General features: G+C 43.3%; 4 protein-coding genes across 15 annotated transcripts; 1 reads left to right on the forward strand and 3 right to left on the reverse strand.

The window, feature by feature from the left end:
- The first annotated feature begins 11,124 nt into the window (after positions 1 to 11,124).
- On the forward strand, positions 11,125 to 13,686 carry ptger4c (prostaglandin E receptor 4 (subtype EP4) c). Its single transcript, XM_071376198.1, has 2 exons — positions 11,125 to 12,178; positions 12,354 to 13,686. Exons 1-2 carry the CDS (start codon positions 11,327 to 11,329, stop codon positions 12,975 to 12,977), a joined length of 1,476 nt encoding a protein of 491 aa, XP_071232299.1. The 5' UTR covers positions 11,125 to 11,326; the 3' UTR covers positions 12,978 to 13,686.
- Positions 13,687 to 14,407: 721 nt separating this feature from the next.
- On the reverse strand, positions 14,408 to 44,680 carry LOC139560168 (artemin-like). The gene is made up of 4 exons (XM_071376717.1): positions 44,402 to 44,680; positions 19,598 to 19,689; positions 19,225 to 19,423; positions 14,408 to 18,896 (listed from the first exon to the last, which is right to left on the reverse strand). The coding sequence occupies exons 1-4, from the start codon at positions 44,493 to 44,495 to the stop codon at positions 18,421 to 18,423; spliced, it is 861 nt and encodes a 286-aa protein (XP_071232818.1). The 5' UTR covers positions 44,496 to 44,680; the 3' UTR covers positions 14,408 to 18,420.
- A 14,670-nt stretch (positions 44,681 to 59,350) lies between these two features.
- Positions 59,351 to 156,607, reverse strand: LOC139560405 (CMP-N-acetylneuraminate-beta-1,4-galactoside alpha-2,3-sialyltransferase-like). Of its 10 annotated transcripts, none has more exons than XM_071377127.1 (13): positions 156,367 to 156,607; positions 133,719 to 133,867; positions 121,587 to 121,640; positions 121,067 to 121,114; positions 119,109 to 119,151; positions 116,414 to 116,506; positions 111,853 to 111,947; positions 106,133 to 106,196; positions 103,399 to 103,489; positions 101,364 to 101,570; positions 73,932 to 74,078; positions 70,843 to 71,080; positions 59,351 to 63,688 (listed from the first exon to the last, which is right to left on the reverse strand). In XM_071377127.1, the coding sequence occupies exons 2-13, from the start codon at positions 133,825 to 133,827 to the stop codon at positions 63,453 to 63,455; spliced, it is 1,425 nt and encodes a 474-aa protein (XP_071233228.1). In that variant the 5' UTR covers positions 133,828 to 133,867; positions 156,367 to 156,607; the 3' UTR covers positions 59,351 to 63,452. The 10 variants fall into 10 exon arrangements, with proteins under 10 accessions (XP_071233228.1, XP_071233231.1, XP_071233230.1 ...); XM_071377130.1 differs by having other exon boundaries at positions 101,364 to 101,550; positions 103,394 to 103,489; positions 156,367 to 156,597; XM_071377129.1 differs by lacking the exon at positions 156,367 to 156,607 and adding an exon at positions 134,023 to 135,536.
- A 55,518-nt stretch (positions 156,608 to 212,125) lies between these two features.
- On the reverse strand, positions 212,126 to 242,470 carry LOC139560539 (lysine-specific demethylase 4A-like). Of its 3 annotated transcripts, none has more exons than XM_071377398.1 (22): positions 242,335 to 242,470; positions 241,464 to 241,619; positions 241,087 to 241,262; positions 240,631 to 240,745; positions 240,135 to 240,328; positions 239,855 to 239,904; positions 239,666 to 239,769; positions 239,371 to 239,508; positions 236,805 to 237,007; positions 236,514 to 236,665; positions 234,480 to 235,123; positions 234,045 to 234,261; positions 233,713 to 233,882; positions 233,265 to 233,478; positions 232,380 to 232,456; positions 228,821 to 228,876; positions 228,140 to 228,248; positions 224,361 to 224,549; positions 220,870 to 221,040; positions 220,278 to 220,397; positions 214,925 to 215,017; positions 212,126 to 213,537 (listed from the first exon to the last, which is right to left on the reverse strand). In XM_071377398.1, exons 2-22 carry the CDS (start codon positions 241,602 to 241,604, stop codon positions 213,397 to 213,399), a joined length of 3,474 nt encoding a protein of 1,157 aa, XP_071233499.1. In that variant the 5' UTR covers positions 241,605 to 241,619; positions 242,335 to 242,470; the 3' UTR covers positions 212,126 to 213,396. The 3 variants fall into 3 exon arrangements, with proteins under 3 accessions (XP_071233499.1, XP_071233500.1, XP_071233501.1); XM_071377399.1 differs by having other exon boundaries at positions 241,464 to 241,605; positions 242,335 to 242,464; XM_071377400.1 differs by lacking the exons at positions 212,126 to 213,537; positions 214,925 to 215,017; positions 220,278 to 220,397; positions 220,870 to 221,040 and adding an exon at positions 221,048 to 222,564.
- Between the last annotated feature and the right edge of the window lie 4,579 nt (positions 242,471 to 247,049).

Here is a 247,049-nt window from a genome sequence, read left to right on the forward strand (position 1 = left end):
CTCCTGAGATGTTCGATCAGTTTCAAATCCGGGCTCTGGTTGGGCCACTCAAGGACATTCAGAGCTCAATTTCGAAGTCTCATAGCAAAGGGTACTTATGTAAATAAGGCTGTAACATAACAAAATGTGTAAAAAGTCAAGGGGTCTGAATACTTTCCGAATACTTTACAAACACACACACGCACAGTTGGCCTCAGGTAGTGTTTGTGTGTGTGTAACAATCATTTTGTTTGTCCCCACGAGGTCAAATGCTATTTCTAGGGGGTTTAGGGTTAAGGTTAGAATTAGTGTTAGGAGCTAGGGTTAGTTTTAGGGTTAGGGTTAGGAGCTAGGGTTAGGGTTAGGAGCTAGGGTTAGGTTTAGGGTTAGGAGCTAGGGTTAGGTTTAGGTTTAGGGTTAAGGTTAGGTTTTTAGGTTAAGGATAGAGTTAGGGTTAAGGTCAGGGTTAGGGTTAGGGAAAATAGGATTTTGAATGGGTCTGAATTGTATGTCCCCACAAGGTTATTTTGCAAGAATGTGTGTGTCTCACTGTATGTGTGTGTGTGTGTGTGTGTGTGTGTGTGTGTGTGTGTGCACGTGTGTGTGTGCACGTGTGTGTGTGCGCGTGTGTGTGTGCGCGTGTGTGTGTGCGTGTGTGTGTGTGCGTGTGTGTGTGTGTGTGTGTGTGTGCGCGTGGGTGTGTATGCGTGCATGTGTGTGCGGGCGGAGGGAGCTGACGTCCGAAGGAGGGCTCAGGGTTATTACAAAGAGGAGTACAGACAGTGCGTAAAACCACACACACACCCAGGGGGATCTGTCCGATAGCTCGTCACACTAGGAAGAGAGGAATCCACTTACACAGACAGAGACAGAGAGCCACAGCCATATTGTAGGCTACCGTTATAGCCTCTACCATTGGATATGATACATTTTTTCATTATTCCAGATTAGATTATCCAGCCCTGGTTTGTGGGGCTCATATTGGCTGTGGTATACTTGACTGTGTGGAGTCTCAGAGTCACAGTGAGCCTCCCTGGCAGATTAATAAACTCACATGGAAGGCCATCCAGTTGCTATCTGACCAATCTCTATACAGCAATCTCAACCCTGGGTCATCCATTCCTCATGTGGATTTTGGCACATGTTCTATTTCTTGCAAAGATACAAATAGAATGAAAGAAAGCACTCAATGTATACCAGAATAAACATTTTACCACTGGTGAGATACATCTGTATATGTAAAGAAAGTCAATGGCTGTTTGCGGCTCTGAAACGTGATCATGATTGAAAGTACTATACAAGATGTTGTAAAAATAAATAAATAACAGTCTGGTTCATTTTTGCATTTTTTTTTTTTTTACTATAAATCATGATCATATTCATGTACTATCAGCATTTGTCCTGCAATTTGACCAGATAATCCTGGCTTGGTTTCACTTTAACAGTGAAATGAAGCAAGTAGTTTCATTAAAATTTCATCAGACAATTAAAGGTATAGTTCATCCCCACTTTTAGACAATCAAAACACACTTAGGTCATTTTGTGCAGTTTGCACAGTCATATTGACTCAAAAGGCAGTGGCAGCTAGACAGATACACAGTCATATTGACTCAAAAGGCAGTGGCAGCTAGACAGATACACAGTCATATTGACTCAAAAGGCAGTGGCAGCTAGACAGATACACAGTCATATTGACTCAAAAGGCAGTGGCAGCTAGACAGATACACAGTCATATTGACTCAAAAGGCAGTGGCAGCTAGACAGATACACAGTCATATTGACTCAAAAGGCAGTGGCAGCTAGACAGATACACAGTCATATTGACTCAAAAGGCAGTGGCAGCTAGACAGATACACAGTCATATTGACTCAAAAGGCAGTGGCAGCTAGACAGATACACAGTCATATTGACTCAAAAGGCAGTGGCAGCTAGACAGATACACAGTCATATTGACTCAAAAGGCAGTGGCAGCTAGACAGATACACAGAAGGAATAATGTTCAGTCTGAACTTTTCAAGAATAGGAAGTAAGTATTCTCTTCTTCATTAATTGTCAGGGAGAATGTCAGATTAGAGAGAAAGGAGAGATATTCGTTTATGAAACGTCAAACAAGTTTTGTTTTTTCTGACAAGCTCCATCAGAGCAGTGAAAGAATGGCCTCCAAACTTAGCTTTGGCACAGATTTACTATATACTTCCTCCAGCTGCAAACCTTGCACCTGTTTCTTCAGCCCGGGATAAAACATAAAAAAACAAATGCTAAAACATGAAAATGTCTCCAATCAGATGTATTTATAAAGCCCTTTTTACATCAGCAGTTGTCACAAAGTGCTTGTTCAGAATCCCAGCCTAATGGACTTCTAGACAGAGTTTCTCACCAGACTTTCCCAAGAAACCCAATCAACCAGAACAGGATTAGCTATCTTGTTTTATTAATGTTCCCGTTCCTTCTCCTAGTCAGGTACAGAGTATTACTCTGTGGGAGGATTACTGGAAGGCCTGAAATAGACCAAAATACATTTTACTTGTAACAATAAATACGCTTTTTTATTTACTTCCATTGTCCTCCAAGAATTTCTCAATCTCCTCTCTACTTCAGTTTTCTCCTTCATGCACCTTGGTTGGAGAGGGAGAGATAGGGTTGAAATAACAGGTCTGGGACAAGATAGCACGTCCGGTGAACGGGTCAGGGTTCCATAGCCGCAGGCAGAACAGCAGAAACTGGATCATCAGCATGACCAGGTGGACGGGACGGGGACAGCCAGAAGTCGTCAGGCCAGGTAGTCCTGAGGCATGGTTCTAGGGCTCCGGTCCTCCGGAAGGGGAGAGAGAGAGAGAGATGGGTGAATTAGAGGGAGCATACCTAAGATCACACAGAACACCAAGTAATACAGGAAGATTACACTAGATAGGCCAGACTGACCCTAGCCCCCCGGCACAAAGACTATTGCAGCATAGATACTGGAGACTGAGACGGGGGTCAGGGGACACTTTGGCCTTGTCCAAAGTAACCCTGGACAGGGCCAACCAGGCAGGATATAACCCCACCCACTTTGCCAAAGCAAAGCTTCCACACCACAAAAGGGATATCCACTTGACCACTAACTTTCTACCCTGAGAAGGCTGAATATAGCCCATGAAGATTTCCTCCACCGCACGAGCATGAGGGGAAGCTTGGCACTACGTGATGCACCCCTGCTAGAGACGGCATGGGAGAACGCAAGCAAGCCAGTGACTCAGCCCCCATAATAGGGTCAGAGGCAGAAAATCCCAGTGGAGAGACGGGAGCCGGCCAGACAGGTGGTTCTTCACTCCAGTGCCTTGCTGTTCACCTTCGCACCCCTGGGCTAGTCTACACTCAATCATAGGAGGTCATTGGCTGGTCAGCTCTGTTAGCTTGACTCATTGTGTAATTTTGTCATTTTGTCATTTTTATTAGGATCCCCATTAGCTCACGCCGTAACGCTAGCTAATCTTCCTGGGATCCAACAACAATTAACAAGACATTACAAACAACCACAATCAAGACTTCACAAACATTCAACAAGTAGACAATACAGATAATTAAAATACCTGACGGGAAACACATTTAACATTCAGTTGATGCTTTCTATTTCCTGTCCAGTCATATTGTCTATCGCATTAGATGTTCTTTTATTTATTTCTTGAAGGTGGATTTACTTTTTGCCTGAGAAATATGTATTGGTAAAGAGTTCCATTCAGCTATGGCTCTATATAAAACTGTAGATTTAAGGCGTTTTGTCCTTGGCTTGGGTTGTTTAAGCTGCCATGAACTTGCCGGTCTAGTTTGGTGGTTATGCGTGTTGCTAGTATGTACTGACTGGACTGAAAAATACGGTGTTTTAAAAAAAGATATAACATTCCTATAGAAAATCAGAAGACTAGATAGTAATTTGTTTTTAACATGAAGCCATGAGAGATTCTGATGCATTTGGATAATACTCACACATTAGAGTAATGAAGAGCTAAGAGCTAGCTGGCAGCCCTGTTCTGAGCCATTTGGAGCTTTTATATCTTTCATTGCTGCAGATGACCATATAACTGGGCAGTACTCTAAGTGTGATAGAACCAGGGATTGACCATATAACCAGACAGTACTCTAAGTGTGATAGGACCAGGGATTGACCATATAACTGGACAGTACTCTAAGTGTGATAGGACCAGGGATTGACCATATAACCAGACAGTACTCTAAGTGTGATAGGACCAGGGATTGAATCCCCTGTTTCAGTGTGCTAGATGTTACATACTCTGAACATTTTCTTGTGACAGCGATTCCCTTACCCATCTTAATAACAATATTATCTATGTGTTCTGACCAGGATAAAGCTACGTCCAACATGACGCCTAGTAGTTTCCTTTTTTTCACTTGCTCTACATGCGTTCTATTCATCGACAAATTCAATTGGGGATCATCAGCAAGCATATATTTTGAACCAAATAGAATACATTTAGTTTTAGAGATGTTCAACATCAATTTGTTCATTTCAACCCACTCAGATACCATTCTTAGTTCACTGCTCAGTACATCTGTTAGCTCATTACATTCTGATGCTGCGTTATACATTGTAGAGTCATCAGCATACATGACCACTCTTGCTTTGTTCATTACTGAAGGCAAATCATTAGTAAATATAGAGTAGAGAAGTGGGCCTAGGCAACTTCCTTGAGGAACACCACAGTGTATATCTTTACTGTTTGAAAAGCTTCCATTAAAGAACACTTTTTGCCTTCTCCTGGATAGATAGCTTTCCATCCAGGATAGAGCTGCGGACTTAAAACCATAACATTTGAGTTTACCTAGTAACAGTTCATGATCAAGTACATCAAAAGCAGCACTGAAATCCAGCAACAATGCACCAACTAACTTCCTGCCATCAATACTCTTTAACCAATCATCTGTCATTTGTGCTAAGGCTGTGCTCGTAGAATGCCCTTCTTTGTATGCATGCTGGAAACCCGTTATCAGACCTTTAATTGAGAAATAATCCTTGATTTGTACAGATACAATTTTATCTAATGATTTACTCAACACAGGCAGCAAGCTTAATGGACGACTATTAGGACCAGTGAATGCAGATGTTTTATCCTTAGGTAGTGGAATAACCTTTGGCTCTTTCCAGACTTCTGGGCACACCCCATACATCAAGCACTTCTTAAAAATATGAGAGATTGGTGTACATATTTGGTTAGCTGTAACTCTAAGCAATTTGGCATCAAGATGATCTGGACCAGGTGACTTGTCATCCGAAAGAGACAACAGCATCCTTTCTACCTCTTCCCTTTCTATTTGATGAAATTCAAACATGCATCGCCTCTCCTTCATGATACAATGTTTTATAAGAGTATATGACGCTGTCGGACCTGCGGTAGATTATTTTAGGGCCAGCCTTTGGTATTTTAGTTTTCCTAATAAGTGCAACCAAGTTATGATCACTTCAACCTAGTGCCACTGATACAGCTTTAGAACAATGTTCAGCCATGTTAGTAACAATGTGATCGATACAAGTTGATGATGTGATACCGGACCTATTAGTGAACGTTCTGGTTGGTGATGTCATAACTTGGGACAGGTTACATACGTTGGCAACAGAAATACGTTTCTTTCTCATTGGACAGTTGGTGTTTAAAAAAAATCAGTATTCATATCTCCCCAAAAATATATTTCCCTATTTTCATCAGATACCTTATCCAACATTTTGCAAATTCCATCAAGATATTTCACATCAGCACTAGGTGGCCTATAGCAGCAACCAACTACTATAGGTTTCAAATGTGGTAAATGCACCTGTACCCATAGCGCCTCTAATCCATTCAACATTAGTCCTTACGTTGTTTTGCTGGAATATGACTCTGGGTGTAAACTGCAGCTCCACCGCCATATCTATTTCTGTCCCTCCTGAACAAGTTGTATCCATGTATAGAGATGTCAGCATCATCAAAAGAAGAGTCCAGGCGAGTCTCTGATATTGCCAATACATGAATATTGTTTGACTGCACTAGACAGCATATTTCATGAATGTTATTCCTTAAACTGCATATATTTAAGTGAGCAATTAACAGACCTTTCTTTGGTAGATGTACAGTATTTATATGTCCAAACATGAATCAGCAGATGGAATCTGAGAGAGATACTCAGTCAGTGTGTGTGTGTGTGAGGCTGGAATTACTTGTGTCTGTCGCTCCTCCTAACTCCATGGGAGGGAGGGTGAACAATCAGTTTGTCATACCTCAGATATGCCATGTCACCTCGTTCTCTTGCAGCCTTCATGGCTGGTTTTAGTTCCTTTCTTCTTTGACGGACTGCATCTGAGAAATCCTCATTGATGAAGATGAAGGACCCTTTAAGGCGTTTGGCTTTTTCAAGGACTGCAAGCTTATCCTTGAACCTGAGGAATTTCACTACAATTGGCCTGGGTCTGGTTCCATTTTCACCACCATTGGCACCATTAGTGACCCCTGGTTTCCCAGACCGGTGAGCACGTTCCAGCTCTACCTGTTGATCCAGTTGTAGCTCCTCAGAAAACAGCTTTCGAACTTTGTCCAGTGTCTCACTTTGACTCTACTGGATACCATCTATTATAAGATTATTTCTCCTCAATCGTCCATCCAGGTAATCAGCCTTCCCAGACATGCTCTGGGGGCCCTCCCTGACTGTGGTGATTTCATTCCACATAGAGGAACAGTTTCTGGAAAGTGTATCCTGTTTGGTCTTCAGTACATTCACATCCTTCTGTGTGAACTGAAGGCTTGTTTTAATGTCTTGTACATCTTTAGTCAGGTCGTCCAGCCGTTTGTTGGTAGACTCCATGATCATTTGTATGAAGCTTTCTTTTAAAGTTATTTTCCTGCTGAAGTATCATTTCCTTATAGAAAACGTTCTGCTTCTCCAAGAGTTCACGTACCTGCCCAGCAGAGATGTGATCCTGTAACGGCTGTCGTAGTCGTTCTCCTCCTCAGACGAGGAGGAGCATGGATCGGACCAAGATGCGGATTGGTAAGAGTTCATTATTTAATGGAAAAACAACAAACACTACAAAATACAACAACCAACAAACGTGACTAACCTGAAACAGTCCTGTGTGGCCCAAACACTGACACAGGAACAAACACCCACAAAACACAGGTGAAACCCAGGCTGCCTAAGTATGATTCTCAATCAGGGACAACGATTGACAGCTGTCTCTGATTGAGAATCATACCAGGCCGAACACAAAATCCCAACATAGAAAATCAAACCTAGACCAACCCACCCAACTCACGCCCTGACCAACTAAAACAAATACAAAACAAAGGAAAACAGGTCAGGAACGTGACAGAACCCCCCCCTTATGGTGTGAACTCCGGGCGCACCAGCACAAAGTCTAGGGGAGGGTCTGGGTGGGCGTCTGTCCACGGTGGCGGCTCTGGCGCTGGTCGTGGTCCCCACCCCACCATAGTCAACCCCCGCTTCCGTGGCCTCCTCCCAATATCCACCCTCCATGTCAATCCCACTATTCCAAAGAGCAGTAACAGACTGAGGGGTAGCACCGGACTGAGGGGTAGCACCGGACTGAGGGGCAGCACCGGACTGAGGGGCAGCACCGGACTGAGGGGCAGCACCGGACTGAGGGGCAGCACCGGACTGAGGGGCAGCACCGGACTGAGGGGCAGCACCGGACTGAGGGGCGGATCCTGGCTGGCGGAAGGCTCTGGCGGATCCTGGCTGGCGGAAGGCTCTGGCGGATCCTGGCTGGCGGAAGGCTCCGGCGGATCCTGGCTGGCGGAAGGCTCCGGCGGATCCTGGCTGGCGGAAGGCTCCGGCGGATCCTGGCTGGCGGAAGGCTCCGGCGGATCCTGGCTGGCGGAAGGCTCCGGCGGATCCTGGCTGGCTGGCAGCTCCTGGCTGGCTGGCAGCTCCTGGCTGGACGGCTCTGGCTGATCCTGGGTGGACGGCTCTGGCTGATCCTGGCTGGACGGCTCTGGCTGGTCCTGGCTGGACGGCTCTGGCTGGTCCTGGCTGGACGGCTCTGGCTGGTCCTGGCTGGACGGCTCTGGCTGGTCCTGGCTGGACGGCTCTGGCTGGTCCTGGCTGGACGGCTCTGAAGGCTCGGGACAGACGGGCAGCGCTGGGCAGGCAGGCAGTTCAGACAGCGCTGGGAAGGCAGGCAGTTCAGACAGCGCTGGGAAGGCAGGCAGTTCAGACACAGGCTGCGCTGAGCAGGCAAGCAGCGCAGGCGGCGTTGAGCAGACGGCCGACTCTGACCTGCTGAGGCGCACAGTAGGTCTGGTGCGTGGTGCCGGAACTGGAGGCACTGGGCTGGAGACACGCACCACAGGGAGAGTGCGTGGAGGAGGAACAGGGCTCTGGAAATGCACTGGAAGCCTGGTGCGTGGTGTCGGCACTGATGGTACTGGGCTGGGGTGGGAAGGTGGCGCCGGATATACCGGACCGTGAAGGAGGACACGTGCTCTTGAACACCGAGCCTCCCCAACCTTACCAGGTTGAATGGTCCCCGTAGCCCTGCCAGTGCGGCGAGGTGGAATAGCCCGCACTGGGCTATGCAGGCGAACCGGGGACACCACCTGTAAGGCTGGTGCCATGTACGCCGGCCCGAGGAGACGTACTGGAGGCCAGATATGTTGGGCCGGCTTCATGGCACCCGGCTCGATGCCCAACCTAGCCCTCCCAGTGCGGCAAGGTGGAATAGCCCGCACTGGGCTAAGCACGCGTACTGGGAACACCGTGCGCTCCACCGCATAACACGGTGTCTGACCAGTATGACGCCCTCTCACTCCACGGTAAGCCCGGGGAGTTGGCTCGGGTATCCAACCCGGCTTCGCCACACTCCCCTTTATCCCCCCCCCAATACATTTTTGGGTGAGCCTCTCGGGCTTCCAGCCGCTCTGCCTTGCTTTCGCCTCATAAAACCTCCTCTCCGCTTTCGCTGCCTCCAGCTCCGCTTTGGGGCAGCGACACTCCACTGGCTCTGCCCAGGGTCCTTTACCGTCTAGGATTTCCTCCCAAGTCCATTCCTCCTTTCCCCATTGCTGTTGTTCTTGCCTTCCTTCTCCAATCCGCTTGGTCCTGTTATGGTGGGTGTTTCTGTAACGGCTGTCGTAGTCGTTCTCCTCCTCAGACGAGGAGGAGCATGGATCGGACCAAGATGCGGATTGGTAAGAGTTCATTATTTAATGGAAAAACAACAAACACTACAAAATACAACAACCAACAAACGTGACTAACCTGAAACAGTCCTGTGTGGCCCAAACACTGACACAGGAACAAACACCCACAAAACACAGGTGAAACCCAGGCTGCCTAAGTATGATTCTCAATCAGGGACAACGATTGACAGCTGTCTCTGATTGAGAATCATACCAGGCCGAACACAAAATCCCAACATAGAAAATCAAACCTAGACCAACCCACCCAACTCACGCCCTGACCAACTAAAACAAATACAAAACAAAGGAAAACAGGTCAGGAACGTGACAGATCCTCGTCATTTTTCGGAGGCATGATAGTAATTATAGTAGGATGAGCCCTCTATTCACTCCGTGAAATGAGAGACGCCAGCAGTAGAAAACTCTGGAAATCGGTATTCCTAAAACCGAGACAAATTGAAGTACGGTCCTAGCCACAAGGGCTAACCGCTTAGAGTGCTTGGTATCCAGCAATAGTAGCACAGGTTGTCTAGCTTGATAGCTAGCAGCTAGGCTAGCTGCTTTGCCAATGTATTACCACCTTGTTTGAGCTAGGATCCCTGGACATATATCAGTGGTCCCAGAGATAACGCTAACTGCGTCCCAGGATCCAGATATGAATAGGAAAACTATTGTAAACTTTTATTAGCTAACTAGGTAGTTTGTTGTTAAAGTAAAACAAACAGAGTCTCTAGTCTTGTTGTACTGCTCGTATTGAAGTGGAAGAGGTTAGCTAGTTGCCAATTAAACACCAGGAACTGACCCACCAAATACCTGAAGAGGTGGGAAAAGGGTGGTGGTTTTATCAGAAGAGTTATTAAGAAACATTACTGCATTGGGGCTTTTCAGTTTCAGGTTGATTTAGTGTGAGTGGTGTGCATGGTAGGCAGAGATTGTGGCATTGACTATTCCATTGGTCCCATTGTACCAGGGAAGCTAAGATTCAATCATTTCAGCGTTAACCCACGATAACCATCAACTGTGCTCTGTCGGAGGTGACAGGTATCTTAGGTTGAATCTAGGCTGTGGCCTTTGACTGTCAGAAATGTTTTGTACCACAAAAATAGAAAATAAGTAATGGTAGTGCTTCTTCAGTGCCTACCTTTCTTGAATCACAACAACAACGCCACCCCCGAGAGACTATCTGTACTTAAAGGTTCCCAGCATCTTACAAGTTCAAGTCCTGTAATCATTTGCAATATGTTCTCAAGAAGAAGAAATTCCTGCCTGCAAATTGATTGCTTTCAAGCTTTCTCTATTTTATTTAAATACCAACATTCTTAAAAGCCAGTTTATGTAACTCTTAAGACCTTGGTAGCCCAATGTCATTGTTCTCATCTGTTGATTGGGAATCCATGGTGGCACCTTTCAACGTCCAGTAAATATTTCCTCTAGCAACATTGAGTGTCAGTCTATCCAACAGATGGTCTAAGGCTATGTTTCCTCAAATCAATAGGGAAGCTGCATAGTCTTGACTGGTTAGTTGCTGTCCATGGTCCTGACGTGCTAGGGGAACCTTACATAGCTGACATAAAGTAGCTACTCCCGACTGTAACATTAATAAAAGCACAGATGTGGTTCAGAACACCGGGCTCTGTTGCTGGGCTGTGCACTGAGTAGACCGACGACATGTCTACTGTTGAATAAGTACATGTATGAAAACAAACGGTTGAACATTTATTGTAAAAATAGTCACGCACTTACTTTCCAAGGATAGACGTTTGTCATAATTGGTCTACTTCTGTGTTGAAGTCGTGCAGGGTCCAATATTGAAACTAGAAATATCGTAGTAGGCTATACCTCGTGCACCTGACGTCACATTATTGACATCAGTAGCTGTGTGCGAGCGAGCAGCCTGTAGCTTAAATACCAGCAGCAGCGGCAGGTGCAGTTGTAGAAACAACACAAACCAAAGCACACTGTTGTGGGAAATGTTGGAAACTGCTGGTAGAACAAAAACAAAGCTCAGAAACATGTGTTCTGTGGTGTCGTAGGCTACGTTTTTTAAATATATATATATATATATATTGCTTTTGATGTGTTCATAACTTCTGAAGAGACACTTCTGGACATTTTCGGAAGGAAAGGGAACGTTTCTAAGAAGTTGAAGCTATCAAGCTATTTTGTTTCAGTTAGGAATTATGAATAATTCCGTCTATGGCGATGGCTCGAACATTTCAGAACTAGTTCAACCGCTCTGTGTCTCCCACAACCAAAGCACTTTCCCGCCACTGCGACTGGAATCCAAATCGCTGGTCACTTCAGCCACTATGTTCGCTTTTGGAGTCATGGGGAACCTCATTGCCATTGTTGTGTTGTGCATCTCAAAGAAAGAGCAGAAGGAGACCACGTTCTATACGCTGGTTGTTGGAATGGCTATCACGGACCTGTTGGGCACCTGTTTCACCAGCCCGGTGGTTATCGCCACCTACATAGCCCAGAGGTGGCCCGGTGGAGAGCTACTGTGTGACTTTTTCTCCTTCTCTATGCTCTTTTTCGGCTCGGCTGGAATGTCCATTCTGTGCGCCATGGCAGTTGAACGATACCTGGCCATAAACCACGCGTATCTTTACTCCCAATACATTGACCGGACGACGGCGCGTTTGGCGCTCATGGGCATCTACCTGGCTAACATTGTGCTGTGCATCATGCCCAGCTTTGGTTTCGGGAAGCATGTGCGCCACTTCCCGGGCACGTGGTGTTTTTTGGACTGGAGGGCGACGGACCCCCTCGCTGCCTCATACTCGTTTCTGTATGGCGGGTTCATGCTGGTGTTGATTGCGGTGACAGTTCTGTGCAACTTCGCAGTGTGTCGGTCACTTGTGGGGATGAGCCAGAAGACGCGGATAGTGAGAGCGAAGGTGTCCGCGCAAGTAGGCTCACGGCGCGTGTTCCTGCCCTCCGTCACCTGCCCGTCCGCGGCTGAGATCCAAATGTTCTGGCTGCTGATATTTATGACCATCGTTTTCCTGGTGTGCTCCATTCCTTTGGTGGTAAGTGAAATGCTAATATTGGAAATGTAATTTAAGTTATTGTGCATGCATTATGTTATGGGCATGAGTTTCAAATATGACCTAAACTATCCAACACAGACACAAATTAATAGTATATTGCTGAAAAATTGTTTGCGTTATCCACATATACAACTTTTATATATCAATCTGACAGGTGCGCATCTTTGTAAACCAGCTGTATGGTCCTTCCAACATCTGTGCCGGAGTGAATCCAGATTACCGCAGTGATCTGATGGCCATTCGCTTCGCCTCGTTCAACCCCATTCTGGACCCCTGGGTATACATCCTCTGTAGGAAGAACCTGTTGGTCAAGGGCTGTGAGAGGGTAAAGAAGACAGTTGGACAAGTCAAGGCGGGCCGCGGGCGTAATTTAGGCTGGGTTGGCACTAGCAGTCATCATTCACTCCCGTCGTTTGAACACAGCAACGAGACCAGTTACGCGTCATTACGCACGACCAACTACAGAAACGATTCGGAGACCCAGGTTACCACCAAAAATAAATCGTTTACAGACTTTACCATGCGACAAGCCTGGGACCTTGACACGGCGCGGGCGAACTTTCATCCGTTTAGTGTAGACCAGACTACCGTGATCGGTTTCGAGGCGGAGATAGCGGTGGTGTCCAACCCGGCCATGATCGCGTCACAGCTCGGAAGCAGCGAGGCGCTTCCGGAGATGTGCTCACCAGCAGGTCTTCATAGACACGTCAGTAAAGTGGACATAGTCACCTGTACCTTCAGCACACTAAGCTCCTGTCAATCGGAGAAGTGTCTCTGATCAACTGTTTCCCAACAAACGTAAATGTTTTCATATAGACTTTTACAGCAAATGTCTGAGATGCTGAACACAGACAGCCAGACAGACACAGGTCGTTTACCTTGATGCAGCCTACAGGTCAGATTACAAAGGCTGGGCTTCTGCACACAGGAGATTTTACAAAATGGACCCATTTGGACATTTTAAGATGCACTTTATGAATCTGTAACGTGATTGTATTATGATCATACTCTAAGGGGACCATATACACCTACTTGCCTTCAACACAGCATTATCTTTATGCTTTTTGAATTCAATGAATTTAAGAATGACATTTTTACACAGTGGTCCATTTTATTTGATCTTCTCAATATATTCAGATATCAGTCTTTGATTGATACAAATATGTATTTTTTTCTGTTAAATGATGCACACAACTTAATGCAGACAGACAATAATGCACTGGCTCAATCAAGTATTGGAAATGCTGCTTCTTTCTGTGCCATACCCGTGTTGCATGCTGGGAATAGTAACTGGATGTACCAACATGTCCAACTTAGTTTTGTACTGTTTAATATTTTTGATAATATAACTGTGAGTGATGATTAACTTTCCTATTTAAATGTGTTTTAAAGCTATTGGAACATTTATTGTGAGCTCTTTTGAAAAATATACATCATTAGTGTTGTGCATTTTTGTATTAATGGGGGATTAAATCAGCTGAACAGCACACATTGTTTCCTGAAATATGTTTAACTAAATGCACTTCATGACTAGTGTGTGAATGACATAACAAGCAAGTTACGGAAAGCACACATTTAAAGCTGATCAAGGTTAAACAAGATCGGTTCCGACAACAGTTCAGAGTCATGGTGACATCAAGTGACTTGTCATCAAGTTTTGTGGTGTAATTTATTAAATGAAGCATGGCTCCATATATGTTTTTGGTGTTGTTTATTGCCTATTATTTTCCTGAGAACAATATCAATGAACACTTGTGTTGAGAGATCGTCGACCTAATAATGGTCACACACTCTCAGACCATTGATGAAAAGTGTGAAGGAGTGTGATGCCCTCTTGAGATGAATAGTGTGAACTGAACACCTTTCGCTCCATGTTCCTGTATTTATATATCCAACCTGTAGGGAGCACTAGAACACAAGGATGAGTACCTGTTAAACCGCTCTAGCTGAAAAGGACTGTCTCCATGGGTACATTTACAATAGTCTTAATTTGCAACTCTCGCCTCTATTTCTGCATTGATCTGAAAGACGTGGACATGCGAAAGCAAAATCACACTTTCTTGTGTTTTCTTTCCTGTTTCAGGTCAATGCAGATGAAGGATTTAAATGCACCCCTATGATGGTGAGATATAGGACTCCCAACCCAGCAGAGGTGAAGCAAGGGTTATGGGGTCAACCTTAGAAAGAATAAGCAATCCATTGTATATTTAGAAATACTTTATTCCTACACAGAATAATGCCGTTGTACAAAAATACAGGAAACCATTTAAATAATTATTATAATAATAATAACATTAATAATATTGACTGTAATATTGCTCTGAAATACTGAAACAACAATGACAAATAACTCAACTAAGCTTGTAACCTGGTAAAGTTTTCCACCTCTGGACTATTAACTTCCTTTGTGTGAAATGAGACATACTGTATGTTGACGTCAGGGTTGGCTAGGTTGCTTTCTAAATGTAGTCTGTTAGAGTTAGTAGTTACCTGTCCAAACACTTTCATTTGTAAGGTAACTTTTGGATTACCCCAACTCAGTAAAGTAATCTGATTACTTTCAGTTACTTTTAGTTTACTTTCCCCTTAAGCAGCACTAGAAGAGGACAACAAATGAATATTACCAATTGAATGACATCTATTGCAGGATAAATCAATGTTAGAGTTTAAATAGGCCACCATATATGGATGTTCATTTTACTTTATGGGTTGGTAATGTAGGCTTCTTCTAACACATTGCTTTCTACTGTAATACAGATAATAATACGATTTCGCTAAATCTTTACTTTTAAAACCAAAGTCTGTCCGATTTTCAGTCATTCCAATTATCTTAATACCCCTTCATCTTCAAGAATAGGACTTGGATATATGGAAATATAGTTGAGCCAAATTGTTTTACCTGAGCATAACCCGAAAACGAAGGACCTGTTGATTATGATTGTGTTGTCATGGAGGACTGATTGGGCTCGTTGCTTCGAGTTTAAAAAGAAATGCTGCTCTCATGGAGTCGCATGCTTTGAGCACTACCGAAAAATGAATTGCATATGCTGCATTTATAGGCCTATTATTTACGTTTTTGTTGGTATTTCGATCATTTGCAGCTGTTTAATTTAATTAAGTCTACTAAAAGTGCGCTAGTGTGAGCATGTGTTCATTTGACCTATGGACATGTTTTTTTTATCAACACAAATTATATTGTGCAATAAAATCCCCACTTGTGGTCTCCTTCAATTCAACTCGTTTTGACAGTATGGAGCACAATACCATGGAGGAGTTTAGAAGGGAGGAACTCCTTTAAACTTGTATTCCATTGGCTGGGATCAGCACTATATATGCAGCTGTTGCAAGAGCGCATTTTTCACTGGCTGTCAATTGGTCGCAAAAACAATGATTGATGGGCAACTTAGACTTCATCAATTCCCCCATTATTGGGTTAAAATACACATATACACGTGTGAACAGACATCCACAACAACCACAATCCGTAAGGCAAATAGCGAAATGAGAGAGCACCAGTGTGATTCACATCAATGCACTATGTAGATAGCAATAATAAGTGATTTCGGTATGGCCCGTAGGCTACACCACTGCTGTTTTCCATACCGCCTTGTGCTTAAAATGGGATCATCTTTGGATGGCGACAGCAGTAGCACCATTGGAAGACGTAACTTGCTTGCACTGTAGCCTACAAAAGCCTATGCCTGCTCTTTTACCGCGATCCATCTAACACATTTTGTGTGTCAACATAGTGGTCTCAGACTCAAGCGGAAACACGTATATTTTCGGCTTTTTTTAATGCTGATTTGAACGTAATTGTGAAAACAGAAAGGTTTCATAAATACTTTGTAAACACATTCCACAGCCATCAATGTCTGTCATTAGGTGTGTGTACACGTGTGCTTGTGAGCAATGAAGAGAAACAGGAAGAATGCAGTAGCATGCCACAATCTACATGGTTTTGCATTGGATTTGCTTACACTGTATAATCTACTGTGTGTGAGTGTTATGTGGATTTCTCAGTGGTGTAAAGTACTTAAGTAAAAATACTTGAAAGTACTACTTAAGTAGTTTTGGGGGGTATCTGTACATTACTTAACTATTTATAGTTTTGATAGCTTTTACTTTTACTTCACTACATTCCTAAAGAAAATAATGTACGTTTTACTCCATACATTTTCCCTAACACCCAAAATTACTCGTTACATTTAAAATGCTTAGCAGGAGAGGAAAATGGTCTAATTCACACACATTAAGAGAATGTCCCTGGTCATCCCGACTGCCTCTGATCTGGCGGACTCACTAAACACATACTTTGTTTGTAAATGATGTTCGTGTTGGAGCGTGCCCCTGGCTATCTATAAATTTAAAAAACAATAAAATGGTGCTGTCTGGTTTGCTTAATATAAGGAATTTGAAATTATTTATACTTTTGATACTTAAGTATATTTTAGCAATTCCATTTACTTTTGATACTTAAGTATATTTAATACCAAATACTTTTAGACTTTTACTCGAATAGGATGTTAATGTGCGACTTTCACTTTTACTTGAGTCATTTTCTATGAAGGTATCTTTACTTTTACTCAAGTATGACAATTGAGTACTTTTTCCACCACTGGGATTTCTTTAGATCTTGTTTTTAGATTTATATATTGGTCCAGAAAATCTATATACCAAACATTATTAAGATGGGGCTCCCGAGTGGCGCAGCAGTCTAAGGCACTGCATCTCAGTGCTAGAGGTGTCACTACAGACCCTGGTTCGATTCCAGGCTGTATCACAACCAGTTGTGATTGGGAGTCCCATAGGGCGGCGCACAATTGGCCCAGCGTCATCCCGGTTAGAGTTTGGCCGGGGTAGGCCGTCATTGTAAATAAAAATGTGTTCTTTAACTGACATGCCTGGTTAAATAAAGGTTAAATAAAATAAAATAAAGATCTGATCCTTTGAACATTCACATGACTTGACCAAAGATTAACTATTGTACGATACAGAAACGGCTGTAGTTTACAAACAACAATGAGTTGAATCATATATTTGGGATTTGAACAGGTCACATAACAATACTGTATGCTTTTAAACAATTTCATTCTGAAATGTACTTCAAAATACACATGCTGAAGTTATATTAATTACTTTTTCAGATTTTCTCAAAATGCCAATTTTGATTGTCATTATTTATGTGTCCTGTCTAGACACTTGTAGTAACTATGTTGACACCACATTTCATGCATTTACACCAAACAGAATTTGTTCAGTGGTGCATTTTGATATTGTACTAAATATAGTACAAGGACGTGAATGGGGTAAAAGTGATCCTAGAAGTAATCATTTCGTTTTTTCAAAAGTATCTGTAATCTGATAACAATATTTTTGCTGTTAACGTAACGGATTACAGTTTATAAAAAATGTAATCCGTTACATGTAATCCGTTACACCCCCAACCCTGGTTGAGGTTCTTGTTCTGATCTTTTTGATGTTTCAAAACAACATCCCACACAATTTAATGACAAAGGACCCAGCAACACAACCCACGGGATATGTGATCATGACAATAAATATAAATCTACAGTCCATCTCATATGAAACAATAATAAATAAATAACTTATTTGTGATAAATATGTTGGTTATAATACAGTAATTCAAAAGAGATGCATGGCATCCATTTGGTAGAGTTCAAGTCAACACTGAAAAATGCAATTATGGTAGGGAAGATCCCTGTTTTGAAGGAATTAACATACTGTATGTTGACATTGTCAAAAGTGTTTTGAGCTTGTCGACCTGTGGTCAAATGCAATGAGATGTGGTCCTCTTTGAGACCTTTGAGTAAATATTTTCAGCAGTACCCCAGGTCAGTCTTATACATATCCCAACTGCTGTGAATATTCAAATCCCACCATTGTGTGGTCGCCGTCTTGCCATTCGCTCATGACAGTTTCCCATTGCCAACAAATTCACTTATCCTCAACAGGAAATGGACAACGGGAAGAGGCGTGGCCTCGCTCCACCATCATAGACACTAGAGAATCTCCATTCTGCTTTGTACTGGGGACCAGCCCTGCTGCATATGTTTCGGAGCAACCACTCTGCCCTTCCAGAACCCAGAGGCTCTCCCTAGACCCAGCCTCAACGGCGAGCCACCATCTGTATATTCTCAGGCAGGGGTGAGTGACAGCCAGTCGCCACCCCCTCCTATTCTCCCTCCTCCAGGCTGGCTCCCTCAGCCCATACACATGCAGCTGGCCGCCGACAGCGACTGGATGGTCTGCCACGCGGTGTGGGCGTCCATGAAGGACACGGGCTCGTAGCTGTTGGGCCGGCAGCAGGGGTGGGCGCTGACTCGCCGGGAGGTCCTTCGCGGCAGGGACCCGTCCTCCATCAGGGCCCTTAGAGCCAGGTCGTAGTTGGTCCTGGACGACTGGCAGGAGCCCACGCAAAACTTGAAGAGGACGATCTCGTCCGAGTCGAAGCCCAGGCCCAAGTCCCGCACCCGCATCTCTCGTTTCTCCACCCTGCAGTCTGGGCTGCTCTGCTGGGGCTGCCGGCCCTTCCCGTTGCCCTTTCTATCCCTCTCTTTCTTCTTCCTCCTCTTCTTTTTCTTGGCCGAGCCTTGTGGTTCGGCGTCTGAGTTGCGAGGGGAACGTCTCCCCCACCGGCCACTGGGGTGGTCGTCCGCTTCGTCCATCACAGAGAGGTCTGAGAGAGAGAGGGAGAGAGATTTTGTTGTTATATTTAGCCATAATTATTTTTTAAAATCTTTTTTTATTTTATTTTATGCAATTTACTTAATTTACTGAAATGCTGTACAATTGCTTTGGCAATATCTACAAATTGTACTTCATGCCAATAAGCAATTAGAATTTGAGAGAGAGAGAAAGTTAAGATCAGTGGGTTATACTCTAGAATCGTGTTGCACACCCTTCGTTTACTCTTCTCTTTTCATGGAGAACATCATGCCTGATTAACAAGTGCAAGGCTTAAATTGAAGGTCCTGTTGAACATGTAGATCTAGTTCCACTCTTACCATAGAGGCCATGCCAGGGGGAGTACGGGTCACTCTTCTCCTCTTGTTCCTCATCCACCTCAGGTAGAGTGTCTGGGAGCTGCCTTTCCCCCATCCCTCCCACCAGTCCCACAGCCTGGACAGAGTCTGCCTCCAAACCAGCACCCATACGGGCCCCCTCCACCAGGGGCAGCAGAGAGACAACCACCCACAGCAGCACCTACAGGAGAGGACAGTCCATGAGAATTGGTACACGGAGCAGAGGACCAATGCAGCCAACAATATGACAACTATAAATAAGGAGGATGATAAATATGATGATTATGGATGATGAAGTAAATCATGATGAATCTGGTGGTTATTATGATGACGATAAAGCTAATAAGTAACTCACCTTCACATTCCTCAGGTGGTAAGGTGCACCTGCTGATAGTCTGATGGTCACCCCTGGTCTGTCCCTCCTCCTCGTCCTCCATCTTGGCCCACCTGGAGAGAAAGCAGAACAAGGCCTCGCTCTGTCAGTTGTTCCGACCTTAAGAACACACTCTTACAAGAATGACATAAACGAACAACATGATGCGGGCTGCTAGTGTCAACTTGTCGGTACATACAGGCACAGAACTGCTCCTGTCCAGATAAAGGCTACCTTCAGTCAGATACCAGTCAAATACTTCTTTAGAAGGAGGTAGAGCTGGTTCTGTTGATGGGGAACACGGGGATCACATAAAGCGGTGATGCTTCACAGAGATCTTAGAGGAAACCACAGAGATGAGGAGTTTGTGATAAGGGGTTTGAGCATGGATTAAATGTAGACGTTTATATAGGAGGCGTACGGTGTGACCGGGTTAGCTGTATGTCAATGATAGCGCCGCACATCTCACCTAAGGACTGTTACTATAAAGAACATTCAAAGGCTCAGAACACAAATTTGACTGGCGTTCAGCACATCAGCTAAAGGTCCCTGGTTTGACCCCTGGTTTTCGGCACCAACTTTGAGGTGAACAGTAAAGTAAAACAAACAAGTAAATAGCACTAATAGTGCAGGTTCACACTCACTGAACTTGAAGACAGATTATGCTAAAAAAAACAATGGGTGTTTGTTCCACTTAATTTGTTAAGACAGTCAAGCACCTTTTGCAAGAACAGCAGACTATTATATAAATTGAGCTCAGAAACAGAAACCAGTGACATCACCTTTCCATCTCTCTCCAAAGAGCTGAGGTGTCACTTTAGATTCATGGATCCAGCATCCTACAGTACATTCATCTTCCATCCTACTGGTTCTCTCTGTCCTCTCAGCTCTCCATATATACCCCAGCTGATGTGCCATTTAAGTAACACCATGGGAAACGTTCACATGTGGAGGGATTGACTAGAAACAACTCGCCTCCTCTGGGAATCTCAAAGTCCATTTAAGGTGAAAGCAGACAAAATTGGTTGATTTCGACATCATCTACAGATGGTATGGCAAAACAAAATTCAGCTCAGAGACCAAAAACAGCGACACAGAACATACCATGATTCAGTGAAAACAAGCATAGGCCTATCTATATAAGATGCATCAACAGTAATCTATCATCCACCAGATAGAAGCGATAGTCTGGTAGAGCGGGACGTGAATGTCCATGGTAAGGTATGTAAACTCTGCGGCTAGTCAATGTTTCTAAATACAACCCTCAGGGTACGTCTCCAGTACGGCACCCTATTCCCTTCATAGTGCACTACTACTCCCACAGGGACCTTGGTCAAAAATAGGGCTCTGGTCAAACGAAGTGCCCCATCAAGGGAATAGGGTGCCATGTGGGAAGCATCCTAGACGATCATCACAATGCTATCTTTACCCAGGACGAGGGAGTACTGACAAGATGACAGTACAAAGGTTACGATAGGGTCTGTGTGTGCATCTCCAACCTGCTTCAGAGGCTTGACTATATCAATATAGTTACTGAGAAACAGTAAGTCAAATCAGGGCCAGGGAGAATGCAGACGTCTGTCTCTTACACAATGGAACCTGAAGGGCAGAGGGAAATGTGTGTGTGTTTGTGTGTATGCGGAGTAGAGAGACTGCAATCCAACTCCCTCTCCCCTAACCTGATTTAAAAGCTGACAATTGTGAGAGAGAGGCTAAAGGAGCTTTTTCAACAGATCCCCTCTTGGTCCCTTGAGAGGCCTTGTTTTGAGTCCTTAATGCCACAGCTGGGAGCGTTTAGCCTCCTTTAGCCTTGTATGCTGGGTGTATGTGGGCCTGTCTGCCCGGCTCATTTCACCCCATTGCTCTGGAGCTGTTTACAGCCCAACGCCTCCAGCCCCTCAGGGGGTAAAAGGTGGAGGTGGGCTAGCCGAGTCCTGAAGACCTCCAGAACTCCAGAGCTTCAGAGCCTGTGTTCATGGTGTGTTCATGGTGTGTGTGTGTGTCTGTGTGTGATTGGCCTCACTGGTCTGATTAAAGGCTTTGGTTTGGTCAGCAGCCTCTTCATTCGCAAAACTGAAACAAGGAGAGTTGATTGCTTGTCACCTTATATTTGTGTTGATGGTACAGTTTCCTCCCCTTATTGAATACACCCACAAATTACAGTACCAGTCAAAAATTTGGACACACCTACTCATTCAAGAGTTTCTTAGTTTGACTATTTTCTATATTGTAGAATATTAGTGAAGATATCATCACTATAAAATAACACATATTTAATCATGTAGTAACCAAAAAAGTGTTACACAAATCAACAAATATTTTATATTTGAGATTCTTCAAAGTAGCCACCCTTTGCCTTGATGACAGCTGTAACGGCAGCCTTCCTCCTCTTCGTCTGAAGAGGAGGTGTAGCAGGGATCGGACCAAGACGCAGCGTATTCTGTGTTCAACATGTTTTAATAAAGAGACGCTAACGTGAACACTATACAAATACAAAATAACAAACGTGGCAAAACCGAAACAGTCCTATCTGGTGCAGAGAACACAAAGACAGAAGACAACCACCCACAAATCCCACCACAAAACAGGCTACCTTAATATGGTTCCCAATCAGAGACAATGACAAACACCTGCCTCTGATTGAGAACCATATCAGGCCAAACAACAAACCCAACATAGAAACACAAAACATAGAATGCCCACCCAGCTCACGTCCTGACCAACACTAAAACAAGGAAAACACAAAAGAACTATGCTCAGAACGTGACAGTACCCCCCCCCACCCCAAGGTGCGGACTCCAACCGCACAACCTAAACCTATAGGGGAGGGTCTGGGTGGGCATCTGTCCGCGGTGGCGGCTCTGGCGCTGGACGAGGACCCCACTCCACCATTGTCTTTGTCCACCTCCTCAGCGTCCTTTGAGTGGCGACCCTCGCCGCCGACCTTGGCCTAGGAACCCTACCAAAGGGCCCCACTGGACTGAGGAGCGCCTCTGGACTGAGGGGCGCCTCTGGACTGAGGAAACTCCTCCGGACTGAAGGGCAGCTCATGACTGAGAGGTAGCTCAGGACCGAGGGGTAGCTCAGGACCGAGGGGTAGCTCAGGACCGAGGGGTAGCTCAGGACCGAGGGGTAGCTCAGGACCGAGAGGTAGCTCAGGACCGAGAGGTAGCTCAGGACCGAGAGGCAGCTCCGGACTGAAGGGCAGCTCCGGACTGAAGGGCAGCTCCGGACTAATGGCAGCTCATGACTGGAGGGCAGCTCATGACTGAAGGGCAGCTCATGACTGGAGGGCAGCTCATGACTGGAGGGCAGCTCATGACTGGAGGGCAGCTCATGACTGAAGGGCGGCTCTGGCAGCTCCTGACTGGCGGGCGGCTCTGGCAGCTCCTGACTGGCGGGCGGCTCTGGCAGCTCCTGACTGGCGGGCGGCTCTGGCAGGCGGTAGACTCTGGTTGTTGAGGCTCACAGTGCGGGGAGCAGCAACAGGGCGTACAGGGTTCTGGAGACGCACAGGAGGCTTGGTGCGTGGTGCCGGAACTGGTGGTACCGGGCTGGAGACACGCACCTCAGGGCGAGTGCGTGGAGGAGGAACAGGGCTCTGAAGACGCACAGGAAGCCTGGTGCGTGGTGTTGGCTCTGGTGGTACTGGGCTGGGGCGAGGAGGTGGCACCTGATATACTGGACCGTGAAGGCGTACTGGAGCTCTTGAGCACTGAGCCTGCCCAACCTTACCTGGTTGAATGCTCTCCGTAGCCAGGCCAGTGCGGGGAGGTGGAATAACCCGCACTGGGCTGTGCTGGCGAACTGGGGACACCATGCGTAAGGCTGGTGCCATGTACACCGGCCCAAGGAGACCCACTGGAGACCAGATGCGTTGAGCCGGCTTCATGGCACCTGGCTCGATGCCCACTCTAGCCCGGCCGATACGAGGAGCTGGGATGTACCGCACCGGGCTATACACACGTACAGGAGACACCGTGCGCTCTTCCGCATAACACGGTGTCTGCCCGTACTCTCGCTGTCCACGGTAAGCCCGGGAAGTTGGCGCAGGTCTCCTACCTGACTTCGCCACACTCCCCTTTAGCCTCCCCCCAAGACATTTTTGGGGCTGCCTCTCTGGCTTCCAGCCACGCTTCCGTGCTGCCTCCTCATACCACCGCCTCTCGGCTTTAGCTGCCTCCAGCTCTTCACGAGAGCCGCGATATTCTCCAGCTTTAGCCCAGGGTCCCTTACCGTCCAGAATTTCTTCCCATGTCCAGGAGTCCTGTGTAATAGGTCGCTGCTGCTGCTGTCCCTTACCACGCTGCTTGGTCCGGTTTTGGTGGGTGGTTTTGTAACGGCAGCCTTCCTCCTCTTCGTCTGAAGAGCAGGGATCGGACCAAGACGCAGCGTATTCCGTGTTCAACATGTTTTAACTTCTTATGGCTGAAGGGGCAGTATTGAGTAGCTTGGATGAAAGGTGCCCATATCAAACGGCCTGCTCCTCAGTCATAGTTCCTAATATTTGCATATTATTATTAGTATTAAGAAAAATTAAGAAAACCCCTTGAATGAGTAGGTGTGTCCAAATTTTTGACTGGTACTGTACATACAGTGGGGAGAACAAGTATTTGATACACTGCCGATTTTGCAGGTTTTCCTACTTACAAAGCATGTAGAGGTCTGTAATTTTTATCATAGGTACACTTCAACTGTGAGAGACGGAATCTAAAACAAAAATCCAGAAAATCACATTGTATGATTTTTAAGTAATTAATTTGCATTTTATTGCATGACATAAGTATTTGATACATCAGAAAAGCAGAACTTAATATTTGGTACAGAAACCTTTGTTTGCAATTACAGAGATCATACGTTTCCTGTAGTTCTTGACCAGGTTTGCACACACTGCAGCAGGGATTTTGGCCCACTCCTCCATACAGACCTTCTCCAGATCCTTCAGGTTTCGGGGCTGTCGCTGGGCAATACGGACTTTCAGCTCCCTCCAAAGATTTTCTATTGGGTTCAGGTCTGGAGACTGGCTAGGCCACTCCAGGACCTTGAGATGCTTCTTATGGAGCCACTCCTTAGTTGCCCTGGCTGTGTGTTTCGGGTCGTTGTCATGCTGGAAGACCCAGCCACGACCCATCTTCAATGCTCTTACTGAGGGAAGGAGGTTGTTGGCCAAGATCTCGCGATACATGGCCCCATCCATCCTCCCCTCAATACGGTGCAGTCGTCCTGTCCCCTTTACAGAAAAGCATCCCCAAAGAATGATGTTTCCACCTCCATGCTTCACGGTTGGGATGGTGATCTTGGGGTTGTACTCATCCTTCTTCTTCCTCCAAACACGGCGAGTGGAGTTTAGACCAAAAAGCTCTATTTTTGTCTCAACAGACCACATGACCTTCTCCCATTCCTCCTCTGGATCATCCAGATGGTCATTGGCAAACTTCAGACGGGCCTGGACATGCGCTGGCTTGAGCAGGGGGACCTTGCATGCGCTGCAGGATTTTAATCCATGACGGCGTAGTGTGTTACTAATGGTTTTCTTTGAGACTGTGGTCCCAGCTCTCTTCAGGTCATTGACCAGGTCCTGCCGTGTAGTTCTGGCTGATCCCTCACCTTCCTCATGATCATTGATGCCCCACGAGGTGAGATCTTGCATGGAGCCCCAGACCGAGGGTGATTGACCATCATCTTGAACTTCTTCCATTTTCTAATAATTGCGCCAACAGTTGTTGCCTTCTCACCAAGCTGCTTGCCTATTGTCCTGTAGCCCATCCCAGCCTTGTGCAGGTCTACAATTTAACCCTGATATCCTTACACAGCTCTCTGGTCTTGGCCATTGTGGAGAGGTTGGAGTCTGTTTGATTGAGGTTGTGGACAGGTGTCTTTTATACAGGTAACGAGTTCAAACAGGTGCAGTTAATACAGGTAATGAGTGGAGAACAGGAGGGCTTCTTAAAGAAAAACTAACAGGTCTGTGAGAGCCGGAATTCTTACTGGTTGGTAGGTGATCAAATACTTATGTCATGCAATAAAATGCAAATTAATTACTTAAAAATCATACAATGTGATTTTCTGGATTTTTGTTTTAGATTCCGTCTCTCACAGTTGAAGTGTACCTATGATAAAAATTACAGACCTCTACATGCTTTGTAAGTAGGAAAACCTGCAATATCGGCAGTGTATCAAATACTTGTTCTCCCCACTGTACGTACACATTGAATTGTAAATTTGCTCTGAGTAAGGTTAGGTTTGCAATGAGATGGGAAGAAAAATGTAAGCTATCCTTATTGATGAGGGTGGCAGGTAGCCTAGCGGCTAAGAGCTTTTGGTCACTAACCGAAAGGTCGCTGGTTCGAAACCCCAAGCCGACTAGGTGAACAAAATCTGACGATGTGCCCTTGAGCAATGCACTTAACCTTAATTGCTTCTGTAAATCGCTCTGGATAAGAGCATCTGCTAAATGACTAAAATGTTTATATACAAATATTGTAAACAGTTGTATTAAACAATAAATAATTACACATTCATTGTAAATAAACTAAGTTGATATTTGCTCAGGGCTAGAGTGTGTTCCACCCAAGACTAATATATGGACAAATGATATTGCTTGAACATAAACGTGTTTCACATTATCATCACTGAGTTGGGTATAGCTAGCTATATGGTGTAATCCATAACTACTTTTACATTTTAGTTAGCGGTGGCTAAAGTTAGCTGAAGTTTGAAGTGGCTGAAGAAAACCAGACCATGGATTACAGTTTCTCCAGGTCAATAGACTACTTTTAAGGTGAGGAACCATCTAACATCAAGTTGTAAAATCCTGAACTTCGCCTTTAACAGCCCAGATCCACTCTCTCCAGAACAGAACAATCTTCTATAAAGAAGCCCATTAGAGGTGTTCTATCCTCCAGCATTACCTGTCACAGACAGAGCCCTACAGCAGGGGAACGGACCTCACTAAATCACCATCACAATAACAGACACCCGGGGAGAAAGAGGAGATTAAATTACTAGCCACTGTCGTGTCTTCCCCTGATCATTACCAGACACACTTTTATCTGGGTACAGAAACTTCCATAACACCTATGATGATATACACGGCATGCATGTTCCTTATTCCTTCTGGTTCCTGCGCAAACCTGTTCTAATATGTCCAGTCCATCCAGTCAGAACAGACCATTTGTACACCTGGCGGTTGACTACTTGTTGCTTTTCAGATTCTGTACTATGCTGGTAGCAAACACACACACCCATAATCTCCACAGTCCCGTACTGTGTGTTCTTACGTGTTAAAGTGGTGGGTTCGGGTTTGATTCGCCCTTTAAAGTGGTGGGTTCGGGTTCGATTCATACCCTCCCTCACATCACTTCTTGTTGAACGCGGAACAAGGAAGAGCTGCGGTTTTGTTTGTTTGGAAAGTTTGTTGTTTGAAAGTGTATTGGAAAGTTCTTGGTAGCTAGCTAGCTAGCTTCTTAGTTTGGATCCCGCGACGCATTTGGCATCAGTTGCTGGGACTGCTTGTCTCTTTCCAGTGACCCTGCCGACCAAGAACGGGTCTGAGGAGATATTTGGCGTCACAGCTAGCCTAGCTGCTAGCTAGCTGCATATCAAGCTAGCAGCGTTTCCTTGAGCGCAGCCCATGACGCGGTTAGCTATTATGGCTGGGACTGCGGATTGGCCCGGGTTTGTGTCTGTCTAGATCCCTGCTGTTTGTTATTTTCAATCTTCCCTGTGACCTGCCCTGTCTGGAACTGCGAGGAGTAACAGCATAACCTATGTTGCTAGCTACCATGACAAAGACCAAAGCCAGCGGGAGTACCGTTGAGGACAGCGGTGTCTCTCTATCACAAGTGAAGAATCTTTTAAACGAACAAAAAGAGACCTACAAGCAAATGTTACAACAACAAGACATTGGCTTCAAGTGTTTTGCCAAATACTCATGGATTCTACTAATAAAAGAATGGACGACCTGACCAGAGAGGTTCAGGACCTGAAGAACAGTTTGCAGTTCTCCCAGGGTCAGCTCAATGAGTTGAAACAGGAGAACGGCAAAATGACAGCAATCTGCAAGTCATTGAGAGAGGACATCAGTTCTGTGTGTGAATCCATGATAACAATGACGGATAAATCTCGAGGGACAATCAAGACGGAACAACATGGTTGTTGACGGAATTGCAGAATCTCCACGAGACCTAAACGGAGTCTGAGGACAAAGTGAGGGAAATGATCTCTAAGAAATTGAAGATGGACCACAGGAAGATTGAGGTGGAGCGCGCCCACAGGACTGGAGAACCCACCACCGGCCCAGGTGATAGGCCCAGGCCGATAGTGGTCAAGTTCCTGAGGTTCAAGGACAAGGTAGCTGTTCTGGAAAGAGCCAAGAACTTTAGAGGAACTTATATCTTCCTCAACGAGGACAATCCTGAAGCTGTGCGCCAGAAGAGGAAAGAACTGATCCCAGTTATAAAAGCTGCCAGAGTGCGTGGTGACATTGCTTACATCTGCTATGACAGGCTCATTGTCCACCAGAAGCCTGGAAGGGATGAGAGAGCCAAGCCTATGGGTTCGTAGCTTCAACCCCGCAGCACACACACCAATTGATTAATGGACTACAGAATGTCCTTTTTTAGCTCTTTTCAGTATTATGTCTCTCTGATAAGCTACCCAGGAAAGGGCTGAAAATAGCCCATATTAATATATGTAGCCTTAGAAATAAGGTTCATGAAATCAATAACTTGCTAACCTCAGATAACATTCATATATTAGCCATTTCTGATACTCACTTAGAAAATTAATTTGATGATACATCCGTAGCAATACAAGGATATAACATATATAGAAGAGACAGAAATGCTTATGGTCAAGGTGTTGCTGTGTATATTCAGAGCCATATCACTGTAATGCTTAGAGAAGATCTTATGTCAAGTGTTGTGGTTGCAGGTTCACTTGGAACATCTAAAGCCTTTTCTTTTGGGGTGTTGCTATAGGCCACCAAGTGCTAACAGTCAGTATCTAAATAATACGTGTGAAATGTTTGATAGTGTATGTGATGTAAACAGAGAGTTCTACTTTCTTGGGGACCTGAATATTGACTGGCTTTCATCAAGCTTCTTACTGTAACCAGTGCCTGTCATCTGGTTCAGGTTATTCATCAACCTATCAGGGTGTTTATAAACACTACAGGAACAAGATCATCCACATGTATCGATCACATTTTTACTAATACTGTAGAACTTTACTCTAAAGCTGTATCCGTACACATTGGATGCAGTGATCACAATATAGTGGCTATATCCAGGAAAGCCAAAGTTCCAACAGCTGGACCTAAAATAGTCTATAAGAGATCGTACAAAAGATTTTGCTGTGACTCTTATGTGGATGATGTTAAAAATATTTGTTGGTCTGATGTGATTATTGAGGAGCATCCAGACACTGCACTTGATGAATTTATGAAATTGCTTCTTCCAATTACTGATAAACATGCACCTGTTAAGAAACAGACTGTTAGAACTGTTAAGGCTCCATGGGTTGATGAGGAATTGAAAAACTGTATGGTTGAAAGAGATGGGGCCAAAGGAGTGGCTAATAAGTCTGGCAGCACATCTGACTGGCTTACTTACTGTAAATTGAGAAATGATGTGACTAAACTCAACAAAAAGAAGAAGAAACGGTATTATGAAGCCAAGATCAATGATATAAAGAATGATGGAAAAACAACTTGAGTACTTTAAAAGAAATTATGGGCAGAAAGACAAATTCAACTCCATCTTTCATCGAATCAGATGGCTTATTCATCATGAAAAATGTGATGTTGCCAATTATTTGAATTATTATTTAATTGGCAAAGTGGACAAACTTAGGCAGGAAATGCCAACAACGAACAGTGAGCAATTGTATTCATGCAAAGGAAAGCATTGCAAGTTTGAATTTTGTAACGTTAGTGTGGGAGAGGTGGAAAAATTATTGTTATCAATCAATAATGACAAACCTGGCATTGACAATTTAGATGGAAAGCTACTGAGGATGGTAGCTGACTCTATAGCCACTCCTATCTGTCATATCTTTAATCTGATCCTAGAGGAAAGTCTTTGTCCTCAGGCCTGGAGGGAAGCCAAAGTAATTCCGCTACCCAACAGTGGTAAAGCGGCCTTTACTGGTTCGAACAGCAGACCTATAAGCTTGCTGCCAGCTCTTAGCAAACTGTTGTAAAAATTGTGTTTGACCAAATACAATGCTATTTCTCTGTAAACAAATTAACAACAGATTTTCAGCATGCTTATTGAGAAGGGCACTCAACATGTACTGCACTGACACAAATGACTGATGATTGGCTGAAAGAAATTGATAATAATAAGATTGTAAGAGCTTTACTGTTAGATTTCAGTGCAGCCTTTGATATTATTGACCATAACCTGTTGTTGAAAAAACGTATGTGTTATGGCTTTTCAACCTCTGCCATATCGTGGATTCAGAGCTATCTATCTAAGAGAACTCAAAGGCTTCTCTAATGTCAAACATGTAAAGTGTGGTGTCCCGCAGGGCAGCTCTCTAGGCCATCTACTCTTTTCTATTTTTACCAATGACCTGCCACTGGTATTAAACAAAGCATATGTGTCCATGTATGCTGATGATTCAACCATATACGCATCAGCAACCACAGCTAATGAAGTCACTGAAACCCTTAACTGAGAGTTGCAGTCTGTTTTGGAATGGGCGGCCAGTAATAAACTGGTCCTGAACATCTCTAAAACTAAGAACATTTGTATTTGGTACAAATCATTCCTTAAGTTCTAGACCTCAGCTAAATCTGTCAATGAATGGTGTGGCTGTTGAACAAGTTGAGGAGACTAAATTGCTTGGCATTACTTTAGATTGTAAACTGTCATGGTCAAAACATATAGATTCAATGGTTGTAAAGATGGGGAGAGGTCTGGCCGTAATAAAGAGATGCTCTGCTTTTTTGACACCACACTCCAAAAAGCAAGTTCTGCAGGCTCTAGCTTTGTCTAATCTTGATTATTGTCCAGTCGTGTGGTCCAGTGCTGCAAGGAAAGACTTAGTTAACTTTTACTGCCTCAGAAACCCGGATCCGGGAGCACCCCCCACCCCCCACACACTGATTAGCATAGATAGCATAGCTTCAGAAGTAGATAGTAGCATCTAAATATCATTAAATCACAAGTCCAAGACACCAGATGAAAGATACAGATCTTGTGAATAAAGCCACCATTTCAGATTTTTAAAATGTTTTACAGGGAAGACAAAATATGTAAATCTATTAGCTAAACACGTTAGCAAAATACACCACTATTCTAACTCCATCAGTTTCTTACTCCTTCAGGTGCTATCACCAATTCGGCTCAACTAAGATATTGATAGCCAATAACCTATAAAAAAAACCATCAGATGACAGTCTGATAACATATTCATGGTATAGGATAGTTTTTGTTAGAAAAAAGTGCATATTTCAGGTAGAAATCACAGTTTACAATTGCACCGACCATCACAAATCCACTAGAATTACTAGATAGAGCAACGTGTATGACCAATTTACTCATCATAAAACATTTCATAAAAATAGACAAAGCATAGCAATGGAAAGACCCAGTTCTTGTGATTTCAGATCATATTTCAGATTTTCTAAGCGTTTTTCAGCGAAAACACAATAAATCGATAAGTTAGCATACTACATGTTCCAACGTTACCAGAGCATCGATTCCAGCCAAAGAGCGCTATAACGTAACCACCGCCAAAAGATATTAATTTTTTCACTAACCTTCTCAGAATTCTTCCGATGACACTCCTGTAACATCATTTTACAACATACATATACAGTTTGTTCGAAAAGGTGCATATTTAGCCATACAAAACCGTGGTTACACAATGAAAATACTAGGAAATCAAGCCTCAATATGTCTGACGTCATCTATCAGAGTGATCTAGTTTAATTAAAAGCTAATCATATACTTGACTAAAAAATACAGGGTTGACAGGAATCGAAAGACAAATTAGTTCTTAATGCAACCGCTGATTTACATTTTTAAAATTATCCTTACTTTTCAATACAGGGTTGGCCAAGTGAAGCTATACCAAACAAAATGGCGATATATGCGTTTAAAATATTTCGACAGAAACACGGTTTATCATATTAAATATTGCTTACTTTGAGCTGATCTTCCATCATATTCTTGGGCAATGTATCCTTTCTATGTTATAAACGTCTTTTGGTCGATAGATGTCCTCTGTCCTTCGAAATGTCCATCACCAACGACCGACACCCTAAAGCGTGTCCAAACTTTCAGAGTGCACGACAAAGAAATTCCTCAAAATCGCACTAAACGGATATAAATTGATATAAAACGGTTAAAATTCACTACATTATGATGTTTTTAACAACTATAACGACTGAAAACATGACCGGAGAAATACTGCTGGTTAGAAAACGATTTGGAACGAGGCAGGTCCGATGTCCTTTACGCTTCAGGCGCACGTTGAGAAAGGGTGGTCTCTGTACATTTTCGTCTTTTATAATGGCTGTGAACGTCCCATCGATTCCATTGAAAACGTGATGACGTACAGACACCCAGAGGAAGACGTAGGCAGTGTCGGTTTCTTCATAGCATTCACTGTCGCCTTAAAAACAGACCCCAGATCAGAGGTAAAAATTTCTGAAATCTGAACCCTGTCATGAAAAGTGCTGTAGAAATTGTTCTGTACCACTCAGAGACAAAATTTCAACTCCTATAGAAACTATAGACTGTTTTCTATCCAATAATAACAATAATATGCATATTGTACGATCAAGAATTGAGTACGAGGCAGTTTAATTTGGAAATGTAAAAAAAAAAATAATGCTAACAGCTCCCCCTATTGACAAAAGTTTTAAGCTGCAGCTGGCCCAGAACAGATCGGCACGTTTTGCTCTTAATTGTAATCAGAGGGCTGATATAAATACTATGCATGCCAGTGTCTCTTGGCTAAGAGTTGAGGAGAGACTGACTGCATCACTTCTTCTTTTTATAAGAAACAATCCCAAATGAAATGAAAATCCCAAATTATTTGCATAGTCAATTTACACACAGCTCTGAGACACACACTTATCCCACCAGACATGCCACCAGGGGTCTTTTCACAGTCCTCAAATCCAGAACAAACTCAAGAAAGCGTACAGTAGTATATAGAGCCCTAATTGCATGGAACTTCCTTCCATCTCATATTGCTCTAATAAACAGCCAACCTGGTTTCAAAAAACAGATAAAGCAACACCTCGCGGCACAACACATCTCCCCTATTAGACCTAGATAGTTTGTGTGTATGTATTGATATGTAGGCTACGTGTGCCTTTAAAAAAAAAAAAAATCTTTGAGCTGTTCTTGTCTATTGATGTTCTGTATTATGTCATTCTCTATTGTGTTTCATGTTTTCTGTGGACCCCAGGAAGAGTAGCTGCAGCTTTTGCAACAGCTAATGGGGATCCTAATAAAATACCAAATACCACACTGACCACAATGCGCCAGATATGCCCTTCTAACTGACGCTAGACTAAACTGCAGTCAGCAGCGACAAAACCAGAGGATCTGATTATGCTGCATAATCCCCTAATGCCTTCCAGGCTGGAGAGGAGAGGAGGTAATTGCTTGTTAGTGCCAGTTTCCACTCTTTAGCTCAGCTGTCGCCTGTCGAAAACCCACAGAACTCTGCCTAAAATGAGAAACAGATACCTGGCAATGTTTGCGGCTCAGATAACCCTGGTCAGAAGCAACCAATCAGAAGGTGTGTACAACACTTCCCTGGGCTGGTTATCCCTGGAGGAGATGCTAGCTAGAGTATCCGGATAGACAATGTCAGTGGGTTTTCTTGCATTGAAGGGTTCTTTGAAAGTTAGTCTCTGGTGAGCAAGATATGGTTTTGGGTTCTACTTACTGGAGACTTTTCTGCCCTATGTGACCATCTTGACATAGTCTTAGGTAAGAGGGCTGTATTTCTCAGGTATATCACACGAAGATACACAACAGAAGAGCCATTACATATCAGAACAAAGACGGCTAATGAGATATTACTGCTTTCATTCATACTAAGAGATTAGTATCAAAAGTGCTTCATCAAGCTGAACAGCCCCAGTCTGGTGCCATATATATTTGTGCCGTCTTGCCAACTCCTAAGGTAAGTGTCACACCACATTGACACATTAATTTTCATGCTAGGCATTGGCAAGACAGCACAAACAGATCTGAGATCAGGCTATACCAGCGCAGGGTCATTGTTAAGACAACCATGAGGTCTGAAGATTAAGGTAGAGAGATCCAGGGTCCAATATCAATGTTTTGGACATAGTGGCTCTGGATGGGAGAGAGAGTAGTACAACTGAACTTCCAGCCTTAAAGCTGAGAGAAGCATAAGGTGAAACAGCGCCACTGGTCACCCCAGGCGCATTTGATATTGTTTTTGTTTTGTTTTAGAAAAGGAGGAGATGAGCGTCCAGCATCGTAGTAAATACTCTGCTGTTCTATCACGCATGCAATGATGCCTGAGGGGGGAAAACAGTGTTGGTTGTTTGAAGTAGCCTCTTTGTTGTTGTAATATGGCAAATAGACATGGCAGTTTTACCACTATGGCTGCATTCAGTTGTGCTGCTCGGAACCAAACAAAGTGGTTGTCTGATGATGAAACTGTAACCTAAGGGCTGAATCTTTACTTGAGATGTGTGCTCTTAACTTGTATTTCTCATTTAATCATGCATTGATGTCGATGAAATAACGTGTTCCATTTGGATTGGGGTTTACTGTAAGTGAGCAGTGATTTACCTCTATGGCCCTGAGGTTAGCATCCTCTCTTTAACACCATGGAGGAAAGGTCCAGAAAGGTCCAGAGAAACCAAGGTAATGGTGTTTTTACTGAGCAACCAAAGTGTTTGAAGTTGTATGGGTGGATTAGTACCCTCACAATCTCAGGCCTAAACTAATGTCCCTCTCAGAGATACTGTGGTGAGTGAAACCAGATCCTCCACCCATTTACTTTAGGGATCATGGTCCAGGGGTGGGCGTTAGAATGAATGCTCCAGAGGACATTAGCCCCACCCCTAACCTTAACCCCAATGGGACTAAGCCACGCACACCACTGTTCTGATTGGGTTGTTTGTTTATTTGGATCCCCGTTAGCTTGTGCAGAGGCAGCAGCTATTCTTCCTGGGGTCCACACTAAACATGACAAGTAACAAAACACTGATAGACAAGGAGAGTCACACAAATTTAAAATACAATGATATACAAACATAACTAATAATACAACTAAACAAATAATGTGTGTATTAGAGTGTGTCTGTGTGTGCGTGTGTTTGTGTGTCCCCTCACAGTACATGCTGTTCCATGAGAGGTTGTTAAAAAAAGAATTAAGGTAATTTTTCTGTTTGCTTGAGTAATTGGAGATGGAAGGGATTTCCATGTCATCACGGCTCTGTATAATACTGTACATTGCTGTGAATTCGTTTTGGACTGTGAAGAGACCCCTGGTGGCATGTCTTGTGGACTGTGAAGAGACCCCTGGTGGCATGTCTTGTGGACTCTGAAGAGACCCCTGGTGGCATGTCTTGTGGGTGTCTGAGGTGAATGTTATTTGATTATGCAGACAATCTGGAATTTTTATCACAGTAATATTTATCATAAAAACTAGAAGAGATGCAGTTAATCTCTCATCAACCCTCAACCAGGAAAGACTGGCATGCATGTTGTTGATGTTAGTTATGTATGTGTAATTAAGGGCAAGGTGTGCTGCTCTGTTTTGAGCCAGCTGCAGCTTTGCTAGGTCTTTCTTTGGTGCACTTGACCATGTTACCGGACAGTAATCAAGATCAGTGTTAGAGATCAATTGACACCCTTTACCATGGCACTTTGAGACGCACCACTGCACTTTGTATACCAGGGTTGGCTGGCCTTCTCTAGTCACTCATAGGCTCAGTTACTGGTATACTTTTATTTACAAAGCCATTTTGGGTTTACTACCTTTTTATTTGGGCATTTTTATTGTTCAGAAATGTGGTGGGTACTCTCTTCGTTCGCTGGACTTTATCCTGCTAACTGTTCCAAATGGCCGAACTGAATTTGGTAAAAGGGATTTTATGTACTCTGAGCCATCGTCTTGGAACGCCTTACAAAATACTTTAAAACTGGAAGAACTTGTCCCGATTGGTATTTTTAAATCACTGATGAATGATCTTGAGACTGATTCCCTGACCTGTCAATGTTTTTAATTAGCTGTTTTTGATTTTGTTATACTCTTGTAAATTCTATGGTTTTTACTAGATTACTTGTAGTTTTTCATGTTGTTTGTCTGTAATTTTTGTAATGACTTGGTGCTGCCTATCTTGGCCAGGACGCTCTTGAAAAATAGATTGTAAATGTCAATGAGCCCTTCCTGGTTAAATAAAGTTTAAATAAATAAAAAGATGGGACAAGACCAGAGCCTGAACAACTAGTACAGTTGATTTTTGTGTAAAAAACTAAGAACATCTTTTTATAACAGACACACCCCTCTCCATCTTCACAACAACTTTGTCAATATGACTTGACCATAATAACTGGCCATCCAATGTTATACCTAGGAGTTTAGCTTCCTCAACTTGCTCAATTATACATAACTCCAGTTGAAGTTCAGGTCTTTGAGAATGTTTTCAACCAAATACAATGATTTTTGTTTTACTGCCTTCGGAAAGTATTCAAAAGTCAAGGGGTCTGAACACTTACCGAAGGCACTGTATTTAAGACCAGATTATTATTAATCACCCATTCTGATACTGACTGTAACTCCTTATTTATAATGTCAGTGAGCTCACTGGTTTTGGGTGTTGACATGTAGTGTGTGGAATCATCCGTATAAATAGGCAGCAAACTGATTGGGCAGCTGTTATAGCCGGTAAAGGGGGCTTTACTACTTTACTATAGGCAGTGGAATTACTTTAGCCTTCTTCCACACCTGTGGACACACAATCCTTTATGCTTTGGTTAAAGATATAGCAGATAGGGGTGGCAATACAGTCTGCTACAATTCTCAATAGTTTCCCATTAAGGTTGTCTATACCTGGTGGCTTATCATTAATTGATGGATAACAATAGTTTTTCCACCTCTCCCACACTATCTTGACCAAATTCAAAAAGCAATCATTCTCTTTCATTATCAGATCTTTGAGACAAAATATGATGGTTCACTGTTCAATGTTGTAATTTTGCTTCTGAGTTTTTCCAGTGAGTGAGGGAGAGAGGGAGAGGGGGAGAGTGAGAAAGGGAGAGTGAGAAAGAGAGACAGCCTTTCCTTTCCAGAAATAAGTCTCTCAACGTTGCCGCTTGTTATAGACCCCCCTCAGCCACCCAGCTGTGCCCTGGACACCATATGTGAATTGATTGCCCCCCATCTATCTTCAGAGTTCGTACCGTTAGGTGACCTAAACTGGGATATGCTTAACCCCCCGGTTGTCCTACAATCTAAGCTAGATGCCTTCAATCTCACACAAATTATCAAGGAACTTACCAGGTACAACCATAAATCCGTAACCATGGGCACCCTCTTAGATATCATCCTGACCAACTTGCCTTCTAAATACACCTCTGCTGTCTTCAACCAGGATCTCAGCGATCACTGCCTCATTGCCTGCGTCCGTAATGGGTCCGCAGTCAAACAACCACCCCTCATCACTGTCAAACGCTCCCTAAAACACTTCTGCGAGCAGGCTTTTCTAATCGACGTGGCCCGGGTATCCTGGAAGGATATTGACCTCTTCCCGTCAGTAGAGGATGCCTGGTTGCACTTTAAAAGTGCTTTCCTCACCATCTTAAATAAGCATGCCCCATTCAAAAAATGTAGAACTAAGAACAGATATAGCCCCTGGTTCACCCCAGACTTGACTGCCCTTGACCAGCACAAAAACATCCTGTGGCATTCTGCATTAGCATCGAATATCCCCAGTAATATGCAACTTTTCAGGGAAGTCAGGAACCAATATACACAGTCATTTATGAAAGCTAAGGCTAGCTTCTTCAAACAGAAATTTGCATCCTGTAGCACTAATTCCAAAAACCTTTGGGATACTGTAAAGTCCATGGAGAATAAGAGCACCTTCTCCCAGCTGCCCACTGCTCTGAGGCTAGGAAACACTGTCACCACCGATAAATCTACGATAATCAATAATATCAATAAGTATTTTTCTACGGCTGGCCATACTTTCCACCTGGCTACCCCTACCCCAGCCAACAGCTCTGCACCCCTTGCAGCAACTTGCCCAAGTTCCCCCCCCACGCTTCTCCTTCACCCAAATCCAGACAGTTGATGTTCTGAAAGAGTTGCAAAATCTGGATCCCTACAAATCAGCTGGGCTCGACAATCTGGACCCTCTCTTTCTAAAATTATCCGCCGAAATTGTTGCAACCCCTATTACTAGACACTCTTTCGTATCATCTGAGATCTCCAAAGATTGGAAAGCTTTCGCGGTCATCCCTCTCTTCAAAGGGGGAGACACTCTAGACCCAAACTGTTACAGACCTATATCCATCCTGCCCTGCCGTTCTAAAATCTTGGAAAGCCAAGATAACAAACAGATCATCGACCATTTAGAACCCACCGTATCTACTCCGCTATGCAATCTGGTTTCAGAGTTGGTCATGGGTACACCTCAGCCACGCTCAAGGTCCTAAACAATATCATAACCGCCATCGATAAAAGACAGTACTGTGCAGCCGTCTTCATCGACCTGGCCAAAGGTTTTGACTCTGTCAATCACAGCATTCTTATCGGCAGACTCAACAGCCTTGGTTTCTCAAATGACTGCCTCGCCTGGTTCACCAACTACTTCTCTGACAGAGTTCAGTGTGACAAATCGGAGGGCCTGTTGTCCGGACCTCTGGCAGTCTCTATGGGGGTGCCCCAGGGTTCAATTCTCAGGCCGACTCTTTTCTCTGTATATATCAACGATGTCTCTTGCTGCGGGTGATTCTCTGATCCACCTCAACGCATACGACACCATTCTGTATACATCTGGCCCTTCTTTGGACACTGTGTTAACAAACCTCCAAACAAGCTTCAACGCCATACAACACTCCTTCCGTGGCCTCCAACTGCTCTTAAATGCTAGTAAAACCAAATGCATGCTCTTCAACCGATCGCTGCCCGCACCCGCCCGACTAGCATCACTACTCTGGACGGTTCTCACTTAGAATATGTGGACAACTACAAATACCTAGGTGTCTGGTTAGACTGTAAACTCTCCTTCCAGACTCACATTAAGCATCTCCAGTCCAAAATGAAATCTAGAATCGGCTTCCTAGTTCGCAACAAGGCCTCCTTCACTCATGCTGCCAAACATACCCTTGTAAAACTGACTATCCTACCGATTCTTGACTTGTCATTTACAAAATAGCCCCCAACACTCTACTCAGCAAACTGGATGTAGTCTATCACAGTGCCATCCATTTTGTCACCAAAGCCCCATATACTACCAACCACTGCGACCTGTATGATCTCGTTGGCTGGCCCTCGCTACATATTTGTTGCCAAACCCAATGGCTCCAGGTCATCTATAAGTCTTTGCTAGGTAAAGCCCCGCCTTATCTCAGCTCACTGGTCACCATAGCAACACCCACCCATAGCACGCACTCCAGCAGGTATATTTGACTGGTCATCCCCAAAGCCAATACTTACTTTGGCCGCCTTTCCTTCCAGTTCTCTGCTGCCAATGACTGGAACGAATTGCAAAAATGACTGAAGCTGGAGTCTTATATCTCCCTCTCTAACTTTAAGCATCAGCTGTCAGAGCAGCTTACCGATCACTGTACCTGTACACAGCCAATCTGTAAATAGCACACCCAACTGCCTCATCCCCATATTGTTATTTATCTTCTTGCTCTTTTGCCCCCCAGTATCTCCACTTGCACATCATCATCTGCACATCTATCACTCCAGTGTTCATGCTAAACTGTAATTGTTTTGCCTCTATGGCCTATTTATTGCCTTACCTCCCCACTCTTCTACATTTGCACACACTGTACATAGATTTTTCTACTGTGTTATTGACTGTACGTTTGTTTATGTGTAACTCTGTGTTGTTGTTTTTGTCGCATTGCTTTGCTTTATCTTGTCCAGGTCGCAGTTGTAAATGAGAACTTGTTCTCAACTGGCCTACCTGGTTAAATAAAGGTGAAATTAAAAATTTTAAAAATTATAAAAGGGAGAGACAGAGGGAGAAAGGGAGAGATAGGGAGAGTGAGAAAGGGAGAATGAGAGGGACAGAGGAAGAGTGAGAAGGAGAGAGAGAGAGTGATGGAAGAGAGTGAGAGAGAGAGAGAGAGAGAGAGAGAGAGAGAGAGAGAGAGAGAGAGAGAGAGAGAGAGAGAGAGAGAGAGAGAGAGAGAGAGAGAGAGAGGGATAATGAGAGTGGGAGAATGAGAAAGGGAGAGAGCGAGAGAGAGTGAGAAAGGGATAGAGAGGGAAAATGAGAGAGGGAGAGTGGGAGAGAGAGATAAAGAGAGTGAGAGAGAGTGAGAGAGAGAGAGAGAGATAGAGGGAGAAACTTGTGGAAGGCTACCTGAAACGTTTGACCCAAGTTAAACAATTTAAAGGCAATGCTACCTCTACTATTATTCTGACATTTCACAGTCTTAAAATAAAGTGGGGATCCTAACTGACCTAAGAGAGGGAATTTTTACTAGGATTAAATGTCAGGAATTGTGAAAAACTGAGTTTAAATGTATTTGGCTAAGGTGTATGTAAACTTCTTTCGACTTCAACTGTCTCAACTGTCTCTCTCTCTCTCTCTCTCTCTCTATATATATATATATATATATATATATATATATATATATATATAGATAGAGAGAGAGAGAGAGAGAGAGAGAGAGAGAGAAGGAAAATGTTGGAGACATTATATAGAGAGATATCTACAAAAAAACTCATAAAGCAAAAACAGCACACAAACACACACCCCCCCCCAACTCTACCCCCAACAAACCTCCCCTGCCCTTGCACTCCCTCACTAATTTCTTTAAATTCAGTTCAGTGTGGGTCCAGACCCAGGGAAAGCTGACCATTAGTGTGTCTGGATGAACAAATGCCCTGCAAAGCGTTTCAGTGTCGCCCACTTGTCTTGAGCCCCTCTCGTAATGACCTGCTGGCCCGTCAGTTCAAAGCAGACCATGACACCATGATGAATGGAGCTGACCCGGCAATTTCAGAAGAATACAGCTGTGGTAACTATCGCTTTGTTCTAAATGTAAGTCTGTTAAATCGGCAATAGACATTAAGAGCAATAATACATGTATAATTCTAGTATACTTAGCAGTTTGTGTCAACTGCAAGAAAGTAAGACACAAATGAGAGAGTGAGCAGTTGTTGTTTTTTATGTACAAATTGAAATTTCTTTTAGTCAGTGCATGCCCCCTTCACTTCACCCCAAAATACGTATTGTGGCTCAGTGAGTTCTCTAAACAATTCCAGATTGAGGTTGAGGTTGCCCGGTGGCACTCCGGGTTGCATAATCTATTTCTCCTCCATCTCATCTTAAAGGCTCAATCAGGCTGACATTATCCAGTAACGTCAGTCACACTCTCACAGACAAGGCAAGCCAGACACACCTCCCCTGCGTAGACTTCTACATAGAAATCTATTACACTGGATTTCTAGACCTTATAGAAAGTCATATGTAAAACCTGCAGTTGATACCAATTTTTAAATGATCTAATATTTGCTTACCACTAGGGGGAGGGACTAGAACTTGAATAACACTTGAGCTTAGTGACTAGCGAGTTAATAACAAAATATATAACATGTTGATACATTTTTACATTGCGCTGGAACTGCCTATCAGAGGAAATACAGGTAGATATTAAGATGCAATGAGCAATGAAAGAGGAGTGAAGAAGAAGCATCAGAGTGTAGAGATATACACCTCCAAACCAAACAGCAGCTTTTCATACCCATAAACTCCAAGTGTGTTTAAAAAGACCATGCAGGCCAGAGGGAGGTCGCAGTCAAAGGGAAAAGGAGTGTCCAGTTGATCTGACCACTACTAACCGGGGTGCAGACCTCCATGACCTTTGACCTGAGGAAGTGGGACCAGTGGAGGCTCAGTCCCATTCAAAATCCAATGTTCCCTAACGCTAACCCATACCCTAACCCTAACCCGAAAACCTAACCTTAACCCTAGCTTCTAACCCTAACCCTGAACCTAATTCTAACCCTAACACTAATTCTAACCTTAACTCCAAACCCCCTAGAAAAAGCATTTGACCTTGTGGGGACCAACAAAATGTCCCCAGTTGGTCAAATGTTTGTTTGTTTACTATTCAAACACACACACACCACTACCTGGGAGTGAGATTCCAAAGTAAATGGACAGTCTTAAATCAACTCAGCTCAGTTCCCTGACGTCCCCAATCTACACAGTGCTGCTGGCCGAACGCTGAGACCGAAGCCGCCACTGCATCAGCACGCAGCCTTCCCATTAGAGGTGAGTAAGAGGTCAACTGACAGAAGACCAGTAGTTAGAGACCAGTAGTTAGAGACCAGTAGTTAGAGACCAGTAGTTAGATACCAGTAGTTAGAGACCAGTAGTTAGATACCAGTAGTTAGATAGCAGTAGTTAGAGACCAGTAGTTAGAGACCAGTAGTTAGATAGCAGTAGTTAGAGACCAGTAGTTAGAGACCAGTAGTTAGAGACCAGTAGTTAGATAGCAGTAGTTAGATAGCAGTAGTTAGATAGCAGTAGTTAGAGACCAGTAGTTAGATAGCAGTAGTTAGAGACCAGTAGTTAGAGACCAGTAGTTAGAGACCAGTAGTTAGATAGCAGTAGTTAGAGACCAGTAGTTAGAGACCAGTAGTTAGAGACCAGTAGTTAGAGACCAGTAGTTAGATAGCAGTAGTTAGATACCAGTAGTTAGAGACCAGTAGTTAGAGACCAGTAGTTAGAGACCAGTAGTTAGAGACCAGTAGTTAGAGACCAGTAGTTAGATACCAGTAGTTAGATAGCAGTAGTTAGAGACCAGTAGTTAGAGACCAGTAGTTAGAGATCAGTAGTTAGAGACCAGTAGTTAGATAGCAGTAGTTAGATAGCAGTAGTTAGAGACCAGTAGTTAGAGACCAGTAGTTAGAGACCAGTAGTTAGAGACCAGTAGTTAGATAGCAGTAGTTAGAGACCAGTAGTTAGAGACCAGTAGTTAGAGACCAGTAGTTAGAGACCAGTAGTTAAAGACCAGTAGTTAGAGACCAGTAGTTAGATAGCAGTAGTTAGATAGCAGTAGTTAGATAGCAGTAGTTAGATAGCAGTAGTTAGAGACCAGTAGTTAGAGACCAGTAGTTAGAGACCAGTAGTTAGATAGCAGTAGTTAGATAGCAGTAGTTAGATAGCAGTAGTTAGATAGCAGTAGTTAGAGACCAGTAGTTAGAGACCAGTAGTTAGAGACCAGTAGTTAGAGACCAGTAGTTAGAGATCAGTAGTTAGAGATCAGTAGTTAGATAGCAGTAGTTAGATAGCAGTAGTTAGAGACCAGTAGTTAGAGACCAGTAGTTAGAGACCAGTAGTTAGAGACCAGTAGTTAGATAGCAGTAGTTAGAGACCAGTAGTTAGAGACCAGTAGTTAGAGACCAGTAGTTAGATAGCAGTAGTTAGATAGCAGTAGTTAGAGACCAGTAGTTAGAGACCAGTAGTTAGAGACCAGTAGTTAGAGACCAGTAGTTAGAGACCAGTAGTTAGATAGCATGAAGAGAAATATGTAGGGCACAGGGTTTTGACAGTCCTGAGAGCACCAGAACATCAAGATGACACAGCATCAAAAGAAAAGGCAATGAAGCGTTTCGCATTTCTGTGTTTGCTTATTGATTACCAATAAGACGGCATGGTCAGATTGAAAGAGGTTTGCCAATCAGACAGGTACAAGCAGCTGAGCATCATGCAGGTAACCCTGAGGAGGTGGGAGACTACCCGAGAGACCAGCCAAGGCCACAGTTCTCTAGCACCTGGGAGGCAATGGAAATCAGGGGAAATGCTTACTCCTGTGTGTGAGGTAGTATGCACGCTCTGAGGGGGACACACATTGAACATTAGCAGGTGTGTGTGAATGACGCTTTGATAATCAGACTGCAGCCCACCGCTGGAGAGGGTCACTCACTAAGACTTACTGACCGCCACTATTTCCTCAAAGTAAGAGATTATCTGGCCCTACTAGGGAATTGGCACAATTACAAAGGTCAAGGAGAACATATATTGTAGCCAATCTAGCCTACATTTGGGCAGAATGTCAATGTACACACAGAATTAGCTTTTCAGAGCTCATTTGAAACACAAAGATGAAAGGGCTGAATTATTAATATAAAGATAGTTAGTGTTCAATACGTTTACAGATACACAATCAGTAGAGGGTATAATAGATAATTTTATGACAAAAACACCAATAGGTCTGCATAGAAGATCTGGTGACTCAAAAAGTCAGGGCAATATAGGTGGCAGCTGTGAGCAAAGAGTTTTGTGTGACAAAAACAGCTGATGTGAAAAGAATGCCTTTGACATCAAACCAGCTATTGGATTGTTGTCAAAGCAAACACTAAGACAAGGGAAATAACGATTGACAGGCGAGGACTGTAGCTTTCATGGCAACCATGTACAATTACGCACAAGTAAACGAATAGGAATGTAATACATTTTACCTATGTCACAGTTTTAAATGAATGATATGCCTAATGTAGTCGTAATGCATTATTTCCTACTCAAACAAATATTATTATTTGTAAAATTCAATAATAAATTGCGCTTTACTTTACCTGCTATCCAATGCGTTTTAGTCCAATCTGCTGCATGCGCGCCAGTGAGGTCAGACACTTTTCCCCGGCAAGCTCCTGGTCGGCTGTGGAGCATGGCTTGGCGGTGAAAATTCACACAACGATGTCCTTTAAAGGTACATAATTCTCATGCGTCCAACTTTTCAGGTTATGTCCTCTTTGCTTGAAGTTTAGAAAAAAAAATCTTCAAAGGCTTTGGTTTCAGGAGAGCACGAAAGGCGCCTCCCTCTATGCGGCCAAGCCTTTCTGTTCTGCTCTCCACCAAATCCTTTCAGTTTCACCCTGCATAGGAACAGAATAAATATCATTCTAATTACATAAAAAGTTGAATTGTACACATAAATACGCACATTACCAAAATATTTATGCTGCAATCTTGTGGGATAATTCCGTTGATTATTTCATGATGAGCACATATGTGGACATGTCAAACAATGCTTTATCAGCTCAAACAACTATTGCATCAACACACTTTATTTTCTGTGTGTGTGTGTGTGTGTGTGTGTGTGTGTGTGTGTGTGTGTGTGTGTGTGTGTGTGTGTGTGTGTGAGAGAGAAGGGGGGGTCATAAAAACATAATAGAGCAGAGAGGCTTTGGGTCATGTATGATGAGTTACTGGTGACTCAACTTCTTAAGTTTCATGCATTGTTAGTAACATTTATTTCCCACCGCTGAACAAATAGGCCCAAGGCAATATGAGGTTTATAAGACAAGCATTTCGCTACACCCGCAACAACATCTACTAAATATGTGTATGTGACCAATAAAGTGTTATTAGATTTAGGTTATATGTGAAGTTTCTTCCCCCATACTCGGACTTGCTCAGTCTTCCCTCCTAACATTGATACAAATACGAGTAAACAAAGCGCCAGGAACGCGCATAACCTTAAGGCTTTTCCAGGATTATTCCACAATAAAATGTTAAAACAAAATTTTCCAAGATACAAGTTATGTTTTGGATATAGAACCGCAGCCCGGCTTTGTCCTTGGTATGGAAACGTTGCGTCTCACATTCAGACAGTGTCCCTCGCCCAGAACCTGGAACTCGATGGCGTTCTTGCATGCAGAACAGTTTTTTTGTCTTTGGTATCTGTTGTTTTTCACAGATATAGTTCAGGTTAAAAAAAAACTCTTGATGTGACCTCTGCGCGTCGAAATCTACTTCACCGCAACTGAGGATAAAGTATTTTCAACATTGCATCTCCATGCGTCATGCCATTACGCGGTGGCAGTGCAACTATTACCAAATCATCAATGTAGGCTATCCCATCGATCTTTGTTGAGTGGGTATCCGTCACTAAAAGGTATCCAATATTCAGCGACTTTGCAGCTCTTTTGTGTATTTGGGCGCACACTAGAGATGCTATACAATACACAAGTACAGGAGGCGATATGTTCACCACGCTGCTCTGCCTGTCAAAATCCTTGTGAGACGGAGCGCATTGACGCTCTTGAGAGTGCTGTGATTTTTCCTGCCCCTCTGCATAGTTCAAATATATTTTTGTTAATGGGGAGGGCGCATTGGAATTGTCATATCTGAAAGGGTTTGGATATGGATACGTGTCTGTGCGTTGGTATTGACAAGAACACGGTTCCTAGCAAAAATATAAACAGGAGGCCTACATATACTTTGAGGAAATGTACTCCACCACAGATGTCAATTCAACGTCTATTCCACATTGGTTGGAAACAACATTGATTCAACCAGTGTGTGCCCAGTGGGCATGGACTGAGTCCCAAGTTGTTTATGCTCTCTGTCCCATAAACTTGAGTGATTTTACTGCATTCTTACATTCTTCACGAACTAACAAAGGATATTGTACACACACGTGTATTTGCCACCCTCCTCTCAATGTTTGCATAGTCATGGAAAGGCCTCCCTTATAGACTGTCACCAAGTCTACTGTAGTCCACAGAGAGGGATTGATGGAGGGCAGAGGGAGAGGGATTGATCGAGGGCAGAGGGTGGAGAGAGAGATAGAAAGAGGGCAGAGGGTGGAGGGAGAGAGATGGAGGGAGGGCAGAGTGTGGAGAGAGAGATGGAGGGAGGGCAGAGGGAGAGAGATGGAGGGAGGGCAGAGGGTGCAGAGAGAGATGGAAAGAGGGCAGAGTGTGGAGAGAGAGATGGAGGGAGGGCAGAGGGTGCAGAGAGAGATGGAAAGAGGGCAGAGTGTGGAGAGAGAGATGGAGGGCAGAGGGAGAGAGATGGAGGGAGGGCAGAGGGTGCAGAGAGAGATGGAAAGAGGGCAGAGGTTGGAGGGAGAGAGATGGAGGGAGGGCAGAGGGTGGAGGAAGGGGGATTCCTTCAGAAAGGGCCTGCCTGACATACTTCAGATTCAGGCTTATGGCTGCGCTGTACGGCACACACCTCCCCTCCCCAAATGACCCCACCCCCTCTATCAGGCCAGCTCCAGCACTCCCTCCAGGGCAAACACTGGGGCCCGCGGAACACAAAAGCCTGGGCAAACAGCGCCTTGCTCGCCCAGCTCTCCTCTCTACCACACAGAAGGCAGAGACAAATGCAAGGGAGGATCCCCGCCCGCGATCCCTATTAATAGAACCCAGGTAACTATACACACACAGCTGAGCATGGCAGGTTCAACAACATAGTGGAACCTGTGGACTGTACTGTGCCTATGTCAGAGAGGGACCCTAAGGCAAGGGGACACCTGGGTAAGGTGAGACAGATGGGAGGATTACACAATACATGTTTACTACATTTTACAGGATGACTCTCTCACACAGTCAGAGACGGGATTGTGAAAGCATACGTATTAAAGCTGTATCAATGCAGAAGAGTTGTATTTAACCATGACAACAAGGAAACTAATGAATGACAGTTTCAAAGCTCTTTGAAAAGGAGATTGACAGGGTCTTCTGAGAACATGCCTCTGGCATATAGATGCTGCCTACATACGGTGGTGTAAAGAACTTATACTTGAAAGTACTACTTAAGTTGTTTGGGGTATCTGTACTTTACTTTACCATCTATATTTCTTACTACTTTTACTTCACTACATTCCTAAAGAAAATAATGTACTTTGTTCTTTCATTTCCGACACCCAAATGTACACGTTATATTTTGAATGCTTAGCTGGGCTAGAAAATTGTCAAATTCACACACATTTATCAAAAGAACATCCCTGGTCATCCCTACTGCCTCTGATCTGTCGGACTCACTAAACACACATGCTTTGTTTGTAAATGATGTCTGAGTGTTGGAGCTTTCCCCTGGCTAGCCATAAATAAAATAAAAACATGAACATTGTACCATCTGGTTTGCTTAATATGATTAATTTGAAATTATTTCTACTTTTCCTTTAAGTATATTTTTGCAATTACATTTACTTTTGATACTTATATATTATTATTAAAATCCAAATACTTTTAAACATTTACTCAAGTAGTATTTTACTGGGTGACTTTCACTTTTACTTAAATGTTAACTTTTACTACAGTATGAAAATGAGGTATTTTTTCCACCACTGCCTACATAAAGGGTCTGAATACTTATGTAAATGTACTATTTCAGTTTGATAAATTTGCAAACATTTCTAAAAACCTGTTTTTGCTTTTGTCATTATGGGGTTTTGTTTGTAGATTGGTGAGGGAAAAAAACTATTTTAAAATAATAATAATAATAATAAGGCTGTAGCGTAACAAAATGTGGAAAAAGAGAAGGGGTCTGAATACTTTCAGAATGCATTGTATATGTTCTCTCACAGGCTACTTTACTTTACAGCCATGACATCAGTGCTTCGGCATTGTCACTTAATGAGAAGAATGTGCTTTGATATGCATAACTTTATGACAAGAGCCATGAGCACCTCTGTGACTGCATGCCAAGCCATCGCACTGACAGATGGTAATGAACTTGTACGGCATTTGTGTGTACACCCATTGCTAAGCCCCATGAGCACAAGGACAACACACTCAGGCATGCAAAACACACAGACACTCAAACACATGCACGCACACACAAATTAAGCTGTGCCAACAAGCAGAACGCTGTCACAGATCCCAACTTTGGGCAAATGTCACCTCGCTACTCTCATCCCCACAGAACAGTAATGTCAACACGTGAAACCTCTGCCTGTAACTCTGAGACCTGCGTCCTCCAGTTCTCCCAAGAGTAGCAGAGTGAGAAAAATGTAGTTAACTAAGGTTTTGGATAAATAAGAAGTTACATGACTGCCAAACTGTTATATAAACACTCATTAATCCTTATCTCTCATGAATATGACATCCTGACTCAACCTGCAATGACAGACATTCCATACCCGTACTTTGTACTAGCTTAAATCTGATACTTCACCTACAGTATAACAGGGTTCCCAAACTGACGGCCCATTTTATTTGCCACCCAAGTTTTCTGAGCAAAAAAAAGAAGTCAAACTTTGTCATTGTTAGACATAATAGACTAAGGAAATCAGCTCCTATTGATTTTAATTTGGGAAATCTGTTCAAGTATTCACACACATAATAGAGAGACACGTGATCGTATTCAAATGTAAGCAAGTTTTATAATTATTATGTTTTAGTCAAATATATCTTTTTGGGATTCTTGCGGTCACTTTGCAGTCTACAAATTATTTGTAATTTTGTTCTGGCCCCCACCATCCGCTCAAGAAACAAATCGGCCCACGGCTGAATCTACACTGAACAAAAATATAAACACAACATGCGACCATTTAAAATATTTTACTGAGTTACAGTTCATATAAAGAAATCAGTCAATTTAAATAAATGAATTATGCCCTAATCTATTGATTTCACGACTGGTCACAGATACCTTAAAAAAGGTATGGGCGTGGATCAGAAAACCAGTCAGTATCTGGTGTGAACACCATTTATTTGCCTAATGCAGCTCGACATATCTCCTTCACATAGAGTTGATCAGGATGTTGATTGTGGCCTGTGGAATGTTGTCCCACTCCTCTTCAATGGCTGTGCGAAGTTGCTGGATATTGGCGGGTACTGGAACACGCTGTCCTACACGTTGATACAGAGCATCCCAAACATACTCAATCAGTGACATGTCTAGTGAGTATGAAGGCCATGGAAGAACTGGGACATTTTTAGCTTCCAGAAATTGGGTACAGATCCTTGCAACATGGGACTGTGTATTATCATGCTGAAACATGAGTTAAAGGTGGCGGATGAATGTCACGACAAACGGCCTCAGGATTTCGTTGTGGTAGTCCTGAGCATTCAAAATGCCATCAATAAAATGCAATTGTGTTCATTGTCAGTAGTTTATGTCTGCCCATACCATAACCCCCCACACCCTGGGGCACTCTGTTCACAACATTGTCTTCAGCAAACTGCTGGCCCACATGATGCCATACACGTGGTCTGCAGTTGTGAGGCCAGTTGGACATACTGCCAAATGCTCTAAAACAACTCTGGATGTGGCTTATGGTAGAGAAATTAACATAAAAGTATTTGGCAACAGCTCTGGTTGACATTCCTGCAATCAGCATGCCAATTGCACGCTCCCTCAAAACTTGAGACATCTGTAGAATTGTGTTGTGACAAAACTGCACATTTCAGTGGCCTTTTATTGTCCCCAGCACAAAGTACACCTGTGTATTTTTATTTATTATATATCCCCATTAGTTCCTGCCAAGGCAGCAGCTACTCTTCCTGGTGTCCATCAACATTAAAGCAGTTACAGTGCATTCTGAAAGTATTCGGACCCCTTGACTTTTTACACATTTTGCTATGTTACAGCTTTATTCTAAAATTGATAAAATAGTTTTTTTCCCTCATCAATCTACACACAATACCCCATAATGACAAAGCAAAAACAGCTTGTTTAAAAAAATTCAAATATATACAAATAAATAATTAATTAATATCAAATGTACATGTATTCAAACCCTTTACTCAGTACTTTGTTGAAGCACCTTTGGCAGCGATTATAGCCTCGAGTCTTGTGGGTATGACGCTACAAGCTTGGCACACCTTCGCCCAAGTCTGAGGTCCTGAGTGCTCTGGAACAGATCAAGGATCTCATCAAGGATCTCTCTGTACTTTGCTCCATTAATCTTTCTCTCGATCCTGACTAGTCTCCCAGTCCATGCCGCTGAAAAACATCCCCCAGCATGATGCTGCCACCACCATGCTTCACCGTAGAGATGGTGCCAGGTTTCCTCCAGACATGACGCTTGGCATTGAGGCCAAAGAGTACAATCTTGGTTTCATCAAACCAGAGAATCTTGTTTCTCATGGTCTGAGAGTCCTTTAGCTGCCTTTTGGCAAACTACAAATGGGCTGTCATGTGCCTTTTACTGAGGAGTGGCTTCCGTCTGGCCAGTCTACCATAAAGGCCTGATTGGTGGAGTGCTGCAGAGAAGGTTGTCCTTCTAGAAGGTTCTCCCATCTCCATAGAGGAACTCTGGAGTTCTGTCAGAGTGGCCATCGGGTTCTTGGTCACCTCCCTGACCAAAGCCCTTCTCCCGCAATTACTCAGTTTGGCCGGGAGGCCAGCTCTAGGAAGAGTCTTGGTGGTTCACCCGGGTGGTTGTCTCCCGGGTGGCGCAGTGGTCTAGGGCACTGCATCGCAGTGCTAGCTGCGCCACCAGAGTCTCTGGGTTCGCGCCCAGGCTCTGTCGCAGCCGGCCGCAACCGGGAGATCCGTGGGGCGACGCACAATTGGCATAGCGTCGTCCGGGTTAGGGAGGGTTTGGCCGGTAGGGAGGGTTTGGCCGGTAGGGATATCCTTGTCTCAGTATGTAAAAATGTAATAAAATGTATGCACTCTACTGTAAGTCGCTCTGGATAAGAGCGTCTGCTCTTGGCCGGTAGGGATATCCTTGTCTCAGTATGTAAAAAAAAAATGTAATAAAATGTATGTAAGTCGCTCTGGATAAGAGCGTCTGCTAAATGACTAAAATGTAAAATTAAAAAAAGTAAAATGTTCAAAGCTTCCTTCATTTAAGAATGATGGCGGTCACTGTGTTCTTGGGTACCTTCAATGCTGCGGAAATTTGATGGTACCCTTTCCCAGATCTGTGCCTCGACACAATCCTGTCTCTGAGGTCTACGGACAATTCCTTCGACCTCATGGCTTGGTTTTTGCTCTGACATGCACTGTTAACTGTGGGACCTTATATAGACATGGTTTGGAAAGGTACACCCCTCTCTAATTAATTTAATTTAGCACAGGTGGACTCCAATTAAGTTGTAGAAACATCAAGGATGATCAATGGAAACAGGATGCACCTGAGCTCAATTTCGAGTCACATAGCAAAGGGTCTGGATGCTTATGCAAAGAAGGTATCCATTTTTTATTTTTAAGATATTTTCACAAATTTCTAAAAACCTGTTTTCACTGTCATTATGGGGTATTGTGTGTAGATTTATGAGGATTTCTTTAAAAAAAATCAATTTTAGGATAAGTCTGTAAAATAACAAAATGTGGAAAAGTCCAAGGGGTCTGAAAACTTTCAGTTTTAGAAATATTTAGGACTAACTCATTCCTTGCCACCCATTCTGAAACTAACTGCAGTTCTTTGTTACGTGTTGCAATCATTTCAGTTGCTGTAGTAGCTGACATGTATAGTGTTGAGTCATCCGCATATATAGACACACTGGCTTTACTCAAGGCCACTGGCATGTCATTAGTAAAGATTGAAAAAGTAAAGGGAGCCTCCCGAGTGGCGTAGCGGTCTAAGGCACTGCATCACAGTGTTGCGACGTCACTACAGCCTGGGGTTCGATCCAAGGCTGTGTCATTACTGGCCGTGACCGGGAGTCCCATAGGGCGGCGCACAATTGGCCCAGCGTTGTTAGGGGAGGGTTTGGACGGGGGGGCTTTACTTGGCACATCAGGCTCTAGCAACTCCTTGTGGTGGGCCGGGCCCTATTGTCTGACTTCGGTCGTCAGTTGAATGGTGTTTCCTCTGACACATTGGTGCAGGTGGCTTCTGGGTTAAGCGAGTGGGTGTTAAGAGGCGTGGTTTGGTTGGTCCTGTTTCGGAGGACGCATGACTCGAGCTTCGCCTCCCCCGAGCCCGTTGGGGAGTTGCAATGCTGAGACAAGATCATAATCACAAAATTGGGGAGAAAAAGGTGTTAAAAATTACAACCGCTGCCACGGGGAATTCCTGATTCTACTTGGATTATTATTATTCCATTAAAGAACACCCTCTGTGTTCTGTTAGACAGGTAAGTCTTTATCCAAAATATATCAGGCGGTGTAAAGCCATAACACATACGTTTTTCCATTAGCAGACTACAAGTCGATAATGTCAAAACCCGTATTTCTCAACTCCTCATCAATCCACAGGGATTTTCTTTACCTCTTTTTCTCCACAATTCCATGGTATCCAATTGGTAGTTACAGTCTTGTCTCATCGCTGCAACTCCCGTACGGACTCGGGAGAGGCGAAGGTCGAGAGCCATGCGTCCTCCGAAACACAACCCAACCAAGCCGCACTGCTTCTTGACACAATGCCCACTTAACCCAGAAGCCAGCTGCACCAATGTGTGGGAGGAAACACTGTACACCTGGCGACTGTGTCAGCGTGCACTGCGCCTGGCCTGCCACAGGAGTCGCTAGTACGCGATGGGACAAGGACATCACTGCCGTCCAAACCCCCTCCCCTAACCCGGATGACGCTGGGACAATTTTGCGCCACCCTATGGGCCTCCCAGTCACGACAGAGCCTGGACTCGAACCCAGAATCTCTAGTGGCACAGCTAGCACTGCGATGCCTTAGACCACTGCGCCACTCGGGAGGATAACCGATGGGAATTTAATGGTTTTAACAGTCCTTTTCTTAATGGGTGCATGCTTATTAGTAACTGGAATAAGCAATTTCATAAATGTGTCAAGTGCAGCGTCTGGTTGCTCCTCATTACACACCACAGACCAACAAATATTCTTTACATCAACAACATAGGAATCACTACAAAACATATTGTATGACCTCTTATACACTATACTAGGCCCAGCCTTTGGAACTTTGGTTTTCCTAGATATGGCTACTGTATTGTGATCACTACATCCGATGGATTTGGATACTGCTTTAAAGCAAATTTCTGCATCATCAGTAAAGATGTGATCAATACATGTTGATGATTTCATTCCTGTGCTGTTTGTAACTACACTGGTAGGTGAATGATAACCTGAACTAGGTTGCAGGCACAAGTTACAGTTTGAAGCTTTTTCTTGAGTGGGCAGCTTGATGAAAGCCAGTCAATATTTAAAATCACCCAGAAAATATACCTCTGTTGATATCACATACTTTATCAAGCATTTCACACGTTATCCAGATACTGACTGTTAGCACTTGGTGGTCTATAGCAGCTTCCCACCAAAATTGGCTTCAGGTGAGGCAGATAAACTAAATACTGTTGAAGTAATAGTTCAAGTTAAGTTTTACAGGAATGTGGTTCTGAATATAAATGGCTACACCTCCACCTTTGGCATTTCTGCCTTTTCTGTTGATGTTTTAACCATGTATTGTTACCACTGTATCATCAAAGGTATTATCTAAGTGAGTTTCAGAGATTGTCAGAATATGAATGTCATCTGTAAATTATTGATTTTATGAACCTTGTTTCTTAAGCTACATATGTTAACATGGGCTATTTGTAGAACTTTTCTGGGATACTTGATTGTTTCCATTGCTTTACTGGGAAGCTTGGCAGAAGTAGACATGCTCATGTTATTTAGGTTAGTGCAGGGTGAGCTGCACATAGTGGACTTCCTACTAGTGCACACCACCTCAGTGTTAATAGTATAACTCTGGTTCATAGGCACATGATTACTGCATACAATATCTGTAGGATCAGCAGAGACATTCAGGGCAGTGAGAGGGACATAAATTAGATTACTTACATTGTATTGTGTCTTCAATCAATCAATCAATCAATCAATTTTATTTTATATAGCCCTTCGTACATCAGCTAATATCTCGAAGTGCTGTACAGACACCCAGCCTAAAACCCCAAACAGCTAGTAATGCAGGTGTAGAAGCACGGTGGCTAGGAAAAACTCCCTAGAAAGGCCAAACCCTAGGAAGAAACCTAGAGAGGAACCAGGCTATGAGGGGTGGCCAGTCCTCTTCTGGCTGTGCCGGGTGGAGATTATAACAGAACTATGCCAAGATGTTCAAAAATGTTCATAAGTGACAAGCATGGTCAAATAATAATCATGAATAATTTTCAGTTGGCTTTTCATAGCCGATCATCAAGAGTTGAAAAACAACAGGTCTGGGACAGGTGGCGGTTCCATAACCGCAGGCAGAACAGCTGAAACTGGAATAGCAGCAAGGCCAGGCGGACTGGGGACAGCAAGGAGTCACCACGGGCGGCAGTCCCGACGCATGGTCCTAGGGCCCAGGTCCTCCGAGAGAAAGAAAGAGAGAAGGAGAAAATTAGAGAGAGCCAAGATTTTCAAAATTTCCATAAATGACAAGCATGGTCAAATAATAATCAGGAATAAATCTCAGTTGGCTTTTCATAGCCGATCATTAAGAGTTGAAAACAGCAGGTCTGGGACAGGTAGGGGTTCCATAACCGCAGGCAGAACAGGATAATCCTCTTCCTAGGATAATGTACATTTGCTGTAACATTTTGACAGCTCAGCAACACAATGGGAGGGATTAACTGAGCTAAACTTGGGTCATTAATAAATTATTGTCTCAATGCAGCCTTATAATGCTGTGAAAGGATCCAGGAACCCAAATGATTTGGGTGGATTCCATCTCCATATAAAATTAGCTTTGTTTCCTGAAGGTATCAAAATTGTCAATAAATGTTACAACCACAGATTTGCAATAGCGGGAGTGCTAAAAGTCTTAAAGTCTGCTGAAACGTTCAATGCCACTATTTAGGAAGGGCACAGGGCCAGATATTATGGGGTGTTTGTTGGTGTCAAGCAGAGACCCAATCAGTTCTTTAAAATCCATCTTCAAATCAAATCACATGTTATTTGTCACATGCGCGGAATACAACAGGTGTAGTAGACCTTACAGTGAAATGCTTACTTACAAGCCCTTAATCAAAAATGCTTTAAGAAGTTAAGAAAAACGTGTTAAGTAAAGAATAGATAAGTAAAACTTTTTTTTTTTAAAGTAACAAATAATTAAACAGCAGCAGTAAAATAACAATAGTGAGGATATATACAGGGGGTACCAGTACAGTCAATGTGCGGGGGCACCGATTAGTCGAGGTTATTGAGGTAATATGTACATGTAGGTAGAGTTAAAGTGACCATGCATAGATAATAAACAGAGAGTATCAGCAGCATAAAAGAGGGGTCTGGGTAGCCCTTTGATTAGCTGTTCAGGAGTCTTATGGCTTGGGGGTAGAAGCTGTTAAGAAGCCCTTTGGACCTAGATTTGGCGCTCCGGTACCACTTGCGGTGCGGTAGCAAAGAGAAAAGTCTATGACTAGGGTGGCTGGATAGGTCCAGACCTCCCACAGCAGGCAGTCCCCCGTCAGATCCAGAGAGAGGGAAAGGACCCGAACTCGACGACGAAGCCGCTGCTGGAGTCAGCACAGCCGTCGCAGACACAGGCAATCCCAGCGATGAAGGCGCAAGTAGATCAGGCACCAGTGCGGCAAAGCTATTCCTTATGTTAATCTGCTCCAAACCTCTCGCAGACACTCCAGTCCGCTTATCAGTATACCGCTGCCATCGGTTTCCGTGACTTGTGACATTGGACCAGCGCTGATTCTAACAATCCTCTTGCTGTTCTCCCTCTACTCCACTACAGGATGGAGGAGGAGAAGCAGATAGAGACGACTTCCTGGGCAGGCAAGTTCCAGGTAGCACAGGCCATTCAGATAGGGACAGATAACAAGGCGGGGAAACATCCATCAGGCCCGAGCGGCGTCCAGCCACAGGAGTTGAGAATGAGAAAGTTCCAGTTTTCCCCATAAGTTTGCGCAGAATTTAAATTTGCTTGATAAGGATAGCCACCTCATTCCTGTAATCCTCTGCAAACAAACAATTGCCGCATTGGAACTCCGGATGATCAATATTGTCCCGGACAAGACTCCAGGCAAAGCGGGCTCCATTGCAACCTAGCTAGCCAACTAGCTGGTAGCAGGTTTTGACAAAAACACTTACGAACAAAATAAAAATAAAATAAAACAGGCCGAAAAAAAACAGGTTGAGGCGCAGGAGGTATCCGAGTTTGTGACAGGGATGATCATGCTGTTTAATCAGCTTCTTGATATACCACACCTGTGAGGTGGATGGATTATCTTGACAAAGGAGAAATGCTCACTAACTGGGATGGAAACCAATGTGTGCACAACATTTGAGAGAAATAAGCTTTTTGTGCGTATGGAACATTTCTGGGATCAGCTCATGAAACATGGGACCAACACTACATGTTGCAGTTATATTTTTATTCAGTATAGTTGATGACCACTGCAGTATAACATGCTCATTCCCATTCTATAGACCACTTATACTTTGAAACTAATTTATTCATCACACTTTGCATTAAATGTTGCAGATAGTCACTTAAAAGAGAAAAAGCCTTTGAAATGAAAAGCTGAATGACTTAACAGTATTGTAGTTATGAAACAGTCGGCAAGTCACCGGCCAGCCGCAAGGCAAAGGCATTGTCCTGTTAAGAGGGCTTCTCGCTCCAGCGCACAGGAGTTCTCCGCCTTTGTGATCCTCTTTGAACACAATCTACCCAATTTGTCTGCTGCTTATTTATTGAGTCGGCATGTGTAAGGAAATTGGTTGGGAAGCTGGCAAAGCTCAGGCAACACAGGGATGGGCTTACATTTTCAAAAGATTATTCTCTAGGACTTTTAAAGGATTTGTCTTTTGGACATGGTTGGATATAAGGAATAGATGACTATCATACTTCATTATTACAGAAATGCTTCTTTGCTGACGCCGAGTTCTCAAGTCCCTGTACTGCTCAGCAGGGGGTTGTCCAGAGCAGTTTCCACGGTTACCGGATGGACGTCTGGGCCGTTGGACCTGACCGTGTCCCCGACATGTTTCCAGACAGGATGGAGGGGGTTAGAAGGAGTGTGGTGCACACTCCAGATGTGAGGGACAGTTAAGAGAATTCGGTTCCCTTTGGGTTTCTCCAGTTTCATCTAATGCACAGGTCCACTCACTGCCCCACCCTCGTGTATCCCAAGGTGCCTTTCCTCCTTGGGTCTTGTCCAACTGTCCTGTGAAAGTTTGTTTTCTCTTTACAAGTGGGAACCTCCATCGAAGTCACTCAGAACAGTCCCAATTTAAGTCATTTCAGTCCTCAGTTTATGAAATGACTCTAGGTGTTTTCATTTCATGAATGGTATTTCAAGTATGCAGTCTCAAGACTTATGGTAGTTTTTATGCAAACAGACAAAATACAGCCTACACACTGTACGGCTTTGTTTGCGAGGCTGTAATCCCACCATGATCATGAGCACTATTGGGGATTCTTTAAGGTTGGAAAAGCTAACGAACCAACCCTGTCACTGTCTTTATAGTATTTTGGGGGAACTAAAAATACATTTGTTTTGAAGGCATAAGCCTTGGTAGCGTGTCAACAAACTGCAATGGTAATTAGTGAATGTTCCAGTGTTGACAGACGATACTAGACTGCTACTATTCCAGATGTTTCTGTCTTTTTCTGAATGGTTCCTGTTGTGGCCATTTTAATCACAGAGGGCCGGGGGGGCAACTTTAAAGAACCAACTCTTTGTAAAGTATTACATGAAATACTGACGAGGAGAATACGGTATAATTGAGAATACGGTTATATTTAGCCCTAAAGTATTTGTGAATGTCAGTTGGGTGCCAATTACAGACAGTATTGGGGGGAAAAAAGCTTTCAGAAGATCGTTAGTCACACGGTCGATCTAGTATTCCCTAAAAAGTCCTAACCTTGACACTGATTACATATGGATCGAAGAGAGGGATGGGTACAAAGAGAGACAGCGCGGGTCAGAGACAAAAAGAGAGGACAGAGGCTGCTCTCTGTCATCTCAGTTGACCCTCTCTAAAGTAAACCGAGTGAAAGACAGATGTTGTTCTCCCATCTGGGTGTGCGCGCGTGTTCTTTCCCTTCCAGCACTCCCTGACTTTTACCAGGAGTTTAGGTTTCGGCCTAGGGGTCACAGCCTTCCCATTCCAAGCCCATGGAGAGGAGGCGGAGTGCAGAACCTGTCGCCAGGAATAAAAGGGGAGTCTGCTGAAGGGGTGCAGGCGCCGCGGCTCGCCGGCAGGACAGTGAGGTCTGTGGAGTCAGAACCATCAGTGCAGTTTGTGGCCAGCAGCGCGACAGGCCGGGTGTTACTGGCACCCTTTTAACAGCAGGATGGAACAGCACCAAATGCTCTTTAAAGAGCTCCAGTATCCCCCACTCGCTATTCACTTACAGCACCAGCAGTGCTTTCTCACCCTCTCCCCCCCTTCTGTTTGCATATATATGTGTGCTAATGTACGTGTGTGGGTCTTAAAGTATCACTGCAACAGTGTGTGTCTCATGGTTTGGATGGGTCCCTCAGGGCCACTACAATGAAACTAGATGCTCATATGGGTTTGGCAGGTGAAGAATAGAGAGAATGAGAGTGAGAGACAGCAAGAGTGCTAGAAAGGAAGTAGAGTGGATTGAACCATTATTTCCCCTCTCAGCAGGTGGGAGGGAATTAGAGGAAGTCCTTCTCCACGCTTAGACCCATCCTCTTCATCTTAACACTATGTTTCCTGTGGAGTCTATAAGCTCTTAAACAGAATAACAGACACTACGTTTCCTGTGGAGTCTATAAACTCCAACAGAATAATGGACAGAGCTATAGTATGAGGGCTGCACAACAGGAAAGAACACCAGGGCCTTGTAACCCCATAAAGGCCTTACATTTGGTGCAGAGGGTTGCCTGCATACCATAGACCACCCGTTGACAGTGCTTTGTGTGATCACATAAAAACAAAGAAATACACACACCATCAGCCACCTTACAAAGCGACAAAAGGGTCAACGTATTTATTAACAAGTTGCAGATGACAAAGTCTCGATTTCATATAATATATAAAAAGAAACAGAAACACTTGTGATTTCATCTGTAATGACCTTGCCAGTGATTGATTGTGTTAGGGTAAGGTGATGACTGATTTTGACCTCGCTCGTTGGATGATATGGTGAGGTTTCCTGTATGATGTTATTGTCGTCTCCAGTTCTAATAATGACATTCTGCCTACAGACCAGGCTGGTGTCAATTCCTGCCCAATCCAGGATGCACATAGATTTTTTTCATTAATAAAAAATAAATTATTTAACCTGTCTATATTTGATTTGGAATTGACTCCAACCCTGTAAACACAGCCTGTGTGGGCCTCGCCAGGGGTGTAGTGCATTGGTGAGCTGTTCTTAATACCCTAGCAGTGAAAGTCCTATGCAGGGTTCCATTTCTGAAAGATTGTTATCTAGGTTGGAGGGAAGGGATCAAAGTCTGCATTTACGCAGGCAGCCCAATTGTGATCTTTTTCCACAAATTGGTCTTTTGACCAATCAAATCTTTTCACAAGACAAATTAGTGGAACAAATATCAGAATTGGGCTGCCTGTGTAAAAGCAGGCTACTTTCCCCTAACTAATTTGAAGGGCCTGGATAGGTATTGTAACACCAATATGTTAGGCTAGGTTAAGATTCCTCCATATTGTTTTATTTTCCCATCGTGAACAGAAGTGAGAAAGTTTTGTTGAGGGAGCCCAGCAAGAGAGAGCAGTGACGCACGCCTCTCTGAAACTGGTTAGTGTTCATTACAGCACACAAAGGAAAACTATTTAAAACCTTCCGCAATAGAACACAAATTAGCATTTGGAATTTGAAGTCCAGTCAGTCTCAACGTTTTTGTATGTTTTCTTCTATTTCTCGCCAAATTAACACAACCCTAATAATACCTTACTAATGGACAGGAAGAGAAGTGGATACAGGTGTACAGTGAGTATGCACCTCCATGAAAACAATAAAGTCAAAAACATATACAGTGAGGGAAAAAAGTATTTGATCCCCTGCTGATTTTGTACGTTTGCCCACTGACAAAGAAATGATCAGTCTATAATTTTAATGGTAGGTTTATTTGAACAGTGAGAGACAGAATAACAACAAAAATATCCAGAAAAACGCATGTCAAAAATGTTATAAATTGATTTGCATTTTAATGAGGGAAATAAGTATTTGACCCCCTCTCAATCAGAAAGATTTCTGGCTCCCAGGTGTCTTTCATACAGGTAACGAGCTGAGATTAGGAGCACACTCTTAAAGGGAGTGCTCCTAATCTCAGTTTCTTACCTGTATAAAAGACACCTGTCCACAGAAGCAATCAATCAATCAGATTCCAAACTCTCCACCATGGCCAAGACCAAAGAGCTCTCCAAGGATGTCAGGGACAAGATTGTAGATCTACACAAGGCTGGAATGGGCTACAAGACCATTGCCAAGCAGCTTGGTGAGAAGGTGACAACAGTTGGTGCGATTATTCGCAAATGGAAGAAACACAAAACAACTGTCAAACTCCCTTGGCCTAGGGCTCCATGCAAGATCTCACCTCGTGGAGTTGCAATGATCATGAGAATGGTGAGGAATCTGCCCAGAACTAAACAGGAGGATCTTGTCAATGATCTCAAGGCAGCTGGGACCATAGTCACCAAGAAAACAATTGGTAACACACTACGCCGTGAAGGACTGAAATCCTGCAGCGCCCGCAAGGTCCCCCTGCTCAAGAAAGCTCATATACATACCCGTCTGAAGTTTGCCAATGAACATCTGAATGATTCAGAGGACAACTGGGTGAACGTGTTGTGGTCAGACGAGACCAAAGTGGAGTTCTTTGGCATCAACTCAACTTGCCGTGTTTGGAGGAGGAGGAATGCTGCCTATGACCCCAAGAAACCATCCCCACCGTCAAACATGGAGGTGGAAACATTATGCTTTGGGGGTGTTTTTCTGCTAAGGGGACAGGACAACTTCACCGCATCAAAGGGACGATGGACGGGGCCATGTACCGTCAAATCTTGGGTGAAAACCTCCTTCCCTCAGCCAGGGCATTGAAAATGGGTCGTGGATGGGTATTCCAGCATGACAATGACCCAAAACACACGGCCAAGGCAACAAAGGAGTGGCTCAAGAAAAAGCACATTAAGGTCCTGGAGTGGCCTAGCCAGTCTCCAGACCTTAATCCCATAGAAAATCTGTGGAGGGAGCTGAAGGTTCGAGTTGCCAAACGTCAGCCTCGAAATCTTAATGACTTGAAGATCTGCAAAGAGGAGTGGGACAAAATCCCTCCTGAGATGTGTGCAAACCTGGTGGCCAACTACAAGAAACATCTGACCTCTGTGATTGCCAACAAGGGTTTTGCCACCAAGTACTAAGTCATGTTTTGAAGAGGGGTCAAATACTTATTTCCCTCATTAAAATGCAAATCAATTTATAACATTTTTGACATGTGTTTTTCTGGATTTTTTTGTTGATATTCTGTCTCTCACTGTTCAAATAAACATACCATTAAAATTACAGACTGATCATTTCATTGTCAGTGGGCAAACGAACAAAATCAGCAGGGGATCAAATACTTTTTTCCCTCACTGTATATATATATATTTTTTTAAATTAAGCAACAGCCAAAATGTCATCCAAAAAGGTAGAAAGAACTAAAAACTCCCCATCACCATATAAAGCTGATTATGGCTTTCAGTTTAAGTGTAGTTGATGAGGGAAGCAGCGGGGGAGGCTGTAACCATAGCGTGGTGTCTCATCTTGTAATACTGAGCCACCGGAGCAACACTTAAATACTGATCCGTTAGCGCTTGAACTGTAACAACTAACCAAATGGGCCTTTCACTGAGAAACATTGGACCAGTAAGCTTTCACATTGTAATACCAATTTGGGTTTAATATCACAAACCAAACAGGATAAAACTGAAATATGGTTTAATATTGTAATACGACTTACTGCAATCTGACTGAAATATTGGAATACTTGGGTTTTTATTGAAATACTGGACAAGTGGCAAATTATTCTGAACACTTGAGTGTGAACAGGAACACTATTCCCAGACCAGTGGTTCTCTCTCTCTCTGTAATACTGGTCTGTTGGGGCGTCATCTTGTGATACTTTGTCATGTTCATTAGAGCACACAAAGGAAAACATTAAAAAAACATTTCATAATACAACACAAAAATCTGACTGAAATATTGGCCATAAATGATAATACTGACTTTGACTTGGGCTTATATTAAAGCCATACTGGAAATACTAGGGTCTCAGCCCAGGTTTGAGGGATATCCACTCAACAACTAATAACACAGTGAGTCATTGAGGAAGCACATCGTGGCGAACTGGAACAAGGAAAGGATAATGCACCAATTCTCAGCCTATTTATAAATAAATTAAACCTAAATAAAATAATCCAGGCCTCTTGTCTTTCTGGATATTAACATCTGTAATAATAATCTCAAAATGCAGGGCAGCCTCAAAAAGGCCTGCTGATATGGAAGCGATAAGGAGAGACAAAGGTTTAAAAAAAGGCCTTGTGTGGGTCTGAGGTGGGATATGTACTGTATGCCGATGCCCGGATGGAGGGAGGCTCGCCAATGCCCGGATGGAGGGTGGCTTGCCAATGCCCGGATGGAGGGAGGCTCGCCAATGCCCGGATGGGGGGTTGCTGCAGCTTGTTAAAAAGCATGGTAATAATCTTTGATATTTACATTGTTTTGTGAATACATTCAGGCAGTACAGGGAGAGGGCATCTGCTCCCCCCTTTGTAACGAGGTACGTATGTTTGGCACGGCTGTAACCATCTGTCCCTCTCTTCTGCAGATTGTCCGACTCTACAGCTGTCCGTCAGGCCTTCCATCCTCTGCCATCCATCATCATCCTCTTCCATATCACTTGTTCGTTCATGTGATTTTCAGGGGTATTGAAACGGTAAACGCGGTTGTCGGATCGTCCGTTGACTGTCCTGAAGACGTCCGATCCAGGCCTATGTTTCTCCTGACACAGGAGCCTCTGGGTCAGAAGGCACGTATGTGCGTCTCTCCACTGAGCTGTCTGTTTAAATCTTCTCTTCATAAAAACTTAGGCAGTATGCAGACCACCAGGGTCTGGGTTCCCCCACCCCCCCACCCATCCAGGTTAATTCCCAGAATCCTCTGTTCTGTGGTTCTTTTGGAAAAAGGCAAAGCTCTGGGACAGTTAGACTCAAATGCCGTTGGTCAGGTCCGTGATGACGTTGGCCTTCACCAGCTTGCGGAGGAACTCCTTCTCCTTGGATATGTTGTGTGTCCAGGACTGTGGAGATGAAGGGGAACAAGATGAGAAACAAGAAGATTGTCAAAGATCAGTGGGGGTCAGGGTCAAAGACAAGAACTGAGTCTCAACAACCTATGAAGGAAATGTTTTGTTTTCTAATCCTGACAACACTGCATGAAAACAAGGGATGAAAACAGCCTTCAACGCTCTACGTCAAACCATTTATACTTTCAACTGGTTTTAAGAGCATTGTCATATGTAGTAATGTCTGCATTGTTTTCTCTAGTTAATATGATGGAGTCAAAGTGAGTTTGATGCAATTAAAGCCTTTAAGGCTGGGAAACCTCCAGTGCTGGATGGCATACCATCCCTATATACTCAGAGGACCATTTATAGCATGTTTTAACCACTCCTATATAAACGGTAGATTATCAGACACGCAACACGGTGGTCTGATTTCATTATTACTGAAACAGGATCCAAGTGGTAAATATAAAGACCTAGTCCATTTAAAAAATTGGAGGCCTCTTACACTTCAGTGTTGTGATGCAAAAATTCTAGCTAAATGTTTGGCGCATAGAATTAAAAAGGTTTTGTCAGATATTATTCATCCTAATCAGACAGGTTTTTTACATGGACGATACATTGGAGATAATATAAGACTGGAAACAATAGAATACTATGAAATATCGGAGAAACCAGGTCTGGTTTTGAAAAGGCTTTTGATAAAGAACGAATGGAGTTTATACAAAGATGCCTGGAATATTTCAATTTTTGAGAATCTCTTATAAAATGGGTTAAAGTAGGTGTAAAATAGTAAATAATGTCTACATCTCATAACCTGTCAAGAGGAGTAAAACAAGGTTGCCACTATCGGCATATCTATTTATTATTGCCATCGAAATGTTAGCTGTTAAAATTAGATCCAACATATTAAGGGACTAGAAATCCAGGGCTTAAAAACAAAGGTGTCATTGTACACTGATGATTCAAGTTCTTTTAAAACCACAATTAGAATCCCTCCACAGCCTCATATAGGAGCTAGATACTTGTTCTAACCTCTCTGGATAACTGTACTATATTATGTATTGGATCACAAAATAATTCAACTTTTGGATTACTGTGTAGTTTACAAATAAAATGGCCTGACGGGGTTGTGGACATACTCGGTATACATATCCCGAAAGAAAGAAATTCTCACTCCAATACATTTTAATAGAAAGTTGGCAAAAATAGATACGATCTTGCTACCATGAAAAGGAAAATACCTGTCTATTTGTGGAAAAATCACCCTGATTAACTCTTTAGTCATATCACAGTTTACATATTTGCTTATGGTTTTGTCTACACCTAGCAACCTGCTTTTTAATTTTTTTAGCAAAAAATATTCAAATTTTATGGAATGGCAAGCCAGACAAAATAAAAAGGGCCTATTTATATAATGAATATGAATTCAGAGGGTAGAAATTATTAAATATTAAAGCATTAGACCTCTCACTAAAGGCATCAGTCACACAAAAGTTATACTTAAATCCAAAATGGTTCTCCAGTAAATTAGTAAGAATGTCTCAACCCATGTTCAAGAATGGCCATTTTCTCATTATTCAGATTACAACCACTCACTTTCGGTTATTTGAAAACGAAATAATCTCCAAAATATAATTATTTTTAAACAAGCCATAGAAAGTTGGTTGCACTTTCAGTTTAATCCACCTGAAAACACAAAACAAATATTGTGGTTGAACTCAAATAGACTAATTGATAAATACAATTTGTAAAAAAGTATTTTAGAAAAAAAAAACTAAAAAGTATAATTTTTGTAAATTATATCATAAATAGGACTGGTGGAGTTATGTCATTCAGACATATGGAAATGTCTGCTCTACCCAAATTTACAACCAACTAATTGCAGCATTACCACAAAAATGGAAGAGGCAAGTGGAAGGGGGAAAAAGTAAGGAACTTGTCTGTCTGCCCTACATTAACTTCTCTTGGGTAGGGGGCAGCATTCGGAATTTTGGATGAAAAGCATGCCCAAATTAAACTGCCAGCTACTCATCCCCAGAAGATAAGATATGCATATTATTAGTAGATTTGGATAGAAAACACCAGCTACTCATCCCCAGAAGATAAGATATGCATATTATTAGTAGATTTTGATAGAAAACACTCAGAATCATGTCTGTGAGTATAACAGAACTTATTTAGCAGGCAAAACCCCGAGAACAATCCATTCAGATTTTTTTTTTAATTTTTTTTTTTAGGTCACTCTTTTCAATGAGTTTATTGGGAAACCAGATTTCTAAGGGACCTTCTTGCAGTTCCTACCGCTTCCACTGGATGTCAACAGTCTTTAGAAATTGGTTGAGGTTATTCCTTTGTGTAATGAAGAAGTACAGCCATCTTGAAGGAGGGTCACTCGAAGTGTCCTGTTTGTTAGAAGCGCGTGACCAGAAAGCTAGCTACAGTTGGTTTTAATCCTGTATTGAACACAGATCATCCCGTCTTCAATTTTATCGATTATTTACGTAAAAAAATACCTAAAGTTGTATTACAAAAGTAGTTTGACATTTTTTGGCAAAGTTTACAGGTAAACTTTGAGATATTTTGTAGTCACGTTTCACAATTTGGAACCGGTGTTTTTCTGGATCAAACGCGCCAAATAAATGGACATTTTGGATATATATCAACGGAATTAATCGAACAAAAGGACTATTTGTGATGTTTATGGGACATATTGGAGTGCCAACAACAGAAGCTCGTTAAAGGTAAGGCATGAATTATATTTTTATTTCTGCGTTGTGTCGCGCCTGCAGGGTTGAAATATGCTTCTCTCTCTTTGTTTACAATGGTGCTATACTCAGATAATAGCATCGTTTGCTTTCGCCAAAAAGCCTATTTGAATTCTGACATGTTGGCTGGATTCACAACCAGTGTAGCTTTAATTTGGTATCTTTTATGTCTGATTTAATGAAAGTTAGATTTTTATAGTAATTTTTATAGTAATTAATTTGAATTTGGCGCTCTGCATTTCCTCTGGCTTTTTGCCAAGTGAGACAGTAGCGTCCCGCCTAAACTCAGATTTTTGGATATAAATATGAACTTTACCGAACAAAACATACATGTATTGTGTAACATGAAGTCCTATGAGTGTCATCTGATGATCATCAAAGGTTAGTGATTAATTTTATCTCTATTTCTGCTTTTTGTTACTCCTCTCTTTGGCTGGAAAAATGGCTGTCTTTTTCTGTTACTTGGCTCTAACCTAACATAGTCGTTTGGTGTGCTTTCGTCGTAAAACCTTTTTGAAATCGGACACTTTGGCTGGATTTACAACAAGTGTATCTCTAAAATGGTGTAAAATACTTGTATGTTTGAGGGATTTCTGTTGTTTTGAATTTGGCGCCCTGCAGTTTCACTGGCTGTTGACGAGGTGGGACGCTACCGTCCCACATACCCTAGTGAGGTTAAAGACCAAAAATGGTTAAAGAAAATTGGGACAAATAAAAATACACTGCTCAAAAAAATAAAGGGAACACTTAAACAACACAATGTAACTCCAAGTCAATCACACTTCTGTGAAATCAAACTGTCCACTTAGGAAGCAACACTGATTGACAATAAATTTCACATGCTGTTGTGCAAATGGAATAGACAAAAGGTGGAAATTATAGGCAATTAGCAAGACACCCCCAAAAAAGGAGTGATTCTGCAGGTGGTGACCACAGACAACTTCTCAGTTCCTATGCTTCCTGGCTGATGTTTTGGTCACTTTTGAATGCTGGCGGTGCTCTCACTCTAGTGGTAGCATGAGACGGAGTCTACAACCCACACAAGTGGCTCAGGTAGTGCAGTTCATCCAGGATGGCACATCAATGCGAGCTGTGGCAAAAAGGTTTGCTGTGTCTGTCAGCGTAGTGTCCAGAGCATGGAGGCGCTACCAGGAGACAGGCCAGTACATCAGGAGACGTGGAGGAGGCCGTAGGAGGGCAACAACCCAGCAGCAGGACCGCTACCTCCGCCTTTGTGCAAGGAGGTGCACTGCCAGAGCCCTGCAAAATGACCTCCAGCAGGCCACAAATGTGCATGTGTCTGCTCAAACGGTCAGAAACAGACTCCATGAGGGTGGTATGAGGGCCCGACGTCCACAGGTGGGGGTTGTGCTTACAGCCCAGCACCGTGCAGGACGTTTGGCATTTGCCAGAGAACACCAAGATTGGCAAATTCGCCACTGGCGCCCTGTGCTCTTCACAGATGAAAGCAGGTTCACACTGAGCACATGAGCACATGTGACAGACGTGACAGAGTCTGGAGACGCCGTGGAGAATGTTCTGCTGCCTGCAACATCCTCCAGCATGACCGGTTTGGCGGTGGGTCAGTCATGGTGTGGGGTGGCATTTCTTTGTGGGGCCGCACAGCCCTCCATGTGCTCGCCAGAGGTAACCTGACTGCCATTAGGTACCGAGATGAGATCCTCAGACCCCTTGTGAGACCATATGCTGACATATGCACATTTGTGGCCTGCTGGAGGTCATTTTGCAGGGCTCTGGCAGTGCACCTCCTTGCACAAAGGCGGAGGTAGCGGTCCTGCTGCTGGGTTGTTGCCCTCCTACGGCCTCCTCCACGTCTCCTGATGTACTGGCCTGTCTCCTGGTAGCGCCTCCATGCTCTGGACACTACGCTGACAGACACAGCAAACCTTTTTGCCACAGCTCGCATTGATGTGCCATCCTGGATGAACTGCACTACCTGAGCCACTTGTGTGGGTTGTAGACTCCGTCTCATGCTACCACTAGAGTGAGAGCACCGCCAGCATTCAAAAGTGACCAAAACACCAGCCAGGAAGCATAGGAACTGAGAAGTGGTCTGTGGTCACCACCTGCAGAATCACTCCTTTTTTGGGGGTGTCTTGCTAATTGCCTATAATTTCCACCTTTTGTCTATTCCATTTGCACAACAGCATGTGAAATTTATTGTCAATCAGTGTTGCTTCCTAAGTGGACAGTTTGATTTCACAGAAGTGTGATTGACTTGGAGTTACATTGTGTTGTTTAAGTGTTCCCTTTATTTTTTTGAGCAGTGTATACAGTAATCCCTCGTTTATCGCGGGGGTTACGTTCCGAAAATGACCCGCGATAAGTGAAATCCGCGAAATAGAAAACTTTTTTTTTTTTTTCAATTAGCAACTATTACATGTATACAAATACAGTGACTCACGTGTAGGCCGTTTCGTCGACATTATGGGTTTAGGAGATGTTCGAAATTACAAGATAATTTGGCCAACTTAATGTAAATTTGCCAAGCTGTTTTATGTACGTACACATAACTGCACGAGACGACAAAATGATAGCACAATTCGTAGCATGTTTTGATACAAGAAGCGGGAGTGAGTTTTTAGCGAATCAGAATGCAGAGCACAATGCACCAAAAAAAAAAAAAAAATGCATTATGAAAATCCGCGAAATAGCGAATCCGCGATAAGTGAACCGCGAAGTGGCGAGGGATCACTGTATACCAGTTTCATTTAAGGACCAAAAAATTTCAAAATAGTTGGGAATGGATGGTGTTAAGAGATAGATGGGAGGGGTTGAATGGAGCTGAAGGGTGGGACTAATAACAAGATAACAAATGTAAAACATACAGGGTCTATAAAATGTATATAGGTTAAGGAACTTTTGTGAAATAGCATAGTTACAAATAGAAATCAAACTGGATGGACATCAGAAATAGAGGAAGGACTAAAAACGAACAAAATATAACTATTGTAAAATAGATTGTCTGTAAAACGTATATAAGATGTATAAACTGAAGGTAGAAGCCTAAGTGTTATTGTTTACTCCAATCGGGGGAAGGGTGGTAGGGTTTGCGGGGAATAATAAAGGTATATTCCCCCCAAAAAAGTGTGTATGAATGAATGAATGAATGAATGAATGAATGGAGCGAGATATATATATATCCCAAAAATATATGGGGGATTGGAAATGATGCAGACAATTACATTGATGGAAGCATCAATCTATCCGCATTATTAAAGCTGATCCACCCCCCAATTAATTTTTTTTATTTTTAAAGTGAGTTTGTAGTGAGTGTGTGTGTCTGTTTGTTTGTTTGTGTGAGAGTGGAGCCACATTGGGTCAGTTTCCTTCCCCACTGTGCTCCGGGCCCGCAATCTGGTCGACAGTGTGTAACCAGAGTCCGGTATTCCTGTGGGAGGCTCTGGGGCCTGAGAGTGGGAGGACCTGGCTGGGTTGGGCCCCAGAGCTGCCCCAGAGCCCTGCCTGGGTCCTGGCTGTGGGGCCGAGCCTCTCCTGAGAGCCACTGGCCTGTCTGGATTGGCCTGGCCCTGACACTGTGACGGATCACACTCATACACAGAACCACACGGATCCCTGGCTAGGGTTTCACTGCTTTACTACAGGGAGCAGGGCCGGGAGTGCCATGTGAGCAGTAACACCAGGGTGTGTGTGTGTCTTCAGGCCTTGCGGTCTGGGATGACGAGCTAGGTCAGAGAGAGGATGACGCGTTAACAACCACCCTCTCTCTTTAACATGCTGGCATCTCCAGAACACATACGAATGGTGTGTACAAACATACTGAACAGTGTGGCATTCTAAATTCACTCCTGTTCGGTCTCTTCACACCAAGCTACAGAAAGTTGAAGCACCTGGATCCATCCTGAGTTTAAGCAGAGTAGCCCTGTTTTAGGAGGGGACTGGTTCAAGTCCGACAGTGAGTAAGGATACTACTGCATCTCAGCACCCCCTGAGAGGTGACCTCAGCATATTACCACCAGAGGAAGGACATGACATGAGGGAGCGGAAGTCTTTCAGTGTTCCAATGACGATAGACCTACTAGATGAGGTTTCCATTGATTACATGACAAGAGTTCACTGGGAGTTCAGACAAAGGTTAACATTCTGAGTTCATACGTCAGCTGCCCTCTGTGACACCTGACATAATAGAACACTGAGGCAGTCGGGAGTGGAGGATTAAAAAGCTCCATCTTGGGGTCATTTATTTGGTCCTAGTTGGAAGGGAGGAGGGGGATGAGAGAGCCAATCAAAAAATGCACAGAAAATGGAATCACACCCTCATTAGCCTAATAGGTCTAGGGGGGAGCCAATATAGTCTCTCTAATCTACACTTTCCTGAAAACAGTACGGTGGGTTTGTCTACTGAGAATGCACTTTCACCTTTCCAGTTCTTTGACACGGGTAGACAAGGAGAGGAAACACCACTCCATGACCCATTTCCAGTGGATTTGAACGCAACAAAAACAGGCACCTCTTTGATGGCGGACATCTTGACCGTCTCGTAGTAGTGCAAGGGCGCGTGGGGCGTGTTCATGTCGTAGCCGAAGCCAGCCACCGCCACCTCGTCACAGTTATGCAGGGCCATCGTTATGGCGACCGTACCCAGGGTTGGAATGTTCTGAAGAGGGAAAAGCACAAAAAGGTGGCCATGTCACTTCTTTATAGTGTGTCGTACAGCCAGCTGCCAAAATAAAGGAAAGTCTTAAGGAAATGAGGGATACAAAGTATATTAAAAACAGGTGCTTCCACACAGGTGTGGTTCTTCAGTTAATTAAGCAATTTACATCACGTCATGCTTAGGGTCACATGTAAAAACGCTCAGTTACCCATGATTTTTACTACCATTATTTGTGTGACTGTCCTTGTCTATCAGTGTTTTGTTACAAGTCCTGTGTTGTGGATCCCAGGAAGAGAGGAACCAAATGAACAAACAAGCCATGGCTAGAAGAGATCTCAGTTTTGAAAGAGGGGTCTCAAAGGAGCATGGAGGGGGGGGGGGGTGCAATTGCGGTGCCTCCGGAGGCATGTAGAGGCCAAATGCTGCACGGCCAATGCAGACGTCGGGATTGACCATGCAGCGCCTTTCAGTCACCAAACCTCAACCCAATTTGAACACGGGAAAATGGAAAATTCTGGAGCGGCACCTGAGACAGCATTTTCCAACAAAACACCAAATTATGGAATTTCTCAAGGAAGAAAAGTGTCACATCCCTTCAATAGAGTTCCAGACACTTGTAGAATCTATGCCAAGGCGCTTTGAAGGTGTTCTGGTGGCTTGTGATGGCCCAACGCCCTATTAAGACACTATGTTGGTGTTTCCTTTATTTTGGCATTTACCTGTATATTGTATCTTATGTTGGGGTGCATTATAGTAACAAAGCATTATTATTAGGGGAGATGAGAGTGTGTAAACAAGCCAACACCCTTTCCTCTAACAGTAGTATGTAGTAAAAGCAAGCATTGAAAATGCAATAAAAACTGAAAATGTCTATATTAACGTCATCTTCCTTTACCGCCAGTCTGTGACAGGTATGCACCACCCTCCCTTCCCTCCCGGTCCTCGTGTTCATGGCTTTGTCCTGGGCCGGAGTTGTTAACTCGTCCTGAGCTGAGAGTGATTAACAATTTGCTTAAACAGACGCACCCGCACAATGACACAGCGGTTTGAGAGGGCAGAACTCCACTTCCTCAAACCCTAGGGCCTAATGGGGAGGAGATGGGGGGGGGCTCTAAATCATTACCTTGATTTTGAAGCCCTAAGGGTAGGTGTAGCTTAAGCCCCCCTGCTGTGTGAGCCCGCAAACACACATATCATACAAACACACCGCACTAATCAGGGGAAAGACAGGCGGGCATTTTAGGGGAAGGATGTGTCAGGCTGTATCCCGCCTTGATCGGTATTATATGAGACAACTCCCCCCAACACCAGGGCAACCCACATGTTCCACACATGTTCCTCCTGTAACCAAAGTTCAGCCAGGGGTGTCCTGGTGGTCGCCCCTTCAGGGTAGAAGGCTGTACACACTCCTTGTACCCCTTCCCATCCTTCTAATGCCTGTTGAAGCATGTTCCCTACCCCCTGCACTCCTATGTAGAACTTCATCAGCCTCTCAAGCCAGTCTGCTGCATAATTCCAGTCCAGGAGGGGTGACAGCATCTGCTGGTCTTTATCTAACCTATTCCCTTTGATCAACCAGCCATAGTCCTAGTAACTCAGGTAAGTGGCCTCATGAAGCCAATCAATGCGTTTGATTGATTAGTTACGTGCCAAGGAGAGAAGAAAAGCAGCAGAGCCTGTGGCAGTCCAGAATCTACAGTCTCATCTGATAACCCCCTCAAAACCAAAATGAGGAGTTAATGAGGTAATACGTCCGAAGCTTCAATTTCCCTCCATAAATCTCTCCTTTTCATCGAGAGCAGGGGTCTGCAACGTGTGGCTCTGGAGCCTTATGTGGCTCTTTAGCTACCCCTTTGTGGCTCCATGACAAACTATTCAACACAATTTTGTTTCCTTTAGTTTGAAATGCAGTCAGATGCGCCCAATGTCTCTGTCTCGCTTCGCTCTCTGAATCATGAGGTTCATCCAATGCAGCTACTAGAGCACAAGGTTTTTGTAAACATTTGAAGAAATGTCTCTTCCTGTCACTTGGGTTCCCGACCCTTGATCTAGAGAGATGTTTGCAGAGTTGTTTTAACGATTTAATTTCCTGTGATGGCATGGCAAGGTGCTGCCTTACTAGTGGCAGCGAGGTTTGAGTTTGGGGCCTGAAGTGTGTCAAACACACTTTGGTTATGACCGTGCAGTCGGTCGTCAACTCCCGGGCTGCATATGGGTTGTGTACCGTTTCGTAGCATGTGTGTGAGAATGTGTTAATGTTTGAAAGAAGGATTGTGCCTCTGTCAGGGTGTGCATTCTTGAACTTAATATACATGGGTGTGAGTAAGAGTCTATGCACTCTTGTAGGGAAAGGGGGATACCTAGTCAGTTGTACAACTGAATGCATTCAACTGAATGTGTCTTCCGCATTTAACCCAACCCCTCTTTATTCAGAGTGGTGTGTGGGGCTCCCTTAAATCGACATCCTCGCCTTCGGCGCCCGGGGAACAGTGGGTTAACTGCCTTGCTCAGGGGCAGAACGACAGATTTTTACCTCTTCAGCTCAGGGATTCGATCCAGCAACCTTTCGGTTACTGGCCCAACGCTCCTAACTGCCAGGCTACCTGCCGCCCTAGGTACTGCATGCGTCAATGCATGTCTGCATATGTGTTTGCATGTAGACTGCAAACCGAGTTTATCCACCATAAACCAGGTGACGGACATCATACTTTCCTCAAACGTCTACATAGCACCATACATGGGTTCTGCCAACATTCTGATGGTTCATCTCAGAACATTCCAATGCAGAAATTGTTTGATACATTTATATTTCTATCCAACTAGAGCGGGTTTCTGTCTGAGTGTCACTCACCCCTTTCCCCATGAGGCCGTTGTTGAGTGGCAGGCCGATGAACTGGAAGGCAGCCTCCTGGATGAAGTAGGGGTTGAGGATGCGCATCTCTGTGGGCTCCTTCGGGACGTAACGGGCCACTGACTTCCAGAAGCCCTCTGTACCACGCTAAGAGAGAGGGAGAAAAGAGGAGATTGTGAGTTTCAGAAGGCATTGAAAGTAACAATTTTCATTAAATTGATCATTTTGGAGGTAAAAAGAGTACTTCTAAGTATGAGATAGACAGAGATTTAAACAAAGAGATTATCTTCAATAACATTGACATAGAACCACAGGTCACGTCGCCAGAGAGGCCCACCTCCAAACTGTCTCCCTACATTGATTGGGAGAATGGCTCTGAGCCTTGGGGGTAACATGGAGGAAGGCCAATCCCGGTCATTAAATGTCACCCTTTTTACCTACCAAGAGAGTTCTCAGGGATTATTCCCACGGATGTGTACGTCGAGACCCAAACTGACACCAAAAATGCTAATCAAAGATCTTCATTGGCAGATTTCATTATCGTAAGGGACCTTAACAAAAGTAATCTGAGGACCTGCTCCAGAATTAGTATCAACACATTGGCTATCCAACTCGCGGAAACTCCATGCTTGACCACTGCTACACTTCTTTTCAACACAGGTATAAGGCCCTCCTGCTGTCCTCATTCGGCAAATCTGACCATGACTCCATTTTGCTCCTCCCCGCCTACAAAGACTCAAGAGGGAAGTTCCGGCTGTCAGGTCTGTACAATGCTGGTCAGACCAATCAGAATACATGCTCCAAGACTGTTTTGATCACGTGGACTGCAACATGTTCCGGGTCGCCTCTGGTGAGAACATCAATGAATACTCCAACTCAGTTACCGGATTCATAAAAAAAAGACATAGGATGTGATACCAATGGCATCTTTCAATTTTTTTCCGCCCCAAATCAAAAAATGTGGATTGATGGCAGCCTTGTTGGGAAACTGAAGGAGAGACATGCTGCTTATAAACAGGGCAAGATGAGCAGGGACAATAGTATGGTTACACAGCACAAATACAACCTACGCACATTGATCAAGATAGCGAGACATCCCTTTAGGGACAAAGTGGAGGAACAATTCAGCGGGTTGGACACGAGGCGTATGTGGCACGGCTTCTAAGTATCACGGATTACAAAAAAAAAGCCAGCCATGTCGTGGACACCAATGCTGCCCTACTGGACGAGCTACAGTAAACACCTTTTTCTCACACTTCAAGCATATGACTGAGCTGCTGAGGAGTGTCCCTGAGGACAACGAGGGCTACATTCTTACGATCTCCACGGAGTACGTTTGTAAGTCATTCAAGCGTGTTCATCCTCGTAAGGCTGCCGGCTCATTGTCTGACTTGATATGCTCCAGAATGCCAAAACATACTTCACTCAAGGTACATGGTACATGGTACATCTAAAGCCAGAATATTAATATTCAAATCTGATTCATACATTTTTTTTTTTTTATATCTTCCAAATCCACAATAATATTTTATAACGTTAGCCAAGTAGCTACGGCTAACCCTAGTCCTCTGTATGTCAACATCCCTCATCAGGCATTATCAGGCGTGATGTCCCACAAATTACAGTAGCTTTCTGACACAAACACTGGCTGACACACTTGCCTGCCTGCTTGCCTGACTGACTACCTGGCACACAGCCAAAGGGGTCAGCAGATGTAAATGGGAATCACCTGTTCAAATAGTCCTGCCCTGCCGCCTTTGATATTGGGAGGAGTGGGAAGGGGGGGGGGGGGTAATGAGAGAGAGGCGGTTGGGTGGTTTTGAGCAGCGTGTTTTCAACCAGGGGCCTCCGCCCCCTCGGCAAGCCGTGGCAGGTAAACCTAATCTCTCCTGTCAACATACTGCTTGTGTTTGGGGATCTGTTTGGCAGGAAGCGCTGCAGAAGCTGTAAGTAATGCTTTTTATTGTGGAGAGCAGGGACGGTGCCGACTCAAATGCACAGTACAGGCAAGAGTGTCATGTATGACGTAGGAGTCAGACAAATGAGTAATAAGAGAAAGTGGTTCAGAAAGATACATCCAAGAGGACAGCTAATTAGCAGGTAACAGCACTGCTTGTCAATGCACACTGATCATTTCCAATGAAGCTACCTAGGCCTATAACATCAAATGAGATACAGGTTTCCATATCGAATGAAGTTCTATCACTCAGAAGCCAGAGAACAATCTCTGAATAGGCCCCTGGGGGACAGGAAGTGATTTCCCCTGCGCTGTGACCCTTGGACCAGTCAGTCAGGAGAAACTCAACTGATGGTCCGTTTGAAAAGACAAAACAGGAAGCTGCAGATTGATCCTGTCCTACTCGCTCACACGCCATACTAAACCTGAGTCAACCATACTTACACACAGATGAATGTGTGTGTACATACACGCGGACGCACACACTGGGGTGAGCAGGAGTGTGTATGGCTTGTTGGGCGATGGCAGTGAGGAAATGGCTGTTTCCCTTCTCTCACGGCAGGTTTATGGTTAAATTAGTCTGGATTATTAGATTGAAGTGTGTGCACGAGGCTGTGCCCTGACGCTGGCACCTGTTAAAACAGCCCTTAATTGGAGAGGTTGTTTGCATAGCAGGGAGAGAGAATGGGAGTACGTTTAAGATTTCTCATCCAGACAAGGGCCTCAGATCTGGCCAAACTACCTCAGTTCGACCAGTGTTGACCTTGGTTTAACAGGTGACCATTTTTCAACACCTGACAAAGGCTCATCAATTCCTCTTCCACAGCAGCCACAAGTGTACGTACTCATTGTGGTGTTTGTATTGCAAAACAGTTTCCATGGCAAAAAGCAGACCAAACTCTTGGGTCCAAGGTTATTATAGTTGTGATTTTCTATTTGTTTTCAGATTTTTATTTGATATTCAGTTTCAGTTCGTTTTCAGACTTGATTCACTAGTTTCTATTCAGTTTCAGTAATAAAAAATAAAAAAATATTTCATTTAGTTTCAGTTTTAAGTGTTAGGGACAGAATGTAGGGAGGCATAGGAGGCTAGGAACGATTTACACTACAATGATCTACACCTGCTCGTCAAACATCTCATTCTAAAATCATGGGCATTAATATGGAGTTGGTCCCCCCCTTTGCAGCTATAACAGCCTCCACTCTTCTGGGAAGGCTTTCCACTAGATGTTGGAACATTGCTGCGGAGACATGCTTCCATTCAACCACAAGAGCCTTAATGGAGTTCAGGCACTGATGTTGGGTGATTAAGCCTGGCTCACAGATGGCATTCCAATTCATCCCAAAAGTGTTCGATAGGGTTGAGGTCAGGGCTCTGTGCAGGCCAGTCAAGTTATTCCACACCGATCAACAAACCATTTCTGTATGGACCTCGCTTTGTGCACAGGGGCATTGTCATGCTGAAACAGGAACTTCCCCAAACTGTTGCCACAAAGTTGGAAGCACAGAATCGTCTAGAATGTCACTGTAAGCTGTAGCATTAAGATTTCCCTTCACTGGAACTAAGGGGTCTAGCACGAACCATGAAAAACAGCCCCAGACCATTATTCCTTCTCCACCAAACTTTACAGTTGGCACTATGCAGTCGGGAAGCTCGCGTTCTCCTGGCATCCGCTAAACCCAGATTTGTCCGTCGGACTGCCAGATGGTGATTCATCACACTCCAGAGAACGAGTTTTCACTGCTCCAGAGTCCAATGGCGGCGAGCTGTACACCACTCCAGCCGACAAATGCACATAGTGAGCTTAGACTTGTGTGCGGCTGCTTGGCCATGGAAACACCTTTCATGAAGCTCCAGACGAATAGATCTTGTGCTGAAGTTGCTTCCAGAGGCAGTTTGGAACTTGGTAGTGAGTGTTGCAACCGAGGAGAGACCATTTTTAAACGCTACACGCTTAACCACTCGGTGGTCTCGTTCTGTGAGCTTGTGTGGCCTACCACTTTGCGGCTGAGCCATTGTTACTCTTAGACGATTCCACTTCACAACAACAGCACTTACAGTTGACTGGTGCACGAACTGACTTGTTGGAAAGGTGGCATCCTATGACGGTGACACATTGAAAGTCACTGAATTCTTCAGTACGGGCCATTCTACTGACAATGTTTGTCTATGGAGATTGCATGGGTGTGTGCCAGATTTTACACATCGGTCAGCAACAGGTGTGGCTGAAATAGCCAAATCAACTAATTTGAAGGGGTGTCCAGATACTTTTGGCCATGTAGTGTATTTTTTTATTTTTTTTTATTTAACCTTTATTTAACCAGGTAGGCAAATTGAGAACACGTTCTCATTTACAATTGCGACCTGGCCAAGATAAAGCAAAGCAGTTCGACACATACAACAACACATAGTTACACATGGAGTAAAACAAACATATAGTCAATAATACAGTGAAAAAAAAAAAATAAGTCTATATACAATGTGAGCAAGTGAGGTGAGATAAGGGAGGTGAAGGCAAACAAATATATGTATAAATAAATAAAAATATAAAAGGCCATGGAGGCGAAGTGAGTACAACACAGCAAGTAAAAAAAAAAAATAAAAAAAAAAAAAAAAAAAAAAAAAAAAAAAAATACAAATAAAACAATGGAATGGTTGGTTTGCAGTGGAAGAAAGTGCAAAGTAGAGACAGAAATAATGGGGTGCAAAGGAGCAAAATAAATTAATAAATAAATACAGTAGGTAAAGAGGTAGTTGTTTGGGCTAAATTGTAGATGGGTTATGTACAGGTGCAGTAATCTATGAAGCTGCTCTGACAGCTGGTGCTTAAAGCTAGTGAGGGAGATAGGTGTTTCCAGTTTCAGAGATTTTTGTAGTTCGTTCCAGTCATTGGCAGCAGAGAACTGGAAGGAGAGGCGTCCAAAGGAAGAATTGGTTTTGGGGGTGACTAGAGAGATATACCTGCTGGAGCGCGTGCTACAGGTAGGTGCTGCTATGGTGACCAGCGAGCTGAGATAAGGGGGGACTTTACCTAGCAGGGTCTTGTAGATGACCTGGAACCAGTGGGTTTGGCGACGAGTATGAAGCGAGGGCCAGCCAACGAGAGTGTACAGGTCGCAGTGGTGGGTAGTATATGGGGCTTTGGTGACAAAACGGATGGCACTGTGATAGACTGCATCCAATTTATTGAGTAGGGTTTTGGAGGCTATTTTGTAAATGACATCACCGAAGTCGAGGATTGGTAGGATGGTCAGTTTTACAAGGGTATGTTTGGCAGCATGAGTAAAGGATGCTTTGTTGCGGAATAGGAAGCCAATTCTAGATTTGACTTTGGATTGGAGATGTTTGATGTGAGTCTGGAAGGAGAGTTTACAGTCTAACCAGACACCTAGGTATTTGTAGGTGTTCACATATTCTAAGTCAGAGCCGTCCAAAGTAGTGATGTTGGACAGGCGGGCAGGAGCAGGCAGTGATCGGTTGAAGAGCATGCATTTGGTTTTACTTGTATTTAAGAGCAGTTGGAGGCCACGGAAGGAGAGTTGTATGGCATTGAAGCTCGCCTGGAGGGTTGTTAACACAGTGTCAAAAGAAGGGCCAGAAGTATACAGAATAGTGTCGTCTGCGTAGAGGTGGATCAGAGAATCACCAGCAGCAAGAGCGACATCATTGATGTAAACAGAGAAGAGAGTCGGTCCAAGAATTGAACCCTGTGGCACCCCCATAGAGACTGCCAGAGGCCCGGACAACAGACCCTCCGATTTGACACACTGAACTCGATCAGAGAAGTAGTTGGTGAACCAGGCGAGGCAATCATTAGAGAAACCAAGGCTGTCGAGTCTGCCAATGAGGATGTGGTGATTGACAGAGTCAAAGGCCTTGGCCAGGTCAATGAATACGGCTGCACAGTATTGTTTCCTATCGATGGCGGTTACGATATCGTTTATGACCTTGAGCGTGGCTGAGGTGCACCCATGACCAGCTCTGAAACCAGATTGCATTGCGGAGAAGGTGTGGTGGGATTCGAAATGGTCGGTAATCTGTTTGTTGACTTGGCTTTCGAAGACCTTAGAAAGGCAGGGTAGGATAGATATAGGTCTGTAGCAGTTAGGGTCAAGGGTGTCCCCCCCTTTGAAGAGGGGGATAACCGCAGCTGCTTTCCAATCTTTGGGGATCTCAGACGACACGAAAGAGAGGTTGAAGAGGCTAGTAATAGGGGTGGCAACAATTTCAGCAGATAGTTTTAGAAAGAAAGGGTCCAGATTATCTAGCCCGGCTGATTTGTAAGGGTCCAGATTTTGCAGCTCATTTAGAACATCAGCTGACTGTATTTGGGAGAAAGAGAAATGGGGAAGGCTTGGGCGAGTAGCAGAGGGGAGGGCAGTGCTGTTGTCCGGGGTAGGGGTAGCCAGGTGGAAGGCATGGCCAGCCGTAGAAAAATGCTTATTGAAATTCTCAATTATAGTGGATTTGTCGGTGGTGACAGTGTTTCCTATCTTCAGAGCGGTTGGAAGCTGGGAGGAGGTGTTCTTATTCTCATGGACTTTACGGTGTCCCAGAACTTTTTTGAATTTGTGTTGCAGGAAGCAAATTTCTGCTTGAAAAAGCTAGCCTTGGCTGTTCTAACTGCCTGTGTATATTGGTTTCTGGCTTCCCTGAAAAGTTGCATATCACGGGGGCTGTTCGATGCTAATGCAGAACGCCATAGGATGTTTTTCTGTTGGTTAAGGGCAGTCAGGTCAGGAGAGAACCAAGGGCTATATCTGTTCCTGGTTCTAAATTTCTTGAATGGGGCATGCTTATTCAAGATGGTGAGGAAGGCATTTTTAAAAAATGACCAGGCATCCTCTACTGACGGGATGAGATCAATATCCTTCCAGGATACCCCGGCCAGGTCGATTAGAAAGGCCTGCTCGCTGAAGTGTTTCAGGGAGCGTTTGACAGTGATGAGTGGAGGTCGTTTGACCGCTGACCCATTACGGATGCAGGCAATGAGGCAGTGATCGCTGAGATCTTGGTTGAAAACAGCAGAGGTGTATTTGGAGGGCAAGTTTGTTAGGATGATATCTATGAGGGTACCCGTGTTTACGGAATTGGGGTGGTACCTGGTAGGTTCATTTATAATTTGTGTGAGATTGAGGGCATCAAGCTTAGATTGTAGGGTGGCTGGGGTGTTGAGCATGTTCAAATTTAGGTCGCCTAGCAGCACAAGCTCTGAAGATAGATGGGGGGCAATCAGTTCACATATAGTGTCCAGAGCACAGCTGGGGGCAGAGGGTGGTCTATAGCAGGCGGCAACGGTGAGAGACTTGTTTTTAGAGAGGTGGATTTTTAAAAGTAGAAGTTCAAATTGTTTGGGAACAGACCTGGATAGTATAACAGAACTCTGCAGGCAGTCTTTGCAGTAGATTGCAACACCGCCCCCTTTGGCCGTTCTATCTTGTCTGAAAATCTTGTAATTGGGGATGAAAATGTCTGAATTTTTGGTGGTCTTTCTAAGCCAGGATTCAGACACGGCTAAAACATCCGGGTTGGCAGAGTGTGCTAAAGCAGTGAACAAAACAAACTTAGGGAGGAGGCTTCTAATGTTAACATGCATGAAGCCAAGGCTATTACGGTTACAGAAGTCATCAAAAGAGAGCGCCTGGGGAATAGGAGTGGAGCCAGGTACTGCAGGGCCTGGATTCACCTCTACATCACCAGAGGAACAGAGGAGGAGTAGGATAAGGGTACGGCTAAAAGCTATGAGAATTGGTCGCCTAGAGCTACTAGAGCAGAGAGTAAAAGGAGGTTTCTGGGGGCGATAAAATAGTTTAAAGGAATAATGTACAGACAAAGGTATGGTAGGATGTGAATACAGTGGAGGTAAACCTAGGTATTGAGTGATGATGAGAGAGATATTGTCTCTAGAAACATCATTGAAACCAGGTGATGTCATCGCATATGTGGGTGGTGGAACTGAGAGGTTGGATATGGTATAGAGAGCAGGGCTAGAATCTCTACAGTGAAATAAGCCAATAAACACTAACCAGAACAGCAATGGACAAGGCATATTTACATTAAGGAGAGGCATGCTAATCGAGTGATCAATAAGGGTCCAGTGAGTAGAGGTTGGTTGGGGTCGTGGCGATCCAGACAGCTGGCCGGGTATATGGCTATCGGTAGCAGCATAGGATGGAGGTCTGTTTGTAGATACCTCGTGCGTTTCCGTCGGTAGGTTAGTGGGGTTCCGTGTAGTGGGGTTCCGTGTGGTAGAGGGGATCAATCCAAATTGGCAAAATAGATATAGTGACCCAAGGAAAAAATAAAATAAATAAATAATAATAATAATAATAGTTGTCCAATATACTTGTTCAAATAGCAGCCGATAAGACAGCTAACGATTAGCGGGCCTCAGATGAGCGTTCAGGTAACGTCGGGACGGAGGTGCCAGTTGGATAAATCCCTCGGGCAGATAACGTCGGCAGTCAGTCGCGGCAGTCAGTCGTGAAGGCCCGGTGGGGTTCCGTATCTGCAGCAGCAACAAAAGAAACGGGTCCGGATGGTGATGGAACTCCTCAGCTGGCTAGCTCCAGAATGATTAGAGTTTGCTCCGGGGTCGACGTAAGCCAATAGTCACACGGTTTGCAGCTAGCTAGCTGCGAAATCAAGGTACAAGTGTCCAGAGCCTGCGGCTGGAATCCGGGGAAACTGAGAGAAAAAAAGAGTCCCGGAATGCTCCGGTCCGAGTCGCGTTGCACAAAAGTGCCGGTAGATTATCGAGCTAAAGGAATAGCTGATGATCACTAAACGTGGGCAGCTGAAACACCAACGCTAGCCAGCAAACCGGCTAATTTCGGGGCAGCTACAGATTAGCTTCTGGCTAGCTATCGGAGTAGCTTCTGGTTAAGCTTTCAGGCTAGCTTCTGAATTAGCCCCTGGCTAGCTTCCACGATGGATTTTCAGATTAAGGTAAGTAATACTTTTTGTAATTGGTGAAGCGGGTTGCAGGAAAGCTTTTGCAGGAAAGCTTTTGTAGTTGAGTTCTTGGATAATAAAATAGATAAAAGATATGCGAAGAAAGGTGTAAATATATATATATACAGGACACGAACAATACGGAACAGAAAAAGACGTCTGAACTGCTAAGCCACCTTGGATTCCCACCTTGGCCACGGTATGAGTTGTAGGTTTACAGCAGTTGTACCCAAGTACTATTTTAGATGGTCGAGTCGCACAAATTTCCTAGGTGGCAAAGGTCCGGATGGATATAGTCAGTCATTTGGGCGGCAGGTAGCCTAGTGGTTAGAGTGTTGGGCCAGTAACCGAAAGGTTGCTAGATCGAATCCCCGAGCTGACAAGGTAAAAATCTGTCGTTCTAGTCATGAACAAGGCAGTTAACCCACTGTTCCTAGGCCATCATTGTAAATAAGAATTTATTTAGGACAGAGGGCGCTATTTTCACTTTGGGGGAAAATCGTGCCCAATTTAAACGGCCTCGTACTCTATTCTTGCTCGTACAATATGCATATTATTATTACTATTGGATAGAAAACACTCTCTAGTTTCTAAAACCGTTTGAATTATATCTGTGAGTAAAACAGAACTCATTTTGCAGCAAACTTCCTGACAGGAAGTGGAAAATCTGAAATCGATGCTCTGTTCTAGAGCCTGCCTATAAATGTGCTTGATATTTATTAGTATACATGCACTTCATACGCCTTCCACTAGATGTCAACAGGCAGTGAGAGAAGAAATGGAGTGTATAACATCATCTGAGGTCGAATAAAAGCTCTTGGCATGACGTGATCCCAATTTCCTGTTTTCTGGAACGCGCGAGAAGTGACCTGGTATTGCCTTCTGTAAAGCTGTCGTTATAGACGACTAATATCTCCGGCTTTGATTTTATTTGATACATGTGACAATATCATCGTAAAGTATGTTTTTTCAATATAGTTTTATTAGATTATTGAATTTTTTTCGGGACGTTAGGCGCGTTGCTTTGTCTGCGTATGTTCAGGAAGGAGAGCTTCGCGCCACTTTGCTAGCTTTCCGTGCTAATTGACTGGAGAAGAGGACATTCTAAATCCAAACAACGATTGTTCTGGACAAAGGACCCCTTGTACAACATTCTGATGGAAGATCATCAAAAGTAGGACCCATTTTATGATGCTATTTCATATATCTGTCGAACATGTGTACTAGTAGTTAGCGCCCAGATTTTGGGCACGCTCTCCCTATAACATAAGCTGGATGTCGTAATGAAGTTATTTTTAGAATTCTAACACGGCGATTGCATTAAGAACTAGTGTATCTATCATTTCCTATACAACATGTATTTTTTAGTCATGTTTTTGAATAGTTATTTGGTCAGAATAGGTGAGTTTTAGAAAAATATCCGCACATTCTGGGGAAAAGATGCTACGTTAGCACAATGTATAACCACTGATTTCAGCTCTAAATATGCACATTTTCGAACAAAACATAAGTGTATGTATAACCTAATGTTATAGGACTGTCATCTGATGAAGCTTATCAAGGTTAGTCAAAAATTATATATCTTTTGCTGGTTTGTTACGATCGCTAACTTTTGCTGCTGGTAAATGGCTTGTGTTTCTGGCTATTGTGGTAAGCTAATATAATGCTATATTGTGTTTTCGCTGTAAAACACTTAAAAAATCTGAAATATTGGCTGGATTCACAAGATGCTTGTCTTTCTTGCTGTACACCATGCATTTTTCAGAAATGTTTTATGATGAGTATTTAGGTATTCCACGTTGGTCTCTATAATTACTCTGGCTGCTTCGGTCCTATTGTTGACGGTTGCTGTGATGGTAGCTGCAATGTAAAACTGATTTATAGCTCAAATATGCACATTTTTCGAACAAAACATAGATTTATTGTGTAACATGTTATAAGACTGTCATCTGATGAAGTTGTTTCTTGGTTAGTTTGGTTGGTTCTTGGTTAGTTTGGTTGGTTTTCTGCAAGCTACCTGTGCTGTGAAAGAAATGTCTGTGCTTTTTTGTATTTGGTGGTGAGCTAACATAAATATACATGGTGTTTTCGCTGTAAAACACTTAAAAAAAATCGGACATGTTGACTGGATTCACAAGATGTTTATCTTTCATTTGCTGTATTGGACTTGTTAATGTGTGAAAGCTAAATATTTCTAAAAAATATATTTTGAATTTCGCGCTCTGCCTTTTCAGTGGGAGGAGTTCCGCTAGCGGAACGCTGGGGCTAGACAGGTTAACTGACTTGCTTAGTTAAAGATTATTATTTTATGATCGGCGTAGTAACAAACCCCCATCTCACAGCCCATGCGACACCAAAGTGTTTACACCCTTCTTGTTGATGGAGAGAAAAATGTGCAGTTTAAAAGCACATTTTCTGCAATTCTACACATTATGTCATTGAGTGGAGAAAAGTAAGCAATTTTAGCACACATTTCCTGAAATTCAGGAAATGTCTTATGTGTTCATATGATACACCAGGAGACTAATCCTGACCGAATTCCAAAAATAAAATAATAGCAGCCTCACCTCGTCTTCATCCTAAAATTCTTTGTGGGTGCGATTCAGATGTGTTTTTCCCTTTTGTCTCTGTTCTACACACGCTGCCATCTTCTGACAGTACAATAAATGAGCTTTTGTCCTTTCCAGCAATAATCCCATACAGGGTTTTGCATTTTCAAATCTAAATCAAATTGTATGTTACATGCTCTGAATATAATAGGTGTAGAATTTACTTTGAAATGCTTACTTACGAGCACTTTCCCAACAACGCAGAGCTAAAAATACACACATTTTCAAAAATAAAATAGTAACAATAAATAATGAGACTACACAGGTCGTGGCCAAAAGTTTTGAGAATGGCACATTAATTTTGACAAAGTCTGCTGCCTCAGTTTGTATGATGGCAATTTGCATATACTCCAGAATGTTATGAAGAGTGATCCGATGAATTGCAATTAATTGCAAAGTCCCTCTTTGCCATGCGAATCCCCAAAAAACATTTCCACTGCATTTCAGCCATGCCACAAAAGGACCAGCAGACATCATGTCAGTGATTCTCTCGTTAACACAGGTGTGAGTGTTGACAAGGACAAGGCTGGAGATCACTCTGTCATGCTGATTGAGTTCAAATAACAGACTGAAAGCTTCAAAAGGAGGGTGCTTGGAATCATTGTTTTTCCTCTGTTAACCATGGTTATCTGCAAGGAAACACGTGCCGTCATCATTGCTTTGCACAAAAAGGGCTTCACAGGCAAAGATATTGCTGCCAGTAAGATTGCACCTAAATCAATAATTTATCGGATCAACAAGAACTTCAAGTAGAGCGGTTCAATTTTTGAGAAGGCTTCAGGGTGCCCAAGAAAGTCCAGCAAGCGCCAGGACCGTCTCCTAAAGTTGATTCAGCTGCGGGATCAGGGCACCACCAGTATAGAGCTTGCTCAGGAATGTCAGCAGGCAGGTGTGAGCGCATCTGCACGCACAGTGAGGCAAAGACTTTTGGAGGATGGCCTGGTGTCAAGAAGGGCAGCAAAGAAGCCACTTCTCTCCAGGAAAAACATCAGGGACAGACTGATATTCTGCCAAAGGTACAGGGATTGGACAGCTGAGGACTGGGGTAAAGTCATTTTCTCTGATGAATCCCCTTTCCCATTGTTTGGGGCATCCGGAAAAAAGCTTGTGCGGAGAAGACAAGGTGAGCGCTACCATCATTCCTGTGTCATGCCAACAGTAAAGCATCCTGAGACCATTCATGTGTGGGGTTGCTTCTCAGCCAAGGGAATGGGCTCACTCATAATTTTGCTTAAGAACACAGCCATGAATAAAGAATGGTACCAACACATCCTCCGAGAGCAACTTCTCCCAACCATCCAGGAACAGTTTGGTGACGAACAATGCCTTTTCCAGCATGATGGAGCACCTTGCCATAAGGCAAAAGTGATAACTAAGTGGCTCAGGGAACAAAACATCGATATTTTGGGTCCATGGCCAGGAAACTCCCCAGACCTTAATCCCATTGAGAACTTGTGGTCAATCCTCAAGAGGCGGGTGGACAAACAAAAACCCACAAATTCTGACAAACTCCAAGCATTGATTATGCAAGAATGGGCTGCCATCAGTCAGGATGTGGCCCAGAAGTTAATTGACAGCATGCCAGTGCAGATTGCAGAAGTCTTGAAAAAGAAGTGTCAACACTGCAAATATTGACTCTTTGCATCAACTTCATGTAATTGTCAATAAAAGCCTTTGACACTTATGAAATGCTTGTAATTATATTTCAGTATTCCATAGTAACATTGACAAAAATATCTAAAGACACTGAGGCAGCAGACTTTGTGAAAATTAATATTTGTGTCATTCTCAAAACTTTTGGCCACAACTGTACACAAGGAGTACCGGTACCGAGTCAATGTGCAGGGGTACAAGGTAGTTGAGGTAATATGTACATTGCGGCAGATAGCATAGCGGTTAAGAACGTTGGGCTAGTAACTGAAAAGTCGCTGGTTCGAATCCCTGAGCCGACTTGGTGAAAAATCGGTCGATGTGCCCATGGGCAAGGCACTAAACCCTATCTGCTTCTGTAAGTTGCTCTGGATAAGAGCTTCTGCTAAATGACTCAAATGTAAAATGTAGGTATGGGTAAAAGTGACTAGGCAATCAGGATAGATAAACAGAGTAGCAGCAGCCTATGTGAAGTGTGACTGTGTGGCATCAATTATGCATGTGTCTGTTTAGTGTGTACACTGAGTATACCAAACATTAGGAACACCTTTCTAATATGGAGTTGCACCCCCTCTCCATGCTCCCCACAGTTGTGTCAAGTTGGCTGGATGTCCTTTGGGTGGTGGACCATTCTTGATACAGCGTGAAAAACCCAGCAGCGTTGCAGTTCTTGACACAAACCTGGGCGCCTGGCAGCTACTACTATAACCCGTTCAAAAAGCCACTTAAATATTTTGTCTTCCATGTCTCAAGGTTTAAAAATCCTTCTTCAACCCATCTCCTCTTCATCTACACTGATTTTACAAGTGACATCAATAAGGGATCATAGCTTTCACCTGGTCAGTCTGTGTCATGGAAAGAAGATTTGTTTTGTATACTCAGTGTAAGGTCCCACAGTTGACAGTGCACGTCAGAGCAGAAACTATACCATGAAGTCCAAGGAACTGTCCTTAGATCTCAGAGATATAATCGTGATGAGGTATATCTGGGGAAGGGGGCAAATAAATAAATAAAATACTATTTCTAGAGTGTTGAAAGTTTCCAACACCACAGTGGTCTCCATCGTTTGGGAAATTGAAAAAATATGGAACTACCCAGACTCTGGTCGGACGGCCAGCTCTATGCAAAATGAGCAACCGGGCAAGAAGAACCTTGGTCAGGGAGGTGACCAAGAACCCAATGACCATTCTGACGGAACTACAGAATTCCTTGGATGAGATGGGAGAACCAGCCAGAAGGACAGTCTCTACAGCACTTCACCAATCTGGGCTTTATGGGAAAGTGGCCAGACGGAAACCACTCCTGTGAAAAAGGCACATGACAGCATGCCTAGAATTTGTAAAAAGGTACATGAAAGACTGAAATACTAAGGCAAAAGATTGTGTGGTCTGATGAGAACCATGTTACTATTTGGCCTGAATGCAAAGTGCTATGTCTGGAGAAAACCAGGCACAGCTCATCACCTGTAACACCCTCTCTACCGTGAAGAATGGTGGTGGCAGCGTCCTGCTATGGGGATGCTTTTTAGCAGCAGGGACTGGGAGACTGGTAAGGATAGAGGAAACAATGAATGGTGCCAAATACAGGCAAATCCTTGAGAACCTGCTTCAGAGTGCAAGCGACCTTAGACTGGGGGGAAGATTTACATTCCAACAGGACAATGACCCCAAGCATACAGCCAAAGCAACACTGGAATGGCTTCAGAACATGAATGTCTTTGAGTGGCCCAAGCAAAGCCCAGAGTTGAATCTCACTGAAAATATGTGGAAAGACTTGAAGATTGGGGCGGCAGGTAGCCTAGTGGTTAGAGCGTTGGGCCAGTAACCGAAAAGTTGCTGGATCGAATCCCCAAGCTGACAAGGAAAAAATCTATCATTCTGCACCTGAACAAGGTAGTTAACCTTTCTGGCCACCCACCTCGACAACATCCGGTGAAATTGCAGAGCGCAAATTCAAAATACAGAAAGTCATAAAAAACATTCATAAAAAATACAAGTGTTATACATCGGCTTAAAGATTAACTTCTTGTTAATCCATCCGCTTTGTCAGATTTCATAAAGGCTTTACAGCGAAAGCATACCGTGCGATTATCTGAGGACAGCGCCCCGCTTACAAAAGCATAAACATTTTACAACCAAGTAAAGGAATTACAAAAGTCAGAAATAGCGATAAAATGAATCACTTACCTTTGAAGATCTTCATATGGTTGCAGTCACAAGAGTCCCAGCTACACAATAAATGTTCCTTTTGTTCGATAAAGTCCCTCTTTATATCCCAAAAACGTAATTTTGATTGCGCGTTTTGTTCAGTAATCCACTGGCTCCAAGGCGGTCAAAACATGCAGACGAATACATCCTAATAGTACCGGTAAAGTTCATCGAAACATGTCAAACAATGTTTATAATTAATCCTCAGGTTGTCAATTGTCTAAATAATCGATAATATTTCAACCAGACAATAGCGTATTCAATAGAAAGGAAAAACAACGAAGGGCGCGCAATTGGTCACGCGCAAAAATCAGCTCTGCATTCTTCCTCAGTCCACTGACAGAAAGGTCTCATTCCTCTTCATTTTTCAGAAAACAAGCCTGAAACAAATGTCTAAAGACTGTTGATATCTAGTGGAAGCCATAGGAACGGCAATCTGGGTCCTAACCCATTAGATACTGTAAAAGCATTCAATTGAAAATACCCACATTAAAAAAAATCCACTTCCTGGATGGATTTTCCTCAGGTTTTCACTTGCCATATCAGTTCTGTTACACTCAGACATTATTTTAACAGTTTTAGAAACGTTTGTGTTTTCTATCCAAATCTACCAATTATATGCATATCCTAGCTTCTGGGCCTGAAGAAACAGGCAGTTTACTTTGGGCACGCTTCTCATCCAGACGTCGAAATACTACCCCAAGCCACAAGAAGTTAAACTCACTGTTCCCCGGTAGGCCGTCATTGGAAATAAGAATTTGTTCATAACTGACTTGCCTAGTTAAATAAAGGTTAAATATTTTAAAAAAAAACATTTTTTTTTTTTTTTTTTTTTAAGATTGCTGTTCACTGCCACTCCCCATCTAATTTAACAGAGTTTGAGAAAATCTGAAAGGAAGATGTGCAAAGCTGACAGACATACACAAGACGACTCAAAGCTGTAATTGCCACCAAAGGTGCTTCTACAAAGTATTGACTCAGGGATTTGAATACATACGTAAATTACATACATTTTTGTATTTCATTCTCAATACATTGGCAAACAATTCTAAATACATATTGTCATTATGGGGTATTGTGTGAAGATGGGAATATTTAATCAATCTTGAATTGTGGCTGTAACAACATCTGGAATAAGTCAAGGGGTATGAATATTTTCTAAATGGCACTGTAGCTGTGACCATCAACAAGGGTTTCTACAAAATAGCAACATTAGCACAGATAGTTTGAAATCTAGGCCATAAGCAAAATGCACTGATATGCATTGCCAAACAACACTACTGCCACCTTCTGGCTTGGAGTGTTTTAACAAGTTGATTGGCTGACTACTTCTAAGGTCTTTGCTGTGTGAACACAAAAGAGATTGACTGCCGACACTGTACAGAGGTGCTAAGTACTGTCAGCAGGCAAACGTTTGACAATCCTACCAGTGTGTCTGAGCTTTAATTTCTTGGCCTCCTACTCAATGACTCAGTCTCTAAAATCTTCCCTCTTCAACAGTCTCAAAGCACAAAAAAACCAAAAAGACTGTTTAGTTTATCAAATCTGAGTAAAAAACGAATAGAAAGTCATTTCATATCTACTCTAACTGCCAAAAACAGTCATAAAACAGGTGCAAGACTTGGTAAGGTAAACACTTTGTCCCATGATTAACAACAGGTTTGTCTGTGGAAGACAGAATGTGTGTATGGATGGTAAACACTAGTGACCCTGAGGAGATACATTCCCAGAAACGCTCCCATTTTAGAAAATTGTGTTGAGGAGACCTAACAAATATCAAAATGTCAAGTAGTGTTTTTTTTTCTGGAGACTAACTAGGAATGTCTGGATACTGTTTGTATTTGCACGAATAGTCTAATACTTGAAAAACATTGACTGCCTCACAAATCAACTGCTGAGCGCACTACAGAGGCTCTGGTAAGTGGCTCCGTCTAGGAAAAAGATAAACCTACACGAGAGAGTCAAGGGCAGGATTAGAGCAAGACAATGCCAGACCCGGGAGAATAAGATGTACAGAGAACAGGGGATCAATCTGAGTGGAAAAAATTATGGCAACCAACAGTCTGATGAAAGTGGTGTTTGAGGACAGGTGTGTTGAAAAGACTAAAATGGCACGAATCCCAAACAAGATTTTGAAATCCCTCACTGGAAAAGTGGTGGCGGAACATAAGCATCTAAACACCTGAAGTGTATGGAAGATTTCCTCAAAAAGGTCTGCATGTTCCTGACTGATTTGTAATCGCAGCGATAACCCTTCCAGCCTCTACGGCCCACACATCCCCCCCAGAGAACATATGTGACCTGTTACAGAAAGCTGGGCATATGACAGACATCACTACTTCACAAGAGAGGCATTTCATTTGACAAAATGCCTTCTTGAACATGTGAACTGTCATGTCCCTTAATAACACACTTATGTCATCTGTAGATCCAAATAAAACATGTTCAATTACGAGCCTAGTTGGTTTAGAAACAAAAAAGGCAGGAACCTTCCCGCTACCTTCTGTCTATAACATGAGCTACTCAGAATATTTGCTACCACGGGATTTTGAAAGATATAGCCATGGAGAATTGCAAAACTGTTGCTCCCGCTCTCAGCAACATTGCTGCCCTGAATTCTGCAGGCGGAATCGACAAAGTCCAGCTGGAAAAAGTTGTGATGGACTACTTTCTGGAGAACGATCATGCCATGCTGACTCTGAAAAAGGAATCCCTGACAAAGTAAAAACATTTAAATTTTACCAGACATTGTAGAGTCTTCTGATGACAGTGATGGGAACAGTGTTGTCACAGAAGAAGTTGACAGAGTTTTGAAATCAGTGGAATGAAAGGTTTTATACAAACTAAAAGCAACCATGTCAGTGAAACTAAAAGCAACCATGTCAGTGAAGCATTCATCCATGTATACCTGTAAGAGTCAAGCTACATTTTCAGATATTATACATTTGTAATTTTGTCATTGCAAGTTAAAGCATACTGCTACCTAGCTAATGTTTAGCTGGCTGGCTTGCCAACTAAGTGTATGATCTTTGTAAACTCAGCAAAAAATAGAAACGTCCTCTCACTGTCAACTGCGTTTCTTTTCAGCAAACTTAACGTGTAAATATTTGCATGAACATAACAAGATTCAACAACAAGACAAACTGAACAAGTTCCACAGACACGTGACTAAAAGAAATTGAATAATGTGTCCTTGAACAAAGGGGGGGGTCAAAATCAAGAGTAACAGTCAATACAGCTGCATTAAGTACTGCAGTGCATCTCCTCCTCATGGACTGCACCAGATTTGCCAGTTCTTGCTGTGAGATGTTTCCTCACTCTTCCACCAAGGAACCTGCAAGTTCCCGGACATTTCTGGGGGGGAATGGCCCTAGCCCTCACCCTCCAAACCAACAGGTCCCAGACATGCTCAATGGGTTTGAGATCCGGGCTCTTCGCTGGCCATGGCAGAACACTGACATTCCTGTCTTGCAGGAAATCACACACATAACAAGCAGTATGGCTGGTGGCATTGTCAAGCTGGAGGGTCATGTCAGGATGAGAATGCAGGAAGGGTACCACATGAGGGAGGAGGATGTCTTCCCTGTAACGCACAGCGTTGAGATTGCCTGCAATACAACAAGCTCAGTCCGATGATGCTGTGACACACCGCCCCCAGACCATGACCAAATCGATCCCGCACCAGAGTACAGGCCTCGGTGTAATGCGCATTGCTTCGACGATAAACGCGAATCCGACCATCACCCCTGGTGAGACAAAACCGCAACTCGTCAGTGAAGAGCACTTTTTGCCAGTCCTGTCTGGTCCAGCGACTGTGGGTTTGTGCCCATAGGCGACGTTGTTGCCGGTGATGTCTGGTGAGGACCTGCCTTACAACAGGCCTACAAGCCCTGAGTCCAGCCTCTCTCAGCCTATTGCGGACAGTCTGAGCACTGATGGAGAGATTGTGCGTTCCTGGTGTAACTCTGGCAATTGTTGTTGCCATCCTGTACCTGTCCTGCAGGTGTGATGTTCGGATGTACCGATCCTGTGCAGGTGTTGTTACACGTGGTCTGCCACTGCGAGGACGATCAGCTGTCCGTCCTGTCTCCCTGTAGCGTTGTCTTAGACGTCTCATTGCAATTTATTGCCCTGGTCACATCTGCAGTCCTCATGCCTCCTTGCAGCATGCCTAAGGCACATTCACGCAGATGAACAGGACCCTGGGCATCTTTCTTTTGGTTTTTTTCAGTCAGTAGAAAGGCCTCTTTAGTGTCCTACATTTTCATAACTGTGACCTTAATTGCCTACAGCCTGTAAGCCGTTAGTGTCTTAACAAACGTTCCACAAGTGCATGTTCATTCATTGTTTATGGTTCATTGAACAAGCATGGGAAACAGTGTTTAAACCCTTTACAATGAAGATCTGTGAAGTTATTTGGATTTTTACGAATGATCTTCGTCCTGAAAAAGGGAAAAAGTTTAGTAATATTAATCAAATCTCGGAAAGCCGTTTGCATTGCTAGTTATAGCCTGATGATTATATAACCCATCAATTTAGCCAGGTGTCTAGGGGTGATTACGGCCATCTATTGTATTTCATGAACATGTGAACAGGTATAGACAATAGAGATCCATCTACTTAGCTAGATGTGGCTTGTGGGTGGTTAGAGCCACTCTTTCACATGACCCATCAATTTGGTGTCTGGGTAAGCCTAGTCTAATAATGATAAAATATGTGTATCTATAATTAGTCTTTCAGCAATAGCAGAACACATCCGACTCTCCTCCACCATCAAAAAGAGAACAGTCTAATGCCTCCCATCAAAAAGAGAGCCGGCCCAAGCAAGCATAGGTTACAACTGAAGCATGAAGACTTGCAGCGAGTTGTGAACTTCATCAATAATTGCGCAGAGGATAACGCAATAGTAATACCAGGACGCCACCCAGGACAAAAAGTTTGGTGGAAAGCTGCTGCCATCTCATGTGACAAACGCAGCGGTGTGGTGTGTCTATAAGGAATCGATGACAACACTTGGTATGTAAAGCATAAACAACATTTTGATTATTTAATTTACCATCAACATGATTTGCACAACTTTTATTGATCTTACATTATTTTGTAAAGTGTATTTTTACCTGGAGTTATTCCCTTATTGTAGACTACTTTCACCAATTTTAGTTTTAATCTTCGGTTGTTTACTACACTACCATACTCTGTTTAGCACATGGGTTCACATGTGAATCCTTAAAGAGATGGGTGGGGCTAAGGCTTAAGAGGGTGTGAACAAAGTGTAAAAACTTTGAACAAACTTTTCAAGGGCCATTTCTCAAAAGTGGGATTACAAGTTCATCAACTTTCCAAGCAGCATTACTTTCCCATTGTTCCTCCAATTGCAGCGTGTGATATACCATGTTGAAGCTCGGAGTCTTTATCCAGTGTCAAAAAAAGCATTTCAAATTTTGGAACATAAGCCCGAAAAGAGATGGGGGTCATAAAAATTGAATTAAAAACACCTATATAACATACCGTGCATTCCCTCCATAGATGAGTGGCTTATCGTCAATTGCACAAGTTATGTTTTTCTTCTCAATGGGATGAAGGCAACCCCAGAATAGAACACCCTGGAGATGTCTAGCCTATATGGTGTCCTGTTTGCATTTCAGTTCATAAATAGCAGGAACACACTGTGAAATTAGCCGTTTTTATACGGTGCGTATTCTAGTTAACTAGTCATTGCTTGACACATAGAATGAGAGAGGGAGGGAGGGAAGGAGGAAAGGCAAAAGGAAGAAAGGGAGAGAGGGGCAAGCAAGTTAGAGCGTTCACATCTGCAGGCCATACGCAGATGGTCATAAGGCCGCCCTATGCAAATGAAAACAAACACGCTTCACCCTGCACCCAGCCACAAGCAGCCAGCCGAGACTGTCAGTCCAAGTTGGACAGGGTAACAGCAAACCCAAAGCAGGGAGAGGGACGCTGCCTCCCTGTCCAAAAACAACCCCCATACCCCGTCCCAGTAGCCCTACTCCTTGGGTGTTCTGAAGGTCTGGAGGGCCCAGCTACACCGTAGGTGTACTGTAAGCGACAGGTGTTGGGATTCCAATGGGCTTTTTAAAAAACCTTTATTTAACTAGGCAAGTCAGATAAGAACAAATTCTTATTTTCAATGACGGCTTAGGAGCGCTTCCGGCGGGCTTAGGAGCGCTTCCGGCGGGCTTAGGAGCGCTTCCGGCGGGCTTAGGAGCGCTTCCGCCATATTGCTTACACCATTCAGGTTCCTTCCACTCTGCAATCACTGAATGGGTAGTAGTCAGGACTTGTTTTTTGACCAGGCTAGAGCAGGCCACAGGGATACATAATTAACTAAAAGTCTAAATGGCAGCACCGAGCTACAAACAAACCCAATTAACGTTGTCTGGAGGTCATTAGCATGGTGTACATGTTTGACTCAGCGTTTACGAGGTTCAGTGTCTCGCCACAATTTCCCACAGGGAGGGAACTTCTTGAGGGGGGGGGGGTGGCATTTGAGGAGCACTCGCCTAGAGAATATCAAGTTGGTAAGACTGAGACCAGTTACCAAAGACCTAAAGAGTCTACACTTGGGAGGTACTTTGATACTTATTCCCTTTTGTTTGGGAGGAATCTTAAGCATTTGCCAATTTGCTTTTCTTGATGCACACTATGACCTCTGCACTCTGAGGGTCATGGCGGTTGCTCTTCTCCCAGTCTCTCTGGGGTTATCCGGTGTGCGAAACCCATGCCAGCACTCCCATGATGGCAAACAGGGAAAACAAAGGGAACACTTGACAGCATTCCGACCCCAAGGAGGACTTGTGTGAACTACTTGGCCGCAGGGAATCTGGTAGGACCCCTGTTCTACTGGCCTACACTGGCAGGGTCTGGAGCTGTTTTACAACCCCCGTTCTACTGGCCTACAACTGGCAGGGTCTGGAGCTGTTTTACAACCCCCGTTCTACTGGCCTACAACTGGCAGGGTCTGGAGCTGTTTTACAACCCCCGTTCTACTGGCCTACAACTGGCAGGGTCTGGAGCTGTTTTACAACCCCCGTTCTACAACTGGCAGGGTCTGGAGCTGTTTTACAACCCCCGTTCTACTGGCCTACAACTGGCAGGGTCTGGAGCTGTTTTACAACCCCCGTTCTACTGGCCTACAACTGGCAGGGTCTGGAGCTGTTTTACAACCCCCGTTCTACTGGCCTACAACTGGCAGGGTCTGGAGCTGTTTTACAACCCCCGTTCTACTGGCCTACAACTGGCAGGGTCTGGAGCTGTTTTACAACCCCCGTTCTACTGGCCTACAACTGGCAGGGTCTGGAGCTGTTTTACAACCCCCGTTCTACTGGCCTACAACTGGCAGGGTCTGGAGCTGTTTTTACAACCCCCGTTCTACTGGCCTACAACTGGCAGGGTCTGGAGCTGTTTTACAACCCCCGTTCTACTGGCCTACAACTGGCAGGGTCTGGAGCTGTTTTACAACCCCCGTTCTACTGGCCTACATTTGCAGGGTCTGGAGCTGTTTACAACCCCCGTTCTACTGGCCACAACTGGCAGGGTCTGGAGCTGTTTACAACCCCCGTTCTACTGGCCTACAACTGGCAGGGTCTGGAGCTGTTTTTACAACCCCCGTTCTACTGGCCTACAACTGGCAGGGTCTGGAGCTGTTTACAACCCCCGTTCTACTGGCCTACAACTGGCAGGGTCTGGAGCTGTTTACAACCCCTGTTCTACTGGCCTACATTTGCAGGGTCTGGAGCTGTTTACTTACAGCAAACCGACTACAGCAGTCCCCTGATCCTCAAAACTGTTCAATGATTAGCCAACTATCATTTCAAAATAATATTCAGAAGTGTCACCATCAAGATACTCAATAACCCAGTGTTCTGTCAAAACCAGGGAATTAAACGCTAGCTTACATTTGAAGGTGTATCAAAGTTAGCTGGCTAAGTTACTGATTCTGCTTTGTATATAATAGTCTGGATGCTAGTCAGGATTTGACTACTTGCATTTCCGCAGATACCGCTTGGTTGTTTACTTGTATGTGTAAGTGTGTGTGTGTGTGTGTATGTAAGCATGCTACTTTTGGTTCCTTTACAGATGTTTTAGTGGTCGTGAGAAAGATCAATATAGATACTATTTCTGTCCCAGGCTGTGTTCTCAGCTATGGAGTATCTACTGTTGATCTGCACAATAGACCAGCTATGATATAACAATAGACCAGCTATGATATAACAATAGACCAGCTATGATATAACAATAGACAAGCTATGATATAACAATAGACACTACCGTTCAAAAGTTTGGGGTCACTTAGAAATTACCTCGTTTTTGAAAGCACATTTTTTGTCCATTAAAATATCAAATTGATCAGAAATACAATGTAGACATTGTTAACGTTGTAAATGACTATTGTAGCTGGAAACGGCTGATTTTTAATGGAATATCTACATAGGCGTACAGAGGCCCATTATCAGCAACCGTCACTCCTGTGTTCCAATGGCACGTTGTGTTAGGTAATCCAAGTTTATCATTAGAAAACCCTTTTGCAATTATGTTAGCACAGCTGAAAACTGCTGTCCTGATTAAAGAAGCAATAAAACTGGCCTTCTTTACACTAATTGAGTATCTGGAGCATCAACATTTGTGGGTTCAATTACAGGTTCAAAATGGCCAGAAACAAAGACCTTTCTTCTGAAACTCATCAGTCTATTCTTGTTCTGAGAAATGAAGTCTATTCCATGCGAAAAATTGCCAAGAAACTGAAGAACTGGTACAACGCTGTGTACTACTCCCTTCACAGAACAGCGCAAACTGTGCAAAGGGGGGGGGGGGGGTCAACTCCATTTAATGCCCAAGATTTTGGAGTGAGATGTTCAACGAGCAAGTGTCCAAACACTTTATGTAGTGTTATCAGCACCTTTAATTTTAATTCCTTCACTTTACATTTTTTACTGCAACATCAAACTTCCTGACTTCTCATGGGACGTCTCTAAATAACAGTTCACTGAATAACATCATTGCAAATTATTATGGCATTTCCAAATCCCTCTGGGCAATAAAGGTTACTACTCTTCAACCTTTGTGATGTCTTTTAGTAACAAGGTTTCAGTCAGTTACTCATCCAAACACTTCCGCCATGAGAGGGGAAGGGGACTGCCATGACAGGGGAGTCACTTTAATTAGCATTATTACCTCCCACCCACCTTAAAGAAGCAACGAGAAACCTTCCCTTTCAAACCTGGTGAGAGATAGGCATCATGAAAGGGCCTCGCATTCCTTTCACCTGTCAGCGGCCACGCCACACAAAGGACATCAAAGCTCCCACAGAGCAACTGTTCAAAGTTAAATATAAGGGAGGAGGAGGCTGTGTGTAGGGATTAGTATGCCAGGAGTCCAAAAACATGATATCTCTAAAGCTCGTGTTCTTTGTACAGTTGCTCCTGCTCTGGTATTAGAGGTGAAGATGCGAGGGGTTAAAAACATGACAGCACAATGAAGCTTGCTAGCCGCAGTCCCTGAAGACATAACGTGTGTGTGTGTGTGTACTGGCCTGTCTCCTGGTAGCGCCTCCATGCTCTGGACACTACGCTGACAGACACAGCAAACCTTCTTGCCACAGCTCGCATTGATGTGCCATCCTGGATGAGCTGCACTACCTGAGCCACTTGTGTGGGTTGTAGACTCCGTCTCATGCTACCACTTGAGTGAAAGCACCGCCAGCATTCAAAAGTGACCAAAACATCAGCCAGGAAGCATAGGAACTGAGAAGTGGTCTGTGGTCACCACCTGCAGAACCACTCCTTTATTGGGGGTGTCTTGCTAATTGCCTATAATTTCCACCTTTTGTCTATTCCATTTACACAACAGCATGTGCGCGCGCGCGTGTAAAATACTAATCCTTCTCTAGGAGCGAACAGAGAATCTAGGATAATTTTTCATCAGCAGGAATTCACAATGATGGGCCTCATTTTGCAAGTGACAAAACACTTAAAAAGACACTTCAAACCTTGATACACTTACTACATACGAACGTATTGAAGTGGACTCGCTGGAAACACGGTGTACAACTGCGGCTGTCTCGGTCTGTGTGTGTCAGGAGAATTGATGGACAGTTACAAATAAAACATCTCAGCAGTCAGCACCATTTTAAAACGGTTCAATACCTTCGCTAAAAATACTTTACAAAGTATTCACTTAAAAGCAAATGATCTTGGGTAACTAGTGTGATATTGTTGTCTCTACCTTCTTGCCCTTTGTGCTGTTGTCTGTGCCCAATAATGTGTGTACCATGTTTTGTGCTGCTACCATGTTGTGCTGCTGCCATGTGGTGTTGCTACCATGCTGTGTTGTCATGTGTTGCTGCTATGCTATGTTGTTGTCTTAGGTCTCTCTTTATGTAGTGTTGTGTTCTCTCGTCGTGGTGTGTGTTTTGTCTTATATTTTTTAAATCGCAACACCTGTCCTCGCAGGGGGCCTTTTGGTAGGCTGTCATTGTAAATAAGAATATGTTCTTAACTGACTTGCTTAGTTAAATAAATCAAATTAAAATAATGCCTTGCATTGTTCTCAGAGCCCTATTATGGTTGTCAATGATTTCCGCAGTTTCAATAAAGAAGTCCAGCTTCTAAAATTCACAGACATTTGCATAGTTAATTACAATGAGCTCCATGGGGCAAGGTCAACCCGAAATAGTGAGTTGGTGTGACTATGAGTTCAGTGAAATAGTGAGTTGGTGTGACTATGAGTTCAGTGCATGCGCGCCATCACAGCTAAAACGCTGTCATGGAAAAGAGACGGTACTTTTGACCAGCAATTTACTTAATGAGAAAAATTATTCCTTCCCCTGCAGATCAAAGGCTGATCTGTCAGGAGCCAGAGGCCAGATCAATTATCTCCGTCCACCATTTCCACTGTCCCGCTACTTACCAGCTGATTAGTCCAGACAAATCTGCCCAATTCAAAAGGCTAAGGGGCTATCAAGCAGCCAACTATTTCTCTCTTTCTCACTTACTAGTACCCCCCTCACTCTAACCCTTATTTTACCCTCCTCCTAACCCCTCTCTCGCTCCCTCCTCCTAACCCCTCCATCTCTCCAGAAGCTTGTATTTTGAAAAATGTCACCCAGTAAAAATTCCTGCTGGCCACTGGTCCCTGAAAGTCACACAGCTGTGCTGGATAGGAAGTCGGTTCCCAAGACGCTGGCTTGCCAGATTTGCAAGAAGAATCACTATAGAAAATGAGCAGGAAGCCCCCTATATGGAGAAACTCAACCTAGCCAAAATTGAAGTTCAAAGGCAGGCACTGTTTTTGCTCCATCGGGAATGTCCTTGAATTGAGCCAGGTGGAGTGACTACAGACAAGCGAGAGTGCTTGTGCAAGCTCTTTCAGTGATAACAGATTGTGTCCTCTCAGAGTCATTAAAATGTCTGCCATCCTTCCTGTCAGAGATAAGGAAAGACCCATTCAGTCACCCAGCCATAGATTAAGAGGCCAATTCGCAGGCTGTCACTCAAGCATGGCAGTCAGTGGCTTGTCAAAAGGTCCTTAAAATGGGAAAATCGTTTTATATGTCATGGCAGAATGAAAAGCAGAGAGAAACCGAATTCAGAAGGTTTGTTTTTCTATAAAACCACAATTTAAAGTGATTTTCATATTCATGAGAAAATGGGAAAGCATTGTGAGAATTCACAACCACATCTATTGAATGTCACAGGACGAGCAAGTGACTGCGACAGAAGACAGTCTGTTTACGACCAAAATGGCGTTAAAAAAAACAACTTTAAACTAGTCACTCAGTGCCACAGAAAGCACTCAAACTAGCCAAAACATCCAGTGGGATTCATGCGTATGTGGTCGCCTCAATGTTATGAAGCAATGGAAGACCTAGAAAGGAGGTGGGGCTGGACAATATGCAGAATAAATAATGATCATCTTTCAGAGCAGTGGAAATGCACACAAGCTCATACTAACATGACCAACTAACTGTGTGTGATGGATTTCTTAGGGGTCCCAATGAGCAAAGGTAACAACAGTCAGCCTTGACGTATGCCTCACCAGCTTCTCTCTGAAGACCATCTGTCTGAGCCACTTGAAGTCCAGCGGTTTGAAGGCAGAGAAGACGAAGAGTGAGTCCTTCTCGTATCGCTCAGGCTTCTGGATGGCCCCCTCGGGGTAGGTGATGCGCATGGTGGTCTTGGTGCCCACGTCCTTGCCGAAACCAGTCACCGGAGCCTCGTTCAACCTGCGGTTGGAGAAGAAACGCTATGTGGGCGAATAGAGTACCACAGTATGAGTCATAATACCCATAAAACCTAGTAGTCAAACAAAAATCGTTTTTCTACCATTCATTTTTCCCATAGGGGATTTTAGAAACACTTAAAAGAAGGGCTGTGTTTCATGTAGGCTTACGCTGGCGTGACGTTTTGAAAACCGCGTAAATCTCTCTAGGACAACAAGACTTATCAATATATTTGCCTGTATTTATCCCCCAAAAATGAAATGCTAATTAGCTGCTAATGTGGCTATCATAAAGAACTACAAATGCCATGATGATCTGAACAAGACTGACGAATAAAGGCAAAGGTAAGAATCTCTGTTGTAACTATCTAATAGCTAAATTTAGTAATGAATAAGTTGGCTAAATTTCTTTAAAAATGGACAATTCTGTGAACAGTCTCTTGATAGTTTAAATTGACAATACCCATCAGCAAAGATGACGTGCGGGAGCTTGCTGTGATTTGTAGTCTTGAATGTTGTCTACTTTGATGCTAATTAGCATTTTAGAATCCGAGAGTAAATAGAGCCAAATATATTAATTAAAGTTACCTTCTCCGAGAGATTTACAAGGTTATCAAAACATCACGCCAGGGTAAGCCTACACAAAACACAGCCCTGATTTTAAATGTTTCTAAAATTCCCAATGGGAAAAATGAATGGTGGAAAAACGATTGGAACCATTCCCTGTTTGACCGCAGGTTTTATGGGTATTATGACACCTCCACTGTGGGGCTCTATAAATTGTGTGTTGACATCACAACAAGACTGGGGACTTGACAATTTAGTTTCACTCCCTCTCAAATATGACTACAATTTTTGCCAATCGAAACAATAACTGGTCATTTAGCTTCTATTTAGTTTCTTTCTGATACTGGGCTTGCCAACAAATGCCCAGTACCCTTCATAGTGTAGTGATAAAACAGTAGGTTTACACTCATGCAAGGAAAGTTATCAATCTAAGCCCTAACCTAAGTCAATCAACATTAACAACCTTCAGAGTTCAGGAGGAATCGACAATAAGCAGGATGTAATCAAATCAAATTCAGTGTTATTGGAATTTTAACGTTTGTGCTTTTCTTATAAGTAATTTCTGTCTTCTATTCATGCGCTGTTCTAATAACCAATTTCTGTGTTCATGCAAGTGACTAACTGAACGAATCCTCACTTATCAGCATCTGCAATTTGTCAGTTAGCCCAGACCTTGTTTTGAGAACGAATGAACTCAGTTTCAAGGTCTCAGCTTAAAGAGAAGAAGCCTTGTGAGGTGTTGGTTTGTCACTTGTTATGAACCAGTATTGGTTGGTCACATGAATGAAACAAAATGGTAATGATTAATTAAGCTAAATCACAAATATAACTTGTATTATGTATAGCCATATATAAGACAACTGCTGGGACTGCCCAAGCAGAGCTCCAGATTGATTGGGGGCGGCAGGTAGCCTAGTGGTTAGAACATCGGGCCAGTAACCAAAAGGTTGCTGGATCGAATCCCCGAGCTGACAAGATAAAAATCTGTCGTTCTGGCCCTGAATAAGGCAGTTAGCCCACTGTTCCCCGGTAGGCCGTCATTGTAAATAAGAATGTTCTTAACTGACTTGCCTAGTTACAAAGAAAAAAAGTAAATTGACATGTGTCCTATGGTGCTTTGAGTTGGTTGGAACCTCTCCAGCGTGCTGACAAACGATGATTGATTTAAGATTGACTTCGAGTGTCCCTGTGTAAGAATTTCAACAACAAGGACTTCATTATTTTTTTTTTACCCCTGGAACTGGCATCGCGTTGCCCTTATATTAGAAGTAAAGACTCACCTCACCACAATGTCGTAATCATCGATTCGGGAGCCCATAGACTTGTTAGCCAGGATACCACCGTTGCCCACGATAATGCATCTTTTACAAATTAAACTGGAAGAGAAGAATGTCTGGCCAGTTAGAATGTTTGAAAAGAGAAAGTATGTCTGTAAGTGCTAGTATGTACAGTTGAAGTCAGAAGTTTACACACTTAGGTTGGAGTCATTAAAAAAAAAAATCAACCACTCTACAAATTTCTTGTTAACTTCTTTGATATAGGGGGCGGCATTTTCACTTTTGGATGAATTTCGTGCCCATAGTGAACTGCCTCCTACTCTGTCCCAGATGCTAATATATGCATATTTTATTACTATTGGATAGAAACACTCGGAAGTTTCTAAAACTGTTTAAATGATGTCTGTGAGTATAACAGAACTCATATGGCAGGCAGAAACCTGAGAAAAAATCCAAACAGGAAGTGAGAATTCTGAGAAGGGTCGATGTTAAAGCCTATTCAATTCCCTGTAATATATGCATCTGTTTGCACTTCCTACGCCTTCCACTAGATGTCAACAGTCTGTAGAACTCTGAATGAAGCCTCTAGTGTGATGTGGGACCTAATGGGAGGTGTTTCAGTCACTGGTCTGGCAGATTGCCAGTTCTTGCTCACGCGCTTTCCTCACGATATCGCCTTGCGTTCCATTACTTATACAGACTTGAAGAAATGCTCCGGTTGGAACGTTATTGGATATATATGATAACATCCTGAAGATTGATTCTCTACTAAGTTTGACCAGTTTATTCGACTTATAATATAACTAAGTTTTCGTCCGATGTTTGCCTGCATCTGCGCGAGCGTTTGGAAACGCAAAAGTAGCTAAGTAGCAAAAGTAGCTAATTGGACATAAGTAATGGACATTATCGAACAAAACAACGATTTATTGTGGAACTAGGATTCCTGGCAGTGCATTCTGATGAACATAATCAAAGGTAAGGGAATATTTATGATGTAATTTCTGTTGACTCCAACATGGCGGAGAAATGTTAAATCTGAGCGCTGTCTCAGATTATTGCATGGTGTGCTTTTCACGTAATAAAAAAAAATACATCTGACACAACGGTTGCATTAAGAACAAGTCTATCTTTAATTCTGTGTAAAAAATGTATCTTTCAAAGTTTATGATGAGTATTTCTGTTATTTGACGTGGCTCTCTGCAATTACTCCGGATATTTTAGAGGCATTTCTGAACATGGCGACAATGTAAACCGAGATTTGTGGATAGAAATATTCACATTATCGAACAAAACATAAATGTATTGTGTAACATGATGTCCTATGAGTGTCATCTGATGAAGATCAAAGGTTAGTGATTAATTTTCTCTATTTCTGCTTTTTGATACTACTATCTTTTGCTGGTAAAATGGCTGTGTTTTTCTGTGGCTATGTACTGAGCTAACATAATTGTTTGGTGTGCTTTCCCCATAAATCCTTTTTGAAATCAGACATGTTGGCTGGATTCACAACATGTGTAGCTTTAATTTGGTGTCTTTCATGTGTGATTTCATGAAAGATTGATTTTTATAGTAACATTTTTTCCGGAAGTGGGACGCTACCGTCCCACCTATCCCAGAAAAGTTACCAAACTATAGGTTTTGGCAAGTCGGTTAGGACATCTACTTTATGCATGACAAGTCATTTTCCCAACAATTGTTTACAGACAGATTATTTCACTGTATCACAATTCCAGTGGGTCAGAAGTTTACATACACTAAGTTGACTGTGCCTTTAAAACAGCTTGGAAAATTCCAGAAAATTATGTCATGGCTTTAGAAGCTTCTGATAGTCTAATTGACATAATTTGAGTCAAAGATAGTACTTTTTGGAGAAATGTCCTCTGGTCTGATGAAACAAAAATAGAACTGTTTGCCCATAATGACCATCGTTATTTTGGAGCAAAAAGGGGGATGCTTGCAAGCCGAAGAACACCATCCCAACCGTGAAGCACGGGAGTGGCAGCATCATGTTGTGTGGGTGCTTTGCTGCAGGAGGGACTGGTGCACTTCACAAAATAGATGGCATCATGAGGTGTGGATGTGGATATATTGAAGCAACATCCCAAGACATCAGTCAGGAAGTTAAAGGTTGGTCTCAAATGGGTCTTCCAAATGGACAATAACCCCAAGCATACTTCCAAAGTTGTGGCAAAATGGCTTAAGGACAGCAAAGTCAAGGTATTGGAGTGGCCATCACAAAGCCCTGACCTCAATCCCATAGAAAATTTGTGGGCAGAACTGAAAATGCGTGTGCGAGCAAGGAGGCCTACAAACCTGACTCCGTTAAACCAGCTCTGTCAGGAGGAATGGGCCAAAATTCACCCAACTTATTGTGGGAAGCTTGTGGAAGGCTACCCAAAATGTTTGACCCAAGTTAAACAATTTAAATGCAATGCTACCAAAATACTAATTGAGCGTATGTAAACTTCTGACCCACTGGGAATGTGATGAAAGAAATAAAACATTCTCTCTACTATTATTCTGACATTTCACATTCTTAAAATAAAATGGTGATCCTAACTGACCAAAGACAGGGAATTTTTACTTGGATTAAATGTCAGGAATTGTGAAAAACTGAGTTTAAATGTATTTGGCTAAGGTGTATGTAAACTTCCGACTTCAACACTCTGCGCGTGTGTGAGTGTGTGTGGTGAGTGTGTGTGTGTGAGAGAGAGAGTTTTACTTCGTTCCCGTGGTAATTACCTGTCAACGTCTTGACCCAGCCCATAGTTCTTTGTGGCAGTTAGAATAATGTCTATGATTGTTTCTGAAAAAAAAAAAAAACAGTTTAGATATCAACTACAATTAATTATTATTGCTAGTTCAAAGACAAAAAAAAATATGAAAAGGATTAATAGCTCCTCTTCAATAAACAACTGTCGAGAACTTCAACTCCCAGAAAATGCTGTAGCAGGCTAGGTGGTCCGGAGAAGAGAACATCCCCCCACATTTATTCAATTACAGATAAGGATAAGCCACAGGCCAGGTGACAAACGTTGTAAAACAGTCACTGCTTTGAGGACAGATGAATCCAGATGATACAGCTCTGCCCATAAAACCACTTGTTTTCAAAACAAGCACATTCTCCCAGTTGAAGTGTGCTGTGCTAGGGCTCTCTCACCAGGACGACACGGAGCTGGGTCTGGTGGTGTAAGATACAGTGCTGTTCAGCCATAGTGTGCATTCCTGCCATGCTCCAGAGTGTATTCTGGAGGAGTCATGACTCTGGTGTTTAAGACATATTGGTCTTCGCCCCCACAGCCCACTAGCACCTCTTGGCTCTTTGCTTCTCATATTAATCATAGATCTAGCATGGCCAGATTATTGGGAGATCTAAAACTTTTGACCAGTGGTGTAGAACACCTACTCGTTCAATGGTTTTTCTTAATTTTTTACTATTTTCTACATTGTAGAATAATAGTGAAGACATCAAAACTATAAAATAACACATATGGAATCATGTAGTAACCAAAAGTGTTAAATTAAAATACATTTTATATATTTGAGATTCTTCAAAGTAGCCATCCTTTGACTTGATGACAGCTTTGCACACTCTTGCATTCTCTCAACCAGCTTCATGAGGTAGTCACCTGGAATGCATTTCAATTGATAGGTGTGCCTTCTTAAAAGTTAATTTGTGGAATTTCTTTCCTTCTTAATGCGTTTGAGCTAATCAGTTGTGTTGGTACAAGGTGGGGGGGGGGGTATACAGAAGATAGCCCTATTTGGTAAAAGACCAAGTCCATATTATGGCAAGAACAGCTCAAATACGCAAAAAGACATGAAGGTCAGTCAATACAGAACATTTCAAGAACTTTGAAAGTCCCTTCAAGTGCAGTCGCAAAAACCATCAAGCGCTATGATGAACCTGGCTCTCATGAGGACCGCCTCCAACTCAATCATCAAGTTTGCACACGACACAACAGTAGTAGGCTTGATTACCAACGATGATGAGACAGTTTACAGGGAGGAGGTGAGGGATCTGGGAGTGTGGTGCCTGGAAAATAACCGCTAACTCAACATCAACAAAACAAAGGAGATGATCGTGGACTTCAGGAAACAGCAGAGGGTGCACCCCCCTATCTACATCGACAGGACTGCAGTGGAGAAGGTGGAAAGCTTCAAGTTTCGTACACATCAATGACCAAACTGAAATGGACCACCCACACAAACAGTGTGGTGAAGAAGGCGCAACAGAGCCTCTTCAACCTCAGGAGGCTAAAGAAATGTGCCTTTCACCTAAAACCCTCACAAACGTTTACAGATGCACAATTGAAAGTATCCTGTCGGGCTGTATCACCGCCCGGTGCAACCGCAAGGCTCTCCAGAGGGTGGTGCCGTCTGCCCAACGCATTACCAGGGGCAAACTACCCGCCCTCCAGGACACCTACACCACCCGGTGTCACAGGAAGGCCAAAAAGATCATCAAGGACATCAACCACCCGAGCCACTGCCTGTTCACCCCGCTATCATCCAGAAGGCGAGGTCAGTACAGGTGTATCAAAGCTGGGGCCGAGAGACTGAAAAACAGCTTCTATCTCAAGGCCATCAGACTGTTACACAGCCATCACTAACACATTAGAGGCTGCCTATAGGCATAGACCAGAGATCACTGGCCACTGTAAGGAATGGAACACTAGTCACTTTAATAATGTTTACATATCTGGCATTACTCATCAAGGCAAAGGGTGGCTATTTGAAGAATATCAAATGTATTTTGATTTGTTTAACACTTTTTTGGTTACTACATGATTCCATATGTGTTATTTCATAGTGTTGATGTCTTCACTATTATTCTACAATGTAGAAAATAGTAAAAAAATAAGAACTCTTGAATGAGTAGGTGTTATATAACGTTATACCGGTAGTGTATATCTTTTGTCCAATTTATCCAACAAAGTGATCTTCGAAAGAATCACTGATTTGCATGTACAGTACATGACCAAAAGTATGTGGAGACCTGCTCGTCAAACAGCTCATTCCAAAATAATGGGCATTAATATGGAGTGGATCCCCCGTTTGCTGCTGTAACAGCCTCCACTGTTCTGGGAAGGCTTTCCACTCTGTTGGAACATTGCTGTGGGGACTTGCTTCCATTCAGCCATAAGAGCATTAGTGAGGTCGGCACTTATGTTGGGCTGTCGCATTCGGCGTTCCAATTCATCCCAAAGGTGTTTGGAGGGGATGAAGTCATGGTTCTGTGCAGGCCAGTCAAGTTCTTCCATACCGATCTCAACAAACTATTTCGGTATGGACCTCACTTTGTGCACGGGGGCATTGCCATGCTGAAACAGGAAAGGGCCTTCCCCAAACTGTTGCCATAAAGTTGGAAGCACAGAATTTTCTAGAATGTCATTGTATGCTGTAGTGTTAAAATGTCCCTTCACTGGAACTAAGGGGACTAGCCTGAACCATGAAAAACATCCCCAGACCATTATTCCTCCACTACCAAACTTTACAATTGGCACTATGCATTGGGGCAGGTAGCGTTCTCCTGGCATCCGCCAAACCCAGATTAATCCGTCGGACTGCCAGATGGTGAAGCGTGATTCATCACTCCAGAGAACAATGGAGGCAAGCTGTACACGACTCCAGCCGATGATTGGCATTGAGCATGGTGATCTTAGGCTTGTGTGCGGCTGCTCTGCCATGGAAACCCATTTCATGAAGCTCCAGACGGACAGTTCTTGTGCTGACGTTGCTTCCAGAGGCAGTTTGGACCTCGGTAGTGAGTGTTGCAACCAAGAAGAGATGATTTTTACACGCTGTGCGCTTCAACACTCGGTGGTCCTGTCTGCGAGGCTGTGTGGCCTACCACTTCGTGGCTGAGCCGTTGTTGCTCCTAGATGTTTCAATTTCACAATAACAGCACTTACATTTGACCGGGTCAGCTCTAGCGGGGCAGAAATTTAACGAACTAACTTGTTGGAAAGGTGGCATCCTATGACATATCTGGCATTACTTTCAACATGACGGTGCCACGTTGAAAGTAACTGAGCTCTTCAGTAAGTCCATTCTACTGCCAAAGTTTGTCTATGGAGATTGCATGGCTGTGTGCTCGATTTTATACACCTGTCAGCAACGGTTGTGGCTGAAATAGCCGAATCCACTAATTTGAAAGGGTGTCCACATACTTTTGTATATATAGTGTATAATCACATTTAAGCATCTACATGGGTCTCTTGCAAGAGTAATGCAGCAGGCTTACAGCTTTATCCCTCTAATGATTAAAAAGCAGAAAAAGAGCAGCGGCCCATTGTTTGGACAAGGTGTCGATGTCCGGCATCAAGCATCACCTCGGGTAGCAAAAACAGAGGACCAGACCACACCCGACTCGAGGGGGTGAGAAATCGCAGATGGGAAGTTTTCTTCAAGGGGGGAGACATGATGGCTAATTGTTATTAGCGACTAGGATAAACACTTCAGCCAAGTATGTCTGGGCAGCAGCTCAGACAAATAACCATCGCCTTGACGTACACGGTTCTGGCGATGAAAATCTTCAGCTGAAATATGGAAGAGGGACTGGAGGTCTCTGATAATTATGCTACAGCATGCAGCTATAGAGCAGAGTATACAAAAGGTAAAGGGAAACACCGGAGACTGGTCAATCTAACATTAATACATCTTCAATGCTTATGAATCACTTGGGATTGACAAAGAGCATAATTGTATACAGGTCAGAAATATCTCAACTTTATCAAACTATCTATTCTAGGTGCATTGTGGTCTGGTCAGTTGGTCTAGGCCAGCGGTCCCCGGCCCGGTGATTGGGAAACCCTGGTCGAAGGCCAGCGGTCCCCGGCCCGGTGATTGGGAAACCCTGGTCTAAGGCCAGCGGTCCCCGGCCCGGTGATTGGGAAACCCTGGTCTAGGCCAGCGGTCCCCGGCCCGGTGATTGGGAAACCCTGGTCTAGGCAATCCAAAAGCGTAGCTCCGATGCACATGGGGATATCCTTGGTTTGTCTATATGACAGTCAGAGGCTTAGACATGACTAGCTAAAGTCAAGGGGTACAAAAGGAGAAGAATTCAAATGGACTTTGCTTTGAATGGGAAGGTATCTTAAACAATGGGTGACACTGTAGCAATAATTGAGCAATTCCCTTTATGCAACTAAATTGATACTTAAATGTGTATAAACAATATTTTAACATATTAGTAATATTTAAAAAGAATCAGGGCTAGGTTTTATATTACCTTATCCTGAATGAACTAGCCCTATCCAAAAGATGTCATGAGTCATGTTAATGTAACATTGCAGGGAATTAGCTTAAAAACGGACATTTCCCTAAACAAAAAAGCTAAACAAATGAATCATTAATTGGGTGTTGGGGGAGGGCATGAAATAGGGGTACCTGAAATGTGGGGGTCTTGAAATAGGGGTCCCTGGGGGGAAATGGTTAGGAACCGCTTGCTTTAGGTGGTAAAAAAGGTCCCTGTAAAAAATGCTCCACATGCTGGCCTTCACCTGCATAAAGTCTAGCGAACAAGACTGTTTCAGGTAAACCTCCGTGGCAGCTTGGCAGCAAAAATAAAATGTTTATTTTCATGCTTAACATTTTTTAGGGATTCTAATTTGGAATCCTTTGTGGAGTGCAATTCAAGATCCACACGTATTACCTCTCCATACAGATAAAAGGGAAACAGTACTGCAGTCACCATCCGTGGAGAAAACAGAAACCAGGTGTAGCGTGCACACAAGGTGCTCGCCTTTGAAAACCAGCGTGTGAGAGTGGGCAGAGGGCCCTTGCCAGAGCACATAGGTAACATTCAGTGTACCTTTACCCTCACTTCGTTCATAAGTATTGGAAAATATGCAAGAGGATGCACCCAGGCCACACCCTTTTTACCTCATCTTCCCAATTCGGATATGCATTTCGCCATACATTTAGGATGGGTGTTGAAGTTAGAAAATGCCATAGAAGTTTGTAGAAGTTCAGAGAAACTGAAAAGTGCCGTCTCGCTATCCAGATGTTGCCGTAGCAAGAAATGTTCTGTAGTATTCATGCATCCCATCCTCACCCTCTACCCTGCCCCCCACCCCAGGTAATGGCACGGTCAGAGGCAGTGTGTGGAGACATCAGAGAGCATGACAGGAGCAGAATTAGGCCAATTAGGCCAGGAGGGCTGTTCTGCCAGCTCTATCAAAGAGTAAAGATGTGCTAACTGATGCGTGGTGATAAGGATGGTAGAGCCCTGGCACCCTCTTCTCTTTAGCTTACCTATCCAGCCCAAACCACCATCCATACACAGATCCAAAACCACCATGACAAGTTAATGACACATCCATTGCCATCAATGAGATACATGGATGGGGGCATAGTGACTTACAGGAGAAATTAGTGTTAAGTGCCTTGCTCAAGGGCTCATTGACAGATGGGGGCATAATCCAATTTGTGCACGTTAGACACGCAATGTGTCTTACCTTGTGTTTTGAATCCAAATGGAGGTAAGTAACTGCTGACTTTGGCCAGACGCTTGAAGTTCCGGTCGAGAAACATGGGAGCTGGCTTCATGAACCTGTGAGAACAGCAGAGCAGAACGGGAGAGATTATATTTTAGAGAAGGACTTCAGTTTGTCTGTTCACCCATGAGCATGTCCAGGAGGACTAAAGTTAAACAAAATAGGCCCACTTTCGTGTTGTGTTGACTTAGTCACACCCTCTCATTTCCAGATGCATAGTTCAAAAGCCAGCCAAACCCTTGTCCTATTCCAGATAACGTGCTGTGAGAGATCCACCACAGATAACGTGCTGTGTTAATCAAGTTAGATTGACACTCGTCAATGAGCAACGGAGTTGACCTGAACGCCCATGCACAGGTGAGTGAGTGAGGGATCAAGCGGAGAACATGTGTCTGGGGGTACACCACCACAATGTCTCGCAGGACACTAGTTTTTTTCTAAAAGCGTTTATTTTCTCGTCCTCCCCGAGAAGGACGTGGCCCCCACTCATCTCTGCCGTGACCCCTAGGGCTCTGGTGTGAATGTCCTGCCAGGAGTTAAAGACACTGGGCCGTAAGAGGAGACGCTTGTTCCACTCATCAATCTAACAACGTCATCCCACTTTTCCGCTTCGCCCCGTCCCCAAACCTATCCTGCACACACAGAGAGCAAAACGGGCTGGCTCAAGGGAGGAAAAGAAATAACACAGGGGAGAAAGAGAACAAGCCTCCTGCATGTACCCTCATTGACAAAGTTTTTTCCCCAGGAAAAGGTCTAAATCATTCTTGACGCATAGTTTGGGTATACGTGTCCTGACGATGTATTGATGTCAGTGTTTTTCTGTCCCAGATGATTTGGGGCCTGGCCGTTTTACTCAAGAGGGCAGTGTTGATTGGTAATCTGTGCAGAAACAGCAAAGTACTCCGACACCAACCTAGTTAGTTACAGGTATGTACAGAAACGAAGCAAACAACAAAAATCATCCTTTGAAGAGTTGAAAACATTTTTATACGCCAGGAAAATGTGCCATGACATTATAAACCCACTTTCCCCTGCCCTCGGAGGCTTCAAATAAAACAAAATCGCGTTTGGCATACTCAAAGAAGCTGTGACTTAAGAGTACACAGTACATTTAAGCATTTCCACCCCTGGCCCCTGGCTGTGATGACTCCCCCTTTGATAAAGCCCTCCTCTCAAATCAGAAGTAGCCACTTCCCCCGGTCAGGCCCCTCGGACCTGGGCTGTACGTGCTGCTTCTGGAAGTGTGGCCGGACGATGGATGTCTGTTTTTATAACCTGCTGTCTCGCTGGGGAGAGCACAGGGGTTGTCGTTTAACAAGCCTGCAGCTCCAATGCTCCACTTTTACAGCTCGCAGTGAAGGTTTTCACAACAAGCTCGCAGACTGGCATTTAAACAGAGGGGGATAACAAGGACATTACTGGTCCTAGGATGGTTTATGTCAGACACTATTCTTGCGGAGAAATTATTTGTATGACTAGTAGCTATTTTTTTTTTTTTAAGTGAGTTTGGTAAAAAGTTGATTACATTTTGGTGATTCTAATCAGAAAATGTTTGAAATGCAATATTAATTACATGATAAACCCATTTAAAGTACTTACCACCTTCCTAATAAGAACAATTAATTTGGCATCACATGAAAACGTAACACTCGACAAGAGATCCTAATTATATGTCTATACAACACCGGTAGCTTCTCATTTTAAACTGACAATAACAAGACATTCTATACAACTCACAGGCCGGGGCGCAAACCACAACATGTCCTCCACATCATCTGAAGGAAGAACTCAGTGGCTTAACTAACCCCTAGTGGGGCTGTGTCTACAGCCATGGGCCATTTTAACCAACCTCTAGTTATGGCTGCCCAGTTTACAGTTTAGTAATTTAGCAAACACTCTTATCCCGAGCGATTTACAGGAGCAATTAGTGTGAAGTGCCTTGCTCAAGAGCACATTGACATATTTTTCACCTAGTCTGCTCAGGGATTTGAACCCGCGACATTTCGGTTTCTGCCCCAATGATCTTAACCGCTAGGCTACCTGCCGCCAGTTAAGTGCGACAAGTCAAGCAGAAGATGGCTAACACCAAAGGAATCCGAGTCCGCTATCAGATTACCAGACTTCACTTCCTACTAAGCGTGTCTGAAATCAATGACCAAACATGTTTAACAAGAGCCGCTTTTCAACTTCCCAAAATGTTACACTTCCCCCAAACTCCTTAATTGCACTTGAGGCACAAGTTGTACCAGTGTCAGAAGGGAGAAAAAAGAAGAAGTCAGTCATGTCTGACTCTTCATCTCTCTCGATCTCTCTCCTCACATCACCTGACAGAGAAGTTGACCCTTGCCAACACAAACCACAATTCAACATGTGGCTACAGGGGCCCAGCCGCAGTATAAATAACTGGGACAGTCAAGAGTCTCCTAGTCCATGGACAATTGGACAGACAGGGATCTGGTCTGCTTGTCTTAAAGAGAGAGGGCTCCCAAAACGTGAGGCCAGGGCACATTGTGCTCATTTCCTCTCACTGGGGGCCATATTTTCATAACCGCTCCGCTCAAGTTCACCGCCAACACTTGATTTAGGGCTCCAATACAAACAGTTTGGCGTGAGGGGAGGTGTTGAAAATATTGTATTCCGTGGGGCAGGGCCTTTTGGAAGAGAACAAACAAGGAGAATGGAGGGGGTGGGGTCTCACTTCAGGAGGTTGAGTCTCACTTCAGGAGGTTGAGGGGAGGGGGTTTATCTGGCCAAGTTAACTGTCAGTGGATATACTTTGTTTCTACTACAGATTAAATAATTAATGTGAAATTCAATTTGCCAAGAAGAAAAAGTAGGCGACGTTTTTACGTGAATCATCAACTTATTTGGTCATGAGAGTGACACCAAAAAATGGATTTAGATGTCGCATACAGAGCTGGGGATGCCACTCATCTATGTGAGTGGGCTGACAGGGAAGCAAAGTGGCCAAAAAGAGGTAGCGATTTGCTTATTTAGATTTGGTATCTGTGGTTGCACATGTATGAACGAACCAGACATTTAGCGTTTTCACACATGGCACTCATCAAACTCTAACAGGACATCTAACAGATACACAACTTTGTCACTATAAGTCATTAATTGTACTAACTGAATTGTGTTACTGATGTGAATGTGGTAATAATCAACTCTGTCCCATAGGGGGCTGTTTGTAGGGAACTTTGAACCGACACGTGTGGCTGATTAGAGGAAGTCGTTGGGAGACATCGTTAACACATCGCCTCGTAGTTGGACGGGCCTGAAAACCAGACGGCTTCTTCTTTAACGACTGCTGTAATTTAGCAGCGCCCCAACATAGCTCGCCCAAAGTTATGATTACTATCTGACTCCAGAGAAAAGGCCTAAGAATATTTGTGTAACACACCCTGACGACCGCTTTTGGTTTCCGTATGAGAGTCATAGTTAACCATACAAATATGTTGTTTCAGAAAGAATAAGAAACACAAAATACAAGAAATATCCTGTCTTTCTTCGTCATTCAAAACTGTCTAACCCAATTGAAGCATTCTGTACCACTGCTAGCTGTCTTTTTGCAGACTATGCATCATCACAGCATCATCGTACATTATGTTAAGATGGAGTCGCCATCTTCCACATTTAGGGGCAGCTGAGGAAAAATGCTCCGGGCCATTGTTCTGCTATGTTCAACATGCCCCCAGAGCTGCTGAGCACTCATGAGACAATGACCCATGGCTGGAGAGGAGACGGTGTAGGGATGGCATCAAAGGCCCAGTGACATCACGGAGGGCCGTCGAATGTTCCGTGAAGGAAGATGTGATGAGTCATGCCCTCCTGGACAGGAAGACATTGCCCCTCCGACAAAAGGCTAATTTCTGGCATCCATTTAAAATGGGGTAGGACGGGGGCTACGCTCTCCCAACATAAATCCTTTTGTGTTCGGAAAGCTGACGAGGACATGGCATAGTGCAAGGTTCCTCAGCTGGCAGCCCGATTTTATTTGTCCCCAAGTATTCCCACGCATAATAGAGAAATATCTGTGATCGTATACAAATGTAAGCAAGGCCTGAAATGACGTTTTAGTGAAATATTATATCCATTTGGGCTTCTTGCAGTCAATTTGCAGTCCACAAATGATTTGTAATTATGTTCCAGCCCCCTAACCATCTGTCCGCGGCTGAATGTAGTTGATCCTGGTATAGTGTGTGTAGTGAGGATATAAATTAATGACTAAAAGATTGTGTGGGAATGTGGGGGCTTTTATTCCTGAGTTGATCCCCGTAGGCCATGCTGGCTGGAGTAATGTCATAACGTCTCTAGGGGTGCGTCTCAATAGCTTAGAGTTGCTGCCTCTCCTGAACTCCTCTCCTTCAATGGCACTAAACTGATATAAAACATTTGGCTTCACCTGACCAGTTTTTTTCAACAGTGCAAAGTACGAAGGAATGGAGACAAGGAGAGGAATCCTCTTAAGACTCAACATGCACCCAAGGACTCTAATCAAACCCTGGAGAGAGTTTCTCACTTTGGATAGATGGCAGTCATCTTGGCAGCTGCGTAGCCTGGCTTGCACACTCCTTCGCTGAGGTTGCCATACTTGTACGCCAATTCTGCTGACCTGCAAATGTCACCAAGAGGGAAGGACAAAAGGTTATTAGATGAGAATGAGAACAACATGACCAGATAACACTGCACTTCCACACAATCCAATTTAGACAAAGATCTCCCAGGAAGAAATAACAAAAAATAGTTTGAGATGATGTGGAGAGGAGAAAATAATAAATAAAATCAACATGTTCCCTTTAGCCCATCCTATGCTGGTCCTATCTATCCTATTTAGAGGTAAAGTAGGACTAGAGAGGTCACATTCTAACACTCCATCCAGCAGCTCCTTTTACCTCCTCCTCATTGCTATCATGCTCATGAATTAACCGCTATACGGCACGTGACTAGTTCAAATAAACAGGGGGAGGGGCTGCACTATGGGAGGCCTATCCGTCACACATAGGGAGTGTTGATGAGATGGGGGCATGGCAGGGTGAAGGGGGTGCGGTGCGTGCATGGACAGGCTACAGCTGGATTGGACTGGGCTGGAGTCTCTTGCTAACGTGCCATCTTTGCTAGGTCAGAGGAAGTGATCAGTTGGTGACCACTGCTGTAGGCAGTTGTAATAGCAGGTCCAGATGAGAACTTGCATTCAAACCATCTTCTGAAGTTGTGCCTATAGTGAGTGTCTTCAGAACGTATTCACATCCCTTTACTTTTTCCACATTTTGTTGTGTTACAGCCTGAATTTAAAATAGATTAAATGTTGATGCTTTATCGCTGGCCTACACACAATTCCCCATAATGTCAAAGTCGAATTATGTTTTTAGAATTTTTACAAATTAAATAAAAATGAAAAGCTGAAATGTCTTGAGCCAATAAGTATTCAACCCTTTTGTTATGGCAAGCCTAAATAAAGTTCAGGAGTAAAAATGTCATTAAGTCACATAATAAGTCGCATGGAGTCACTGTGTGTAATAGTGTTTAACATGATTTTTGAATGACTACCTCATCTCTGTACCCCACACATACAATTATCTGTAAGGTCCGTCAGTCGAGCAGTGAATTTCAAACACATTTTCAACCACAAAGACCAGGGAGGTTTTCCAATGCCACCTATTGGTAAAAATAAAAAGCTGACATTGAATATCCCTTTGAGCATGGTGAAGTTATTAATTACACTTTGGATGTTGTATCAATACACCCAGTCACTACAAAGATACAGGCGTCCTTCCTAAGTCAGTTTCCGGAGAGGAAGGAAACCACTCAGGGATTTCACGATGAGGTCAATGGTGACTTTAAAATAGTTAGATTTTAATGGCTCTGATAGGAGAAAACAGAGGATGGATCAACAACATTGTAGTTACTCCGCAGTACAACCCTAATTGACAGAGGGAAAAGAAGGTAGTCTGTACAGAAAAAAAAAAAAAAAAACAAGGCACTAAATTAATACTGCAAAAATAATGGCAAAGCAATTAACACTTTGTATTCAGGGCAAAAAGTTATGTTTGTGGCAAATCTAATACATTACAGAGTACCACTATCCATATTTCAAGCATAGTGGTGGCTGCATCATGTTATTGGTATGATTGTAATTGTTAAGGACTGGGGAATTTTTCAGGATAAAAATAAAACAGAATGGAGCTAAGCAGGGCAAAATCCCAGAAAAAAACCTGGTTCAGTCGGCTTTCCACCAGACACTGGGAGATTCACCTTTCAGCAGGACAATAACCTAAAACACAAGGCTAAATCTACACTGTAGTTGCTTACCAAGAAGACAGTAAATGTTCCTGAGTGGCCGAGTCACAGTTTACATACATCTATTTGAAAACTGAATTTGTGGTCTGGCAATGATCAACAATCAGATTGACAGAGCTTGAAGAATTTTGAAAATAATAAATGGGCGGCAGGTGGCCTAGTGGTTAGAGCGTTGGGCCAGTAACCGAAAGGTTGCTAGATCGAATCCCCGAGCTGACAAGGTAAAAATCTGTCGTTCTGCCCCTGAACAAGGCAGTCATTGTAAATAAGAATTTGTTCTTAACTGACTTGCCTAGTTAAATAAACGTTAAATAAAACAAAAAATTGTTGCACAATCCAGGTGCAGAAAGCTCTTAGAAACTTACCCAGAAAGACTCACAGCTGTAATCGGTCTACAAAGTATTGACTTATGTACATTTGAATACTCATGTAGTGGTAGAGGGGTGATGAGAATTTAAGTTTACAGTGGGAGCGTCAACACACAGACATGCCAACAAAATACAATTACTCAAGTTTGCATATAAGCCATACGCCATACGCATATAAGCCATATGTATCTAAACACACATCGACATTTATTAGTCATATAGGGATTGATGAGGGGTTATAATAATTCGACCCAGCATAATTGCTTGGTGTAAAGTTGGCTAAAATAATTCTAATTAATCATGTTTATTTGAATTGACTAGCGATGCAAATGAGATTAATAGGTCACAATACTAATATTCAGGCAACTAGTTCCAGTTCAGTTTCTGATTTGTTAAAACTGAATTTAGCCCATTCTTAAGATCAGACAACTAGCATCTGATAAATGGCATATGCATCTGCAGCATCTGCTACAACTATCAATTGGATGAAAGATGTTTCCCTTTAGGTTTAAAATGACATTATACTTTACAAAATGTAATTTTACTTACAACTTTCCATCCAGCTTCAGCAGAAAGCCCTGCTTATCATACACTATAAAGAAAGAAAGAGACAGAAAAGGGGTAAGAAATCAGAAATGAACAAACAGGATTCAAAATGGCTTGTGAACCAAGACTCATCCCATAGACGAAGACAGAGTGATCATCCATCCTCATCTTGAACATAGTCAACTATCGGCGTCGTAGCCATAGTTGTATATCTCTCGCCAAGTAAACAGCCTGTGGATTTTCATAAAGAAAAGAAACCAAAGTAAAACACTCCGTTGAAAGCAGGTTAGAGATCTTTGCAGCCGGTCAAACAAGCGGGTGTCAGGGAAAGTCAGCCAAAAACATTGCCGTGTTTCAAGTCCAAATGATAAGTTAAAAACAGCAGTTGTGGTTCACCTATGGAGGAGGACCGTGTGGGGTCGGTCCATAGGTGCCGTTTCAAGCGTCATCGGCATTTAGGTTTTTTTAGTAGCGAAGGGGAAAGAAGCGAAAGCCTAATGTCTAATATCTACCTGCTTTTTTCTGCTTGGACAAGAGAAAACGGTTAACAGCTTAGTAATAGTGTCCTTCAACAGGGAAATCAATTCCGCAAGAAAGTTATTTGAATTCCACTTCAGTCCGTTTGTGTACACGTATCCATCATTGTGACCTGGATGTGATTCGGCATGACGCCAATACACTACGAGGCATGCTGACTTAGTTCATATATCATTCTGTCAAAGCGTTAGGTCAACAGAATGGCCCAGGTCTCTGGAACCTACTGCTACTGAACTATTTCCATTGATCTGTGAAACACAGTGAAGAAGTGTTACTAGTGAATCTCTACTAGCTACTACAGCCTGCAATTATCCAGACCTTCACCATAACTCATAACTGAACTGCATCTTCTGATGAAGCCAGTAAATACTGAATATCTGTGACTGAATAAACATGTAAGGACAGTAATTACATAAATAACCCCTCATCAAAATAACACAATAAGCAAAAGGGGAGAAAGGGAAGCAGTACTCAGCGCTCCTGCGGTTGCACTGTGCCTTCAGATGGATGCTAGAGGAGAGAAGAGGAGGAGGCTGCCTTGAAAGATGGGCCATGGGTTTTAATGCAGCAGCTATGAGTGTGTGTGTGTATCATGTGTGTGGAAGGAAGCGCGTCGTAGCCAGAGCTGAGCAGAGGAAGCAGCAGGACCCTGCCTGTATCATAAACCTCGGCCACTTAAAACATCTAGTACCAGACACCCTTTAGACTCTTTGTCGCTGCTTAACCTTGAACTTGATGCCCCTTTTTAAAAGGCTGATACAGAGCTGCTGTTCTATGCTCAACAACAGGAGGGAGCTGTTGCATCATTCAATGGAGTGACATGAATGATTCAGCTGTGCTTTATTTGCTCCATTCACATCGGGATTATCAAACCAACTGAAACCCCACGGACACCAGTGCCATACGATGTCTGGGACTGGGGTGTGTGGTTGTTGACTTGGTTCAAAAGGTTGAAGAGAAACAGAGTCACATTTGCCTATCACACTCATTTCTCTCACCATGCCAATGTGACACATTTCAAAAACAGTTTGGGAGTTGGTCCAGTAGCCCTTTCCAGGGAAAGGGAGCCAAGCATGGGACCTTTGTAAAATCAGTGGTCAGCGACAGAGCCTTGCAGGGAGTCTGGCCAGGCACCATGTCCAACCCTGTAGTACTTGCCATCTGTCAAAGATCCAATTTACTGATAGTTATCATAAATTACACCTTTAACCTTTGAAGACATAACTTGTAATTGGGATGATGTCGACCGCAGAGAAGCACTCTCTGCAAGAAACAAAATAGGGTAGGATTATCTTTGTGAGAAGCATGAACATCTTCTAGATGAGGAACGCCCCCAACCTGGCCGGTGGGGTGTGATGTGTTCCAGGAGGCACATGGAGCTGTATTATTAAAGAGGGGTGGAGAGGGAAGGGGAAGGTTTGTACCTGAGCCTACTATTTGTCCCACGGTGAGAGCAACGTCCGCTTCCAACTCTGAAACACAAAAAGGGTCAGTTAGGCCCGGTCCGGTGGGGGTAACCACAGCAACCAGTGTCTGCAGCCCGATAGGTTTAGGCAGGAAATGTGCACAAGACACAAATCCCTAATACCACAGAGGCCAAGGAGGAAGAGGTTAGTCACGTTAGTAGCCCAAGGTTCCATTAAAAACCAAGAGGCTGGATCCCCCAAATCAAGATGCCTACCCACTGTGCTGGTGATCATCTACAAAATGCACATTTACGATTATTTTAGTATTTGTTGTGGTTTCTGAAAGGTACCAGCAAAGACCACAGTACATGAGTGAATGAGTACATCCTGGTCAGAAAACAAGAGGAGAGGATCAAATGCAAGGCTTTTGTTGTAGAGTTAGTGGAAAGTTGTTATTCCAAAGTGAGCCCCTAAGCAGCCCAGTTGCACCACTTTCCCGCCATCACTCAATGTAAAGGGGGCTAGCGCCTCAGTCTACCTGTGGTGCTTTGACCTTTAGTCGGGACTATGAGAGTGGACTCCGAATCAATCTCTGCAAACAGAAGGGTTAGAGAGGACGTCAGATGAGACAGAATGTCCACTCAGCAACAGAGACCGAGAGGGCTGGACAGGAAGAGTAGGCCTGGGAGTCAGGTAGAGCAGACGAGGACAAACCAGCAGACAGACAGACAGTAGGATAGAAAACTCATTAACAGAGACGCATCTTATTGACTGTATTGTTTCTTTGCCCAACAAAGTATTTTCAAGACAGAGGCGGCTACTCCTAAAATCTATTAGACTTTTAGGCAGGTTGAACTGGTCCATTACAGAATGCTGGACTCATAAATGCAACTGTTGCCCATCAGGCGGGTAAAAAAATAAATTTAAAAAATGGCTTTAAAGGCACTGCGGACCCACCCTGACCTGTGAATCCCCCTGCTCCGTTCACGAATGTTGTTTGTTATCTTTACCAGTTGGCAACAGGTCCACATTTCCTTTCCACTTTTCCACTTACATATTTGTCTTTTTCATTTGTATTTCAAAGAGATAAAAACGGTGAACTCTTGCATAACGAGGCACAAGTTCAAACAGAACCATCCCAGGTCTTCAAAAGCAACAAAATGTTCCTCAATCAAAATAAGCAGAGGACAGCTGTCGTGTTCTTTTATCTAACTGCTGATGATTAAACACAACCAACAGGCCTCTGCTGAACAATGAGAAGGAAGACACACTGCAGTCTGTATGAACATGAAAGCAGAGCAGGGGGCAAGGGGATTCTAGGCCGGCAAACACTGGGTTGTTCGGTACTATCCTACTATTTAAGTGGAGACTGCACTAAAACTGCCATTTTACCAAACTTGAAAACTATCCCTCAATGGTGCAACAAGTCGGTGTTAACACATTAAATACTCAATTAGGAAGTTATCTAATTGTATAGCCTAGCGTGCTTGCTGCCTTTCCCAAATTAAAACCTAGTCATGTGTAAGGCATCATCACAGGAACCAGTCTACCACAAGAGAGTGATGTACCAAACATAGCAGTTTGAAATCCTTGGGCGGGCCGCATAAGTCCAAAGTGTGAAAAAATATATATATCCATTACATAACCAAAAGTATGTGGACACCTGCTTGTCGAACATTCATTCCAAATTCATGGGCATTAATATGGACTTGGTCCCCCTTTTGCTGCTATAACAGCCTCCACTCTTCTGGGAAGGCTTTCCACTAGATGTTGGAACATTGCTGCAGGGACTTACTTCCATTCAGCCACAAGTGCATTAGTGAGGTCGGGCACTGACGTTGGGCGATTAGGCCTGGCTCGCAGTCAGCATTCCAATTCATCCCAAAGGTGTTCGATGGGGTTGAGGTCAGGTCTCTGTGCAGGCCAGTCAAGTTCTTCCACACCGATCAACAAACCATTTCTGTATAGACCTTGCTTTGTGAACGGGGGCATTGTCATCTGAAACAGGAACTTCCCCAAGCTGTTGCCACAAAGTTGGAAGCACAGAATAGTCTAAAATGTCATTGTATGCTGTAGCGTTAAGATTTCCCTTCACTGGAACTAAGGGGCCTAGCCCGAACCATGAAAAACAGCCCAAGGCCATTATTTCCCCTCCACCAAACTTTACAGTTGGCACTATGCTTTCGGGCAGGTAGCGTTCTCTTGGCATCTGCCAAACCCAGATTCATCTGTTGGACTGCCTGATGGGGAAGTGTGATTCATCACTTCAGAGAACACGTTTCCACTGCCCCCAGAGCCCAATGGCGGCGAGCTTTACACCACTCCAGCCGACGCTTGGCATTGCGCATTGTAGTCTTAGGCTTGTGTGAGGCTGCTCGGCCATGGAAACCCATTTCATGAAGCACCCAACGAACAGTTCATGTGCTAACGTTGCTTCCAAAAGCAGTTTGGAATTCGGTAGTGAGGGTTGCAACTGGACAGATGAGTTTTACGCGGTACGCGCTACAGCACTCGGCGGTCCCATTCTGTGAGCTTGTGCAGCTTACCACTTCACGGCTAAGCGGTTGTTGTTCCTAGACATTTCCACTTCACAATAACAGCACGTACAGTTGACCGGGGCAGCTCTAGCAAGGCAGAAATTTGACGAACAGACTTGTTGGAAAGGTGGCATCCTATGACGGTGCAACGTTGAAATTCACGGAGCTCTGTGGAGAATGCACGGCTGTGTGCTCGATTTTATAGCCAAATCCACTAATTTGAAGGGGTGTCTACATACTTGTGTATATAGTGTATATTATTATTATATATTTTTTTTTAAATAAAATTTTCAGGATGGAAAAATATCGTGTCGACTTAAAACAACTAAAACCAGATAAATGGAGTAGAAAATATAATGGACCAATATAGTTTTAAATAATAACATCTTTGAGAACAAAAATAAATAAATACAAAATAAATACAAATATAAGTATAAATACAAAAAGCTAAACAGTCAGGGAGAATTGAAAATTCCAAAAACAATTTAGCGGTATTAATTTTGTTATTATGTTTGAGCATAAGAACACAGCAAAATGGCAAAATGCATAGAATTGCAGGAAAATAGCTTTACAACTGCAAAATTCTCACTTCTATTGAAAAATGTGAAGAATTGCAGAATATTGGCTTAAAAACGCAAAAATGTCTCTATACCACCAAGATGGGGGCCTCTACAATTCAGCCGAACCGACCACGCCCATTACCTCGCCATGGCCGTCGAATCCCCTCATGCCTTGCGGCCATTGGGCTGAATATAGTAATTATAATTCCCTTCTCCCAGCTGCCTGCTCCGTAGCACCTCTCACTCACATGGCTCTCTGAGATATCTCAAATCTTATTAGCCAATGCACCTCACGTGTCCACGTCCTTCTCATAGTCATCACAGGTCTGACGGAGGCTACTAGTGAAGACAGACGGGGATGCGACTGCACGCGTCCTTCTTATCAAGTTCCGAGGTGCATATTGAGGAAGAATTGTCCACGTTTACTGTCAGCCAACAAGATCAGTAATGAACAGAAAAATAACTAGCCTGTGTCAATCTACTATCCCCCATAGTACAAAAGTTTACCCATTCTATTAGTCAGCTTGTCGTTCTGTGTGAGAAATAAATCATCAAAAACTGGCTCTGGGACAGTTGTGGGACGACAGATCAAGTTAATACAACCACTTTCAAAAAAAAAAAATTAAAAGCAATGAGACTGAAGCAACAGATCAGAACTTTAAACTTAAAATGTGAATAAATTAACTTTAACATATTAAGAGCAACAATGATCACACAGCAGTAGTCTAGAAGCGCAAATGTTTCAAAATATAATTAAAGGGAAAACACCATTCTCCAAAGCGCAAATGTGAGCAGTTTCATATGACAGACTAAAATATCCTTTGGAAGTGTTTAAACAGGGAAGATGTAAATTATACAACTAGCATGGGATGTTAATGACAGGGATTGTGTCTTTGGAAAGAAAGTTGAGAACAATGAGATACTGGTTTCAATGGCATAAGAGGAAGAGTTTATAAAATAATTCCCTTAACATTCCTATGGTCGGAACACGGTAAGACATGCCTCATAAAATTACTCTCCAAAAAAAGTTCAGGTTTAAAAATTACGTTTATGGTTGAAAAGTTTTTAAATCTTGACTGCATCCGCTCAGATTGCAAGGTGGGTGTTGTGGTGTGCAACGGGCACTGGCCTTCCTGTCCTATCTGAGCGAACAGTGCCTCGGGTATGACAGAATCAAGCCTTTAGACGTTAATATGAATGATCCTACATTATATCTGTCAAACATGACTGCCGTTTAGACTATATACAGTGCTTTCAGGAAGTATGCATACCCCTCGACTTATTCCACATTTTGTTGTGTTACAATCTTAATTCAAAATGGATTTAAAAAAAATAAAGTTAAATCTCCCCCATCTAGACACAATAACCCATAATGACAAAGTGAAAACACACATCTATATATAAACTCAGCAAAAAAAAGAAACGTCCTCTCACTGTCAACTGCGTTTCTTTTCAGCAAACTTAACATGTGTAAATATTTGTAAGAACATAAGAAACAACAACTGAGCCACATGTCTATACAACTTGTTCAGTTTATATAACAGAAATTGAATAATGTGTCCCTGAACAAAGAGGGGGGGTCAAAATCAAAAGTAACAGTCAGTATCTGGTGTGGCCCCCAGCTGCATTAAGTACCGCAGTGCATCTTCTCCTCATTGACTGCACCAGATTTGCCCATTCTTGCTGTGAGACGTTACCACACTCTTCCACCAAGGCACCTGCAAGTTCCCGGACATTTCTAGGGGGGGGGGGGGGGTGGCCCTAGCCCTCACCCTCCGATCCAACAGGTCCCAGACGTGCACAATGGGATTGAGATCCGCGCCCTTCGCTGGCCATGGCAGAACACTGACATTCCTGTCTTGCAATGACAACAAGCTCAGTCCAATGATGCTGTGACACACAGCCCCAAACCATGAAGGACCCTCCACCTCGATCCCGCTCCAGAGTACAGGCCTTGGTGTACTGCTCATTCCTTTGACGATAACCGCGATTCCGACTATCACCCCTGGTGAGACAAAACCGTGACTCGTCAGTGAAGAGTACTCTTTGCCAGTCCTGTCTGGTCCAACGACTGTGGGTTTGTGCCCATAGGCGACGTTGTTGCCAGTGATGTCTGGTGAGGACCTGCCTTAAAACAAGCCCTCAGTCTAGCCTCGCTCAGCCTATTGCGGACAGTCTGAGCACTGATGGAGGGATTGTGCGTTCCTGGTGTAACTCGGGCAGTTGTTGCCATCCTGTACCTGTGATGTTCGGATGTACCGTTCCTGTGCAGGTGTTGTTACACGTGGTCTGCCACTGCGAGGACTATCAGCTGTCCTTCCTGTCTCCCTGTAGCGCTGTCTTAGTACAGACATTGCAATTTACTGCCCTGGTCACATCTGCAGTCCTCGTGCCTCCTTGCAGCATGCCTAAGACACGTTCACGCAGACGAGCAAGGACCCCGAGCATCTTTCTTTGTGTTTTTCAGAGTGAGTAGAAAGGCCTCTTTAGTGTCCTACGTTTTCATTAGTGACCTTAATTGCCTACCGTCTGTAAGCTGTTAGTGTCTTAACGACCGTTCCACAGGTGCATGTTCATTAATTGTTTAGGGTTCATTGAACAAGCATGGGAAACAGTGTTTAAACCCTTTACAATGAAGATCTGTCAAGTTGGTTGTTGATCATTGTTAGACAGCCATTTTCAAGTCTTGCCATAGATTTTTAAGCCGATTTAAGTCAAAACTGTGACTAGGCCACTCAGGAACATTTGATGTCATCTTGGTAAGCAACTCCAATGTATATTTGGCCTTGTGTTTTAGGTTATTGTCCTTCTGAAAGGTGAATGCTAAATGACTAAAATGGGGGGTGGGAAAGAGCCAGACACTCTTATTCAGAGCAACTTACAGTAGTGAGTGCATACATTGTGATACTTTTTTGTACTGGTCCCCTGTGGGAATCGAACAACCTTGGCTTTGCAAGCGCCATGCCCTATCAACTGAGCCACACGGGACTAGTGTCTGTTGGAAAGCAGACAACTAAGTTCTCTCAGATTTTGCCTGTGCTTAGCTCTATTTCGTTTCTTTGTATCCTGAAGAAACTCCCTAGTCCTTTCCGATGACAAGCATACCCATAACATGATGCAACTACCACCATGCTTGAAAATATGAAAAGTGCTACTCAGTGATTTGATGTGTTGGATTTGCCCCAAACCTAACACCTTGTTTTCATGACAGTTAATTTCTTTGGCACCTTTTTTTTGCAGTTTTACTATAGTGCCTTATTGTAAACAAGATGCATGTTTCATAATATTTGTATTCTATACAGACTTCCTTCTTTTCACTCTGTCAATTAGGTTAGTATTGTAGAGTAACTACAATGTTGTTGATCCATCCTCAATATAATTTTTTTATTTAACCAGGCAAGTCCGTTAAAAACAAATTCTTATTTACAATGATTTCCTACCTCGGCCAAACCCGGACAACGCTGGGCCAATTGTGAGCCGCCCTATGGGACTCCCAATCACGGCTTATTGTGATACAGCCTGGATTCAAACCAGGGTGTCTCAGTGCTAGAGGCGTCACTACAGATGCAGTGCCTTAGTTCTCAAGTGGCGCAGCGGTCTATCACAGCCATTAAACTCTGTAACCATTTTTAAATGTCACCATTGGCCTCATGGTGAAATCCCTGAGCGATTTTCTTCCTCTCCAGCAACGTTTTTTTCCCAGTTTTCAAATCAATTTAATTGGCTATTTTGGTTAATGGCCTTGGTGACCTAGCAGGTGGCCTTGGTGCCCTGGCAGATTGGATACCTATTGAAGGCCAAATGGACTTCGCCCTAAAATCCCAAGCCTGTCCACCACCTAAACCCCTTATTGATCCAGGGAACACCCTGCACAGGTGTGGCCTTTCACAGTTAACACCCTCGGGTGATGTACCAGCAGACAGAAACAGTGGGTGTCCACTTTCAGTCACACCTGCATGACAGTGCTGAGGGTAGCAGGCAGCAAGGTAGCAAGCAGCAGCGCTGAGGGCGGGGAGAAGAACACGTTGAGCAGTCTTCTCCATTTCCCTCTAGCAACATCTCCTCTACAATGCTAACTACACCAACGTCATACAAAAATTAGTGTGTGCAAATGTTATCACTTTCATATCACACCCTCAATCTGTTTCCTGTCACTGTACATTCATTTGTCTGTGTTGGAGGACTATTTAGTTAGGTGGTGGGCCGTAGCAAGCCATCTGCTTTAGTTATTGAGATGATCAATCTCTGTCGAGGGAGGAGCAGGTGTAGATGTATTTATTTCTGTTTGTTTTTATTTAAAAGATAAAATTGCAATACTTATGTTTGCTAGCTGGGACAGGCGAATGCCGCAGAGTACTGAACTATAAACCAAGCAAAACTTGTGTACTATCCATGGTACTCCCTGCTGATCATGTCTGCCAATCACATTATTCATATCTAAGGTAGTAGACAGCTGGTGATTACAGCTCGAGATAGCAGTTTGTCAGACTGAGTTCTACCAGGTAGACTTTTTTTTAAATGTGCAGTCTATATTAGTTATAGAAACATGATACCATCAATGCAAGCTGTAAAATGGCTACCAACTTAGAACACAAAAGAACCGTAGTAATGTAGCTAGCAATCTAATTACAACACGTAGATCTGTTGCTATATAGCAGGAGAAGATAGCTTTATCACCATCGATGATGTCATTCCGGGTCAAGGAGCGTTTAGTTATCAGTTTATTCCAAGTAATAATTTAAGACCACAAATCTAAAAGGATAAGGATTGTAATTCTAATCTAGCATTGGCTAGCTTTCAAAAATGTGTCTACAGTTTCCTATTCATATGATCAAGACAATTTGTATTGCACGCTGCTGATTGGTTCCAAATTCTGTTTTTTATTTTTTTTTACACCTTTTTTAAAAATAGGCAAGTCAGTTAAGAACAAATTCTTATTTACAATGACAGCCTACCCCAGCCAAACCCTAAAGACGCTGGGCCAATTGTGCCGCCCTATGGGACGGCTGGTTGTGATACAGCCTGGAATCGAACCAGGGTCTGTAGTGACGCCTCCAGCACTGAGATGCAGTGCCTTAGACCGCTGCGCCACTCGGGAGCCAAAAGTTTAGAAGTTCAGCAAATTTGCCTGGGCGGCCAAGTGTTGAATTATCCTTTTAATGAGAAGTACAAGAATTGAAGGTGCCAACAAATGTATATAGTCATAGTAAGAATGTTTTACTGTCATATACACAAACATTATGATCATCAGCTCCTCTCTTGAAGGGGATCCATCAACTTCATGTTTTCAGTCTTCGGCCCACCACCTAAGTGCCTTGCAAAAGTATTCAGACCCCTTGTTGACAAAAAAAATTACAATAACATTATCCCACTTTGTAAGACAAAATGTGAAGAAATCCATGGGTTCTGAATACTTTTGCAAGGCACTGTATAGGCCTCGAGAGGCTCTGATATCAAACTGACAGAAGCACTCACTCAAATCCATCTTGATGAATAAGTTCCCATAGTCAGTGATCATTTAGATTTGTGAGAAGGGGCTCAGTCTCTTGACACTACAACCAGACTATATGGGCCAACCTCACTACTCTAGTCCTGAAATTAGAGGAGGAAACCGGAGACCCTAAATATTGACAGTGTAAAGGCAATGCACAAAGGGGTCTTGTCACAGAAACTTCAGAAGTGTCAAACATCCTCTGGAGTTGCTGCAGTGGGAATAAAAACATCCATATCAACTTGTTTGAAGTTCAAGTTGCCAGGTAGATCATGTCCAAATGCTAAGAAATAACAGGGTTCCAACATGACTCTGTTGACCATTAGTGACACACCAGTTTGGTGCTTTACATTGTAAAACATGAAGTCAATTCACTGGTGGTCAGCAAGTTAACAGCCTATTCACTGTAGGGATAAATATTTACATTAGAGTAGTTAAAAAGGGTATCTTTTCACCATAACTCATACACAACACAATGTGCTGAACGGTGATTTAAAGACTCCCAGAGTAGAATACCTCAAAAGTGTAGAACAGGGATTATTCGGTTTGATCCTCTGTGGTGATATAACAGATAAAGTCAGGGACGTAAACATGCTCCCTGTCCTCTTAGACAAACAGACCTCCGGACCATAACATCTGGCAGCAGTGTGCAAAAAGCCACAATTCCCAAATCCAGTGTTTTTCTGGACTAAATGTTTATGGTCTTCGTGTTGAGAAATATAATTGGAAACAGTCACTTCAGAATCATCTATGAATGAATCAAAAGGACATATTAATAATTTTGGAATAATTAAAATTACAAAAACTTGAGCCAAATGAAAAACACTCAAATTAGATATTTTGAAAGGGCATGCGTATTGCAAATTACAATGCTTACTGGGAATGTAATGGGAGTAAGACACCGTAACTGGAGCTTTTGATAACTTGAAAGAAGTCCCTTACTTTATACAGCAGAAGAAGCTTGGCCTCCCCTCATCTGAGTCTCACTGTGGGATTTCAACACCCTCCGGAGTTCTAAAATGTCCCTCTTAGCTTCTCAAGCTTCCTTCAATGTCTCAGGCTACAAGTTACTCATCAGAGGCAACCACAAAGCACGAACTTCAACTCACATTCAAACACTTCCTGTGAACAGTGCATCTACAGTGTTTCCTACTGATAGGAAACACCTCTGACAGCCAGTTCTAAAAGTTCCAGGGAATGTTTATGGGAAATCTTTTAGCCCCCTCTGCTGGTTACAAAGATAAATATCAGTGACCACCCAACAGTGAAACATCACCCAACCATCCACGCCCTGGGAGACTCAGGTTTTCCACCATTACGTAGCCCTCTTCATTACCAACCCTGATTCATAACCAACCGACACCCAAAACATGCCAGGCGGGTACAGAGCTGACCACGGGGCTCTCACAGCCTTCAGCCTGTATTGGTACCCTGCAGCTGGAACTTTAGTCCTCATCAACTACAGGAAATAAATGAGAGAAATTGGCTTCGGCTACCTAGGCAATGGCAATAGACACATATATAGAGTCAAGATTTATTAGTCGTATGCATGTGATACGCATGGTATACATCGTCCATGAAACTTTACTTGCAGGTTCCTTCGACAATGCAACAATAAGAAATAAAAGAATATGAACATAAAGTAAATGTCTCAGTAGAATAGAATACATATTTTAGGAACAGGAAGGAAGGAACTATTTATAGCCCAAGATGTACACGTTTATTGGGAGAGTGTACAAATTGAGCAGTATAATAAGTCTGGTAGCAGCAGTTGTGATGTGTGTGTAGCATGAATCTATGCGTGTGCACAGTCCCTTCAGAAATGTAATTCAAAATGTAAACTCACCCATCTACACACACAATACCCCATAAAAATGAAGTGAAAACATGCACATTTATTGAAAATGAAATACAGCAATTTCTCATTTACATACGTATTCACACTCCTGAGTCAATACATGTTAGAATACCCTTTGGCAGTGATTACAGCTGTGAGTCTTTTTAGGTAAGACTAAGCTTTGCACGCTTGGATTGTACAATATTTCCACATAATTATTTTTAGAACTATTCAAGCTCTGTCAAGTTGGTTGTTGACTACTGCTAGATAAACATATATGGTAATAGTTGAAAATGGTTAAGCCGATTGAAGTCAAAACTGTAACTAGGCCATTCAGGAACATTCAATGCGGTCTTGGAAAAACACTCCAGTGTATATTTGTTTATTGTCCTGCTGAAAGGTGAATTCCTCTCCTAGTCTCTGGTGGAATGCAGAATGAAGTAAGTTTTCCTCTAAGATTTTGCCTGTGCTCAGCTTTGTTCCGTTTCTTTTTATCTTAAAAAAAAACTCCCTAGTCCTTGCCGATGACAAGCATGCCCATAACATGATGCAGCCACCACTAGGCTTGAAAATACGAAGAGTGGTACTCAGCATTGTTGCGTTTGCCCCAAACATAACACTTTGCATTCTGGACATAAAGTTCATTTTTCTGCTAAATGTTTAGCAGACTTACTTTAGTGCCTTATTTTCCCTCTGTCAATTAGGTTTGTATGGCGGAGTAACTACAATGTTGTTGATCCATCCTCCGTTTTCTCCTATCACAGCCATTAAACTCGAACTCTTTTGAAGTCACCATTGCCCTCATGGTGAAGTCCCAGAGCGGTTTCATTCCTCTACAGCAACTGAACTTTGAAGGACACCTGTATCTTTGTAGTGACTGGGTGTATTGATACACCATCCAAAGTGTAATTAATAACTTCACAATGCTCAATTAGATATTCAATGTCCGTTTTTAACCATCTCCCAATAGGTGCTCTTTTTTGCGAGGCATTGGAAAACCTCCCTTGTCTTTGTGGTTGAATCTGTTTGAAATTCACTGCTCGACATTACAGATCATTGTATGTGTGGGGTACAAAAATTAGGTAGTCATTCAGACATCATGTTAAATAATATTACACAAAGATTGAGTCCATGAATCTTATGTGACTTGCAAATTTTTTCCCCTGAACTAATTTAGGCGTGTCATACCAAAGGAGTTGAATACTTGACTCAAGACATTTCAGCTTCTCCTTTTTTATAACTAATATCATTCCACTTTGACATGATGGGGTATTGTTTAGGCCAGTGACAAATTCTCATTTATATCAATTTAAAATTCAGGATGTAACACAACAAAATATGGAAAAAGTCAAGGGGTGTGAATACTTTCAGAAGGCACCTTGTGTACTGATCATTGAACATGATGAGAAACGTTGCAGAAAATAGAAACATTGTGGTCGTCGACCACCAGACTTCGTCATCTTGATTTCCACTAAAGACAAGAACCTAAGAACTCATCTTCAGTTACAGAGAAAAAACATTATTCTGTTTAATTTCCTTAATTCCTTGTTGCTTGAAAATCTTCCTTACAGTTTAAGTGTGCTGATATGCCATAGTAACATAGCCAATCACAGTCCTTGTAGTAACACTACCCACTGGGCACAGACATCAGTTGTCTAGTTTTGATTTACATTTGGTTGAGTTGAATGCTATGTGAAATCAACAAGAAATGTCACCATGTCATTGGATTTAGGTTAAAAGTTTGGTGAAAGAGACAAAATTCCCTTAGGTTGAAGACTTTAAAAAATCCAATCAGTTTTCCACGTTGATTCAACATCATCACATTGAATACTTTGGTTGAAATGACGTGGAAACAACGTTGATTCAACCAGTTTCTGACCAATGGGTAGCAATTATGAAACCTCAGCCTTCCCCAATATGACTTGTTAAGCAAATGTTTTCTCCTGAACATATTTAGGCTTGCCATAACAAAGGCATTGAATAGTTATTGACTCTAGACATTTCAGCTTTTAATTTTTTATTAATTTGTATTAAAAAATAAATCCACTTTGACATTATGGGGGTATTGTCTGTAGGCCAGTGACACAGATCTTGACTGACAAGCAGAGAGACACAGAAAGACAGGAGTAAATCAACAGGCTGAAAAGTATATAGATACAGAGGAGACCGACCAGCAATCTAACAGACTGGATAGACAAATGGATGGATGAGTGGATAGAGGCATAGGCTGTCTAGTGTAACTCACGTGGCTTCTGGCCCCATACGTGCAGGTGTAGCTTCCCAGAGGAGTAGTAGATGAAGCCCAGGACCAGCATGGGGCACAGGACGAACAGCAGCTTGTGTGATGACTTCATTGTGGTTCTGTCATTCACATGGCACCATGCAGCACATCACCTACAAGGATACAGGAGATGCAGAGAAGTGAAAGTACAAGGGAAATGAGGAGTCAGTAATGTGTGCAAATAGGCTGGCTGTAAGAAATGGCTTAGGCTGCTTAACCTTTCCCAATCTACTCTCTTTAAATGACAACTGATCGAAGAATAGCTTACCCAATGAGGTGATTACACAATAAGGTGGCTCACCAAACCAAGTTCTTAGTTCCAGCTTTCCATTACTCAGTGCTCATGAAGGGAGGGAGAAGATGAGAAGCCAGTGTGTTGCAGAAGTTGGCGCACACTGCTTGTCAGCGGCTTAACTGCAATTGTTGAAATTAGTCAACAATGTCTAGTAAACGTTTCCTGCTGAGCAAACATCCAACTAGGCTGAGCCACAGACGTTTTTACATTTCCAAAAACTCTCCATAACTGAGGTAATATGATCCAACTGGCCTCCCCAACCATTGGTTCCCACTAGAGGTCGACCGATTAATCAGCATGGTCGATTTCAAGTTGTCATAATCAGTAATCAGCCTTTTTGGATGCCGATTACATTGCAATCCATGAGGAAACTGCGTGGCAGGCTGACCACCTGTTACACAGGGTGCAGCATCAAAACGACCTTATAGCTGCAATGTGGCCTCAATGAGCCATGGTAAGTTGCTAGCTAGCATTAAACTTATCTTACAAAAAACAAACTACACATGGTTGATATTACTAGGTTAACTAGCTTGTCCTGCGTTGCATATAATCAATACGGTGCCTGTTAATTTATCATCGAATCACAGCCTACTTCAACTTTGCCAAACAGGTGATGATTTAACAAAAGCACATTTGCGAAAAAAGCACAATGGTTGCACAAATATACCTAACCATAAACATCAATGCCTTTCTTAAAAACAATACACAGAAGTATATTTTTTTTAAACCTGCATATTTAGTAAAAATAAATGCATGTTAGCAGGCAATATTAACTAGGGAAATTGTCACTTCTCTTGCGTTCAGTGCAAGCAGAGTCAGGGTATATGCAACAGTTTGGACCACAGGCTCGCTGCGAACTGTCTTTCTCCCTAAAAAAGACCGTAATTAATTTGCCAGAATTTGACAATTATGACATAACATAGGTTGTGCAATGTAACAGCAATATTTAGACTTAGGGTTGGTTCCGTATTTCACTGAAAGAATAAAAGTTTTGTTTTTGAAATGATAGTTTTCCAGATTTGACCATATTAATGACCAAAGGCTCGAATCTGTGTGATTATTATAATTAAGTCTATGATTTGATAGAGCAGTCTGACTGAGCGGTGGTTGGCAGCAGCAGGCTCATAAGCATTCATTCAAAGAGCACTTTACTGCGTTTGCGAGCAGCTCTTAGCAATGCTTGAAGCACAGCGCTGTTTATGATTTCAAGCCAATCAACTCCCGAGATTAGGCTGGCAATACTAAAGTGGCTATAAGAACATACAATAGTCAAAGGTATATGAAATACAAATGGTATAGGTATATGAAATACAAATGGTATAGAGAGAATTATAGTCATGATTCCTGTAATAACTACAACCTAAAACTTCTTAACTGGGAATATTGAACCACCAGCGTTCATATGTTCTCATGTTCTGAGCAATGAACTTAAACGTTAGCTTTTTTACATGGCACATATTGCACTTTTACATTCTTCTCCAACACTGTTTTTGCATTATTTAAACCAAATTGAACATGTTTCATTATTTATTTGAGACTAAATAGATTATTTATATATTATATTAAGTTAAAATAAAAGGGTTCCTTGTTCATTCAGTATTGGTGTAATTGTCATCATTACAAATATACAGTGGGGAGAACAAGTATTTGATACACTGCCGATTTTGCAGGTTTTCCTACTTACAAAGCATGTAGAGGTCTGTAATTTTTATCATAGGTACACTTCAACCGTGAGAGACGGAATTTAAAACAAAAATCCAGAAAATCACATTGTATGATTTTTAAGTAATTAATTCGCATTTTATTGCATGACATAAGTATTTGATCACCTACCAACTAGTAAGAATTCCGGCTCTCACAGACCTGTTAGTTTTTCTTTAAGAAGCCCTCCTGTTCTCCACTCATTACCTGTATTAACTGCACCTGTTTGAACTCGTTACCTGTATAAAAGACACCTGTCCACCCACTCAATCAAACAGACTCCAACCTCTCCACAATGGCCAAGACCAGAGAGCTGTGTAAGGACATCAGGGATAAAATTGTAGACCTGCACAAGGCTGGGATGGGCTACAGGACAATAGGTAAGCAGCTTGGTGAGAAGGCAACAACTGTTGGCGCAATTATTAGAAAATGGAAGAAGTTCAAGATGACGGTCAATCACCTTCGGTCTAGGGCTCCATGCAAGATCTCACCTCGTGGGGCATCAATGATCATGAGGAAGGTGAGGGATCAGCCCAGAACTACACGGCAGGACCTGGTCAATGACCTGAAGAGAGCTGGGACCACAGTCTCAAAGAAAACCATTAGTAACACACTACGCCGTCATGGATTAAAATCCTGCAGCGCACGCAAGGTCCCCCTGCTCAAGCCAGCGCATGTCCAGGCCCGTCTGAAGTTTGCCAATGACCATCTGGATGATCCAGAGGAGGAATGGGAGAAGGTCATGTGGTCTGTTGAGACAAAAATAGAGCTTTTTGGTCTAAACTCCACTCGCCGTGTTTAGAGGAAGAAGAAGGATTAGTACAACCCCAAGAACACCATCCTAACCGTGAAGCTTGGAGGTGGAAACATCATTCTTTGGGGATGCTTTTCTGCAAAGGGGACAGGACGACTGCACCGTATTGAGGGGAGGATGGATGGGGCCATGCATCGCGAGATCTTGGCCAACAACCTCCTTCCCTCAGTAAGAGCATTGAAGATAGGTCGTGGCAGGGTCTTCCAGCATGACAACGACCCGAAACACACAGCCAGGGCAACTAAGGAGTGGCTCCGTAAGAAGCATCTCAAGGTCCTGGAGTGGCCTAGCCAGTCTCCAGACCTGAACCCAATAGAAAATCTTTGGAGGGAGCTGAAAGTCCGTATTGCCCAGCGACAGCCCCGAAACCTGAAGGATCTGGAGAAGGTCTGTATGGAGGAGTGGGCCAAAATCCCTGCCGCAGTGTGTGCAAACCTGGTCAAGAACTACAGGAAACGTATGATCTCTGTAATTGCAAACAAAGGTTTCTGTACCAAATATTAAGTTCTGCTTTTCTGATATATCAAATACTTATGTCATGCAATAAAATGCAAATGAATTACTTAAAAATCATACAATGTGATTTTCTGGATTTTTGTTTTAGATTCCGTCTCACAGTTGAAGTGTACCTGTGATAAAAATTACAGACCTCTACATGCTTTGTAAGTAGGAAAACCTGCAAAATCGGCAGTGTATCAAATACTTGTTCTCCCCACTGTATATATATATATATATATATATATATATATATATATATATATATATATATATATATATATATATATATAAAAAAAAAAAGAATCGGACGATTAATCGGTATTGGCTTTTTTTGGTCCTCCAATAAATCGGTATCGGTGTTGAAAAATCATAATCGGTCGACCTCAAGTGACAAAGGAAGAGGCACTATGCAGACTCACTCGTGCCCTGAGATCTGAAATATAGCACTGATGAGTGAAGAGATTCATATCTGGGATATGAAACCATCTCTTAATCGCATTCATTTAGCTCTTCTGTGCGGTTTACAATCACCCCGGCCCGGAGGTCTACTGGAAAAGAAAATGTAACCCAACAAAGCAATTTTGTCACACCTGCAAATTCCAATCATCCGGTACCTGGCTTACGATACCACAAACAAAGAAATAATGCATATTAGGTAAAGTCACAGAATGGCACTTGATCCAGACAGAAACTCAGCAACTGCTCTGGGACCGGTTCTAACGATGAACCAGTCAGAGCTCAATGGTTCTAACGAACTTAGCCATAAGATGCTTTTGGGAAACCAGGCCCTGTTCAATCACTGGGAATTTTTTGAGCTCAATACCATTACTTTTAACAGACTTTATGTCTATTATTTAGAGACAGCCATATATGCATTTATTAATCAATTATACAATCAATTTGACTTTGGTTAAAAACAAATTTAACTTTCAGCTGAATTCACTACCCTAGTACTATGTAAAGCAAAACATAATACAAAATATACTTATTTCATAAAGATAATCATTTATTTGATTGGTAAATCTATTGATAAACTGGGTAAATCAAGATGTAGTCTAGGTCTATTCACAGTGCATGCATTGAGTTGAGCTTGTTTCAGGACTTATTTTGTAAAGTGTTCTAGCCTGTATGGACACTGTTTTGCAAACTGTAATGAACAGTTTCAACATTTCTACATGCCGTGTTGCATTATTCAAGTGGGTTAACTTCTGTGCAGCATGAGTGTGGGGGCGCTAACAATGCAGCCCAGACAGCTCTAGCAATGAATGAATAGGTGGCACAGGCACTCTGCTCTTCACTCTATAAAGGGGCTGTACTGATTGATAGTCTTGATCCTCTCAGTCACATTTGACAGTAGTAGTGAGAGTAACACATTCTAATGCCGAAACGTTTTTTTTTTTTAGTACTTAAGTTTCAGTATACCGTGCAACACTAGCACAGAGCCTGTGGAGACACATTATGCCTTGGATTTGTGGGATGTGACATGTAAAACTGAACCTCAATTCAAATTCCATTTCATTGTCTTTTTTCTCTCTCCAAACAGCTGGAGGCATGTGCTAACAATGGTTTTAAAGGCCCGGTGGAGTGAGGCAACTGTGCACTGAGCTGAATTAGTGTAGAAATATGAATACATTACATTACCTCTTCACAACAACCACTATAACAGAGATGGAGCAGCATAAAATTTAAAGAGCAACAGACGTTAAAAGAAAAGGCATACTGTATCCTGATTCTATAGTTATGACTAGAAGATTCTATAGGACAGGACTATTCATAGCAGGATTAGGCTTCTCATATAAATCAAATCAAATCAAATTTTATTAGTCACATACACATGGTTAGCAGATGTTAATGCGAGTGTAGCGAAATGCTTGTGCTTCTAGTTCCGACAATGCAGTAATAACAACAAGTAATCTAACCTAACAATTCCACAACTACTACCTTATACACACAAGTGTAAAGGGATAAAGAATATGTACATAAAGATATATGAATGAGTGATGGTACAGAACGGCATAGGCAAGATGCAGTAGATGGTATAGAGTACGGTATATACATATGAGATGAGTACTGTAGGGTATGTAAACATAAAGTGGCATAGTTTAAAGTGGCTAGTGGTACATGTATTACATAAAGATGGCAAGATGCAGTAGATGATATAGAGTACAGTATATACATATACATATGAGATGGGTAATGTAGGGTAAGTGGCATTGTTTAAAGTGGCACATTTTTACATAATTTCCATCAATTCCCATTTTTAAAGTGGCTGGAGTTGAGTCAGTATGTTGGCAGCGGCCGCTAAATGTTAGTGGTGGCTGTTTAACAGTCTGATGGCCTTGAGATAGAAGCTGTTTTTCAGTCTCTCGGTCCCTGCTTTGATGCACCTGTACTGACCTCGCCTTCTGGATGATAGCGGGGTGAACAGGCAGTGGCTTGGGTGGTTGTTGTCCTTGATGATCTTTATGGCCTTCCTGTGACATCGGGTGGTGTAGGTGTCCTGGAGGGCAGGTAGTTTGCCCCCGGTGATGCGTTCTGCAGACCTCACTACCCTCTGGAGAGCCTTACGGTTGTGGGCGGAGCAGTTGCCGTACCAGGCGGTTATACAGCCCGACAGGATGCTCTCGATTGTGCATCTGTAGAAGTTTGTGAGTGCTTTTGGTGACAAGCCGAATTTCTTCAGCCTCCTGAGGTTGAAGAGGCGCTGCTGCGCCTTCTTCACAACGCTGTCTGTGTGGGTGGACCAATTCAGTTTGTCCGTGATGTGTACACCGAGGAACTTAAAACTTTCCACCTTCTCCACTACTCACCCGTCGATGTGGATAGGGGGGTGCTCCCTCTGCTGTTTCCTGAAGTCCACAATCATCTCCTTTGTTTTGTTGACGTTGAGTGTGAGGTTATTTTCCTGACACCACACTCCGAGGGCCCTCACCTCCTCCCTGTAGGCCGTCTCGTCGTTGTTGGTAATCAAGCCTACCACTGTAGTGTCATCCGCAAACTTGATGATTGAGTTGGAGGCGTGCATGGCCACGCAGTCGTGGGTGAACAGGGAGTACAGGAGAGGGCTCAGAACGCACCCTTGTGGGGCCCCAGTGTTGAGGATCAGCGGGGTGGAGATGTTGTTACCTACCCTCACCACCTGGGGGCGGCCCGTCAGGAAGTCCAGGACCCAGTTGCACAGGGCGGGGTCGAGACCCAGGGTCTCGAGCTTGATGACGAGTTTGGAGGGTACTATGGTGTTAAATGCTGAGCTGTAATCGATGAACAGCATTCTCACATAGGTATTCCTCTTGTCCAGATGGGTTAGGGCAGTGTGCAGTGTGGTTGCGATTGCGTCGTCTGTGGACCTATTGGGTCGGTAAGCAAATTGGAGTGGGTCTAGGGTGTCCGGTAGGGTGGAGGTGATATGGTCCTTGACTAGTCTCTCAAAGCACTTCATGATGACGGAAGTGAGTGCTACGGGGCGGTAGTCGTTTAGCTCAGTTACCTTAGCTTTCTTGGGAACAGGAACAATGGTGGCCCTCTTGAAGCATGTGGGAACAGCAGACTGGGATACGGATTGATTGAATATGTCCGTAAACACACCAGCCAGCTGGTCTGCGCATGCTCTGAGGACGCGGCTGGGAATGCCGTCTGGGCCTGCAGCCTTGCGAGGGTTAACACGTTTAAATGTTTTACTCACCTCGGCTGCAGTGAAGGAGAGCCCGCAGGTTTTGGTAGCGGGCCGTGTCAGTGGCACTGTATTGTCCTCAAAGCGGGCAAAAAAGTTATTTAGCCTGTCTGGGAGCAAGACATCCTGGTCCGCGACGGGGCTGGTTTTCTTTTTGTAATCCGTGATAGACTGTAGACCCTGCCACATACCTCTTGTGTCTGAGCTGTTGAATTGCGACTCTATTTTGTCTCTGTACTGGGACTTAGCCTGTTTGATAGCCTTGCGGAGAGAATAGCTACACTGTTTGTATTCGGTCATGTTTCCGGTCACCTTGCCCTGGTTAAAAGCAGTGGTTCGCGCTTTCAGTTTCACGCGAATGCTGCCGTCAATCCACGGTTTCTGGTTTGGGAATGTTTTAATCGTTGCTGTGGGTACGACATCGTCAATGCACTTCCTAATGAACTCGCTCACCGAATCAGCATATTCGTCCATGTTGTTGTTGGACGCAATGCGGAACATATTCCAATCCGCGTGATCGAAGCAGTCTTGAAGCGTGGAATCAGATTGGTCGGACCAGCGTTGAACCGACCTGAGCGCCGGAGCTTGTTGTTTTAGTTTCTGTTTGTAGGCTGGAATCAACAAAATGGAGTCGTGGTCAGCTTTTCCGAAAGGAGGGCGGGGGAGGGCCTTATATGCGTCGCGGAAGTTAGTATAACAATGATCCAGGGTTTTACCAGCCCTGGTAGCACAATCGATATGCTGATAGAATTTAGGGAGTTTTGTTTTTAGATTAGCCTTGTTAAAATCCCCAGCTACGATGAATGCAGCCTCAGGGTGTGTGGTTTCCAGTTTACAAAGAGTCAGATAAAGTTCGTTCAGGGCCATCGATGTGTCTGCTTGGGGGGGAATATATACGGCTGTGATTATGATCGAGGAGAATTCCCTTGGTAGATAATGCGGTCGACATTTGATTGTGAGGAGTTCTAGATCAGGTGAACAGAATGACTTGAGTTCCTGTGTGTTGTTATGATGATCACACCACGTCTCGTTAATCATAAGGCATACCCCCCCGCCCCTCTTCTTACCAGAAAGATGTATGTTTCTGTCGGCGCGATGCGTGAAGAAACCAGCTGGCTGCACCGACTCCGTTAGCGTCTCTTGAGTTAGCCATGTTTCCGTGAAGCAGAGCACGTTGCAATCCCTGATGTCTCTCTGGAATGTTACCCGTGCTCGGATTTCATCAACCTTATTGTCAAGAGACTGGACATTGGCGAGTAGTATGCTAGGGAGTGGAGCGCGATGTGCCCGTCTCCGAAGCCTGACCAAGAGACCGCTACGTTTGCCCCTTTTACGGCGTCGCATAGGGTCCCCGGCTGGGATCAGATCCATTGTATTGGGTGGAAGGCAAAACACTGGATCCGTTTCGGGAAAGTCATATTCCTGGTTATAACGATGGTGAGTTGACGTTAATCGTATATTCAGTAGTTCCTCCCGACTGTATGTAATGAAACCTAAGATTACCTGGGGTACCGATGTAAGAAATAACACATAAAAAAACAAAATACTGCATATTTTCCAAGGAACGCGAAGCGAGGCGTAGCATGCCCTTTCATAAAAAAACTAATAACACAACTTTGTCTCTCGGTCTTGCTCATAGCATATGTTCAGTAAACGGTGTAAACTGACTCAGACACCGCTTTGGGTTGTTTCTCACAGAAACAGTCAAGTCAAAACAGAACATTCCAGCCAGTGTGCACATCAGCATTCTCTAATCAAAGTTACTCAACACAAACACACTCAATCTCCAGAAAACCACCAGATATGATTGCTGCCACGCGCAACTGATTGACACCTATGAAGAAGCTGGCCATCCCACAGTCTTGGCCTAGACTTTAGTCCTGAAATGAGGACTGTGAACAAGTCTGTAAAGGAAAGACTGAGGTCTTGCCTAGGCTAGAAATTAAGCATAAAACATGTGCACATCATTTAGAGCTAAATATACAGTCGCTAGTGAAAGTCTACACACCCGCCCTTGGAAACTCACCACCTCTTGGAAAGCCATTCTGGTGTGTCTTTGGCATGTGAGTAAAATGTCCTGCTGAAAACCTAACCCTAGATTTATTTTTCAGAAGACTATGGCAGGGTTAGGTGGTATCCAGATTTTCATACACAGTATTACTGGAAGTGCATACAAAACACACAAATTGGCGTGATAATATATTATAATAAAAAGCTCCACAAAACATGAATTACGGTCTTTGAAATTATTGTAAAACTTAATAATAAACAGGGTTAGATCATGTAAGTAAATGTTCTTACAATTTTCTATAGGTAGGCCTAAAGGTTTTTAGGTAAAATAACTATCAAAACAGAAAGTTTCTTGAAAGAGGTGATATGTCAGGCCTATTGGGGAAAAAACGATGATCGCTTAATGCAGGGTTTGTCAACTAGGTTTGGTCTTGGGCCAAATTTTTATTGAGCTAATAGGTCAGCGGGCCAGGACATAAATTAGTTTATAATATTAGCACAATTAATTAGCCTACACTACAAATTCAACAACATGTTTAACGCATTCGATTAGTAGGCTACATAATAAATACTCAAATATTATTTTGTCTATTTCTCTGTGCGTTGATTGGTTGGGAAAAAACAGGTCTACGTAGCCTACACAAATTTATTTTACGTCAACATTTGATCAGAATAATTAGCTTGATAGCAAGAGAAAATGTCGCTCAAAAGGTTATCAAAATTAGAAAGAAAAAGGTGGATAGTGAAAAGGAACAATGTACAGAGAGATATGCGTCAATCTTACCATCTTTTCCCAATACCAAGCCAGTGCGTATTATTTTCAATGAAAATGTTGCTGTTTACTAAGACTTCAATTTCAGAAATCTTTTTGAATCTAAGCATGGAACTTTCAAAGTGGCCTTCCTGCCCCAGACAGAGGCCTGACACAGAAACATTGAAGCGTTAACTGCAAGCTACACAAACAGCTTTTTGGCCTGACATTCTGTCACTTAAAATGGGTTAAATTACATGGAGTAATTTAAATTACATGCAGTTACATGGAAGAGGGAAAACAGTCGTGGACATGGTGGAAAAACGTAAGGCCTTTACTAAGAAGCTTGAGTTGTTCGATTTGGACTTTTCATCTGGAAAGCTACTTGCACTTTAGCACATCAGGGATGTGCTCAGGAGTGCCGAATCCTTGTGTGCGTTGTGGGTGGCATGCTCAGAGGAATACAGCACAATAAAGAAACTTGTATTTTGTGTGCTAACAATGTTTGGATCGACTTTCACCTGCAAGTACTCATTTTCCTCTATGAACACAATATAGACTCACGACAGGAAACGGCTTTCACATAAGTCAATCCCCCGATCTGTGATCAAAATCACACCCATCTCACGCGACAACTTTTCCCATTGAGTAAGTCACTTAGTGGCCTATATGACTATATTTACTAAATACTAACATTATTGTGAGTGGTTATCCAGGGATATTTAGGTCTCAAGCTGACAGTAATTTCTGTTTGTTCTGTAGTTAATTTGCAGCCTATCCCGATCAACACATCGCTTTTTTCTTTTAATGATTGTTTTATGTAGGATGCTACATTTTTGGCGAGTTGCAATTGTAAATAGGCCTAAAAAAATATATAATCATAATTTTTTTTATTGTAAAAGAAGCTGTTGAGCCTCATAACTTAACTGGCTGAGGTAGGCTATTTTATATAGACCTAGGCTCGGAAGAAATAGACTCCAATTAAGCCCCCTTGTTGTTTGTAAAGTCAAATTAAAATGAAGATTGTTGAAATGAATTACTCAACTGGTATAGGTTTTTTCCATCTGTTGCTATATTAACTATAAGTTAGCTATATTTTCAGTACTAGACACTGTTCACCTATTGATTGCGCTGCGGTTGAAGCATTACGTTTCAGCACCACAAAATGGTCACACACACATTTAAAGTCAGAAGTTTACACACTTAGGTTGGAGTCATTAAAACTAATTTTTCAACCACAAATGTCTTGTTAACAAACTATAGTTTTGGTAAGTTGGTTAGGACATCTACTTTGTGCATGACACAATTCATTTTTCCAACAATTGTTTACAGATTGTTTCACTTACTATTCACTGTATCACAATTCCAGTGTGTCAGAAGTTAACATACACTAAATTGACTGTGCCTTTAAACAGCTTGGAAAATTCCAAGAAAATGATATCAAGGCTTTAAAAGCTTCTGATAGGCTAATTGACATCATTTGAGTCAATTGGAGGTGTACCTGTGGATGCATTTCAAGGCCTACCTTCAAACTCAGTGCCTCTGCTTGACATCATGGGAAAATCAAAAGAAATCAGCCAAGACCTCAGAAAATAATTGTAGACCTCCACAAGTCTGGTTCATCCTTGGGAGCAATTTCCAAACGCCTGACGGTACCACATTCATATGTACAAACAATAGACGAAAGTATAAACACCATGGGACCACGTAGTCGTCATACCGCTCAGGAAGGAGATGCATTCTGTCTTCTAGAGATGAATGTACTTTGGTGCAAAAAGTGCAAATCATTCTTAGAACAGCAAAGGACCTTGAAGATGCTGGAGGAAACAGGTACAAAAGTATATATATCCACAGTAAAACCAGTCCTATAACTTGACATAACCTGAAAGGCCGCTCAGCAAGGAAGAAGCCACTGCTCCAAAACCGCCATAAAAAAGCCAGACTACATTTTGCAACTGCACACGGGGACAAAGATCGTACTTTTTGGAGAAATGTCCTCTGGTCTGATGAAACAAAAATAAAACTGTTTGGCCATAATGACCATTGTTATGTTTGGAGGAAAAGGGGGGATGGGATGCTTGCAAGCCGAAGAACACCATCCTAACCGTGAAGCACAGGGGTGGCAGCATCATGTTGTGGGGGTGCTTTGCTGCAGGAGGGACTGGTGCACTTCACAAAATAGATGGCATCATGAGGTAGGAAAACTATGTGGATATATTGAAGCAACATCTCAAGACATCAGTCAGGAAGTTAAAGCTTGGTCGCAAATGGGTCTTCCAAATGGACAATGACCCCAACCATACTGCCGAGGTTCTGGAAAAATGGCTTATGGACAGCAAAGTCAAGGTATTGGAGTGGCCATCACAAAGCCCTGACCTCAATCCTATAAAACATTTGTGGGCAGAACTGAAAAAGTGTGTGAGCAAGGAGGCCTACAAACTTAACTCAGTTACACCAGCTCTGTCAGGAGGAATGGGCCAAAATTCACCCAACGTATTGTGGGAAGCTTGTGGAAGGCGACCCGAAACGTTTGACCCAAGTTAAACAATTTAACAGGCAATGCTACCAAAACCCAATTGAGTGCATGTAAACTTCTGACCCACTGGGAATGTGATGGAAAAAATTAAAGCCGAAATAAATAATTCTCTCCCCTATTATTCTGACATTTCACATAGTTTGTTAACAAGAAATTTGTGGAGTGGTAGAAAAAATTAGTTTTAATGACTCCAACCTAAGTGTACGTAAACGTCCGACTTCAACTTTATATATATTTATTTATCTTCATAATTAATTTGGGGGGCCAAATAATATTGCAGGCAGGCCAGATTTGGCCCGGAAGCCACCAGTTGGTGAACCCTGGCCTAATGTATAGATAATCGAACAAAAATCGAACTTAATAGAGCAGATGTATGTACGCATAAATACTAGCTACAATGACACAATTACCTAGCTACCCACCTCATTACTTTCTGTTAGCATGTGCACACCATCATGCTTTTGGGATACGTCTTTTCAGATACCATATGCTTAAGTTGTGGACACTACATCACCTCGCTTGCTGTTGGTCTCTCTCATTTTTGTAAGTCAACTTGATTTTGCACCTGTGTGTTTTCTCAATTTCTTTATGGAAATATGTGGCAGTAGTTAAAGCAATACGGATCTTGATCCAGAAGGGGATTGAAAGTCTGTAGTCTGAGTAGCAGTCTTTTTAGCTAACATTCCACTCCTTGGCACACCATGTCATTGCCAGAGACTGGTCTTTCGGCAATCTCAATGTTCAATATGCAGCTGAATTTACGGCAGAGTTGCTCATTGGTTGTTGAAAATAACATTTTCCATGACTATATGTGGAGCCTCATAATTTGAATAACAAAATAAAAAACATTTAGTTGTTAGCTAGGCTAGTTGTATTCTGATGCTTAAAATCTAAGCAAATAGGTTTTGTGGTTGGAATTTCAGTATGTATTTAGTTTAAAAATCTAGATGTGAGCTAGCAACTTTTGACAGACTGGTTTCATCTGGACAATCAAAAAATGGTTGCTTAGCAATCGGATACCAAGGTGTTCTGTGGAAAGAAAAGTGACAGAGTTCCAGTACTTGGATAATCATTGTGATTGGAAGATATCTGTGGGTTATCAAATCAGGATCAACTCCTCTGTTCGCCTTCAGTTCATTACTGATTTTCTTCTTGAGCTCATTAATGATTTTCTTCTAACTTTTTACCTGGGCTTTGCTCCCGTCAATTATTTTGATCATGACAAACTCCAGTCCCTGCCGGTGACATGCATACCCATAACATGATGCTGCCACCACAATACTTTAAAATACAACTGGAATCAAGAACATTGAACTTACTCCACATTAATGGCCAGTATGACAAAGAGAAAAGGGAAGCCTGTGCTAAAAGAATCCCCTCCAAATCATCTCTTCTGTTTGCAACAAGGCTGTTAAGTAATCCTGCAAGACACCAAAGAAATTAACTTTTTGGCCTAAATTAAAAACTACAGGTTTGGGTCATATCCAATACAAAGTAAAACCACCTGTATTTTCAAGTATTGTGGTGGCAGCATTCTCTTATGGGCGAGGCTAGTGTAGAAATAAGATTATATTAACTCTTTACAGCGACCACTATAACAGAGACGGTGCAGCATAAAATGTAAAGAGCAACAGATGTTCTCCAGGGGTTAAAAGAAAAGGCATACTGTATCCCGATTCTATAGTTATGACTAGAAGATTCTATAGGACAGGACTATTCATAGCAGGATTAGGCTTCTCATATGGCAACACCTAATCATAAAAAACAACAACTAATAACACAACTTTGTCTCTCGGTCTTGCTCATAGCATATGTTCAGTAAACGGTGTAAACTGACTCAGACACCGCTTTGGGTTGTTTCTCACAGAAACAGTCAAGTCAAAACAGAACATTCCAGCCAGTGTGCACATCAGCATTCTCTAATCAAGGTTACTCAACACAAACACTTTTGACAGGGACTCATGTGGAGACCACGGTCTCTTTTACAGATGAGCCCTGTAATAAAAATATACACAACAATACAAAAACCAAAACAGAGATTAATAAAACAAAATCATTTAAAAAAACACATTCTTCAGAAAAAAAGGTCCTTAATTAATCAGCCGTCTGAATTGCCCTAGAGGCACCAAGGTGCAAAAATCTAAAAGCTGATTTACTTAACTCTATAGAGACCGAAGGAATTTCCAGAGTTAGCCATCCCTGAGACAGGGTATGGTAACTCACATGTACAGTACCAGTCAAACGTTTGGACACACCTACTCATTCAAGGGGTTTTATTTATTTTTACTATTTTCTACATAACTAACACATAGGGAATCATGTAGGAACCTAAATATATTTTAGATTCTTTAAAGTAGCCACCCTGCCTTGATGACACCTTTGCGCACTCTTAGCATTCTCTCAACCAGCTTCATGAGGTAGTCACCTGGAATGCATTTCAATTAACAGGTGTGCCCTGTTAAAGTTCATTTGTAGAATTTCTTTCCTTCTTTATGCGTTTGAGCCAACCAGTTGTGTTGTGACAAGGTAGGGGTGGTATACAGAAGATAGCCCTATTTTTATTTACCTTTATTTAACTTCTTTGGGATAGGGGGCAGCATTTTCACTTTTGGATGAATAGCATTCCCAGAGTAAACTGCCTCCTACTCAGTCCCAGATGCTAATATATGCATATTATTATTAGTATTGGATAGAAAACACTCTGAAGTTTCTAAAACTGTTTGAATGATGTCTGTGAGTATAACAGAACTCATATGGCAGGCAAAAACCAGAGAAAGAAAAAAATCCAAACAGGAAGTGGGAAATCTGAGGTTTGTCGTTTTTGAACTCAGCCCCTATTGAATACGCAGTGGGATATGGGTTATTTTGCACTTCATAAGGCTTCCACTAGATGTCAACCGTCTTTAGAACGTTGTTTCAGGCTTCTACTGTGAAGTGGGAGCGAATGAGAACTGTTTGACTAAGGGGTCTGGAAGCAGCCTCGTTCTCAGTCACGCGCGTTCACATGAGGTAGCTCTCGTTCCATTGCTTTTCTACAGACAATGGAATTCTCCGGTTGGAACATTATTGAACATTTATGATAAAAACATCCTAAAGATTGATTCTATACTTAGTTTGACAAGTTTCTTAGACCTGTAATATAACTTTTTGAACTTTTCGTCCGACTGGACCTGAACGCGCGTTTGGATTTGTTTACCAAACGCCCTAACAAAAGAAGCTATTTGGACATAAATTATGGACATTACCGAACAAAACAAACATTTATTGTGGAACTGCGATTCCTGGGAGTGCATTCGAATGAAGATCAAAGGTAAGTGAATATTTATAATGCTATTTTTGACTAATGTTGACTGCGCAACATGGCGGATATTTATTTTGGCTGGTTTGGGCTGAGCGCCGTACTCATTATGATTTTTCCGTAATGTTTTTTTTAAATCTGACACAGCGGTTGCATTAAAGGAGAAATGTATAACACTTGAATTTATCAACATTTATAATGAGTATCTGTGAATTCATGTGGCTCTCTGCTCAATCACAGCATGTTTTAGAACTACTGAACGTAACGCGCCAATGTAAAATTAGATTTTTTGATATAAATATGCACTTTATCGAACAAAACATACATGTATTGTGTAACATGAGGTCCTATGAGTATCATCTGATGAAGATCATCAAAGGTTAGTGATGAATTTTATCTCTATTTGTGCTTTTTGTGAATCCTCTCTTTGGCGGGAAAAATGGCTGTGTTTTTCTGTGGCTTGGTGGTGACCTAACATAACCGTTTGTGGAGCTTTCGCTGTAAAGCATTTTTGAAATCAGACACTGTGGCTGGATTAACGAGAATTGTATCTTTAAAATGGTGCCTAATACTTGTATGTTTGAAAAATTAGATTTATGAGATTTCTGTTGGATTTGTATTTGGTGCCCTGCAATTTCATTGGCTGTTGGCGAGAATTTTATCTTTAAAAATGGTACTTGTATGTTTGAGAAATTTGATTGATGAGATTTCTGTTGATTTGATTTCTAACCACTAGGCTACCCTGCCACCCCCTATTTGGTACAAGACCAAGTCCATATTATGGCAAGAACACCTCAAATAAGCAAAGAGAAACGACAGTCCATCATTACTTTAAGACATGAAGGTCAGTCAATGCGGAACATTTCAAGAACTTTGAACATTTCTTCAAGTGCAGTCGCAAAAAAACATCAAGCGCTATGATGAAACTGGCTCTCATGAGGACCGCAGAGGATCAGTTCATTAGAGTTAACTGCACCTCAGATTGCAGCCCAAATAAATGCTTCAGAGTTCAAGTAACAGACACATCTCAACATCAACTGTTCAGAGGAGACTGCGTGAATCAGGCCTTCATGGTTGAATTGCTGCAAAGAAACCACTACTAAAGGACATCAAATATGTCTGAGACGCAAAGAAAATTCAAGGAGAAGGGGTACAAAAATGGTCAGACTAATACTGCCATTAAGAAAATTCAAAACAAACCGAGACATGATCTTTTTCAAGATCAGTCTCGCAAAAAGAAGCATTCTGGCACTAACTACCCGCAATTCAACTTGCTCTGAACAAATTAATGGAATCGTTCAAACATTGGCACATTCTAAGATCCGATGACAGTTATCGGTGTCATCAGATTGTGATTTGATTTCGGACCCTCTCTTGGTCGTATTCTCGCGGGGCAGAAATCAATAGGTTAACTCTGATTTACCACCACAAGATATCCCTGCACAACGTTTAGTTGCACCCCTACTGGATGGAAACTACATGTGTAATGGCTGTGCTCAATGCAATGGCACATATACATGTAGATCCTTCAAACTGCCCCAAACAGGGAAACAGATCCCAATCAAAGGTGTTATGACATGCTCCACTAAGGCAGTTATATATCCTTGTGGTAAAAATGTGTGGGTAAAACAAAATGCGAATTAAAAGTACGAATCTCGGAGCACCATTAGGTGCAAAAACTCGACTTACCCAGTTGCGGCCCACTTTTTGGAAGCAAACCAATCGATTTCCTCCTTACGTTAAATTGGCATCGAACATGTCACCCTCCCTAGGAGGGGGTAACCTCGACAATTTGGTAAAACGAGAGGCTGCCTAGATCTTTAATTTAAAGACCCCTGCTTCCTTTGGTCTCAATGTAGACTTTGATCTGAAGCCATTCTTGTGATTTTGCCATTCATTGTAAATCTTTGTAGGCTTATGTAGCCAAATTGTATCTGTGATCGTATGCTATCCATTTGTGTTTTTTTGTATGCAATATATATGACAATTAACCAATGATCAGGCCACACCCAGCCATGATTAGACACCTGTGTCCTTTGACACTATATAAACTAGTCACCCCGCAGCGTTTGTCATTATATCCTGATGAAGACAGTTTGTCCGTTGAAACGTTGGATATTAGGTTATTCAAATATTGCATCTGAGCTCCTAGAGTGTGCAGCTCTCCTTTAATTTTTCTTTGTTGAACATGAAAACGTATAATTGTTTGTGTGTTATTAGTTTAAGCAGACTGTGTTTGTCTATTGTTGTGACTTTGATGAAGATCAGATCAAATGTTATGGCCGATTTCTGCATAAATCCAGGTAATTCCAAAGGGTTCACATACTTTTTCTTTCCACTGTATTTAGAATGCAAGGCACAGTTAACCAGCATGATTACCACAGCATTCTGCAGCGATACGCCATCCCATCTGGTTTGCGTTTAGTGGGACTATCATTTGTTTTCCAACAGGACAATGACCCAAAACACACCTCCAGGCTATTTGACCAAGGGGAGTGATGGAGTGCTGCATCAGATGACCAGGCCTCCACAATCACCCGACCTCAACCAAATAGATATGGTTTGGGATGAGTTGAACCGCAGAGTGAAGGAAAAGCAGCCAACAAGTGCTCAGCATATGTGGGAACTCCTTCAAGACTGTTGGAAAAGCATTCCCCATGAACCTGGTTGAGAGAATGCCAAGAGTGTGCAAAGCTGTAATCAAGGCAAAAGGTGGCTACTTTGAAGAATCTCTAATATAAAATATATTTAGATTTGTTGAACACTTTTTGTTTGGTTACTACATGATTCTATATGTTATTTCATAGTTGATGTCTTAACAATTATTCTACAATGTAAAAATAAAGAAAAACCCTTGGATGAGGAGCTGTGTCCAAACTTGTACTGTATATCAATAACGTTAGGTACAGCAGGAGTTTTCGTAAGACAGCTTTATAAATGTAAAGCCTTATATGCTCGCATTGACGCAAGCAACACTGAACCATGTATGAGAGCACCAGCTGTTCCAGACGACAGTGATCACACTTGCCCCGTAGCCGATGCTAGTAAGACCTTTAAAAACAGGTTAACATTCCCAAGGTTGTGGGACCAGGACGCGTACTCAGAGCAAGGTCTGACCATCTGGCAAGTGTCTTTATTGACATTTTCAACCTCTACCTGACCCGGTCTGTAATACTAACTTGTTTCAAGTAGACCGCCAATAGTCCCCATGCCCAAGAATGCCAAGGTAACCTGCCTAAATGACTATTGCCTTGTAGCACTCAAATCTATAGCCATGAAATTCTTTGAAAGGCTGGTCATGGCTCATAACACCATCATCTAAGACACCCTGGACCAACTCCAATTCGCATACCATCCCAACAGATCATGCACTCTCATACTTCCCTCACCAAACCGGACCAGGTTTCCTGCTAGCGATGGAACTTAGGCTATTGAGTGTTTTAACGATGTAACATGCGTTTCCAGAAACACAGCGCAGAGAGAATAGTAGCTAAGTGCATCATTGGAGCATGTGTCAATACTGAGGGGATCGAAAGAAAGGCAGCTGCTCTCTGATCAGCTTTCTATTAAAATCTTACCTTAACATTAGAAATATTTCACAATACTGACAACCATTACATTTTTATACATTGCTTGTTTTAATTAATTGCAAAGACATCGGCAACTTTGTACTTGTAGTCAACTTCGTTCTGAAGTTATCGGTGGTCACAGTGAGACAAACCATGTGATTCTATGTTAAGCAGATATCTTGCGTATAAAGTGACACGTAAGGGCAAAAAAGCATTTAACAACGCACTTAGCTGTTCTACGAGTGGTCTGATGCAGGCGTTAGATTATAAGCATTTTCAAGTGCATTTTAATAACTATGGTTTTGGGAAACAGCTCAGAGAATTACGATGCTCCTACGAAGGTTCTAACGATAAAACTTAGCCTTAAGATGCTTTTGGGAAAACTGGCCCTGAACAAAACAAATACCTATATGTAACCCGATTAAGGAAACTAGGCGTATGTCGCAAGTCACAACTTCACAGGAGAGCGGTTTGAAAGTAATTATTTTTAACCAAAACGCATTTTTTGGCAGAAATGCCTTCTCTAACATGTGAACTTTCATGTGCCTTAATATCAAATTTGTATGCCATCTGGAAATACAAATAAATTGTTAAATTACAAGCACAGTTGGTTTAGCCCCAGAAAGAGAGAGCAATCTTCCCGCTAGCCATGATTGGCTGAGATAATGAGTGGGCTGGACATGCCGAGAGATGGGTTTGAATTGGTCTATCACACAGCACGCGTCTGTCTATTGGAGCTGGTCAGTATGTCTAGGTAATTGTGTCGAGCGCAGCTTTTTTTTTTTAAGTATTGCGTAGTAAAACTGCATAAACCTAATGTCAAGTTAAAGTGTACTGTTAGCTAGCTAACGTTATGTGTATGCTCTCCACTTTCTGTAAGACCGAGTTTTGCAATCAGTGGAATTCGAGTATGATAGCTGAGGAGGAGAAGACCCCAGCCTGGATTACATCATAAAACTAAGGCAACCATGCATGGCATCAGACAGGAGACGCAACCATGATGTATACTGGTAAGATTCAGATATCACACATTTCTAATTTTGACAGAAAGTGGTTTCATTTCAAGTGTACTGTCAGCTAGCTTGGTCGCTTGCTAACGTTATGTGTATGACCTTATTCTTCGTATCTCAGACACATTTGCTTGACTAGTTACAGCCATAGAACCTGGTTGATTAGCTACCTGCAGATTCATGCAGGGTAGTAACGTCATAAGTTGTGATTACGGTCTATTGTTTAGCTAGCTAGCTCCATGTCTTAACAAAAGACACCACTCTAATTTTGACAAAGTATTTTCATTTCAAGTTTAAGTGTACTGTTAGCTAGCTAGCTGGCTCACTAACTCACGTTACGTCATGCATTGTGAGTCATTGTTTACCTAGCTATCTAGCTCAATTTCTTAACAAAAGACTCGTCTTAGTGTGCCAGAGTGCAGAATAACAGATGCATTTTTTAACGCTCAACACCCGTTGAATATGTCCAGTGTCAGTAAACGTCAGCAACAAAGCATAATTCAATTGTTGCCAGCAGCACAGTTAGTCACCAACGCTCTGGATAACATGAAAAAAAGCCTAACCAGCTCTGCTAGGGCGAGTAAAATGGTCAGAGTGGGGTGTTCTCTCATTATGTGTCTGGAAGTAGCTAGCCAATGTTAGCTTGGGTGCTTGACTGTAGTTGTGGGGTCAGAGCATTCGGAACAACCCTACTTATTGGCCAGAGTGTCCAGTGTGCTCTCTGAACGCAAAACCACAGAGCGATAGGGCGAGTAATGTTCAGTGAGCTGTGCTCTCTCTCTTAGATGTCTGGAAGTAGCTGGCAAGTTAGTACAGAACGGTTGGATCAACTCTTAAAGAGATTGGTGGGGCTAAGGATTAAGAGGGTGTGAACAATGCTGAATGGGTGTAGACAAAGAAGGGCTCTCCAATAGTTGTACCAAAACATTGAAAGACGGTTTTCTCAAAAGTGAGTTTATAAATTGTTCAACTTTCAAAGCAGAATTACTTTCCCATTGTTTTCTAAAATGCAGTGTATGATATACCATTTTGTAGCTGAGTCTACTTTTATCCAATGTAAAAAATAAAATAAAAAACTATTCAAATGTTGCTACATAAAACCGAATCCAGGTGGTGAGTCACATAAGAATGCTGTTCATTGACTACAGCTCAGCACTTGAGTACCATAGTCCCCTCCAAGCTCATCGCTAAACTCAGGACCCTGGGACTGAACACCTCCCTCTGTAACTGGATCCTGGACTTCCTTACGGGCCGCCCCAAAGCAGTGAGGGTAGGCAACAACACATTTACCACGCTGACCAACTACACGTTTCATCCATGAGTGCGTGGCTGTGCACAACTCCAACATCAAGTTGGCACACACACGCTTCTGCTACAACTCAGTCTATTACCTATACTGTTGCCTACAGGGCTCTAAGCTGACCCTTTTTACAAGGAGCACATGTGAAGAAGAAAAAAAATGTAGGCATACAAAATTTAGGATAAAAATATTTGGCGTATTAAAGCTAGAATACTACATTGTTCTAGGCGCACTGGTGCTCCAAAATAAAAAAAATAAAATCCAGGTCGCACATCAAAATATGTATGCGAGTAAAATGGTCGCACTGTATGAGAATGACAAATCTATAACACATTTCTATGTGAATTTGGTCGGGTCGCCCAAAAAGTTACATATTACAGCTTTAATACAGGGAGTAACTACTGGGTAATGTTAATGTAATGGTTACGAGGGAGACCTACAGGGAGAGGATATTCACCCAACCTTAGATAAAGTACCAGATGATTAACGTTACTATCGTTCTTAACTGCCAGTCTAACGTCAGAGCCATTTGTAACTCGCTAGCTGCCTAGTTTGTTGGCTGGTTCGCCTTGCTAGCACGTAGGGAAAATAACGGTATTGCTGGTCCCATAATCACATTTCGCTATACAGAATGCAGCCGTTTTGCAATACAAACATCAATGCAGATAGTAGACTTAGCTAGCTAGTTAGACAAATTATATTTCCCTGACAGTCGAGTTGTCAAGACAATTAAAAAACGTTTGTATCCACCAAAACCCACAACAAAGACGGTGGATAGCTAACTTCATATAACTAGTTACTGTAGCTAACAGTAACAGGTTAAATTGGCACTCTTGCTAACCTGGAAGTTGCCGTTGGGTTTTGTGAGGTTTCTATGCCTTAAAGATGTAACGTTAGCTAGCTACCGCAATCACCACAACCAAGGGTTACGAAAGACGACTACAAACGATACACGATTGAGTAATTTACAAAAACATAGCTAGCTAACTAGGTTACCTACTTTAGATAGCTGGCTAGCTAGACGACAATGAAATGGAAAGATAGCGGTTGTCTAAAATAAACTGGCTAACGTTAGCAGACGTTACAACGTAGCTAGCCAGACAACATTCACCACAACGTCGTATTAAAAACAGATTCGTTTTAATGTTTGTGGTAGTTACCTTATCGTCCCTTTTTCAGAACTGCCTCTTGTAGAAAAGGCTAGACGTAGCTAGCGCTAGTTTAAAAAACGAAAAGGTCGCAACCGTATCGCCCCTACTTTTCCGACCATCATCATGAGATCTGTTAGCTGAAGATGTTCGAGAATCACCCTCCCATATTGCTCGCGCCCCTTCCCAAGCTACTCTGGCTGAATGGTTGGTCTGTCACATGGTTATGTTGCGTTTGCGATTATCTCCAGTACTTCAATTGAGTTGAATGCTTGAAAACACCTTTTCATTTGTTCAAACCTTCACGTGGCACTCTCCCAGTCAGCTTTTACATTATATTCGGCTGTTGCGTGTGCAATGTTTGCAGTTTGCCTTTATGTACCCGATGGTAGCATCAAAATCCTTTCATTGTCCCCATCGTCCTTTCAACGTTTTAGCTATCTGACTGGATGTTTCACGTGCAACAATAGAGATGTAATGTATTTGTTGCATTGTAGCCTACACTATCTATAGCTTTTGCTTGACATGCACATATTTTGTTACCATACACATGGTCAATTATAAACAGGTCTGTTCTGGCAGTTGTTAAATACACCATTATTTGCTATTAGAAATGTATGGCAATGTATTGCCTTTTTAAATTGACCCTCAACTACAGAGAGGGTAGGCCTATGATTTGAGAGATGGCCTAGTCAATTCAAACAATTTCTCTGTGCTTTCACATTGTGGTTTCCTGCTCACACAACTTACTTCTTGAGATATAATTTCTGAAGTCTCATGTCAAAACCTTTTAGAGAAATACCAATGGACATAGATCTATGCGTTACTGTAGCTAGGGGCCACAGCATAGGCTATTTGACGAAATGTTGCTGCTGGCACAGATTGTTGGAGCTCAGGATATCTATACTCTCACCTGCTCGGATTACACTCCTAATTCAATTATCCTCTGAGCAGCCAAGTGATGTATGTGACATTTATAGGCCCATCCTATATTGGGCTCAGGGCCAGGATGAAAAAGGCATCTGCTCTGCCCTATGATGTATAGTAATATCACACACTGATCTATTAATATTGAATCAATCAAGAAACACAATCCGGACATCCAATGTTTTCCATCAGGGCCAGCCAGATTAGTGAGAGGATATAGGCACTTGTGTCCAACAACATGTTAACATATCAGAGCTGCCCTCATGAGAGTGTTCTCTGGTGGCCAGCAGATAATGCCCTCTACTACTGCTCAGTTACCTCAGCATCATCCATTACAAAGATCCATCTCCATCGATAGAACATGAAATGTTTGCTGAACAGGGCTTACACGAAATTGACCCAATTGAAGGTGGTTTGCAACAAGGTTACTATAAGATCACCTGCCTGTTAATGTTCATTGAGAATGTGCCACATGTAGTCTCCATTATACATGTACAATAGTTAATTTCCTTGCTAAAATTACATTTCAAAAATCAAATATCTCTTCAAAATGGCCCTAGATGTGACCACAGGGCAAGCATTGAGATAGCCGATTGCAGTTCATTTAAGTGTGAGCGGGTTCAGCTTAATTTATAAGCAGCCATATGCAAGCCACTGTATAATATAACTATACAATTCATCCTAGAAGGAATGTATGCTTTGGCAACATTCATGACTCATGCTCATGCTCACTAACCCTACTTTTCATCACATGATCTTGGGAGAGCATCATCATTTTCAATGTATTTTTTTACTCTCAAAATACGCTTTCTTTTTAGGCTGGCCTGTAATAGTGACATATTGTCGTCCTGAGTGGTGGATCCCTGTCTCTTGACAAGAGATATTTATCTGACAGCATAGTCACACAGTTTACATGCTTCAGTATAAGGCTTAAAGGGGCTTAAAAGTGTGAGGGGATCATTCAGTTTACTTTCTTTCCACTTTAAAGTTGAACGGTAAATTCAATCTCATGTGTTACTATTATTAGTTGCGTAGGTTTACTTTTATCTTCATCTAATCCTCAATGCTGTGGTTTAGAAAGTTGTCTATGGCTTCTAGCTGTCCCTCCCTGTATCTCAGGCTTAACAAACGCCCTCTGGTTTCACACCCAAATTATGCTGTTGAAGATTTTGCCACTCTTGCAAGAACTGCATCACTCATGAAAACGAGGCTTGCAGGACTGTTAACTACTATTGGTATCTACTAATATCCTTTAGCAATGGTTCACTGCAATACATTCTTTACTTTTCCTCCCACTTCAAAAAATGACATTATATAACTTACACCCCCCCCCCCCCATGACAACAACACAGATCTTGGCTCCTTTAAAATCTAGAATGGCAACATAGTAGTTTAACATTTTGAAATGACAGTTGACCATCAGTCTAAAATAAATGTGTATCTAATCTCACCTTTGATCTTTTTTTCCAGATAAAACATGTAATAGGTGCACATATCCCAGCAGCAACACTTGTACAGCACCACCAACTCACAGCCATCTAGTTAGTAGACCTCTGGGACGATGATCAGAGAGTGTATAAAAAAAGCTGTGTGTTTTCTCCCAAATCTGAGTGAACAAAAAGCTTTTTCTCTCTAGCCGCTGTCTCTTGACATTTGGGCCAAGTTCTCTCAGCATGATAGACATTTGTCCCAGGGCTTTCATGGGGTTTGAGAGTGCCTTCTTTAATTGCATAATGCCCCCTTGTGTTTCCTACGATCAACATCTCAGAAGATGTGAGATTCTTTTATGAAAGCTGTTACATCATTTAGAGATTAAATTGAGATCTTTGAACCATGATCTTTGAACCGACGACCATCTGTTGACAAGCTATACTCTTTACACAACAGACTCCCTAAAAGAGATTCTCCAATATTTTTGTATACTTTTTAGCCAGTAGTTCTGCAAGTAGCGCTCACAAGCCAAAAGTGGCCCCCGAAGATTGAGTACTACGTCACATGTGTGCAGATATGGACAGCATGTCATTGCTCTCTGTCTTGCTCTGCTGTGTGTGCATCATGCTAGCTGTCACTCAAATGGCAAGGGCTGAAGCTCATTGGCTAGAACTCACATTTCTACAAGGCTGGGCCACTTGGGGGGGAAATTAAGGTAATATGGAGCAGCACAGCTTCCATTTATTTTGTGGCTAATTGAGGTAAAACAGTAATTCTGCTCATAGATTATGCATGTATGAACTACATACTGACACATCCAGCACAAAGCGGGAGGTTAAAAAAATACTTAGTATATTTTACTTTATAAGGACTGAATGCTAAGGCTACCAAGCTTGCTAGGACATAGAGATACAACTTCAATTAGCACTGACGTGTGAAGCGAAAGGTGTCGAAGCCTTTGAGCCCAACAAATGGCAGGCTACCCCACCCAAATCCAGAGGCCTTGAAGACCCCTCCTGTTGTTCATTCACTGGCATTTTCTACAAGAAATCTGCCTCCAGAAATAAAAGCTTCTCCCAAGTGGGTGTGACACCTACTCCCGTTGCCTGCTGCACTGCTGCTTGGATTACACCTGGCGATCTGTTCACCGTCTGCCCTGGTTGTCTCCCCCTGTCTGGTACAGGTATCCGGAAGGCCAAAGTTAGTTACTTTAAGGAGCAGTTCTCTCTCTGTGGGTCTAACCCCAAGAAGTTCTGGAAAACGATTAAAGACCTGGAGAATAAACTCTCCTCCTCACAGCTGCCCATGTCCCTTAAAGTTGATGTGGTTGTTACTGACAAGAAGCACATGGCTGAGCTCTTTAATCACCACTTCATTAAGTCAGGATTCCTATTTGACTCAGTCATGCCTCATTGCCCGTCCAACATTTCCTCATCTTCCACCCCTTCTAATGCAACTGTCCCCGATGCTTCTCCCTCTTTTTCCCCTGCCCCACTACAAAGTTTCTCCCTGCACGCAGTCACTGAGTCCAAGGTGCTAAAGGAGCTCCTGAAACTTGACCCCAAAAAAGCATCTGGGTCGGATGGTTTAGACCCTTTCTTCTTTAAAGGTTGCTGCCCCTATCATTGCCAAGCCTATATCCATCCTTTCTTTCTTTTTTTTTTGTACAATTTTTATCCCCTTTTCTCCCCAATTTTCGTGGTATCCAATCGCTAGTAATTACTATCTTGTCTCATCGCTACAACTCCCGTACGGGCTCGGGAGAGACGAAGGTCGAAAGCCATGCGTCCTCCGAAGCACAACCCAACCAAGCCGCACTGCTTCTTAACACAGCCCGCCTCCAACCCGGAAGCCAGCCGCACCAATGTGTCGGAGGAAACACCGTGTACCTGGCCCCCTTGGTTAGCGCGCACTGCGCCCGGCCCGCCACAGGAGTCGCTGGAGCGCGATGAGACAAGGATATCCCTACCGGCCAAACCCTCCCTAACCCGGACGACGCTATGCCAATTGTGCGTCGCCCCACGGACCTCCCGGTTGCGGCCGGCTGCGACAGAGCCTGGGTGCGAACCCAGAGACTCTGGTGGAGCAGCTAGCACTGCGATGCAGTGCCCTAGACCACTGCGCCACCCGGGAGGCCCTATATCCATCCTTTTTAACCTGTCTCTCCTTTCTGGGGAGGTTCCCATTGCTTGGAAGGCAGCCACGGTTCATCCTTTATTTAACGGGGGAGATCAAGCTGATCCTAACTGTTATAGGCCAATTTCTATTTTGCCCTGTTTATCAAAAGTGTTGGAATAACTTGTCAATAATAAACTGACTGGCTTTCTTGATGTCTATAGTATTTTCTCTGGTATGCAATGTGGTTTCTGCTCAGGTTATACTGTAGATGTGTCACTGCAACCTTAAAGGTCCTCAATGATGTCACCATTGCCCTTGATTCTAAGCAATGTTGTGCTGCTATTTTTATTGACTTGGACAAATCTTTTGATACGGTAGACCATTCCATTCTTGTGGGCCGGCTAAGGAGTATTGGTGTCTCTGAAGGGTCTTTGGCCTCGTTTGCTAACTACCTCTCTCAAAGAGTGCAGTGTACAAAGTCAGAACATCTGCTGTCTCAGCCACTGCCTGTCACCAAGGCTCGATCCTAGGCCCCACGCTCCACTCAATTTACATCAACAACATAGCATTAGGCAGTAGGAAGCTCTCTCATCCATTTATATGCAGATGATACAGTCTTGTACTCAGCTGGCCCCTCCCCGGATTGTGTGTTAAATGCTCTACAGCAAAGCTTTCTTAGTGTCTAACAAGCTTTCTCTACCCTTAACCTTGTTCTGAACACCTCCAAAACAAAGGTCATGTGGTTTGGTAAGAAGAATGCCCCTCTCCCCACAGGTGTGATTACTACCTCTGAGGGTTTAGAACTTGAGGTAGTCACCTCATACAAATACTTGGGAGTATGGCTAGACGGTACACTGTCCTTCTCTCAGCATATATCAAATCTGCAGTCTAAAGTTAAATCTAGACTTGGTTTCCTCTATCGTAATCGCTCCTCTTTCACCCCAGCTGCCAAACTAACCCTGATTCAGATGACCATCCTACCCATGCTAGATTACGGAGACATCATTTATAGAGCGGCAGGTAAGGCTGCTCTCGAGCGGCTAGATGTTTGTTTACCATTCGGCCATCAGATTTGCCACCAATGCTCCTTATTTGACACGTCATTGTACTATATAACCATCTGTAAACTGGTCATCTCTGTATACCCGTCGCAAGACACACTGGTTGATGCTTATTTATAAAACCCTCTTAGGCCTCACTCCCCCGTATCTGAGATATCTACTGCATCCTTCATCCTCCACATACAACACCCGTTCTGCAAGTCACATTCTGTTAAAGGTCCCCAAAGCACACACATCCCTGGGTCGCTCCTCTTTTCAGTTTGCTGCAGCTAGCGACTGGAACGAGCTGCAACAAACACTCAAACTGGACAGTTTGATCTCAATCTCTTCAGTCAAAGACTCAATCATGGACACTCTTACTGACAGATGTGGCTACTTTGCGTGATGTATTGTTGTCTCTACCTTCTTGCCCTTTGTGCTGTTGTCTGTGCCCAATAATGTTTGCACCATGTTTTGTGCTGCTACCATGTTGTGTTGCTACCGTGCTGTGTTGTCATGTGTTGCTGCCTTGCTATGTTGTCTTAGGTCTCTCTTTATGTAGTGTCGTCTCTCTTGTCATGATGTGTGTTTTGTCTTATATTTATATTTTATAGATGTTTTTATTTTTAATCCCAGCCCCCGTCATTTTGCAAATCAGTATTTATTCTTAACTGACTTACCTAGTTAAATAAAGGTTCAATAAAAAAATTGTCGCAAACATTCCGGATTATGTCTTTAAAGAAATACAGTATATATGTGTAACGGATGTGAAATGGCTAGCTAGTTAGCGGTGGTGCGCGCTAGCAGCCTTTCAGTCGGTTACGTCACTTGCTCTGAAACCTAGAAGTAGTGGTTCCCCTTGCTCTGCAAGGGCCGCAGCTTTTGTGGAGCGATGGGTAAAGATGCTTCGTGGGTGACTGTTGTTGATGTTTGCAGAGGGTCCCTGGTTCGCGCCCGGGTCGGGGCGAGGGGACGCCATAAAGTTATACTGTTACATATGTCTGCCCTTAATACTTGAGCTTCACCTACCAGTCTCTTTAGACCAAGTCTGTTATTAGCTAGGAGTCTGTGTGATAGGTGATCCAGATAGGTCTTAGAGCACAGGGGCAGAAAATACTGTTTGTCTTTTTTTGTTGACAAATGACTTAGATAAACAATATAGAGTATTCATACTGGAGCAGCCCTCACATTTATTTAAACGAAAAGACACTGGTCAGAGACACCTGCATCTTCCTCAGAGCCCTGGATATAGCATTTGTTATTCAATAATCACTATGAGGTGAGTTAAGAAAACCTGAAGTTTGACATCAATTACACTCTGGCAGAGTGACCTTTCACCATAACATAAACTTTAACCAGTCAGAAACAACATCTGATCTGGGGAAAGGGTCGGTCAGACGACCATCCCTGCTTTGATGGCGATGGGGTTGATGGGGAAGGAGGATCGCATGCTGGCAGACACAGATTTATGGGCTGGATCATACATCATGTGACGACTTTGTGCCTTGGGGGCTTATATTATGCTACTGCAGTCAGATGCTTAATGGGCTGGCAAAACAACAGAGGAGCAACACTATGAGAGAGATAGCACAGAGAAAGAAGACCGTGACACAACACCACAAAAGACTACAAGGAAATAGGACCAAAGCGATGGAATTCAAAATTATGCAATGAAATGAGATAATAATCAACTTTCTGAATAGGCCAGGTTTTAGATTAGAACACAGTGACAGAACACAACACATGCCACAATGGAGAAGCACAGAGCAACGCAATGACAACACGCTGTGTTTATCTGTGGGAGAGAGACGACAGGCTTGTGAGCTAATCAGCCAACAGTGGTCTTCCACTGGTGTGTTAATAGGTATACTGAAATAGGCAAAGACTGGCCACAGCCCTGCATGCTCTCTCTTTGTCTGTTTCTCTCTTTAGGGAAAGGGAAATGAGGATTCCTAGTCAGTTGTACAACTGAATGCATTCAACTGAAATGTGTCTTCCGCATTAAATCCAACCACTGAATCAGAGAGGTGTGGGGGGGCTGCATTAATCGACATCAACGTCATCGACATCCGGTTAACAGTGGGTTAACTGCCTTGCTCAGGGGCAGAACAACCGATTTTTACCTCGGCAGCTCTGGGATTCGATTCAGCAACCTTTCAGTTACTGACCCAACACTCCTACCCACCTTTATCTGTACTCTCACCTCGCAACATTCAAACACGCTAACTTCGCACACAGTGTACCTATAAAGGAACACATATGTGAGAATGCTGTTCATTGATTACAGCTTAGCGTTCAACACCATAGTGCCAACAAAGCACATCACCAAATCAAATCAAAGTTTATTTGTCACGTGCGCCGAATACAACAGGTGTAGTGAAATGCGCCGAATACAACCTTACAGTGAAATGCTTACTTACTAATGCTTACTAACCAATAGTGCGGAAAAAAGGTGTGTGTGTGTGTGTAGGTAAGTAAAGAAATAGAACAACAGTAAAAAGACATTTGAAAATAACAGTAGCAAGGCTACATACAGACACCGGTTAGCCAGGCTTATTGAGGTAGTATGTACATGTAGGTATGGTTAAAGTGACTATGCATATATGATGAACAGAGAGTAGCAGTAGCGTAAAAAGAGGGGTTGGCGGGTGGTGGGACACAATGCAGATAGCCCGGTTAGCCAATGTGCAGGAGCACTGGTTGGTCGGGCCAATTGAGGTAGTATGTACATGAATGTATAGTTAAAGTGACTATGCATATAAGATAAACAGAGCGTAGCAGCAGTGTAAAAGAGGGGTTGGGGGGAGGGGCACACAATGCAAATAGTCCGGGTAACCATTTGGTTACCTGTTCAGGAGTCTTATGGATAGGGGGTAAAAACTGTTGAGAAGCCTTTTTGTCCTAGACTTGGCACTCCGGGACCACTTGCCATGCAGTAGTAGAGAGAACAGTCTATGACTGGGGTGGCTGGGGTCTTTGACAATTTTTAGGTCCTTCCTCTGACACCGCCTGGTGTAGAGGTCCTGGATGGCAGGCAGCTTTGCCCCAGTGATGTACTGGGCCGTACACACTCCCCTCTGAAGTGCCTTGCGGTCGGTGCCCGAGCAATTGCCGTACCAAGCAGTGATGCAACCGGTCAGGATGCTCTCGATGTTGCAGCTGTAGAACCTTTTGAGGATCTCAGGACCCATGCCAAATCTTTTTAGTTTCCTGAGGGGGAATAGGCTTTGTCGTGCCCTCTTCACGACTGTCTTGGTGTGTTTGGACCATTCTAGTTTGTTGTTGATGTGGACACCAAGGAATTTGAAGCTCTCAACCTGCTCCACTACAGCCCCGTCGATGAGAATGGGGACGTGCTTGGTGCTCCTTTTCCTGTAGTCCACAATCATCTCCTTAGTCTTGGTTACGTTGAGGGATAGGTTGTTGTCCTGGAAAAACACACAGCTGATTGTGGACTACAGGAAAAGGAGGGCCGAACAGGCCCCCATTGACGGGACTGAAGTGGAGTGGGTCGAGAGTTTCAAGTTCCTCGGTGTCTACGTCACCAACAAACTATCATGGTCCAAACACACCAAGACAGTTGTGAAGAGGGCCCGACAACACCTTTTCCCTCTCAGGAGACTGAAAAGATTTTGCATTGGTCCCCAGATCCTCAAAAAGTTCTACAGCTGCACCATCGAGCGCATCCTGACTGGTTGCATCACCGCCTGGTATGGCAACTGCTCGGCATATGACCGTAAAGCACTACAGAGGGTAGTGAGTATGGCCCAGTACATCATGGGGGCCAAGCTAACTGACATCCAGGACATACAGTTGAAGTCAGAAGTTAACATAAACTGAGTTTAAATGTATTTGGCTAAGGTGTTTCACAATTCCTGACATTTAATCAGAGTAAAAAGTCCCTGTCTTGGGTCAGTTAGTATCACCACTTTATTTTATGAATGTGAAATGTCATAATAATAGTAGAGAATTATTTATTTCAGCTTTTATTTCTTTCATCACATTCCCAGTGGGTCAGAAGTTTACATACACTCAATTAGTATTTGGTAGCGTTGCCTTTAAATTGTTTAACTTTGGTCAAATGTTTCGGGTAGCCTTCCACAAGCTTCCCATAATAAGTTGGGTGAATTTTGGCTCATTCCTCCTGACAGAGCTGGTGTAACTGAGTCAGGTTTGTAGGCCTCCTTGCTCGCACACATTTTCAGTTCTGCCCACAAATTTTCTATAGGATTGAGGTCAGGGCTTTGTGATGGCCACTCCAATACCTTGACTTTGTTGTACTTAAGCCATTTTGCCACAACTTTGGAAGTATGCTTGGGGTCATTGTCCATTTGGAAGACCCATTTGCGACCAAGCTTTAACTTCCTGACTGATGTCTTGAGATGTTGCTTCAATATATCCACATAATTTCCCCCCCTCATGATGCCATCTATTTTGTGAAGTGCACCAGTCCCTCCTTCAGCAAAGCTCACCCACAACATGATGCTGCCACCCCCGTGCTTCACGGTTGGGATGGTGTTCTTCGGCTTGCAAGCATCCCCCTTTTTCCTCCAAACATAACAATGGTCATTATGGCCAAACAGTTCTATTTTTGTTTCATCAGACCAGAGTGCAGTTGCAAACTGTAGTCTGGCTTTTCTATGGCGGTTTTGGAGCAGTGGCATCTTCCTTGCTGAGCGGCCTTTCAGGTTATGTCGATATAGGACTCGTTTTACTGTGGATATAGATACTTTCGTACCTGTTTCCTCCAGCATCTTCACAAGGTCCTTTGCTGTTGTTCTGGGATTGATTTGCACTTTTCGCACCAAAGTACGTTAATCTCTAGGAGACAGAACGCGTCTCCTTCCTGAGCGGTATGACGGCTGCGTGGTCCCATGGTGTTTATACTTGCGTACTATTGTTTGTACAGATGAATGTGGTACCTTCAGGCATTAGATAATTGCGGCCAAGGATGAACCAGACTTGTGGAGGTCCACAATCTTTTTTCTGAGGTCTTGGCTGATTTCTTTTGATTTTCCCATGATATCAAGCAAAGAGGCACTGAGTTTGAAGGTAGGCCTTGCAATACATCCAAAGGTACAGTGGGGAGAACAAGTATTTGATACACTGCCGATTTTGCAGGTTTTCCTACTTACAAAGCATGTAGAGGTCTGTAATTTTTATCATAGGTACACTTCAACTGTGAGAGACGGAATCTAAAACAAAAATCCAGAAAATCACATTGTATGATTTTTAAGTAATTAATTTGCATTTTATTGCATGACATAAGTATTTGAAAACCTACCAACCAGTAAGAATTCCGGCTCTCACAGACCTGTTAGTTTTTCTTTAAGAAGCCCTCCTGTTCTCCACTCATTACCTGTATTAACTGCACCTGTTTGAACTCGTTACCTGTATAAAAGACACCTGTCCACACACTCAATCAAACAGACTCCAACCTCTCCACAATGGCCAAGACCAGAGAGCTGTGTAAGGACATCAGGGTTAAATTGTAGACCTGCACAAGGCTGGGATGGGCTACAGGACAATAGGCAAGCAGCTTGGGGAGAAGGCAACAACTGTTGGCGCAATTATTAGAAAATGGAAGAAGTTGAAGATGACGGTCAATCACCCTCGGTCTGGGGCTCCATGCAAGATCTCACCTCGTGGGGCATCAATGATCATGAGGAAGGTGAGGGATCAGCCCAGAACTACCCGGCAGGACCTGGTCAATGACCTGAAGAGAGCTGGGACCACAGTCTCAAAGAAAACCATTAGTAACACACTACGCCGTCACAGATTAAAATCCTGCAGCGCACGCAAGGTCCCCCTGCTCAAGCCAGCGCATGTCCAGGCCTGTCTGAAGTTTGCCAATGACCATCTGGATGATCCAGAGGAGGAATGGGAGAAGGTCATGTGGTCTGATGAGACAAAAATAGAGCCTTTTGGTCTAAAATCCACTCGCCGTGTTTGGAGGAAGAAGAAGGATGAGGACAACCAAGAACACCATCCCAACCGTGAAGCATGGAGGTGGAAACATCATTCTTTGGGGATGCTTTTCTGCAAAGGGGACAGGGCGACTTCACCGTATTGAGGGGAGGATGGATGGGGCCATGTATCGTGAGATCTTGGCCAACAACCTCCTTCCCTCAGTAAGAGCATTGAAGATGGGTCGTGGCTGAGTCTTCCAGCATGACAACAACCCGAAACACAGCCAGGGCAACTAAGGAGTGGCTCCGTAAGAAGCATCTCAAGGTCCTGGAGTGGCCTAGCCAGTCTCCAGACCTGAACCCAATAGAAAATCTTTGGAGGGAGCTGAAAGTCCGTATTGCCCAGCGACAGCCCCGAAACCTGAAGGATCTAGAGAAGGTCTGTATGGAGGAGTGGGCCAAAATCCCTGCTGCAGTGTGTGCAAACCTGGTCAAGAACTACAGGAAACGTATGATCTCTGTAATTGCAAACAAAGGTTTCTGTACCAAATATTAAGGTCTGCTTTTCTGATGTATCAAATACTTATGTCATGCAATAAAATGCAAATTAATTACTTAAAAATCATACAATGTGATTTTCTGGATTTTTGTTTTAGATTCCGTCTCTCACAGTTGAAGTGTACCTATGATAAAAAATTACACACCTCTACATGCTTTGTAAGTAGGAAAACCTGCAAAATCGGCAGTGTATCAAATACTTGTTCTCCCCACTGTACATCTCCAATTGACTCAAATTATGTATATTAGCCTATCAGAAGCTTTTAAAGCCTTGATATAATTTTCTTGGAATTTTCCAAGCTGTTTAAAGAGTCAACTTAGTGTATGTAAACTTCTGACCCACTGGAATTGTGATACAGTGAATTATAAGTGAAATAATCTGTCTGTAAACAATTGTTGGAAAAATGACTTGTGTCATGCACAAAGTAGATGTCCTAACCGACTTGCCAAAACTATAGTTTGTTAACAAGAAATTTGTGGAGTGGTTGAAAAATTTGTTTTAATGACTCCAACTTAAGTGTATGTAAACTTCTGACTTCAACAGGAAATACTACACTGATTCTACTCGCTGTTTATTATCTATGCATAGTCACTTTACAAATGACCTTCACTAACCTGTATCCCCGCACATTGACTCGGTACCGGTACCCCCTGTATATAGCCTCCACATTGACTCGGTACCAGTACCCCCTGTATATAGCCTCCACAGTGACTCGGTACCGGTACCCCCTGTATATAGCCTCCACATTGACTCGGTACTGGTACCCCCTGTATATAGCCTCGTTATTGTGTACATTTCTTGTGTTACTATTTTTTTTACTTTAGTTTATTTAGCAAATATTTTATGAACTCCACTGTTGATTAAGGGCTTGTAAGTAAGCATTTCACGGTAAGGTCTACACCTGTTGTATTCGGCGCATGTAACAAATAACATTTGATTTAGTCAGAGGCGCTGTGTAGGATAGCAGGGAATCAGCAAAGCGGCTTTACATGTGTCAAGCTGTCTGGTAGGAAGTGAGGAGGGAGGCGAAAAGCCAACGTCATTCTCTTGCAGGCTGCATACAAGGTATGGCAGATCCACAACAGATATGTGGTTAAGAGTGTAACTGTTATTATAGAAACTTTCCAACCAGTGCAACCACAGCTGTTAATCTAATTTGGCGGATGTAGCAAGCAGTCTTTATATGCACCATAGAACCATCTAGAAATGAAGAGTGACACCACGGCTGTCTTTTAGGACTTTTATGTAGATCTGCAATGATATTATGAAAAGACAGGACAGGAACACAGTCTTCATTGTAACATCTGACAAGTTGTTATTTCTCTCTGTGTAATCACGAACTCCACAATCATTCATACAATTTATACATATAGCCACAATGTAAAGAATAAAATAATAAACCGTTTTCAATACAAAGATCATAAAGTGGTCATTTTTCGATAATAGAACCATACCTGCAATGATATTATGAAAAGACAGATCAGGAACACAGTCTTCAATTCACCATCTGACAAGTTGTCTTTAGAGGACCATGAAGAAAAGTAAAACACATATCCTGTCTCACATCTCCACAACGTGATCTCAGGGCAATTCGTATGATTCTGTAAGTAAATCTGCGAAACTCGATTTAGTATGATATATGTTACTTTACAGTTCGTTAGGATACATTATGAATGGAATAGCGATTGTACAATATCATACGAATTAGTGGATGTATCTTACCATACATCTTGGAGGACGTAAAGTATTGCATATCATTATGTGGAAGGATCACCAGAAAGCAGGCTGCTCCCACGGACAGTAGCCCAGCCCGGCATGTGAGTCAATGTGATCAGAGGCAATTAAGCACAGCTGATGGTACTAATGAGCTATTCTCTTTCCCCTATAAGAGCGAGGAGGGAACCGGCAGAGATGGGGGAAAGAAAAGAGTGTTTGCTTCTACAAAGGAGAGGACGTACCTTTCGGAAGGGAGAAGGAGACCCACCACCTCTTGGGGGTGTTGGAGTGTTTAAAAAAGAAATTCCTCAATAGAGAACTTTGTTCAATTAAGAAAACCTGCTCCTGACTCGTTTATTCCACCTTTCTGCTTTAGAGTAACCTCAAAGTACTTGGTCTGCTCACAGTTATCTGAGACCAGGTTGCTTGTTGTACCAAAACAACAAAGGAGAATTACAGGGAGAATTTACATATCAGGTTAGGTGAATTGGATTACATTTAGAATTATGGTTAGGTTAGGAAGGGTTAGCTAAAATGCTACAGTTGTCCCCAACGTGACGCGAACATGCAATCTTTGAATTGCAAGACTGTTGTGAATTACGTTCACCCAAAACAGCCACAACTGTCAGTAAGAGTGTCCATGATTGAGTCATTGAATGAAGAGATTGAGCTCAAACTGTCCAGTTTGAGTGTTTGTTGCAGCTTATTCCAGTCGCTAGCTGCAGCGAACTGAAAAGACGTGCGACCCAGGGATGTGTGCTCTGGGGACCTTTAACAGAATGTGACTGGCAGAACGGGCGTTGTATGTGGAGGATGAGGGCTGCAGTAAATATCTCAGATAGGGAGGAGTGAGGCCTAAGAGGGTTTTATACAGTGGGGCAAAAAAGTATTTAGTCAGCCACCAATTGTGCAAGTTCTCCCACTTAAAAAGATGAGAGAGGCCTGTAATTTTCATCATAGGTACACTTCAACTATGACAGACAAAATGAAAAAAAAAAATCCAGAAAATCACATTGTAGGATTTTTTATGAATTTATTTGCAAATTATGGTGGAAAATAAGTATTTGGTCAAAAACAAAAGTTTATCTCAATACTTTGTTATATACCCTTTGTTGGCAATGACAGAGGTCAAACGTTTTCTGTAAGTCTTCACAAGGTTTTCACACACTGTTGCTGGTATTTTGGCCCATTCCTCCATGCAGATCTCCTCTAGAGCAGTGACGTTTTGGGGCTGTTGTTGGGCAACACGGACTTTCAACTCCCTCCAAAGATTTTCTATGGGGTTGAGATCTGGAGACTGGCTAGGCCACTCCAGGACCTTGAAATGCTTCTTACGAAGCCACTCCTTCGTTGCCCGGGCAGGGTGTTTGGGATCATTGTCATGCGGAAAGACCCAGCCACGTTTCATCTTCAATGCCCTTGCTGATGGAAGGAGGTTTTCACTCAAAATCTCACGATACATGGCCCCATTCATTCTTTCCTTTACACGGATCAGTCATCCTGGTCCCTTTGCAGAAAAACAGCCCCAAAGGATGATGTTTCCACCCCCATGCTTCACAGTAGGTATGGTGTTCTTTGGATGCAACTCAGCATTCTTTGTCCTCCAAACACGACGAGTTGAGTTTTTACCAAAAAGTTATATTTTGGTTTCATCTGACCATATGACATTCCCCCAATCTTCTTCTGGATCATCCAAATGCTCTCTAGCAAACTTCAGACGGGCTTGGACATGTACTGGCTTAAGCAGGGGGACACGTCTGGCACTGCAGGATTTGAGTCCCTGGCGGCGTAGTGTGTTACTGATGGTAGGCTTTGTTACTTTGGTCCCAGCTCTCTGCAGGTCATTCACTAGGTCCCCCCGTGTGGTTCTGGGATTTTTGCTCACCGTTCTTGTAATCATTTTGACCCCACGGGGTGAGATCTTGCGTGGAGCCCCAGATCGAGGGAGATTATCAGTGGTCTTGTATGTCTTCCATTTCCTAATAATTGCTCCCACAGTTGATTCCGTCAAACCAAGCTGCTTACCTATTGCCGATTCAGTCTTCCCAGCCTGGTGCAGGTCTACAATTTTGTTTCTGGTGTCCTTTGACAGCTCTTTGGTCTTGGCCATAGTGGAGTTTGGAGTGTGACTGTTTGAGGTTGTGGACAGGTGTCTTTTATACTGATAACAAGTTCAAACAGGTGCCATTAATACAGGTAACGAGTGGAGGACAGAGGAGCCTCTTAAAGAAGAAGTTACAGGTCTGTGAGAGCCAGAAATCTTGCTTGTTTGTAGGTGACCAAATACTTATTTTCCACCATAATTTGCAAATAAATTCATTAAAAATCCTACAACGTGATTTTCTGGATTTTATTTTCTCATTTTGTCTGTCATAGTTGAAGTGTACCTATGATGAAAATTACAGGCCTCTCTCATCTTTTTAAGTGGGAGAACTTGCACAATTGGTGGCTGACTAAATACTTTTTTGCCCCACTGTAAATAAGCATCAACCAGTTGGTCTTGCGACGGGTATACAGAGATGACCAGTTTACAGAGGAGTATAGTGTGCAGTGATGCCTCCTACAAGGAGCATTGGTGGCTCTAAACCCAGAGGTAGTAATCACACCTGTGGGCAGAGGTGTATTCTTCTTACCAAAGCACATGACCTTTGTTTTGGAGGTATTCAGAACAAGGTCCATGGCAGCGAAAGCTTATTGGACACAAAGAAAGAGTGTTTAACACAAAATTCAGGGAGGGGCCAGCTGAGTACAAGACTGTATCATCTGCATATAAATGGATGAGAGTTCTTCCTACTGCCTGAGCTATGTTGTTGATGTAAATTGAGAAGAGCGTGGGGCCTAGGATCGAGCCTTGGGGTACTTTATTTCTCATTTGCCTGAATGAGAGCCAGTCAACCTAAGTATGCTGAGCCTTTCACCAAATGCAATTCTTGAGATGGAGTAATTCTGCAAGATCACACAAGCGTGTATGACAAATCAGAAAAGGTCGTTTCACTGAGCAGCCATTATGAACAGGCTGTAAAACAGTGATCACTGAGGTCATTACAGAAAATACCAGCTTGATACCTATCAGGTTTATTTGTGAGGATAACATCGAGGAGAGTAGCCTTTTCTGGGTGTTTGGAGTCATACCTTGTGGGATTGGTAATAATCTGAGAAAGATTTTGAGAGTTCCATTGCTTGAGGACTTGGTCAGGTGGTTTAAGCATTTCCCAGTTCAGGTCACCCAGCAGGACAAATTCAGACTTATTGTAAGGGGCCAGGAGAGAGGTAGGGTACAGGCCGGTGCTGATGGAGGACGATAACACCCAGCAACAGTCAACAAATAGCTACAGTATTTGACAGTTTAATTCTTAAAAGCAGCAAATCAAATTGTTTGGGGACAGACTTGGTGGAAACAACCGAGCACTGAAGGTGATCCTTGGTAATGACTGCCCCTCCCCCACCTTCGGAAGATCTGTCTTGCCGATAAAGGTTATAACCAGAAAGGTTAACATCAGTTTTCAAAACACTCTTTCTTAACCACGTCTCAGTAATGACCAACACATTTGGATTGGAGCTGTGAACCCACACTTTCAATTGATCCATTTTAGGTAATAAGCTTCTAGTGTTAACGTGCAGAAAACCCAGGCTTTTACGAGCAGAAATCAGTGAAGCAGATATCAGAGCACAAGTCAGAATTGGGGCTAGCAACAGGAGATGGGTCAGGGTGTACATGCACATTTCCAGATATCATCAGCAGTAATACAATCAAGGCACAGCAGAGGACAGGGAGAGCTCTGCAGTGCTGATTAGATGGCAACAAGATCATATTGTACAACAATTTCATCAGGTAACATGAATACAAAGCCGGCGAGAGGTGGTTAGAATAGGATGGGAGGCCAAGAGTCCATGTAACCAATAGAGAGTCAGAGTCCCAAGTGTGGGAACAAACAGTCTGTCCCATAAACAAGAAAGTTCATAGTCAAGGCATGCAGGACTCTTGAGGAAAATAGAAAAATGCACAAGAAAAAAAATACTTTTTGGGGCTAGCCATTGTAAGTTCAGAGTCACTCGCCCCAATAGTGCGTGTGTGCTGAAGGCGAGTAAAAGCTTGGGAGAGAGGGGGAGTGTGGTGGGGGTACCTGTACCAGACAGGCCAGGGCAGACAGTGAACAGAGGGGGGGGAGTGTGGTGGGGGTACCTGTACCAGACAGGCCAGGGCAGACAGTGAACAGAGGGGGGGGAGTGTGGTGGGGGTACCTGTACCAGACAGGCCAGGGCAGACAGTGAACAGAGAGGGGGGAGTGTGGTGGGGGTACCTGTACCAGACAGGGGGAGACAGGCCAGGGCAGACAGTGAACAGATCCCCAGGTGAAATCTGTGCAGCAGGCAACGGGAGTAGGTGTGGGAGAAGCTTTTATTTCTGGAGGCATATTTCTTGTGGAGAGACTGTGAGAGACTCCTGCCATTTGTTTGGCTCAAAGGCTTCAACACCTCTCACTTCACACCACAGTGTGAATTGAAGTTGTTTCTGGTCTGTCTCAGTTCCAGGTTGGATGGTGTCCTCAGGTCTCTGCTGTTTGTTTGCTAGAGCACCCTCTGTATAGCTTTGAAAATGAAATCCTTGGTAGTAGTAATCCTTCCAGGTAATTTAGTCAAACATTTGGTTGTATGTTTGGAGTTTTGAATCTGCTGTGGAGGGTAGCATGCTGTATATGTCCCTGCCGAAAAATCCACATATTTCTAACTCAATCTATCTTTTTGTAAAAAACATGTTGAAAAATGTGAGAGCTCACATGTAGCTGTGTCTCTCTCTCTCTCTCTCTCTAGGATGGGCATTCTAGTTTCTTTATTTCTGTGTTTTCTATTTCTTTGTTTGGCCGGGTGTGGTTCTCAATCAGAGGCAGCTGTGTTTTGTGGGTAGTTTTCTGTATAGTTTAGTATCCTTACAGAACTGTTCGTTTTTCTCTTTGTTAGTTTTGTTCTAGTGTTCTGATTTAATAAAATATCATGAACACGTACAACGCTGCGCTTTGGTCCAGTCATTTCCAGGAAGAGGATCGTGACATATCAGACACAGGGTTGCCAGGTCTAGCTAAAATTTTTACCCAAAGACCCCGAAAACCCGCCCGCAAGGGCTGAAAACTAGCCCCTAAAAAGAGAGAAACTAGCCCCTGAAAAGAGAGAAGTTACCACATTTATCCAATAACTCTTTTTTTACATAATGTTATCGAGGGAATTAAGCAAGAATATCGACTTCATTTTTAACAACGTCGACTAAAAAGCTACATTTGGTTTTCCATCAAAATAACAATTCTTGCGAGTTTAAGAATATGTCGGAAGAGAAAGAGAAAATGTCGGAAGAGAAAAGATAAATCGGCCTTATTAAATTTTACGTCAATTGATGTCGATTTTTTTTTTTTTGACTGCTATGAGTAAGCAATAAGGCCCGAGGAGGTGTGGTATATGGCCAATATACCACAAACCCCTGAGTTGCCTTATTAATGCTATTATAAACTGGTTACCAACGTAAATAGAACAGTAAAAAGTAATGTTTTTGTCATTCCCTTGGTACATGTCGGATATACCATGGCTTTCAACCAATCAGCATTCATGGCTCAAACCACCCAGTTTGCCTCTTTTTTTCATTTTTATTTAACCTTTATTTTAACTAGGCAAGTCAGTTTAGAACAAATTGTTATTTACAATGACTGCTTACCCTGGCCAAACCCTAACCCGGACGACACTGGGCCAATTGTGCGCCGCCCTATGGGACTCCCAATCCCGACAGGTTGTGATACAGCCGCTGCGCCACTCGGGAGCCCAGCTCTTGTTGCAGCACTCTCTCAACCAGTGCTCTCAACGCACACACGCACCCCTCCGGTCCTCCCCCATTCATTGACTCACTCACTCAGTAACAGCCTGCTCACTGCCTGATAGCAGCAGGTCAAAGTGAAATATATATTTGTTCACTTTGAGAAATGCCATGGCGGCTGCAGTGCATTGCTAGGTGCTCTTAGTGTTGATCATATTAAAATTAGGGGCTCCCGAGTGGTGCAGCGGTCTAAGGCACTGCATCTCAGTGCTAGAGGCGTCACTACAGACCCTGGTTCGATTCCAGGCTGTATCACAATGGGCCATGATTGGGAGTCCTATAAGGCGGCGCACAATTGGCCCAGTGTCGTCCAGGTTTTGCCGGGGTAGGCCGTCATTGTAAATAAGCATTTGTTCTTAACCTACTTGCCTAGTTAAATAAAGGTTAAATAAAAAATATATATAAAAAATACAACTCATGTACAAAAACCCTATTATAAACAAGCTACAATGTGAAGTGGCATTTATCCCATTCAGACCTAACGGGAGCTTTCTAAACCCAGATGCACAACCTCGTGAGACTTCTGGGAACTTTCCAAACAGACCAAGCAGACCAGGCCGGGAAGTCAATGAGAGAAGTAATTATTTGACTACATCTCTGATAATGACGCGCTAGTAAATGGCAACAGCCCAGCTAGCCATCAACAGCACGTAGACATGCTAGTTAGCAACAGCAATATTTTTTGGAACTCAGTAAACTAATCAATAAAAGCGATAAAACCCGGAAAGTTACATATTTCAATAGTTTTACAATACCTTAAAAACGATGCACATAGCATTAACCTTGGGATGCTTCATATAGGAACTTTTTGGACTTATACACAGGAGTGTTTTGCGACATACCTTTATCTGGTAGGATACAAGTATCCTCGATGAAAGTTGGCAGTTGAGAAGGGGAGGACACTCTTCTGTTTGTCTATAACGAATTTACACACTCCTCGACCACTCAACTACTTCCCGGGTCACGGAGGAGAGAGGACGGGTTGTTGCCCAAATGAGAAAGCCCCAATGACCGTATATGTTGTGCTTGTGTACAGAGTTCTGACTAGGTGCTATACAGCTACTACTGGAAGTTACTTTTTCGTAGCAGGTTAGGAGAATTAGGTGAAGGTTAGGAAAATGATTATGGTTAGCTAAAATGCTCACCTAACCTGCTATCAAAAGTCACTACCGGTCGTAGCTGTACTCCTGGTCACAACCAGTGTACAGGGAAGGTGTTGTGGGAGATGCACCCTCCCACCCACCCTTTTGTGAACTAACACTTGCACCCCCCCTTACTAGCTCTGACTTTGCTGATAGCTACTTTGAGGAAAATGTACTTACTATGACTGTGATATGGGGTTGTCCCACCTAGCTATTTTACGATGAATGCACTAACTGTAAATCACTCTGGATTAGAGCGTCTGCTGAATGACTAAAATGTGAAAAATGTCAAATGTAGATTAAGCTGATTAAACCAATGCCTGTGTGTCAGGATATTCTCCCGGCTCTCTGTATTGGCTAACTAAGGCCGCGTTTGACACATTGGTCCATCAGATTCTTCACGCATTTGGGAATAATGCATTACTTTGATGGGTGAAGTTAATTGAATTTAGCCACAGACAAATTCTTCTCTTCAAAAGAGAGAGCACTCTTTTAAATGAAACCTTCTCAAAAAACACTCTGTATCCAATGTGTTTGCTGGTGGTAAAGCAACCCCTTTATGCAGTGTTACTTATACTTTTGCATGTGGACAAGGAGTAGATTGAGATCTTCTCTGAGTGGCGTTTCTTCATGAGGGGCAGCGGGAGGCATTTCTTCATGAGGGTCAGCGGGAGGTTCCAGTCGCTCATGTCCGCCACCTTCCTCTGTGAAATATGTAGTTAGAATTTCATCACACTCAAACTGAAACTATTTTGTGTAACTGCACAACAAAAAAAGTACTTCTGGACAGGGGGATTGAGATGGATAACTGGTATAGATTTGATTTGCATGTTGCATAAAGACGTTTGGGGACTAAAGTCCTCCCTGGATAATGATTCAACCGCAGGTGTATTGGCCAGTATTCAGTGCCAAAATGTGACAGTTGAGTTATTGATATCATAAGGGAGTGTACAGTGGACAGTCTCTAGTCTGGATGTGACCAAGCCATGTATACAGTAGTAAGTTCCTCTTAATAACATGACCTCTGCTAACTTCCTTATTCGTCACCAACAGCCTTATAATGGGGAAATTCTTCGACAGTTCAGCCTTACACTCTTTCATCATGCCTGGTTATTTGAAACCTTTAACCACTGTTCCAGGGCTGCTTTTGTTGTGTAGCAGAACATGGTTTAGGGTAAGTTCGGGCTGATCCTAAATTAGTTGTTAAAAAGTATGAGGTAACCTGAGCTCTACCACCTGACCACCATGTGATTGGCACATGGCCACCAAGCAACTAATACCCTCTGAGATGAAGGAGAGCTCTGGGAACAAGAGAGAAAGAGAGACCAAGAGAGATCAAAAGAAAGAAAGAGAGAGAGACAGAGAAAAGAGACCGAGAGAGAAACCGAAAGAGAGAGCGACAGATAGCGAGAGACAGAGAGAAAAAGGAAGAGACAGAAAGAGAGAGATACAGAGACAAAAAAAGGGACAGAGAGAGAGACAGAGATAGTGACATAAAGGAAAAGAGAGAGAAGCAGAAAGAAAGAGAAAAGCAGAAAGAGAGAAGCAGAGAAGCAGAAAGAGAGACAGAGAGAGAGCGAGACACAAAGGGAAAGAGACAGAAACAAAAGAGACAGCGACACACAGAGCGCGAGAGACACAGAGAAGAGCGAAAGAGAGAGAGAAGCAGAGACAGAGAGCGATAGGGACAGAGAAAACGAAGGACAGAGAAAGCGAGGGACAGAGAGAGCGAGAGACAGAGAGCGAGAGACAGAAAAAGAGAGCGAGAGACAAAAGGAAAGAGACAGAAACAGAGAGACAGCGACACACTCAAAGAAAGATACTGAAAGAGAGATACAGAAAGAGAGAGACAGAGGGTTGTAACTTTAATGGGTTACAGAGTTAATGTTTACAGTTAATTCAATGAGCTGTATCGAAAGATATTTTCTTTACAGTTATTTACATATTGTAACGGCTGTCGTCGGTGGAAGAAGGTGAGGACCAAGGTGCAGCGTGGTAAGTGTTCATGATATTTAATAATAATCAAAACTGAACACTGAATAACAAAACAACAAAGAAACAACCGAAAACAGTTCTGTCTGGTGCAGACACACAAAGACTGAAAATAACCACCCACAAAAACCAACAGAAAACAGGCTACCTAAATATGGTTCCCAATCAGGGACAACGATTGACAGCTGCCTCTGATTGAGAACCATATGAGGCCAAACACAGAAATAGAAAATCATAGAAAAACTAACATAGACAACCCACCCAACTCACGCCCTGATCATACTAAAACAAAAGACAAAACAAAGGAACTAAGGTCAGAACGTGACACATATGTAATTGTATAAGAATTTGTGTGTTGGAGATTGAGAGAACTACATACGTATTGGTTAGTATTGGATTACACTTTTGACTGCAAGTTCCAGAATGCCTTGCGACAGGAAGTAGAGAGAGAACGCGTCAGTTATGTACAAGTGACAAGTGATTATCCTGACTTTCGCTAGCAACTTTCTTTTTTGTTTTGTAGAATCTAAAGTTGTTAAATGTAACGTGAACAAGTAGTATTACTAAAAGAAGCTTTCATTTCAAACCCGACGTCCCGAGTCATTACTTTGAAGATAGTTATTCTATACAGAGAGAAGCGGAGAGAGCGAGAGAGAGAAGCAGCGAGAGAGAGAAGCAGAGAGATAGAGATAGCGAGAGAGACAGAGAGAGTGAGAGACAAAGAAAGCGAGAGACAGACAGACAGAGAGCGAGACAGACCGACAGAGAGCCAGACGGACCGACAGAGAGCCAGACGGACCGACAGAGAGCCAGACGGACCGACAGAGAGCCAGACAGACCGACAGAGAGCCAGACAGACCGACAGAGAGCCAGACGGACCAACAGAGAGCCAGACAGACAGACCGACAGAGAGCCAGACGGACCGACAGAGAGACAGACAGACCGACAGAGAGCCAGATAGACGGACCGACAGAGAGCCAGACAGACAGACCGACAGAGAGCCAGACAGACAGACCGACAGAGAGCCAGACAGACCGACCGACAGAGAGCCAGACAGACCGACCGACAGAGAGCCAGACAGACCGACCGACAGAGAGCCAGACAGACCGACCGACAGAGAGCCAGACAGACCGACCGACAGAGAGCCAGACAGACCGACCGACAGAGAGCCAGACAGACCGACAGAGAGCCAGACAGACCGACAGAGAGCCAGACAGACAGACCGACAGAGAGAGAGAGAGAGATGAAGGGAAAGAGACACAGAGAGACAGAGAGAGCGAGAGAGCGCGACAGACCGACAGAGAGCCAGACGGACCGACAGAGAGCCAGACAGACCGACAGAGAGCCAGACAGACCGACAGAGAGCCAGACGGACCGACAGAGAGCCAGACAGACCAACAGAGAGCCAGACAGACAGACCGACAGAGAGCCAGACAGACAGACCGACAGAGAGCCAGACAGACCGACAGAGAGTGAGACAGACAGACCGACAGAGAGCCAGACAGACCGACAGAGAGCCAGACAGACAGACCGACAGAGAGAGAGAGAGAGATGAAGGGAAAGAGACACAGAGAGACAGAGAGAGCGAGAGACAGAGAAACCAAGAGACAGACAGGCAGAGAAAGCGAGAGACAGACAGGCAGAGAAAGCGAGAGACAGACAGACAGAGAGCGAGACAGACAGACAGACAGAGTGGGACAGACAGACAGCGAGACAGACAGCGAGACAGACAGACAGACAGACAGACAGACAGACAGACAGAGTGGGCCAGACAGACAGCCAGCCAGCCAGCCAGACAGACAGACAGACAGACAGACAGACAGACAGACAGACAGACAGACAGACAGACAGACAGACAGACAGACAGACAGGAGCAGAAAGAGTGAGAGAGAGACAAAGGGAAAGAGAGAGACAGACAGGCAAAGGGAAAGAGAGAGACAAAGAAAGAGAGACAGACATAGAAAAGCAGAAGAGAAGAAAGAGAGAGAGAAGCAGAAAGAGAGAGAGAGACAGACACAGCGAGAGAGAGAGACAGACAGACAGAAGAGAAGAAAGAGAGAGAGAAGCAGAAAGAGTGAGAGAGACACAAAGGGAAAGAGAGACAGACAGAAGAGAAGAAAGAGAGAGAGAAGCAGAAAGAGTTAGAGAGACACAAAGGGAAAGAGAGACAGACAGAAGAGAAGAAAGAGAGAGAGAAGCAGAAAGAGTGAGAGAGACACAAAGGGAAAGAGAGACAGACAGACAGACAGACAGACAGACAGACAGACAGACAGACAGACAGACAGACAGACAGACAGACAGACAGACAGACAGACAGACAGACAGACAGACAGACAGACAGACAGACAGACAGACAGACAGACAGACAGACAGACAGACAGACAGACAGACAGACAGACAGACAGACAGAGAGGAGCAGAAAGAGAGAGAGACTAAGGGAAAGAGAGAGAGAGACAGAGAGAGACAGACACACAGACAGAGAGAGAGAGAGAGAGAGAGAGAGAGAGAGAGAGAGAGAGAGAGAGAGAGAGAGAGAGAGACAAAGGCAAAGAGAGAGAGAGAGAGAGAGACAAAGGGAAAGAGGGAGACAGAGAGTGAGAGAGAGAGACACACACACAGAGACAGAGCGAGACAGGGAGAGAGACAACGGGAAAGAGGGAGACAGAGAGTGAGAGAGTGAGACACAGAGAGAGATAGAGAGACACACACAGAGACAGAGAGAGACAGGGAGAGAGACAAAGGCAAAGAGAGAGAGATAAAACAACAAATCCAGAATTTATTAAAAACATCAAGGGACAGGACATCATAATCCTCCTGGAAACAGGGTGTCGTAGATACGCAGTGTCCCTCAGGCTATAGAGAAAGTCTACTACCATCAATCAAACGGAAAAATGTTAAATGAGGCCGGGACTCAGGTGGAATCATCATTTGGCATAAGCAGGACTTAGCACTGAATTAAATGAAAAAAAGATACAAATCACATTTGGCTAAAACTTAACAAAGGTACAATCTATTGAGATTCAGATTTCAGATTCATCATATTATGATGATCAGTTTTTTGACAATCTCCATACAGAAATCATTCAGTTTCAGGTGTAACAGTATAACTTTAGACCGTCCCCTCGCCCCGACACGGGCGCGAACCAGGGACCCTCTGCACACATCGACAACTGACACCCACGAAGCGTCGTTACCCATCGCTCCACAAAAGCCGCGGCCCTTGCACAGCAAGGGGAAACCCTACTTAAAGTCTCAGAGCAAGTGACGTAACTGATTGAAATGCTACTAGCGCGTACCCGCTAACTAGCTAGCCATTTCACATCCGTTACACTCACCCCCCTTTCAACCTCCTCCTTTTCCGCAGCAACCAGTGATCCGGGTCACGGCACCAATGTAACAGTATAACTTTAAACCGTCCCCTCGCCCCGACACGGGCGCGAACCAGGGACCCTCTGCACACATCAACAACTGACACCCACGAAGCATCGTTATCCATCGCTCCACAAAAGCCGCGGCCCTTGCAGAGCAAGGGGCAACACTACATATTGGTTTCAGAGCAAGTGACGTAACTGATTGAAATGCTACTAGCGCGTACCCGCTAACTAGCTAGCCATTTCACATCCGTTACAGTAACAGTATAACTTTAAACCGTCCCCTCGCCCCGACACGGGCGCGAACCAGGGACCCTCTGCACACATCAACAACGGTCGCCCACGAAGCATCGTTACCCATCGCTCCACAAAGGCCACGGCCTTTTCCGCAGCAACCAGTGATCCGCGTCAACAGCATCAATGTAACAGTATAACTTTAGTACGTCCCCTCGCCCCGACCTCGGGCGCGAACCAGGGACCCTCTGCACACATCAACAACGGTCGCCCACGAAGCATCGTTACCCATCGCTCCACAAAGGCCACGGCCTTTTCCGCAGCAACCAGTGATCCGCGTCAACAGCATCAATGTAACAGTATAACCACTGTTATATATACAGTACCACAACAGTATAACAGCATCCCCGGTCCCAAAAATGTCATTGCTGATGCACTCAGTAGACAGCCATTTGTGCAGCCGAGCGCTCTCCACCGCATCACAAGGGTTCCATACAAGGCCTTGCTGGAAGAAGCTGCGGGAGTACATGCTGAGAAGGTGCAAGATGTGTTCCGCTGGTCGAACCACCCATTCGACCTCGAAAGCTGCTCACCGTCAATTGAGGCAGATGCCTGTGAAATTGTCATGGACTGCCAAACTACCTCCTATCCTTCTCCTGGTTCTCTGTCAAAGGAAGCGGTGTCAGCAGTCCTGAGGTCGCAAGAGGAGGCTGGTCTACAGAACTGTGCGCTGCTACTGCCTCAGCTCACTCAGTCACTGGTGCCATCTGAGATGTCAGATGTGAGAGTGCTGTCCCGTGACGACCTGATATCAAAGCAGCGCCAGGATGATGCACTCGCCAGAGTTGTCTTCTACGTGGACAGGGGCCGTAGACCTTCTAGGAGGGAACGTGGCCATGAACCAATCGAGGCTCTGCGGATTCTGAAGACCTGGGAGAAGCTCACTCTGAAAATGGGTGTACTATATCGCGTTACCAAAAGTTTGCTGTCAAAGAGGAAGACGTACCAGTATGTAGTACCCACCTCAATGAGAGCGACAGTTTTGAAGGGTGTCCACGATGAAGCCGGTCATCAGGGGCAACAGCGGACGTTGTACTTGACGAGACAGAGGTTCTTCTGGCATGGTCTGGAGTCGGATGTGAGAGAGTATGTCAAGACCTGCAAGAGGTGTGTGTTCAGTAAGGCCCCCGAGCCAGAGGCCAGAGCTCCACTGGGGAACATCATCACGACTGAGCCCCTCGAGTTGGTGTGTGTGGACTTCTGGTCTGCTGAAGACTCCAACAACAAGTCCTTGGATGTTCTGGTCGTCACTGATCATTTTACTAAGATGGCCCATGCCTTCTTGTGTCCGAACCAATCAGCTAAAGCAGTGGCCCTTCAGCTGTGGAACAACATCTTCTGTGTGTATGGTTTTCCTCGTCGTATCCACTCCGACCAAGGGGCCAACTTTGAAAGTAAATTGATTGCTGAGTTGTTGAGTGCTGCAGGAGTCCAGAAGTCGCACACAACTCCCTACCATCCGATGGGGAACGGGGGAGTCGAAAGGTTCAATAGAACGCTGGGAAACATGATCAGGGCTTTACCTACGAGAGCGAAGCACAGGTGGCCCCAGAAGCTGAAGTCGTTGACCTTCGCCTACAACTGTACAGTCCATGAAACCACGGGCCACGCCCCTTTCCAGTTGATGTTTGGGAGAACCCCACGTCTGCCTGTCGACATGATGTTTGGTACGGTGCTACAAGACTCAAATGTTGTAGACTATGATGAGTACGTTAAGTCCCTGACGAGAGACCTGAGGGAGGCCATGGAGACTGTACAGTTGTCGGCAACCAAACAGCTGAAGAGGCATGCGGGCCTCTACAACAGGAAGATCAGAGGAGCTCCAGTGGAGGTCGGTGATCGGGTGCTGCTGGCGAATAAGGGTGAACGTGGAAAGAGGAAGCTGGCGGATCGCTGGGAGAACAACCTCTATATTGTTACGGAGAAGAATAGTGACATCCACATCTTTAAGATACAGAACATGTCGACTGGCCAGGAGAAAACGGTCCACCGTAATCTGATAATGCCTGTAAACTTTTTGCCTCTCCCTGACACTGCCTTAGAGACACCTAATACGGGAGACCGTGAGGATCCGAGTGAGGAGATGGAGGACTCATCCATGAATGATATACCAGAAATGGACATCGGTGAGAGGACTAGTGTGTGGGTATCAGAACAGACCTCGGAGGAAACACAGTCGGAGCCCTCTGAAAAAGAGACCCTAGATGTGCTGGAAGATGGGCCACTGGCGAGGGACCCTCAGAACTCACCACATTCTGAGGGTGCCACTGGTGGCACAAGCATGTCAGAGGTAACCTTTGGAGAAGAAATGTCCGAACCCTCTGAGGAAGAAAGGCATTCTGAAGATGCCACTGGTGGCACAAGCTCCAGCAACAGTCACAGAACCTTTGACCTTGACTACCCATCGACTGTGGACAGTGACCCACCAATGGTGGTTGTAGTTGAACAGGTTAAACGTAATGATAACTCTGTTAGGACTGTCAGGTCAGGGGCTGGTCAAGGTCAAAGGTTCTGTGACTGTTGCTGGAGCTTGTGCCACCAGTGGCATCTTCAGAATGCCTTTCTTCCTCAGAGGGTTCGGACATTTCTTCTCCAAAGGTTACCTCTGACATGCTTGTGCCACCAGTGGCACCCTCAGAATGTGGTGAGTTCTGAGGGTCCCTCGCCAGTGGCCCATCTTCCAGCACATCTAGGGTCTCTTTTTCAGAGGGCTCCGACTGTGTTTCCTCCGAGGTCTGTTCTGATACCCACACACTAGTCCTCTCACCGATGTCCATTTCTGGTATATCATTCATGGATGAGTCCTCCATCTCCTCACTCGGATCCTCACGGTCTCCCGTATTAGGTGTCTCTAAGGCAGTGTCAGGGAGAGGCAAAAAGTTTACAGGCATTATCAGATTACGGTGGACCGTTTTCTCCTGGCCAGTCGACATGTTCTGTATCTTAAAGATGTGGATGTCACTATTCTTCTCCGTAACAATATAGAGGTTGTTCTCCCAGCGATCCGCCAGCTTCCTCTTTCCACGTTCACCCTTATTCGCCAGCAGCACCCGATCACCGACCTCCACTGGAGCTCCTCTGATCTTCCTGTTGTAGAGGCCCGCATGCCTCTTCAGCTGTTTGGTTGCCGACAACTGTACAGTCTCCATGGCCTCCCTCCGGTCTCTCGTCAGGGACTTAACGTACTCATCATAGTCTACAACATTTGAGTCTTGTAGCACCGTACCAAACATCATGTCGACAGGCAGACGTGGGGTTCTCCCAAACATCAACTGGAAAGGGGCGTGGCCCGTGGTTTCATGGACTGTACAGTTGTAGGCGAAGGTCAACGACTTCAGCTTCTGGGGCCACCTGTGCTTCGCTCTCGTAGGTAAAGCCCTGATCATGTTTCCCAGCGTTCTATTGAACCTTTCGACTCCCCCGTTCCCCATCGGATGGTAGGGAGTTGTGTGCGACTTCTGGACTCCTGCAGCACTCAACAACTCAGCAATCAATTTACTTTCAAAGTTGGCCCCTTGGTCGGAGTGGATACGACGAGGAAAACCATACACACAGAAGATGTTGTTCCACAGCTGAAGGGCCACTGCTTTAGCTGATTGGTTCGGACACAAGAAGGCATGGGCCATCTTAGTAAAATGATCAGTGACGACCAGAACATCCAAGGACTTGTTGTTGGAGTCTTCAGCAGACCAGAAGTCCACACACACCAACTCGAGGGGCTCAGTCGTGATGATGTTCCCCAGTGGAGCTCTGGCCTCTGGCTCGGGGGCCTTACTGAACACACACCTCTTGCACACCTCAACCAGGGACCCTCTGCACACATCAACAACTGACACCCACGAAGCGTCGTTACCCATCGCTCCACAAAAGCCGCGGCCCTTGCACAGCAAGGGGAAACCCTACTTAAAGTCTCAGAGCAAGTGACGTAACTGATTGAAATGCTACTAGCGCGTACCCGCTAACTAGCTAGCCATTTCACATCCGTTACACTCACCCCCCTTTCAACCTCCTCCTTTTCCGCAGCAACCAGTGATCCGGGTCAACAGCATCAATGTAACAGTATAACTTTAAACCGTCCCCTCGCCCCGACACGGGCGCGAACCAGGGACCTTCTGCACACATCAACAACTGACACCCACGAAGCATCGTTATCCATCGCTCCACAAAAGCCGCGGCCCTTGCAGAGCAAGGGGCAACACTACATATTGGTTTCAGAGCAAGTGACGTAACTGATTGAAATGCTACTAGCGCGTACCCGCTAACTAGCTAGCCATTTCACATCCGTTACACTCACCCCCCTTTCAACCTCCTCCTTTTCCGCAGCAACCAGTGATCCGGGTCACGGCACCAATGTAACAGTATAACTTTAGACCGTCCCCTCGCCCCGACACGGGCGCGAACCAGGGACCCTCTGCACACATCGACAACTGACACCCACGAAGCGTCGTTACCCATCGCTCCACAAAAGCCGCGGCCCTTGCACAGCAAGGGGAAACCCTACTTAAAGTCTCAGAGCAAGTGACGTAACTGATTGAAATGCTACTAGCGCGTACCCGCTAACTAGCTAGCCATTTCACATCCGTTACACAGGCAGAAGGTAAAGTGTTTCTTTGTAGAGATTTCAATGCAAGAACAGGTTCTGAGCCTGACTACACTGATGCGGGAGGTAACCCCCACATATTTGGACACCCCTCCTTGTACAGTAGCCCTATTATAAATAATAGAAACAGTCCTGACCAAATACTGAACAAAAATGGGAAGGAGTTAGTGCATCTCTGTCGAGCCTTAGGCCTGTACATGCTTTATGGTAGAATCAGAGGGGACTCTTTAGGTCAGTTTACTTACTGCTCAGCTCTTGGGACAAGTGTAGTCGATTATGCCATCACTGACATTGACCCCTCCTCCATTAGTGCATTCACTGTCAGACCACAGACCCCATTGTCAGATCAACGTGTTTCTGAAGAAATTAACCGGTAATATTCATTTAAAAAAACAGCCCAATAAACTCTACAACATAAACCAATCGTGCAGATGGGCTCCAAACAGTGCAGAGATTCATTGAAACATTGAACTAAAATGAAATGATGAACTCTATACAGTTCTTCAATAACTCACAATACCAAAACAATAAAGGTGTCAATTCGGGCTACTCAACATCAATTGCATATTCCAAAAAGCAGCATCAAAAGCAAATGAGAAAAACACAGAAATTGAACATCAGAAACAAAATGTTTCTGAAAAATGGTTTAACAACGAATGTAAAATAATTACAAAGCACCTAAGACAAATGTGAAATGAAAAACATAAGCAGTAAAGCAACCCAGAGCTACGCTATGAATACTTGGAAACTCTGAAACAGTAGAAACATACACTGAAATGCAAGAAATTGAATTATACCAATAAGACACTTGATGAAATTGAAATCACAATTGACCAAAATCAGTTCTGGGACATGTGGAACAGTTTAAGCATGACAAAGCCACAAGAATTAGCCATACAAGATGAAGGAATTTGGAAAACTTCTTTTGATAATCTATACAAAAACATCCCAAAAAAAGACTTACAAAATAACCAATTAGAAATTCAATAAAAATGTAACATCCTTGAATCAGTCATTAAAAATAACCAAAATCCATTAGATTACCCAATAACCCAACAAGAACAAAATGAAAAGCTCAAAACTATAAAATCAAAGAAAGCTTGTGGTCTAGTTAACATCAGAAATGAAATGCTGAAAAACAACACACCTGAGTTGCAAAATGCTGTGCTTAAATTGTTCAACATGGTATTAACTTCTGGCTGCTTTCCTGATGTCTGGAACCAGGGGCTCATCTCCCCTATCCACAGAAGTGGAGACAAATCACACCCCAATAATTACAGGGGAATTTGCGTAAACAGCAACTTGGGACAGGTTTTCTGTATCATTTTGAATTCAAGAATTCAAACCTTTCTTCAAGAAAAAAAATGTAATATGTAATTGTCTTTCTCCCCAAACATCGCACTACTGACCATACACACCTTACACACACTATTTAATAAACACTTCCACCTAAAAAAAAGAGGGCAAAATCTTTGCCTGCTTTATTGACTTTAAAAAAGCATGTGATTCTATTTGGCACGAAGGGCTATTTTACAAAATTCTCCAAAGTGGGCTTGGTGGTAAGGTGTATGATTTAATAGAATGTATGCATAAAGAAAATAAAGGTACAATAAAAATCAAAAACCAAAGAACATAATTATTTTCACAACGTCGAGGTGTGAGACAAGGCTGCAGTTTGAGTCCAAATCTTTTCAACATTTATATAAATTAATTAGCAGATATGTTGGACCATTCACCAGCCCCAGGACACTATTTGACACAGAGGTAAAATACCTGCTATATGCTTATGATTTGGTACTTCTATCACCAACCAAAGAAGGTCTTCAACAGAACCTTAACATTCTAGAGAAATATTGCCATAATTGGGCCCTGGCAGTAAATTAAAAAAAAAGCGAAAATCTGGATTTTCCATTTAAAAAAAACATGTCAGAAACACAAATAAAAATTCACCCTGAACAACACCATAATTGAACACACTAAAAAATACTCGTACCTTGGTCTGACCATATCTGCATCAGGAAACTTTAATATGGCAGTGAATGCGCTCAAAGAAAAAGCCTGCAGAGCATTGTATGCAATAAAAATGAAATTATTAAAAATCAACATCTCAATTAGAATTTGTACTAAAATATTTGACAGTGTAATCCTACCAATAGTTCTTTACGGAAGTGAGGTTTGGGGGCCACTCAATACACTAGACCTTATAATGTGGGACAAATATCCAATTGAAGCCCTACATGCAGAATTCTGTCGGAAAATTCTACAGAGAAATACACCAGAGAAATACACCAACTAATGCATGTAGGGCAGAATTGGGCCGCTTTCCAGAGGCAATTAAAATACAGAAAAGATCATTAAAATGTTGGCTACATCTAAATTCAAGTCTGCAATTTAAAGCACTTCAAATTTGGTTGGTAACCAACCAAGCTGACACTAGCACTGCTTCAAAAGAAAGAATTCCAATAAACAAAATCATGAACCAATCTAAGGACTCATATTTACAACATTGGAAAAACGAAACAAAATCCCAAAGCCGAATACATTGCTATCTGTTCCTAAACAGAGAATATGAATTGGCTGATTATCTCTACTCTGTCAGAGATACGAAGCAGAGACAGATCCTTACCAAGTACAGGCTGAGTGACTACCAATTGGCAATAGAAACCGGCAGACATAAAAAGACATGGCTACCCAAAGAGGAGCGTGTATGTGGTCACTGCACGGCAGGGGAGGTAGAAACAGAGATGCACTTTCTCCTTTACTGTGAGAAATATTCCTCACCAAGAGATTCATTATTCACAGAAATGACTACATTTATTACAAACTTTAACTTATTAAACCCAGAGGAAAAACAAAAAATACTCATGGGCGAAGGAGCAATGGCTCCTCTTGTAGCCAAATATGTATTTGCCTGCCATAGCCTGAGGGACACTGAATAATAACATCTGCATAGTAACCAGTAACTTAGTTATTATTACTATTATTGTTATTACAATTATTATTGTTGTTGTGATTATCATTCCAAATAGTAGTGGTGATACATAAAAGAGAGAGACAGAGAGAGAGACAGTCAGAGCGAGACAGAGAGAGACAGTCAGAGCGAGACAGAGAGAGACAGACAGAGACACAGACAGACACAGACAGAAAGAGAGGGAGACAAAGCGAGAGAGAGTGAGAGACGTGAGAGAGAGAGAGAGAGAGAGAGAGAGAGAGAGAGAGAGAGAGAGAGAGAGAGAGAGAGAGAGAGAGAGAGAGAGAGAGAGAGAGAGAGAGAAATAGAGCTGAGGCAGAGCGAGCGAGACAGAGAGCGAAAGAGACAGAAAAAGACAGAGAGACCGAGACAGAGCGAAAGAGACAGAAAAAGACAGAGAGACCGAGACAGAGCGAAAGAGACAGAAAAAGACAGAGAGACCGAGACAGAGCGAAAGAGACAGAAAAAGACAGAGAGACCGAGAGAAAGAGACCGAGAGAGAGAGACCGACAGAGAGACCGAGACAGAGAGACCGAGAGAGAGAGACCGAGAGAGAGAGAGACCGAGAGAGAGACCGAGAGAGAGAGACCGAGAGAAAGAGAGCGAGACAGAGACATGAGAGAGAGATAGAAAGAGAGAGATAGAAAAGAAAGAGAAAGAGACAGAGAGAGACAGAGCGAGCGAGACAGAGAGCGAGAGACAGAAAAAGACCGAGAGACCGAGACAGAAAAAGACAGAGAGACCGAGACAGAGAGCGAGCGAGACAGAGGGAAAGAGACAGAAAAAGACAGAGAGACCGAGACAGAGCGAAAGATACAGAAAGAGACCGAGAGACCGAGAGAGAGACCGAGAGAGAGAGACCGAGAGAGAGAGAGAGAGAGAGAGACCGAGAGAGGGAGACCGACAGAGAGACCGAGACAGAGAGACCGAGAGAGAGAGAGACCGAAGAGACAGAAAGAGAGCGAGACAGAGACATGAGAGAGAGATAGAAAGAGAGAGATAGAAAAGAAAGAGAAAGAGACAGAGAGAGACAGAGAGCGAGCGAGACAGAGAGCGAAAGAGACAGAAAAATACAGAGAGACCGAGACACAGAGACACCGAGACAGAGAGACCGAGACAGAGAGACCGAGACAGAGAGCCCGAGAGAGAAACCGAGAGAGAGAGACCGATAGAGAGAGACCGAGGGACACCGAGACAGAGAGACCGAGAGAGAGAGACCGAGAGAGAGAGACAGAGAGAGAGAGACCAATAGAGAGACCGAGAGAGAGACCGAGATAGAGAGACCGAGAGAGAGACCGAGAGACGGAGAGAGAGATAGAAAAAGATACAGTTTTTAATATTTGTTATATCCTTTATTGGGTCTGGGAAGCCACAACACAAACACTCAAACAAAACCATGGTTACACATCAATTAAAAACACAACACCAAATCTTCCTCCACCGTAACTAAACAACAGCCTCTGAATACTCATAAACAGCCCAATATTGTTAACCAGTTTGTAATAGGCAAACTCAACCCCCAGTCTCGCTGCCAACATCCCCTCCTGCATTCCCACCATATCCACAGACCCCTGTTCCCGAATACTGTTCTTTTGTGTCTATCAAATTGCTAATTTAGCTACGCCTGACAAAGTAAAGCAAGATAACTAAACCTGTACTTTGGCCCAAATATAAACTGTTGGGAAGAGAAAACCTCTCCCAGAACTGAGAACCAGCTAGTGATCAGGTCAATCATCCCAACCAACCTGGGACACTGTAAGAACAGATGTGCCAGAGTTTCAGACTGGACACCCCTCCCCAACAGTAGGATCCAGGTGTACCAGATGCATGTTGGTGGCTATGGCTTCATGTATTATCCTCCATTGGAGGTCAGGTGTCCTCTTTTCAATAGGCAGTTTATATAAATACCACCAACAGCCTTTTGGGGAGGCACCTGGACCAAACACACCCGCCCAACTCGTCCATTTGACCCCTCCAGGGTATGGAAGGAAAGCAGCATCCCCACGTCCTCCTCTAATGCCCCTGCAGCAGCACTAACATTCAGCATAGGGAACACATCATCCAGACCCTCCGTCCACCGATCAGAACTGGAAGTGTCCGTCACATACTGCTGATGAAGTACTGGCAAGGAGTCACAGACTTCAGTTACGATCCCCCTCAGTAGGCGAGATGATCAGATCCCCGCTCTTTCTCCCAGCTCCTCCAACGATCTGCTCCTGCTCCGCATCAGATGACCCAGCTTAATACACCCCACACCTAACAGACATGAACGTAGGCTGGCTGAACCCAGAGCAACGGACTGGATGCCAGTGTTGTAAAAAAGAGGCTCTTCAAAAAGCCACATCCCTGACGGCGTGCCGGAATAACAGACTCATAGAATGGAGTCAAGCCAGACAGATCACCCCCCCTCCCCCCTACAGCTTTAAGAGGAACAGGTGCTTGTCTAAGCCCAAACAGCCGCTCTCCTCGTCACTGTATAGGCTGTGTCGACCCAGCTAGAACCGTCACTGTACAACAGTCTCTGGGCTGCTAGAACCGTCACTGTACAACAGTCTCTGGGCTGCTAGAACCGTCAGTGTACAACAGTCTCTGGGCTGCTAGAACCGTCAGTGTACAACAGTCTCTGGGCTGCTAGAACCGTCAGTGTACAACAGTCTCTGGGCTGCTAGAACCGTCACTGTACAACAGTCTCTGGGCTGCTAGAACCGCCACTGTACAACAGTCTCTGGGCTGCTAGAACCGTCACTGTACAACAGTCTCTGGGCTGCTAGAACCGTCACTGTACAACAGTCTCTGGGCTGCTAGAACCGCCACTGTACAACAGTCTCTGGGCTGCTAGAACCGCCACTGTACAACAGTCTCTGGGCTGCTAGAACCGTCACTGTACAACAGTCTCTGGGCTGCTAGAACCGTCAGTGTACAACAGTCTCTGGGCTGCTAGAACCGTCACTGTACAACAGTCTCTGGGCTGCTAGAACCGTCACTGTACAACAGTCTCTGGGCTGCTTGAAGCCGGAAAGCCATGCTCCTGGAAGAAATGTCCACCAGGCCTTACCCACCCTGGTGCAGTGGCAGGTACAGGGCTGCAGCTTTGATCCAACGTTGACCAGAAGAAATTGACAAGGGTTCTCTGAAGCTCTTGTATCAGACCACACGGTGGCTGTAAAATCATTAGTCTGTGCCACAGGGTAGAGGGAGCTAGATTATTGGCTACCAGCACCCATCCTCAATAAGACAGCTGGGGTAGCACCCATTTCCACCTTGACAATCTGGCACACACTTTCTCCACTACACCCTCCCAGTTCTTTTTCTGAAAGACATCAGATCCTAGAAAAAAAAACAAAGTCTTCATCCCATCTCTGCCCCACTGAAGCCCCCCTGGTAACCGTGGAGCGGACCCCATCTGAAGCCCCCTGGTAACCGTGGAGCGGACCCCGTCTGAAACTGACCTGCCCACAGCGCTTCACTCTTTTCCCAATTGACTAGCTGAGGAGGCCCCCTCATACACCTTTAGAGCGTTTGAGAGAACCTTAACATCCTCAGCCCCTGTAATAAAACAGTCACGTCATCTGCCTACGCAGACAGTGCTATCATGGGACCCTTCATTACCCCTGGCACAGAGAAACCAGTAAGACTCGCTCTTAGAAAAACAAAGCATTGGTTCAATTGCCAGACAAAATAACTGTCCTGAAATTGGGGATCTCTGCCTGATACCCCTTTGGACGGGGATGTGGCAACTCAAACCACCCCCCACCTTCACCATACATGAGGCCCCAGCATACAGTAAACTCATCCAAGACAAAAAACATTCCCAAACCCAAAGGCTTTCATTGTTTTGAACAAGTACTGTTGGTCCACACGGTCAAAAGCCTTCTCCTGATCCAAAGACAGTAAACCCACATTCACATCAGACAGTTTACAAATGTCTAAAACATCTCTTATTAGAAACAAGTCATCAACAATAGAGCGGTCAGGTCCACAGTAAGACGGGTCCTTGTGGACCAACAGCCCCAGATATTATTTCAACCTGTTTGAGAGACATTTAGATACAATTTTATATTCTGCACACAGCAATGCAAAAGGTCACAATTTTTTTAGAAGAGCCAAATCTCCCTTTTTTGGCAACAATGAAAGCATAGCACGTTGACAAGATAAATGAAGAGAACCCTCATGAAAAGATTCACACACCACTTCATAATCCCCCCCTCCCAATAGACCCCCAAAAGTGCTTGTATAACTCAGATGGTAAACCCTCGATGCCAGGGGCTCGGCCTGATGAGAGCTGCATAACTGCAGTGGACAGCTCCTGCAGAGTAAAGTCAACTCTCTGCTCAGGGCCCAATTGAGGAAGTACATGTAACAACTGTTCAGCACACAGAGGATCACAATCCTCTGCCTTGTAGAAGGCAGAGTAGAAATCCACAGCATGTTGATGCGTCTCACCGTCATCCGTGGTCACCTTCCCATCAGGGAGACGAAGGCAGACCATCTGTTTGCGTTGTAATATCGACTGTCCTAGTGGTTAAAAAGAAATGCAAGGAGCATTCATTTCCTTGAGGGTAGCAAAGCGAGACCTAATCAAGGCCCTCTTCACTCTTTCATGTAGAAACAAACCTCAGTTCAAGTGAATATCAACAGTCACATTATGGTGATCAGAAAAACCCACAGGAGTAATGTCTAACCTTCCAACCCTACTACAGTAGTGATCAGATACATACAACCTGTCTAACCTTCCAACCCTACTACAGTAGTGATCAGATACATACAACCTGTCTAACCTTCCAACCCTACTACAGTAGTGATCAGATACATACAACCTGTCACACCTTCCAACCCTACTACAGTAGTGATCAGATACATACAACCTGTCTAACCTTCCAACCCTACTACAGTAGTGATCAGATACATATAACCTGTCTAACCTTCCAACCCTACTACAGTAGTGATCAGATACATACAACCTGTCTAACCTTCCAACCCTACTACAGTAGAGATCAGATACATACAACCTGTCTAACTTTCCAACCCTACTACAGTAGTGATCAGATACATACAACCTGTCTAACCTTCCAACCCTACTACAGTAGTGATCAGATACATACAACCTGTCTAACCTTCCAACCCTACTACAGTAGTGATCAGATACAACCTGTCTAACCTTCCAACCCTACTACAGTAGTGATCAGATACATACAACCTGTCTAACCTTCCAACCCTACTACAGTAGTGATCAGATACATACAACCTGTCTAACCTTCCAACCCTACTACAGTAGAGATCAGATACATATAACCTGTCTAACCTTCCAACCCTACTACAGTAGTGATCAGATACATACAACCTGTCTAACCTTCCAACCCTACTACAGTAGTGCTCAGATACATACAACCTGTCTAACCTTCCAACCCTACTACAGTAGTGATCAGATACAACCTGTCTAACCTTCCAACCCTACTACAGTAGTGCTCAGATACATACAACCTGTCTAACCTTCCAACCCTACTACAGTAGTGATCAGATACAACCTGTCTAACCTTCCAACCCTACTACAGTAGTGATCAGATACATACAACCTGTCTAACCTTCCAACCCTACTACAGTAGTGATCAGATACATACAACCTGTCTAACCTTCCAACCCTACTACAGTAGTGATCAGATACATACAACCTGTCTAACCTTCCAACCCTACTACAGTAGTGCTCAGATACATACAACCTGTCTAACCTTCCAACCCTACTACAGTAGTGATCAGATACAACCTGTCTAACCTTCCAACCCTACTACAGTAGTGCTCAGATACATACAACCTGTCTAACCTTCCAACCCTACTACAGTAGTGATCAGATACAACCTGTCTAACCTTCCAACCCTACTACAGTAGTGATCAGATACATACAACCTGTCTAACCTTCCAACCCTACTACAGTAGTGATCAGATACATACAACCTGTCTAACCTTCCAACCCTACTACAGTAGTGATCAGATACATACAACCTGTCTAACCTTCCAACCCTACTACAGTAGTGATCAGATACATACAACCTGTCTAACCTTCCAACTCTACTACAGTAGAGATCAGATACAGACAACCTGTCTCACCTTCCAACCCTACTACAGTAGAGATCAGATACATACAACCTGTCTAACATTCCAACCCTACTACAGATCAGATACATACAACCTGTCTAACCTTCCAACCCTACTACAGTAGTGATCAGATACATACAACCTGTCTAACCTTCCAACCCTACTACAGTAGTGCTCAGATACATACAACCTGTCTAACCTTCCAACCCTACTACAGTAGTGATCAGATACATACAACCTGTCTAACCTTCCAACCCTACTACAGTAGTCATCAAAAAGAAAGGAGGACCAAGGCACTCTTCATATAATTAATTAAAATGCCTTTATTAGTATGGCATGTTCAATAGAAACAAAGTTGTTTAAAAACCGACGCGTTTCGGCTGCATGGCCTTCGTCAGGGAGTACAGAAAAAAGAGAATACAATGTCCTCTTTTGAAAGGCTTTTCCAATTAGCCCTAATTAGAAGACGGAGTGGTCCCTCTTCTAATCAGACCACAGCAAAACATGAACACTGTATATTCCACAGTACTGTGGAATATACAGTGTTCATGTTTTGCTGTGGTCTGGAGTACTGTGGAATATATTGCTTTCTTGTTCTGGACACTTCTCCCAGTCATGGTTAGGGTTGGAACTGCCTCTCTGGGTGTTCTGATGCTTCTAGTTTGGAGTTGTATGCTCATGATAACATAGCTACAGTATTTCACCTTTTCATGTGTATATTATTGCTTACTAGGTGTGTCCAATTTGGTAACCACTCCCTCTTCTAATTAGGGCTAATTGGAAAAGCCTTTCAAAAGAGGACATTGTATTCTCTTTTTTCTGTACTCCCTGACGAAGGCCATGCAGCCGAAACGCGTCGGTTTTTAAACAACTTTGTTTCTATTGAACATGCCATACTAATAAAGGCATTTTAATTAATTATATGAAGAGTGCCTTGGTCCTCCTTTCTTTTTGATGACCAATTTACACCTTTTACCAAAGAGCACCTTCTATCTACCAAAATATACTATAGTGTACCTTAGTAGCGCTTCCCTTCCTCCTCTTCCTACTACAGTAGTGATCAGATACAACCTGTCTAACCTTCCAACCCTACTACAGTAGTGATCAGATACAACCTGTCTAACCTTCCAACCCTACTACAGTAGTGATCAGATACATACAACCTGTCTAACCTTCCAACCCTACTACAGTAGTGATCAGATACATATAACCTGTCTAACCTTCCAACCCTACTACAGTAGTGCTCAGATACATACAACCTGTCTAACCTTCCAACCCTACTACAGTAGTGATCAGATACATACAACCTGTCTAACCTTCCAACCCTACTACAGTAGTGATCAGATACATACAACCTGTCACACCTTCCAACCCTACTACAGTAGTGCTCAGATACATACAACCTGTCTATCATTGCTGCACTGACACCACCTTCATTAACTTCTAGCCATGTGTACTAGCCTAACCTTTACATTCCTTATGAAAGAAAAAAGAAAGAAAGAGAGAGATGCAGAGAGAGAGATGGACAGAGAGAAAGAAAGATAGAGAAGGAGAGAAAAAGAGACAGAGAGAGAGAGAGGTGGAAGGAGAGAAAATAGGGCATAAGGAGGAAAAATAGGGATTATGGAGTGGGAGCGAGAGAATGGGGGTTTGGGTGAAGAGAATAGGGGTTTGGGTGAGAGAATAGGGGTTTGGGTGAGAGAATAGGGGTTTGGGTGAAGAAAACAGGGGTTTGGGTGAAGAAAACAGGGGTTTGGGTGAAGTGAATAGGGGTTTGGGTGAGAGAATAGGGGTTTGGGTGAAGAAAACAGGGGTTTGGGTGAAGAAAACAGGGGTTTGGGTGAAGAGAATAGGGGTTTGGGTGAGAGAATAGGGGTTTGGGTGAAAAGAATAGGGGTTTGGGTGAGAGAATAGGGGTTTGGGTGAGAGAATAGGGGTTTGGGTGAGAGAATAGGGGTTTGGGTGAAGAGAATGGGGGTTTGGGTGAAGAGAATAGGGGTTTGGGTGAAGAGAATGGGGGTTTGGGTGAAGAGAATAGGGGTTTGGGTGAAGAGAATAGGGGTTTGGGTGAAGAGAATAGGCGTTGGGGTGAGAGAATAGGGGTTTGGGTGAAGAGAATGGGGGTTTGGGTGAGAGAATAGGGGTTTGGGTGAAGAGAATGGGGGTTTGGGTGAAGAGAATGGGGGTTTGGGTGAAGAGAATAGGGGTTTGGGTGAAGAGAATAGGGGTTTGGGTGAAGAGAATGGGGGTTTGGGTGAAGAGAATAGGGGTTTGGGTGATAAGAATGGGGGTTTGGGTGAAGAGAATGGGGGTTTGGGTGAAGAGAATGGTGGATGAAAATAAAGAGGCACAATTGATCTGATATTCTGCATTTCTGATGGTTTACTGTTAATGGCGAAATCCATCACATCCTTGGTGGTATGAAAGGCGAGACCCTACAGATTACTGTTGACTTCTGTCACCTTTCATTTAGAAACTGTCACACCTCTCGAAATAACTCACACATTCCCCATTGCCTTACCCCTATTACCGATCTCCCACACTTTCACATTGGCTGTATTAAATCCAATTATTCTTAGTGACCCACTTCAGCGCTTCAGTCTTGGTTTGTCATTGGGTAATTCATAGCCTCAGTATGCCTCTCCTATTCATTGTGGGGCCTGAGGACCTATCCAACACAGCAACATGCTTTCACACCAGGCAGCCAATCACAGTGGATCTACAGAACCAACAAAGCCAAATGAACCGCTTGGTTTTTCTCAGAACCTAATATAGCCGTTGAGGTTTCAACTGAAACGATTATATATTGTATGGCTCTGATTTCTGTTGTACTTTATGAGCAAATGTCCTTTGATTCAAAATATTTACTTCAAATACTGGGTATTGCATTTATTGTAAATTATACAAATATTAACTGTGTGTGAAACACGAAACTGGGCATTAAAGGTAATCAGAAATGTTTTATCATGCATTTTTACATTTTAGTTATTTAACAGACGCTCTTATCCAGAGTGACTTATAGTCAGAGACTCCAGACTCCCCAGTCATAGACTGTTCTCTCTGCTACTGCACAGCAAGCGGTACCAGAGCGCCAAGTCTAGGTCCAAGAGGCTTCTAAACAGCTTCTACCCTCAAACCATAAGACTCCTGAACACCTAATCAGATGGCTACCCAGACTATTTGCATCCCCCCCCTCTTTTACACCACTGCTACTCTCTGTTGTTATCATCTATGCATAGTCACTTTAATAACTCTACCTACATGTACATATTACTTCAACTAACCGGTGCCCCCGTATATTGACTCTGTACCGGTACCCCTTCACATTGACTCTGTACCGGTACCCCTTCACATTGACTCTGTACCGGTACCCCTTCACATTGACTCTGTACCGGTACCCCTTCACATTGACTCTGTACCGGTACCCCTTCACATTGACTCTGTACCGGTACCCCTTCACATTGACTCTGTACCTGTACCCCTTCACATTGACTCTGTACCGGTACCCCTTCACATTGACTCTGTACCTGTACCCCTTCACATTGACTCTGTACCTGTACCCCCCTGTATATAGTCTTGCTATTGTTATTTTAGTGCTGCTCTCTAATTACTTGTTACTTTTATTTCTTATTCTTATCCGTAATTTTTTTTACCTGCATTGTTGGTTAGGGGCTCATAAGTAAGCATTTCACTGTAAGATCTACACCTGTTGTATTCGGCACATGTGACTAATAAAATTTGATTTGATTTATAATTAGTGCATTGATCTTAAGATGGCTAAGTGAGACAACAACACATCACAATCAAGTGCATTTTCCCTCAACAAAGCATTTATCAGCAAAGTCAGTGTCAGTGGAAAAGAGAAGGGCCTTTCTTCCCTTTGACAGATCACTTCATCAATGACTGGTTCATGTTTGTATTACTGAATGTAAGCGGTGTAATAAATAACTAATTCAGTGGGATTGAGCAACAAAAAAATAGTTATGAAGAAAACCACTAAAATAATAACTAAATAACATAGAAATGCATATAGCCTACAGTATAAGTAGAAAACATACACTTAGCAACTTGCCCTAGTTAGTTTTCTCATTGCAACAATATATCATAATAAAATGTGTCACAGTTCAAAAAAGTTTTCCAATATAATATGTACATTTTGGGATGATGACAACTCCACTGGTGTTACGCAACCAGCACAATGGGGAGCAGTGAGTGACCTCCTCTCTTCCCAGAGTTCAACAAGCACTGCTCAGACAAAGGATATTATACACTACGCTTTTACAGACCTCCGGTTCTGAGTAACATTTCACACCACAATGGCATCCCTATTAGAGATTAACTACATTGACAACCTGGGGAACAGAAACAGTTTGATGCTATCTATTGAGGGTCTGTTTCCTCTAGTCTCCAAAAGGACTTTGCGAGTAAATAAAACATTTGTTTGTTTGCGGTGTACTGTCAGCTCTGAATCACCTAAAAAACCTTGTCTAAGGAAATATAGAAAAGTTACTATGAATATGTCACATATAAAACTTGCTCCCAGGCAAGTGTCGGCCCAAGTCACAACACATTTTCAAGTCATACAACACTTTTGGGGAGTTTTGATATTAATTCTACTGAAATATAATTAAATTCTAACATCATTTAGTTAGAAAAGTATTTTCATATGGATATACAGTAGTGTGGTTTGCCCAATTTTTTCATTCTCAGACACAGGTGATCTTACGATTTTTTTGTTGTTGTTGTCAGCGACCATTGATTTCTCCATCTGGCAGAGGCACATGGAAAAGGCAAAGAAAGCTGCTCAGTTCAAGGCTCGGCATTTCTGCCTGTCTGTCAGCAGATGTTGATATGAACCTCTACCAGGGCCAGGGGAAGGGTGGGGTGCGAGGGCACGCAGCCCAGCGGCAATGATCATTAGCCAGTCATGTGGCTACAGGTGGCTCTCTGTAAGTCTCCCAGGCCCCCGGGGGAGGTAGAGCTGAACAGAGTCGATGAACCAACCCTGCCACCTGAACACAGGCACTCCCCTCACAGCAAGTCTCTCTCTGCCCTATAGGGACAGAAACCTGGCAGAACGCTCTCTGGAGTTGGTTTACGCAATGCTTGTACATGTCAATGCCTGTACATGTCAGAGCACAATGGCCTAGTATGGTGCATGAGCTCAAGGCATGACTACTATGGTTGAACTAGAACTAGTAGAACCCACATTACCTGGGAAACAGTCAGAGGTCGACCCAGGACAAATCAGTAAGGGCATATGTTATTTCACTCTCTCAACACAATGTACATAATGACATGTAATGAATATGATTACTACATCTCTTAAAAAATTAAAAGGAGAGCCGCACACTCTAGGAGCTCAGATGCAATAATTGAATAACCTAATATCCAACGTTTCAACAGACAAGCTGTCTTCATCAGGATATAATGACAAACGCTGCGGGGTGACTAGTTTATATAGTGTCAAAGGACACACATACGGTTGTCTGTAATCATGGCTGGGTGTGGCCTGATCATTGGTTAATTGTCATATATTAAAACTGCAAACAAAAAAACACAAATGGATAGCATACGATAGCATACGATTGATACAATTTTGCTTCAAGAATGCCCTCAGATCAAATTTTTGACCGAAGGGAGCAGGGGTCTTTAAATTAAAGATTTCGTCCCTTCGGTCTCAACGTAGACTTTGATCTGAAGCCATTCTTGTGATTTTGCTATTCATTGTAAATGTTTGTAGGCTTATGTTGCCAAATTGTATCTGTGATCGTATGCTATCCATTTGTGTTTTTGTATGCCATTTTAATATATGACAATTAACCAATGATCAGGCCACACCCAGCCATGATTACAGACAACCGTATGTTGCAAATGTATTGAAAATTAAATACAGCAATAACTCATTTACATAAGTATTCACACTCCTGAGTCAATACATGTTAAAATCACTTTTGGCTACTTTTACAGCTGTGAGTCTTTCTGGGTAAGTCTAAGAGATTTCCACACCTGGATTGTGCAACATTTGCAAATTATTATTTAGAAAATTCTTCAAGCTCTGTCAGGTGTGTTATTGATCATTGCCAGACAGTCATTTTCAAGTCTTGCTATAGATTTTCAAGACTATTCAAGTCAAAACCTGTAACAAGACCACTCAGGAACATTCCATGTCATCTTGGTAAGCAACTCCAGTGTATATTTGGCCTTGTGTTTTAGGTTATTGTCCTGCTGAAAGGTGAATTTGTCCCCCAGTGTCTGTTGGAAAGCAGACAACCAGGTTTTCCTCTAGGATTTCACCTGTGCTTAGCTTTCTTCTGTTTCTTTTTATCCCAAAAAAACTCCCTAGCCCATGCCAATGACAAGCATACCCATAACTTGATGCAGCCACAATGCTTGAAAAAAATTAAGAGAGTGGTACTCAGTAATGTGTTGTGTTGGATTTGCCCCAAACATAATGCTTTGTATTCACGACATGAAGTTAATTTGTTTGCCAAATGTTTTGTAGTTTTACTTTAGTGCCATATTTCAAACAGGATGCATGTTTGAAATATTTGTATTCTGTACAGACTTCCTTCTTTTACTATTGTGGAGTAACTACAATGTTGTTCATCCATCCTCTGTTTTCTCCTATCACAACCATTCAACTCTGTAACTGTTTTAAAGTCACCATTTGCCGCATGGTGAAATCCCTGAGCGGTTTCCTTCCTCTACGGCGAATGAGTTAGGAAGGACGCCTGTATCTTTGTAGTGACTGGATGTGTTGATACACCATCCAAAGTGTAATTATTAACTACACTACGCTCAAAGGCATATATTTAATGCCTGCTTTTTTTATCTACCAATAGGTGCCCTTCTTTGCGAGGCATTGGAAAACCTAGTCTTTGTGGTTTGAAATTCACTGCTCGACTTGACGGACCTCACAGATAATTGTATGTGTGAGGTACAGAGATGAGGTAGTCATTCAAAAATCATGTTAAATAATGTTGCGCACAGTGAGTCCATGCAACATTATGTGACTTGTTAAGCAATTATTTAGGCATCCCATACCAAAGGAGTTGAAAACTTGACTCAAGACATTTCAGCTTTTCATTTTTACTTAATTTGTAAACATTTGTAAAACATATAATTCCACTTTGACATGATGGGGTATTGTTTAGGTCAGTGACAAATTCTCATTTATATCAATTTAAAATTCAGGATGTAACACAACAAAATATGGAAAAAGTCAAGGGGTGTGAATACTTTCAGAAGGCACCTTGTGTACTGATCATTGAACATGATGAGAAACGTTGCAGAAAATAGAAACATTGTGGTCTTTGACCAAACAACAGTTTGTTGTTTCTATTGTCATTACGCTCTCTTGTAATTATCTCATGCGACCTAATTGGCAGGGCTTTGTTAGCAGCTTCTCTGTCGCTTTAGTCGCGGGCCGGGTGAACAGCCATGCACAAGGCAAGACATCTTTGGAGGAACACTGGTCTTGTACAATGATACTATCATCCAAGTCTAATTATCTGCTGTATCGATCTGGGTATTGCCTCATCCATACTGAACCTACAATCCTAATCTAGGGTTAGGCTATCAACAACAACAAAACAGTCTTTAAGAGCCCAGTGCAGTCAAAAACATGATGTTCCGTGTTTTATATACATTTCCACACTATGAGGTTGGAATAATACAATGAAAACAATTTAATTGAAAACAATCACAGTAAGGTACTTAATTGTTACTCAGAAATGATTTTATATGGAGATTGGCTGCATTGGACCTTACCATTTTGGTCACTTATTGGCTTTCAGTATAGTGAATGTGTTGTCTCCATGTACAGTAGGCCTATTGTGTGTTAATGATTGCCATCATCTAATTTCTAACTATTCTGTTATGGTAGGAAAGACAACTACATTGTCTCTGTGCAAGTTTCCCATAGTCCTGTAAAAAATGTCCTATAGACTATTGATTTTCAGGCTCCATCATTGAAACCAATGTCAAATACTTTCGATCCAAACAACATTGTTAAATAACCGCATGAATGTAACTGGTGTTCTCCTCTGACAACCTCAGTGAACTGATAAACCCATATATCCAATGGTGCCCAGTCATAACTCTCTCTCACATGAGACCTGTCTCCCACATTCATCTTCTCTTTGTGACAGACTGTATTTCTGTATTTATAATTATTGTTTGGATAACCTTATTTACTATGCATGTATTTTTATTTGATTATTATAAAAAAATGTTTTTATATATTACATATATTTTTGGGGGGGTTGTTGACTCTTTATGCGATACGCACTGCAGAAAACACCAGAAGAAGAATTACCACAGTGTAACGTCCTGACCAGAGTTATTATGTGTTTTGCTTGTTTAGTGTTGGTCAGGACGTGAGCTGGGTGGGAATTCTATGTTGTGTGTCTAGTTTGTCTGTTTCTATGTCCAGCCTAATATGGTTCTCAATCAGAGGCAGATGGTAATCGTTGTCCCTGATTGAGAATCATATATAGGAGGCTTGTTTTGTGTTGGGATTTTGTGGGTGTTTGTTTCCTGTCTCTGTGGTTGTTTGCACCAGATAGGTCTGTCTCGGTTTTTGCACATTTTGTTATTTTGTATGTTGTTTGTAGTGTTTCACTTGTTCTTTTATTAAACATGTTGAACACTAGCCGCGCTGCACTTTGGTCCTCTCCTTCACCTATGGAAGAAAGCCGTTACAGAAACACCCACCAAACCCGGACCAAGCAGCGTGGCAACGGGCAGCAGCAACAGCAGCAGCGGTACCAGGAGGAATGGTCATGGGAGGAAATCATGAACGGAAAAGGACCCTGGGCAAAGGTTGGAGAGAATCGCCGCTCTCGGGAGGAGAAGGAGGCAGCCACAGCCCAGGAGCGGTGGATTGAGAAGGCAGCACGTAAGAGAGGCTGGAAGCCCGAGAGGCTCACCCAAAAATTTCTTGGGGGGGGCTAAAGGGGAGTGTGGCGAAGCCGGGTTGGATACCTGAGCCAACTCCCCGGGCTTACCGTGGAGTGAGAGGGCGTCGTACTGGTCAGACACCGTGTTATGCGGTGGAGCGCACGGTGTCCCCAGTACGCGTGCTTAGCCCAGTGCGGGCTATTCCACCTTGCCGCACTGGTAGGGCTAGGTTGGGCATCGAGCCGGGTGCCATGAAGCCGGCCCAACATATCTGGCCTCCAGTACGTCTCCTCGGGCCGGCGTACATGGCACCAGCCTTACAGGTGGTGTCCCCGGTTCGCCTGCATAGCCCAGTGCGGGCTATTCCACCTCGCCGCACTGGCAGGGCTACGGGGACCATTCAACCTGGTAAGGTTGAAGAGGCTCGGTGCTCAAGAGCGCGTGTCCTCCTTCACGGTCCGGTATATCCGGCGCCACCTTCCCGCCCCAGCCCAGTACCACCAGTGCCTACACCACGCACCAGGCTTCCAGTGCATCTCCAGAGCCCTGTTCCTCCTCCCCGCACTCGCCCTGAGGTGCGTGCCCTCAGCCCGGTACCTCCAGTTCCGGCACCACGCATCAGGCCTATAGTGCGTCTCAGCCGGCCAGAGTCTGCCGTCTGCCCAGCGGTGCCTGAACTGCCCGTCTGCCCAGCGGCGCCTGAACTGCCCGTCTGCCCAGCGCCGTCAGAGCCGGCCGTCTGCCAAGCGCCGTCGGAGCCGGCCGTCTGCCAAGCGCCATCGGAGCCGTCCGTCTCCCCAGCGCCATCGGAGCCGTCCGTCTCCCCAGCGCCATCTGAGCCGTCCGTCTCCCCAGCGCCGTTAGAGCCGTCCGTCTGTCCCGAGCCGTTAGAGCCGCCCGTCTGTCCCGAGCCGTCATAGCCGTTCGTCAGTCAGGAGCCGCTAGAGCCATTCGTCAGTCAGGATCTGCCAGGGCCGCCAACCAGACAGGATCTGCCAGAGCCGCCAACCAGACAGGATCTGCCAGAGCCGTCAGTCAGCCATGAGCGTCCAGAGCCGTCAGCCAGTCATGAGCTGCCCTACGGTCATGAGCTGCCCTACGGTCATGAGCTGCCCTACGGTCATGAGCTGCCCTACGGTCATGAGCTGCCCTACGGTCATGAGCTGCCCTACGGTCATGAGCTGCCCTACGGTCATGAGCTGCCTTACGGTCATGAGCTGCCTTACGGTCATGAGCTGCCTTACGGTCATGAGCTGCCTTACGGTCATGAGCTGCCCTACGGTCATGAGCTGCCCTACAGTCCGGAGCTGCCCTACAGTCCGGAGCTGCCCTACAGTCCGGAGCTGCCCTACAGTCCGGAGCTGCCCTACAGTCCGGAGCTGCCACTCAGTCCGGAGCTGCCACTCAGTCCGGAGCTGCCACTCTGTCCTGAGCTACCTCTCTGTCCTGAGCTACCTCTCTGTCCTGAGCTACCTCTCTGTCCTGAGCTACCTCTCTGTCCTGAGCTACCTCTCTGTCCTGAGCTACCTCCAAAATCATGTGGGGGCCTTGGGGAGGATTCTTAGGCTAAGGTCGTGGGCGAGGGTCGCCACTCAAAGGACGCTAAGGAGGGGGACAAAGACAGTGGTGGAGTGGTGTCCTCGTCCACCGCCGGAGCCGCCACCGCGGACAGATGCCCACCCAGACCCTCCTCTTGAGTTGTAGGGGTGCGTTCGGAGTCCGCACCTCAGGAGGGGGGTACTGTAACGTCCTGACCAGAGTTATTATGTGTTTTGCTTGTTTAGTGTTGGTCAGGACGTCAGGTCTAGTTGGTCAGGTCTAGTTTGTCTGTTTCTATGTCCAGCCTAATATGGTTCTCAATCAGAGGCAGATGGTAATCGTTGTCCCTGATTGAGAATCATATATAGGAGGCTTGTTTTGTGTTGGGATTTTGTGGGTGTTTGTTTCCTGTCTCTGTGGTTGTCTGCACCAGATAGGTCTGTCTCGGTTTTTGCACATTTTGTATGTTGTTTGTAGTGTTTCACTTGTTCTTTTATTAAACATGTTGAACACTAGCCGCGCTGCACTTTGGTCCTCTCCTTCACCTATGGAAGAAAGCTGTTACACACAGTGAATTATTGTAATGTTTGTTTGTGTTAATTAATCCCATAAGGAGTAGAAGTGCACAGAGTGCCAGGGGCCAACACTCACCAAATTGCAGTGGAGGTCTCCACACCTCACAGGTCTCCCACTCCACAAGCCATTCTGTGCACCCTTAAGGCGGGGGAGGATGCAATCTGATGTCAACAGCAGAAACCAGGGGAAAATAGCAGATCCCCCTGGGGTGTAAACAGCAGTAGGATGCAATGCTCTTCATGTGGTAGAAATACCATATGAAGACCAGATCGCGCACTGTGCCACAATCATGCTTGTAATGGTATGTTCTATGGTTATATTTACAGTGCATTCTGAAAGTATTCAGACCCCTTCACTTTTTCCACATTTTGTTGCGCTACAGCCTTATTCTAAAATTGATTAAATCGTTTTTTCCCCCTCAATCTACACACAATACATTTAGAAATTGAGCAAATTTATAAAAAATGAAAAACATAAATACCTTATTTACATAAGTACTCAGACCCTTTGCTATGCGACTCGAAATTGAGCTAAGGTGCATCCTGTTTCCATTGATCATCCTTGAGATGTTTCTACAACTTGATTGGTAAATCACCTGTGGTAAATTAAATTGATTGGACATGATTTGGACCGGCACACACCTGTCTATTTAAGGTCCCACAGTTGACAGTGCATGTCAGAGCAAAAACCAAGCCATGAGGTCAAAGGAATTGTCCGTAGATTGTGTCAAGGCACAGCTCTTGGGACGGGTACCAAAACAATTCTGCCGCATTGAAGGTCCAAGACCACAGTGGCATCCATCATTCTTAAATGGAAGAAGTTTGGAACCACCAAGACTCTTCCTAGAGCTGGCCGCCTGGCCAAACTGAGCAATCGGGGGAGAAGGGCCTTGGTCAGGGAGGTGACCAAGAACCCGATGGTCACTCTGACAGAGCTCCAGAGTTCCTCTGTGGAGATGGGAGAACCTTCTAGAAGGACAACCATCTCTGCAGCACTCCACCAATCAGGCCTTTATGGTAGAGTGGCAAGACGGAAGCCACTCAGTAAAAGGCACGTCAGCCCGCTTGGAGTTTGCCAAAAGGCACCTAAAGGACTCTGACCATAAGAAACAAGATTCTCTGGTCTGATGAAACCGAGATTGAACTCTTTGGCCTGAATGCCAAGCGTCACATCTGGAGGGAACCTGGCACCATCTCTACGGTGAAGCATGGTGGTGGCAGCAACATGCTGTGGGGATGTTTTTCAGCGGCAGGGACTGGGAGACTAGTCAGGATCGAGAGAAAGATGAACAGAGCAAAGTACAGAGAGATCTTTGATCTTGATGAAGTCCTGAGCGCTCTGCAGCAGGTTCTCAGACTGGGGCGAATGTTCACCCTCCAACAGGACAATGACCCTGACCCTAAGCACACGGTCAAGACAACGCAGGAGTGACTTCGGGACAAGTCTCTGAATGTCCTTGAGTGGCCCAGCCAGAGCCCGGACTTGATCCTGATCGAACATCTCAAATCAAATGTTATTGGTGACATACACATGGTTAGCAGATGTTATTGTGAGTGTAGTGCGCGCCTCCAAAGTCTCACTAGAAGGCTGCTCCGGCTCCCTCTCCTCCGGCCGTATTGTTGCAGGTCGGCCTCTGGAATCAGTTCAAATGCCCTCGGTCGTGGGGACAAAGGATCCGCTTCGGGAAAGTCATATTCCTGGTCGCAGTGCTGGTAAGTTGACGTCACTCTGATATCCAATAGTTCTTCCTGGCTGTATGTAATAACACTTAAGATTCTGGGCTAACACAATGTAAGAAATAATACATAAAAAAAAAAAATACATCTCTGGAGAGACCTGAAAATAGCTTGCAGCAACGCTCCCCATCCAACCTGACAGAGCTTGAGAGGATCTGCAGAGAAGAATGGTAGAAACTCCCCAAATACAGGTGTGCCAAGCTTGTAGCATCATACCCAAGACTCAAGGCTCTAATTGCTGCCAAAGGTGCTTCAACAAAGTACTGAGTAAAGGGTCTGAATACTTAAGTAAATTTGATATCATTTTTAATACATTTGCAGACTTTTCTAAAAACCTAGTTTTGCTTTGTCACTATGGGTTATTGTGTGTAGATTGATGAAGGGAAAAACGATTTAATCCATTTTAGAATAAGGCTGTAATGTAACAAAATGTGGAAAAAGTCAAAGGGTCTTAATACTTTCCGAATGCACTGTATGTTACAATAGGAACGTTCCCTCTCATTGAATATAGGCTATAGCCTACGTTTTACGTTCCCCAGTTTCTGTGTTGTTGTGTGAGTATTTCAGGAAATGGCTTCCTGGATTCTAAGCAGCTGATTGGTCGGCCCCATCGCAGATTAGAGTTCTGATCCCTCCCTCTTGTCAGAGGATACAGCTGTCTCTGCAATTACCAACTCCTTCTCCAGCTTGATAAAAGCCAGTGGTCCTTCCCTGAGGAAGAGAGCTTCTTTTTATGTCCTGTGTTGATTGTTGTGGCGGTCATGAAAAGTTTTGTGGATATTATTTTGTAGCCACTCCTTCCGAGGTATGTGTATGCCTATAGGACTTTGTGTTTTTGGTTATTGAAATTGTTCTGTTCATTTGTTCCCAGGGGGGGGGGGGGGGGAGCAGAACACACCTTGGGAGTGTTTAGGCCTGCGGGCATACATAACCCGTAGTATTTAATCTGTCTATGCACACTAGGTAAGACCTGGGCGGACCACCACCCGTATTTTGGTTAGCGTGTCTAGTGGTGCTAAAGGTTAGGTAAGTAGTGGGAAGGCAGGTAAGGTAGGAGATGGGACTCTTAACTTTTACTTTCTTTGCTTTGGTTCCGTCCAGCCCCTTTTCCCCACTTTACAGAAGTTAAGGAATAATACATTCCCTGTAAACGGTATTGTTCTCTGCCTCTGTCGTCCTTTCCCGTACCTATGATCACATACTTTTTCACTCCACGGGGAGTTGAGATGTCGCGGGGTGTTACGTTCCCTCCTCCAAGAGGCGTACGTAACACTCTCCTATCCAACCAGATACAGTATTTGTGTGAAGATGGTACAGAGAACCAGACTAGAGGACTTTAGTTTCTGATGCCATTTGTTTTTCTTTGCCTGACCAGGAACTACAGACAAGTCTGGCACTTGTGAAATTGATGTTCATCAACACTGCTGATGTTTTCATTATTCTTGCACAATGTTCATGTTATGAACTTAATTGGCAACGCCACTGCTTTTCAACATCTCCAGCACAATACCAGTGTCAACATGTGAAAACGGAACATCTCTACATTTTGTCGTCAGGCAGAACACATCTAAAGTTAAAACGTTTGAAAAACTGATTTTCAAACACAGATTTGCAGTGATGGGTAGCAAGAAAAATAAACTTGATGCAGGTTTTAAAAATCACTTTTACTCCTACCCTGTGTCACAGAAGCATTCTTTTTTTTTTAATTAAAGAAACACGCTGTTTTCACATGTAGACGCTGGTTTGGTGCTGGAGATGAAGTGACAGAATTGCCCCTTTAAAAAGGAGAAGTTCACTATTTGACAGATGGTTCCATACCCTGAAAATAGTCTATGGACCAGGATAAACTGTAATCCATGGTTTAGTTCTTTAAAACAGCCATTGCAAACTTCAGCTACCGCAAGCAAAGAAATATATGGAAGTGATGGCTTGTGAGCATGTTTAAAAAAAGATGTCCAAATCACCTTAAATCAGCTCCATTTTTGTTGGGACCTTATCTGTGCATAAAAAAAATTAAACATGCTCCATCACATCCATAGATTTTGGGCTAGCAGTGGCTAGTTTGTAATGGCTGTTTAAAAGAGAACTCAACCATGGATTATAGCGGCTAGTTTAATGGCTGTTTAAAAGAGAACTCAACCATGGATTAGTGACAGACTAAATTCAGGGTGAGAAGCAATCTAACATCAAATTGTAACAGTTAACTTCTCCTAAAAGTTATGACAAAACAGATTGATGCCCCTTCCTGAATTGCTATAAAATGGAACAAGTCGGACATAAGAACCTAATTTTGTGACAGACTTACCAGGTGAATGCTATGATCCCTTATTGATGTCAGTGTAGATGAAGGGGAGGAGGCTGGTTAAAGGATTTTTAAGCCTTGAGACATGGATGGGCAAGACAAAAAAAATGTAAGTGCCTTTGAACGGGGTATTGTAGTAAGTGCCAGGCACACCGGTTTGTGTCAAGAACTGCAATACTACTGGGTTTTTCCACGCTCAACAGTTTCCCGTGTATATCAATAATAGTCCACCACCCAATGGACATCAACTTGACAACTGTTCTTAATGTTTTGTACACAGTGTATCAATCTATTACAGGGTTCTCCAACTGGTAGCCCGTGGGTCGAATTTGGCCCACGGGTGACTTTATTTGGCACCCACGTTTTATTGGTGGATGACGACTAAAACATCCGCAAATCAACTCAAATTTAATTTAGGACATGTTCCAAAGAATTCCCATGCATAGTAGTGACCTGATTGTATACAAAATGTAAGCAAGGTTTGAAATGATTGTTTTAGGCAGATAATATATCCGTTTGGGCTTCTTGTGATCAATTTGCAGTCTACAAGTTATTTGTAAATATATTCTGGCCCCCTGAACATCCTCAGGGATGTTAGCTTTTTTCTTGAGCGATCGACACCTTATTCAAGTGAAGTATGTCTGACAGGATGTTTGAGATCAGTGTATAGCAGGGGACAGCAAACGAGAGACATGAAAAGCTTTTCTCCTCAGTCCGGTCTTTACTGCAACAGTTGAAGTTCACAAATGTAATGCACATCACTTCAGACAGTAGCCATGGCAACAAAACTTGAGTGAGGTGGTAAGGGTGTGAGTCCTCCTGAGATACTTTAAATGAGCTACATATACACAACACTACCCAAATATCAACGATTCAGGTCAACAAGGAACGTCGACAAAGCATGAGAAGGATAAACATTCTTCAAATGATTTGAAAATATGTTTCCCCCTGTCCAAACAAACCACTGGCACTGTGGCATCATTGGTTGTGATAAGACCACACACCAACTAGTCTACACCTAGGCTGTAATTGACCAGGTGCGCATTCAGCAGGACACGTTTTGGAACCTTCAGATAGTAATACTGGGGGGGGGGTTAATAAGTGCTTTTTAGCAGAACGAGTAACTTGACTAACCTTGGCATATACACACTACCAATTCAACATGGGATGGCAATAAAATAAAAAAACAACTTAACAATTCAAGAAACAAGAACAAATGTGCACCCAAACACCTATCCACATAAATATCAATACATCCTGGGGATTTTTGGAGATTGTAAGGGCAGTGAGATGTGGTAAAATAGTTGTTCTCAAACTTGCACAACTGACAAATGCAATAAATTCAAAGCTTTAAAGTTGTATAGCTAAACTGAACCCAACAAGAAAACACTGCCCTCTTGGCCTGCTAACGTCAATCATCCTCCTAATGTCACAGTAGACACAATCAAACCTGCACATTCCTATTGGAGATAATATGAAATCCATAAAATGTATTGCAAAGCATATAAAGCACTTCAGTTTTTTGTAATCAGTTAACAGCATGTTATTGAATTATGACCTGCACTATGAAATACCATCTTTCATGTAAAAATGTCAAATGAATGCTTTTGGATGGGTAATGCTAGAGGTTAGAAAGCTGACTCAGCAAGTTGTCAGATGATATACTGAAATGCCCAGCATGTTCCTATTCCACCTTAATTAATTGATGGTTCCTATCGTCATTAACGGACAGTGAAGGAGGAAGAAGAAACAATTCACAGAAATAGGGGAGTTTCATAAAGAACCGAAACTCCCCTAAAATCCCAGCCGTGGTTTAAAAAAATGCCCCAGGGGCATGGAAGCCTTACACACCCAGGAGGGGGAGTTTGTTCCTAATAGTACCCAGGTTTGGAGCCACTTGTCCAGGCTGTGGGTGCCCCAAAGATGCCCCCCTCTCTGGGTGTGTGGTGAGTTCATAAAGTAGGAGGGTTACTCCATCATAACGCTGTATAGGAGAGGCTCGATGTAGTCCTCACTGTAACGGGAGTTGATGACTCGCTGTCTCTTGGAGCCCTGCTTGACCTCCTTCTCTGTGAATATCCCGTCGAAGCGCATGTCTGACGCCTTGGACTGAGAGAGAGAGAGAGAGAGGCCATGAGTAAATTATCATCCAGTTATCTAAGAGTTAAGAGCCATTAACATAGTAAACTCAGCAAAAAATAAACTTCCCTTTTTCAGGACCCTGTCTTTCAAAGAATTGGCCAGGGCAATAAATTGCAATGTCCGTACTGTGAGAGGCCTAAGACAGCGCTACAGGGAGACAGGACGGACAGCTTATCGTCCTCACAGTGGCAGACCACGTGTAACAACACCTGCACAGGATCGGTACATCCGAACATCACACCTGCGGGACAGGTACAGGATGGCAACAACAACTGCCCGAGTTACGCCAGGAACGCACAATCGCTCCATCAGTGCTCAGACTGTCCACAATAGGATGAGAGAGGCTGGACTGAGGGCTCGTAGGCCTGTTGTAAGGCAGGTCCTCAACAGACATCACCGGCTACAGCGTCGCCTATGGGCACAAACCCACTGTCGCTGGACCAGACAGGACTGGCAAAAAGTGCTCTTCACTGACGAGTCGCGGTTTTGTCTCACCGTGGGTGATGGTCGGATTATCGTCGAAGGAATGAGCGTTACACCGAGGCCTGTACTCTGGAGCGGGATCGGAGGTGGAGGGTCCGTCATGGTCTGGGGCTGTGTGTCACAGCATCATCGGACTGAGCTTGTTGTCATTGCAGGCAATCTCAACGCTGTGCGTTACAGGGAAGACATCCTCCTCCCTCATGTGGATACCCTTCCTGCAGGCTCATCCTGACATGACCCTCCAGCATGACAATGCCACCAGCCACCTGCTCATTCTGTGCGTGATTTCCTGCAAGACAGGAATGTCAGTGTTCTGCCATGGCCAGCGAAGAGCCCGGATCTCAATCCTATTGAGCCCGTCTGGGACCGGTTGGATCGGAGGATGAGGGCTATGGCCATTCCCCCCAGAAATGTTTGGGAACTTGCAGGTGCCTTGGTGGAAGAGTGGGGTAACATCTCACAGCAAGAACTGGCAAATCTGGTGCAGTTCATGCAGAGGAGATGCACTGCAGTACTTAATGCAGCTGGTGGCCATGCTGACTGTTACTTCCGATTTTGACCCCCCCTTTGTTCAGGGACACTATTACATTTCTGTTAGTCACATGTCTGTGGAACTTGTTCAGTTTGTCTCAGTTGTTGAATCTTGCTAAGTTTGCTGAAAATAAATGCAGTTGACAGTGAGAGGATGTTTCTTTTTTTTGCTGAGTTTATTATGAATAGAATCAAAGAAATACATTTATATAGATTGGCATTACAAACATGGACTGAATCCAATATTCATCAAAAATATCATAAAAATGCGTGATTTCATATCACCTAATGTGATATAAATCAGTTTGGATTAAGGAACATTGGGAGAGACGCATCTCACCATTCGGGACTTGACTCGTTTGGGCAGCTCCTCGTCTAGACTGTAGACATCATCCCTCTTGGCAGACAACGACGACCCGTCCTCAAACTCCATCTGAGTCAGCACAAAAAAACAATCACAAGTCACGCAAAAACAGGCTTCCATCCAACGTTACTTAAGAAGGTACATCAGTCACCGTATATCAAAAACACCAGTAAACTATCCATTTAACAGCACCCAAATTAGGGCCTGGAATTTGTCCTGGTCACAAGGAACAAAGTGTATGCAGCAGTATGAAGTGGAAAATATGTTAACTACAGTGGCTTGTGAAAGTATTCAACCCCCTTGGCATTTTTCCTATATTGTTGCCTTACAACCTGGATTTAAAATTTATGTTTTTGTATCATTTGATTTACACATCATGCCTTCCACTTTGAAGATGGAAAATATGTTTTATTGTGAAAAACAAGAAATAAGACAAAAAAACTGAAAACTTGAGCGTGCATAACCATTCACCCCCCCAAAGTCAATACTTTGTAAAGCCACCTTTTGCAGCAACTACAGCTGCAAGTCTCTTAGGGTGTCTCTATAAGCTTGGCACATCTAGCCACTGGGATTTTGCCCACTCTTCAAGGCAAAACTTCGCCAGCTCCTTCAAGTTGGATGGGTTCCGCTGGTGTACAGCAATCATTAAAGTCATACCACAGATTCTCAATTGGATTGAGGTCTGGGCTTTGACTAGGCCATTCCAAGACATTTAAATGTTTCCCCTTAAACCACTCAAGTGTTGCTTTAGTAGTATGCTTAGGGTCATTGTCCTGCTGGAAGGTGAACCTCCGTCCCAGTCTCAAATCTCTGGAAGACGAACAGGTTTCCCTCAAGAATTTCCCTGTATTTAGCGCCATCCGTCATTCCTTCAATTCTGACCAGTTTTCCCAGTCCCTGCCGATGAAAAACATACCCGGAACATGATGCTGCCACCATGCTTCAATGTGGGGATGGTGTTCTCGGGGTGATGAGATGTATTGGGTTTGCACCAGACGTAGCGTTTTCCTTGATGGCCCAAAAGCTCAATTTTAGTCTCATCTAACCAGAGTACCTTCTTCCATATGTTTGGGGAGTCACCCACATGCCTTTTGGCAAACACCAAACCTGTTTGCTTATTGGTTTATTTAAGCAATGTCTTTTTTCGAGCCACTGTTCTGTAAAGCCCAGCTCTGTTTGGTTAGCTCCTTGGTCTTCATGGTGCCGCTTGCTAGGTGGCGCCCCTTGCTTAGTGGTGTTGCAGACTCTGGGGCCTTTCAGAACAGGTGTATGTATGTATATATACTGAGATCATGTGACACTTAAATAAAGTCCACCTGTGTGCAATCTAACTAATTATGTGACTTCTGAAGGTAACGGATTGCACTAGATCTTATTTGGGGGCTTCATAGCAAAGATGGTGAAAACATACACTTAGGTTGTAGTCATTAAAACTTGTTTTTCAACCACTCCACAAATGTCTTGCTAACAAACTATAGTTTTGACACTAGTCATTTTTCCAACAATTGTTTACAGACAGATTATTTCACTTACTATTCACTGTATCACAATTCAAGTGGGTCAGAAGTTTACATACACTAAGTTGACTGTACCTTTAAACAGCTTGGAAAATTATGGAATGGCTTTCAAAGCTTCTGATAGGCTAATTGACATAATTTGAGTCAATTGGAGGTGTACCTGTGGATGTATTTCAAGGCCTACCTTCAAACTCAGTGCCTATTTGCTTGAAAATCAAAAGGGAAAATCAAAAGAAATTAGCCAAGACCTCAGAAAATTAGCCAAGACCTCATCCTTGGGAGCAATTTCCTAACGCCTGAAGGTACCACGTTCATCTGTACAAACAATTGTACGCAAGTATAAACACCATGGGACCACACAGCTGTCATACCGCTCAGGAAGAAGACAATTTCTGTCTCCTAGAGATGAACGTACTTTGGTGCGAAAAGTGCACATCAATCCCAGAACAACAGCAAAGGCCCTTGTGAAGATGCTGAAGGAAACAGGTAAAAGTATCTATATCCACAGTTAAACCAGTCCTATATCGACATAACCTGAAAGGCCACTGCTCCAAAACCACCATACAAAAGCCAGACTACGGGTTGCAACTGCACATGGGGACAAAGATCGTACTTTTTGGAAAATGTCCTCTGGTCTGATGAAACAAAAATAGAACTGTTTGGCCATAATGACCATCGTTATGTTTGGAGGAAAAAGGGGGAGGCTTGCAAGCCGAAAAACACCATCCCAACCGTGAAGCACGTGGGTGGCAGCATGTTGTGGGGGTGCTTTGATGCAGGAGGGACTGGTGCACTTCACAAAATAGATGGCATCATGAGGTAAGAAAATTAAGTGGATATATTGAAGCAACATCTCAAGACATCAGTCAGGAAGTTAAAGCTCAGTTGTAAATGGACAATGACCCCAAGCATACTTCCAAAGTTGTGGCAAAATGGCTTAAGGACAACAAACTCAATGTATTGGAGTGGCCATCACAAAGCCCTGACCTCAATCCCATAGAAAAGTTGTGGGCAGAACTGAAAAAGCGTGTGCGAGCAAGGAGGCCTACAAACCTGACTCCGTTAAACCAGCTCTGTCAGGAGGAATGGGCCAAAATTCACCCAACTTATTGTGGGAAGCTTGTGGAAGGCTACCCGAAACATTTGACTCAATTTAAAGGCAATGTTACCAAATACTAATTGAGTGTATGTAAACTTCTGACCCACTGGGAATGTGATGAAATAAATAAAAGCTGAAATAAATCACTATTCTGACATTTCACATTCTTAAAATAAAGTGGTGATCCTACTGAAAAACTGAGTTTAAATGTATTTGGCTAAGGTGTATGTAAACTTCCAACTTCAACTGCATGCACGCACCACTTTTCCGATTTGTAGTAATAATTAAGTCATTATTTTCATTTCACTCCACCAATTTGGACTATTTTGTTTATGTCCATTACAGGTTGTAATGCAACAAAATAGGAAAAATGCCAAGGGGGTGAATACTTTTGCAAGGCACTGTAGTATGTGAAAAGAGTAGCAAGAAGAAAAAATGTTTTACATTAAAGAAAAAAAACTACATTTAAGCAAATCCGTACAGAGGACCACATGATTGTTATGTGTTTTCAGAACCGTTGTACTTGCCAAACCAATTACACAAACCCACTCACAATTTCTTTATAAAGGTCAGCCCCCTGAATCTGTTGGTATGGGCTGAACGTGGTAGGAGCGCAGCCTGAACCTGGTTGGAGCCCTAGTTGTGCGCAGGCCAGCTGTTTGTTCGGCCACCTGCAATTGCTCATAAACTGTCCGCAACCGCAGACTAAAATTGATGCCTACACCAGACTCCAACCCACAAATATAAAAAATGCTTTGTACAGTTCCCTTTTCTTAAATGTATTACACAATTATGTTTTCTTCAACGTTTTGGCTATTTTGTTTATTTATTGGATATGATGGCCTATTGATCAGTATGTGACGACGCAAGCTCTACTGCTCTCATCACGTCGAACCACCATTCTACATTCCCCATGTGCGCCAAGTAGTCTACAAACATTTCCATTTCTATAAACTGCATTACTGCAGTTGCATTAAACTTGAGTGCACCACTCGTTTGTGCCATTAGAGCTAACACATTTCATTTGTTTATCAATTTATTTTTTGAGTTTCACTCATTGTAACATGCCACATATTGGTTTGAGAGCTCCATCGGTGTCAGGAATGCAGTGTTACTAGTGCGCGTACGCCACACCTCTCTGTATTTCACGCAATCTGTCATTGCATTGGTTAGTCCCGTTTGGGATTCATACTATATTAGGACAATTATGCATTGTATTGCTTAACCACTAACTGTAGCAAGTAATCCTCAAAAGGTGCACTATGCAGAAATCGCAGCGACATTTCCTGGTTGCTAAAATTCTAATAGTTCGCCCCATTTCAGTTTGTGACAAAACAAGCAGTCAATGTGTAGAGAATCATTGTACCATCTAAACCATTGTGAAATATATTTTCCATAACCACTTCTACATTTTTTTAAAAACTTTCAGCTATTTGAAGCAGATGTACAAAACCGAAAGTACAAGATAGAAACGAAACGTCAGAATGGGAAGCATAGAAATAGCACACATAGAACAGATCTACCGCTTCTTAGACTTGCTTTCTATGGGAATTAAATATCTATAAGTCACATTTCTATGTGAATTTGGTCAGGTCACCCAAAAAGTTACATATTGTAGCTTTAAGTTTATTGTGGCGACATCTGTTGGTGTTAAGGTACGTAGCCTAGCGGCTAAGAGCGTTGGGCCAGTAACCGAAAGGTCGCTGGTTGGAATCTGAGCCGACTAGGTGAAAAAAATGTGACCTTAAAGAAGTCCCTTAATAACCCTAACTCCTCCTGTAAGTCGCTCTGGATAAGCTGCTAAATTACTAAAATGTCTGTTTCCTTTTAGTGTCTATAATGATGATCTATCAATGGATCTGCTTAAAGTGAGCATTGGTATGGTTTCTCTTCAATTGGGTGTGCTGGGTTACTGTGGGTATATAAGCTGCTGTTAAGGCAATATGTGTTGCTAAGTTCTCCAAAAAAATACTTAGTTGCGTGAGTTTTGGCCTGCTTAAATGCATTTTGCCTTTCATAGCCGTTTGGTTGCTACTGAGTGCTATTGTTCTTTATTTTGACATTTTGTCCTTTTTGTCTTTTGTCGACTGCAACAGGCTACCAGAAAGTTATTTTTGGAACAATTCTAAGCCACTTCTGTAAATATTCACCAGCACTATTTTCACTGGAGTAAACTTGTAAATAAAACCTTAATTTTGCACAGTATTTTTAATCTCTGGTTCTCTTGTGCTCAAACCCTCCTAAATTAGACTGACAGATCCCGTGATATCTTAAGAGTAGCTGAAACAAAAACATTTGTGTAGCCTATTTGGCGCGCGTACAGTTACGCCCTAAAACGTAAGCACTAATGCCAGATACAAATAATTAAAGAAAAACCTCGATGTAGTTCATCTAGATATGAATTGCACAAGAATTATATACAATTACGGATTTTTGTACAATTTCTTATTTATATTCACCCTGTCCGCCACCCATCCATCAGCCATTCATCCACACAATATTTCATGACCCTAAACTCGCCCCCGCCCCGCGGATATAACCGCAGGTTACGAGTCAACCTGCGCATCACTATGGCGCACAGCCTGAATGTGGTTGAAGTGAGGAAGTTAATTTGGCCGGGGTAGGCCGTCATTGTAAATAAGAATTTGTGCTTAACTGACTTGCCTAGTTAAAATAAAGGTCAAAAAATAAAAGTGAATGTGGTCCCTATTACCTGGTACATAAGGATGGAGTGCGATGCGACAAACTTGGCCCCGTACAGCAGATTGTCCGTCCAGCGCACCTGCACCACGTCGCCCACTGCTGGCGGGCCCAGCTTGACGCAGTCCCGGTTCTGAAACCAAACCGTAGACAAGAGCCATCGTATTAGTTCAGTGAGCCACAGTTAAATACGCCGGGACCATTAAATCAAGTCAATATAGCCCACAACACAACTGGATTGATTTGTTTCCACTTTTTAGGATTGGTTCATTTCTATGACCAATAATACCACTGTGTTTGCCATACCACTGAATGCCACGGCTTGCACTGATAAAAGCAGACTGATCCATTGACACTGCTGCATTAGGGCTCCTCATTGTAATACAACATTTAGAAAGGAAATGTTTCAGGCAAAACTTAGTTTCATTTGTTGCCACAGTGATTAGTTTGTTTAGAATATATATGTATATGTCAATACAACGGCATTGTCTATTTGTTACAGCAAACAACATATGTGTCTTCTGATGTTTCTCAACACCCCCAGATAGAGCTTCAGAACTTGTGGCCGTCGCATGCATCCAACGATAAAGGTGACGCTTCCTCACCTTGATGTCCTCAGGGAAGAGGTTGTCGCTGTAGGAGCCGTCGTCAAAGACCACCTCGTAGAAGGTGGCGGTGGTCAGCTCCAGCACCTCACACTGGTAGTAGCGCCCATTTTTATGCTTACAGATAACCTGCTGGCCGACCTCAAGCTCTTGCATGGCCGCCTTATTACGCTAGGAGGACATGAGGTCAAAGATCAGACACTCCATATAGCACCATGAACAAATGACCATAAAGACCAGACACCGTTAAACAAATATGACATTTGGTAAGTGGAAACAAATGTGAAGGAATGTGGACCCGTAAAAGCTACTCCTTTGTTAACATCTAACAATTTCTTATTTTAAGAGCCATACATATAGATAAATAAAATATAATATTTAGTATGTGGACACTTGCTCGTCGAACATCTCACTCCAAAATCCTGGGCATTAATATGGATTTGGTCCCCCCTTTGCTGCTATAAACAGCCTCCGCTCTTCTGGGAAGGCTTTGCACTAGGTGTGGGAACATTGCTGCAGGGACTTGCTTTCATTCAGCCACGAGCATTAGTGAGGTCGGTTACAGATGTTGGGCGATTAGACCTGGCTCGCAGTCAGTGTTCCAATTCATCCCAAAGGTTTTCGAAGGGGTTGAGGTCAGGGCTCAGGTCATTCAAGTTCTTTCACACCAATCTTGACAAAACATTTCTGTATGGAAGTCACTTTGTGCATGGGAGGTATTGTCATGCTGAAACAGGAAACAGCCTTCCCCAAACTGTTGCCCCAAAGTTGAAAGCACAGAATCATCTAGAATGTCACTATGCTGTAGCATTAAGATTTCCCTTCACTGGAACTAAGGGGTCTAGCCCGAACCATGAAACACAGCCACAGACCATTATTTACAGGTAGCGTTCTTTTGGCATCCGCTAAACCCAGATTCGTCCGTCGGACTGCCAGATGGAGAAGCGTGATTCATCACTCCAGAGAACTCGTTTCCCCTGCTACAGAGTCCAATGGCGGCGAGCTTTACACCACTCCAGCCAACGCTTGGCATTGCGCATGGTGATCTTAGGCTTGTGTGCGGCTGCTCGGCCATGGAAACCCATTTCATGAACAGTTCTTGTGCCAACATTGCTTCCAGAGGCAGGTTGGAGCTCACTAGTGAGTGTTGCAACCAAGGACAGACGATTTGTACGCACTTCAGCACTCGGCGGTCCCGTTCTGTGAGCTTGTGTGGCCTAGTACTTCGCAGCTTAGCCGTTGTTGCTCCAAGACATTTCCACTTCACAATAACAGCACTTATAGTGGACCGGGGCAGCTCTAGCAGGGCAGACATTTGATGAACTGACTTGTTGCAAAGGTGGCATCCTATGACGGTGCCATGTTGAAAGTCACTCAACTCTTCAGTAAGGCCATTCAACTCCCAATGTTTGTCTATGGAGATTGCATGGCTGTGTGCTGGATTTTATACCCCTGTCAGCAAATCACTTGGATATTGTGGGTTACTGTGTGTTAATAAAGCTGGAAAAGTCTGATTTGATGCGTTTTCATTTCAGGCTGTAAGGCAACAAAAGGTGAACAATTTTAAAAGGGTTGGTGACTTTCTATACCCACTGTATGCTTTTGAACTCAGCTAAAGTATTAACAACCAGACAATGCATGAGCCCTCGGTTAACTCAGTTTAGAAATAAAATCCTGCATGGCTGCCTTATTACGCTGGGAGATTAAAGAGTTAGCCTACAATTATTATACCACCATTAACAGATGACCATAAAGATAACACACAGCATATATTTCCAATTGATGAATATATTACATTTGGTAAGAGGAAATAAATGCAAACTAAAGAGGATTCATAAAAGCTATTTCAGTAGTGGTGAATTGTTCTGGTCACGTGAGACATCTAACAACTTCTTTTAAAGTTCATTCAGCAGAGGTATTTAAATCTAGACAATGCATACGCCATCGGTGAAGAAAAACAAGTTCAGAGAAGATTCATTTGCATTTCACTGAACATTAGTTCGGTCTCCGCATGTCTTCGGTTCAACTATAACATAACTTCCCCTCCCCAACTAGCTAATTAAAGCACTGAGCTTCGACAAAAGCCAGAGAGAGCCTGCAGCACGTTAGAGGAAATATTGTGCAGCCTGCGGCACTGACTGACTACATCAGAGACAACCAGCAGAGCTGAAGCGTTGATCTTCCCTCTGTTCCGACCGTTGCCAATTACAGGAGTATTAGTATAAAAGAAACAATCTGTCTGGAACATGCAATCGTTTATAGATACAGCTTTTTATATAGTACTCATACACACATTGTGATGTCTGTGTAATGTTTGGGAATCAGAATGTGTTGTCTGTATACGATGTTATGTGGAGGATTGAAATTTGGAACCTGACTTGCCTTTCGTATTGCCCCAGAGGAGAAAAATCCAGTTGAATACAGTGTAGAGCAGCAGGGCCATAGATCATAGGGTGTCAAACTCATTCCACGAAGAGCCACGTATCTGCGGGTTTTTGGTTTTTCCTTTCAATTAAGACCAAGATAACCAGGTAATTAATCAAGTGCAAGGGTGAAGCGAAAACCCGCAGACACTCGGCTCTCTGTGGAATGAGTTGGACACGTGCTGTAGATGATTCAACCAATGGCCTACACCAGTGTCTCCAGCTCCAGTCCCTCAACAGCACACATTGTGTTGTAGCCCCAGACAAATTCACCTGATTCAACTTATTGAGGGCCTGATGATTAGTTGACAAGTTGAATAATAATATATGCCTTTTAGTAGAGTTTTACAAAAAGCGACTTAAAGTCATGTGCCAGACGCCCACACGCTGCCAGAAAAAATGTCTGCTGTTGGGGGTACTCGAGGACTGGAGTTGGGAAACACTGGCCTAGGCTACATAGCTGTATACAAAGACAAGAAATCTAAAATCAGAGCCGAGAATGATTGACAGGCTAACCCACAACAGTAACTCTACATCAGGGGAGTTGAATCATTGAATCTGCAACGTGTTCTGACTTGCTGACACAATGCTCACAACAGGAATCAGGACAAAGAGTAAACGTGATCTTTCATCATGTCGCATGACAAATTATCTGTACGTGCTTGGGCTTGCCAGTTCTCACTCTAGGGGAAGGGAAGCAATGTTCCTATGGCCACATGGTCCCTGGTTTTATGGTCTCTGGTTTCTGTTGTTGCTGCTCAACATTTTATTAGGGAAGCATGATTTGACCCGTTTCAACTAGTCTGGCGTCAAACTGGTTTCCAACCTGACAACTAAGATACATGTAATGTCTGCTATACAAATAATATGTATTAACCAATTGATGGTGGTGGCAATAACAAAAGCCAGGAAATTAAATATGCAGAGGTAAACCTATGTGCAGGAGTGATTTCTATGAAAATAGTTGCTTTTTGGGACAAAAAGAGTCAGAAGACACTTCTGACCATTTACAAACGTGATGCAATGCTTCCCTGAACCAAAGTTTACCCCCACCCCCGTAGAAGCTACCTCTGGTAGGACGGGTGACTTGTGCCTGTAGCAGGTGACGTGGACGATGAAGGGCCAGTCATCAGGCTGCATGAGCTGGCCAGCCGCCTGGGCGCAGGTGGGGTGGAAGGCAGTGGTGCAGCGGCCATGGGAACACTGAACACAGCAGCCAACATCCCTCTTCACCCGCAGCTTACAGTAGAAACACTTCTGCAGGGGGGTGAGGAAAGTGGAGGAGGAAAGGGGGAGAAGTGCAGTGGGAGTTCAAAAGGTTGTAGGGACGAGGCAGTGACAAGAAAGAGGGGGAGATGAGAATAAGGAGGGAGGGAGTAGGAGGATCACCAGTGGGAGGAGTAGGAAGAGAGGGCCAGATGGAAGGTGGGATAAAGGGAAAGAAACAGGGGAGGGGGAAGGAGACGAGGGCATATAGGAAATTACAACGTTTCCTTTCTCACCGTTTCAAGCTCCCAGATGACCCATTGTCTGTTGTTCCCAGTTTAGAATATGACTCCAATAAATACATACAGTCCACTTCCTCACTGTAGACCAAACTGGACAAACAAAGCAATCACACTGAAGTGGTCTGGGTCAGAGTAAGAAGTGACAGCCATGAAAACAGACTGGCCCACCAACATGAACCCTTGGTGAAGCTCCATGAGGTACTGTTCATGGTTGCTGAGGGGAAGCCTTAGCTGGAGGAAACTCCTTTTGATAAGCCTATTTGGCTCATTTCATATGGGCAGGGGGTGAAGGACTCCGGTGAAGGCCCATATGACTAATTATTATGTTCATTTCGTGAACTGAATGGGAGTGAAGGACCCTTGGTGAAGCTCCATATGACACACCTTTGTTTGTTTCATATTCAGGGACGGCAGGTAGCCTAGTGGATACAGCATTGGGCCAGTAACCGAAAGGTTGCTGGATCGAATCCCCGAGCTGACAAAGTAAAAATCTGTCGTTCTGCCCCTGAACTGTTCCCCGGTCGGCCGTTATTTGTAAATAAGAATTTGTTCTTGCCTTGTTAAATAAAGGTTACATATTAGCAGGATAGTGAAACTGTATGCATGAGCAGGCTATGTCTGATTGCATGATGTGTGGCTTTGTTCACATCAGGGGAACTGAGCAGGAGTCAACGACCTCGGTGGAACGCCACATGATTAGACACAGTATTGATGTCAGGCTGAAAGACCAAGGACACGGACCTTGTTAAACAGGTTTGATTCCCTCTGGTGTTTACAGAACACTGGTGGCTGTGGGATCAGGATATCAGAGGAAGCAGTAGAGAATGTATGAGAAAACATGAATGGCTGCAGTATAGCCATTAACATTGATGATGATGATGACGATGATTAGGAGCATGGAATGTTCAGGCATGAATGTGTGTAGTTCTGTTCAAAAGTTTGGGGTCACTTAGAAAAGCATTTTTTTGTCCATTAAAATAACGGCAGATTTTTAATGGAACAAGAATATACTGACGAGTTTCAGAAGAAAGTTCTTTGTTTCTGGCCATTTTGAGCCAGTAATCGAACTCACAAATGCTGATGCTCCAGATACTCAACAAGTCTAAATAAGGCCAGTTTTGTTGCTTCTTTAATTAATGTTCTGTATTATGTCATGTTTCATGTTTTGTGTGAACCCCAGGAAGAATAACTGCTGCTTTAGCTGTAGCTAAATGGGGGTCCTAATGAAATAAAAAATGACCAAATGGCACCAGCATAGGCAAATATTTATATGGAAAATGGAACAATACCCATCATATTGAAAACAGTTAGTCCTAAACTCACATGAGAAAAGTCTATAGGGAACTTGAATTCTGTATCTCTAAGCAGTTGAGAAAACCACAACCATGAAAATTAAATGACAGGAAGTCGATACACAGAAACTGGGCCTAAAATAACTTCTCCCCACCAGCCACTGTGGAAGGTAGATTTAAAAATCTCCCATGACTCAGTGTTTACCAACCAAAATACACTGCTCAAAAAAATTAAGGGAACACTTAAACAACACAATGTAACTCCAAGTCAATCACACTTCTGTGAAATCAAACTGTCCACTTAGGAAGCACCACTGATTGACAATAAATTTCACATGCTGTTGTGCAAATGGAATAGACAAAAGGTGGAAATTATAGGCAATTAGCAAGACACCCCCAATAAAGGAGTGGTTCTGCAGGTGGTGACCACAGACCACTTCTCAGTTCCTATGCTTCCTGGCTGATGTTTTGGTCACTTTTGAATGCTGGCGGTGCTTTCACTCTAGTGGTAGCATGAGACGGAGTCTACAACCCACACAAGTGGCTCAGGTAGTGCAGCTCATGCAGGATGGCACATCAATGCGAGCTGTGGCAAGAAGGTTTGCTGTGTCTGTCAGCGTAGTGTCCAGAGCATGGAGGCGCTACCAGGAGACAGGCCAGTACATCAGGAGACGCGGAGGAGGCCGTAGGACGGCAACAACCCAGCAGCAGGACCGCTACCTCCGCCTTTGTGCAAGGAGGAGCAGGAGGAGCACTGCCAGAGCCCTGCAAAATGACCTCCAGCAGGCCACAAATGTGCATGTGTCTGCTCAAACGGTCAGAAACAGACTCCATGAGGGTGGTATGAGGGCCCGACGTCCACAGGTGGGGGTTGTGCTTACAGCCCAACACCGTGCAGGACGTTTGGCATTTGCCAAAGAACACCAAGATTGGCAAATTTGCCACTGGGGCCCTGTGCTCTTCACAGATGAAAGCAGGTTCACACTGAGCACATGAGCACATGTGACAGACGTGACAGAGTCTGGAGACGCCGTGGAAAACGTTCTGCTGCCTGCAACATCCTCCAGCATGACCGGTTTGGCGGTGGGTCAGTCATGGTGTGGGGTGGCATTTCTTTGGGGGGCCGCACAGCCCTCCATGCGCTCGCCAGAGGTAGCCTGACTGCCATTAGGTACCGAGATGAGATCCTCAGACCCCTTGTGAGACCATATGCTGGTGCGGTTGGCCCTGGGTTCCTCCTAATGCAAGACAGTACTAGACCTCATGTGGCTGGAGTGTGTCAGCAATTCCTGCAAGAGGAAGGCATTGATGCTATGGACTGGCCCGCCCGTTCCCCAGACCTGAATCCAATTGAGCACATCTGGGACATCATGTCTCGCTCCATCCACCAACGCCACATTGCACCACAGACTGTCCAGGAGTTGGCGGATGCTTTAGTCCAGGTCTGGGAGGAGATCCCTCAGGAGACCATCCGCCACCTCATCAGGAGCATGCCCAGGCGTTGTAGGGAGGTCATACAGGCACGTGGAGGCCACACACACTACTGAGCCTCATTTTGACTTGTTTTAAGGACATTACATCAAAGTTGGATCAGCCTGTAGTGTGGTTTTCCACTTTAATTTTGAGTGTGGCTCCAAATCCAGACCTCCATGGGTTGATAAATTTGATTTCCATTGATAATTTTTGTGTGATTTTGTTGTCAGCACATTCAACTATGTAAAGAAAAAAGTATTTAATAAGAATATTTAATTCATTCAGATCTAGGATGTGTTATTTTAGTGTTCCCTTTATTTTTTTGAGCAGTGTACTTTGAAAACCCCCCAGCTAATACAGCATTTATTTTACTATAAATGTGATCATCCTTGACTTTTTATTCACAAATACGAGTGAAATGCTCGCACTGTGGAGCCCATACCACCCACCAACGTGGCTGTTGAAATAGACCACAACTAATGCCAAAATCTAAACACATTTTAGGCCCTGCACAGAAGTAGTGTTGTGGTGCTGTTGTGGTCCTGACTGTGACCATTGAGGAACAGTAGCTCACCAGCTGGAACCTGGCCACAGGGATGTAACTGAGGTCCACGGGGCTGCGGTCGGCGATGCTCACGAAGCGCGCCTCCAGGACCACGAGCGAACACAGCACGTGCACCCACCTGTGTGGGTGTCACAGGAAACAGATCAGCACAATAAACAGACTATAGGTGTGTGACACATCAGGGGAAAGTTTCCACTGGCCCTTCATTCCCAATTCAAGGAAATTACAACATGATGTTATTTATAACTAACAACATGGACAAAAACAATATTTTTTTAAGGGTGGGCTATATTAAACATTTATTTTGTTAATATACAAAAATGTTAGGATCACATGTAGCCTAGACAAAAACAGGTTTCTATTATATATCATTATGCTATAGAGAACATCATCCTTCAATATATAATACAATCTTACTGTAGACTAGCACAGGCTCCTCACTGTCACAAGCCATTAGAGACTTGACAGAGAAGGCTAGCTTGGTCTACAGGCATTCCCTGCCTTTTTCATTGACTGAAGTGTCCTAGATTCAGCGGGGAGGGTAAAGTGTGACCACTAGCTACAGACTGGGGATCCTAATAAAATACCAGACTAGAGTGGTTGTAGCATCGGTGTAACAAAATGTATTTAGCCTAGAGCTTGAGGCCTCCATTAAATGGGTAGCTCCTCAAATTGCTGTACTATACTCACTTGTTGTTGTTGGCTCTCTGTAGAGCTCCCCCTCGCAGTGAACACAGGCAGCAGTCCTGAGGGAGCGAAAGACGCACACAGATGACCTCTGACCTAGTGTTTAACATCACATTTTGGATACACTTAATGTTATAGACCTTTATGTGGTGTGTACAGTTGAATTCGGAAGTTTACAGACACCTTAGCCAAATACATTTAAACTCAGTTTTTCACAATTCCTGACATTTAATCCTAGTAAAAATTCCTGTCTTTGGTCAGTTAGGATCACCACTTTATTTTAAGAATGTGAAATGTCCGAATAATAGTAGAGAGAATAATTTAGTTCAGCTTTTATTTCTTTCATCACATTCCCAGTGGGTCAGAAGTTTACATACAATCAATTAGTATTTGGTAGCATTGCCTTTAAATTGTTTAACTTGGGTCAAACATTTCAGGTAGCCTTCCACAAGCTTCCCACAATAAGTTGGGTGAATTTTGGCCCATTCCTCCTGACAGAGCTGGTGTAAGTGAGTCAGGTTTGTAGGCCTCCTTGCTCGCCAGTGAGTTAATACATTATGTAGTTCCATCCATGAGCTGTTCTTGTTTATTAATGTTCTGTATGAAGTCATGTTTCATGTTTTGTCTGGACCCCAGGAAGAGTAGCTGCTGCTTTCTCAACAGCTAATGGAGATCCTAATAAAATACCAAATACTAACCGACTTAACTTCATTACCTGAATGTTCTATTTATTCATGTGAAACTTTCCTCCACGTTGTCTGTGGCAATGCCCTTGACAAAGAAAGCTGGCCAGAGTACTGCGATTTACATTACTCGCTGGGCTGCCTGGCAGTGGGTTTTCCAGTATCTTGTAATGGGTAACTCTTGTGGACGTAGGACGTTAAGCTAACTCTAGTCAATCAGTAACTTTACAGTTAGTGGCGGGGGTAAGCCAGACATGTGCATGTCGACAAGTAAGAGCTATGGCAATTTATTCTACCTTTATTTCAACAAGGAACACAGACTGAGAACAAGGTCTCTTTTACAGCTGGGCCCTGCGTATACATGTTTACACATACCGTTTAGGTACAATGATTAACTTAGTTGGACTGCACAGAATCACTGATCTACAAATCACCGTGCATTCCAAATAATTACTGAAGTGATAAAGATCAGCAATTCTGCTCCTGGCTTTGCTCAAACACACTGGGTACCACAGAGAGTTAAAAGCAGAAATGTTCATGACCATTTCCTTAGACAACACTGTCAACTGGTGGATAAACTTGGTTATATCAAGTTGGGAGGTCATCAAAAAGAGACATATTTCACGGCTTGACAGGTAGGCGTATTCGGAGGGAGAAATTAATTTCACTAAATAGTCCATTAATAATCAAGAATCACACATCCACAATATGATTCATGACTTGGCGTGTAAGACTCGGTACAGGACAGGACTTGAACTATCCTCTGTTGTGGTGCTCAGCAGAGGAATTATGTAACGGTTTGTTATTTTGTATTTTGCAATTAAAAACTCTGGCTTCTGTTCAAGTCATCCCAGAGGAAAAACAGAGTCATTGAGAAATAACTGGAGAAGGTTCTAGCTACAGTCATTCTAACCCTTTTTATTTTCAGACAATATTTGTTCTACATCTACAGAAGTGTATTGTTAATTGAACATGAATCCTCCACTTTCTTCAAGGATTAACATCCACATATGTATACGTATGGCTCTGCTATTATCTACAGTGCCTTCAGAAAGTATTCACACCCTTCAACTTTCCTCATTTTGTTGGGTTATAAACTGGGATTAAAATGGATTTGATTGTCATTTTTTTGTCAACGATTGACAAAATACTCTAATGTCGAAGTGGAAGATATTTTTTTACATTTGTAAAAAATAAAATCATGAGAGATAAAACACTAATATCTCTTGATTAGATAAGTATTCATCACCGAGTCAATACATGTTAGAATCACCTTTGGCAGGGATTACAGCTGTTAGAGACTTAGAGACCCAGAAGGACTAAGAGCAAGTCTCTAGGCTACTCTAGGCCTAGTGGTTAGAGCGTTGGACTAGTAACCGAAAGGTTGCAAGTTCAAATCCCCGAGCTGACAAAGTACAAATCTGTCGTTCTGCCCCTGAACAGGCAGTTAACCCACTGTTCCTAGGCCGTCATTGAAAATAAGAATTTGTTTAACTGACTTGCCTAGTTAAATAAAGGTAAAAAAATAAAAAAAAATATCCACACCTGGATTGTGCAACATTTGCCCATGAATCTTTTCAAAATTCTTAAACTCTGTCAAACTGACCATTACTAGACAACCCGATTTAAGTCAAAAGTAACTCGACCACTCAGGAAAATCACTGTGTTCTTGGTAAGCAACTCCAGTGTAGATTTGGCCTTGTGTTTTAGGTTATTGTTCTGCTGAAAGGTGAATTCATCTCCCAGTGTCTGGTGCAAAGCAGACTGAAGCAGATTTTCCTCTAGGATTTTGCCTGTGCTTTGCTCCATTTTGTTTATTTTTATCCTGAAAAACTCCCCAGTCCTTAATGATTACAAGCATACCCATAACATGATGCAGCCACCAGTATGCTTGAAAAAATAGAGAGTGGTACTCAGTAATGTGTTATATTGGATTTGCTCCAAATTTAACACTTTGTATTCAGAGGAAAAAGTGAATTGCTTTGCTATTTCCCATTTAATGGAGGCCCCAGTATTACTTCAGTGCCTTGTTGCAAACAGGATGCATGTTTTGGAATAAAAATACAAAAAACGGCAACTGCGTTAGGAAGGACGCCTGTATCTTTGTAGAGACTGGGTGTATTGATACACCAGCCAAAGTGTAATTAATAACTTCACCATGCTCAAAGGGATATTCAATGTCTGCTTTTTATATTTTTTTTACACATCTACCAATAGGTGCCGTTCTTTCCGAGGCATTGGAAAACCTCCCTGGTCTTTGTGGTTGAATCTATGTTGGAAATTCACTGCTCGACTACGGGACCTTACAGATAATTATATGTGTAGGGTACAGAGATGAGGTAGTCATTCAAAAAGCATGTTAAACACTATTATTGCACACAGTGAGTTTATGCAACTTATGTGAATTGTTAAGCACATTTTGACTCCTGAGCTTATTTAGGGTTGCCATAACAAAAGCTTTAAATACTTAGACGCAACACATTTTTCAGCTTTTGATTTTTCATTTGTAAACATGTCTAAAAAACATCATTCCACTTTAACATGAAGGGAGAAATTAAATTGTGTGTAAGCCAGTGACCAAAAAATTATCTCTCAATTGAATCCCTTTTATATTCAGGCTGTAACAAAATGTGTAAAAATGTAAGTGGTGTGAATACTTTCTGAAAGCACTGTATCCTATCCTTTCTTGTTGTCAGCCTTCAATATTCTTAGTTCTAGAATCTCTGAAGAGTTGGAGTGCACATGAGTTACAACATTATCCCATCCCACTCCATTGTCAGTATGGTGCTAGTATGTGTGTGAAGTGGAACTAAGATCATGTAGTGTTGATAAGCTTGTGTAGTGATATGGTTTCAGTTGTACTTCATTGCAGTACTGACCTCAGTCAAAGCGTTGGCTTCACAGCGAGCACACATCCAATCGTCTGACACTTGGTCAACAGACACTCCATAGCAACCTGAGGGACACGAGGAAAACAAGGCCACGGAAAACATTAGAAGACGTTTTCTATTGACAGAGGTGACAAAGGCACTGATGTGAATGAGAAGTTCCACAGGCACATAAGCATTTATGTGTCTTGCAAATCAATTGATTAAAGTGCACGTCATTGCAGTAAATCATTGTTAATAAATGAGAATGGACATTCTGGATTGATTACTGAACTCTGACATAAACTGGTATTCCTTGAGAGCATATCATTGATTAGATTAAACATATGGAACACATTAAACACAGGGGTTTCAAACTCATTTTGCCCCGCGGGCCACATTCAGTCTTCAACGCACTTAAAATTGATTACATTTCCTCACCATCATAATTTGCAGAGAATAGTCCTCTATCAAACGCTTTGGAATTTCCAATGCTCCCAGACTGTCTAGCTTTAGTTTTGATGACTACTAGCAAGAGCGACAGAGTCAAGAGACTAAATGTAATAATAAACAACATTAAGTGCTTATATTTGTTCTGTTACACAGGTCCATTATTTCGACACTAGTTTCAATTTGTTGTTAGTCATTTCAATGACGACTGAGAAAATAATTCTAAAATAAATTACATGCTCTAAACATTGGTGTTAGACTGTTGATGTGAATTAAATGGAATTCAGCAAGAGCATATTAGTGCTTATCAATGGAAAAGTGCTGTCTAACAACGGGTGTGAATGAACTAATATTCATTGAAATCTGGAGTACTACAGTCAATTAGAAATGAAACATATGGAACAGGCTTCAAAGTTGGGGATTGTGAATGAGACTGTAGCTACTGACTGGCATGGATGCGGACGCAGCACTGGGAACAGCTGACCAGCAGGCTGGTGCCGTCCTCCTCCAGGTGAGGGGTGTAGAGTTGGCCCTCGCCGCTGCTGCTGTTGGTCTTGTCATTGGTGGTGCTGAAACACATCTCCGGGATCAGGGGTTTGGAGCTCTGTCTGCCCCCACACCGGCCTTTTACAGTGTAGCTGGGGTTGCTGCCAGACTGCGACTGGAGAGGGATGCGTATTATTAAAGGTCAAATTGTAATTTCTACGACTACTATTGTGCACAGCTGGCTGAATTGCTTTTCTGTTGCCTAAATGTCTTTAGAAGGTACATAAAAACAAAGTTCAAAGTTTATTTTTTTGTTGAAAAATAAAATTAAACTCATTAACAGCTGGATTGAGGGCCCATTAACAACAGCTACAGTATAAGGCAAAGACCAAGGACCTCTCCACTCTACCTGGTCGTATGTGTGGAAGAGCAGGCAGATAGAGCAGTAGGGGGCCTGCAGGCCCATGCGCTGGTTGTACGATCTCTCCGCCTGGGGGTTGTAAGGTTGGCTCTGCCACAGCTGAGCCAGGGGCTTGGCCCACTCCTCTGGTTCATCCTTCATATCAACATACCGCTCATCTACAAGATAGAGGTGGGAGAGAGTAACGGAGGAGGTTAAGAGAGAGGAGAAAGAGAGACTAGGGCCCTATCACTGTGAATATGTACTTGTGTTGAAAAGGTTGCTTGTTATAGAAATATATGTTGGGATACTGTTCTAACCCACCAGAAGCAGGTGCTCACCATCATCACTGTGGCTTTCACTGGAGCTGAGGAGTGGGTGCTGTTTGGGCAGCTGGCGGAGGAGAGGATATTGTTTGATCTTCACGCTCTTGCAGTCCGTCTGCTTATTTTGACTTAAGTTAGTCAGTTTACTTGGATGTAAAATCATCGGCTTACTTAAGTTTAAGTTTGTCTGCTTGATTAAAGTTAACTCCGCCTGCACTGGGGAAAGACATTGCTGGGGAAAGAGACAGGAAGAGGATGAGTGACCATCAGCTGGCTCATGTGTTGTTTCCACATCTAATGCCGTTTTCTATTGTATGTCAAGTGTGAAAACATGTCACATTTTAATCTTTAACATATTCGCCTCTAATATCAGTCTCTACTATCATCACAAACCCATAACCAAAAATGAATAACTTCTAAAGATAGAATCATGAAAGAGGGTAAACTAACCTTCCACCTGTCCCTCCTGACCTCTGCCCTCTTGATTGGCCTGGTATGTGCGTGGGTCTGGACAGGCTCCGGGCTGCTAGGGGCCTTAGCTTCGGACTTCTCCTCCTGAGCCTGGGCCTCGCCGGGCTGCTGCCACTTACTGAGGCCTTGGGCCTTTGTTTCAACCTGTTCTCCCTTCCTGGGACTCTGTGCTTCGGCCTGGATATGCTCATCTTTGGTGAATGGGACCTGGGACTCCTGCTGCCCGGCTTTGACTTGGGACTGGAGCTGGGCCTTGAGTTGAAGGTGCCGTGGCAGGTGCTCCCTGGCATAACTGTGCACGTGGAGCTGGGTGTGGTGAATCGGCTGCTGGTTCTCACGGGCGTAGCTGAGGACCTGCATGGTCTCCTTGGGGCTCTGGGTCTTGTGGAAGAGGAGGCTGGCCACCCCCAGCTTTCGGACAGGCTGAGTGGAAGGACCGGTCCTGGCTGGGGGAGCCACTACTGGGAGGTGGCCGTTTCTGTGCGACTGGGGTTGAGCCAAAATGGTCGCTGCGTGATTGCTGGTGGAGGGGATGGTGACTTTTTGTAGAGCCGGGCTTGTGCTGCTGTTGCCCTTCGTAGGGTCCGTCTTTAAATTAGGCAGTTCCCTCGAGGTGAGCTTCACTGGTGTGTGTGAAATACAAACATTTGTATCAGGAGAAGCAACAGGGATAGCATTTCCAAATATCCACTGAGTCTCATAGTGGATTAGTGACACAGATCGATTATCATGACGACTTCCGCTGCTCTGTCACTACATACTTCAGTCTGAGACTGCCATCGTTGAAGTTGTTTGTGGTGACGAGGGCTATTGTACAAAAGTCATCAGCGATTGGATAGTCTCTAACCAATCAGAGTATCAAAGCCAATGACAAATTTTCAAACCACTACTTAATTAAAACAATTTTTTTTGTTAAAGTTAGTTAAGAATAAATTCTTATTTTCAATGACGGCCCAGGAACAGTGGGTTAACTGCCTTGTTCAGGGGCAGAACGACAGATTTTTACCTTGTCAGCTCGGGGATTCGATCGTGCAACCTTTCGGTTACTAGTCCAACGCTCTAACCACTAGGCTTTAACCATGTGTGTTCTGGCTCTGGCCCAACCAATCGGTTTATGGACTAATCAGACAGCCTTGAATGTGTTCGCAGATCCAAAGTCAATGTGGAGAAGAAACTAACCAGTGGAGGCTGTGAGGAGCTATGGGGGGGAGGGCGGTCTCATTGTAATGGCTGGAATGGAATAAATGGAACGGTATCAAAAATATGAAAACCACATGGTCGACCCCGCTCCATGTTTTTCCATTCCAGCCATTACAATGAGACGGTCCTCCTATAGCTCCTCCCACCAGCCTCCACTGAAACTAACATCCGGGGGCATGACGTAGTGTTTGCTTGGAGCAAGGAGTCTGGGCAGCCAGGCAGAATATCGATACCCATTTACTACAATACCCATTTACTACAATACTACACAAGTTGTTTGTAGTTTACTGAATTGTTAGCAGCTAGTAACATAAGCATTTCAAAGCAACCACTACAACACCTACTTACCGGTGTACGCAACCAATAAACTGATTTGACAAGTGGCCTGTATTCAAACCATTTGACATTTGGTGGCGGGACACTGGAGCTTATTAAAGCTGGAATCCACCATGGCAGTTTGCGATATTACAACAACAAAGAAATAACTTCAAAACAAAGAACACTTTTCCCCCCGCAGACTTCATTGCACGTGCGATATAACAGCAGAGTATTTACTACGATGCTGAACGCTCCTCTCTTTCCTTTCAGAAACAAAACAAAAACAATAACAAATGTGCTGGGGACACAAACACTGACGCTGTTTCCCCTAATGCAGATTCCAGGTTAAAATCCAGTCAAGTGTCAGTCTGATATTTTGTGTTACCCCCTAATTTTACAAATGTATCATACTGTGCTGATTTTGCGTGTAATTTTCTAGGTTTTAAATAGTGAAAATAAGGCTGGTAGTCACAGCCTTACTGTCAGTGAGGGTACCTGTATCTGTGTAGTCCTCTGCTCCCGTGCACAGAGCGGTGAGGCCTAGTCTGGCCTTCTTTTCATACTCCTCTTCTTCATCTTTCGGGACCACCTTGTCAGGTACATCCAGACACACCCAGTGCCTCTTGGTCCCTATCCTCGGTGTTGGGCTGGTGAGCCATAAAACATTCAAGTTGAATTATTTTTATGTCAAGCATTTTTTTTTTTTAAAGGAAATTTCCATCCATATACTGTTAAATCTGCTCTATAGCACCCTCTACCAACATAAAAATTAACATCTCTTCTGACCTCTTTCTCTCCACCTCTGGCTCCTGGGAAATGCAGTCCTTCCCCTGCTCCTCCCCCAGGAACTCCTTGGCTTCTGGGGTGGACCGTGAGTGGTTGATGGTGCCTGTGTCCCGCCCCGCGAGCCACTGCTCATAGCGGTCTGGCTGGTACTTCTTCACGAACAGATCCATGGAGATCTTCACCATGTCCTTCCTGCACGTACACTGGAGGCAAGAGGAGAATACGTTCTAGGGATGTACTAATGCTCCCAGAGGTAAATAAACCAAGGTCAGTCTAATAGTATTAATAACAATCTCGTATGACTCTCTAAGTATAGTCTTTTCCCACTTTCCCTCTTTCTGCCGACCCCCATTAACTAACCGACCCCCATTAACTGGTCAACAATGGTTATATTTTTCCCCAAACAGTAAAATGACGTGACCAACAGAAAATATTACACAAGGAAGACATTTTTCAATAAGATCTTAAAATGGACACATGCAACAATAGCAAGCCCATCATTTTACAGTCAAAGGGCTAATAGCCAATATATTGAACATGCAACTGCTGTAATGAAGCAGCTAATAAAACATTTGCTCAAATGAAATTTGCAGGAAAACACTGTTCTAAACACCTAATGGGATCTGTTCCATATGTGACTGAGATGGAAATCTGTTAGAAAGAACATTAACAGCAACAACTAGAATGGGTTACCAATATGACTATGGCTTCTGGACAACGAAAGAATGTAGATATGAAAACCAATAGAACAGGAGAGAAACGATGGTTATTGGCATGAGGAAGTCTGTATCAAATAATTGCCTCTACGTTTCTATGGTTGGATTTGGCTAGGCTACTTTGGAGCAAGGTAAGACATTTGAGATTCTTCAAATAGCCACCCTTTGCCTTGACAGATTTGCACACTCTCAACCAGCTTCATGAGGTAGTCACCTGGAATGCATTTCAATTAACAGGTGTTCATTAACAGGTGTTACATTTGTGGAATTTCTTTCCTTCTTAATGTGTTTGAGCCAATCAGTTGTGTTGTGACAAGGTAGTGGGGCTATACAGAAGATAGTCCTATTTGGTAAAATACAAAGTCCATATTATGGCAAGAACAGCTCAAATAAGCAAAGAGAAACAACAGGCCATCATTACTTTAAGACATGAAGGTCAGTCAATAGGGAACATTTCAAGAACATTGAAAGTTTCTTCAAGTTCAGTCACAAAAACCATCAAGCGCTATGATGAAACTGGCTCTCATGAGGACCGCCACAGGAAAGGAAGACCCAGAGTTACCTCTGCTGCAGAAGATAAGTTCATTAGTGTTCCCAGCCTCAGAAATTGCTGCCCAAATAAATGCTTCAGAGTTCAAGTAACAGACACATCTCAGCATCAACTGTTCAGAGGAGACTGTGTGAATCAGGCCTTCATGGTCAAATTCCTCCAAAGAAACCACTGCTAAAGGACACCAATAAGAAGAATAGACTTGATTGGGACAATAAACACAAACAATGGACATTAGACTGGTGGAAATTTCTCCTTTGGTCTGGAGTCCAAATTTGAGATTTTTGGTTCCAACCGCCGTGTCTTTGTGAGACGCGGTGTGGCTGAACGGATGATCTCTGCATGTGTATTTCCCACCGTGAAGCATGGAGGAGGAGGTGTTATGGTGTGGGGGTGCTTTGCTGATGACACGGTCTGTGATTTATTTACAATTCAAGGCACACTTAACCAGCATGGCTACCAAAGCATTCTGCAGAGATACGCCATCCCATCTGGTTTGCGCTTAGTGGGACTATCATTTGTTTTTCAACAGGAGAATGACCCAACACACCTCCAGGCTGTGTAAGGGCTATTTGACCAAGAAGGAGAGTGATGGAGTGCTGCATCAGATGACCTGGCCTCCACAATCACCCGACCTCAACCAAATTGAGATGGTTTGGGACGAGTTGGACCGCAGAGTTAAGTAACAGCAACCAACAAGTGCTCAGCATTCCATTCATCAAGGCAAAAGGTGGATATTTGAAGAATAAAATAAATATATTTGGATTTGTTTAACACTTGTTTGGTTACTACATGATTCAATGTGTGTTATTTCATAGTTTTGATGTCTTCACTATTATTCTACAATGTAGAAAATAGTCAAAATAAAGAAAAACCCTTGAATGAGTAGGTGTTCTAAAACTTTTGACCGGTAGTGTAGCTCTTTTTAATTGTGTTCATCAAAACAGTTTTTAACATGTGATTGCATTTAAAAATGGTTATTTGTTGCGGAATGACTGGCCTTATAAAAGCCTGTTTCACTCCAGTAGCAGCTTTTTCAGGAGCTGCTCTCATTCTGTCTGACAGGTGACAGGATATTCCTATCCTCAAACTAGGCTCTGTACGCTGTGCGTGTGATAAGATACATGGCGACTAATGAAAAATACACACTCGCCAATTTAATTCGACAAAATTATGCAAATTAACCTATAGACCAATAAATACATTTGACCTGTCATGCTTTCGGCGGCTAACCGATTAACATCCCTAATGTACATGGTTTAAACGAGGAGCACTTAAAGAAATTGCAACTCTTCCTTACCAGCATGGCTTGCTTTCCATACTCAATCCACCTTTCGGTGGCAAAGTTGGTGGACTCGGCACAGTTGAAGCCATGGTTGAATCCGGCGTGGTAGCTATAGGGAAATGTCACCATGAACTCACCGGGCTCCTGAGTGATCTGAAACACGGACAGGAAAAAACTATCATATACTGTACAAGGCTTTATATAAGTGATCAACATAAGTTGATAAAATCCCACGGGGTCGGTCTTAGGTTGGTATACAATAAATACAGCTAAAAAAAGTAGAAAATCATTACTATTCATGAGGGCTTACCTTTTCAAATGGAATGCCATATTTCCTTAATATGGAGGGCGAGATGAGGGTCATCTTGTGCCTCAGGAAGGCTTCGCAATTTTGGTGGCTACCAGGAAAAAACCCTGAAAGGAAACAGTGTGTTGGATTAAAACTAGTTAAAAAGCAGTTGTTTTCTAATTAGGTAAAACATGTGTCAGTCCCTCTCACCTTGAGCCAAGCGCTCCATTTTCTTCCCCTGCTCTGGTGGAACACAGTACCTGTGGGCGTATCAGAACGTCAATCAGTTATCTTCTGTTATAACACTGACGTTCAAATTGTTGACATTTCTTTCACTTGGCGAGTGTTGTTTTCAATCTTGACAACGAGTCCTCAAACTACACTTACATAACCATCATCAGCATGTTGATGCTTAAAAACTTGTCTCTTATACACACACAACTACCAATACATCTACGACCGGTACGTGAGTAATAGTGTAACTACTTACCAGGACTTTGGCGCCCCAAAGTGGAGGTAGTTGATACTGTAGAGATCCATGTCTTCAGTGTGCCAGGCGAAAGTGGTCTTCCACATGCCAAAGTACAGGTAGGGCGTGTTCACCCCCTCGATGGTGATGCCATTCGCATGCTCCACCGTGTCCAGGATGGTATTCAGTTTGCCGATGTTCCAATCAGTCACATCCTGGAGAGAACAACAGAAAAATTGAACTATTGTTGCTGGATTTCATTATCTTATTCAGCGCTGTAGTGAAACAAAACCACTGCAGGCTTCTAGATTGGTTGTGAATTTAAATTGTGGGTGTAACACATGATTCTGAGAGAAACACGTACAAGTAATTTACAAAACCTTTGTCTACACAACCACAAAACACATCACTCTCACCAGCCAGCATCTTTATAACCAGGAACAATAACAACATGTTAACATTGTAAACACCATAGAATAGTAAAAAACACCCCTGGGGGGGATTCGTAACGACTCACAGGGTCGTAAAGTGTTCCGTTCACATCTGCACCGTAGATGGGCGAGTTAAAGGTCACTTTCTTCCAGTACTTCCTCTCCAGCTCCTCATAGTCGGCGTAGCGAGGACTGCAGAACCTATGATCGGGGGGGACAGTGTCGATCAGTACGGCTGATTAGAAACTATACATTTTTCAAATCCGTGCCTGTGAGCCAGAGCCTTTCAAAATCACATGAATTACTAACAAAGCTAATCATACAAACCCTCTGTTTTAAATCATGTTATTAACTTTGTTCACTGTATCATTTCCTTAGACAAATAGCATGTACACAGAGTGACTTTTCCCAATCACAGACCAAGTCAACAAATTCTTCATACAAGAGGAAACATACAGTATAGCTCATTCATAGATAGACTGTGTGTAATATGTTATGAAACTTTGTTAAAGCTGTTCCAGTTTTGGTGCAGTCAGACTCACTTGTCGCTGTTGGCCGTCTTACGGAACTCTCGGACGGTCATGGGCTTCTTCTGGATGTTGTACTGGGTGAACAGGCCTGACTGGCCCGTCACTACCTGCTGGATGGGAGCCGGGATCACCAGGTCATCTATATCGTCATAGGACTTCCTGGGCTTCCAATCCTTTGGTGGCACGACCTGTAAAAACAGTCAGTTTTAGTACCAGTTACAGTGAAGTATTTCACTCGCAAAAACTTGGGTCATTTGTATTTAAAAAAATATTCACAATGTCACAGTGTAACGTATTTCTGTGCATAGCTGCTTTGCATAACTGGAGGCCTGGTAATACAAATCAGAAAATAATCTTCACAAGGCAGAAGGGTTTGTGTCAGTGCTCACTTTAGCCAGGCCGGCTTGGTGTGCTCCCTGGTACTCCATGTAGGCAATGTAGTGGCTGAAGTTCTGGAACTCCTCAGCAGTGGGGTGAAAGGTCATGATCCCCTTGGAGCCAGGAGTCTGGGACCCCAAATCAGACGACATACTAAATAGAAAGCCCTGCAGATCAGAATTAAACAGGTTTCAACATCATAAGAATTGTGACATTTTAACAACAGACAGTGATGTGTTAGGAAGCTAATACAACGGACATCTGTGCAAAGGGGGGGCTGTTCAGTCATGTTGGTTCATGACTGGACAGCGTGAAAGGTTTGTTTGGACACACCCAGTGACACCTCACCATTAGGCTACAGCGTGTTTACAAACTGTTGGTCGATTGTAAATAAGATTAGAGTAGCTTTGTAAACAAGAGGATGAAACAGTTCGGGTCGAAGTTGACTTAACGTGTGACACACCTTCGACAAAAAGAAAAGCAGCAACCTGATTGGTCAAGAGCAGCGTCTATTTGAAGTTTGTCCGGCCTACCCTGAAGTGTAACGTTAGCTAGTTAGCTAACTAACGTTACCTCAGATAAGTACTGCAACGATCAACTTGTAATTAGCAAAAGTTGTAGCCGAATGTTATGCGTGCCATAACATAAGCAAGCTGAATAATAACACGTCCAATAAGGAATGAGAATGTATGATAAAAATAACTAACTAGGTATTTAGTTTAATGAATGTCTGCATGATTCATGGATAGCTAGCTTAGTTACATGACAGCTAGCTAGCAAGCCATCTTATTATTGCTACTAGCTAGCCATTATCAACGACGTATTCATGATAAACAATCCAAATATGGTGTCAAATTACACGTTTAAAACAAGATACCTTACCAACACTGATAAATCTTGCGCAGTTGGTGACTTGATATCGATAGCACTTAATTCCGATTTTACCCCGAAGAGGATTTGTTCTCCATTACTACTAGTACACAAGCACAGGATCAGACGTAGCCAATCAATGAATGGTTTGACGACGTGCACTTTCTTCTTTGGAATCATGGCGTTCGCACGTTTGTTTTGTGCATGCCGCCACCTACTGTGCGGGAGTGTGTAGTCGAGCACGTGATATTTTGTATTTTGAAAATTAAAGGGGGAAAGGGAAAAAATGGCCTCACCACCTAACCCTACACCGATATACCTCTATTTCATAAAAAATAATACAAATGTATGTAAAAAAAAAAAATATATATATATATACACTGAGTTTACAAAACATTAGGAACACCTATTCTTTCCATGAAATGGTAAATCCAGGTGAAAGGTATGATCCCTTATTGATGTCACTTCAATCAGTGTAGACGAAGGGGGGGAGACAGGTTAAAGAAGGATTTTTATGCTTTGAGACATGGATTGTGTGTGGGCCATTCGTTGGGTGAATGGGCAAGACAAAAGATTGAAGTGCCTTTGAACGAGGTATGGTAGTAGGGGCCAGGTGCACCAGTTTGAGTGTGTCAAGAACTGCAAAGCTGCTGAGTTTTTCATGCTCAACAGTTTCCCATGTGTATCAAGAATGGTCCACCACCCAAAGGACATCCAGCCAACTTGACATGCCTGTGGGAAGCATTGGAGTTAACATGGTCACCTTTCGACAGCATATAGAGTCCATGCCCCAACTAATTGAGGCTGTTCTGAGGGCAAAAGGGGGTGAACGTGTTCCTAATGTTTTGTACACTCAGTGTATATACAAATAAGGAATACATTATTTATTAAGGAATTAATAATTTAATAAACAGCAACCTATTCCATTAGACGTGCAATATCTAACCTAACGTAGCAGGCGTAGAAAGAAATACCTGAGTGGAGTTCCCACAGCCCGTTTTCAGCGGAAAATGAAGCTGAGTTGAATTAGCTGTATCCCTTTTGTCCAAATAAATTGGAGTATACCACTAAAAAATATACACAGGGCCTTCAGAAAGTCTGTTTACATCCTTGACTTATTCCACATTTTGTTGTGTTACAGCATGAATTAAACATGGATTAAATATATTTTTTTCTCACCAATCTACACACAATACCCCATAATGACAAAGGGAAAATATGTTTTTATACATTTTTGCAAACATATTGAAAATGAAATACAGAAATATCTAATTTACTTAAGAATTCACACCCCTGAGTCAATACTTTGTAGAAGCACTTTTGGCAGCGATTACAGCTGTGAGTCTTTTTAGGTAAGTCTCTAAGAGCTTTCCACAACTGGATTGTGCAACATTTACCCATTATTCTTTTCAGAATTCTTCAAGCTCTGTCACATTGGTTGTTAATCATTGCTAGACAACCATTTTCAGGTCTTGCCATAGATTTTCTTGTAGATTTAAGTCAGAACTGTAACTGCCACTCAGGAACATTCACTGTCTTCTTGGTAAGCAATTTTGCCTGTGCTTAGCCACCCCTTAATGATTACAAGCATACCCATGACATGATGCAGCCACCACTATGCTTGAAAAGATTTAGAGCGATACTCAGTAATGTGTTGTATTGGATTTGCCCCAAACATAACACTTTGTATTCAGGACAAATAGTGAATTGCTTTCCCCCAAAAAATTCACTATTACTTTAGTGCCTTGTTGCAAAGAGGATGCATGTTTTGGAATATTTTTATTCTGTACAGGCCTCTTTCTTTTCACTCTGTCAATTAGGTTAGTATTGTGGAGAAACTACAATGTTGTTGATCCATCCTCAGTTTTCTCCTATCACAGCCATTAAACTCTGTAACTGTTGTAAAGTCACCATTGGCCTCATGGTGAAATCCCTGAGCGGTTTCCTTCCTCTCCGGCAACGGCATTAGGAAGGACACCTGTATCTTCGTAGTGACTGGGTATATTTGATAAACAATCCAAAGTGGAATTAATAACTTCACCATGATCAAAGGGATATTCAATGTCTTCTTTTTTTATTTGTACCAATCTACCAATACAGAAGGCGGCCTTCTTTTCGAGACATTAGAAAACCTCCCTGGTGTTTGTGGTTGAATCTGTGTTTGAAATTCAATGCTCAACTGAGTGACCTTACAGATAATTGTATGTGTGAGGTACAGAGATGAGAGGTACTCTTTCAAAAATCATGTTAAACACTATTATTGCACACAGAGTAAGTTGATGCAACTTATTATGTGACCTGTTAAGCACATTTTTACTCCTGAACTTACTTAGGCTTGCCATAACAAAGGGGATGAATACTTAATGACTCAATACATTTCAGCTTTTCATTTTTAATTAATTTGTAAGTCTCTAAAAACATAATTCCACTTTGACATTATGGGGTATTGGCTGTAGGACAGTGACAAAAAAATCTAGATTTTATCCATTTGAAATGCTGGTGTAACACAACAAAATGTGGAAAAGGTCAAGGGGTGTGAATACTTTCTGAAGGCACTGTAAGAGAGACTGGGTTAAAACTAGATTATCGTTGGTTGATGCATGATCATCGACAACGATGAGACAGCCTACAGGGAGGAAGTCAGAGACCTGGCAGTGTGGTGCCAGGAAAACAACCTCTCCCTCAACGTGAGCAGAACAAAGGAGCTGAACGAGGACTACAGGAAAAGGAGGGCCGAACACGCCCCCATTCACATCGACATGGCTGTAGTGGAGTGAGTCGAGAGCTTCAAGTTCCTTGGTGTCCACATCACCAACAAACTATGGTCCAAACACACCAAGACAGTCGTGAAGAGGGCACGACAACACATATTCCCCCTCAGGAGACTGAAAAGATTTGGCATGCATGGGTCCCCAGATCCTCAAAAAGTTCTACAGCTGCACCACCGAGAGCATCCTGACCAGTTGCATCACCGCCTGGTATGGCAACTGCTCGGCATCCGACCATAAGGCGCTACAGAGGGTGGTGCGAATGGCCCAGTACATCACTGGGGCCAAGCTTCCTGCCATCCAGGACTCCTATAGTAGGCGGTGTCAGAAGAATGCCCAAAAAATTGTCAAAGACTCCAGTCACCCAAGTCATAGACTGTGCTCTCTGCTACCACACGGCAAGCGGTACCGGAGCGCCAAGTCTAGGTCCAAAAGGCTCCTTAACAGCTTCTAGCCCCAAGCAATAAGACTGCTGAACAATTAATCAAATGGGCACTGGATTATTTACATTATTTACATTATTATTTTACATTTGCATTATTTTACTCTGCTGCTACTCATTGTTTATTATCTATGCATAGTCACTTTACCCCTACCTACTCATTCAAGGGTTTTTCTTTATTTTTTCCTACATTGTAGAATAATAGTGAAGACATCAAAACTATGAATATAACACATATGGAATCATCTAGTAACCAAAAAAAGTGTTTAACAAATCAAAATATATATTATATTTGAGAAGTTGCCTTGAAGTTGCCTTGATGACAGCTTTGCACACTCTTGGCATTCTCTCAACCAGCTTCATGAGGAATGCATTTCAATTAACAGGTGTGCCTTAAAAGTAAATTTGTGGAATTTCATTCCTTCTTAATGCATTTGAGCCAATCAGTTGTGTTGTGACAAGGTAGTGGGGCTATACAGAAGATAGCCCTATTTGGTAAAATACCAAGTCCATATTATGGCAAGAACAGCTCAAATAAGCAAAGAGAAATGACAGTTCATCATTACTTTAAGACATGAAGGTCAGTCAATACGGAAAATGTCAAGACCTTTGAAATATTCTCTAAGTGCAACCGCAAAAACCTTCAAGCGCTATGATGAAACTGTCTCTCATGAGGACCGCCACAGGAATGGAAGACCCAGAGTTACCTCTGCTGCAGAGGATAAGTTCATTAGAGTTACCAGCCTCAGAAAAGGCAGCCCAAATAAATGCTTCACAGAGTTCAAGTAACAGACACATCTCAACATCAACTGTTCAGAGGGAACTGTGTGAATCAGGCCTTCATGGTCGAATTGCTGTAAAGAAACCACTACTAAAGTAGACCAATAAGAAGATACATGATTGTGCCAACAAACACGAGCAATGGAAATTAGACATGTGGAAATTTCTCCTTTGGTCCGGAGTCCAAATTGGAGATTTTTGGTTCCAACCGCCGTGTCTTTGTGAGACGCGGTGTGGATGAACGGATGATCTCCGCATGTGTATTTCCCAACGTAAAGCATGGAGGAGGAGGTGTTATGGTGTGGAGGTGCTTTGCTGGTGACACTGTCTGTGATTTATTTAGAATTCAAGGCACACTTAACCAGCATGGCTACCACAGCATTCTGCAGCGATACTCCATCCCATCTGGTTTGGTCTTGGTGGGACTATCATTTGTTTTTCAACAGTACAATGACTCAACACACCTCCAGGCTGTGTAATGGCTATTTTACCAAGAAGGAGAATGGTGGAGTGCTGCATCAGATGACCTGGCATCCACATTCCCCCGACCTCAACCAAATTGAGATGGTTTGGGATGAGTCGGACCGCAGAGTGAAGGAAAAGCAGACAACAAGTGCTCAGAATATGTGGGAACTCCTTCAAGACTGTTGGAAAAGCATTCCAGGTGAAACTGGTTGAGAGAATGCCAAGCTGTCATCAAGGTAAAGGGTGGCTATTTGAAAAATCTCAAATTTCAA

Source organism: Salvelinus alpinus, chromosome 30, assembly GCF_045679555.1.
Source record: "Salvelinus alpinus chromosome 30, SLU_Salpinus.1, whole genome shotgun sequence".
In the NCBI taxonomy this organism is placed as follows: domain Eukaryota; kingdom Metazoa; phylum Chordata; class Actinopteri; order Salmoniformes; family Salmonidae; genus Salvelinus; species Salvelinus alpinus.

Bases quoted from the DNA above. Each gene is read 5' to 3' on its own strand.
- ptger4c (XM_071376198.1), top strand. From the start codon at position 11,327: ATGAATAATTCCGTCTATGGCGATGGCTCGAACATTTCAGAACTAGTT. The intron at 12,179-12,353 runs GTAAGTGAAATG...TCAATCTGACAG, and splicing joins TGTGCTCCATTCCTTTGGTG to GTGCGCATCTTTGTAAACCA.
- LOC139560168 (XM_071376717.1), bottom strand. From the start codon at position 44,495: ATGCTCCACAGCCGACCAGGAGCTTGCCGGGGAAAAGTGTCTGACCTC. The intron at 19,690-44,401 runs GTAAAGTAAAGC...CTTTCTCTCCAG, and splicing joins TAAAACGCATTGGATAGCAG to GTGGGCCAAGATGGAGGACG. The intron at 19,424-19,597 runs GTGAGTTACTTA...CCTCTCCTGTAG, and splicing joins ACCACCTGAGGAATGTGAAG to GTGCTGCTGTGGGTGGTTGT.
- LOC139560405 (XM_071377127.1), bottom strand. From the start codon at position 133,827: ATGAAGTCATCACACAAGCTGCTGTTCGTCCTGTGCCCCATGCTGGTC. The intron at 103,490-106,132 runs GTAATTACCACG...CTTCTCTTCCAG, and splicing joins CTGGGTCAAGACGTTGACAG to TTTAATTTGTAAAAGATGCA. The intron at 74,079-101,363 runs GTGAGGCATACG...CCTCTCTCTTAG, and splicing joins TGGTCTTCAGAGAGAAGCTG to CGTGGTACAGAGGGCTTCTG.
- LOC139560539 (XM_071377398.1), bottom strand. From the start codon at position 241,604: ATGTCGTCTGATTTGGGGTCCCAGACTCCTGGCTCCAAGGGGATCATG. The intron at 239,770-239,854 runs GTGAGAGGGACT...GTTTCCTTTCAG, and splicing joins AATGGAGCGCTTGGCTCAAG to GGTTTTTTCCTGGTAGCCAC. The intron at 228,877-232,379 runs GTCAGTACTGCA...TCGCTCCCTCAG, and splicing joins AAGCCAACGCTTTGACTGAG to GACTGCTGCCTGTGTTCACT.